Source organism: Osmerus eperlanus, chromosome 4 (assembly GCF_963692335.1).
Source record: "Osmerus eperlanus chromosome 4, fOsmEpe2.1, whole genome shotgun sequence".
Taxonomy (NCBI): domain Eukaryota; kingdom Metazoa; phylum Chordata; class Actinopteri; order Osmeriformes; family Osmeridae; genus Osmerus; species Osmerus eperlanus.
In genome coordinates, this window is record NC_085021.1 from 19,741,525 (window position 1) to 19,981,215 (window position 239,691).

A 239,691-nucleotide genomic window follows, 5' to 3' on the forward strand; every position below is an offset into this window, starting at 1 on the left:
TAGAAGAGCAAGCTGGTATGATTATCTGTAATGAAAGAATCCTTCACCTAGCAACTACCATGCAATGGAATCTGTCAAAGTCTGTCTAGTTTTATTATTTGTTGCACACCACCCTGTAACTATGGTAAAATATTGAGTAATGTGTTTGAGAATCGCCTTGAACAGTTCTTGTCCGCGGCTTGTTCTTTTTCAAACAATAACCTCACTGTAAAAATGCATGAATGCAGTATCTCATCCACTCATAAAAGCCTTGGTAAATGTTTACCTTTGAATGCTAGGCCTCAGAGTAGATCACTATTATACAGTGTGTCATTGATTGGGCATGGGTCACACCTATGACACTAACTGCGAGAAAAGAGCTGTAGGCATCTTTCTTTTTCTCGTCACAATAGCCTGGTCCATGTCCAGACTCCCAAACCCATCAACTACCCCCCCCCCCCCTCACACACAGCACCCCACTGCCCCCTGATCCCTGCCCCTCTCTCCCTCCCCTCTCCCTCCCCTCCCCTCTCTCTCCCCTCCCCTCTCCCTCCCCTCTCTCTCCCTCCCCTCTCTCTCCCCTCCCCTCCCCTCTCTCTCCCCTCTCCCTCCCCTCTCCCCTCCTCTCCCCTCTCTCTCCCCTCTCCCTCCCCTCCCCTCTCCCTCCCCTCTCTCTCCCTCCCCTCTCCCTCCCCTCCCCTCCCCTCTCTCTCTCTCTCTCTCTCTCTCTCTCTCTCTCTCTCTCCCCTCCCCTCCCCTCTCCCTCCCCTCTCTCTCCCTCCCCTCTCTCTCCCCTCTCCTCCCCTCCCCTCTCTCTCCCTTCCCCTCTCCCTCCCCTCTCCCTCCCCTCTCTCTCCCCTCCCCTCCCCTCTCCCTCCCCTCTCCCTCCCCTCCCCTCCCCTCTCTCTCCCCTCTCTCTCCCTCCCCTCTGTCTCTCCTCCCTCCTTCCCTATGTTTCACATACCCCCAAGGCTCCAGTTTCACAAAGCCCCTCTCACACCGGGGTAAATGCCTTGGGTCTCAACAGGCTTTTGAACCACTCAAATCCCCTCATCTCTCTCCTCTCACTTCACACAAGTCTCCGCTCATTCTCTCACCTTGTCCTCTGTTCCAGATGTATAGAACAGGGAAGAAGGAATAATGAAGACAGACAGACAGAGAAAGACAGAAGGAGGCAACCTACAGAACAAAGGGTAGAGAGGGTGTGTGTGTGTGTGTGTGTGAGTGTGCGATTGAAAGAGAGAGAGAGAGAGAGAGAGAGAGAGAGAGAGAGAGAGAGAGAGAGAGAAAGAAAGAAAGAAAGAAAGAAAGAAAAAAGAGAAGGAGAGAGAGATGAGGGTAGATGCAAATCTGTACTCCCCTCTCATTGTATTTCCTTGTTATTTGGTTTGGAATTTGTATGAAACAAGCATGTTATTAAATTATGTTGAAACACTTTAAGGAAACACTTATTACGGCTGTGACATACTCCTTTAAATATGCATTGTTCTTTGTAGTGTACCACCAAAAGCAAATACAGGATGTAAAATGAGAAGTAAAGTGGACGGGAGCATAGACTTGGGGTGGAGGGTTTAAGGCACAGGTGTAAGGCAACTACAGCAGTAGCAGACGGGCGAACAGCAGGCCCATTGTGACCGCTCCGTCGACACACACACACACTCACAAGCACACACACACACACTCTCACAAGCACACACACACAAGCACATACACACCCAAATGCACGAAATAGCACACAGACACACATAACTGCATGCATGATTGTACATGCACTCACAGTGGAGAATGTGAGAAAGCAGGATGTTGCCTCATTTCTTAGTCTTACCACCATAGATGAGAGCCTCCATACCTTAAATAATTATGCTCCAAACTTGATACTGTTGAATTGTGGCTACTCTATACCTTTAGTTTGGCATTGCTTGAATAAGACATTGTTCTGTGTTTCCTGTAAGATTTATCTATTCAATCCTGGGAAGGGTTTGATGTTTGACCAAACTACACGTGAGGTAGTAAGATTATAAGGTGTAACATTAACAGGGATTTTCTGAGAAACCTCACAGAGTTTGAAAGAGGATTGAATGTTTATAGGACATCTGAACCCAGGTGCTACACAGTACTCACTGTAAGTCTCTCTGGATAAGAGCATCTGATAAAATGACTAAATGTAAATTGCTTTGTCAACCAGATTATCATAAAATGACAACCGTTGGACAAATCAACATATAGTATAGTGTGGTTAGTTTGTATGTTTAAGATGTGTACATGTATGCATAAGCAAATGTTGGTGGTCATGGGGCCCAGTGACAGTGTTGGTGGCTGGGGGGTTGGGGGTATGGGGGTGGGTGTATGGGGGTGGGTGTATGGGGGTGGGGGGGGCAGGCTTTTGGGGGCAGCTGTGACCTATGTGTTGACATGTAATGTAAACCTGCCATGTGTGGCTGGATTGAATGCAGCTATGCGGCCCATATACAGAGGAATGAGTGAGTGAAGTAAAACAGCCTAAAACTGCTTTTCCTAGGCTGTACGGTGTGTCTTCCTAGCGGTAGACCGAGCTAAAGGACATCGCTCTCAGAACCTGCAACAAGGGCTTCCTCTTATCGAAAAACGTAAGGATCCTTGAACAAGGAACATGACACGGCCTCGGAATTCCATGTCGAAACCTCATTCTTAATTCCGAACTTATCTTGGAAAATTACAAATCATCCACACCCGACCTGAATACCGATGGGAGATGCCTTGTATTCATATGGTCGTTATCACAACATTATCTCAACATTCCGATGCCATGAGCTGGAACACACTCACCCTCTTCTGCCTGCCTCCTTCTTTATTTGAGATACAGGTCACGCCACAGCGAACCAGTGAGAGCAGATGTTCAGTTTGCTCGCCCAAGCAGAATGCCCCGATCTTTGGGCCGTCTCCTTCCTTAAATATCAGATGACTACTAGCCCAAAGGGCATTGTGGACTGTGGGCGGAAGCGCGGAGCAGAGAGAGCTTTCAGAATGTGTGAGATGGATGTCCACAGGGCTTAGTGCTGCCTTGAGTCCCGAGGTCGTGAGAGTGTCCATTGATAGCCACCTGTTGATTCTGTTCCAAGTGACCTGAGAAGGTCAACCTATCGGATGTAATAGCGCAGGGCAAGATTGAGCTGTGTGTGTCGGTGTGTGTGTGTGTATCTTTCTATCTATGACAGATCAGCATGCCATTCCTTAACGTTCACAGACCTTTCTGGACATTTCCAAGCAGTAAGGCTTCTCATGCAGTCTGTAGCTGTGCGAACCGTGATGTCACCAAAGAAGCACCTGTCCTGGAAGCTGTCCCCTGCGGGCCTCTAGGGGTTTGTGGTCTGCTGAGGTACAGTAAGCATGCAAAGCATGTCGGATTCCACCGCATGTGCCACCAGTCGCTGCTTCCTGGTAATCGAAAGTGTTGGAACAGCTGAGCAAAGTGGTCGTGTGTGTGTGTGTGTGTATGTGTGTGTGTGTGTAAGGCTACCATGTTCCAAACTCATATCGAATGATATACCACATAAATACCAGGTAGGTGTGTGGGTAGGCCTGGCGTACCTGTGTGAGCTTGCATGTGGTTAGAACAGAAATAGCTGCATATGAGGTGATATCATTTCACTTCCTTGTTTATAGAACCTCACACAGGTGGTGCCATCCAGCTGTCATCCTTGCAAGAGAAGACCCATTTTCCCGAGTCTTAACCCTTTAGAATCCCCCAATTACTGTCCAGATGACAAAGCACTTTCTTACCCCCCCACGTCACCCCGACACACACACACACACAGGCAAACCACAATGATTGACTTACACATCGTCTTTGGGGAAAGTAGTGCATGAATTACAACGTTTAGACAACCAATTGCAGCTGTGACATCCATAGGGAACAAGTGTGGGAGAAAGGGGGGGGGGGGACAAACAGGTGTTCCCATAGCAGTCTTAGACAGCCATGTGTCAGTGGTACCAAGGTAGTTAATTGCCCTCTTGCAACAAAGCAACACATGACAGCTGCTAGTGGAATGGCAACGCATATCAAGGCCTGTCTTTCACTCCCCTGGCCTGTTACTGAAGGCTTGCCCCTGCTTGTTTGTTCTCTTTCAAAAGATCTACAGTAAAAAAAAAAAAGGAAAGTAAAAAACATAAGAAAACCTGTCAAACTATTCTTCAAGATGGTGCAGAATGCACAGAAAGTCTGTGAGCGTGTTTGCGTGCAAGCGTGTCTGTGGGTGTGAGGCTTGAGTGAGAACACACACACACAAAACTTTGTACATTTCAAGATGGATATTTACGTATGTGTGATTTTCTCAAGACCACACATGTTGCTGCCATGGAAACATGTCCAGTGCTGTGACAAGGATGTTTGACTGTAATCTAACATCGAGTTCAAATGTAATAACTCATTCAATGTATCCCCATGTGACTCCACAAGATGAAATACTTTTTACAAAGCATAAATCAATGTTTTATGTAAAACCAGACTTCGTTGATTGGTTGAAACCAGATTGGAACCGCAATGCCATGTAAATCATAATAAAAGGTTTAGAGATTTGGTTTGTGATATAACTGTAAACAAGTTAAGGTTTGGATGTGGACTGTCTCTATAGTGGCACTAGTCAACCAACACGCACACACGTTTCAAAACATTCCACACAAAGACATTTTCTTTTTTCTGGACTTTTTTCTGGCTTTAGTTTCCCTGCTTAACAATGACAGATTCTTGTTCTTGTTCTTTAATGAATTTGGTCCCTCTGGCATCAGTTTCACCCTGCGAATGTTTGTTTTGAAATGTACTTATAGAGAACATTGGTCCAATCATCTGTACGGGTTTAAATGTCTTAATTGTCTTCTTATTTACCCACTAAAGTTCTGCCTTCTCCTTCTTCTGTCGTATTACTCACTACTCATTGTGGTTCCCAACCCTGGTCCTCAGGGCACCCTGTCCTGCATGTTTTAGATGTTTCCCTGCTCTAACACACCTGATTCAAATGAATGGGTTGTTATCCAGTTCTTCTGAAGCCTGCTTATGACCAGGTGTGAATCAGGTGTGTTGGAGCAGGGAAACATCTATAACAGGCAGGGCAGGGTGCCCTGAGGACCAGGGCTGGGAACCACTGCGTAGAACATACAGGTGATACACAACCTGAGGTGACCTCAATCAAGCTTCACCAACCAAAGTATCCAACAGAACACTCCTTTCACACTCCTCCTTTTGGGGGATAAGGTTTCAACGCTGAAAGTGGTTAGAACCAAAATGGGAGGTGCCCATGGACCAAACTGAAAACCCACAGAAGCCCTCTTATATATCTACTGGAAAAGTGAAGCGGCATCAATCTACACCACAACCCGTCAGAGCCTCATCCCACTCAAACCCTCTCTAACGACAGGGGAAAGTAAGACGGGAAAAATAGAGGAGAGAAAGAGTGGTCATAAGAAAAAAACATTTGAGGTGATTAGAGAGGTAAAAGAGATGAACTCCCTACCGGCCGACACATTTACGGGATCTGAATTTGACCATTCGAATTCAGCAGCCCCCCCACCCCCACCCCAACCACATGACCCCCACCCTCTCTCTGTCCAGTTGATCTCACAGCCGTCACAAACAGTTTCAATGCACAGGACATGATTTGAGCAAGGCCATATAGTTAGCGGTTGTCAGATCAGATCATAGCCTGGGAGAAGAGGAGATGATGTAAGAGGAAGGTAGTACATGAACAGTATATTGCCATGAGTCACCAGGGTGAGGGCCATACCTGTAGCTGTCTCTGTCCCCACCTTGGTGTACTATGACCCTGCGACTACTTGAGTTACTTCTCAGCCACTCCTGTTCTGTTTGTACGGAGGTATTGACAGTTAGAAAAACAGAACTTTCACATCACGTCATTTTTTCATTGGTCGTATCAGATTCACCATGACAGCATTGACCTTTCTGATGAGGCCCCCCGGATGCACTCTAACTTACGTTAAGATCAACTGTAGCCTACTGTCAACTTCATGCAGCATACACTGTCGCTAAAGCGCCACTACCAGTGAACAGGGCCAAACGGTGACTTAAAGCGATGTGTTTAAAAGAGATTTGTGAGATTGAGCAATTTAGACAAAGTTAGACTTTGAAGAATATGCCAAAGCTGCAAGGTTATATCTAATGAGGCATCATGTTTTCATTGCTTATTGGATAAATGGTGTGTATATTTATCCACATGACCTTTGCCCCCTTGTACTTCCTGGTCATGTTATGCTGTTGAAGCAGCTTCTTATCTATGTATCTTTTTCTCTCTCTTTCTATGTTGTCTGTGTTTGAATCAAAGTTCTTGGATTAAGGAGTTTACATTCAGGCTCCAGTCAATGTTTTTCTCCAAAACATTCCACATGTGATTATTTGTGATTTGGACCTTTTGAAAACGTCAGTTCAAGTGTACAAGTACAACAAACTAATGCTATTTATTTTTGATGGGCACAGCATTGCCACAGCACTGCAGAGCACACACCAGCATAGAAAGAATGACAATTGTGGTCACTCAAACAATCCGCTTTAAAACATATTTACTACGGAAATGGTTGAGGGAAAGTCATTTGATCATAAACATTCCCACACACTGCACAGCCACAAACAGTGGTTTGAGTGATAAATCAAATGGAGGTCAGATAGCTGAGCGGTTAGGGAATCGGGCTATTAATCAGAAGGTTGTCGGTTCGATTCCTGGCTGTGCCCCTGTACTTACTGTAAGTCGCTCTGGATAAGAGCGTCTGCTAAATGACTAAATGAAATGTAAATGTAAATCCTCTCACGCTATAAAGAATCTGCAGGACCTCAACTAAGGAGGGGATCTCTTAATCACTCCTCACCGCCCCCCCACCCCTGGAAATGAGAATGACCTGAACCACTCCACAACACCCTGTTATCATGTCTGCCTACACATTTGAAGGGAGGGGTGACTTAAGTGACATTCTGGGGGTGTCCCACAAACCAGGCATGCAACAACAAAAAAACGCAAACGTTTTTTTTCCCTTCACCCCTCAAAGGGAGAGGTTACTGAATATCCGTCCTCTCATTTGTCAGAAGGGACACAACTCCTAAACTCCCACAGGATACAACTACCGGTCCGAGTCATGAAAGGTCCTTGGATGGGGTTATGCTAAGGTTACTTCACTTTACTACACGCACTGTTTACTACTTATATGACTATCTATCAACCGAAATTCAACTCCATCTTGGTTTAAGTATACCTCCACCTCCAACTGTTCATTTTCTGCACCAGTGTTTCATTCTAACCGATGTAGTCTAAATAGGTCAACTCTCTGTTTTCTACCTTCGGCATTGAAATGGTTTTGTTTTCAAAGACACTTCAAAACTCAATATAACTGAAACTCGGCTGTTACCAGAGCATGTCTGTGAGCACAGAGCATCTTAGGGCCCTCTTTAGTATTGTATTGAAGCCTCCACATCCACGCCCTGTAAAGTTCACTGAGCAGCTATGAAACCACTCACCCAATGATCATTGCCTCTGCGCTCAATGGTGGCTTGAGATTCCAGCTAGATGCACACTTATTTGTTGTACAATAGCTGCTCATCTACCCATGGAGATTGCTTGAGAGAGCAAACACACAGAATGTTCACCGCATGACACACAGGCTTCTAATGTACACCCTTTTAGAACCGCAAACACCATTTTAGAATCATTGTAAAGTTCTAAGCAACATGCTGTGTGTGAAATAATTGTGTTTGTGCTATGGTTTCCTTTATCCTAAGTTGCAATTCAGCCTTGGATAGCAGGCCACATTTGTATGGAATGTTAGGGTATCAAGCCAAAAATAGACAAAACAAGAAAACAAGCACTTATCAGTGTTAGGGAAAAAAACAGACCCCAGAATTTTCTACATGCTTTTAACATTCTCTTCCTAAATTCTCTTCTCTGTTTGCGGGCGTAGAAATATAAATAATTTTGATGGGCCATGGTGCTCAAGAGAGGTGATGAGGTCTGCGTAAAAAACTGTCTCTTGTTTGCACTCTTGTCTCCTCTTCCCACTCATGTCCTTTTACTATTATTCTCCTTTGTCATATAGGCTGAGTCTGTAATTTTAGATGGCAGGGTTGGAGAGGGTAAATTGTGTAAATTGTGAGGGAACAACAGCATCTTGAGTTTCCCCTTCAGCCCCTGAGAGAGAGAGAGAGAGAGAGAGAGAGAGAGAGAGAGAGAGAGAGAGAGAGAGAGAGAGAGAGAGAGAGAGAGAGAGAGAGAGAGAGAGAGAGAGAGAGAGAGAGAGAGAGAGAGAGAGAGAGAGAGTGGATGTGTCGCTAGGAGCTCTGCTTCTTTTCACGCTGCAAGTTAGACATCAGTTAACATTCCTCGTCTTGGCCTGTCAAGGTACTATAAATCGCTTATGTTTCACCTCTTTTGCCAGGTCTCACTCTTCTCTTCCTGCTGTGATGACAAGACACGGGGGGGGGGGGGGAGGATGTGGGGCTGAGTGTTTTTCAGGGTTTTGAATGTGACCCTTCAAACCCTTTTCTGAATTCCCAGGACTACTGTCTGTCTGGATCTCACAACCCATCCGAATCATGTAGCTTCATCATCTATTTAGGCCACTTCTCTCTACGTAAACTTCTGCACGTTTTTTTTTTAGGGGATTGGAAATCTTTGGGGCGAAAAAATAAAGAGAATATAGAAAAATAAAATATAGAAGAAAAAACATTTAACAAACAAAATAGAAACACTTTTACAATTCACTTCAAGAAAATCGTTAAATTTTGAAGATGGTCCTTTGATGTCTGAAACTGAGGGGTACATAAAACTGATGATATATAGTTGGGGTGTCCTCACAGCAGTTGGTCCTCCTTGAACACATTCATTTTACCCAAAAGAGTAGCCCCACATGATGAGACACCCAACAGGCCTGACCACAGAACATTCCCAGAAGGAATTCTTTCACCACCATCTCCCCGTAGTCATCCCACTGAGGAATCTGGAGTGTGCTCTTGAATTTGATGGGAGCAGCCGGAAACCAAAATGTTTAAGGAGGAATCTTAAAATTCCCAAAACCATGAAACTCCTTGCCTTGGGGGACATGGGCAAAAACTGCAAATGAAATTTCCCTTGCACTGGTCCTCCTTTTAGGGGTCTTTCCACACGGTCATTATAGTCAACTAGTTTTCAGACCGGCTCTGAGAAACGCTATCCAATACTGATTGTCTTAAAAGCACAACATTGTATAGAGGAGACAAATGGTATTTTGAAAAACTCTTATATTTACAATATAACAAATCCCAAGGATTAAATAACTCCCTCGTCAAAAAAACTCAGTCAACACAGAAGTCAGTCCTGATTCAGGACTTACCTGAATAGAATGAGCACAGAAAAAACATTTGGCCAAAGTTATGGTTTCATACAAGCAGTTAAGTCTATGTACATATTTGCATTGGCCAGGATCTCGTTTCAAAGAAGGATTTTACTCAAGTTGTTTGAGCAGCTCCACGTCCCTAACATGTTTTGTGTCTTTTGTAAACAGGCCTGTGAGGACATCTTGTGACCACAGGACATACTACAACTATTCATAGTCTGAATCACTTTCATTTAGCAAACGTTTTAATCATACTGTAAAAATATAACATCAAGGTAGTGCAGGAAATTTGCCTTGATTGGAAATGTAGCAATGCTGTTAAATTGACTGAAATATTACTCTGTCATAAGAGTTTAAAGTCTTGAGTGGGAGGATCAAAGAAAAACACAAACCAAGAAGGACCATTTAATGATCTGTAGAAGCATGTTAAACAACCATTTATTTTACAGTTTAAAATGTCCTCATGGAGGAACAGCAAAATACACTCAAAATGAAATTAAGATTGATCAAAAGACAAAGTTTAACATTAATCATTTTGTTTCATTTTTCTTTTCATTTGTGTATCAAAATTATAAGTGCCTTCAACATAACCATGACTGTAACTCAAGTCTGCGGTCAAAGAAATATGTACACCACAAAACTGAGTCGTAGTTTGCTTGCATCGGTTCACACCTAGCTTCTGTCTCTTTCAGACTGCTTTGTTTCGTCACACAAAACAAAATGAGGACCCTGGAAGGAGACAATAAGGAAAGGAAGGAAGTACAAGAGCACAAATTGAGAGCGTAAGTATATACAGCTTGGCTCAAGGACACACAAGTTCTGGGGAAGGAGACAGATTTACAAACCCATTTGCGGCATGATTTCAAGTCACATTCTTGCCTTATGGATTAACTTGACCCTTTCAGAAAGTTCAAAAGAAGCATGCTATTGTTGACATAAGCCATTGCTAGGGTACTGTACAGACACTGATGTATAGCTAACTAAAACAGTAGAGGGCAGTGGAGGACACAAGGACAGAGAATGACAACTGGTAGTTTGACGAACAGCATCAGAAATTATTTTGATATTAAACATCAAATACAACTGTTCATAGCACTTCTTGGAAATGTAGACAATTTCACAATGTTGAGTAATTACAGAAAATTGACCAGATGAAAAGAAATACAAAGTAGTCAAAACAGAGGCTATTACATCTGCGTGGCAAATACAAAGTAGTCAAAACAGAGGCTATTACATCTGCGTGGCAAATACAAAGTCAAGTATGAAAATAGGTTCTGGTTATTTAGATACATTGGGTTCTTATCTGAAAAAAGACATTTTGGCACAGAATCTATTTCTGAAGAACCAAGATTTCAATGTCACTCCGGCGACAAAAGTTGAAAGTGATGAGCTTGTCAGAGTTAAGTAATCCACAGTATCCTTCCTTCTCTTCAGTCTTAATATTTATAATATTTACAGTTTTGCAATTGTTCACAACACCTATAGGCATAAAGAGGAGGCAAAACAAAATAAACAAATGATATCTTCTTTTTACATACAGTCCCCTGTTGAGGCATTGAGTGTAAACTGTACAACTCCACAAAATCCCACTTTAGGTTCCTGGGGAAGGAACATTGAGGATAGATGAAGTTGACTCTGGAAATGAAGTAAAAGAACATTAACTCGGCTGATTAATTATTTTTTTTCAAGTGGGTTGATCAAGCTATCATGATTCTCAAAATGCAGATTTTTTTTATAACAACTTGCACTAGCAAAGCTTTTCATAACATTTTATTCTCGAATCTGTACAAAGTTTTCTTTAACATAGTGCAATGACTGATAAGATCAGTTTTTAATTAAAAAAATCACCCCAAAAAATCACAATATATATATTTTTCCCAATGAGAGTAAAAACATCCCTTAATCATCCTTGTCTGTAAATTTCCTCATGCAATCCGGTTTACCTCCAATGATGGCAAAAAGTGACATGAATGATCATAGAATTGATCATCAAAAAACCCCTTTCCACCCTTCCATAAACTCTTGGAAAGGAAAAGAATTGTGGAACTAGAGGTGGAAGGATGACTTAAGGACTTGGTGACGCAAAATAAGTGTGAGTACATGGTTCATAAAAGACAAAAAGGTCAAAGCCTTTTAAGAAAGAAATTATGAGGCATTTCCAGTCTTCAAAACTGGATGAGTTCAACAACAACAACAACAAAAAAGGCTGGTGTTGGCTTCGCTCTGGAGAAAGGAGGTAATTAAACTGAGGCAATGACAATCATTAGGTGAGGGGAGATGCTGGAGATGCTGTTGAGAAGGTCCGGAGCAAGCCGTGACAAGTGGATCTCAGAGAACTCGCACGGTGGGAAAATCTGCACCACGTAAGCCGGCTGTGGAGGGGGCAGGGGGGGGGGAGGATTTAGGGATAGAGCACATAGGTCAGAGGTCTTAGACTTGTACATACATCTATGCTAATGGATTCTATGTGAATGGAATTCACGTCAATAAAGAATGAAAGACATTTGATACGATGAGGTTATAATCAAGCTAGAATGCACACAGACCTGATTGGAGCCGGGGTTTGGTACGTTGATGATGCCAGCTGCCTGTTTGGCCTGCAGGTAGGTGATGAAGCCTCCCTTTAAGGCGTGGGTCTGACTAAGGACGTCATCTTGGTCTCTACCGCACGGCAGAGCCAGCAAAAGGCAATAGTCACTGTCCACCTAAAAAACAAAACAATGAAGAGCAAAACATCTATCTAATGATGTCCATAGTTTGTTAGATTACGGGTTCATCTTTTCAAAATAATGCAGACATTACAACAATGGAAGACAACTTAACTCACCATCATTCTGCGGGCCACACCCTCCAGTTGAACCCCCTCCAGTCTCATTCGCTGGGCGATGCGGAGCAGGGAACCTCCCTCTGGGGGCGGAAGGGAGCGGTGGGCCAGCACATTGTTCCCAGAGACAAAGTGAAGCTGGACAGCCGCCTGATCATTTTTCAGTGCCAACAGACCTTGCCACAAAATAGGGTATTTCTGCACAAAGATAGAAATGAGTGTAAAAAAAAAAAAAAAGTTAGAAGTTAGAGAAATGTTAAAACTGAGCCAAAAATCTTGACTGAGGCCAGATGAAACAAACTTTAGGTCAGTCCTGGCAGAAAAGGAATCAGCAAATGCATTTTTCGTGTTCACAGTTATTTAAATGAACCTCCCTTACCGTTAGAAGCTGTACTGTGTCAAGGGACTGGTGTCCTGAGTGCTCCATTTTACTCTCTGGTCGCAGCTTTGATGGGAGAGCCGTTGTTGGGGGGCTGGACAAGAAGGCTGCTTGGCTCTTTTGCAGAGTGAGCTCTTGCTTGTGGGAGAGAGCCATGGGTGATGGATACGAAGGTGAGACAGTGTCCCTCTGCATGCGAGACATGTTGGAGAGGTCCATGGTGGCTGTGTGACGCAGGTGAGCCGTGTCCGATTTTGCATTGCTTCCTCCACCTTGTGGCCCGGCAGACAGTGACTGAGACAGCTTGCTCCTGTGACCCAGATCACCCTCCTGATGAACCTAAACAAGAAACGTAAAGCACTTTAGTGGATTCTCTTTTTTTTTCATGAACATTAAAATGAACATGACATAATCATTGAAAAAGTTTGATTTTCACAACATTGGAAATAAAAAGCATATTCTCTAACCTGGGAAGGTGTTAATCCAGAGGGGGTGAGGTTCAATCCCATTGAAGGGTGGTTGGGGAACTGGGAAGGGAAGCCTCTCATGTCACGGTAAACAGGAAAGGATCCTGCGCCGCCTGGATGCATCAGAGGAACCCCTTGAGGATGAGGAGACACCATGACAGGAGAAGATGTGTGCACTCCCATGATCCTACTTTCTGCATGAGGTGGGTGTGACATCTTTCCCTCCAACGGCTTGGATGTTTCTTTGACAGGCTGCAACATACTTTTCCCCATCAAAGGACTCTTAGAAGGGGCAGATATGTTGCTGAACGAGTTTCCGCCAGCTTCCGGGGTGCGCGACTGCCTGGCCTCAGCGGCGCCATGCTCTCCTAGCTGATGGTGCATGAGTATGCGCATGTCCCGGTACTGGTCCAGACGCAGGCCTGGATGGAGCCCTCTGTGTTCTGCCTGCAGCATCATCACATCCGACTGCAACTGTGGTGCAGAAGGGCGGCGTAGTGCCTGGTGGAAGTGCCTGGGGTCCTCATCTGTGTTGTTGCTGGGAGGTGGCCCGGCTGTGCCAGTGTGTGAATGCAGCACCATGTCTCTGATTATGACCGGCTGAGGGGTATTGGACCTCTGTGGAGGTCCACGGGGCGATGGCAGGGAATCGGCTCGCCTGCCGTAGTTCATCCCAGAGAGCTGCGGGGTGTTCATCCTGACCTCACCGTGTGAGATATGACCTATGGACGCTGACTGGGTGACACTGTGAGGTGGCATTATGACTGACTGCTCTGGGTGAGGGTGATGAACACTGGGGGCATAAGGAGACATTGTAGGCATGCCGGAACTCATGACCACGGAGCCAATGGGGGAACTGTTGGGAGGGCAAGCTTTGGCAAAGGGGGACGGTGAGTGTCCCATCGTTCGAGGGGAGATGGGTTCTTGCTTTAAGTGTGGAACTGTCCGATCAGTTGGGGTGATGGGGCTGGGGCTCATTCGGTTCCCAGCCAAAGAAGGGTGGTGTGGGCTCATGACTGGGCTGAGGTTAGACGGTTTGACCAGGTCCTTCATTGCTGTCGAGTCTGCTCCAAGACTTTTCTTGGCATGCTGCTGCATCACAGCTTGATTGTAAATCAATACTTGTGAATTAGTGACTGGTTGTTGGAACATCTTTACTGGACCAACTGGGGGTCCGTGGTGATACGAAGCTTCAAGTTTATCTGAACACTGATTTTCTTGCTTAACAGAGGATATAACAGGCTGGGAATTGTACAACTGGCCAGTAAGGAGCACACCAGTATGTCCATACCCAGTGGGAGTTGGCTGTCCTTTTGGTGTTGTAGGTTGGGATGGGGTAAGAGGTTCTTGTTTAATCTGAGACTTGGAGACTGACTGCTGAAACTCTATGTCACCTGCACTGGCTTGTGGGATCAGGCTAATTTTGGCACTTATCCGCTGAGGTCCCTCCATTTTCTGACCAGAGTAACTTAGTACCACCACACCCTCAGAAGTGTTGACCCTCAAACCAGGACTGGAGCCTGTGTTGTAGGGTGTGTTCTCCACTACAGAACGCCCTCTACCACTTCCATCATCTGATGCCTCTATGCCATGATACCTGTGATTTTCATTCATGCTTGATTTGAATTTCTGCTTGGGCAGAGACAGACCAGAACTGCGGTTGCTAAGGGATATCCGTGGGGCTTCGTCAGTGTCGAAAGGCATCGGTATCCTGCTTATGACAGAGGTGGTAGGGGATGAAATGACTGAGTGCATCTTTTCTCCAAAGTTCTGCTGGGTCTCAGTGAGTGGGGATGGCTTTTGTGGAGTGTGCTGTGGTGTCATAGATAACGGTCTGTCTTCTGCATGTGGGTGCCTTGTGTCAGAAGAATTTTCGTTCTCTGACATGCGAGGGTCCGCTAGCGTAGTCGTCAACATGGTTGTGGCAATCAAGTTGCTGTTAGATACCGTCACGTACTTTGGTTCCATCAGTATTTTTCTCAGTGTACTTGAACTTGGATCAATGTCTGATGCCTTAGTATCAGGGGGTAATGGAGGATTCCCTATAGGGGTCCCAAGAGTGGTTACTGTTGGTGCCGAGGAAGTGACTATAGTCACCTGAGATGCAGGTGTAACATGGATTCTACTATCTTCAGCTCTTGGATGCCAGTCTGGGGACAACGGCATCTTACCATGGCGAGACGGAGGGATGTTAAAATGGGTTGAAGGTGGTGTGAGGGCTGGAGATGGAGATAGAGCAGGGGCTAATGTTTGTGTTGATGGTTTTTTACAGACCGAGATGCTCGTTGTGCCAGAGTGAAAGGCTGATTCTTGGGGTACTGGTTGCTCCACAGCAGGCTGTTCCGCCTCCTTGGGGGTGTCAACGGTCATGGTGCACATAATATCCCGTTTGCAGGTAGCAGCTGCGGTGACAACCGATGCTGCTGTTGTTGCTGCGGCTGTGACTGTAGCTGCTTTGGAGTTGGTCTCCAGATCTTCAGGGATGGAGCCTGGTAGCTTCAGAAGGGAGGGTGTGGGTTCTGACACCTCTTCAACAGTCTCACCCTTTCTGTTGATGGCACCTTTCCGATTCCTGGATTTCTTTGGAGTCTTGGACCTGATTTTGCTGGCCTTCTTGGGGGTTTCTGGTAAAGGGCGGTCCTCTGGCACAGATGATGCTTTCTTTGAATCAGGCATTTCTGGTTTGGCACGAGGCATTATGACACTAACATCAGAGACTGTTTCATTTATATTGGTGATGACCATGTGTGTTTCAGGTTCCATTACCTCACTGGAAGGAGGTGAGACCAGTGGTTCAGGCGTGGGAATTAGTGCAGTGTAAGTAGGAGGGGCTGTAAATCCATCTGTATCAGCAGATATGTCTTCAGCAGTTATGGAATCGATGGCAGCGGCAAGTTCGGTTTCACTTGCCGGGTTTGCCGGCTTTTCCTCCTCAACCTCTGTTTGAACTTCTGGCTCCACTTTGACAGGAGGGCGTAAGACCGGTGGTTCTGTAGGTGGTTCCTTAAAGGGTTGAGGAGGTTGCTCTTGTGTAAGTTTGGCTATGTTTTCAACTGCTCTTTCAAGTTCCATCTGCCGTTCCAAAAGAGCTGCTGCTGGATCTACAGGGGGCTCCGAGTCAGGTGTCATTTCTTCTTCTTTTCCCTCTGTGCAAAGCTCATCTGCCCTTTTAAGATGAGAGGTAGTCTTTGCTTCTGCTGTTCCTGGTTTTGTCTTTTTTGGAGGAGCCTCTAAGGACTCAGGTTCATCCTCATCTGGGGGTAGCAACCCCTTGACATCATCTACACTTACTCGAATCTCAAGGTTTCTTAAGCTGTGGGACTTATCTTCGGTCACTTGTTTAGTGTTTTGAGTCAACCTTGGGGCTTTACCTTTGATACTCTTTTCAGATTGTTGTCTCTTATCCGCACTAGTTGATTCCACCTTCTTGGCCTTTTCGGTTGATTTCTTCTCAATTTGATCTGTTGAGTCTTTTTCATTTTTCAGCACTGCGCTTCTCTTACTTTCCTCAACTAAAATATGTTCCACCTGCTCAGACTCATCATTAGCATCAAGCTCAGGATCTTCAATAATTGTGTCAACGGTCTTATCTGTTGATGATATCATTTCGGATTGTTTATCTACCCTGCTTGCCTTCCTGCCAGCTGAGATTCCAGAGGGGGAAGTATTTTGAGCTGATTGCACTTTCAGGGTTCGCGGTGAACGCCAACCCTCAGAAACTCTTGAGACATCCCCTGTGCTTGCAGGCTCTTTGATATCAGTGTCATCCTCTGAAGTTTTCTGATGGTCCCCTTTTACTGGCGATACATCTTCACCCCGCTTGCGTGCCTTGGGAGGGCGACCTCGCCTTGTGTTAGTAGCTGGATTCTGTCCATCTTGCTGCACAAGCTCTTTGTCAGCTCCACGCTTACGAGTGGAGCGAGATGACTCCACTACATCTTTGCCAGTTTGTTGAGCCTCTCCATCCTGCTGTGTTGCATACACTGATTTAACATTTCTGCGCCTAGCCCTTCCGTGGATTGAGTTGCCATCAATGTTTTGCTCGGAGTCAGGGGCATAAATAGGTGACTTGTTAGTGGTTTTGGGGTCAGTCAGTGCTTTTGAGACATCCCCTCGTGGAGATGAGGCCCTCTTGAGCTTTTCTTTGTCAATTCGTTCACTCTTCCGTGTTGCTGGTTTTTCAAGGGCTGTTTGAGAGGAATGTGGCTTTTGAGTTACTGATACATTTGACTTGGCCCTTTTACTCTTGGGCTGTTTGCGGGTTGGTTGTGTTGCTTTAACTTCAGCTTCCAAGACTGGCATCTGTACCTCATGACAAGTTTCCGATTTCTGTAGCCGCTCAAAGTCTACAGAATCAATTCTCTCTGCTTGAGGCTCCGTTTTGATCACTTCCATATTGTCTTTGTGCTCGGGAGAAGCGGAACTGTGTAATTCCATGGGTTCTACCTCAAAACTACTTAAAGAACTGCCAGGAGTGAGAGGCTTGTCTTCAAAGAACGTACCATGTTCCCTCAAATTATTTTCTTTTGGGGGTTTGTGCTCGCATAATTCTTCTTTTGTTTCCACTTTAATCTCCGGCTCGGTCAGGACCGAAGGAGAGGATATAGTTAAAATGGGGACAGACGGTTCTTTTACCTCTGGAGGGGATTGTGGAGGAGACACCTCGTGAATAGGTTCAACTTTTTCTTCTTTAATAAGTGAATAGGTTTGCTCTGGAGATGAAGTTACATTAGCTTCTTTCTCGTGCTGTGGGGACATCTCTCTGGGTGAAACAACAACTGGTGAAACTGGAAGAATAAGTGAGGGACTCACAGGTTTAATGTCTGAATGCATTTCAGGTTCAGTCGTCATGAAGAACTCCTCTTTATTGCCAATTTGCCCTTCCGTTTCAGCCGCCATATCGACATACTCAACCTGCTCTCCTTTCTTTTGCTGAAGTTCCAAAAAGCGACTTTGGAAAAGGACTATGGGCTCTTGAGGAAGGTCCCCTCCTTCTGCCACAGATTGTCCTTCAACAGCACCTTGTTTGACGTGATGCTTGTCAACCCCCGATTCAAAATGCTGATGATCTTTGCCTTTAAGATGTTGCAGTCGCCTTGAATCCTGTTCAAAGATTGAGCTGTGAAGAAAACGAGAAGCAAACAGCTCCTGTCGTTCTTGATCCTGTGGCTTAAGCTCCTCTTTTTTAGCACACATTTTTCCTTCAGAGTCAGTGCGAATCTTCTTCTTCTTCATGTACCAAGAGGGAATAGGTCGAGGTGCCAGTTCTACTTTCTCTTTGTCTGAACAACTGTGGGAACTTGGAAAGCGAGAGGGAAGAAAGGACCAATTATCTTCCCTTGAGGATGACAGTGACCTGGCCCGCTCTAAAAGTGCCTTTGTGTCAGGAGTTATGGTCTTGTCCAGTGCAAAAGAATAAAACTTGTTCTTCTCCAAAGAGCCTGAAAGCTTTAGGTCCGTCAACCTTTCTTCACGTTCACCGAGTATGTAGGAAAGTGAGGTGCTTGACTTGGGGGAATGGTGTTTATTCTCTCCGTCATCGTCCGAATCTGACTGCACCTCTCCTGGTTCCAGTACACGGACAAGACGCTTACGGATGCCCTCGCTCTTCACGATGCTACTGGGGAAGGTCATGTCCAGGTTGACAGAATCAGATTTGATCCGTCTCTCCCACCGTTGCAGCAACTCTTCATCACAACCAAGCAACGTCGTCCTGAGTTTTGGACATTCAGAATCAGGAGACGGAAATTGTTTGGCTGTCATGTCAAAGTCGTATTTCAATGACTCAATCCGTGAGAAGACTTTTTCCTCTGCTTTTAGAGAGTCTTTAGGTTCTGTACTTGTGACTGACTGTGATAACTGGGAAGCCTCCTCTTCCTCATTTGAGGGACACTCATCCTTGCCTATTGATGATGTGATACGTTGGTCAAGGTCTTCATGTAATAGCTGGCAACTCCCGTAGTTCAGTTCTTTCTTATTGAGAATTTCAAAATCTAAACTCTCCGATTTTTTCCGTTTATAGGATAGAGAATTTTCAAGGGCTTCATGAGGTGGGTTTCCTGTCTCATGCACAACACTGCACCTTTCGATGTCATCCATGTCAGAACCCTGAGGGCTTTCAGATTTGCCAGAATTACCCGACTCTTCTTTTTTCTGTTTAAGTGTATGGCTGTGATCTATTGGTTTCACACAGCTCTGAGGAAGGTAAATGTCAGAGTCAAGATGTTCTTCACCCTCTTCTATGCTTTTGACCTGTCCTTCTACATGATCTTCACTTTCTATTGATCTCCCTGTCTGATTCTCTGCGACTGCATCCAAGGAAAGACTGCCATTGTCAGAGATATTAAGGGGACTCTGGCTTTTCAATCCTTCATATTCCATTGTAAGACACGGGGGCTCTAAATAGTCGACAGCCTCCTCTGTCGGTTCCCCTAGTCGAGACTGCAGTTCCAAACTGAGACCCATTCCCATAGAGATACTTTCCGACTCTTGTGGTTCATCATTTGGACTATGAACCATTACCAGTCTATCCGATTTAGACTTCCGGTATTCCTTCTTATGTATCCCTTTCAGCACAAGATTCTTGTCTCCTTCTGTCTCTTTAGCCAAAGTATTTTCAACTAGTTTCCTAAGCCCTAGTTTACCATCCTCATCATCTTGACTAGGTCTCTTAAGTCTTTCAGTCTTCCCCATAGACTCCTCAAAACGCCTCTTCCGTGCGGCTAAACGGTCATATTCCATTGAATTGGATCCATCGAGGTCAGATTTTCCACGTTTCTTGGCTTTGATTTTCACATCAAGTCCAACAACTTCCACCAGACTTGCCATGTTTTTGTCTTTTGGCACCTTTCCTTGCTTGGAGACCTCTGGTTTTTGAGGTTCCAAGCGGAAGAGAGGACTCCTCGGATCAGTCGTAGGCGATGCAAGCCCAGGACTTTCAGTCTCTGCTTTTGGTCTCAGTTTTTCCTGGACAGTCTGGCCGATAAGTTTGCCTTCCTTTTCTTTCACTCTTGTTAACTGCACAACACAAGGTGGAAGGTCCAGCTGTCCTTTGCCAGCACCATCTTTTTCCTTCGCCAGAAACTTGATAGCTTTGCTTCGGAGAACTGAATCCGGGCTGACATCACGTTCAAGTTCAGGGTCGGTCTCAGATGATGGAATGCTGGGTGACATCACCTTCAGCTTCTTCAGCCTCTGTTTCTCGCTTTTTTCCTTTTCGCTCTTCTCCTTGCGTCCAGTCCGCTTCTCCTTTTCACTCCCATTCCCACGTTCAGCTTCAACAAAGAGTCTCTCCTTCTCCGGCTTGTCACTTTTGTTATAGCGATCAGTTCGTGCCTTGTCAGGCTTTTCAAATCTAGGCGGGGAAAGGGAACTACAACTTTCACTTTGTTCCGAAGACCGACCGCAAACCCTTCGGTCTGAATCACTTGGTGGACGCTCGGAAAGGGAGGGAGATGCAGTGGGGCTGGCCGGACGTCGTGGATGAGAGGGGCTCTGACTCCGCTCGATTGTCCTCCGTCCATGATCGCGTTCACGGTCGGTTTCAAAGCGCTCCCTCTCCCTTTCTCTCTCTCGCTGTAGGTAGCTGTATTTGCGGATATCCTGCTCATAGGGGTCCCTGTACTCTCTGTATTCACGGGGGTCGTCGAAGTATCGCGGGTCATAGAAATCTCCTTGATATGGGTCCCATTCGGTATAGAATTCCCGGCCTCTGGCTGGGTACTTGCGCCGTGGATCTTCAGTGTAGGTTCCAGGGGTTCTCACATTCTCATAGAACGCTCGTTCTGCTGGAAACTCGTATTGAGGTCTGCGCTCATCCCTATTCAAAGAGAAACAAAAACAGTAATGTTTTTATTCCCATGTCATTGGAGATTTGAATTGATGATACGCATGTATGGTTAAAAATGACTCTTAGAAACTATGCAAACCTTCGTTCAGATAGGATCTCATAAAAGTCTCGAATATCCTGTCCAGAAGCCTGCATTGAACGATAGAAAGCCATCTGACTTTCTTGATTTGCAAAGTCCACCTGTAAACAAAACAAAGAAACTTGAGTCAGAAAATATGCAAATCTAGAGATGACAAATACTAACTACAGTACAGTGTGATATCCTTCATTCTATTGATGATTTGAGGTACTCATGTAGTTACATAAAAAATGTTAAAGAAAAAAATCTGTATTAATTCCAGTTCACCTTGATTTTATTGCCCCCAATCTTCCAACCCTTGGTCTCCTTGACGGCTGCCTGTGCATATTCTATGTTATTGTACAGAATTAGGGCCATTCCTTTCATTCTGTCAAAGACAACCTGTGGAGGATGGAATAATAAATAAATACAAAAGTATTGATGAATATTAGAAGAAAAAATAACAGAAAAAAAATCTGTATTTATATGGGTGAAAAGAAAGGAACATTTACCTTCACAACGTGTCCATAGCGACAGAAGTGACGGGTTAAATACTGATCCGTGGTGTTTGAGGCTAAACCATCCAACCAAACACAAGTTGTGGGCATACTCTTTCCAAAACCAAGCTGGACAAGACAGACATAACACAACAAAAAAAAAGAGATACATTTTCACCTTGATTTCACACAACACAGCCTTCCTCTGTGATACAATACAGGTATTCACTACCCCAGGTAACTGAGGTGAATTAGTGAATTAAAATGAAAAGTACACATTTTTTATTTCTTACCTTTAACCTATTGTTGCCAAGATATTCCCCATCCATCTTTTTTATGGCCTTGCAAACACTGGCGATATCGCAGTATTGCAGAAAGGCATATTGAGGGGCACCATTAACTTTCTTGATGTCAATATCCTATGTGAACGGAAAGAAAAGAAAGTGCAATGAATCAAGAGGTGCAGAAAAATGACATTACTAGGGGTCAGATGGCTGAGTGGTTAGGGAGTCGGGCTATTAAATCAGAAGGTTGCCGGTTCGATTCCCGTCCGTGCAAAATGACGTTGTGTCCTTGGGCAAGGCACTTCACCCTACTTGCCTCAGGGGGAATGCCCTGTACTTACTGTAAGTCTCTCTGGATAAGAGCGTCTGCTAAATGTAAATGTACTACTAATTATCAAACACTCCCCCCCCAACCCTCTAGAACATACCACAATTTCCCCAAAGCGTTGAAAGATGTTGAGGAGGTCATGGTAGCTTGTGGTCTTCTCCAGATTGCCAATAAAGAGTGTCCGTGTGGCTTTGGGGTGAAATTCATCTATCCTCTCATCCAAAGGCCGGAACTCGTTCTCACTTTCTGTCTCTGAAAAGTGCAGTAGCTTCTCATTAATGCCTCCATTGACCTTAGCTGTTTCTCTCTTCTTTCTTCTCAAATATTATTTTATCTTTTATGGGCAAGTAGTAGAACTTACCAGGGCCATTCCAGGCAGTGACATCAATTTGCATGCCAAAAAACAGCTTCCCCTTCGATGCACTGAAGGCCTTCTCCTGGTCCTCTTGCTGGCGAAAGAAAACAAGGCCATACCGGTCCTCTGACGCTCCGTGGATTTGCACCGATGTTACCTTTCCATACTTCTTAAACTCATGGAACAGGCCATCTTTCAGACTCGTATCTGAAAAGAAAAAATGGAGAGAGAGAGAGACACACACACACACAACAATTTAAAAATTACAGCTTAAGAATCATGAAAAACATAAATTTACTACATCAAAGAAAAAAGTTTGTTTGAAAAACAAAAAAACATTCATACATTTTGGACGTGCCAGGTGCGAGTTGACCACTAACCTGTAGAACGCACAGGAAGATTCTGGACTTTGATGCCAAAACTTTTGCGAGGCTCATCCTTGTCAAGAGCAGGTAGAGGAATTGCTGATGGTGCAGGGACAGCAGCTGATTGGACAGACCGAGCTGGGGAATCATCACTCGAACTACTGCTAGAATCACTGTTGCCAGAAAAGAACCGTTTTGGTGAGCTTCATCATTTAATAATAGGTCACCTTTAAATGTGGTTAATTTAGACTGACTATCACAAACAACATTTAGCCTTATCTAGACAGGTTAAAGTGATATTTTTGTAAAACAAAGGAGAATATGTAATGTCTGTGTCTGGCAGTGGCCAAACATACTCCAAATCAAGTATTTCCGGTGTTCCCTAGGAACACTATTTTACATAATTTATTGTAATTATGTGCATAACTATATCAACCACAAAACCTAATCAACAATGACGGTATTAACAGAGCTGTTCAGCTTAGAGTATTTTAACATGCAGAGGAAGTTTCAAAAAATAAAAATGTACAAAAAAATAAGGTATTTCCACAAATGTCCGGCACAAATGTAATTGTACCCCACTTTCATGACGTCAGTATAACTGAGGTTAACAGAGGACAACAAACAATGATTTACAAGCAGTGGACAAAGCCTGCCTTTTGAGTGGACATAGAGCAACACTGATGGAGGAGGTTGCCGTCTACTATTTTAACGATGGCAAGATAGCTCCTACGTTCACATACAAAAAAGGAACCCATTTTCAAGACAATGGTGATTTATTTCTTAAGATTTTGGCTTGCAGTAGCCAATCGTAAATTCAAATGATCATAAATCCCAGTATTCCCATGCCCGTCTCTGTATCCTAGCTTCCCTCTGCTATTTCCTCCTCTGATCCTTCTCCCAGACACTCCCGGAAGTGCTGCTGATAGAGGCTGGCCTGTGGGAGTGGGCAAGGAGCCAGCAGTGGCCAGAAATTTCCAGTTCCAACTGGATCTCACGGAGGGGGGGAACCCTCACCCATACATAGAGGTAGGCAGTGAGAAAACACACCAACCATCTCCTAAAATTTCCCAGTAGTATTTTTTTTCTTCCTGAAACCTGAAATGTGCTGCTGGGTGAATTTAGATCTCTGAGGTCTGTTGTGTCTGATTGAATACTGAGATTTTTTAATTTTTCTTGAATAGCGGAGACATTTCTTTTGTGCTGTAGAATTATCCTTGTGAGGTTACATTACAATACCTGTACTCGGTAATTAGCTGAATTGCATACACACACTACATCTAGCTTTTACTTTATCTATTTTAATCTAACATTTTCAACCACAACAGTATTTCAACATCAAATACAATCATACTATGCTTATTTTAACGTAACAAACATTCATGATGGACTCATGTTATACTGGAATTAACATTGTTGGGATGTATGAATTCATAAAAAGAAACTCGATTTGTCATTTGGGTTTTGGAGAGACTCAATTCTTTGTGCCGTTTTTTGCCATAATTGCAGGAATACCAAGAACTGCAAATTAAAATTAAAAGCAATTTCATGCTAAATTATGTAGAATAAGGATCAGGATTTGTCTTAACGGTTAATTTAAATGTTTGCATCCTGTCTACATTGTATTGAGTACAAGCCTGGCTTGCTTCTATGAAGTTGAACAATTAGTTATCGAACTGAAGGTCTTAAGCTTGGTTTACAGCTTAAGCTATAACACTATACCAGGGGTGTCCAATCCTGGTCCTCAGAGGCCACTGTCCTGAAAGTGTGGGTCAGATGGCTGAGCGGTTAGGGAATCGGGCTACCAATCAGAAGGTTGCCGGTTCGATTCCCGGCCGTGCGAAATTCATTGCATCCCTGGGCAAGGCACTTCACCCTACTTGCCTCGGGGGAATTTCCCTGTACTTACTGTAAAGTCGCTCTGGATACGTGACTAAATGTACGTTTTAGATGTTTCCCTGCTCCAGCACACCTGATTCTAATGAATGGTCGTTATCAGGCTTCCACAGAGCTTGATAACAACCCATTCATTTGAATCAGGTGTGCTGGAGCACAGAAACATCTCAAACATTCAGGAAAGTGGCCCCTGAGGACCAGGATTGGACAGCCTTGCACTTTACACACCGTGGCTGTTAACCTGTTCAGTGCCGGAGTGCCCACCTGTCGCTGGTGCTGCTGCTGGTGCTGCTGACGGAGTCAGAACTAGAGGACCGGCTTCGGGATCTGGAGCTGCTGTGGGAGCGAGGCGGGCAGGTGGCCTGGCTGGCCAGCCTCTGCGGAGAGGGGTTCCGCGAGTGCGACGAGTGCGGAGACCGGCTTCGACTGTGGTGGTAAGTCCGTTCCCCGCGACGTCCCCTCTGTTCTCTGTAAAGATCCCTGTGGACCGCGCTGGCCAGGGTGAAGGGTTCTCTTGCACGGGGGTCATACCGAGGGTCCGTGGCTTCAAAGCGACAAGGGCTCCGGCTAAGCGAACGATAGTAGCCCACTCCGGAGGACACGGATGCTCCGCTCCCCCCCACGACAGTACCACTGATCCCAGGCGCCCCGCTGCCGTTGGCACCAGCACCCACAATACTCGCGCCAACTCCAGCCGGGACAGATCCACCAGCTCCACTGACAACGCTGGAGACACTCCCACCAGCACTAAGAGTCCTCTCCCTGCCATCGCGGTAGTAATCCGTTTCGTAGTGGCGTTGGCGGTCAAAGCTGCTACCGGCACGGTCATGATGTCCATAGGCACTGTGATCGTATGCACGTTCCCGACTCTCAGCGGTCCTGAGTGAAAATGAGAAGGATGAAGAGGAAATGGAGAAAGAGATCGCTGTTACTTTTTCTTTCTTTTTTTTTTTAATGAGAAATAACGTAGCTAAACAGGATATAAGGTTAAAGACTGTAGCTGAAACAAACCGCTCTGAACATTTGGGGTTTTTCATGAGGAGTACTAAAATAAAATGTTATTTGTTTTTGAATTAAGACTTATCGGCTTTACAGATACAATTTGAGACACAATAACGACTAAATTGTCATCATTAAATGTAATCAAATATACCTATTTCTTTCAGCAAAACAGTGATGGGCCATCTGATGTCTCCAAAGGAAGTAACAATAATCTATAGTCTTGTTAACAAAATAAAAAAGATTGATATTATGGCTAAACCTTCATCTGCGGAAGCAAAACTATGGATGTGAGCATTCTCCACAAAAGGAGAACTAAAGGATAAACAGAACTTTACATAATGACCCACATTCCACAAAATATCATGATGGGATCTTTTTTTTATGCTGAGTATCATGTTACATATACCGTCCAAATGACTGACACCACTATTCTCTTGACCAGTAGCTGTTTAAAATGTTGAGACAATCTGTTCATTTATATCTGTACTTTTTCATGAGACAATTTAATAGTAATATTTAATATAGACAGGATTCTTTTGCAATGTCATATGTTTTGTTGTTATAATAATTGTCTTTAAGATTAAACAAACCAGTACCAGATGGAGCAAGAACATTAAATCAGATAAGACTGACAAGAACTGCAGAGGCTAGCACAAATAGGCTTGCATGCCTGTATCTAAATAATCATGCTTTTGATATTATCTTTAATCTTCAAGAAAAATTCATGCAAACATTAAAAAAAGAGCTCAGTACAAGAGTCGGATCTAAATTAACCTGAGTTTAACGTGCAAGATCTAAAAGCTTTTCAAAGATCTAAAAAGGGACAAAATTATAATGACTGTGGCAAAATGTATGCAGGACTTAAATTATCATTTTGACCTCAATTTATAGTTTTGAAAAACTGTTTTGATGACCTGACTTATTTACTTGATAATTGGCGTTTAGTCAACACATGCCGCTTTATCATTCATTTCGGACCAAACTTAGGTTTTGCTGTGGTGATCTGTTAATTTATTTGCCAAAAAATCCATTAATATTCAAATGCAAAGGATCTGTGGTCTTAATACCTTTTATAATAGACAAGGATCTTATATAAACTGGAATCAAACCTCCCGGTTTATATGCATTGACATTAAATGGGGTGATAACAGCCATTGGAATAATGACCCAGGTAAATCTAGAATGCTTTTTGCCCCACATTTTAACAGCAGGCTTGGGGCCAGCAGTGGGATTCAGAATACGTTAGGAGCATGTGTGTTGTGAACCTGACATATTACCTTGACCTCCATGTGCCCTTAAATGTGCTAATGAAGCAATGAATCATGCCTGTCCAATAGAAGTCCTTATATTTCAACGTCACAAACACACAAAGAGCACACATGCTTACATTTTTCCCTCACGCCCTCTCTCATACGCACATTGAAAACACCCCATTTTCAAGCTATTTATATTATTCATGAAGCCTGAAAATAATTCAATCGCACACTATGCATGACCACTTTCAAACAGTGATGGATTAGCGGTATGGTCCTAGATTATAATTATCAACACATTCCTTACTTTGGTCTTCAGTTACATTTTGTGTGATAAAAGTAACATGACTACTATTTGAGACAGTCTGGCTCCAAATCACTTAACTATTCTTTCTTTTTGACAACGTAGCAGTATTGTAACCATCTTTAATACATGAATTATATGGGCTGCATCTAATTCTCTCATAAACCATGGCTCTGGCATATTTGATTTGTATTCGAAATCAGATCCTAGAGAAAGCCCTGCGTTAGCACACTATACTGAAAAGAGGTGTACAATGCCCTAGTTTCCAAGGTTACCACCTAAGACGAAACAGTCATGAAATCAACTGAAGACTGTGCAGGATCCTACTTTGAGTGTAAACTCTGGGGCAGTACAAATGTAAAGTTATGTAGTAAAAGTGAAACGGCTACGTTTTAGGTAATTTAGTTTTAGTTCAAGAGTAAAGAGGTGCATTGCAGCAACAGTCTTTCCAAGCTACGCCCCCTTCGTGTTTACATTCAGCCAGTCTCAATCAAATTGCATTTTTTCATTCTCATCTCATGAAAAAATGCTTCAGCAATGAGCAACTACAAGCTAAAGGGAGCAGATGTTAGGAGCTGGGGTGTGGGGTAGGGTAAGAGCACGGAGGGAAACAAGTAAAGGGGTACGGAGTCTGGAGCAGTTATGACTGTCTAAATTACCAGCTACTTCTGTTAGTGGGGGAAATGAAGAGAGACAAGGGATCAAACTAGGGGTTAGAGAGAACAGCTAGAATACACAGGGCAGGGCATACCAACCTTTTGAGAGAGCGGTAACTCGACCTACAATCCCAAATACAATCTAGGGAGACAGAATTTGTGAGCAAGAAAAATAAAATAGAAAAAAAAAATATGAGAAGTTGCGCGGGCATGAAAAAAGGGAACAAAATGTAGGTAGATCATTTTTCCAAAAAGGTAATCCTCATTGCCACATCGGGATGCCTTCCTTGTCTGGCAGGGGTGCAACGCAACATTTTATTCCCCACAAATAGGCCAACGTCAACATGATTGTGCTCGGTTGGATAGAAGTCCATTTCAGCTGTCCTTACACAAAAAAGAAAAAAATGGCATAAAACAAATCGATTGAATTATGTAACTCATTTCATGGAAGAAGCCAGTAAAGTCCCGTCATATAAAAAATAATATCCACAAGGCCGTCTTCAGTGCTATTGATCACCCACCAGCAATAAGTCTCAAGGGGAAAGAAGGAGTATTTCCTTCTTCTATAATTGTCCAGCTCATCCTACTTCCTTCTCAATCTGAATATTTGGGAGTTGTTACAACAGTCACAATTTTTTTTTTTTAACATCTCTGGGTGATAATCCAGGTGTATTCAGTCCATTTTCATTTCATTGCAACCTTTAAGACAGCCTTTTATCCATGATTCTCCAAAGCAGGTTAGTAAAGTGGCAAGCAGCTGGAATCTTGTCAGGCAGGAAATGATACATAACTGATTGTATCCATGGTCAGGTGTGGTTCCAGATTCAGGAATAAATCCAAAATGCAAGTATCTCCGTTTGCATCGTGCCATTTTCTTCAGGCTCGGATTTCCATTGCATTTCTTTGATTTGTACAATCCCAAACGTACATCCAGTACGTGTCTCATGTGTGAACTCATCTCTCCGCTGCAACCACCAAATAAGTCTTTCAAAAAAACAAAAAATAAAGGGGAGAAAAATTCCCAACGGAAAAAAAGGTTTGGAAAAAATGCTCACTGTTTCTGTCATCTCTACGAAGTTGATCACCAGTAGAGGTCTCCCCGCAATTAATTGTAAAGCCCTATTACCAGACATAATCCAAAACAAAAACCAACCCATACCTTTATTGCACAATAGAACATCCTTTTGAAGTTTGGCCGGGATTAATCCAACAGGGGAATACATGTCCTGGTTAGGTTATCCACATGATTCCAGGCAACGAGGTAAGCACATAACACCGAAGGAGATGCAAAATGATCGAGAGCTCAATTTCTACTCATCCAAATACTAGTTAATGTGTCTTAAATGTGTAAATATGTAATCTTGGTTGTATTGTTACATGACAATAAAAAGGGTGATACATTAATCCACCAAGAAGGGCACTGTACTCCAGATTAGGGCGATCCCAGGAAAGGCCGCTGGACCAATCTCTCTCCAGCATCCAATAATCCTGGGGAATTTTTACGATATCCAATATATTGCCCCGCACTTTCCGCAACTGTGATATCCACCACACAGAATAGGTATAGCTCACAGATCAAGATCATCGCCAAAAGCCATAACGCTATTCGCAACACACATGGAAATACATTTGTGTGCGTAGTGTATAACATGCTCATGTACAGTGCATCTTGGTGTCTAGCATAAGTATCAATCCATGAGCGATGGCAATGCTCAGAGGACTTTTGAGGGGATCGCTAAAAGATTAATTCTTGAGTACGAACTTCTTTCATAATCTCTCTTTTTTTTCAGTTTAACCCCCAAACAAGTAAATGAATAGATGGTGGAAAGATGCTTGGGGGTAAGGCGTTACAAGAAACCAAGGTCCCCCCTGCCTTCAGAGAAACTTTGTCCACTTACCCGTCTAGTCTGCGTTCAAAGCGTCCCTCTCTGGTGTGGAGCGACGCAAGGGGCCCATACACTGGGCCCCCTGCTACTCTCGTGAACCCGGAAACATCCCGGGCACGAGAGCCTAAACTCAGACTATCGTCCAGCCCTCGCGCGGCACTAGGGATAGTGCCCGGCTCATTGTAATCAGTGCGAAGGTCTCTGTCCCCCATCTTATTGATAGAATTGTGAGCCTTCTGAGCACTTTTAATGTCCACGAAATCCACAAAGGCTGCAACTCCGCCTTCTGATCCTCGCTTTGGTAGCACCTTGACACTCTCAACACGTCCATATCTAGAGAATAAAAAAGGGGGACAAAAATTGATTAGCATCATTTTTTACTGTATTTAAAACTTGTCCCATTAACAAAAACTGGATTCTCAGTTGCATTAACACCTACTTCTGCAAATTAATTATTCACATAACTGTTGATTGATGAAACTAATCAAGCAACAAAGTTTGAAAGACTGGCATATTCAATAAAGATGAAAATATATGTATGTAGATGTATTGCAAGACTACTAGCATTGCTCCAAAAGACCTCATCAGGAAGGTGCTTTATTGAGCCACCTGAACAAGGTTTTCTTAAGGTCTGGGCAGATGCCTGAAGACACGTGACATTCCTTGTAAGCTTCTTGTGTGTTTTCCGATTCTTATTATGCAATTCAAAAGATCTATCAGTTAGGTATGCCCCAAACCTCGTCAGTTTTTCAACGTATGTGCGCAAAACAATACGTTTCCAGTATAGCCTGCATGTCCGTGGGAGGTTTGAACACGTGGGCTATTTCAAAAATAGACTTTTTACAAATTTGTAGGCGTTAATGTCCGCTTCAACAATCGTGAACATATGCCTAAATAGACGCACATATGGATGGATAAATAGGCTAGTTTACAATTCTAATGACAACTGCGACACAATAAAACAATAGGCTACATTGTTTTCGGTAAATAAACAATCAGGGCACGCTTACACGTGAAAAACACCAATATTCACATTTTGTTATGAACACAATGTGTATCTATAAACGAAATATCACTAGGTCCACATTTTTATTTCAGTTGTAAACATAAGAAAATTGCTGAAAATAAATCGTTTCGTTGCCCGGGACTCCGGAGGATAACACCTGGAAAACTGCCCATAAATATATTGGTATGCCAGTTCCCACATTGAATAGCTTCTGACGCCATTTTAGAAAGCCGTTCACACTGCTTACTCATTCTGCCGTCCCCCATCTTCAGTGACTCCTATCAGACATTGGGTTGTCATGCACCTGCATACTGACTCTTGTTACAATACAGCTTGAGGGTCCGCTATACGCACTCCAAAATGTTCTCCTGCACATTCACTGCTCTACTACTTTGTGTAGACATGGTGCGGCATCAGCGCAACAGTTTTTAGAGAATATTTAGACTATGCATATTTAGGCTATATAAAAACACGTTTGTGGACCGATTGCAAGTAAATAGTAACACGTACACACATTATGAATGAAAGGCTTAAACCTATTAAACATGAATGTCATCGAGTATCTCAATGCAACAAAAAAAAAACAATTTAAAGGTGGGACCCCCTAATTTAGATGCATTGGTCAGTATGTGATACACATGCAATATGTTAACCCGTATTGACAAAGCACATGTCAAAGCGTCATACTTCAGATTGATGACCAAGCTCGTGAAATTGTCCCACTTTCTATTCCTGGATCAATTAGAAATTGCAAAACGTAATACGGAAATCGTCTTTCAATTAGCCTTGCATTTGTGTATAGATTGACAGATTGGTGGGTTGTTATTTAATTGACAGCCACGAGGAGCAAGACAAGCGCTCCACATCAGTCAAATCCAGGTGTAGATTAAACCAATGTTCCTATGTTTTGACGTTTAATAATGTACGATGACACTATCCACATGTGTGTCACATTTATTGATTTGAAATCCTGTGGATCGCATCTAAGAGCGATTTAGACAAATATGTGCAGCAGGCGCAGTGTCCACAGCACAATTCGAATTAGTTGAATTCTGAATGGACATACTGTAGTGGGGAACATTGAATCACAATCACCGTCCTAAAACTTAGCGTTCATACAAAGTTGCAAAAATGATCAGTTCTGCTCCCCATGTCCCGCTAGTACAACCTCAATTTTGCAACAATGTTGCAGAGTGACCACCATGAAGACTAGCGTGCGACACAGCTGTTGGTAGGTGACTAGCAACTGCCTGGGAAGCGAATTTTATTTTAAGTTGGTGTTGGTCAGCCTACCGGAAGGCGTATTATTGTTTCGCAAGCGTACATTCATTGCACGTGGATAAGAGTTACGCATTAAATGGTAGATTGCGTGCATTCTAAACTCTGAAGCGCTAACAACAAGGCACAACTGGACTAGAGTCCACTTTGTCAGGCACTGGCAAGCAAATCCATTAAGTTCAAAGACTGATTTGCTCTGATGCAGCTTCAGCCAGCGTGTTATAAAGTAATTAACTGCAATGTTTGACTGGTCCTTTCCACAGCACGAGAAATACTATAAAACGGCAAGGAAAGAGACAGGTAAACGGTTAAGTTGAGTTATTGGGGGGTGTATACCTTGCCACCTCGCTTCCTCATGGTCACAATTTTGTGAACAGTCGGAGCTGGTAAGCGCGAGCTGACACGACTGTCACTGGGTAACGGCAATTCACCACAGTGGGATTCTTTGACTTTATTAGCGCGATGCTGAACAGTAACTCTTTGTTACACTAAATAGGCTATGCAGCTGCAACGTTTACTCACCGTTTGAAGTGCTCAATGATTTTCTCTTCTCGAACATTTTCGGGTAAATTTCCCACCCATAGATGTCTGGTTTCCCGGACCATACTGTGCGCTCCTGTCCCCCGATCATACAGATGAGTTTGTATAGTCAATCCCTTCCAAAACGAAATAAATGGAATTGTGCGCAGTAAAATACTGCATGTAAAGCATCGACGTATTGTTCTGACCTAATGTAACCATTAGGTTGAATCTTCGCACGCTGTTTTTGATTCTCTTTGCTATTCAAGCGCGATCTTGGTTTACGAGAACGCGCTCTATTACTGTTCCCGTGACAAGGCGCGTCCCTGACACCATGCGACCTTTGGCTGTCGAAAGAATGCTTGTAGCTACCTAAAAAGATGCAGCAACCTCGCTAGTAATGAGGCGCATACGGCGCACGCGTGGCATTGTGTGTGAACTATTTTTTTTCTCTATTCGATGAGATCGTTTTTCATCTTGCGCATGCGTCAGTAAATGTGTGAGCTTCGAATTTATGACACAGTAGACCTTATGGCATGGGGCCCATAGCAACATTGTAAGTGAGTAGTATTATGCATGACAAAATAACATGAAAACATGAAAAGGCCTTGGGTTCTATGAATCTGCTATCAGCCTATGTGGCTAGTCTATAGGCCTAGCCTGTATATTAATCATTCATAGCCTATGTATTTTTCTATGGACGTATAGTTTTTTATGACAGTAGCCTAAGTGACGTGCCTAATTGTTCAAATCTATTGATTAGTCCTACCAACAATGAATAGCATTGAGGAAAGAAGGAATTAGACCCGAGATCTTTGTGGATAGTAGACTACTGTGAACGCAACACGGTCAATGTCAATAACAGTGAACTCTATAACAAACAAAACAACATGTCATATGTGTCATATTTCATTATAATTGTTTCGATTTAACGTAGGTCTACGATGGAGGGCCTGCGCGATGGCCTGAGCAGGTTGGTAAGAATTTCCCAGGTAATATTAAGTCTTGTAATTTGCCCTCTGTTTAATAATTAACTGCACATAACAGGCAAAGTCCAAAAGTCCAAGATGGACATCTTCAGTCAAAGGTAGATAAGACAAAAAACGGATTACTACTGATCAAAATCAACCCATCACCACTAAATCTTTGAATATTTTCTCAGCAATGTAGATATTGGCTGTTAATCCAATGTAAAGAACACCGATTAAGGGTTAACAAAGCGGTTTGAATAATGGCATTCAGAGGGAGCATTGCCCACAATCAATGTACGCATGCGCTACAATGCGGTAAAAGGAACCCAACAAACAAGCTAGAAAGCGCATGCGATTGAAACCCCTATGACTGGCCACTGAGCAACAGACAATTCTGGAAAAAAGAAACAAAGAAACTGGTATTTTTTCAGGAGAAGTAATGTAGACGCATTAAAATCTATATCGTAGTTTCATGATTGATGGAACCTCTTGGAAATGGTCTTGTTTCATCGAATCGAAATCTTTCTTCTGATTTAAAAGGAACTACTCAATAAAGTCTGCCATTACCCTTTGGATAGTACAATCTTCTACTAAAGCAAACACTTTGGAATTACTTGATAACTAAATTCGTTTCTTGGTAATGCTCTTCTGGATTATTATGGATGTCTTTGTAGACCCCACTACTATTTCTTGCCGTGGAAGGAATAAACGGGGAAGTAGTCTACACAAGTGGGATAATGAAAACATAGCTTAATTCACAGTTACTTAAAATATACCACAGTATGAATCTTTCTTGGCTGGTTACAAAAAAAAAGTGTGCCAGGAGACGAATGAGGTAGAAATTGCTAGACTACTTAAAGCCTTAGGGCGTTCCGTGAATTATATATATTTTTGGTATAAAGTTACCCTATTATGCATTTTGTCGGTAGACTACACGACATATTTCATGGTTACTGTTCCAGCAAACTATATTACTTCGCATAGGCTACAGAACATTTTTGATAGAGCACATTATGCCAATCATTTGTAAATCCATGTGTCTATCAAGTAGACTATTCAATCAATAGATTGTATTCGCATTGATATCGACTTATTGTTCTTTGTATAACGCCATTTTGTGATTTTGCAAGCATTAACATTTGTTGTCAGCCATTTTGCCCACTTCAATTCAAGCAGTCTTGCTCTCTAGAACACTCAAGGCGGTTATAAAATGAGACTAGAGGCTACGTAGTAGTTTTAGGCCACCGCCCCCCCCCCCCCCCCCCCTAAAACGGATGGACTACAAACAATGATGTTCATTACATAGCTAATTGCTGTGAATAATTGCAAGTCTTTATTTTATAAAGATCTGTGTTGCAAAGCTCTTGAAGTAGCTTACATTGTCACACACTCATCAGAGAAGAACAATAAACCAAAGCCTATAGGTGAGCCAGGGAGTACACACAGCATCAGAACCAATGTGAGGACGGCTTGCAGGGAATTGAGCTGGTAGCTCCAACTCATTTCTTTAATGTTTGTGTGTTTGGCTAGTAGATTGCTATATTATTAAAGTTTGCAGATGTACTTTGTTTTTAGGTTTCAACAAATGTATTTTTTTTTTCATTTATATTCACATACGACAAACGTGTAGCCCACTGTACAGTTAATAGGATATGTGCCTCACTTTGAATAAAAAATAAACTAATAGTAGGCTGAGCTCAGATAGTTATCTCTTGTGGCTTGTGGTCTTTTGGATCCTCCAGTTCTCAGTGTCCGGTCTCGAAAACTGCTCATCTTCCTACACACACACAGAAAATGAAAAAACAATAGAATTATACCACTTAATTAGCAGGCAGTGATTTGTGACAGAATGGGCCCTTCATGCTCACCTGTGGTGTATCATCCAGGAGATCTGTGGTGGGAATCAGACAGCCTGCTTCGCCCAGGAAGCACATGAATATGTGGAAAACATCTGCCCAGCGCCCGATAGTCAGCATCAGCACCATTAACCCCCCAAGACGCACCCCCACTGTATTGAGAACAGCCTGCCCACTGGACTGGCGGTGCTGTTCCTCTGAGAGAAGCAGGGTTGGCATTAGTTTTGATGGTCCCCTATGAAGTCTTTATCTTTAAATACTAGGCTGTCTAAAAGAGGTACGTGTTAAACATCACAGGATCTACTTCAGTCAAGAACTGCTACCTATATAGGCCTACGTCCAATTTTCTGTCCCCTAACAGCCTGACTTTCCCACAGCACTGCTTTTATCATTTGGGCTAAAGTTTGAAATGTTTTGCGCAGTTATCAGTCTCTCACCTTGCATGTACACTACCAGCAGTGTGTAGCAGATGTCCAGAACCTGAGTGCAGAGAGGAAGTGTTTATTGATAACCGATATGGCAGCCACTGCAGCAACTGTGAACGTGATCACAAGGGCCTTGTTTAGAGATGGTAGAACAGAGCTGCCCGATGACAAGAGCGAAATGCACACTCCGCAGTAGCGCTGAGAGCTGTGGAGTCTGTACAGTCTCCTGACATGGAGATGACGGCGCACCGCTTGCTTGGCCATGTAAGAGCTCAATGCTGCAGCTCGACGCAAGCAGAGCCAGCGTTGCGCCGCCCCCTCGTGGAGAAAGTGGAGACTGCAGCTGAGCACACTGCCAAGAGAGAATTGTTTAAACAGCTGTTTATTTATTTATTTGTAAATAGATTTTGATGTATGAGTGTCCATCAGTCTTACGATCTTCCGTACTCTTAAAAACAAATTAATTGCTTCAGAATACTGAATCTTGCATATTAACAGAGAAGGTACTCCTTCTGTCGGTTCATCGGTGTGGCCACCAGATGGCGCCGTACTCCACCACTTCCCCTCTTCTTCTGGGGAGTGAGATGAGTCATCCTGCACCGTGGAAGAAGAAGAACGTTGAGTACTTTGGGTAAACCTGATTCAATGTAACGGCACATCCTGAGATTACCTGTAGTTCCTCAAGATTGAGAGAGAGAGCGAGTAAGAGTGAAAGAGAAAGAGAGAGAGATTTTGTAACAGTTGATTACACAAAGGAAAACAGATGTAAATGATTCTAAATCAACACACACAAACACACAATAACTCTAAATAACCATGAGTGTGTATACGTGTGTCCCCTCCTCCCCAGGTCCCTCCCCTTCTCACATGTGTGTGGGGGGGGGGGGAGGCAGGCTGCTGGAAAGAGATGGATCCTCCTGGGACAAGGTCCAGCAGTGGCCGTTCCACTCACTCCTCTCTTCCCCTCTCTTCTTCTCTCCTTTCTTCTCTTTTCTCTTCTCCGTCTCCTCTCCGGATGTTCTATACTTCAAGGTCAAGCAGTAGAGACTTGTGCATGTGTGTGTGTGTTTGGAAGACGAAGCCTGTCTCTTCTAAAGCACATAAGGACTCCTGCCAGCTGTTTGCAACATTGATATTCCTCCTCGTCCAGGACAGTCCTGGTTCACCCTGCAGCGTCCCCAGCCTTCAAACACACCCAAGTTAATATCGCTGTCTCTGTTGCTCTCTCTCTCTCCCCCTTCCTCTCTCTCTCCCCCTTCCTCTCTCCCTCCCTCTCTCATGTTGAACAATAACAAACAAAGAATCATGGCTACTGTGGAGAGAGACCAGCTACAGACCAGTTAGTCCTGTTGCCCTACAGTATATATCACCTAATTTGGCTATTTTAATGTTTCATTTGCTTACCTATAATAAATTAAATGTTTGTCTCCAAATAAAATCAAGTTTACAAACTCTGAATAAAGCTAATGTCATTGTATGTTTTACATTCATTAAATGACTGAAAAGCTAACTTATTTTCAAAAACGTACTTCATAACGTACTAATACCTCAAAAGCAATGTTACATATACTGCATCACACATTCTTACACACACTACACACTCTCTCACACACACACTCAACACTTCACTGGATGAAGAAAAGACATGCAAATTATGACTAAGCAAAACTGGTCTTAAAGGCCTTTAAACAGAACACTTGAAATAACTTTCAGGAAATACTTCTGTTGATCATTTCCATAATGACATTCCCTCTTGTGTAGCTTCCTGATATGATATGTAAAATAATACACTGTACAATATTCTGGGATTTTCACATATTAATCCACCAGCCACACAAAGACTCTCATATCAAGACACAGCAGAGAGAGAGAGAGACAGACAGACAGACAGACAGACAGACAGACAGAGAGAGAGGTCACCTTGACTCAGTCAACATGGAGATGTCTGGAGACCGTGTCTACGACAATATTACCTTTGAACCAAAGAATCAGGTCAACACTGGAGGGACAAGTGCTGAGGAAGAGGGTGTCGACAAACATGTAAATTGTGGCAATCCTGATATCAGAGACACGGCTACGGTTATCCCAAGTACTGGACAAGGAGCAGGTACAGTACACAAACACACACACACACCAGACAAGAAGCAGGTAGAGTTAAACACACACACAGTCCAGTTCAGGAGCAGGTACTGTACACACACACCAGACAAGAAGCAGGTACAGTACACACACGCACACACACCAGACAAGAAGTAGGTAATTTACTGTAAGTTTCAGAGGCCTCTATGTCTAGGTTAGGGTTGATCCACTATAAAAGTGAATAAACAGGTGCCATGTGTAAACAACTCTATTGTTGTAAATTATTGATAATGAACACATCTTTTTATATTTTTAGGGTTTAAACACTATCATTTGAAAATACAATATACTGTCATTAAATGTTAGGCAGCAATTGAACAGAAACTACACTCAAACATAAAACATTTGTGTTTGCATGTGTGTGTGTGTTTGCATGTGTGTGTGTTTGCATGTGTATGTGCATATGTGTGCATGTACACTCACACTAACACACACGTCTTGACTGTGTGTGTCCACAGTTTCAGAGAGGAGTCGCTATAAACCTGCAGCAGCGTGTCTAGGGGTGCTGTGTGTTCTCCTGCTGGCTTGGGTCACAGCACTGGGAGTCATCTGTGAGTCTCTCTAACATCATGATACAATCTCTGTTATCAGATGTCATCTCTGGTGTACAATGTCTTTCATATGGTTTTCATATTAAAAAATAATACCTTGGAGACGTTTGTTTATGACGGTAACATGTTGTGTGTAAAGTTAAGGGTCTCTCTCTTGAACAGATTTCAACACTACTGTGGAGAGAGATGACCTTAAGAGGAGGCTAAGTGGTGAGTTTAAGGACTGTTTTAATATGTTGGTGTTGGTTGTATACTTTTTGAAAATATGTCTATAAATATGAACTGAGATATTTTATGTAAAGACTTGAGGAAGTTTGGCATTTGCAATTAATCATCTGTTCAGTGTTGCAGCGAGTAACAATGGATGGAGGAGGCTTGGCTGCAGCTGTTCTGTTACTAGGTCTGAAATAAGCCAATAGGAAACATGTTCTCTGTCGTGTTTTCAGAGGTCACTTGTCCTGATGGCTGGCTGAAGTTTGGTTGTAGATGTTACTATGTCTCTACTGAGAAGAAGAACTGGGCTGCCAGCAGACAGGACTGTAGAGGGAGAGGAGCAGACCTGGTGATCATAAACAGCCTAGAGGAACAGGTGAGAGAGAGAGAGAGAGAGAGAGAGAGAGAGAGAGAGAGAGAGAGAGAGAGAGAGAGAGAGGAGAGGGAGAGGGAGAGGGAGAGGGAGAGGGAGAGGGAGAGAGAAAAAAAAAAGAAAGAGAGAGAGATGAGGGTAGATGCAAATCTGTACTCCCCTCTCATTGCATTTCCTTGTTATTTGTATTAAACAAGCATGTGATGATGAGAGAAAGATGGAAAGTAAGAAAGTCATACCAGAAATGTTTGATCAGGGTTGATCAGGGTAATAAAACTGCTCTGAACCCTTCTCCATGACAGTTATTCCTGAATAACCTCACCAAGGGTGCGTGGATTGGTATGACTGACACAGTAACAGAAGGGACCTGGATCTGGGTGGATGGAACACCACTGACTTCACCACTGTAAGAAAACCACTCTTTCTGTAGTCTGTAGACTCATAACAAAACATTTCTTCAATGCTTTAAGATTGTTTCGTTTTTCATAAATGAGTTTGCATGGTGTGTTAGTAAGATAGTTAGTTAGATAATAAGAACCAATTGCCTAATAAGTTTTACATTACATTTACATTTAGTAGACACTCTTATCCAGAGCGACTTACAGTAAGTACAGGGACATACCCCCCGAGGCAAGTAGGGTGAAGTGCCTTGCCCAAGGACACAACGTCATTTTGCACGGCCGGGAATCGAACTGGCAACCTTCTGATTACTAGCCCGCTTCCCTAACCAATCAGCCACCTGACTCCCCTAGTTCACCAATGCCAATCATATCTAGTATTTATATACAGATCTAACTCGACATGTTCAGGAAGACTTCTCGTACTGTATGACCCTGAAGTGGACCTCAGTGTGTGACTGTCTGGGTGTGTTGTTATTTAACCCTGTAGGTTCTGGCTGCCCGGTATTCCTGACAATTACTGGAGAAAGTTTAGTTCGGACTGTGGTATATTCTCCACATTGCCATGGGCCACTCCTCCCCTGACATGGAACGACATCTCATGTAATTATACCACCTCCTGGGTCTGTGAGAGAGCTGATGGTTAACTAGTAGTTGCAAAAATGATAGTTGCAAACATTTTGTTTTATTGACCAAATGTATATAATGATTTGAAAGTTAAATATTTTTTTCCCAGCAATCATGTTGCCCTACAGTAGTATATATCACCTAATTTGGTTATTTTAATGTTTAATTTGCTTACCTATAATACATGAAATGCTTGTCTCCAAATAAAATCTATTTTACAAACTCTGAATAAAGCTAATGTCATTGCATGTGTTGTCAGAGCGAGTCGTACAGCGATACTACGTCTAGGAGGGGGGGGGGGGGGGGGGGGGGCAGCCATACACACTGAGAGGGAGCTGTTTAAGGGGGAGGAGCCATACACACTGAGAGGGAGCTGTTTAAGGGGGAGGAGCCATACACACTGAGAGGGAGCTGTTTAAGGGGGAGGAGCCATACACACTGAGAGGGAGCTGTTTAAGGGGGAGGAGCCATACACACTGAGAGGGAGCTGTTTAGGGGGAGGAGCCATACACACTGAGGGAGCTGTTTAGACGAGGGTCATTAGTAACCGACCTTTCTGACTCCAAGAACAGGTGAATTCTCAACAGATTGCATAGTATTGATATTACACATGCGCCCGCAACTCCTGAACTTTGCACTTTACTCCTATATGTCGTTTTTAACTTATATGTTGTTTTTTTAACCTTTTGATGTCTGTTTGCACGAGTTTGTCAAATGTTAAAATGTTGTATTACTGCACATTTGGAGTATGGAGAAACGCAATTTCGATCGTCTGTGTAACTACTTGTTGCATGGTCTGATTGACAATAAAGTTCACTTTGACTTTGAATAAGAAAACTAAATTGGTTTGACATCACCTGTGACCCTTACAGTTTCTGACAGATTGTTAACAGTTGTTAGAACAGCAGGAGCATCGTATTACAACACAATTCAGATCTCTGAGGGCTGTTGTGTCTGATTGAACACAGATTATTATTTTTTTCCTTGAATAGCAAAGCCATTTCTTTTGTGCTGTAGAATTTTCCTTGTGAGGTTACATAACAATACCTGTACTGGGTAATTAGCTGAATTGTATACACACAGGACATCTAGCTTTTACTTTATCTATTTAAATCTACAATTTTACACGCAAAACGTCTTATTGCTAAACACTGGAAAAGTGTTTGTTGTCCATCTGTAACTCTGTGGGTTAAATAACTATCTGCATGTATAGTGATTGAAAGGCTTCCATATGCCATTAAACACAAAAGCCATATTTTCCATAAAATATGGGATTCATTCATTACATTTTTGGAATCAAGACCTAGTAACATGTCAGCCATTTTGCCCACTTCAATTCAAACAGTCTCGCAGTCTAGAACACTCAAGGCGGTTATAAAATGAGACTAGAGGCTACGTAGTAGTTTTAAGGCCACCGCCCCCCCCCCTCCTAAAAAAACGGATGGACTACAAACAATGATGTTCATTACATAGCTAATTGCTGTGAATAATTACAAGTCTTTATTTGATAAAGATCTGTGTTGCAAAGCTCTTGAAGTAGCTTACATTGTCACACACTCATCAGAGAAGAACAATAAACCAAAGCCTATAGGTGAGCCAGGGAGTACACACAGCATCAGAACCAATGTGAGGACAGCGTGCAGGGAATTGAGCTGGTAGCTCCAACTCAGTTCTTTAATGTTTGGCTAGTAAAATTGCCATATTATTAAGGTTTGCAGATGTACTTTGTTTTTAGGCTTCAACACATGTATTAAATGTTTTTCCTTTATATTCACATACGACAAACGTGTAGCCCACTGTGTACAGTTAATAGGATATGTGCCTCACATTGAATAAAAAAATAAACCAATAGGCTGAGCTCATATAGTTATCTCTTGTGGCTTGTGGTCTTTTGGATCCTCCAGTTCTCAGTGTCCGGTCTCGAAAACTGCTCATCTTCCTACACACACACAGAAAATGAAAAAACAATAGAATTATACCACTTAATTAGCAGGCAGTGATTTACATTTATGCATTTAGCAGACGCTTTTATCCAAAGCAACTTCCAAGAGAGTTTTACAAAAGTGCATAGGTCACTAATCATTCCAAACGAGATGGCCCCAAACATTGCGGGTAGCCAAACATGAAGCATACATTGTGAAAACCAAATAAATCCCAAAGGGAAGAACAATAAGAGCATGTAGTTAGACAAGTTACAATTAAACAGCAAGAACCACAAAAGTGCAAGAGTGTACCTGTGGAAAAAAGCAAGCAACAATAATATATATTTCACGGCGAGTACAATAATTTTAAGACAGTTTTAACAAACCAACAAAAGCAACAAGTCTCTCAATAAGAGACATTGTGATCCTGGAGGAAACTAACTGATTTGTGACAGAATGGGCCCTTCATGCTCACCTGTGGTGTATCATCCAGGAGATCTGTGGTGGGAATCAGACAGCCTGCTTCGCCCAGGAAGCACATGAATATGTGGAAAACATCTGCCCATCGCCCGATAGTCAGCATCAGCACCATTAACCCCCCAAGACGCACCCCCACTGTATTGAGAACAGCCTGCCCACTGGACTGGCGGTGCTGTTCCTCTGAGAGAAGCAGGGTTGGCATTAGTTTTGATGGTCCCCTATGAAGTCTTTATCTTTAAATACTAGGCTGTCTAAAAGAGGTACGTGTTAAACATCACAGGAACTACTTCAGTCAAGAACTGGTATCTAAATAGGCCTACCTCCAATGTTCTGTCCCCTAACAGCCTGACTTCAAGCCTACACAGCACTGCTTTCATCATTTGGGCTACAGTTTGATTTTTTTTTTTGTGCAGTTATCAGTCTCTCACCTTGCATGTACACTACCAGCAGTGTGTAGCAGATAGTCAGTGGTGTCCAGAACCTGAGTGCTTCTGTAGCAGAGAGGAAGTGTTTATTGATAACCGATATGGCAGCCACTGCAGCAACTGTGAACGTGATCACAAGGGCCTTGTTTAGAGATGGTAGAACAGAGCTGCCCGATGACAAGAGCGAAATGCACACTCCGCAGTAGCGCTGAGAGCTGTGGAGTCTGTACAGTCTCCTGACATGGAGATGCAGGCGCACCGCTTGCTTGGCCATGTAAGAGCTCAATGCTGCAGCCAGAAGCAAGCAGAGCCAGCGTTGCGCCGCCCCCTCGTGGAGAAAGTGGAGACTGCAGCTGAGCGCACAGCCAAGAGAGAATTGGCACTGAACGAGCTGTTGCCGCAGAAACGTACTTGACTCCTGCAGCGGGAAATTAAAAGTTTGTTGAAAGATGACTGACATTTTAAAACGTGATATTCCAATTATAAAACATACAACGTACTCACAGACCCAGCAGTGAACCAAGCAGAGACTGCTCTGAGGGTAAATTCCAAAACCACAAGGGAGGTTACTCGAGAGCCCACAACAGAGATTATTCCTGTCAGGAACCAAAACTGAAGTGTTCCACCTATCCCACTTGTAACATTGCCTTGATGGCTAGATTTCTTCTGGCTTGATGTGTCTTTACTGCTGTCCTCGTTCCTAAGGAAAGCGTGAAAGACGAGTGCTTGATTATTTTATACGAGGCCATTGCCATGCAAGGCTAATAGGCCTAATTATATCGTTGATAATAAAGTATGCTGATAATGACGTGGCTGTCATCAAGCACATGAATGTAAAACGCGTCTGGTACACTTGGCAGGGGATTTTAGTAGGGCATGTATCCCATCATTGTTTATACCTAACCAGGGTAACATAATATAGACCAACTTTATAGGCTAAATTGAAAGTGTCTCAGTATTTGTGTGAACATTAGTAACTGACCTTTCTGACTCCAAGAACAAGTGAACTCTCAACAGGTTGCATAGTATTGATATTCCACATGCGCCCACAACTCCTGAATAAGAAAACAAAATTGGATTGACGTCACCTGTGACACACGGCGCTTACAGTTGCTGACAGCTTGTTAACAATTGTTAGCACACCTGGAGCATCGTATTACAACAAAATCTCACCTTGCAGTAAACTCTCCAGAGGATTTGCGTCCAGCGTAAGCCATTCCGGTAAATTCGGGAGAAACGATGTTATAAATGAAAACATTGTTACTGCCTGTCCAAGTTTCAAAGAAATGGTTGACCATTTGACGTAGGCTATTATTGGATGTGCGTGAGTTTCGTTTTAAATTCGACACAAAACGAACGATTTAAACTATAGCCTAATCAAAACTACAAGTAGCTAACAACAGGCTGGCTTGTCGAGAACACCTGGTTTACTTTCTTGAATCCTCTAATGATAGAACTCTGGGTTTGCTTGTGTCCATATACTACTTTAAATCAGCGTTCAATCCTTGATCTGTGCTCTGTTTCAAAGGTCATTTGACAGCGTCATCCCAGTGAGGCCATGGCCATGCCGACTCTATAAGCTGCTAAATTTCACATAGCCTACCTGTGCTGGAGTAATACAAAGCATCCACGCATACATTTTACATTACATAAAATTCACATTTTATTATTACGTCAACATGTAGCCTAAATTAGTATCATTATTGAAGTATTTCCTTGTACCATTTTCAAATATAGAAATCAATAAATAGAAAAATGTTAATATTATAGACATTCATTTCCATTAAACTGTCTTGACATGAAACATTTGTTGATAAAATGCAGCAAGTGGGTAGAATAGAGCTGTGACTGACTATTCTTTAGTGTCAAAATGGTGCTCTCGTAAGTGCAATGTAGATAGCCTACTTTATATTAATAGAATTATAGTTTTAGTTTTCACTTAAAGAAAATACTTGACAATGCCCTCTTCACACAGATTATCACATTTAGTTGCTCATTGAGTATGCTTGTGCAATTTGTGAGGTAGACCGTATAACTGATTCATGATGATTGTTGAGGATTTCATAATAAAGTATGCACATCTAAAATGTTCTTAAACTGAGAAACAAAATGGAATGTCAACATCAGCCATCATTGTGTTGTAATGTTCTTCAAACACTTTGTTTTCCTGTGAACTAAAATGGTTCTTCCAGTCTCCGACTTCTCCTGTGAACACACAACAGCGCACAGAATGAAATGTGGTCAATTAAATATGTGTAACCCTTGAGCTTCACAATCCCACAAAAACAACACACTCACCCTTCCTTAAGAACTCTGATGCCTGACGATCGAAGATGGTCTCTGGTATTGTAGAGTAGTTGGCCATGGGGTTTTCTCGCATGGCTGCAAAGGTCGTCATTTGCATGATGTTGTCAATCAGCTGATCTGATGTGTTCTGTCCCAGGAATTCAGATATGCGACGAATCTCCTTAGCAGGGTCCTAATTAGCAAACAGAAGAGAGCAGAACTATTTAAATCGCTGACTATTTAGTTGTTTACATGGTCATGTTCTTCTTTAAAGAGAGGTTTGTTTTGAATTCTCCATAAAAATTCTAATAAATACTACTTTACCTTCTTCATGTCCTCAAAGAAAAGGTAGAGGATTGGCTTGTTTTCTCTTTCCCTCCAGTAGCCTTTCACATGCTCGTACCAGGAGCCCCACCCTACTGCACCAAAATAACATAATTTATAAACATCTGAAGAAATAAATATAACAAAGAGACATAACCAGTTATGCCACTGTCAAGTTATCAAGTGTTTGGAAAACTCACACTGTCCTTTCATGAACTTGTGCAGATACTGTGGCCATGGCCCGGGCTCTGGCTGAACTAGATTCATCCGATCAAAATGAAAATATGACACCACGTTGTCCTTAGCATTGCGTGCCACGTAGATGATCTTAACAGATACATAAACATGTTGTTTAAGTTGATGTATATGCTGTTGTCTGCATCGTTATGTCATTCCTGAAGGAGTACTGCGTATGTCGAATATCGTCTCTCACCTTGCAGCCTGCGTCCCAGAATGTTTTAGGAACAAGCTGGATGGGAAGATGAGTCTTGATGACACGAGGTGGTCCCATCTTCTCTAACTGTGTAATCCCTACAGGTGAGAAATAAGATCATGCATGATTGGACTATGAGGGAGGGGCGGGAGAGCCCTTTTTATAAAACCATGTTTATTTTCTAGCATCATAACCATGCTACACCTAAGCTAACATAGGCATTGCAGATATAACACACCACTGACCAGACAGAGTTGGATTTGGGGCAGTCATCTCTAGAAAAGGCATTCGAACATGTGTCGGTGCACGTCTGGCCTGGTCTGCATCCCCATGATTGAGGATCAGATCCACAATCTCCTGGGTCCATGTGGTTCCTGGTGTAAAGTTGATCACACAAGCTGTAACTTATACTCATGGCATATGTTTCATCTCCTTTTAGTTTGTTACATTTCCTTACCCGCTTTTGGATATGTGGCAATTAGCAAGTCCTCTGGGAATGCTTTGAATTTCTTAACTCTGTCCCAGTTTGTCACGATTGGCTCTAACAATGGTATTCCTTGAATCTCTTTCAGAGAGGAACGGGTCCTTAACTCCGGCTGAGCAGTCGCAAAACAGATTTTAGTCAATTATTTTAATTCTGTTAACAATAATTTTGGTCAATTAGCTTAAATCTCGTCCCAAGGTATGATGATTGACTGTGATTTGTATGAATAAGATTGGTTGAGAAACTGGTAGGTTTGGTTCTTACTGGTAGCTAGGACAACAAGTTTATAAACAGAGGTTACCCATTTAAGGTTATCATATTGAATAGTGTCTTATTCGCTAATTTACGCCTCCCACATGACCACCATGTGGACTTGATCAGACATGTCCTCTTGGTAGTATCACATAGTAGGCTACTTGTCTGCTTACCTTTGTTTGATCATTGTTTGCCATTTGATCTATTTTGTGGGTCGTTGCCAATTGCCGTATTTTTTGCTATAAAGCAGACGTATGCGGGTTTCGTGTTTAGATAGACGTTTGTTTCCGTTTCCGCTGTTTTTGCTTCATGAGACATTACAAACTTACTCACACATTCGTTGTCTCACATGACACCTTATCGAGTTTATGGCAGAGTAGTTGCCAAAACTTTCCACTTAGTAAAACATGGGTTTCAGACATTTTATATTAGTTTGAGTTGCAACTTTGCTGGAAAGTTCAGTCATGTGAAACTCCGTATTATTGACCTAGTCAAACTACTTCACTCTAGCTAGACTAGCTCTAATAATAATGTTGATCGGTTAACCTGTAGTTTGTGTAGACATGAGCATGTATGGCCATTTAATTGTCATTGTATGTGTTACTTAATTAACCAGTAGCCACATAAATAAGATAATAAAGAGTTGGAGCTATTTATAGTTAAGGATAAGCTAGGCAACGCTCGTCTACTTACATTGCCGTCTCATAATGATGTCAGTGAAGCAAGGGGCGGATTTGCACGGAGCCCACGAGAGCAAACTCACTAGCAGCGTGTCTGAAAGAATGAAACATGGATGATGAGGTTGCCGAAAGTTGGGAGGAAGCCGCAGACAGTGGGGTAAGAATTAAGCTGTGTACAGGGGAATAGTATAGTCTAGTTTTCCAAGCTTAAAAAAAACAACCGTTTGGACAGCTTTGACCAACGTCACCACATTTAGTCGTCTCATGCCATGGTTGAAATCATTGTAGCCAGTTAGCGGTCGGTTCAGACTATTTCCTGAAATGGAAACGTTTCATGTAAATTTCACTTTCGTCCCATCGGTCTTTTTTTAATCAGAATTGTTAAATTGGAAAGTCTCAAGTACCATGTATCTTGGAAACAAGTCACTAAGATGTTTTACCGTACAAATGTCAGTTCACATGATGTGAATAGTGGCTAGCTAGTAGATATCTTGCTAGCTAAAAAACGTTACTTGATCGTCTCGTGGGACTAGCTATAGACTAGTTCTATTTCAGGATGTAGACTGGGCCTACTAGGTAGCTAACTTGTACTTATGTAGCAGACACATTTCAGTAGCTTACATAGACTAGCTAGCTAACGAGGTTGGTGAGCGGGGCCAGAAATGGAAGGCAAGTGAGACGATGTTATTTTTAGACATAGCTAGAGGTGCGTATTAGCGTCTAAATTCACTTGTATTGGCGGTTTGCTCAAATGTACAGCAGGCTAACTAGCTAGCTTCTAACTAGCTAGCCCAGTTTTAGCGCTAGCTTTGCTATCGAGCAGTAGTAGTTAATCCTGTATGTGAAACACCTTGTAATCGATGGCCAGTTCGGTAGCATAGCTCGTTTGTCTGGCGTGGGGGACTCTGATCTGGCAACAGGCAGGTAGAGATAGCTTATCTACTGTATCTAGCTAACTACCTAACCAGCCAACTTGGTATGAAAGCGCCAGACAGAGCTATGAAGTTAGCTAGCGAGCAACACACGAGCAATTTAACAGTACTGTAGTCCAGATCAACTTGAACTAAAGAGAACGAGTTGACATTCAACTACGCAGTATGGTACGCTTTAGCTTGCCAATAAGGTTGTATTAGCTCTCCAAAAAGATGAATACAGCGAATATTTTTCAGCAACATCGAGTTTTTCTACAGATGGCCAAGGGTTCTACATGTGATTTGGGAATAATCTCTCTGTATCATTATTTTAGCTAACGTCGATAAGCCATCATACATTTGGATAGATGATCTATTGTTTTTGTCCCCAGTTATTCAGTGGTGGAAGTGTCCCCCATCCCAACGTTGAGCTCTGCCACGGCTTGGCACTATCATCCTGATGTATAAATAACTTGAAATTGAATCCAACTCACCATAGTTCCCAGTCTTTTACACCTGACCACCAGCCCATCTCTAACAGATTACATTTGTTCTGATCAGACATTCATAATTCTTTTTTGTATGAAACGCAGGAAATGGAAAGAAGATTAGAAGAGAAGCTTAGGATCAGCCAGAAAGAGAGGTAAGCAGTGAAAAAAGTTGAAACTATTAATCAGAGAGAACTCTTAACCGACCAACAGACATATACAACCCCTTAGTAAACTTTTACAACATCGTGTCCGAAGTTCCATTCGTCTCAAACACTCTCTGACCCCCTCCGCATCACAGGGTGTCCAGCAGCAACACTTCACATTCGCCATTGAAGACAGCCATTGTGATCCAGGAGGACTCCCTCCCCGTGGCCCCCCCGCCCCAGATCCGCATCCTGAAGAGGCCCTCCAGTAACGGGTCGTTAGGGTCCCCCTCATCCCAGAACAGGCCCACGCCGCAGGTGAAGTCCTTGGCTCAGCGTGAGGCAGAGTACGCAGAGGCCAGAAAGAGAATATTGGGGAGTGCCTCTCCCGAAGAGTCGCCTCAAGAGAAGCCTAACACAGAAAGGTAAATCGGTCTGTTTCACCACATGTCGTCAGCAGAGCTAGGGCTGTAAATCTTGACGTGTAATCCACAGTTAGTGCTGTTACGATGCAGAGAACAAGCACGTTAGTGTGTGTTAAAACCATTTGTCTGTGAAGGAACATTTAATGATTGGAGAATGGAAAGCATGTCAGTTCACACATACGTGTTGTTTTTCTACCACAGCTGCAGACAAGGGCGCACAAACTCTGCTCATCCTTTAGAGGAGTCACGATCAAACAATCAGGCAGTCCGCCAACCAGCAGGGCCTGATGGCACACAAGGTTTCCGCCAGCACAGATAAGAGGGCATGAGGCCATATAGCCATGGGGGAGAGAGAGGGCTGGACAGGAATATCAAATGACCCCTAGGAAAGGGGCATTTATATAAAGAAAAAGGACTTCCTTCAGTGAGTACAAATGCATATCCCCTTACTCCCAAGTCCCACTTTTTAATGTTGGTGGGATGGGAGGTGGCGTCAAATGCATGGAGGTACTTTGTATACATTTACAAAACGCATTCTCTCTCCGCCCCGCCCACCCCTGACACTGTGATAAAGGACATTTTTCTGGAAATCGGCTCACTGTGATGATCCCTTTAAGAAACCCCACCGATATCCACACCTTAACCCCAGGTAGTTCTCTACTTCTCTCTTCTCATCTGGCAACCACATTGCCGTGGGAAACCCAAGGGAATGACGGGTGTTTTTGTCATGGATACCTTCGCAAAAAGACTACCTGTGGCAGAGAAGGAAGAGAAACCGAAGAGAGGAGTAGTGATTGGTCCTCAGCAAAGGGATGAATGGATGGATGGCAAATGGCATCGTCTTGTCCTAGCAATAATACAGAAATATCACTAAATCCCCTGCCTATACAGCCTGGTCAATTTTTTTTATTTGTCAAATGTTGTCCCACTTAGTTTTTTTTCTTTTGATTTACATTATTGGTAATATTATCTACTTTGCCATTTGTTTTTAAATTGAGGGTGGTGTGTGTTTTTTGGAAGTTTAGTTTTCTGATCAGTTCTGTTTACGATTTGTCTTTTTTTTTTTTATTTAGCTTTTCTGGCGTCTTCCTTGGACTGAGTTCTATCTAAAAGAGAAAAATAATTTAAAAAAAGTGAACAAAATTATGAATTGACACGAGATTGCGGATTTCAATCCATTTTAAGCAGTTTTCTGCCTTTTTGTATGACATAGGTAGTAATGTCGGAGCAGTATTTTAATCCAAATAAACTACAACCCTTCAACTTTTAAATCATGCTGTAAATATTGGTTGATTTGAACGCGATCTTTTCAGATTGTACTGGCAGGAAATGGCAGGTTGGGCCAAATAGGGAATGAGTTAACTGCTGTACCTTTTCGGATGCTTGTAAACCATCATTCACTGTCAGCTGTGTTCATTTCTTAATGTTCTTCACTGAAGTAGGAACTCAGGTGCTTGTGGAAGAGACCGAATGAGGTGTTCTATGATTGTAAAGTCGTAGGGATTGATTAAGTGTGTAGAGCCCATTGGCGCATGCCAACTACTGCACAAACTACAATCGAGTGAGTTTGTGTTTGTAAAAACAAGAGTCAAGGTATACCAAAATTCCTCCCTGTGAAAAGTAGAGATTTAATTTACAAATGATTTGGAATTGGTATTTCACTGGAAGTAATAGCGTTTTGTACCTTTTTAAATCAAACCATGTTTCCTGTAAACATGCTCTGACTCTGGAGGGTATTGGGCAAGGGAAGACATCCCCATGTCAGTATCTGAAACAGATACTGTAATGCTGTTCAATGTGTGAACGTGTGTGGGGGGGGGGGGGGTCACATGCCCCTTGAGTTTGTACCCAAATGTTCCAAGAATGCATGATGTTTGGTATGAAAGAAAGCAATGGATGCCAGTCCAAGTCTATCAGGTGGTTAGATTCTCTGCTTGTAATCCCACCACTATACCCATGGTATACTATTGTGAAGAGGTTGGAACACCACTCCCTTGGGTCTTGTTTAGTCTGAAGTCTCTGGGTCATTCAGCTGGGATATTACTTGACACTCAAAATACTAAAGCAATGTGTTTAACACGGTCCAGAATAGGTTTCATAATCTGACCTAGGGTAATGTTAATCAAGCATCTATTTTTCATTTGGAGTGTTCAATAACATTTTACCCTGAATATTCATAGTTTTTCTCAGTGTGATGTCACAATAAGCCTCGATGTGGTCATGGGTTAGCCATAACTGACCTGTTAAGGCATGCACAGTGTATCAAAATGCTTTGAAATAGAAACTGAAAGTCTTGTTTTAAATTGGCTCAATTCAGGTAGTGCCTCCTTTTTCGTGCCTAAGGATGACCTGTTTTCTATGAGTGAAAAAACTATGAATACTTCATGGGGAGTCCTCAAATACTGTAAAGAGACTTCTTGTAGTCCTCTCAGTAATGACAAACACAGCCAGCTGGGAGGCAGGGAAAAGATCTACGGGGTTTGATGTGCCCTGAGCGAGAACCTAAAAAAACTGCCTGTAAATACTGATTTAATAAAATGATTTGTAAAACACATTTTTTGCCTCTACTGAATAGGTAACTGTTGAAGCTGTTCAACTCTGGTACTCACAATTAGAAGTTTCTGTAGAAACATTTGTTCCAGAATATTGACTTGCCCTTTCATTTGTGGCAGCACTGCACCAAATCTTTTTGAATCTCAAAACAATATATATAAAAAAAAAAGGCTTTATTAATAAGATTTCAACACATGATTGCACTGTTACAGCGAGTGGTACAATACTGCACATTGTCCATAAATATACATACAGTTCAGTTTTGGTTTGGTCCACAATTAAGCCTTGTGGGCGTGGCTCAAAGACCCGTGGCACTATGGCTGGTAAGACAATTGTCCAATTAGAGGCAAGGTGCTAGCTCAGGCCAATCACTGTGCACTGGGGTGAGGATAGAGATTGGTTCAGTGGGGGCCAGGACGGAGAGTCTGAAAGCACAACGTCCAGACGTTTATACAGTTTTTTGGACGCGCGGTTCCTTCTGACCATGCGCAGACAGCCGACCAGCCCTGTGTCTATCAGCACCTGCGAGAGAAAAGCCAGTGGAACACTGATTTTATTTGAAATTAAGCATTTCACATAATTGGATCTACTAGGCTGTGTTTCCCAGACATGGATTAAGCCTAGTCCTAAAGTAAGAGAAATTCAATGAAGATCTCCATTGAAAACGTTTTTTTGTCTAGGACAAGGATGAATCCATGCCTGGGAAACTGGGCCTCAGAGCCCAAATCGATGTCTTAAATATACAATTGGTAAGAGTGATTTGTTGGCATAGATACCTCCAGGACGAAGCAGGTGAAGAAGTTAAGTGCAGCCACGGCAACCAGTAGAAGTTTGAAATTTATGTCCCGGAAATCATACAGCTGAAGTATATTTTGAATAGCCAGAGGGGGGTACAAGACTAGCCAGTTCATCAGGGCGAACAAAATGAGGATTAGAAAGAAGAAGACCACTGAAAAAAAAAAAACACCCCCACAATGCGTCAGTTGTCAGCAGGTTGTACCTTTATCCAGATTCTCTGCACAAATGTGTCCAAAACAGATACATTCAAGTTAAATATAATAATATTCATAGTTAAATACAATCGGCAACGTAACGTTTATAAAAACGATTTAGCGCTCAAATTAATGCAAAGAAATTATTAATTTAATTAAATTAATAATACTCATTACTTGTTGAAGTCACTATACACTCATATCTGACAGATACTAGAACAATGAAACAATGAATAGATTTTAGACCATTTAAACAAGTTTGTAGAGACTCTCACCATTGTAATACAAAGGTTTCTTGTATGGGTAGCCTTTGGTCACCACCACAGCCATGATGATGTACTGGTAGCCTGACAAGGCAAACACGCTTGTATCCTCCATGTTGGGTAAATTATCTGCCCCTGCTTTTGTTGAATTGAGAGGAACAAACCTAAAAAGATAAGAAAGAGTGCATGCAATTGTTACATTAACAGGATCAATCAGATGCGCTGTCTCTCAATCTTTGTACGAGAGCCATTGGGAAAATAATTATGAGTCAAAAAGTTCAAACGCTAATTCAAGTGCCAGAGTAGGAAATCTTAACAGGAATGTTCCTGCTAAAACAAGTAGGCACTTCAGATCGTACCAGTCCTGGGAAGTGGTGATGAACAGAGCCCCCAGCTGACCCAGGATGAGCAGACAGGTGTGCAGAAACAGGCTCGCCAGGACAGGCATCGCTAGCAGGCGAGCTGGGGGCCTCTGGGAATGCAGCTCAGAGCTGGGCCTGCCCTGACCCATCACGATCGCGAGCAGAGTCACCAGGAACATGTCGACAAAAAGGAACTGCAACTCGCCCAGGTTGGTTTTCACCTGAATGGACACAATGGTGGAGGGAATCACACACACACACACACAGCATTCCAACAGTGCATGTCGACAATTTGAATAACGAGGAATGACGGACAACACAGCTACTCACAGTGTAGAGGATAAGCACAGAACTGAACTGAATCAGACTGTACAAGGCCATGTATTTGAAGAGACTGAAGGAAGTCACCAGAGAGCACCTGCCCTCCCTGTCCGGAGCAGGAAGGGGGACGTTAATGGGACGTTTATCCAAATAAGCACACAATGTTAGGACAGTGTTTCCCCTACCATTATATTATGGGGGCGCCCCTCCCCCCCAACGGCACCCCCCGCCCCCCCTGGAAGGTCAAGTAAATGTTATTTTATTTAATACAAATAAAAATAATAAAATAGTGCCAAATATGACTTATCACAAAATAAGTCATTTACGGTTACCTTTCCTATAAAAACAGGTCAATAGCTTGCTCTTTTATTAAACAAACTAAATGGCCTTATGTTATTTATCTTATTTACACGACGGCATGTCATTTCTGTCTCTACATGGTCGGGCGACCATGTCTCTACATGTCCCCCCCCCAAAGCTGTAAACCTACGGGGAAACACTGTAGGAAGATGGGTGTGTAGCAACCTGCCGATTCATTACCTGATGAGCAGTGGCACACAGCTGATGTTGTCAGACTTGGAGGTGAAGGGCGAGGCCACGGATGCCTCCGCCTCAGACAGAGACACGCCCACGTCCGCCGCCCTCAGAGCCCCGCAGTCATTGGCTCCATCTCCGCACATGCCCACGCGGTAGCTGCAACCAGGGAATGGAGGAGGGGCGGAGGATGGGGAGAAGAGAGGGATTTGAACTCTTCTATGCCTTTTCTCTGTACGATCCCTGCCTTCGATGAGGAAAAACGTTGACTCTCGTCTTTTGACTTGTGTTCCCATCTTAACGGTGACTGTGATGTACCAAGATTTACATTCAGTCATTTAGCAGATGCTCTTATCCAGAGCAACTTACAGTAAATACAGGGACATTCCCCCCCCCCCGAGGCAAGTAGGGTGAAGTGCCTTGCCCAAGGATACAACGACATTTTACACAGCCAGGAATCTAACCGGCAACCTTCTGATTAATAGCCCGATTCCCTAACCGCTAAGCCATCTGACTCCCAGATAAAGCAGGCAGGTGTAACCTTTAACCCTTGTGCTGACTTCGGGTCACATGACCCAAAGGTTCATAACGAACCATCGTTGTGTTTACCCAATTTTACCCAATACAAAAACAAATAAAAATAATTTTCTTTTAACCTTCGCAATGTGGGGGGTCTGACGCATGCTTACAAAAATACAAAATTGCTTTACTTTGTTTTTGTATGCGGTAAAGTTGTCGCAATACGACGGTGGGTCACAACGACTGAGGGTCAGAATGACCCGAAGATAACACAAGGGTTAACTGTAGACCAATGGTGCTCTACTGTGAGTGCCTAAAGTACGTGCTGTGTGAATGTGATGTTTGACGTTGATGTGGTACGGAAGTCATTCCTGATTACATACCACTAGACATCACTCTCTTGTTCTCTTACTTTAGTTTCTGCAGCTCTTGCACCAGCTGTGTTTTCTGTTCAGGGGCCATCCGGGCAAAGATTGTGCCCCTCATCAACACCTGCAGTCATGACACATAACACAACATTACAGCATCTTTATGAATCACTGTCTATGGCTGTTCTTCAGCAACACAATGCATGTGTTGGATGTAATCATCCATTACAATGTGAATAAATGAATATTATAGTAATATAATAGTAAATAGAAAGTAATAGTCTGGTGCATCATTAAGAATACAGTGTAAAGCTAAACAGTTAATACTTAAGATATGGATGATGCATTATTATAATTTGTTTACCTTTGGCAAGTATTCAGGGAAATGGTCACACAGGGCAGAGAAAGACTTGCCATTGATGGCCATGTGATAGTTCATGCCACTCTGGTACAAGCCCTGAGTAAGAGACGATTGAAAGAAACAAACACAAACACAAATCAGACAATAATTCTTCCTCTTTCCGGTGACCATGCCTGCTTATAACCTGTGCCGAAGAAAGCAGCCAGTAAAATATGACGTCTCCTAGGGGGCAACATTCCAGCTCAGAAGCTTCATGGAAAATGACTGTAAAATGGAAGTTCCCACCATTGCTTCATGTCATCAGAGCTAAATAACTGAGGTTCTGAGAGGAGATGATCACAGATCATCACACAGCTGGCGGTGCCTCCCATACAGTCAATCCCATCAAACTAAAAAGCTTAAGCTAAGTCAAAACTCCCCTAAATCTCTCAACACACTCCTCTTAATTACCACTGAATTAAAATCAATGATTTCTAGTCTGACAAACCATGATGACAAACCTGTGATAAGACTTCTGCTGAGTTCTGGCTAGAAGTGGCCCCTCCCTCTCCAAGATGGAATCGTAGAGTGGGTCTTGACTCGGCGGTGTGGGGGGTGGCGTGGACGAAGATGACCCTCTCGTCTGAGCCCACCATCTCACAGCTCCCCGCCACGTTCACCGCCGTCAGAATGTTGTCACCTGCAGGGCCAACGAACGCACCGCTCCTGAAGCTGTTTGACTACACTCAGATATGCACTCATATCTACAGGTGAGCCGTGTGTGCCTTTGGATGCCAAGAGCTCACTTGCATACCTGTGACCATGACAGTGCGAAGGTTCGCTTGTCTCAGAGTTTTGATGACCTCTGCACTCTCGGGCTTCACCAGGTTTTTCATCACCAGTAAACCCAGGAACTGCATGTCTCTCTCTACCTCCTCTCTGTGGACAACCACATAACAGCATTAATGACGGTTGAAAGTCAACAGTCCCGGAAACAAAACGCAGAGCTGAAATCAATAAACACATCCTGGCTTTGCTCACCGTTCAATAGTCTTCAGATTAGTCTCCCGATCTAGGATTTTATATCCGAGGGCGAGCACCCTGAAGCCATTGCTGGCAAACTTACGCAGCGTGTTTGAAAACTCTGCGGGCACTGAAACACACAGGAAACAGGAAGGGTTACACATTAAGCGGTAGGCTATGTGTCGGTAAACTCAGAACACCACAGGGTTCCTCTCGTCTCCCGTACCGCTTTCTCTCAGGCACAGACTGGCCACCATCTCAGGTGCTCCTTTGATGAAGGCCAGCCCAGTTTGTCCCCCTGGGGCCACCGTCACCACACTCATCCTCTGGAGGGAGGATGAAAACGGGTAGCGCCGCACAATAGCGGTGGTCTTGCGGAGGGGCTGACGGAGGAAAGAACAGAGGAGATACAAGTCGTTGATGACCCAAGGAGAATCTAAAGGATGTGCACTGTGGGTATAGAAAGTCACCACCGCCATAGACATATATACAGTATACAGTCAGGAGTATCTAAAAGTCATCATTGATAATGCCTCTTTAAGATGTTTCTCACCATGGCTTCAGCCTGGAGTTGCTGGGAAGGTGGTCTCATCACCGCCAACACCCTGTGACCTCCCAACTCCTCCAACATCTTCTCATCTCCTTCTGGCTCCTCCAACTCCTGGAACAGAGGCAGGCTTTAGTTATGTGGGCTAACACTGCCCACAAGCAAACATATTTGCCACAGACGACAAGCAACACCGTTGTTCAGTATCAACTCGGTTATATGACTAACGCTGCCCCACAGCTGTGCAGCTTAACATCTCGAACTTGTCTCACCCATCCAGTCGACTCAATCATCTTGAGCTCCAAAGGGTCTCCCAGGGGCTGGCCCCCAAGCAGCACCACACTGTGGCAGCAGGCCAGGGCAGACAGTAAGGGCCCCGGGGAAAGGAGCTGGGGGTCTGGGACCAGGTCAGAGAACCCGGCCCCTCCGCCCTCCATCACCCCCCACACGTCCAGACCCTCCTCCGTCAGGGTGCCAGTCTGGAGACGTGCAACAGCGGTGGAGAGAGGTAGAACGTTGAAACACAAAATGCAAAAAATTAACTGTTACATCCACATTAGTCATGCCAATCCGTTTCAGCTTACCTTGTCGAAGCAGAAGAGGGAGACCTTCCCGCAAATGTTGATGCGCGGGGGGCTGATGCAGAACACCCCCTGTTTCTTCAGCCGCCTCTGGGCATAGATGGTTCCCGTGGTGATGGCGGCAGGCAGGGCGGGGGGAACAACTATGGTCACGACATCCAAGACTCGGATCAGACACTCCCACCACTTAGCCTACGCAAAATGCATTCTATGTTTAGCTCAATATTTATACTAAGTAATGTTTTGGTGTGTAATTAAGATAATAATAATAATAATAATTTTAAAAAGGAAATGCGCCTTTCTTGCACTCAAAGCGCTACAGTACAGAAAAAATTTGTTATAAAACATAATATACAATAACAGTAAGAGCAGACAATTAAATGAACAATTGAAAACTTGATAAAAAAATAACCGTTTAAAGCAAATTATCAAAATAGCGAAACAAAAGTGCATTTCTGATGGAAACAAGTAGTGAGTTCCACAGTTTAGGAGTGGTGCATGAGAAAGCCCTGCCACCCATGGTTTTACATTTGCAGAGAGGCCGGTACAGAGTGATAGAATGAATATATATCAGGGATATATATATACTATATATATCAGGGAGTATGAGGTGTTACCAAGTCACAAATGTAATCTGTGGCCAGCCCCATGCACTGCTTTCAAGGCTAACAAGATTTTTTTAATCAAGCATATACAAATAATAAAAGCTGTCAGACCATTTCATCAAACATAACTTTGGCAAATTAGACTCACATTGGTTCTGCTAAGGACCACAGAGCTGTATATTGTGCCCATCAGTGCTGAAACAGAAAAATAGTAAAGTTTACTTTAAACCCATGGAATTCAAGTTTGTGAGTCATGAAAGATGGCCATGCTCATCAGCAGTTTATAAAAAAATTGCCTTATTTCTAAGACAGACTTCAGATCACATTCCTAAACGAATAACCCTCATCTTCCCTTTGTCCTTCCATATCAGTTCTTACCCACAATCCCCAGGATGAGCAAGAACTTGGAGGCATCTTTGTAGAAGTGAAAGTTGATTGGCTGGGGGTAGAGGATGGAGCTTATTAGGTCACCCTTCGCTGTGAAGAACCCTAAAGTACAAACACAATCAAGATGAACAGAGAACAAAGAGTAGGCAGAAACTCACACTTAACAGTCAACCACAATTATAAAAAAAATTGGGACCAAAATGTTCCCTTCGTAACTCAAATGTTAACTTGTGTCTGTACACCATTTCTCAAATACAGTACGAGCAATCTAGGTACAGTCCACCTAAATAAGACACCTTACCTGTGTTTGTAACGACAGCAATGACCCCTCTCCTGCCTGGCCCCGCCCCCTTGGCCTGGATGAGCTGTGTGCCGCAGTAGAGGGTGTGTCTCCGCTGGGCATCTGGGTTGTACTGCCCCCCTCCGGGTGGCAGCGCAGTCTTCATCACAGGAACACCCTCACCTGGACACACATAGAAATGGATAAAAAATTACCAAACCTGCAACCGTAATTAGGCCACTGCATTATTCACACCGTAACTTATTTTTATGTCTAACACCTTGTATGTCTGTCTGTTTTTATTATTTTCTTTTACAATTGGTTATCTTAACTGCACTGTTTTGTTACACTGTTGTTTACCTTGTATGTCTGTCTGGTTTTTATTATTTATTTTAATTGCCCTGCCAAGGGACAACAGATGAAAACGAGCTAATCTAGATAATTCTGGTGCATTTAGGAGGGGGAGGGCGTTAGAGGAGGCCTGTTCAACCCCCTCCACAGAGGGAAGTGGACAAACAGTTGTGAGTAAAGACTGGGCTGGGAATATCATGTCAGAATTTTGTGTTTAAATTGTAGACATCAGGTCTCAGTTAACTTGTGATGTGATTGGACACACAAGTCAGTCGAGATGTTTCCCCTTATCCTACTGTGTCAGGTCAAACTGTCTCCACTATAACCAATGATTACTGTGCATGACTGAAGATATCCTGCATGACAAACATACTGTGAATGATCATATTCTGCATGACCAACATACTGTGAATGATCATATTCTGCATGACCAACATACTGCGTATGATCATATTCTGCATGACCAACATACTGCGTATGATCATATTCTGCATGACCAATCATACTCTGCATGCCTTGGTCTGCATCACCTGTAAGCATGCTCTCGTTGACCAGGCACTCTCCTGTCAGCAGGGCGGCATCACAGGGCAGCACCAGCCCCTCCCGGGGGATCACCAGACAGTCCCCTGGGACCAGCTCCAGCGAACTCACGCTCTCCTCCTCCGCTGGAAGCAAAATAATTACACTCATCAGGCTCCGTCTCGTGTCTCTGGAAAACCACAGCCCCCGTGTGGGAGAGCAGGTGGCTGAGCGGTTAGGGAATCGGGCTAGTAATCGGAAGGTTGCTGGTTCAATTCCCGGCAGTGAAAAATTATGTTGTGTCCTTGGGCAAGGCACTTCACCCTACTTGCCTCAGGGGGAATGTCCCTGTACTTACTGTAAGTCGCTCTGGATAAGAGCGTCTGCGTAATGACTAAATGTAAATGTATGTGCATCTGCCCTGACTGACTGTGTGGACTCTACGGGTGGAGAAGGGAGAGTGTAAACAAAAGGTTGAGTGAGAAGAGCGTGACTCACCTCCGAGGCCTCTGCGCACCGTGACGTTGCTTACAAGGCGGGCCATACTGCGGAGAGTGCTGCTTTGCTGAGGGAGAAACAAAAACAGACTTGAAACCGATCACGCACACCGGATTGTGTCATGTCTATCATAAAATAGGGAATGGTGAATACACTTTCTTTTTTTTTAACCTTTTAAGCAGTCACACAGCAGTCACACAAATGAATTAGGTGGTTGTAGGAAATACATGGTTCACTGTCTCTTACCCTGCGGATCTCGTAGAGAGAGATACTGATTGACGCTAACGAGATGACTAGTATGCAGATGGCATAGTAGTAGTATTGGTCTATCATCCATAGGGTTACACTGAACACTTGGAACATGTAGAATGGGTTGAGGACCTGGACAGATCAAGAGAGGGAGACAATAAAAGAAAAGCAGGTAGCCTGCCCAAGCACACAGGAAGTGATTGATCCAGGGTTAGAAGGGCTCGTAAGGTCCTGTTCTAGTTGGGGGGTGGGGGGTGCCAGAGCCCATCTATATCATCTGGGGGTCAGAGCTGGGGGGGGGGGGGGGTTGGTGGTACCAGAGCCCATCTATATCATCTGGGGGTCAGAGCTGGGGGGTGGGGGGGGGTGGGTGGTACCAGAGCCCATCTATATCATTTGGGGGTCAGAGCTGGGGGGGGGGGGGCAATCAGACACCAAGGAAACCCTCGGGTGGGATGTGTGAGGGGGTGTGTGAGGGGGGTGAAGAAGGTGTCTATACTTCTGTCGATTTACAAAAGCATGTAGATTTACAAAATAAGTATAAAAGGGGACAAAACATGATTATATAAAAAAGGAAACGCGTCACCACTACACCTCTTCCACGTGTTAATAGTACATCTGACAAATTCCCCTCACCTCCTCAAGCAGCAGTTGCAGATAAGACTTCACAGGTACATCTATTAAGTTGGAGCCATAGACCTTCCGCCTGTAAGAAGAGGCTGTAGGGGTTAAACAAGGGATGATAACAGGGGGAGACGAAAAATGAGGAGGAGTAGGGTAGGGTGGGTCAACCATACCTAGAGCTCTGCTCCAGGCGACTTAGACCCTCCTGGTAACGGTGAAGGTCACCGCACGACCAGTCCTCATTGAGGACACTGAAAAGGAGGACAACCTCAGAAACTTCCCAGCATCCTTTCAAACCATGCCGTTATTATAAATAAGAGGCAGCAAGCCACATGAGGTTAACTGGGCGTCAGGGCTCGAAATTAACAGCGTCCCATAATCCCGATGAAAAATATGTCTGGGACAGCTCAGAACAGATTTTGGGACGACTGCGGGACAATGGACCATAAAATATTAGAAAATATTTTTGAAACTTTAAAAACGTTTTTTAAAACTTTAAAAACATATTTTTCAAAACATTTTGAAAACGTTGTGACAGTCAATTTAGCACTTTGAGACGATACTGGGACAGTGAGGGAAAAAGTATGTTGCGAGCCCTGCTGGGCGCATGACTAGATTTGCTTGATTATAGAGTTAACATCAGAACATACATATAAACCTTGGGTAGTCTGTAGCACATATTACATTCATACAAGTATCATCAGGCAACTTCCAGTTTAAGTCCATCCATCATCAACCCACCTAACCCGGCAAAAAGCTCCTTTCCTGGCCATCCAGATGTACCGTAGACCCTCAAACAGGTAGTATCGCAGCAGCACTTTCTAAAAGACAGCAAGCAACAGCCAAAGAGCAAAGGACACCTTCATATTAGATCTGAGCAGATCCCTGCTCCTTCCTGAAGTGATACGGCCCATTCTCTTACCTCCTCTTTGTGTAACTGCACGTTATCTCTCCATTCATTCTCCTCCATCTCTCTCCCGGCTTGCTCCATGCTGCAACACGAAAAATGAATAAAGTGAAGAACACGATACAATTGTGTGTTCTAGGAAAACAGAACAAGAGCCACAAAGAAGTGTGGTGTTCCTCAGGGAGTCAGGTGGCTGAGCGGTGAGGGAGTCGGGCTAGTAATCCGAAGGTTGCCAGTTCGATTCCCGGTCATGCCAACTGACGTTGTGTCCCTTACTCTGCTAAATGTAAATGTTCCTGGTTGATGGTTTTTTTTACAATTCTTTGCAATTCTGACTCTTATTGTATGGTTAAAAGTGTGTGAAAGTGCTACAATGCTACACATTAAGATACACTGCCAACCTGCCCTCCTCCATCTCTTCTGTGAGAACTTTCACCACATATTGTTGGCCAAAACTGTCCTGAGAAAAAGAAACACAAGAATACAAAATGAACGATTGCCTAGCCTCCTCACACAGTAACTGCAAAAGCTACATAAGCTTATGTACACACATTAAATCATATCAAACTCCTCTTTCTTTGGCTATCTGCTTACCTTTAAAAGAAGAATGTCTGCCATTGCTAGTGGGCAGGACTGGCAACGGAAGCGGACACTTAAGCGCGGGCGCCATCGAAACACAAGCAGCAGCAGGCCGAGCGACAACACAGCCCCGAAGCGGCACAGCCAGACACGCCAGCGCACCCACCTGTAGCCCTGAACATCCTGGGAAAGAGATCCATAACCAGTTTGTAATTTCATGAAATACAGTTTTATAAAGTGTATTATTACCATGCAGTACATTGGCTACAATAACTTAGGCTTAGTAGCCTACTGAATTACAAAATACTCCAAGGCACTCTATTTAGAAAATAATTTATATGCCTTATCATGGCTGGGTCAAAATAAACCATTCCTTCAGAGCCAAAAATAAACCTCAAAAAATAAAAAATAAAGTCTTCATCAGGGAATCAAAACTTATTGTTGATGTTTCTACTTCATACCTACCATGTGTGACTCGGGGCGGTGGTGTGGGTCTCTAGGACACGGAGTGGGAAGCCCGCTCCGAGGCTCCTCCACAAAACCTTTTGAACATCATAGTGATTAGAAATACTTCTAAGCCCAAAACTGAACGTGCAATCGAGCATGTATACAACTGCTCTGGTCTGCATACAGACTGTTGCAGATAGCCTGTTGGAAACTTTGTGGATTGAGGAAGGTAATTTGAAACTATTAGCCTACTTTTATTGTATTGTTATTTGTCTGAAAGTCAAACTGGAGAAACAGAGAGCTGTGCTTTTCACGCAGGCCACATTTGCATTTAAAAGTTAAATTGTCAACAAAAATCTATTCCTGACCCCTTTAAGGTTAACTATTCTAAACAGTTGTAGTTCAGCATCTTTAATATTAAAATTGTTTGATATGTAGGTAGCTAAATCTACGGTAGACCTACCCGTAAGGAAAGCATTACATAATTAGTACATCGTTTTAGTAGGCCTATCGCAAACACATAAAACAAGAGAATTTAGAAATGTGGGAAGTGCAACGTGTAGTAGACGGGCTCTGGTGTAGCCTATCAATCCCTGAAGAACAATCAAACTTCCGGGTGATGCACATCAGACAAACATAAACGCTGTTCTAGAGACAGACAGAAATCGTTCAATAATATCTCATTAGTTCCACTTTCTTACCGTCAATGCGAATTCATTGATTTATATCCGAAACTGGGATTAACCGACGTTCACTTCGCTTGTGGTATATAGCCGCCTGTCTTAAAAAGGGTACGCCTGTGTTTACCTTCCTGTAAACCTCTCCACCTGACCGAATCCTTATGTGGACCTATGCAGGTGGGGCTAAACTTTGTGGCTCATTTAAAATATTTCGGTTGGCTCACAAACGAGTCAATGTAATTTAAATATGCCTACTATATTTGACGTTGGCATCCACTTAACATTTAAAAAAATCAGACCAATTATTTATGTGAGTTTACATTAACGACAAGCAAGAAAGCTGACAGATAATGGAGTACTTTATAATGTCGCTAAAAATTGTTAGTGTAGGGGGTTAAATATTGGCCAAACAACCAAAACGAATTCCCCTATGGTTTAAAGGAAGATGGGAAACTGAATAGTGTATTAGCATGAACCAAATAATGCCAATACAAATATAATTCCAGGTATTTGACTCTGAGTTAAATCAGAGCAAGAATGGTCAAAGTACGGTTAAATGAAATACGCATTTAATAACATTGCAAATGAATGAAATCAATTACAAGGCAAACATGTTACAATATGAAAGCTTTAAATCTTACCTACTCTACCATGATCATTGTAAATCAGAGAGAAAGCAAGAGGTGAGCAAGGAGTAGGACAAGGGAGAACTGAGGTAGAAGGTCTCAGGAGATGAAGAATCCACAGAACAATGCATTACAATTCCCTTTATACACAAGACCAACCAATCAGACCAAATCTTGAATGGGGTGTGAGGGCCATCAAGTTGAGACTGTCCAGTAACTCCAGACTTTAGCATATGAGAGGTGGGGGCAGGTTTGACACCCAGCCTTACATTAGCCAAAGTTACTGCTCAAATCATATAGGCAAGGTCCCTCTCCACATGTTGGGAATCGCTGTTCTACTGTTGGCCTACTGTATTCTCACTCAAGTCTTAATCAGCTGCTTAACATGGGGTTATGAAAATCCCAAGGATTCAAAGAATTGAGAAAATTCACCATGCATACTGCCTTTAAACATTCCAGCAAAAGGTCACCACACCATTAAAGTATGAAATCCCTGCAATATGGGACTAATCTGTTTTCCAACTGGAACAAGGGGTCAGATGGCTGAGCAGTTAGGGAGTCAGGCTATTAATCAGAAGGTTGCCGGTTCGATTCCCTGACGTGGAAAATGACGTTGTGTCCTTGGGCAAGGCTTTTCACCCTACTTGCCTCGGGGAGAATGTCCCTGTACTTACTGTAAGTCGCTCTGGATAAGAGCGTCTGCTAAATGACTAAATGTAAACTATAAACAAACGTGTTTCACTGATGATTAGAGCATCCCGATCAACTCCTGTTGTCATTACACCGTGGTTTAACCCTTGTGCTGCCTTCGGGTCACATGACCCAAAGGTTCATAACGAACCATTGTTGTGTTTACCCAATTTTATCCAATACAAAAACAAATAAAAATAATTTTCTTTTAACCTTTGCAATGTGGGGCTCTGAGACAGCCCAACGGTTAAAAGAAAATGCTTCACTTTGTTTTTGTATGAGGTAAATTTGTCGCAATACGACGGTGGGTCACAATAACTGATGGGTCAGAATGACCCGAAGATAACACAAGGGTTAATCTGAAACAGTTCATTTTAGGCCCAGTTTCCCGAACATGGATTAAGCCTAGTCCAAAAACAAGAGAAACATTCAACGAAGATCTCCATTGAAAACTTTATTAGGCTTGGACTATCTTAACCCTTGTGTTATCTTCGGGTCATTCTGACCCATCAGTCATTGTGACCCACCGTCGTATTGGGACAACTTTACCGCATACAAAAACAAAGTGAAGCATTTTCTTTTAACCGTTGGGCTGTCTCAGACCCCCCACATTGCAAAGGTTAAAATATTTTTTTTTAAATTAGTTTTTGTATTTGTATTGGGTAAAATTGGGTAAATACAACGATGGTTCGTTATGAACCTTTGGGTCATGTGACCCGAAGGCAGCACAAGGGTTAATCCATGTCTGGGGGGGGAAAGCACTTGCCTATAATTTGCCTAGTCTTTGTTTGGTATGAAAGGGAACTTCCAACTGTCTATGGAGTTGAAGTTAGATGGGTGAGCGGTTAGGGAGTAGGGCTATTAATCAGAAGGTTGTTGGTTCGATTCCCGGCCGTGCAAATGACGTTGTGTCCTTGGGCAAGGCACTTCACCCTACTTGCCTCTGGGGGAATGTCCCTGTACTTACTGTAAGTCGCTCTGGATAAGAGCGTCTGCTAAATGACTAAATGTAAATGTATTTGTCCGTTAACCTTCACAATCATTCTCAAAACCTATTAATAAGTGTTATATAAATGGTTGACAATATAATAAATGAACGTACGTTTGATTAAAAAAAAAAACAGTTTGACTGTGGTGAATATGATGAGTTTTTTTTTTTTAAAGCGGCGTTTCCTAATCTGTTCGTAACAGGCGTATCGTTGGATGATCGACTCTCGTGATGAGTTCGCTAAATGACTAAATGTAAGTCAGGAACTTCCAACTCCATAGACACAAAGTAGCCTACCAATGCCACACCAATATACCATCAATACATCATTCAGAAGGGAAATACAGGCAGTTTAATGTCATAGTGATGAAGATGGCCTCAACATTTTCAAAAGCTATTTAGGATCTACATCAATGGCCCTTGGCATGTTCAATAACAAGATGATCTGCATTCACTGACTGCCTAAATCTGAAAAGTGTAATTTGTGAATGTGTATTATACAACAGTTTACCAGTACATTTCTTTTTTTGTGTGTCATTCTTGTCTGGATAACTTTCCATTGATTTGTAACTTAAGGAAATGGAAACGCTGAAACTCTAAGTGCATGACAGTCATCTGAGCTGAAAATTCCGTCCTTTAAATATTGACCTCAGCAAAATATCCGATGCAACTCCATCTGACACAATCTCGCTCTCTGCTCTCTATTTCTCTTCCTCTTTGATGTTTCCAACAGGGAGCTATTTCTCCTCCTCACACACATGACCCACTATGGCCAGTTCTGAGAAATAATGCCATCCCATCTAACACAGTTACGTTGCCAGCCACAATTAGCTGGCTAGACGTGAAAAACTTGCCAGAGGAGCTTTCAAAAGTCAGATTGATCTTTTGGTTTCGATAAATTGCATCACAAAAACATGAAACAACAGCTGCCTTTGTCGGCTAAAGATGACAGATATGCAAACAGCACTCTGCCCAATCTGGAAGACCTAGCGTTAGGTTATAGACTAGAGGACCAGTACTTTGACAAAAGGATATCTATAGCTCAGACTAGATTAAAAAAACATTGAATTCAAGGACAACAATGCAAGAAATGCTGAACCAGCAAGCAGTTATTTTATGAATTGTAGCCATCAACATAAAAAATATATATAATTTAGCTCCATGTGATATTGTAAATGTAGATACACACCGCAATTTTACACACACCGACAGTATTTGCAAGATTCAGATCAGACAGATAACAGTTCGCTAACAACAATAATATAGCCTACCGATTGACAAAATTATGGCTAGTCATATTTGAAAGGGGATTTTTCCATTACCGTACTCCTCAAACTCACCATTTATGTCCATAGTTTAGTAAGACTGGCTTTATATTTAAGACCAAAAGTGGCCAGTCTTACCGCTAAAGACAAACAGCTTGGCCATGGCCATGACAGTTACCCGCTACCTCTCGCTCTGATTTATCTTGATGTGACACTAGCGCGAGCATTTCTACGGAAAGCCATAAGCATCACATGGCTCAGTTTAACCTCCTTGCTGGGATTCCCATACAGATGACTGTGGTATTATAGTGACAGATACTGAGGTGGACATATATGAATCTATGCGTAAGTTCATCATAACATTCCCTTCAAGACCCATGAAGTGAATTTCGAATACAAAGTTGGTCAGTTTGTAGTTTTTTTAATTGAAAAACATTGAGTCAACAAAGCTAATTTTGTGGAATTTTTTGTTCATCTAAAAACTTTGTAAGTAAAATGTGTAATATCCAGATGCGTTTGAAGGTTTAATATAAGAACATTCTTAAGAATATGTTCTCTTTTTTACAATAAATTTGGCAAGACACAGAAAATGTTACACAGTTCACGTCATTTTTTTAATTGACATCGAGTTGTTTAAATTAAACAAAGACAATGATGCATTTGTTATTTCACATAATTAATTGATATGCACTTAAATAATATTTACAAGTTCAATAATATTTTGTCAGTAGTCCTTCAGCATTACCAATGCCACACAGGGCATCCACTGAGCAAACAAACATTTAATGGTGGTCCAAGAGCTTACCATCATGTAACCGTAAGGATGTGGTACTTAGTTTAGTAATCAAACATCATCAAACACTCTGTCATTTCTTATGAGGACAGACCCTTTTCTTCTCTTCTACTCCCTTCATACCATTGTTAGATTTCTGTGCTGTACACATCCACTCCCACATGCATAAAGGTTCCTGTACAGCTGGGTTGGGCCCATTTCCACGACAGGCATGATGTTTGTGACACTACAACTCATTTATTTTTGAAAAAAAAATGTATGTACTTGACTTGAAAGTCAAGTGTGCAATGGAAGTTTCAGTATGGCCTAAAATATAATTGAGGAGTTAAGTTAGAAAATTTGAGGTGGATGTTGAACGCGTTCACAAGGTAGCCGACTTCTTCTCCTTGTAGGTCGCCATCATTTTCTTGATCTCTGCAATAGCTTTTCCTGGGTTAAGTCCCTTTAGAAAGAATGAATCAAACGCCAGGTTAAATAATGATTGACAATGATGCAACCAGTGATACCTGACAATGTTGTATTTACCCAGTTTGCAGGTTTAGAAATCGCTCAAATGTTTACAGTGGCATATCTGAGTGTGTGTGTGTGTACATTAGGGCAGGTCTTATAGTGTGTGTGTGTGTGTACCTTAGGGCAGGTCTGTGTGTGTGTGTGTGTGTGTATCTTAGGGCAGGTCTTATAGTGTGTGTGTGTGTACCTTAGGGCAGGTCTTATAGTGTGTGTGTGTGTGTGTGTGTGTGTGTGTACCTTAGGGCAGGTCTGTGTGTGTGTGTGTGTGTGTGTGTACCTTAGGGCAGGTCTGGGTGTGTGTGTGTGTACCTTAGGGCAGGTCTTAGTGCAGTTCATAATGGTGTGACAGCGGTAGAGGGAGAAGGGGTCCTGCAACTTGGACAGACGCTCCTCCGTGAACTCATCACGAGAGTCGATCATCCAACGATACGCCTGTTACGAACAGATTAGGAAACGCCGCTTAAAAAAAAAAAACTCATCATATTCACCACAGTCAAACTGTTTTTTTTTTTTTTAATCAAACGTACGTTAATTTATTATATTGTCAACCATTTATATAACACTTATTAATAGGTTTTGAGAATGATTGTGAAGGTTAACGGACAAATACATTTACATTTAGTCATTTAGCAGACGCTCTTATCCAGAGCGATTTACAGTAAATACAGGGACATTCCCCCAGAGGCAAGTAGGGTGAAGTGCCTTGCCCAAGGACACAACGTCATTTTGCACAGCCGGGAATCAAACCAACAACCTTCTGATTAATAGCCCGACTCCCTAACCGCTCAGCCACCTGACCCCCTTACAAATACACACCTGCATGAGTACAGCAGGTCCCAGGTATTTGTCACCGTTCCACCAGTAGCTGGGGCAGCTGGTGCTGCAGCAGGCACATAGAATACACTCATACAGGCCGTCCTGTTTCATAGAAGATAGAAGAACAGACATGTAGAGATCCTTTTAGCTTTGTATCATATTGAGCCTTTCATCGTGTTTGTGTTCCTGTTGTCAGACGCAAAGAGGGGGTTATTTAAACTGACCAGTTTTTGCCTGTCTTCTACTGTTTGGTGATACTGTTCCTTGCCCTCCTGTGATTCGTCCTTCTTCTTCAGGTAGGGCTCGATGGATTTGTACTGGGCATAGAAGTTACTCATGTCCTGAGGTAAATCACACACACACACAAGGTCCATGAGGTATTATATCATATGACTGAACATAACAGATCATTTTACATTTTGTTTCTTAACACATTAACATTTAGTCATCTAGCAGACGCTCTTATCCAGAGCGACTTACAGTAAGTACAGGGACATTCCCCCCGAGGCAAGTAGGGTGAAGTCCCTTGCCCAAGGACACAACGTAATTAGATTCAACGTAAAGTTGAATCTAATCTAATCTAATTTGTCACGGCCGGGAATCAAACCAGCAACCTTCGGATTACTAGCCCAATTCCCTAACCGCTCAGCCACCTGACTCCCTGACATAATAGAACATAATGATTTACTTTATTCATCTAATATCAACATCGGCACTTACCGGCACCAGATCTTTGACGACATACATGTGTGGAAGGGGGTAGATTTTGGTTGCTTTGCTTGTGTTGGAGTCTATTTTGTTCAGGCAAGCCAGGGTGTTGCCTCCATTGATGTTCATGGCACATGAGCCACAGATACCTAAACATAAAATATGCAGCATTATTAAAACTGGTAATACCACCGTATAGCCAGATTAATTTGCATGTTTTTGAGCCACAATTGCTTCAATAACATCACAGTAATATGTGACGGGTTATTTGATGTGATCAAAAATGATTAAGCCTGAGGATATTACATGGGACTATCTCTCTGTATTAATACCTTCTCGGCAGGAACGCCTGAAAGTGAGAGTGGGGTCCATCTCATTCTTGATTTTAATTAGGGCATCCAGCACCATAGGTCCACAGCTAGAGAGAGAAAACAACCAGAACTTAAACACTGGATTCGACTGACAGGACCTTCTGCCAACAGGCAACCTTTGACCTCTTGGCTTTTTTTAGCCCCTTCCCCTCTGTGGATATCACTCACTTGTTGAGGTCGATCTCATAGGTCTGCATGCGTGGTTTATCACCAGTTGTGTCAGGATCCCAGCGGTAGATCTGAAATTTCTTTATCCTGGGCTGAGGAACAGAGGCAGCAGCTGTCTGGGCCCAGCGCACCATCTGGAAGAGACACAGAAATATCAATCTATGACATTGGACAGGTATCAGAGTAAACCTACAGTGTATTTATTTTCTCTGATTGACTGAGAAATAACCATAAACAATCAGAAATGTAATTTTCTTTAATTGTTATTGAATGTCTTTTTTTCTGCTGTCTATGGATATATTCAATTACAAGGACTTGTAATTTTTGTATTATGTTTTGCTCACTTAGCTGAACAACTACATATTTACAGTTTATTTATGTAATTTGTTGGCACTGAGGGTAGGGCTCCTCTTTAGTTTTGTAATCCTACGCCTGCACGAGTACGATTCTGCCTTTCATAACAAGGTTCAGTCGCCCTCTAGTTGTAAGTAGGTGATACTACCCTTCGAAATTACATCACAGCACAATTTCAAGTTACCTAACTAACATTGTAGACACATTTAGGTTATGACATTTTACTCTTCATCAAGTTAATTGATTTCAATTCAGTATTTATATTAGAGAACAGTTACATAGCATACATTTTATTAAAAAGCAACTTGATACGTTGTACATTTCCAAAGTGCCGTATAGTTGTGCAACATTCTGACAAAGGACAACTCAAACATGCTGTGTTGAGGTCTGAAGTTGAGTTGTTAGCATAACCGACTGTCTAAATATCCTATTTTATGCCACACAATTTAGTAATTTAAAGTTCATTGAACATACTACGCTATAAGAAGCCAATATCATGTCACATAATGGAAACACAGGCACGAATCAAGCAAGTGATATATCCTATACAATTTTATAGTAATAATACTTAATATAAATTCTAATTTACTTACCACCATTGCACCTGCGTTCTTAAACGCAACTGCTTTTCTTCCAACAGAGATGCAGACTACCGACATCTTTCTGATACCGCGTCAATATTTTACTGACTACAAGACCGAGAAACTCCAGTCTTTTTACCTACCCGCCTGCTTGACGTGATATTTTTACGTCAGTAATCACGCTGCCACCAACGGGTTACCAAACCTATGGAGTAGGATATTATATAATGACCTCTTGTACAACGCTCATTGCCTGGGTTGGCGGTTATTGTGTAAAAGATTTAACTTTGACTTTTTAAAAGAGATTTCAAATTACCACAGACAATAGGCTACTAATGACAAAGTTGTCCGCATATGACCTGATGATAGGCTATATCCAATCCCAACAAATTCAGTTTAATCCTACTAATTGACTATTTTGGTGACAATTATCTATCTAGTATATGGCCGTTCTTAAAGACACTGTGGTAGACTCCGAAATTACGAGAGACCAATTTACTGATGGGTGTTTTGCGTATATTGAATTGCCTACCAGGATGCTCTAATTATGAGATTTGTAATGTGTTGTGAGTCTATTGTATAGAAAAAGGGTCTGTTACAGTAGAAATTTGAGGATTGTTTGGCATCGGGTTTTGAAGAAGCCAGAGTATTAAGTGCTTGTCCTTGTTTTCAGTCATGTCATGATGCACCTTATGAAGGTTACAGATTATTATAGTACAGTGTTAATAGTTATTACACTTTTATACAGAATTAGATTCAACAATAACTAACAATAAAAGCGTAGCCTACAGTGGCGTCGTATGAGTATGCCTAAATAAATTACAGTTTAATTCCAAACCCCGCCCCACAATGCCTTGCGCTTGCGTGGTGAGTCGCTCCCAACGCGTGGCTGAATGTAGGTGTGTGTAGCTATAGTGTGCAGAGGGAGAAGAGGAATTTTCTAAGAAACTCTGGACCCTCCGACCACCGAAGCAGCACGAGGGGCGAAAAGACTCCATTGAGCAAGCATGTCGTGGCTCTTTGGCTGGAGAAAAGGATCCGGTACTCCCCCGGCGGACGACCAAACAGCGTCCACCCCGGCCGAAGGGGGTTCGGGGGGTTCGGGAGGAGATAAGCCCAAGGACAAATGGAGTAACTTCGACCCAACTGGACTTGAACGAGCAGCGAAGGCAGCAAGAGAACTTGATAAATCACGTAGGTATTGTTTTGATAGTGGTGTAGTAAGGAAATCGATCTGTAGGCCTATAATACTTTGTTGCCAGGATTTTTGCACGGCTTAGTTTAGGATCAGATGTTGCAACAGTTGCATATAATTCGATCAGACATTGTCTAAAAAGCATATTTAGGCTATTAATCACGCGCTTCGCAACAATGCATCCGTAGCTTGTATACGTTTTAGTTTATTACACACTATCCGTGTATAATGAGGTTGACAGTACAAAGACAGGTGTCATTTGCAACAGGCTCTTTTTGGGGGGTGTGTCGATGAAGAAAGGAACAAAGTGTCCCTGGTGGTAGTGAGAGCCGGCTGTAGTTCTTGTTCAGGGATCAGATCACAAGGCCTTGTGTGTTGAAATGTTCATGTGTTTCTCTGTTTGTGTTGCCCACACGGGGCAGTATATATTTAGCCAATGAACGTGTGTGGTGCTCTCATGGCACATAATGTCCTATATGTGTGCATGTGTACAGTATCATTACGCATAGGCCTACTGTCAAAGAACAAGGTTCAAAGCTCAACAACGAGAAATTATCCAAAAGGGTTTCTGAAAGTAATATACCCCATAGAGTGTGTATTCAGTTATTAATTTCTGTGTATAGTGTGTTAATAATGTTATCAATTGTTGGAAATATGTAGAATATTTGTAGTTAAGTACGGTCTTAACTGTGTTTCTACCTCAACTCGGTAGGTCATGCAAAAGAAGCACTGGATCTTGCTCGTATGCAAGAGCAGTCGGTACAGTTGGAACATCAGAGTAAAGTGAAGGTTGGTGGGATTCTTCCAAACCTGTTTAAATCCTATGAACACCTTCAAATGAGTGTAAATCCCCAACCACACTCTTTATCGCAAGACTCTAGAGTTTTCAGTGCCCATACTGATTCCGACCGGAAGGTTCCGTGTTAGAGTTGTCGTTTTTGGATAATCAGAATTCTCAGTGAAAGTTCTACACATGCCCACAGCCTCTGCTCTCCCTTGTGTAGGAGTATGAGGCTGCCTTGGAGCAACTGAAGGGGGAGCAGATACGCCTGCAGGGAGAAGAGAGACGGAAAACCCTCAATGAAGAGACGAAACAAAACCAAGCGGTATGGAAGTTCTTGTGTTAACAGTCTGAACACCAGGTATCCTCTCTCTTTGTCTCTCTCTCGCTCTCTCTGTATGTGTTTGTAGACCAGTTATTAAAATGTTATTCATTGGGTTAAATGTCCTTCTGAAATTTGTCAAATGCTCTACTGTTACCTCTAGAGGGCACAATACCAAGACAAACTTGCCAGACAGAGATATGATGATCAACTCAGGCAACAGGTAAGCACTCTCATTGTGGTAAAATCCCTTTATTAATCCGCTTCCTGACGAAATTTAAACTTTGACCCAATGACCTCCAATTGTATGCTGGTAATGCTCTAGCCTGTCAATCCGTATTGGATGTGTAATAGCCTACTTTTATCTGCAGCAAATCCTCAATGAGGAGAACTTGCGCAAACAAGAGGAGTCTGTCATGAAGCAGGAGGCCATGAGGAAAGGTGAGGTGAACAAAGATGCGCGATGCCGATGACATCAGTCATTTTTCCTCACAACGTGGTTATAGCTCCCATCCAGACGCTTCGTAACTATGTACTGTGCTAATACTGCTGTCACCCTACACATACCTATTCAGGAGTGCATGCTCGCTTAATCTATTTTTTCCGACTAGCCACCATTGAGCATGAGATGGACCTGCGGCACAAGAACGAGCTGCTCCGCGTGGAGGCCGAGGCCAAAGCTCGCGCCAAGGTCGAGCGAGAGAACGCAGATCTGATCCGAGAACAGATCCGTCTGAAAGCAGCAGAACACAGACAGACGGTTCTGGAGTCCATAAAGTGAGCTTAATCATAAACAGGACCCTGGCTGTAAGATTCAGTCATTAGCTTGATATCACTAGAATCGTAAGGCTAATCTTTTGCTATTTCATTGGTCATATGGCAACTTATTTTCATAGTCTGTTTGGGGCGAGTACTCAATAATACAATCTTAGAATTCTTGGAGGAATCCAAAATGGAAGCACTCATTGTTTGATAAAACAGCGGTCCATGCATTATGGCGTTGACAAGATCTGAGACGGGTTTTGCACTAGCCTCTTCTTGGTGGGCATTTAAATAAAGTTAGAAAACTAAGTGTCCTTGGTTGTGCTGGTGGCTGTCTGTAGTTTTTTTGTGGTTCAGGCATCTGATCACATGGCTGTCCTTGTCCATTTGGGATCATAATGGAAGCAGTGAGTGTGATAATTATGTTTTGTTCGTGGCAGGACTGCAGGAGCAGTGTTTGGGGAAGGATTCATGGCTTTCGTATCTGACTGGGACAAACTCACCGCCACGGTAATAAGTTCATGTCTGCTCACACCTCACCTTCAAACATTTATTGGGACTCCCAAACGTGTCAATAAAGTTAATACAAAGACTTGAAAAGGGAATATTCTTTTCTCTATTTTTCCTCACCAAGTACTCACTCATCAAGTTATACACGTGTTTTCTGAATCTCTCTGCAGGTGGCTGGCTTTACCCTGCTGGCAGTTGGCGTCTACTCTGCCAGGAACGCCACCGGAGTGGCTGGACGCTACATCGAGGCCCGTCTGGGAAAGCCTTCCCTGGTCAGAGAGACCTCCAGGATCACTGTTGGAGAGGCCATCAAGCACCCTATAAAGGTGAACTGTTTTACATTTTATTGTTGGAATGCACTTTCTAGTTCATTTAGCTGACACTTTTATCCAAAGTTTTTAACTTCAAAACGAATACTCAAACACCTTTATGTTGTCCACTGGACAAAGATTAAAAGCCTAACCTTTGACCTGTCCAACATCAGACGACAAAGCGTCTAAGGAGCAGACCACAGGATGCCCTGGAGGGAGTGGTTCTCAGTGTGAGTACTGTTCCACATCCAACCCATCTAAAAGCTGCAACGCAAAACGATAAGTCTGCTTAGAAACGCTAGATCATAATCTTTTTTTATAACTGTTGAGAAATCCTTTTGCTGTTTTCGTCCCCTTATCCACCATCTCTTCTTGTCTGCTGTCTCTCCTGCCCTTGCGTAGCCTTCTCTGGAGGAGCGTGTGAGAGACATTGCCATCGCCACTCGTAACACCAGGCAGAACAAGGGCCTGTACAGGAACATCCTGATGTATGGACCACCTGGGACAGGCAAGACACTCTTTGCCAAGGTATACCAAGCCATTCTCAGTAACACGAGGGAGAACACAGTGCATGACCTACAGTGGAATTGCCCATTAAAGTAGAGTTGGAATGACAGTTAGGGAAGATGATGAGGGCCGCTGATACATTTGCCGTATCATTATCATCTGGAAAAGTACCTTTTTAAAAGGAAGACATTGTCCCTGACTTGATGATTTGTCACCCTGCAGAAACTGGCTCTCCATTCTGGGATGGACTACGCCATCATGACAGGAGGAGATGTAGCCCCCATGGGCCGTGACGGGGTGACGGCCATGCACAAGGTCTTTGACTGGGCTGGAACAAGCAGGCGCGGGTAAGGATTCCTCTTCTTTACTCAGCACTGCCCTTTGTCGCAGGGTTCATCGGTGAAGGTTTAAGACACAGATGGTTAATCTTAGATGTTGGTGTCATCTGGGGCTACTTGGTAAGATACAGGTGAATAAAAAATGTTTTAAAGTAGATCATTGGTATGACTCCCATCTCTCAACGGGATAACATGTGCCTCATTATTAGACTTTGTTCTTTAATGTCTCGTAGTAACTGCTGTGACGTTTACAACAAATAACTCTTTCTCTCCTTCGTCCTCTTTATCATCGTTAGCGTCCTGCTGTTCGTAGATGAAGCCGATGCATTCCTGCGTAAACGATCCACTGTGAGTTCAACGACAGTTGGCAGTTTGTGTTTACAGCTAACAGTTAGCTAATTTGCTCATACATTATTTATTTGCTGTTTTATATTTCTGCTGCTTTAGGCTCAGCCTCCGTTGCTATCTACATCATTATAATTGTTTTTGGGGGGGGGCTTCCAGGAGAAAATCAGCGAGGACCTCAGAGCCACCTTGAACGCATTCCTTTACCGCACTGGAGAACAGAGTAACAAGTTAGTAACAGCCCTCGTCTCTGTATTATTCAATATGCGCCGTCAAGCGTGAAAAGCTTTGACTGAGAAGGTCATTGACTTCCTTTTAAATAATCCTATTTTACCTCTCCAGGTTTATGCTGGTGTTGGCGAGTAACCAGCCGGAGCAGTTTGACTGGGCAATAAACGACCGTATTGATGAGATTGTAAACTTCGCCCTCCCTGGACTGGAGGAGAGGGAGAGACTGGTCCGTCTGTACTTTGACAGATTTGTACTGGGGCCAGCCACTGTAGGCAGACAGTGAGTATACTCCTGTGTTCTGAGGTCTGGAGTTCCTCTTTGAGATTCCCTCTTTTCACGTGATTGTTAGGAGCCAAAATCTGAATTCCACAGAGGCTACTTTGATAATACAAGCCCCATTAATGTGACTTGTTCAAAGTTGTGATTTGAAAGTCAAGAAATATCCCCGTTATACAGGTGTTAAGCGAGACTTGTCAACAGTGGGTTGCAGTAAACAAACAGGGTGTGGATTGTCTTTGAACGCCAGTCTGATGCAGAGCTTGCCGTGTTTGATCTGCTCTACAGGAGGTTGAAGTTGGCCCAGTTTGATTACGGACAGAAGTGTTCTGACATTGCGTCGCGTGCCGTGGGCATGTCTGGACGTGAGATTTCCAAGCTGGGCGTGGCCTGGCAGGTGAGCGCACAAGACCTATGACTTTTTCTTACCTTTGACCCTTAATAAAACACGTTCTGAAAGAAAATCTGTGTATATAAAAAAATCTAAATACCACAAGGTAACTTCTCTTCCCCCTCTTCTCCGTAAGGCTGCTGCATACTCTTCAGAAGACGGTGTCTTGACCGAAGCCATGATCGATTCTAGAGTCGAAGATGCCATCAAGCAACACGCCCAGAAAATGGACTGGCTGCATATGGAAGGCGGTGGCGAAAGTAGCAAAACCGGCATTGTGATCCCCAAGGGAGAGGGCGCCATTGGCTTCACGGCTGTTCAGGAAGCCGCTCCGCTGGCCCAAGCTGCCGTCCCATTGGCCCAGGCTTCAGCCCCGCTCATCCAGGAAGTGCTCCCAGTAGTGGAGGCGATGATCTCCAGCGCCCAGGCAGCAGCGGCAGCTGAGCCGGCACAGGAGGTCCAGGCAGCAGCCATCATTGAAGAGGCAGCCGCCCTGGTTAGAGAAGCTGCTGCTCCTGCTGTGGCCGAGGCCGCGGCACAGGCTGAGGTGGTCGAGACCGTCGTGGAGACGGCGTCTGCCGCCCCGTTGGTCCAGGAGTTGGAGGCCGTAAAGGTAGTGCCAGAGGAGCCTGCGGCTGAATCTGCTGTCCAGGAGGCCGTGGTGCCTGAAGTGAAGCTGGTGGAGGTGGATGTGACGGCCGAGGTCAGGGAGGCTGAAACACTGGTAGATGCGGCCCCCATCATCAAAGATGAGACAACTGTCACTCCAGCTGCCCAGGAGATGGAGGCCACAGCAGTAACCAAGGAGGCTGATGCCGTTGTCGCTGAGGCAGAGGCCACAGCTCCTGCTGCTGCTCAGGAGGTTGCCACAGAGTCGGAAACCACCGTCACCGAAGCAACCGAGGTTGCCAAGGAGGCTGAGGTCATAATTGCCGATGTTGCTAAGGAAGCTGAAGCTGTGACAGCAGAAGTTACAAAAGAGGCTGAGCCAATAGTAGCTGAGGTTGCAAAGGAGGCTGAGCCAATAGTAGCTGACGTTGCAAAGGAGTCTGAGACAGTAGCAGCTGAGGTTGTAAAAGAGGCTGAGCCAATAGCAGCTGAGGTTGTAAAAGAGGCTGAGCCAATAGCAACTGAGGTTGTAAAAGAGGCTGAGCCAATAGTAGCTGAGGTTGTAAAAGACGCTGAGCCAATAGTAGCTGAGGCCGCAAAGGAGGCTGAGCCAATAGCATCTGAGGTTGCAAAGGAGGCTGAGCCAATAGCAGCTGAGGTTGTAAAGGAGGCTGAGCCAATAGCAACTGAGGTTGTAAAAGAGGCTGAGCCAATAGTAGCTGAGGTTGCAAAGGAGGCTGAGCCAATAGCAGCTGGGGTTGTAAAGGAGGCTGAGCCAATAGCAGCTGAGGTTGCAAAGGAGGCTGAGCCAATAGTAGCTGAGGTTGTAAAAGAGGCTGAGCCAATAGCAACTGAGGTTGCAAAGGAGGCTGAGCCAATAGCAGCTGAGGCAGCAAAGGAGGCTGAGCCAATAGTGGCTGAGGTTGTAAAAGAGGCTGAGCCAACAGCAGCTGAGGTTGTAAAAGAGGCTGAGCCAATAGCAGCTGAGGTTGTAAAGGAGGCTGAGCCAATAGTAGCTGAGGTTGTAAAAGAGGCTGAGCCAATAGCAACTGAGGTTGCAAAGGAGGCTGAGCCAATAGCAGCTGAGGTTGCAAAGGAGGCTGAGCCAATAGTAGCTGAGGTTGTAAAAGAGGCTGAGCCAATAGCAACTGAGGTTGCAAAGGAGGCTGAACCAATAGCAGCTGAGGTTGCAAAGGAGGCTGAGCCAATAACAGCTGAGGTTGCTAAAGAGTCAGAAGCCCCCGTAACCCCGGAGACTGAGGCCACAGCAGCCCCCGTAACCCCGGAGACAGAGGCCGCAGCAGCCCCCGTAACCTCGGAGACAGAGGCCGCAGCAGCCCCCGTAACCCCGGAGACAGAGGCCACAGCAGCCCCCGTAACCCCGGAGACAGAGGCCGCTGCTTCTAAGGTTGACACACTGTCCTTGGCAACGACAGTTTCAGAATCATCTGATTCTGATTCTGATTCTGAAACTGTCGTTGCCAAGGACTCTGAGGCTACTGAAACTACAGCCACCAAGGACTCTGTTGCCACAGCAACTCCTGCCTCTCAGGAGGCAGACAGCAGCAACGCTGACAAATCTGCTGCTAAAGATGAGGGTGGGGATGACCCAGACAAACCAAAAGATCCCCCGAAGAAATGGTTTAAATAGTGAAACCGATGAAGCTATGGGTCAGGGAGAAAGAAAATGAATTAAGAATCAAGAAGATGTACTGTTTTGATGGATTGTCTGTCATTGTGATTAAAGGGCTTTTGATGTTGGTATCAGCTTGTGCCTTATTGCACTTTTCAGACCTTGTATTGAAGTTGGGCAAAAAAATATATGCTAATGGATTTGGAGGCGTCAAGGAAAAGAGGAGAGATTGACCTTCAGGGCTGCTCAAGTGCATATAGCTCTCTCATGTCAAACGATTGTGGCTATCTTTACATACCAACATATAATTTGACCCATTATATTACATGGTTTGCCTCTAAAATGGACAATTTCCCTGCCAGTTAAAGATGAATACCATACCATGAGTCCTGTTCTGAGATAACCCCCTCACAATGTCTAACAAGCACTGCATTTCTACAGAGAGCCTACACACACTGATGTTGAGGGAATGACACATTCAAACGTTAGGGGTCACTGTTGTGCTTCAATGGCACTTTTAATAAAACAGACATTTCATCCTCACAACAGCAATGTCTGGACACAGAGGGGGAGGGGGGACCGAGCGAGGGTTCCCTCTACTGATAGGCTGGTTGCTTCTGATAAGGATGAGGGAATTGGATCTAGCAAATCGGGAAGTGCTATTGGACATGATATTGGGAAGACGAGGGAAGCACTGAATGGTCTCTGTCTTATCTTGGCTGGCATCAATTTCTCCTCTCATTTCTCATAAAACTATATTATAACACAGCACAGAGAACCCAGACCACAAGCATAGGCTCCCCTCCCCCTCATATATATACAAGTAAAATTAATACATTCATTTAATTCACTAAGTAACAAAGCTAGTTAATCTGTGTTTTTTTGTCGCAGAAATCACACGGTTCATTTCCAGTCATCTGCCTTATCTTAACGTTCTGTTTTTCTCCATACAGTCCAGCAGGTTTACTCTTGACACACAATCCCTCCCCCCCCCTTCCTCACACCCTTTTAAATCCCACACCCATATATTTATAACTATTTACAGAAGCAGCAACCTATTCATCCAATCACAAAAAGCCCCCTTTCTAACAAGTCAAATACACTCCAACCCAAACATAAAAAAAGATATAATCATGGCACCCGATTCTCTCCACCCATTTCATACACTGTTACCCTGTTCTAAAAGAGCATGCCAAGTTTCAACAATGAACACATAAAATTTCTATACAGAAAACACCCTTAAAAACTTTTTTTCCCCTCCGTCAATAGTGGACATACGACAATATTTCAGTGGCAACTATCATGTTCTTCTTTCTCTGCTTGAGTTGTGGGTTGGTTGTTTTCTGACTTTCGTCAGTCAGGTCGTCGTAAGAAAGTTCCATCTTGGGGTGGGGGTGGTGGAGGGGGTGTGTTATGAACAGTGACAGGGCAGTTTTCAAGGGTCTCTGAGGCAGCAGTTGGCCATGGGGCAGTTTGGGGTAAGGAGTGGGGGAGGAGGAGGTGGTTGGGGGTCTTGTTTAAAAGTCAGAGGTGGCGGGGGCTGGGGTGGCCGTTGTGGTAGAGCTTCTGCTTGATGTGGACCATGTTACCGCTGGAGTCTTCCAACTGTCTGAGCTGGGCACGGCGACGAAGGTCTCGAAGGTTGCAGAACTGGGGCAGCCACGACCAGGAAGGGGTGTCTGGGAGAGTGGAGAGAGGAGGGAGAGTAAAGAGAGGGGGGAGAGTAGACGGGGGAGAGTAGACAGAGAAGGGGGAGACAGAGGGGAGAGTGGGGGGGGGGGACATATGAGATCAGTGAGGCAAAGTTATCAAAACATAAACAATATTTATTGCCTGAATCTCTATCGACTAGTTATAAATTAGATGACAGTAGAAAAAAACACAATGCTGTATTTACAACTATTATGCCTAATACATACATTTTGGGTGTGTAATACAGAGTTTTGTAATTTAATATGTTTTTTTTCTGTATCACAAAATTCCTGCCAAATCTGTGAAGTGAGAAAAGTGAGTAAAACACGTCAGTAAATGGAGAGTGGAAGCTTCTGGGTAGGGGCATTACGCTATTGGATGAGCTGAGAATCAATCTATTAGAGTGCATTCAATGCCCAAGTAAACTTCAGACCCATACTACTCTGTAATAAATGTCCTTTGTTGATGCTCTTATCTTTGTATTGATCATGTTTCTTGTACACTATACGGTAATTTACCTGTGCATGCAGTCGTTATGTAGATCAGGTTTTTAATTAAAATAGGCTCATCTCAATTGGACTAACCTGGTGAAATAAAGGTTGGATCTATATAAAATATATAATCATAAACATATAATAATAATAATAATAAAACCATATGCATGTGTGACACAGTGAATAACACAGTGAACAACCTTTATCATTCCAACCACTCAGGCCATACCAGCCTGTGTAGTGCTTCTTCCAAACTGTAACGTGCGACGCAGTGTGTGTTTGAATAGAAGTGCAGGGATTTGTCTGTGTCAGACTGGAACGTAGCTGGCAAAGCAAGGCCCACTGAGACAGCAAGGGAAGGAGGGCGGGTCCCAGACTGCGAACCCACTAGCAAATGGCCCTGCTAGACGTTGGAGGGGGAGGGAGGACTGGGGGAAGAGGCAGGTGGCGGGGAGGGGGGGAGGGAGGGGGAGGGAGGGGGGAATTATTTATAGCTGTGAATGGGTATGCAATCCACAAGGACTGTTCTGAAGGGTATCCAAAGGAAAAGAGAAAACGAGACAAGTTCCTCTTCTCATTTGAATAAAAGGATGGAAAGATGGAGATGGAGTCAGGAGAAAAATTAAAATGGTAATGTAATGCGGAAAGTGGGGAGAGGGCATAAATGTAAAGGTCTTTTGTGGAGGCAGGAAGGGAGAAATGGTTATGCCAAGTCATCATTTTACCCCTTTTTTGTTATCTCTTTGTTTTTCTATTTTGTTATACTAAATGTATTTCCAAAAGAAGACATGGGTGCCAGAGGACAAATGCATCAGATATTCATGGCAATATACAAATAAAAAAACGACCACATCTTCACCACTGAGAGGCTGTGTAAAGAAAATAGATTGGGGAGTAGATTCAATAACTGAATGGAGGGGAAGAGGCTGGGGCTATAGATGGAATTACAAAAAGAAAAAAAGAATCAATGTGCACCTCAATGATGTGTGTATATGTGTGTGTGTGTATATGTGTGTATTTAAGCGAACATGTTTCTCCCCTCGCCCGCCATTCCAGCTGCTCCCTCTCATTCTATTTATAGCTCAGAGGAGAGAGAACGTGTGTGTGTGTGTGTGTGTGTGTGAGAGAGAGAGAGAGAGAGAGAGAGAGAGAGAGAGAGAGAGAGAGAGAGAGAGAGAGCGTAGGTGGGGGTGGGGATGTGACAGTATCTCCAACACCACCCCCACCCACGTCTCGCTCCGTCAGCCTCACCTTCACTCCCCATCTCAGGCAGGCTAAACGACTCTGACCCACCATCAACGTCACAGCCAAACACACCATCAGAGGGGCATTCCCTGCATTCTCTAGGATTCCAGTGCTTAGAAACAGCTATAACCATCACTCAACTGCTAGAGGTAATGCATATGGATGTAGGCTTTCAACCGGTAATTTTGGTGGTACGTACGTGTGGTACGTAATGTGCTGACGCCTCACCAGAGATGGTGTATTGACTCACTGCTGCACTGCTATACTGTATATTTGCGTCTACATACTGCCAATACAAGGGCTGACATCAGAGATTTTTTTGTGTGGTTGAAATTTAAGCTCCATGCTCTCTATTCAATGCCGACTTAGAAGCAAGATAAATGGAACACATCTTTTTCACTGTAAAGTAAAAGGAGCTCTCCAAATCAACCCACCCCAGCATTGTGGTGATTTTAATGGAAGTAATTGGTTATTAATATAACTTGACACCTACTAGAGAGATGCACTTAGCTGTGGGGAACATTTTAAGGAGCTCCTCTGGGTTGCCAGAACATATAGGTCATAGACTCTATATGACATAGAGCCTACGTTAGCACCGACAACTAAAGGTACTATACGGAACCCTTGTCAGGCCTGAAAGATCTGGAACTCTTCACAATTCAGGAATTCGTCTAGTGTTCTAAATTCTAAAATGGTTTAAGAAACAGCAGCTTTTTTTTTTGGGAGTGTGTTAATAGCTCCAGGCAAAATCCAAATGTATAGGTCTTATTTTAGACAGGTACACAAGAGAAAACTGATGTTTATGGAATATTCAAACACATACATAAGGGTAAAATACTGGAGAAGATGAATAGGATGATTCTCAGTGGCACGATCATGGTCATCGATGCGTATCTTTCCAATGTACAGAAACATATAGCTGTCCTGGCGAATGTTTTACAGAAACCATTTCTGAGTTTCTTAATATTCTATATTTCGCCTACGTGGTTGCACAGTTATCGATGTGTCCTGCACTATGTCTCTCACTGGTTCAGTAATTCCAATCTGAAACCTTAGCACAACTGCCAAGTATACTACACAATACAGCGGGCATCCTCTGCATTGAAACATTTCTCTTTGTAATATAAACAGGAGCCCAACCGCTTTATCAATACAACATTTTCTTTGGCGTGGGTGGCAGGGGGAGGGGGGGGGGGTGGTGGGCGTGGCGGTTTCTTTCAATTTTCTTACACCTTTCCATAAATGTGACTTGGTAGTGGACTTATCACTGCACTGTACCACACATAGTACAGCCATTTTGCTGTTTATCGAACCAGAGCACCACCATGCTAGTGAGCTGGTTGACTCACCATAGTAACGGCTGGCCCTCCAGGCCCTGACGGCACAGTGCAGCACCCCGTCCAGCCACAGCAGGAGCCAGCTGATGCAGAACCCCAGCAGCAGGCCCAGCATCAAGTCCATCTCCTGCTTGGTCACGCTGTCACTGACGAAGTAGTTCTCTGACGAGTCCACCAGAGAGTGGTCGCCATCGTATGGGATCACGTAGTGGACGTGGTGCCTGTGGAAAGATGGAGGGGAGTCAGGTGGCTGAGCGGTGAGGGAGTCGGGCTAGTAATCAGAAGGTTGCCAGTTCGATTCCCGGCTGTGCAAAATGACGTTGTGTCCTTGGGCAAGGCACTTCACCCTACTTGCCTCGGGGGGAATGTCCCTGTACTTACTGTAAGTCGCTCTGGATAAGAGCGTCTGCTAAATGACTAAATGTAATGTAAAGATGGAGGAAGGGTTAGCTTGCTGTTACTGGGAAATGTAAAATAATAATAATAATGAATAATAGATGGAAAATAATGTGTATTTCTGTTGTTGTATTTACAGAGGTGATAGTGAGAGGGGAGAGAGACAAAGATGACAAGTACAAAGATGAAAAAGGAATATGTAGTTGTTAGGATGTGGAGTTATGAACTATCAAGTGACCGTCCGAGTGACAGTGACTTCAACAGAACACAATGTGCGTGTGGGAACTGTGGATGTTACAGTGCTGGTGTCGACATTGCTTCTCCACATTGAACCCAGAGACTTTCTCAAACAGAAGTTTCAAGCAATATTACTACCAAAACTGGAACCAGGATCTGCCGGAATCCCCTTCACACACTGATAATCCTCATCCAATTACTGAAATTCCGTCATTCTGTCATTGATAGGTACTGACCACCATTCACAATCAATCGGACGCCAGGGACACTTGTTCCTCTGAACAGCGAACGACAGGACCGTACCCATCCGGCGATTGGAAGGCCGAGCCCCCGTCATAGAGCAGTAGAGAGCTTCCTGGCTTCAATGCAGTCTCTGCTGCCAAATGAAATGACAGTGAACGTGTCCTCAAGCCTGATTAGGTGTGCACCCGCCAACGCGATGACGCCTCAAAACCTCACGTACAAAAGGTAGACTCAGCATTCAAGCTCAGGTGCTCTCTCCCTTTTCATCTTGTCTATTCTGCTTAACGTTCACCCTCAGAGTGTAAACATATTATGTAAAACTCTTACTCAGGAGCATTTCCAGGTCAGTGAAAGACATCCATTTGACAGTGAATACCCTGGACTACAAGTGTAGTTTGTAGTAAACAGACAGTTACAATATCAGTATGACTCAGAAATTAATGTTTTTTATGCCCATAGATATAAATGAAACGTGTTTGTGTTTCCCAAAAATATTGTATTAAATGTGAGGAAGGGAATAAGATGACCATATACATGCATGGTTATCTAACTTCAGATGGTGGCAAGAATACCAGCCCTGACAGACAAATATACAGTCACACACAATGCAGGCACAGACGCATTGAAGAGAGGCATTGAAAAAAGTATTACTCCACAAATCACATCTACAACCTGTCCATGGTACATAATAGCCAAGATACATACCCTGCAAAAAGCCTCTGAAAGTGTTGGAGTGTTTGAGGGCTGCCTCCCAAAAAGCTTTTCCTAGATTATCCCTCTATGACAATGCTAATCTCACAAATACCTGATGACCCATATCTGCTTGTCAGACTGAACCTAGCCACAACACAAAATGGCATTACTCTAACACCATGACAGCTAGGTAAATGCCTGTTTGCAGATAATTTAGTGAATCGATAAGCCAAATGCTATGTACATTGACCACAGGCCGACCTTTGCATATATCCTTATATGGGATATGATATATAGGCAACTTGGACCTTCAACTGCTGGCCTGAGCAGACAATTCATACCTTAATACCCTAATAACAGTTAAAGCTGTGTGCGTATTCACTACATCACAAGGCTCTTCCCAAACCTGGCAGAACACTGTTGCCATACCCTTAATCAAGATTAGGACACTTCACTTAAAAACACAAACAAGATGAAAGACACAAAGGCCCCCACTCTATGACTAAGATCTCTGTCCTGATTTGAAGCTTAAAATCAATCTCCGGATTTAGTATAAATACTGCTTTCTTTGTTTATTGTTTATACTACTGTTTATAGTAGGCTTAAATAATTGGTGGTTTTGATAAACACCAGATAATTACAACTTGATGTATGCTTGGGTTGTCCAAACCCTCACATTAGAGAAGTCAATTTTTCAAGCATGTATCAGGTTGAATTTCCCGTCCTCATAATCAGTTGGTAATTGGCTAATCACTATTGGCTTAATATTACAGTTCTGTCAGATAAGAAAAACTAAAAACGCACTTGATGCTCAGAAGCCTACCAACTGTGTGAGCTACAAGCGTTCAAAGGGATCCCTTATTTATCATAATTCATTACATATTTATGGCTCCAGTACACCTTCGTATGCAGTAAAAACGGAATCACTGCTAGCCTACATTGAGACCGTCAAACACTGCATCGTAAACAAGCCTTATACCGTGAGACACAACCCACGGATAAAATCACATTCGACATCAATTAGTGAGTATTTCACGGGATTACGCATTGAGTAGGCTATGTTACATTTAAGAGCTTGTGAGAATGGCTCATCGACAGAAATCATTCTAGAGGCCTATTGAGCAATTATAATTTGACAGAGAAAATCCCAGCGTTTTTCACGCTGCCCCTTCGTGTGATATGTGTCACACATTATTTTCTAACCAATTATTGTGTGCTGTTGGGTTTTTACCTTCCACAGTTGCAATGACAGACGCGGTCTTCTCCTCGTAGATGCGGTAAGATGTAGTTGTGAAAGCGATCCAGTAGTGCGTTCATGTCCATTAAACAGGCTATTGCCTGCAAAGAACCATTCGAGTCAACTGGGACATGACAAGCACTATTTCCAACATAGCATCATTATGACCTGGCATGGCAGTCAGTTTCAAAGGAAACAGAAGAGGCTACTGAAAGTCCAGTAGAATTATTTGGAAAACACTCTTCCTCCAAAATGGACTGGAGATTACTTATTTATGATAGTCCTGGTTAATTATAGGTAGGCTAGCCCACTTTCAAAAGGCCAAAGATCTGTTTCTCATACAGAAATGTGTTTATTTATCCGAGGCCTAAGTACTAAGTTTTAAACCGATGTGGTGCTCAGTGAGACAATTAATGATGTTGTTGAAATAAAATAAACATCTTACCATAACAACTGAAGCACCAAGAATCATAAAAATCATGGTGGTTGTGATCATATGCATCAAAACTTCCAAACTCTCCGCTGTGCTCGAGCCTCCTCTACCCGCGGCACTGCAAACGCTCCGGCTGGGCTCTAGGCACTCTGTCCCGGGAGGAGACGCTCATTGAGGCGCCCTGACTACACCTGACTCTCCGTCCCTTGAAACTCGCCAGATTGGTGTGCAATGAAACGGCGTAGCTGCAGGAGCTGAACCGGCCCGGTGTCCTCCTTCCCCCCCCCCCCCCCCCGTTTGACACAAGCACTCGCTAGCCTTCACTCTATTCTCCTCATACAGCAACGTGTCGATTCAATGTTGCGGACCGGGTCGTGAATAGTTGCGCGTTGCGCTGCGCCGGGTTTGGCTGAACGAAGGTGCTGGTATAGGGGCTTTCCAGGCACCCTGATAACCAATACAACAGCGCCCTTTTCCGAAACGCTACGATCCCGTTCAAAAAATTCAGCAAACATGAAAAGGGGTTAGCCGGTCGTTGAATAGGGATATCCTCCAGGATTATGCCCCCCTCAAGACAGCACGTTATTCCCGCCGTACAATTAGTTAATTGACGAGTTATCGATAAATAGGAGCCTCCATCGATGAACACTCAATTGCTCTTGCCTATAGCCTAGATATTTCAAATAATTGCAATAGTACGTTTCATAGTAGTCCTTGTCCTCTTGGTACACAGAAATAGCTTGAAAACATCGATCAAACTGAATCGAGACATAAAACCAGTCGGAACTGGACCCACCCTACCCTCAGTCCAGTTGAGATCAGGCAACGGCAACTGCATCAACGCCCGGAGACAGACATGCATGATTATCCCATCTTGTCTTATCGCAACCAGAAGCATCCACCGCCACCATCCCTTTGCGCGCGCGTGTGTGTGTATTTGTGGGCGGGAGATATCCTACGGAGAGAAGATGAAAACGGAAAATATGTTCATCTCTTGCATTTCTCTGATGCAAACATTCAGATCCAGTCGACCAGATCATTCCAATTACGTTTGCAGCGGTTTACGTTCTATACTTTTTTCTCCAGGCGTTACACGTTTAAATCACCATCGCCACATACCCCTCTCTCTCTCTCTCTCTCTCTCTCTCTCTCTCTCTCTCTCTCTCTCTCTCTCTCTCTCTCTCTCTCTCTCTCTCTCTCTGTCTCTCTCTCTCTCTCTTTCTCTGTGTGTCTCTCTCTCTAGACGTTGCAGTTAATTTTCTGATTCTGCGCCATTTCGCCGGGCTGTGTTCATATACACAAGCTTGCCAATTTAGCTTTCTAATTCCTAGCGTTTGTCAGTCGTGATCATATAAAAATCATATAAAAGTCAAAACAATTCTTACATGTTCTGACACGTAGCCTACTTCATTCTCAAGCTCGGTCACTTATCTCCAGGAGCTCCGTCCATCTAGAACAAACTGAGATGTTCATCTTGAACATTACCCCAGGGTAAATGTAAAAAAGTAGGCTATATCCCAAATGTCTCAATCCTTCAAAACACTTTGGCGTGATCCAAAATCAACACACTGCAAGAAAACGTGTTAAAGGAACGATGTATTAACATATGTATGTTTTTTCCCTATAGGGCCCCAATGTATTGTACATTGAGAGGTTAGGCTCGTGGTTGGCATCCAGACACGCGGGGCCACTGACAGTTCAGGACCTTGGATAGTACCCACCCGGGCGATAGTCGATTGGCCAAAGCCGATCTACAGAAACCAATGGATATCTTCCTCCTCGTGGATTGGAACAAATTGGTTAAAAGAGCGGGCAACGTTGCATCTTTGGAATTGCACACAGTTCGGTCTGTCTGAAAAGATTCATATGAGAAAAAAAAACGTGTTTTCTTGATTGTTTTTATTTATTTAGCACTCTGCAATATTTCCATGTGCCAGAAAAATATAGCCTATACAGACTCAGACATCATGTTGACCTGATTTTGTTCAGTTTGTAGCCAATGAAACTGGAATGACATTTCACTTAGATTCTGTCTTCCTGTAGTTTTTTATTCTCATCCTGTTACTGTTGCATTTTTAAGTCCCGGGGCTGTTTCTTTACTCACTGTGGTGCTGGTGTGCAACACTCTCTCTCTCTCTCTCTCTCTCTCTCTCTCTCTCTCTTCTACCCACTCCTCCCCCACACACATTCTCTCCAACGACATGTTGTCATAAGGAGGATTGGTGAAAAGGATGGAACAGATTTTTGGAGAAGAGAGGAGAGTGAAGGAAAAGAGAAAAGAGAGTGATGATGGGGGCCTGTTTTCCTTCAAAACACATAACTCACCTCCCACCTTATCCTGAGTCATACACTGAAACACACAGCTTTGCAACATGAACATGACTCAAAGCTTGATTTTTGACTGCCAGGCATCAGCTAATACTTCACTTTTTTATTGAGTTGATATTGCAAACCCAGACTACCTTTTTACAGCACGCTTTATGTTAACTTACTAGCTTTGTCTTAACTTGAATAGAACATATTTAGAAGAGGCTTCTGGCCTCCTACTTTAGCTCTTTTTATTCATGTAGTCTTTAAGAGCAGGGCTAGGCACATACAGCCGAAGAGATATTGGATTGTAAAATTGAAAATCTTGTCCAAAATTGTCTGACAAAACCTACATCTACAGCCTATTCAATTTTTCAATCATAATCATAATCAATTCAATCATAATTATTATTGTATCATAATTTATATTTCGGATATCAGTTATCTCTAGCTTCTCCATTAATATTAAACATAAACATAAACTGGATGATGACACAAGATTTGGTCCACTCAACGTACCGTACTTTCATTACGAATCCGGAAGAATTTTGGGGGAAAGGATTGTAAACAAAACTCACGAGTCCGTATTTGATTAGCATTAAGTAAGATATTCCTAGGTCGTTGTCGATTCTCGACATATCCAACAAACTGTGGAATGTGAGTAATTTGATGAACTGGCTAGCTATATAATTTTTTTATTAGAATAAAGAATAACTTGGTGTGTTGTGTTACGGTTATAACAGTGGTTTCGCTGTAGGTAGTCTGCCAGCTACTGTAGCTAGCTGTTAACTTTAGAGCTAGCTTAGCCGCCATAGCACGGCCACTAACAAACCGCATTAATCAACGAAATATGTAAAATGGCACCGTGCCGGTCACATTTCCTTCTTTGTTCGCTAGCTATGTTGCAGTTCTGTTGGTTGATCTGATGTAATTTGACTTGCTTTTTTAGCTAAATCTATAGCTAACCAGTTAATGCAGCGCTCGCTAGACTACGTCGTTACTACTGCCGTACTAGAGTCTAGATCAATACAGTATGTAAAATAACACAGCAGCTGCATGCTAACAAAAAACATGCATAATGACATATACTGTAGTTTGCTGCATAAGTCATAAACATAGTTGTACTCTGTGGTGAACTACTTCTTGTCTGGCTGTGTGGTAGTACAGTGGCATGATTTTGTTCAAACAAATGTCTAATTTTTATCAAATCTATCTTCCAACCAGGTTTTGATCTTTAAGGAACTCAGTGATCTCCATGCATCAGTGATTAGGAGATCTGTATTTGTAGCACTGTGCCAGCATAGGTATTCACATCTGTGGAGACAGCAGTAAGCATGTCCAGGAAGCAAACAGGGAAGCCTGTGCGCGGCAACAGGAAGGGCGACGCGGAACGGAAGCGGGATGAGCGCGCCGCCCGGCGTGCCATAGCCAAGGACCGCAAGAACCGCCCTCAGGACGGTGGGGACGACGCCGAGGAGTTTGTCAGCTTCTCCAATCAGCTCCAAGCTCTGGGGCTGAAGCTGAGAGAGGTCCCTGGAGATGGGTAAGATGACACGACAGCCTCTTCAACCTGTGGTTTATTCCTCAGTCAGGTATTGTACGTGTAGCCAACTACAAGTCTCTCTGCTCTGCTCTCTGTAGGAACTGCCTGTTCAGAGCCCTTGGGGACCAGCTGGAGGGACACTCTCGAGGACATCTCCGTCTGCGCCAGGAGACTGTGCAGTACATGATGTCACACCGTCACGACTTTGAACCCTTCGTAGAGGATGACATGCCATTTGCTCAGCATCGTAAGGAAAATGACCTCAGCTAAACCAATTTGTTCCTGGAAAAAACACATTCAATAATCTCCTGTAATGCATGGGAAAGAAAGTAAGGTCAGATTGTAGTTTGTGTGTGTGTGTGTGTGTGTGTGTGTGTAATTGTAATCATGACAGAGTAAAAACCTAGTGGATTCAATATGGCAGGGTAAAAAGACAACAACAATAACAATGTCATATAGAAAGTCTTAAGTCACTCAAAACCGTTCTATTCATTATTCTGTCACTTTCATTTTCACCCAGTATCCAATCTCTCCCAGCCCGGTACTTTTGCTGGCAATGATGCCATTGTGGCTTTTGCCCGCAGCCAACAGCTGAAAGTAGTCATCCATCAGCTGAATACTCCACTGTGGGAGGTAGGAAACGATAGCTGTATCCACCCTATAAGATTTATTCTATGGCCAGAGGCATATATTCATTGTCCAAAGACATGAAGACAAGTGTTGGTAACCTTGAAACACACATTGAATCTCATAATGATGCTTTGAAACAAGGTAATGTTCAACTTCAACATTTTTACAGATGCTGTATGGTTCAGATTTTACTTGTAGTGCAATACAGATGCCTCTAGTGATACTTCTGATCTCATACCAATTCAGATAAATGGTGTGGAGAAGCAAGTTTGTAGAGAGCTTCACATTGCCTATCGTTATGGCGACCATTACGACAGCGTGCGACCCACTGGTGACAACTCTGAGAGCCCTGCTCTACTGCGCATTGAGGTAGGCCCTCCAACTAACGTCAGCTAACCCTCTATAGAGTAAGAAAGTCCTGCCTTGTGTTGTGGCCCGGAAGTACATATATGAGCAATGGTAATTAAATATAGTTATGAATAATAAAACTAATATATAAATACTAAATAAAAACTGCCATTGTGACAACAAACTTGTACTGAGGCACCATTAGTATCATTATGCTGATAGTTTGGTTTAAGAAATCAAACTACATTTCCCAGGTGTACTTTGTAGTTAATTCTCAGATTGTAGTTCTTTTTAAGACTTATATGACTCAAAACTAGATAGGCCTTTGATATACTAGTAATTCCCTTTTTGTCAAGTAAAAGGCTTTGTGAAGGGGGATTTCAGCACATGTTCATTGAATGAAAAAACCCCAATCCTTAAGTTAACATATTTTATCTTTCACTTTCAGAACCTCCAGAAAGCCATAGGGCATCAGCGTGAGTTTGGGGGGGGTCAGACAGATGTGGGGAAGTCCCCCTCGCCCAGCCCCTCTGAAGAGGACAGCGTTATCCTGAGCTCCCTAAAGAACAGGGGGATGTATTGTGAGGAACCTTCCTATGAGATAGATCTAGGGAGTCAGGTGGCTGAGCGGTTAGGGAATCGGGCTAGTAATCTGAAGGTTGCCAGTTCGATTCCCGGCCATGCCAAATGACGTTGTGTCCTTGGGCAAGGCACTTCACCCTATTTGCCTCAGGGGGAATGTCCCTGTACTTACTGTAAGTCGCTCTGGATAAGAGCGTCTGCTAAATGACTAAATGTAAATCTTACTGTCAGAGACCACTCCCCTCGCAATTGAGAAATTGCAGTCAATCCTGTGTGTAAATTATTTATTTCTCTGCCCTGTATCGTTCAGGTGAGGAGGAGAATCTGTTCCAGCTGAGTGCTGCCACCATTAATGCAGAGTGGCTGATGGAAGCTGAGCTACCAGCCCCGTCCTGCCAAGGCCAGTGTGCTTCAGGATTTTGCTCTGCCTGTCAGGGTGAACCAACAGAGTGCAGTGACCACAAAAGACCACCAGAGGGAAGCAAATCCCACAAACCCAAGGTATGGCTCGTTCACATACTGCATTCCCTCCCAGCACTACCAAACAGTGACAGGAAGAGTTTTGTCAACACCTTGTTTGGTCTTCTGTAGTCCGGCCCTCCTTACTTAACCCTTGTGTTATCTTCGGGTCATTCTGACCCACCGTCGTATTGCGACTACTTTACCGCATACAAAAAAAAAGTGAAGCATTTTCTTTTAACCGTCGGGCTGTCTCAGACCCCCCCACATCACAAAGGTTTAAAGAAAATGCTTTTTATTTGTTTTTGTATTGGGTAAAATTGACAACGATGGTTTGTTGTGAACCTTTGGGTCATGTGACCCGAAGGCAGCACAAGGGTTAAGTGTTCAATGCTCTCAGGTGTCCAACAAGCAACGTAAGGAACAGCAGCGTGTAGAGAAGAAGAAGAGACAGGAGGAACGACATCGTCAGAAGGTTCTCCAGAGCAAAGGAGCACCAGACCAGAATCAGAACCTGCCAGAACCGGTTACTCTAGTTCCTGCTCTCAACACACTCAGTATATAAAATAGAACAGAATGGCCTAACACAACTAGAAGTGTGAGGATGATGGCAATGTTTTGCACATTCAATCAACTTCAATCATATTGGATGACATTTAAAAAAAGAAAAAGAAAATGCTAATGAATTTTTTGCAAATGTACAGTGCCTGAGATGTGTGTGTGTGTGTGTGTGTGTGTGTGTGTGTGTGGGCGTGCGTGCATGTGCAAGTAGAAGTTGACGTGTTTGTTTTCGTCAGCAATCGTGTGCTTAGGGTTTGTTTGCTACTTGGTTGGGCTCTTCATAGACACACTGTCTAGACTCTTCTGATGCTGGTGAATGAGGAAAGATTTTCACAAATGACCATACAGTGTATCATGGGCTTCTCTGTCTTCTTTTGAATTGAGTTTTTCTCTGTTTCTAGCCAAAGAGAAAGCAAAAAAAATATGTTAATTAATGATTGTTATGCATACTGTCTGATATGGTGTGGAATGCTGCAATAAATCTCAATCCTTAGTTATTAGAGTTGATGTTTTGTTATTAATGGTTTTTATGTATTTTTTATATTCAACTTTTTAATTAAATGATTAAGGGTAGGGGGTTTCATGCAAACACACATCAGCCTATTGTGAGGCCATAAACACTTATCAGTTTACATGCTCGTCATACAGGTTGACAAGTTCAGTGTTTACTATAGAGATTTAGTCAAAACAGTTTGGTAGTATATTGGTCCATTAAAACACCATTGTTTGGAAGTTTCAATGTGCTGTATTTCTGTACTTTCCTCCTTATGTATAATGATGTCACAAATGGATTCCATGATGACATCATCAGAGCAGATAGTTATGCACAACTGTAACGCAAACTATTATAGATTTGTACCGCAATCTAAACAGACACTTCTACAAGCAGGATACTATTCTGAATCTGTAAGTATCATTTTTATGTTCTCTTGTTATTTACATGTTTATTTATATTGAGCTTGATTATTGAAACACATTTTTTATCCTTGACCGTCGATTTCTGTCTACACATTGTCGTGTTTCTCAATTACTGGAAAATACAAGCACAATATTTAAATTGTAATTTTTTTTAAATGTTCATTGACATGCTATTACGAAAAACATGTAGGGAAGACGTGGAGAAGTGGCCCTTAGTTAGGAATATCTTAACCTACATTTCGGTTTCACAGCTATCTAGCGGCATCTCTTGTTACAATTTGTGTGTGCTGACCCTTCCAAACAAGAAGGTGAAACATCTACACCATTGTTTATCAGCCAATTGGATGACTGGCACACTTAACAACTTTTAAAAAGTACTCCTCCTACATGAAAAAAGACCACCAAAATATTTTAAAAAATGGGTTGATGATTTTCACCAATTCTCACATGAAATATAAGAAAAAGAAAGACAAAATAAAGTTGGATGTATAGTACATTGCTTTCTTAGGCATATCCAACTGACTAAATTGTGTGAACATCATTTTAATTTGTAAACCCATCATAATCCAATAGTGGATTTTTACCAAAACATACATGTCAACTAATTTGCATAGAATATCAAGAAATCTATAGTTAGATAAAATCTAGTTCAGAATACAAAATTCAGTGCAACCTTTAAATGACTGAAGAGGGCAGTAGAGACTACTTACAAATTAAATCTTTGCTTCCAGACCCCATATTGTTAAGACAGACCAACATCACAAAAAAAATATAATTAACTGTGTCTGTTAACCTGTCTGTTTAATGTTTCTTTATATCAGAAAACATAGACTGTACAAATATTCAGAAAATAGCACTTTTTTTTATTTATCTTAAAACCTCTCAAACGCGGTCTGTGTGCAAGCACGTGAAGGCATGTGGAAGGTCTGTTTGTAATTTTTCATCGGTTCCAAGTGCTCTGAAGTCCTCTCTTATTAGAGATCCTGTGTTCACATGCCCTTCAATTATACTTGAAGATCACAGACATGCACTCACACACACACAAAACCAACGATACAGGATATGTAGTAAGATAGAAGTCCTCGGTGCATTAAATAAATAGGATGTTTTTCACATCTTTCCTCACGTTAGACCCTTCTTGAACTGGAAAAGCTCAATTATTCTCTATGCTAGCCTTCTCTACATTGTAAGCCTACATAAAACAAATACACAGTGAGATTACAGGTTTAGACCACGTACAACATTGACTACAATGGGAAATTAAAAAGCAAGAAGCCTTCGGTTTTTGCAGGTGTTTTCTTACACTCCAAAGTGTCTATTGCACACAAGTGCTCTGCAGGCCACAACATCTTACACATGGTGTCCAGGAAGGAGTGTGCAAAAGAGGAGTGTATGAAAGAGCATTTTGAAAGCAAAGTGGTTGGCTTCTATTCCACCCCTCCTCACCGTCCTTCGATCGCTGTCCTTGTCAGCCAAGAGAAGTTGTGCTAGGATCTGTAGCGGTATGAAAAGACGTCTAGAGTGGTAGAGAAACAAAGAGGGGAAAGATGGGTTTAGAGAAACAATGGCAAAGGTCATTCCATGGAATACAGTGTTGTGTTCGGTAGTTTCCATGGAAACAGTCTTCCTCCTCCTTTCCTCACCCGACTGAAACCGCGCAGAGCAGCAGATCCCCTCCCCACGGGCCGTCCGGTAGACGGGCGACACACACACCCGGGCGGCGGGGGGCAGGTGTGTGAGGCGGGTGGACAGGGAGCTGGAGGGCAGGTAGAGGGAGGAGTGCTGGGGCCCGGCTGGAGAGCCTCTCTGGTCCTGGTCCTCCCAGGTCAGCCAGTAGCCCCTCAGACCCTGGGCACTGGGCTTCCAGTCCACCTGGACAGAGTCGCTGCCCACCTTGGTCAACTGCAGGTCTGCTAGGGCTGGCGTCACTGGGGAAGGATGTACAAGGGGAGATGTGATGTTTGAGTGTGACAGGGAAAGAGAAAGGAAGAGAATAAATAAGAGATTTAACTTAATACATTTAATCATTTAATTTAGCTTTAGTTCGAAACCAACCCCAGGGTTCGCAAGGCGGTCTTTCTCCATTCAAGTGTCGACTGAGAGTAGAAATACAAGCCAAAAAGCAGTTAAGCTGTGAACCCCTCCCTCTATTTAGAAAAGAAGGATTAAAGTTTTGTAAGATGATCCCTAACCCAGTTTCCAAGGCCCCTATTTCCCACCAGGCTCCTCACCTTCCTGGGTGCACATCTTCACCGACATGGCCCTCTCCTTCCCAGAGGAGTAGCGGGCGCTCACGGTGACCAGGTACTGAGTGTCTGGCTGCAGGTTAGTCAGAACCGTAGAGTTCTGCCATCGGCCCGTGGTGACGATGTGAAGCTTCCCCCCGGGCAGAGCAGAGTACTCCACCTTGTAGCTCTGCACAGCCTCAGGCTGCACAGGACCCCAACTCACCCTCACAGAGTTCACGCCCGACTCAGAGATGGTCACTGTGGCTGGGCTCATCACCTCTGACATGGGACAGGGGGACAGGGAGAGACAATTTAGAAGGGAAGTAGAGAGGAGAGTTTCTTCGTTGGTGAACATACAACAACAAAAGTCTACTTGAATGTTTCCAAAAGCTGATTAAAACAATAATCATCTAACACTCAGCAGAACTGAGTTAATTATTGCATAATTAAACGTGTTCTGTAATAGAAATTATAAACTACTTGAAAGCACTTGAACTAAGTACCTCAGTGGGGGTTCATTTGATTCGTCTGTCCCAATGGCATCAATGCGCTACATACGATAAATCAAGTGCATCCAAGTGTTCTACAGGAGTTTCAAATTTGCTACTCAAATAGACTGATGACATACAGTACCAGTCAAAAGTTTGTAGTGTACATTATAAACTATAGCTGGTACGCCCGCTTGTTGTCTAGATAATGAAGGCAGACGTACCTGGCTTTGTAGTGAAGTTGACGGAGAGTGAGTTTGACAAATGTTCGTTGGACTCGGGGGTCAGTGTGGCTGAATAGGTTGTGTCCGGCCTCAGACCAGTCAGCTTGACGTCGCTGGCGTCCCCCGGCCGGGTCAGTCTCTGGTACTGACCGCCGCTGGTACTAGGACTGGTACCACTACTGCCACCGCCTCCTCCACCCACAGTACCGGTAGGAACTGGTCCATACCGAATCTCGTAGTAACCGGTCAGACCGGTTAATACCGGCCTCCACTGCAGCACGGCGGTGTCGGTGGACACATCTCGGACCTGGAGCCGCTCGGCTCGGATGATCTCTGGATGAGAAACGGGATGAGAAAGCATGGGGGTCTACGGGTCTAAACCGGACCACGCTGCCGACAGAAACGCACCCGGCGTTAACAGTATCACATGGGGATGCTCTCATCTAAATCAACTACAGCTATAATTATAATTACACTTAACACCTGCAGGAAGATGCATCTAATGCACACCAAGGGTCCAGCCAGACAGACATTACAGAAGAGAGACAGGCTTAAGCCCTTCAGACAGACAGACAGACAGACAGAGACAGACAGACGACCCCAAACACATTCAAAGCCTGTGCGATAAAACCACTCAAAATAGACAACCCAGTTTGGATGGTTCCCCTGCTACACAACAGCCAGCCCCCAGGAGAGGTCTCAGTGTAAAAGATACCCACAGAAGTACGGGAAGAGGACGCATTTACTCCATGCATCATGTCTTACTGCTACATAGACTGACTTTACTGTCCATGGGTGCATTATGGTTGTTACCCTATCTATCCAGAGAAATACTCTCCTGTCTATTTATATCTACGTCTGGCACTCCAGGGGGCACAGGAGAGAAGGAGGGTGGATGGTGGTGAGGGAAATAGGACTGGGGTTAAATAATTTCTATATTAATAGCCCCAACTCTCTCCTTACAGTCTGTCACACACACACACACACAGTGTCATCTTTCCCTTTCGCCCCACTGTCTCTGGGAGTGTGTGGTATTATAGTGTGAGTGTGGTAAGCTGCGGTGGAACGACGGCAAGGCAGAAGAGGGAAGTCTGACTCAGGTGCAGGCAATTTAGGAAATGACAAGCAGGGTAATCAAAGATTTAAATTGCAACATGGATTATGCAAATAAGGACATTTTCCAATTGAAATCGTGTCGCCTTCCATTACGGTGACATCCCCCGGCTTCAGAAACCAGAAGCTAAGCTCCTTTACTGAAATTCTTAAAATTAACAAGTATTCCATTCAGAAGACGCACTGAAGTTTACGGTAGGCCTAAATATTACCTCCACAACACACATACACACCAACGCAACCAACTCACCAATGATGGCGTCCCTCAGGTCGTCTGTGATGATACTCATGTCATCGATGTCAATAAAGTACAGATGTGACTCCACGGGCGGGCTCACAACCTGACGCAGCACCTGGTAGTTCCCGTGGCCCGTGGACACCACCAACACCGCCACGCCTTCCTCTCGCAGCTCCGCCATTGGTCCAATCACATCGCCCGGTTTCACTCCATCCGTCAGCCATACCAACACCCTGGGGAGCCCCGGCCTTGCCCCTCCTACCCCTCCAGGCCTCAGCACCGAATCCTGGGCCATCCGTAAGGCCTCCTCCGTGTTGGTGTCGCCCCCAAGAGGCCTGGTGCTCTTGAGCGCCCGCTGAAGACCAGCTTGGGTATTAAAGAAGTTGAAGCCAAACTCAAGGTGGGGTTGAGTACCCACCTGCAGCAGTCCTACTCTGACCTGGTCCTCGCCCAATGAGAACGGGAGGAGGAGTTCGGAGAGGAAGCTGAGCATTCGGGTGTGCTCATAGGACGAAACACTGCCCGAGGAGTCCAATAGAAAGAGAACGTCACCCTCGCAACAGTTGAGCACTGGGAGAAAGAGAGAGAACAATATTTAACCAGAAGAAAATAGGTTTATCTGCCAATAACAATGGGCTCCATTGCCTCAGTGTAACTGTTCCATTATGAAGTCCTCAGTGTAACTGTTGTTTACAGGTAGGTTGTGTTTACAGTGATAAGACAATCATGAGGAAACAGTGTGGTCTTGCTCACCAAGTACCACAAACACACAGGTGGAATGTTAAAAACATTACCACACATTTATAGGCTTAAGTATAATCCCAGTACCTAGCTATCCAACCATAGAAAGAGAATATTCAACAAGCACTCTCAAAATCCTCCTTCCTCCCTCAACTTTTTCCATTGGTCTCCTCCCTACGCGCACACACACACACACAATTTCCCTCTCTCGCCATCCACCTCCTTGGAATAACACAGTCACACAGTCATTAAAATCTTTTACAGCGAAGCCTTAAGCCTGAAAGCAGGAGACAACTAAAACCGAGAAGGGAGGCTTGAGCAGGCATAGGAGGGGAAGTGAGAAACAAGTCATTACGGAGATAAGAACAGATCAAAGCAAACAACGGAAACTATAAATAGGGATAAAGAAGCCGAGACAACTGGTGAAGGAGTTAGGCGGATAGGTGTAATTTCTCACAATGCCCTCAAACACACGCAGTGAACACAGATGAAGACTACTTTGCAGATTTCATAAAAGAAGCAAGCGAGTCCATATTAAGACAGAAAGGGAATGATATGACTGTATTAAGAGAGTAGAGTGGGAGTGAAGAGGGAGTGGCAGAACAGTGGGGCTACTGGGTATTGGAGTGAGGGAGGGAAAGAGAGAAAGAAAGGGTTAGGGGGAGGTATGCATTGGCTGTTCCATCCGAGAGAAAAGAAGGAATGTACCATAGCGAAGTGGAGGGAGAGAAAGTAGGAGAGACAGAGACTGTGTGTGTGTGTGTGATTGAACTGATTCCAGTACATCGTACCCACAAAGGAAATATTGGTGAAATCACCTACCCAACGTTTGACCTCAGCTAGTTAGACATTTCCTTATTTTCTTTAGACACCTCTCAGAGAATTTCTTAACGCTTCACATTAAGGTTGAGAGATTGTACTGATAAGAGCTGTGTTGAGAGAGGACCACTGAGGCATGTATGAACAAACACACTCGCATATTCTCTCTTACCTCCTTAAAATGCCCTACATCTGTCTTATTGTTTGGACTTTGCACTGCAGTACCCTATGTGGGAGGGGCCAGAGCTACCAAGCACATATGGCCTTTTGGTTCGAGGTCCTTCCCTGTCCTCAGCCTCTATGGGCATGTGTGTTTATCTAATACCAAATGTTTGGACCTAACATTCAGTAGCAGAGTTCAACTCTGAGAGAATCTTGGAGGGCTTCCGGAATGGAACCCATCGTTGTAATCATGATTAGCTTCTATTGCAAGTGCTGAACTCACGAATCATGAAATGTATAAATCATGGAAGTGAACAGCATTGGTCGGCTAGAAAGCAGAGTGATGAACTCCTGCCTTTGAAATGGAAGCGTGAATAAAGTGCACACACATGCTTTCTTGGTAGGAGATGCTAGTTTGATGGACATGGCTTGCATTGTGTTAATACGTACACACATGCACACATGTGTACACACATTTACATTTATTCATTTAGCAGACGCTTTTATCCCAAGCGACTTCCAAGAGAGAGCTTTACTAAAGACACATATATACACACAGGTCAGGTGCGCTACAGATGTACATTCACACAGGCTAAATGGGCCTGAGGAACTTGGCACTTTCTTTCCTGGAGCTAAAACACTCCAAAGCTGTATAAATGCTCACATCACATGACCAGTGAATGAGGATATGCTTACATCTCCAGTCCAGAGGGAAGACGTGGACCCAAGGTGTATCCACAAGCCTTCAAAGTTAGCATGGTCTTTATCAAAAGCTTAGGGCATAAGTAATTTGCGTGTTAATTTAGTCAAATCCCTTCTGGTCTCTATGAATGGAATAGGCTTTGAGTAGACTGCTGATCTGTACACACTGAGTCACACTGTTAAACCCACACCGACAGACTTGAGTTGAGTCACGACCAAGTTTAACTTTTAAGCGCTGTGATACTGCAAGGGCGGGACCTTGCTCCTTTTATATTGTTAATCAATTACATATTTAAATACTATCAAAATAACCCACAAGATAATTGTGACTAGCACTAAACGATCATTTTTTCCAGGTTATTTATCATTGTCGCGTGTTTCAAATGACTGTGACCGTTGTTATTCGACAATTAACTACTATCATGTTTCCCTTTGTTACCTAACCCCCCAGGTAGCCCACCGCCAACCACCTTCAAAACTCACCTGCTTCAGGTAGTGGGTTCTGTGCAATGGACGACCACAGGAACACGCAGGACAGCATGCATGTCAACAAAACTCGACTCTCCATTGTAGGTAAACTTTTGGATCAAAATCAACTACACGAATAATAACTCAGGTTACCTTAGATTGAACAATTCATATCACAAAATGTTACATTATTCCAACGTTTCCCCTTGGTGACTATATATCTTGAGCATTTTGTTCCAATCAACGATGTCGGTTGATTATACTCCTTTGAGCGCGTCAGGTGCCTTGAACGAAACGAACTAACTTGCGTCCGCGTGTACAGATCCCAGCCCAGCCCATTGAGAAGTCCTTCCGATTCCCGATTATCCCCTCCCTCCCTATCCTACTTGCTTCTCCCTCCTCTTTTTCCCGTCTTACAAGTAACTCAGAATAGCAGTGGCCTGTCCTAGAGACATCTTTTGGGCTCGAGTCCATTTTTCCAAACAACATTCCAGTTCTCATTATTTTTGACCATGAGGAAAATAGCACCTGTTTCTTTTAAATAGGGTAACAAATCGGCTTAGTCCCATACGCCGAATAAACAAATGCAAAATCTAGGACAGCTCTTAACCAACTTAATTAACTATTAAGTAAAAGCAGGGCCATCTTGTCATGCGTGCTACTTATGACTGTCCTTGGCTGACCAGAGACACAACCACATTCAGCCTTTACATCACTGGTAATGAGAAAATGGTAGCCTGGGTAAAAGTAGGCAGAGTGCCTATTAAATAATGGGCCACATTCAAGCATGTAGTATCATGCTTAGATGTTAACAGTTTGGCCCAAAAAAACGTATCAATAAAAAAAGAAAAAAGAAAGAAAGAGAAAACTCAATGAAAGAAAACTATTCAAAGAAAGAAATCAAAGAAAGAAAGAGAATGGGTAGGAGGGAGCGACAGAGGAAATGGGATTTACAAGTGGGATTGAACAAAGGTCAGGATTCCTCCCAGACTCAACATGCTGTCCAATATTTCTATTGTGCCTTTGAGACATTGACTACACCCCAATGCACACACACACACCCAAAAACTAAACACTGTCACACAATATAAGGTTTTCATTAAAGTTCTGGAACAACATCTCATTCACCAAAGTTTTTATGAACTGTACACTTTATTTCTATAGTTATATTTATAACTGTCTTTTGTTGCAATTGACGGATGCTTGAACCCAGACTGATATCCCACATCAGAAAGAGCACACAGCATCACATTTGCTTGTATGGAGTGACTGGTTAGGGATTGCATCCTGTTTCAAAGAGGTTTACGTTGCTCCAACATGAAGTCCTGTGGCCTTATGGCCTCTTGACCGGCTATTGACTCTTTACACTCTGTTCACATGGGAGTCCTGCTCTTTGAATTGTCCTGTGAGCTGTAAATCAGTTAGGAATCCCCACCTGGAATAACTTTGGATGGTATGTGTGTATGTGTGTGTGTGTATGTGTGTGTGTGTATGTGTGTGTGTTTATATGTATGAATACAGGCCTGTAAAAGTGTGTGTGTGTTTGTGTGTCTGCATATTCAGGTGTGAGATGTGTGCCAACGTAAGTGTGAGATGTGTGCCAACGTAAGTGTGCATCATGTGACCTTTACAACTGATGTAAAGTAATGCATTTACTGCTGATGATCTACGAGTAGTCAAGGTTAACATCTGTGTAACCGTTCTGTAAATAAATTTTAAATCCAATAATGTATATATAACCTCTTGAGTTACTGAGAGAAAATTTAAAATAGTTCTCATTCTGCACTACTTAATAAGTCAACACATTTCTTCTCTGTCACCCATGTGTTAGATTAGGCAACCTAAAGGGATGGTCTGTTTTTAGTTATTTGCACATTCCACTGCAATCCCCGTGGAGCGATAGTAAAGCTTTCATGGGATGCGCATTTCGCTCCGCGTCAGTTTCACCGAAGTGTAACACACAAGGATGAAGTGAGGAGCCAGAGTTGACTCTTTCTGCAGTAAGCAAGGCGACAAGGGCAGGGGAGAGATGACAGGCAGGAGGACAGAGAGGGTGGAATGGAACAGGCCGCCACGACGTATTATGAGCCTGTTCATGGTGTGACAACATGGAAATATAGAGAATTTCTTTTTTTGTTTTGTTATGAGACAGGAGGGACGTTTTAAGCAAAAAATCTGAAACACTTGAGGTTTATACAAGTGAGTAGCCAGAGTAATAGGGGTTCATACACTCCCTTGATACTTTGACACATGGTAGTGTTCATGCTGCACTTTACCATAGAGACCAGAGCTGAAGCTAATCTGGCACCAAGGTGGAAAACCCATTTCAGTAGTTAAGTGAATTCTCCACCTTTCCCTGTGCCAGGTTGCCCCCCCCCCCCCAAGTCTTTGGCATGTTTGTGGCATTTGAGGTTTATAGCGTGCCATGTTTGGTGGAGTTGTGTGAATTAAGAGGTGAAGTGTTGACTTTTTCCCTTACTTTTTTGGATGAAACCCAAACCAGTGTGCGGAGAGAGAAACGTAGGGGAGCGATGAAGGATAACATCAAAACGTGGAATTTTGAAAGTTGAGGACTGTGGAGATGTCGGGTGCAGTGGTGATTAAAGACGAGATACCATAAAAATTTAGATAGGGTTTCTGATTACAATGGAGGTATAGTCAAAACACCAGTAAATCTCTGCTGGACCTCACAGCAAATGAAAAGTCTCAAACTCCCAAGAGAAGCCAAGAATCCTCCTGCGCTGGAGCGCTCTGGATTCTGACACCAGGCATAAATAAAAGCCATTAAAGTAAACTTTAAGTACAGTGGAGGGAAGTCAGATGGGTTTCCCATCACTGTGCTTTGTTGAGGTTCGTAATTGCCAAAATGCCCACTGTCTTCCTGACCAGCCTTGAACCCTCCGTTCCTGCGTCAACTGTAACTTCCTGCTCCTCATGTGTCACATCCTGTGTATTTCTTCCTTCTGCAAAAACATTGTTAGCAAGGTTGTTTGTGAGGTGATGGCTTTTTAAATATTTTTCGGTGTGCTCACAATGCTGTTAATTTATTGGTTCAAAGGATGACCAAGGGTTACACACAAAAATCTATAGATCGTGTTCATTGCATAGTACAAATTAAAGGAAACTTTCTGGGAAAAAGGCCTGATGCAGAACAGGATATCCCACCATGCTTTAAAGACAAAGTGAACTAATCACAGGGAACTTATCCATCTTCAGGTTTCTTAAACAAAGTTGACAGGTTACACTAACCATCTACAGTGAATAGTACTCTGAACATAGTTACTTGAAGAATCAAACCTAAAGTATTTATTTGAGCTAAGGGGATGGAAACATAAGTATGTGTGCACTGTGTAGTGTGACTAAATGACAGACAGACTAAATGACAGACAGACTAAATGACATTCATTGAACATATTGAAACATCTGCTTTGCTATATCCTGCAATGAGTATTCCCAACAGCCAAACAGCCAACACCCTCAATGTAATATTGCCATTTTCCATAGTGAAGTATTACAGTCTTGCATTTTGCCAAGGTTGTCTCATGGAAGTTTTCTCTAAAGCTGTTGGCCTCTCCAGAAAGGACACCTCAGACAATGGTGTTATTGTGACCGGATTCATATTACAATGGCTATCTTTAGAATTTGGGTCTAAAACCACAAACACATTAGGGAACATTTTCATATATTATAACTAAAAGAACATGTAACAGCTATATGTGTCTTTGCAAACAATTTATTTACCCCATTGCTATTTAAATTGGGCCCACACAATGCAAAAAAGTAATGAGAATATCCAAAGATTTGCAGACTTTGTTAAACATCGACAAGGCTGATTGAATCAGTGACCCAAAAGCAACCACATGTCAATTTTCCTTGCTCAATATATTGAGCTTGAATCCCAACCAATGTTAAACCATGTGTGCCTTGCAAACAAATGTAAAATACTAAAGCCGATTTTTTCAGAGTAAAGGTCAGTGGTGTGATTCAACACTGTAACAGTCCAGCAATATCTGACTCCTGTCTGACAATCCCTAGGAGAGGGACTGGCATAGCAAGTGTAACCGAACAAGCTAGAACACTTGCAAACACACACACAGCCCACACACACTTGAACAGAGCTTAGCTCTGTGAAGATGGTTTATATCAATGTTCACATTGCAAGGATTCCTACAAGGCTCCACAAACTCTCTCTCTCGCTCTATCTCTATCTGTCTGTCTCTGTTTCTCACTCTCTTTGCTCTCCTCTGTCTAGGCCCACATTTTCTTTCTTTTCTCCTCATAATGTAACAGCATTGAACCTTTTTCCCCTTCATTCTTTCATTCTATAAATTTTTATTTCCTTCTTTTATTTTTGTCCTGCGTGTCTGCTTTGACTGGTTCGACCAGTACAATCTCTCAGCATGTCTTGGCCATTGTACATTGCAGCTGCATGTTCAATTCTCTCCGCAGTCTGTAATATCATGACCCTTATTGCTCACACACTCCCTTTGGTGTCCCAGCTGCCTTCCACCCTTAGTTACGCTTATGTATACTGTACACACACACAAACACACACTTCTTTTTATACCCAATAGCTAGACACACTTTCTCACTAGTCCTCTAAGTAAGTATCTCCAGAAGTTTTATGAAGTAAATGTCTGAATCTGTATTTTTCTACATTGTTTTTTGCTTTAGTTTCTTTACTTTAGTGAACTGAGCGGATGCAGGGCACGGAATGTTTTCTTTGTGATAGGTGAGCTTTGATGGGCTGCCAAGGCTCCCCCACCCTGAATCTGTCCTAACAGATACCTCAGCGGATGTATATGCACCTAAAATGTATGTGTGGCACATCTACATTTTAGTAGTTTAGAATCACAAAAAAAAACATCCTAACTAAGTGTATGTGTGTGTGAGGGAAGGATATAAAGAGAAACAGATAAAGAGACAGAGGGAAAAAAGTAAAATAGAGGATAAAAAGAAAACGAGAGGAAAAAAAGAGAATGAGATAGTCTATAAGTGCATGTGTGCATCTGTGATTTTGTGTGGATGCGTGTGTTGTAGCCAGTCTCAGGCCTCTCACCAGATGGGAAGAGTAGCGTCACTCCACCTTAATGACAGGGAGTTAACAGTCAGTGTATGCAGGCCATCCTGACTGCTAACAACCACCTATGATTAATTGGATACTCTCGTTCCAGTTGTCTATCTGTCACTTCCCTTTTTGTCTTTCATTCTGTATCCCTCTTGTTCAACCCCCCCCCCTCCCCCTCTTTTTGTCTTTCTCTCTCTTTCTCTCCCCCTGCCTTCCATCTCTCCCTTCCTTCCTTATGGCCCAAGGGGTGATACAGTGAATCTGTGACTTGTTTTAACTTCATTCCTCTTGTCAAGTTGACAGAAATGTGCGGGAGGTGAAAAGGGGCATAGCATTGTCTGTCAGTGATATGGTACGAGGGGTTGTGTTTGAACTTGTCTTCCATGACTGCCTCTGTCTACCTGTCTGCAGCTGATGAGTAATCCATCTCTGTGGTGAGCACATAGCATGAGGGGAAATGGCTGTTTTAACCCCAGGGTGAAAGGGTGATAAGAGACATGGAAGCTTAGAGGGGAAAGGGTTTGTCCTGCCACTCACAAAGGAAGTAAAGACAAGTAACCTACCGAATATTTGTTTGTTTGTTTTATTTGATTATGTTTTATATTGCCAAGGTATCTCACAACATTTAGGAATCCATCTTAAACAGTCGTGGCCGAAGGGGGTGGTGAATTTGAATAATTTAAACTTGACACAAATGTGTCCATTAACTCAGGGCCTCATGTACTAACACTTTGACGCCCACTTCAGGCGTATTTGTTTCGCAATGTGCGTGTAAAAGCATGGCGAGGTGTGTACAAACATGTCGCACTGAGGTAAAAGCGCAGACTGCCTGTCACGGCAACTGAAAATGGCAAATTGCGCTTTTCCGTGTCATGCATATGCATTCACGGGAAAGTGGGAGTTTCCCATAAAGAGATGGGAGGGAATGCGTAAAGTGCGCCTAATTATGTATTCCGCGGTATGTACAAAACCCGCCCGTGAAAGCACACCTCCATTTTGTCGTGAAAATTCTGCACCTCTTAAAAGGTGTAAGCCAGGTTGCGGGTTACCTCTCATATGCCTCCTGGTGAAATGGCAGCAGTAATCCGAGCAAGACGAAAACATAGGCCAAGGAGATGAGCTAAAATGATTTTTGCCACAAGGATCACACTTTTTCAGTGGAGTGAACACAAAACCATTACAAGTTACAGATTAAGCAGCCATGCAATATTACAGTTATTGTGTAGGTGTGGAATTCCGGCCTTGTATAATATTTAAATTTTCTGTCACGTCATGAACAAACACATCAACTTCGTTATCACTAAATCTTTGTTTTCGCTGTTTTGACTTTGGTGGCTGATCCGTGATAGAAAGAGAGGCCAATTCAATTTAGCCTGGCTCTGCCCTCCTACGTACTTCCGCTCAATTTTCATTTAGCTTCTGTACTGCGTCTGGGGTTTCCATTTATTAGTCAGATGTCTCCGGTAAACTTTTTATCGGTCCAATCAGCAAACAGACGGAGTGGCTGAGAACGTTCCGTAATGGCGGTGGAGAAAGATGCGAGCGAAGCCATTCAGTCCGTTGTGGCAACGCTGCCGAGTATCCAGAAGTTAAAGCCGGTGTTGTATCACCCGATGCATGACTCTGGATTGGCACCCCCTCGCGGGAGCGCGCGCGAATCAAAAAGTGAAGGATTTTGTCTTGATATCGCAACCAAACGAAGGGGAGTCAGAATTCTCACACCAGTGGCGATTTTAAACTATTTTTAGGGGTGCTCAAGCACCCCTAAAAATAGATGTATGAACTAAGTATCAACATCAAAAGAAATATTCTCACCATCAAATCTTTTTTTAAGATAGGAAATATTACTCTTATTGTTTAAGTAAATGAAATAAATGAAAAAATAAAACATAATAATCCCACAACTACCATGGACTATTCTGATTTCAGACCTGTCCACCCTATACATACACATGTATTGGTATTCAATTTATGCTATTAAATGTACATAATGCTGGAGTAGAAGGGAAGAAACGTATGCAGGGGGAGAGCATTTCATGGCAGGACTTGTTTTCCATTCGATTTAAGTGCAATGCACTCCCTGCTAATACTGACTAGGAACGTGTTACATGCCTGAAACTTACTGTGGTTACTCATACTAGTGCCCTCAGTGTACAGTAAGAATCATTTGATGCTGGGATATACAGAACAGACAATAGAGGGGGGTGCATTTCATGACAGGCTTAATGCACCCCCTGCTATACCTGACTAGGAAAGTGTTACATGCCTGCAACTTACTGTGGTAACTCATACTAGTGCCCTCAGTGTACAGTAAGAATCATTTGATGCTGGGATATACAGAACAGACAATAGAGGGGGGTGCATTTCACGACAGGCTTGTTGTATTCTTTCTTGCCATGAAATGCACCCCCTGCTAACTCTGACTAGGAAAGTGTTACATGCCTGAAACTTACTGTGCTTACTCATACTAGTGCCCTCAGTGTACAGTAAGAATCATTTGATGCTGGGATATACAGAACAGACAATAGAGGGGGGTGCATTTCACGACAGGCTTGTTGTATTCCTTCTTGCCATGAAATGCACCCCCTGCTAACTCTGACTAGGAAAGTGTCACATGCCTGAAACTTACTGTGGTTACTCATACTAGTGCCCTCAGTGTACAGTAAGATTCATTTGATGCTGGGATATACAGAACAGACAATACAGGGGGGTGCATTTCACGACAGGCTTAATGCACCCCCTGCTGACCCTGACTAGGACAGTGTCACATGCCTGAAACTTACTGTGGTTACTCATACTAGTGCCCTCAGTGTACAGTAAGAATCATTTGATGCTGGGATATACAGAACAGACAATAGAGGGGGGTGCATTTCACGACAGGCTTGTTGTATTCCTTCTTGCCATGAAATGCACCCCCTGCTAACTCTGACTAGGAAAGTGGCACTTGCCTGAAACTTACTGTGCTTACTCATACTACGGTAGTGCCCTCAGTGTACAGTAAGAATCATTTGATGCTGGGATATACAGAACAGACAATACAGGGGGGTGCATTTCACGACAGGCTTGCTGTATTCCTTCTTGCCATGAAATGCACCCCCTGCTAACTTTAACTAGGAAAGTGTCACATGCCTGCAACTTACTGTGGTTACTCATACTAGTGCCCTCAGTGTACAGTAAGAATCATTTGATGCTGGGATATACAGAACAGACAATACAGGGGGGTGCATTTCACGACAGGCTTGTTGTATTCCTTTTTGCCATGAAATGCACCCCCTGCTGACTTTGACTAGGACAGTGTCACATGCCGGAAACTTACTGTGGTTACTCATACTAGTGCCCTCAGTGTACAGTAAGAATGATTTGATGCTGGGATATACAGAACAGACAATAGAGGGGGGTGCATTTCACGACAGGCTTAATGCACCCCTGCTAACCCTGACTAGGAAAGTGTTACATGCCTGCAACTTACTGTGCTTACTCATACTAGTGCCCTCAGTGTACAGTAAGAATCATTTGATGCTGGGATATTCAGAACAGACAATAGAGGGGGGTGCATTTCACGACAGGCTTGTTGTATTCCTTCTTGCCATGAAATGCACCCCCTGCTAACTCTGACTAGGAAAGTGTCACTTGCCTGAAACTTACTGTGGTTACTCATACTAGTGTGTGGATTGAAAAATATATATAAATACGCTACATATAGGCATACTCCACATTTCAAAGCAATATATATATAACTTTTCCACTAAATTAAGAATGAATAAATGATACAAAACTCAAGACAACATAAACAGGATGCTTAGCAAAGAGAGACAAAATAAACAGCACGTAGGCTGGAAGATTCCACACTGACACAGCAGGATATTATTTTGACAAAGTACCGAGGTTGTACTAACAGTTTCCTCCTCACATGAAGACCTTGAATGCTTAATCCACCCCCACACTTTCCTGTGTTTCCATATAGGCCTACTCTTGCATTAGTCTTAACAGTACTGAAAGATGTAATGAACCTGTAAAACTTGAGAGAGTGAGAAAGAACAGACACACAAACACACAGAAAATCGGTTTGAAAATCAGAAGTGAATCTCCATCCAGAAAACACCGAAAAACGGCCACGATGTAAAGCAATACGTACAAAACGAATTTTCACTCAGTGGTTTCCAATCCAATGTGCTACTTGAATGTTACTTTCAGACATTCCATGTTCCAACACACTTTGTCCTTGGTAAAGAATGAAATCGTGATGCTTTATTTTAAATGGTTGGAGGCGACTTAAGTCCCTCTAATGTAGAAGGTGAACAAACTAGCCTATTTATTTACAACAAATAGGCTACATAGCACCAGTACATTTACATTTATTCATTTAGCAGACGCTAAAACCTGTTTACTTGATGAATGTTGTTAAGTCGGTGCAACTATGTTGCATAAGTTCCATACTTATATAAATACTCATGTAATTTATGACAAATAATATGCGATACAACGTTGTTAAATAATAAATAGGGTAATAAAAATAGATAAATGCAATATAATATTGGGGAAATAAATAATGGCAATTGACAGATAAGAGTATTTTTTCTATAAAAATCCATCTCTATTAAGATGGGTGTCTACTGTCAGATCTACAGGACTTACCTTCAAGTAATGTTATGAAAATGTCAGTCCTTATATTGCGCATTGCACTTCAGAAAACGAACAAATGACAAACGGTCTGCCACTGCGCATCCTCAACAGTCAAGAAACAGCTATGCTTAGAAAATAATTACACAATAGCATTAATAGTAATAGCAATAATAATACTGTAATACACGTGACTCGCTTGGAGTGTAATCATATAAATTACTTTTGAATAGTGAGGTAATAAAAGAGCGTAACATAATTTGGGCACACAGATGGGAATCCTCAATATTACAAATGCGTAAGTTTAGGCGCTTCTTGGATCCTTCCCTGAGACGCATGGTGAGAGGTGAGGTCTGTGTATGTGGGGTGGGGGTCACAGGGTCCATGGTGGTGGTTTCCTGGAATCTGGGCGGCACAGCTGTAGTCCACGCTGGCGGATGAAGGATGAGGAAGATGGCCGAGGTTGAACATGGGGCCCGAGGCTGGCATGGAATCAACGAAATTCCCCCCAACATACACGGGACTGCCTTGTAAATTAGCGTTGGCAAAACCACCATTGCCTTGCATGCTGTGGTGTTCGTATTTGGAGCCTGGGTACCTTTTCTGTTGCGGTATGCAGCCTCCTAATGGTGCCGTGTACGCAGCCAAGCCGTACACGTTTTGCTGCGGTTTGGCGAATGACGGAGGCGAGGGCGCATCATAGCTCAGGCTGTTTACATGAGGGAGCTGACCAGAATATCCAATGTGATTTGGGCCACTTAATGGTGGATAGTTCTCCTTTCTTTGCCACCCCACTGTTCGCACAAGCTACAGCCTCTTGATCGTAGCGTCTATGGTCCATTCAAGAAGCTGATAAACACAGCCAGCGATGCATGGATGAGAATGAATCTTGCAAAACCGATGACAATCTATAACATCCCAAGCCTGGTCAGGATTGCATTCCCCAATGCTGCTACGCCAAACAATGTACAAGCTGGTTTTAGATGTACAGGCATCTGGCCTTTCAATCCAGACATTTTCCAGGACTCTAAGTATGTACCATCACAGGTCACAGACCGCCCTGAACCATCTTCCTCTCTGGCCTCCAGCTCAGCCGAGCCAGTCCGAGCCTCCAGCTCAGCCGAGCCAGTCCGAGCCTCCAGCTCAGTGGAGCCAGCCCAAGCCTCCAGCTTAGCCGAGCCGGCCCGAGCCTCCAGCTCAGCCGAGCCGGCCCGAGCCTCCAGCTCAGCCGAGCCAGTCCAAGCCTCCAGCTCAGCTGAGCCAGCCCAAGCCTCTTTTCCAGTTGACCAGGCAGGTCAAGCTTTTTGTCTGACTCAGCCTCTGGACTTAAGTCAAGCTGCTCAAAAAGGTTTCAGTCCATCTGCTCTCCGTCCATTTCCCAAAGCAGGTCCAAGGAAGAATGCCAGTGGTAATAGAAAGAGGAGGCAATCAGAAATCTTGACAGATACACCTGTGAAACAGGCACTTGAAGACGAAGCAAGGAAGAAGACCCTTAAAAAAAGAATAACCCTGCCACCTGGAAAGGTGCAAAAGAAGAAAGCAAAGCAAAGAAGCAAAAGGCCCAAGCCCAATGTTCAAGAGGATTCTGAAACCTCAGATGATGAGAATTTCTGCATTGTGTGCATGGAACCCTTTGCAAACTCGAGGCCAAAAGAAATGTGGGTTAAATGTGTGAGCTGTCAGTTCTGGGCCCACACAGCCTGCACTCCAGGGGCAGCCGTCTACATTTGCCACCATTGTGACAGTGATTAAACCTGTGACAAATGCACATACAGGAATACAGTCCACACACGCACACAAACGCACACTCAAACAAACACACACAGAAATAGTTTTCAGTTAATGAATAAGTGTTTTTGTCACTTAAAATTGTTCAGCTTATTCAAAACAATGTGTTCTTTGTTCATCAATAAAGTTATTGTACAAATTGTATTGTGTGGATCTTATTTTAGCAAATTACCTCTCCATGTTACATCCATCCCCAGCTAGTGTTACAACTCAACCCAGTTGTGGGGTAGGTTGTAACAACGGAACTCTTTGTATTTGACACTAACTCACCTAATCTATGATTGTGTAGTAGATGTCCAAGAGAGTTATATGTGTAGAAGACAGATATGGGTTGCATGTATCAAAGTTTGAGAGAGCTAGCACAAACAACCACTGAGTTACCGATGCTCAAACAAAAAGTGTTACAACCATCCCCGGTCTCCCCTACCGTTGTACTCCCGGAACAAGTGCGTCTTGAGCCTTTTCTTGAAGGTGGAGAGACAGTCACTGTCTCTGATGGAGGTGGGGAGTTGATTCCACCACTGGGGGGCCAGACAGGAGAAGAGCTTGTGTTGGGACCGGGCGGTCTTGAGCGGTGGGGCCACCAGGCGGTTGTCTGAAGAAGACCGTAGGTGACGGGTGGGGGTGTAAGGCTGCAGGAGAGACTTGATGTAGACGGGTGCAGTCCCGTTCACTGCTCGGAAGGTCAATACCAGGGTCTTGAATCTGATACGGGCCATGATAGGTAGCCAGTGGAGAGAGATGAGGAGCGGGGTAACATGGGAGCGTCTGGGTAGATTGTAGACCAGGCAGGCCGCTGCGTTCTGAATCCTCTGAAGAGGGCGGGTTGCACATGCTGGGAGACTAGCGAGCAGCGAGCAGTAGCCTACCAGGCATACCATAGATAATACATCATACAAAGAATGTTTCATATAAATAAAGGATTAACTTGAGTGAAAATCAACATATCAGGGACAAACTTATGGTGGTAGGTAACGTCAACATTCGCATCAAAATTAATGTATGTAACACTTACATCTACCGGTCAATAATGGTACTTCGCTGCGCTGTCCAGCAGAAACGGTTGACTTTCAACAAAAAAGTTTAATCAACAAACCAACATGGATTTGTAGGCCTATGAGTGATTTTCTGTATAATAAAGAATTATTGTATAGTAACAATTAATGAATCTGGCTAGATTATTCTTTTTAAAACCTGATTTATTGCAAAATAGTTAACAACATGGGATTGTGAATACTGCATTCATAAAAAAATGATTGTGTTAAAAATCCAACCAGGTCATCCAACATTTAGGCATGTTTTGCTAATATGCAAGGCCAACTATACAGCACAAAGCTCCAAATGCCCGACAAGCAAACTGGTGAAAATGTGATATCCTAGTAGTCTTTAGTGCTTATGAAATACAGATATGGGAAGTAACCAATAGGATACTGTAGCCTACTTAAGTCGATTTTTCTGGTATCAGTACTTTACGTCACAATTTTTACTTTCACTCCTTAAATTTTCTGTATTTTCTACTTCTTACATTTAAAGCCAGGCTCTACTTTAGTTTGAATCTGTATTTGGTACCATGATCAATATTAGTTATACATGTATAACTAATATTGATCATGAAAAAAGCAATTGCTTTTTTCATTTCCTGGCTATCAAGCAGAGCAAACGTAAGCTACCAGGCAGAAGGCAACAATAATAATCTTTTTATTTAAAAAAACAAGTCTGCATCATTGAGTATTTTTTTGGTTGCAAAATGTTTTCGGAAAAAGTTTCTAAAGGTTGAAAATAATATTTTCGAAAAAAGGGTTAGATTTTTTTTTTCGAAAGGTTGCAAAAATATTTGTGAACTTTTTGTGTCGTGTTGTGTGTGAAAAAAGGTTGAACACATTATGGATGAGACAGAAATGAGGGTCCAATTACCAGCGTGACACTATAGGTGGTAGTAGTAATGGATAGTTTTTACTTATATGTCAGAGCCCACACTTCTTTACTTCAACTTGAGTGAAAAAGTGTAGTCAGTACTTCAACTTTTACCAAAGTCTTTTATCTGTACTTCTACTTGAGTGAAGGATGTGTGTACGTTTGCCATCTCTAATGAAATACAATATACAAAATATACATGAACAATAATTGTTTTCAGATTGTTGGAAAAAAACGTTGCTCAGTTTTGCAATCTTGAACATACTACTATACTACGATACTGGTACCTTGCGTCTCATCATGTGAAAGGCTAGCTTACTTGTAGTGGACGTGGACGTCAAAAGTTGAAAACAAAGTTCAGTTAGGTTCAATGCTCACCATGCTATCCCGCGAAGTGACAGCATAACTGGTGGCTATGGAGGAAGATAAGAAGAATTTGGGATCAGTCTTGGCCCCAGGTTACTATAAATAACAAGTTTTGTTTGATATACTTTAATCTTGACCCGTTAAGCGTGAGTAGCGAAAGCATGTCGTTATGTGTCAGAGAATGGGGCTTGTTTCTGTGTTAGTAGCTAAATTAGCTTAGCTTAGAAAGTTAACAGCTGTTATTGTTGTTGGCTTACACATGCCTTTAGCAGTCGATTATAGGAATTGATTGTTGGTAACCTAAATATTCTGCAGGTCTGTGACATGTTATCTCCTGATCCGTATTTGAGACAGATGAACATGACGTTGACAAATCCAGACTCGTACGAGTTGGCATCGTTCAGTAATTTGCTGAGTGTGTTTTGAACAATTGGGACCAGCAATTTTTTAACCAGTTGGAATGATTTGAACTTTTTGGAAATTCTAGTAAATAAGTGACTCTTAAATTATAAAATATTAACCACTTCTCATCAAAATATTACCCCATTCATGAATGTGCACGCATGATCTGCAAGGGTTATGCAATTCTAGGGTGCAATTCCAATGCAATCAGCGTTGTGCGCAAGCACTCGTAGTTTCAGTTGTCTCTTCACTTCTCTGACCTGCTTTTAAAATGTTATCTGTTTACCGTCCTTGTTCAAGGCAAACACAATGGATGTTTTGTAGTCGTTCACAGCCAACTTTTATTGCAAACTTTACTTTCATAATGTCTATTCAGATCTAGGAGGAGAGGAGCCAGCTCTAGATAGACCAGAGAGTTTGGGCCCAGAAGCAGTGATTGGCAGGCAGCTCAGCGAACCAGGGCGCTTTGCTTATGCTGGGCTCTGTGGGGTGTCTCTGGGCCAGTTGTTCCCAGGTGCCGAGAACAGGTGGGTCTACTGTCAATGCCTCAACCAACACACTTTACCATTCCTGTTTGTCTAACTCAGTGGATCATAGGCTGGTCTAGACCATGTGGAAGACCATTGGACGTGTCTGTGAGCTAAATCTAGCTAGCCAGTCATGGAGAGAGTGCTCTGTGTGTGTGTGTGTGTGTAGGTGCTTCCGAGAGCAGTATCTGCAGGGTCTGGTGGCCTGGCTGGGCCTAGATGAGTCCGTCATGCCTGTAATGGGGGCCTTCTTGGCAGGGCTGGGCTTCGAGGGTAGCGACACCTTCCTCTCCATCCTACAGGCGGAACCACTCTTGTCTGCTGGAGCGACCCCCATCACACAGGTGGGTTACCATAAGTGACGATGTTAACGATACCTGGCTGACCTTTTAGGTGCTAAAGTACACGGCAGGTTGATGTGAAAACCAGCTTCTAAACACCACTAAACCACCTTCCACACGGGAACCCGATCAACTCGTGCTGGAATACATTTAATTACATTTGGGCTTTTTCATTCACTGTTATGGCTTATCTCACAAAGTTTGTTTCTAATAACCACTCTTCCTTACTTTCTCTTTCCTCTTTCTATTTTCTCGCTCTCTTTGCCTCTCTCCCTCTCTGTCTCCCTCTCTCTCCCTCTCCCTCTCTGTTTCCCTCTCTCCTCTCTCTCTCCCTCTCCCTCTCTCTCTCTCCCTCTCTCCTTCTCTTTCTGCCTCTTTGTGACAGGACCTGGTTTCTTTCTCTGTCAAAGATGGTAAGAGTCTTTTGTCGAACTGTCTTCTGTGATAGTTTCCGTGGCCTGTCAGTCATTAACCAGTCGTCAGGCCTGGACTTGTAATCTGGCCCACCGGGCAAATGCAATACAATATGATATTTAATATATAAATATTTTTCTTTTTTTTAATAAACTTAAAATTGGCCAACAACCGGCCCATAAAGCAGGGACAGGCCCATTGGTTCATTTTCCATACTGACACTGGGCTGGCCCAATCACATCTCTTAACTCTTTTTGTGTACTGGTGGGTGGTGTCCGATCGAGAGTGGTGGGCCGGTCTGAGCGAAAAATGCCAGGGCCATTTTTTCTGTCCAAGTCCAGCCCTGTCGGTCGTGACCTCCTCTCTGCTTCTCCAGCCCAGTACGACGCCAGGTCTCGGGTCCTCATCCGCCATGTCAGCTGTCTGCTCCGAGTCTCCACTCAGCATCTGGAGGAGTTTGAGGAGTCTCTGGGCGAGAGACTGAGGGAGGGAGTTGAGGAGAGCGAGTAAGTGAGGGAGGGAAGTATGGCGGAGATGGATGGATGGAGGTTTTCCTAACTTGATGCAGTGTATTATGTTTGTAGGTAGCAGGGTGGTTTGTAATTACTGTAAATATTCAGTGTACTCTTCCCTTTGTGTCACTGCTTTCAGTCTGGACAACCACAGTAAGTCGTTGGATTTATAGATGCAGTGGTGCATGGGATAGGTGTTGTGGTTTTGTATAGATACTTAAAATACAGCGATGCATGTACGTATATTGTTAGTTTTTTTTTCTCTGGCAGAGAGGAGTCATCTCGACGACAGAGGAAGGAGAGAGGGCGCAAACTACGTCGCTACCTCCTCATTGGCTTAGCCACTGTGGGCGGAGGAACTGTGATAGGTCAGTGCTGATGAGCATTGCCAGAGAGTGGTTTCACACCAATAACAACATTCCTCGTACAAATATCTAATTCTCCAGTGATATAATTGGTGTGCAATCTTTGTGGTTTAGTTAAGGTTAGTACCTCATACCATACCCCAGTGTAGGGGGTCAGATGGCTGAGCGGTCAAAATGACGTTGTGTCCTTGGGCAAGGCACTTCACCCTACTTGCCTTGGGGAGAATGTCCCTGTACTTTACTGTAAGTCGCTCTGGATAAGAGCGTCTGCTAAATGACTAAATGTAAATGTGTTCCGTCCACACTTTTTTCAGGGGTGACTGGTGGACTGGCAGCGCCGCTGATGGCTGCGGGCGCGGGGGCAGTGCTGGGAGCAGGGGGGGCGGCAGCTCTGGGTTCAGCTACGGGCATCGCCATCATTGCGTCCCTGTTCGGAGCAGCTGGGGCCGGTCTGACTGGTGAGTCAGGACGGCTGGGGGAGATGAGAAGGTGTCGTCAGAGTACATTCATATTGTGTGTGCTTTAAAAGGGTAGTCTCTCTCATTCAAAGTCTCTCAATTTCTCCTCCTGTCTCTCTCTTTAGGCTACAAGATGAATAAGCGAGTGGGAGCGATAGAAGAGTTTGAGTTTCTTCCTCTGAGCTCAGGGAAGCATATGCATCTGACTGTTGCTGTGACTGGCTGGCTGTGCAGTGGCAAATACAGTAAGCTGACACCTTGTCCTAGTCATTTAAGAACTTGAGTCAGAATCGCCTGTGTCTGTGTGGAATAGGAAAACACAGATGAAGGCTATCAAGAAATTTTAAAAACAGACAAACCTTCTTTACCCAAGTCTCTCGTCAATAAAAAAGAAAAAAAGAAACCGAACTCACTTCAGTTACAGTAGGGACTTGGCAACGCTGAACCCGCGACTCTCCACAGATTCGTTCCAGGCGCCGTGGGGCAGTCTGGGCACGTGCGGGGAGCAGTACTGCCTGGTGTGGGAGTCTCGCTTCCTCAGGGACCTGGGCTCAGCCATGGCCTCGCTACTGGACGGCCTGGTCAGCATGGTGGCCCAGGAAGCCCTCAAATACACCATCCTCTCAGGTATACCCCCTACCAACCCCCGTGGTTCCCTTTCAGAAGAAAGAAAGGCTTTTTTTTATTATTAAATGTCTCCATTCAGTGGCTGAGAGTTTCTCTCTGGTCTCAGCGTGTGGTTGATACTCGACTCCGAAGGTCTGTCTGTGACTCAAGTGTTGCAAGTTTCGCCCTCGTATGCTGAATGTTTTGTACGTGTCGCTTATTGGCAGGTATCGTGACAGCCCTGACATGGCCCGCCTCTCTCCTGGCGGTGGCCAGCGTTATAGACAACCCCTGGTGTGTCTGTCTCAGTCGTTCAGCGGAGGTGGGTAAACACCTGGCCCAGGTTCTGAGGAGCAGGCAGCAGGTAGGCCAGTCTGAACCGAAACTGACCAGCTAACTGTTGGAGGGTGCTTTACTGCATGTCTGCCGCATAAGTCGGGTATAGATATTAGGTATTGTTTACCCTTGAAGGTCGGTGTGATTTACAGTTACTCAAATTAAAGTATGACAAATATTTAGGAAAATGTGAAGCTGTCAAGTCAGTTACTGATATCTTTTAGTGTAATTGGATTGTACATTTTTTTTGCAGTTATCAACATGAAATATTGCCTCCCAGATAACACTGAGATAAACATATTTAGCCTGTGCATGAGTGATCAGTAGGGGGTGAAATGTAGGTTGCTCCTAATGCTCCATCCCCCCCCCCCCCCTCCCACTTCCTCCTTAAAGGGAAGGCGTCCCGTTAGTCTCATCGGTTTCAGTCTAGGAGCCAGAGTTATCTACTTCTGTCTACAGGAGCTGGCCAATGACCAAGGTAGGATAGATAAACAAAACACAGGTTGTTAAGCATCTCAGTGGATGATTCACTGCATTCGCTAAGCTAACATACTTGCTAATATACGAATTATTCTTGCTACGCTTTGCGATTAGGCTGTTAGTATTGTCGTTTTACATTAAATGTCAGTGTACATTGTTTTCGCAAATGGCTTAAAAAAAAAAAGGAAAACATCAAAACAAAAAATCGAGTATTTCCTTTATTTCCCTTGAGGTTGTGAGGGAATGGTGGAGGATGTTATCCTGCTGGGAGCTCCAGTGGAGGGCTGTCAGAAAGCCTGGGAGAGGATGGCCAAGGTGGTTGCTGGAAGGATAGTTAATGGCTACTGCAGGTACACAAACAAACAAAAAATCTATAGTATATGCGCATACACGTACACACAGTATTTGAGAGATTGTATGTATGTGGACTGTTTGTTGAAAATTTAAATGTTGTCTAATGCACCTTTGGAATAAATGGGCATTTTGAGCATCGTTAGATATCCTGTTTGTCAAGTGGCAGCGTGTAAGTCTAGTAATCTGTGGATGAGAGAATAACATTCGCTGGACTATCGTCACACCAAATGGTTGATGGTCTTTTAGGAAAGAAACAGTAAAATCATGCACAGGCATTCTTTAAAGGTGCGTTTTAATCACTGGTCTATCTCCCTATCAGAGGGGACTGGCTCCTGGGTTTCCTGTACAGGGGTTCGTCTGCACAGATGTCCGTCGCAGGGCTACAGCCAATCATCTTGAACGATCGGCGCATAACTAACGTCGACCTGTCATCTGTGGTGAGTGGAGGACTTGGAACACATTTGCATTTTCTCAAAGGCTTGTAAATCAGTCAGGGATGAGGTTCGTTAGCACCGCAACTCAAAGGGTGTGCTTTCATTGTACTTTGGTAATCTATGTTCGAAGGTCAATCACAGACAGGTGTTACAAGAGGGACAATCCATTCTCTACATTGGTATGCTAAGAGTGTAATGTCATGTGAAATGTTTTAACCGCACACTCAGATGTTTTTATTATTTACACCATTTATTAAAAGGAACTACTTGATACTTACTGACAGCTTGTATCAACGCTAAACCATTCAGTTACTGTGTTTCACCCTGTATGAAAAATCAATGTCACAGATGAAAGAAAAAGAAAAAACATGATGTGAAGTGATGCTCTAGAGTCTACAGCAACACACACACACACACAGTTCCACAGTGGCAAAATTGCAGCTATACAAGTTAAAACCCACTTTTAGTGTACAAAAAATAGTGTAATTTCCATACCTGAATATCCAGGCCTAAAAGCCTTGAAAAAGTTTGAAAATTGAAATTGTACAGAGAAATATTTTAGCATTACTTAAAAATGTAAATGCAGAAATGGTTTTTCATGTTCATGTCCTGGAAAATCTACTGGTGGAAAAAGTGTTGGTGCAGTGAACAAAATTAAACGTGAAATTTACATAACGAACTTTGTACATAATGCGAGTTTTCCATCCTGTGGTACACATCCTGTCCTGTTTCTCCTTCCTAGGTAAAAGGTCACCTGGACTACATGCGTCAGATGGACACCATCTTGGTGGCGGTGGGCGTGCCCACCAGAGAAACTCCCGGAGCATCGGCAGGTCCTCTTCAACCAATCACAATATCAAACGGGAAAGTGGACTTCCTTGACCAATCACTGCAGAAAGAGGGGATGAACGAGCAGGATGTTGAAAGTGGCTCGGTTAGTGTAGAGATGGTGGGGAGAGGAGAGGAGAGGGGAGTGAAGGAGATGGAGGATACGGATGACGGTTGGGACGTCCCCGATATTTCAGATCTGCTTGACTCCCTGAATGATACAGGTGTTGAATATGGAACAGTAGGTAGGGATAATTCACCACACAGTCATGTGGAGACTCGTTCGCAAACAGAAATCGTTACCCCTCTTGAGCGTGAAGAGGTGGAGTCAGGTGGAGCAGAAGGGGAGGAGTCAGGTGGAATAGGAGAGGCGGAGTCAGATGGAGCAGAAGGGGAGGAGTCAGGTGGAGCAGAAGGGGAGGAGTCAGGTGGAGCAGAAGGGGAGGGGTCAGACAATGAACACCTGTCCTGGAGTTGGGACACACACTGGACCACTGAAAACACGCAACAACATTCACGCACAGGACACAAGTTGCAGGACCAACTGTCTGATTGCGATCCCACTTCTCAAATTCCAAAATCACACTTGAGTGATGGTAGACGGCCTTTGCATTCTCAAAAGAATAAGATTTCGGAACACACAAACGACTCAAATGGCAAATTAAAATGATGAACTCAGACTACAGGAACTAACCATAAATTCAATTGGAACCTTTTTAGATTTATTTAACAATGTGACCTTAACATGTATTGTCTGTAATATTTTACGGATGATTCTACTGTGAAAAAAATGTGTTGCATAATTTATCAGTATTGAGTTTAAAAGTATTCTCGGAATGTGTATATACAATGTAAATTACAAAACTACATTTCAAATACAAGACTGTAAACCTAACTGTTTTTTGGTGGGGTATAAAATTATGTAACAGGATGAGAACAACAGCCTCTCTCTCTTCCACATTTACATTTAGTCATTTAGCAGACGCTCTTATCCAGAGCGACTTACAGTAAGTACAGGGACATTCCCCCGAGGCAAGTAGGGTGAAGTGCCTTGCCCAAGGACACAACGTCATTTTGCAGAGCCAGGGATCGAACCAGCAACCTTCTGATTACTAGCCCGATTCCTTAACCGCTCAGCCACCTGACTCCCACCTTCCTCTATGGTTTTGTTTTATTTCTCATAGCCTAGTTGCCATGCTTATTGTCACAGCAATGTGATGTCCATAAGGCTATGATCAATATAGTCACCTAGTTATTCTCAGGTCAAAGCCATCTCTTGTTCTCTCGAGTCCAGCACCTCACTCAGTGACAGATTAAAAAGGATTTCTGTCTCACTCGCTGTAGAGCACTTTTGTGCTGTGACAAGAGTGAGGTCTGCCCTCCTCATAAAACCAGCTTTTTCCATTGATGTTTACATTTAAGCATGTGTGGCCTGCTCATTTCCTCTCTGTGCGACATCCCCATGTTCCCCCTTGTCAGTCCAGCGTGTCCACCTGATTGGGCAAAAGCAACGGCAGTTCCATCCCAGCGTGCTCGGCGTCGAAGAGGTTGACAGCGTCCGTGGCGGTGGCGGGGGGCTGGGGCGGATCGGACGCCAGGGAGGGCGGCTCGGTCGCCAGGTTGGGTTCCCCGGAGTTGCGGAGGGAGAGCGAGAGGGCCGGCGAGGGCCTCCGAGGGGAGTGGGAGGGGCAGCAAGGCAGGAGCCTCCCGAAGGCTCGTTTGAAGTCTCGCATGAAGAGTGGGTAGATGATGGGGTTCATGGTGCTGTTGCAGTAGCCAAGCCAAGTCATGGCCTCAAAGAGGGCAGGGGGCACACACTTAGGACACAACACCTGAGGAGAGATGAGGATGTGAGCGTTATGCGTTTGTCACCCTCTGCCTCTCATCAAAAGGTCATTGCCGTGTGCGGTTCATCAGATATCACACGTGTTTTGCACTTATGATGTGTTTGACCTTTTTCTAGGTTCACTGTGTCTGAGCGTACTTGCACGCGCTCATGTATGAACTAGAGTAAGCTCATTTGCAGAGTGGAATGCAGGGTAAACGAGCATATTTTAAATTGCTATTCGTTTAAATCATGAAGCAAGTGTCTTCGTATGGCCTGAAGAGAAGCCTATTTTGGATAGGCACGCATGACATGATAATTAGTTACATGACCTCCATTTGGGAAATGGAGTGAGAGCAAACAGCTGTTGGAGGAGGACTCCAATACTATCAAGACAAGGAGAGGAAGGTGGAGAAAGGGAGGGGTGCGTTCACACACCATATTGAGTGTGAAGAGGGAGTAGAAGGCGTATTGCTCGAGTCTTATGTCTGCTACGTTTTTGTGAGGCACGCAGATGGGGATTCAAAATGACTGGATCATTGAAAGCCTGTAAGCTGGACAAGCGTAATTACCAATTTAGATTAAACCCTTCTATGTCTCTTTCGTGTGAGTTGTGTCTCTTCCATTTTTAGCTAATGAACCAGTTGAGAGTGAGGTAAACGGACGGGATGCTGAAAACAATTCAAGTTAGATCCGTCCAAAACCTAAAGAGTTCATGTGTGTGACTGCACAGGCTTCCTGTTTCGTTGTTGATGCGAGTCATTTAAAATGTTGCCTATTCCCTTATTGGGTAGCTTGGCAGAGCGACAGCCTGAGAACTGCCCAATGCTAAAATAGATTGGTATCCAAGCACTTTTTTTTTTCTTCTTTTTTTTTCACACTTTGATTTCATGCTCGATGCAATGGCAACACTCCAGAAGCGATCCTGGGGTGTTAAAACAGTCAAAACTCCCCTCTGAATCACCCAGCAACATAGAAAATGGAGTTCTATCAAAGTCAACTACTGAGAATAGTAGGTTGTTGATGACTTAATCTTAACCCTTGTGTTATCTTCGGGTCATTCTGACCCATCAGTCATTGTGACCCACCGTCGTATTGCGACAACTTTACCGCCTACAAAAACAAAGTGAAGCATTTTCTTTTAACCGTTGGGCTGTCTCAGACCCCCCACATTGCGAAGGTTAAAAGAAAATTATTTTTATTTGTTTTTGTATTGGGTAAAATTGGGTAAACACAACGATGGTTCGTTATGAACCTTTGGGTCATGTGACCCGAAAGCAGCACAAGGGTTAAAGAACATCCTCATCCGTAGCACTCATCCATTCTCCCAGATCTTTCTTGGTCCAGAGGCCCCCACGCTTGGCCAGTCTGGACCACACTGACCTGGGCCATGTTGGTGATGAAGAAAGGCAGCCAGGCACCGAAGAAGAGGCCCAAGAGGACTCCCAGGGTCAGACTGGCCTTTAGTGCCCTGCGACCCTGCCTGTGAGCCAGCCGACGCTCGCTGTTCACCGACAACTGAGCAGAGAAGGGCAGAGAGGTCGGTCAGACAGATTATCTCAGATCTGGTGCTGTCATCCAGTTAAAACCAACAGCTAAAACCTTTACCACAGACATATCATTTAGGTTATACTGTATGTCGAGAAAGAGTGTTAAGGAAATCGATGGTTCATAGACGAGAGCTGCATTTAAAGATTTTAATTTTTTTGTATGCAATAAACTATACACAATACAATTATTTCATCAACCGCCTGTAAAAGCTTTGAACTTTAAAACTTAACTGAAAAGAAGCGGGATGAAAAGATATATTGAAAGTACCTATTTGCCCACTTTCAATCTGACATTCACATTCAGATGCATGCTATCAATTGTCAAACTTACCTTGAAAACTGTGTGTGTTGTGGGGCATTCATATTCAAACACATTTGTGGTGCAATTACAATTTACTAACCTTGTGTGAACCTTATATTTTAGCACGATCAACAGCTGATTGTAGACCTTGAATGTAGATCATGGCTGTTGACTGTTGATCCCCAATCCTCAAATGTATTTTCAAGCCTTTTATTTTGTAGCTATGCTTCCACCTTATTGTCTTAAATTAATTTAATAAAACCTCTTGCCCTTCCATTAGCTTTGTCTAAAATGTCACATCTTATTCATTAGGCCAAGGAGGGAATATTTTGCATTCATGTCTGTTAGTCTACAAGCTCATTTTAACAGAAGAAAGTAAGTGTCGGAAAGGCAAGGCCAAATGAAAATATGTAGAATCTTTTCTAATCACACTAATCTTTCTTTTTTGGGGAGGAGAGTTGGCTTCAAATTTAAATATTACTTTCTGTTATGGCTCTTTCCTTGCTCCTCTTATCCTCCTCCTCCTCTCTTTATCCTTCTATTCCCCCCCCCCCATCTCTCTCTCCCTTTCACGCTCTCTTTCTCTACTTCTCTTTCTTACCGGCACATTGCGTGACACAGGAGGTTCCGGATGGCTGTAGTCCTCCCCGTGCAGTGCCATGCCCCCTGGGGTCGGAGGTCGTGAGGGCTCCCGGGGGGAGTGATACGGGTACGGCGGGTGACTTAGAGCAGCTACCCTCCTCGCCTGCCTCCTCGCCACCAGCAGGATGCGACAGTAGGTGAAGCAGATTGCGCTAGAGGGCAGAAGGAAAGTGAGGACGGATGCCACCACGGCGAAGGGCAGCGTGACTTTCGGCCGACACTGGAAGGACAAGCGCCCGGAAGTAGACACCAATTCCCTGAAGTAGGATTCCGGGTAGAGAGCCCTCAGCTCCAGAGGGGTACTGATGTTGGTGCTGGTAGCAGACTGCCCCAAGCTGTGCCAGTTCATCTTGATGGAGAGGAAGGAGGCCAGGGCTGCCAGGCCCCAGGCCCCTCCCACCAGCAGCAGAGCTCTTGGAGGGGTCATCCTCTGCTTGTAGCGTAGAGGTGAGATGATGAGCAGGTAGCGGTCCAGGCTAATCACGCACAGGTTGAGAATAGAGGCGCTGCAGCACATGACATCGAAGCTTTGCCACACCGGACAGAAGCCCGGCCAGAGCACCCAGGCGCCGCACAACACGTTCAGCATGGCAGGGGGCATGACCACTAGCGCCACCATCAGGTCAGAAAGGAAGAGCGACACCAGGAAGCAGTTAGAGGTGCAGCGCAAGGAACGCTGGGTGAAGACCAGGGTGATAAGGAGCGTGTTTCCACAGGCAGTCATCAGTATGATGAGGGACAGTACGCTCGCTAGCAGCCAGGGACCGCTTCCACTGATGCACCATGCACTACTGCTGGAGGAGCTACCATTGTAGCTCCCTGAAGACAAGACATCCACACCTGTCACGGCTCCAGCTCCCTCTAATCCAGATGAGGTTGAGTTGCCCATAGTGATGGCTGACATCAGTTGAAACGGGATCAAGGTCCTGGGTGCTTCTGGTGGTGGAAGAACGGCTTGAACTGACGTGACCACGCACAGGGAGGCAAGTCAGCGGTGAAGCCTTCCAAAGCTATGCTCCTACTTTTCTTGAGAGTGGATAAAAAATAAGCGGAGACGAAAGGGTCTTGTCTAGAGATGTTGTTCACTACTCAACACCGTGTCCCACCCAGGGTGGCATGGCTCTCCTGACTGTAAAACTCCAGGTGTCCTGCCGCCACCGTAATCAGAAGTACCAGCCGTGTTTCCATCTCTCCATCCTGTCATCCAGTACTGCCTCTCCCCAGCTTGGAACCGGAGTGAGCAATTCTGTGACTGTCAGTGAATTTCAAAGCTGCGTGTCATGATGTCACTCACTGGGGGAGGGTAAATGGGGAGCTGGGCAAATGGGCTCTAAGCTTTTCAGAGGAAAGGCAGTTGGAAGACATAATAGGTGAAATCGTACATTTATCTATATGTATTCATTGGCAAGGTCATTCTTTATACACAACACATGTATGTGTATAACTTAATAATGAATTGATCTCAGATTTCTTTTAACGCTGGGTTTAATGGGTTTTAAAACAAACAACATTGTACGGATGTGAATTCCAAGCAAGACTCTGGTTTCAAGTGTGTACAGGTATACTGGTTGGTATAGTGCTGCCTTTAACTCCCCCGCTCCAGCTAATCCGTGTGTCGGCCACTTCAGCGTGCCTCCCCAGCCAGAGCGCTCGTTTCTTAGAGAAGGCGCGTGTCTGAGCATTGAGCCGCTAATACATGCCGGTGCACAATCACAGCCTGGCAACGCAAATTTATTGTCAATTCTTTGTCAAAGCAAAATCGGTGGTGTTGGTGCTTTACTTCCACACTGCTGTGTGGTTTTAGATGTTGGGCATTTAAAATATATATTTTATGAAAGGTACTTTTGGAGTCCAGATTTCTTTGTTATGGATATTTTATTTAAATTTTCATTTATTTTTGATATGGCCGTTTTTTGGGGGGAGTGTCAAACTGTTATTAGACTGATTTGCTGTATTGTAATTTTGATTAATTGAATGCAGCATACAATTACTCTATATTTAATAATAACCTCCACAACAGACATGAGCAACAATCAAGACTGAGAACATTGTGTATTAAATAAGTATGTAGATTATGTGACACTGTTTTAATTGGCTTCATAGTCAAGGCAAATTTGAGTGCTCAGTTGGAGGGCACTTGATTGCCAATAAGCACTTACGACATGAAGCTGTGGAGTGAATTGTCTTTCATTCTAGGTGTTTGTCTGCACAAATTACCCATTTTATTAGAAATCACTGTATGAATGACACCGAGGATTTGATACTAAATATAATAGCATTTTAGCATGTAGAAAAAAAGACCCAATATTCATGATTTTATGTTTTATTAAATAAAAACAGATTCAGTTTGATTAGGGCATATACACATCATAATTGAGTTCAAATGAAAGTTCAGTTAACAGACACAGGCTAAATAAAGAAGAGTGCAAGAGATGGCCACCACAGAATTTGAGAGAATAGACGACAGTGCTTGATGACATGCCGTTACTGCTCCTATGGATGAAGTAAAGAGAATCACACTCACAAACATGTACTTTAAGAGCTAGCCGTTCTCGTGTGTCATTGAGTTCTTATAATGAACCAACCTTGGTTCTGTGTTGTAGATATTGGGATCTCAAATCATTTTGGCAGTTTGAATAGGCCATCCCAAGGCCCCCACCTAATCCAAATGCAATTGGCCATGTGTGTCCTGTTGGAAGAAAAAATGGTTTTTAGACATTTAATAAGGTTAGAAAATGAACCACACCCACCAATAACGCCACTAACACTTTTAACTCAACTGTGTTTAGCGCCCATTTAATTATCGTCTTGAAGTTTGCCAATGATTCATTACTTATTGATACACACTCACGTTTGAAGAATACGACTGAAAATACGATTCCAAGGCCCAGACCAGCACCTATGAGGAACAGAGTTCTGCATTATACTTGAGAATGAGCCATAATAATTGCATCACTTGTAGCTAACTGCTTAACACTGCTAACTTTGAGACACACTTCAAATAACATTGTTCACAGAGCCAACAGTATCGCAAAGCAGTTGATCTCTGGACATGTAGCTAGCAAGCTACAAAATACATCCCATATTGTAACCAGCAATAATGCCAGGCGGCAAGTATTGCCAGTTTTTTGTATAGGTCTAGCTGTCCTGGATCAATTTAGCGAGCTAGGATTCCAAAGAACGCCAGAGTGCGCAGTGGTTTCGCTAGCTAAATATCTGGACAGCAGAAGTCGTGTCCTTAAGTAGACCTCTGGCATACGACATACAGCCTAGCCAAAGTAGCGTCACACAAGTGACAGTAGCAACGAGTGGTTAAAAACAGCATATATATTTCCTGTACAATGCCTTTATTCATATAACATTCATAAACATTAGAATTTACCAAGTTTGACCACGCTATCTGCAATGCATTGGTCCAACTTCTTTCCAAGCTCCTTTTCAGACATGACTAGCTTGTTCTATCTAGACTAAAAACGTCAAGTCTGGCCACGACTACCGGTCAACGAATTTGCCGTCCTCTGTAAAGCCTCGCGATAAGTCGTATAGAGGTGAGAAAAGTCGCCTCCTAGCGACTTAACTGGGAATAAACCGTCTACTGTAAAAAAGACACTGGACATACCATGGAATGTAACTTCAATGAAAAGCGTTTATTTGACACATTAAACCAATACATTTGCTCACGATCTTTCAAGCCAATATAAGACAGTTTACCTGAGATGACATTACATGCCTTGATAAAAATGTGCTTCTATATGGGATTGTAAAAAGAGGAATTACGGTTGGAGATTGAACATGAAGATTACAGCTGTTAGGAGAACCTTTAGGATATAAAAGCATGGACACTTGACTATGAACACTAGAAACAGCAAGCTCATAGCAAAGAAATAACTACAAACTAATCCAGGTAATGTATCCTCCAATTCATAACTACATTGAAAACAATTAACACAACAAGCAACTGACACCTCATTTGGTAGACCTTTGATGGGGACTTGGAATTGTATTTGTTAAAGATAAGTAATTTCAACAGAAGACTGAAACCAAAGGTATCCTGTTTCAATAACCAAATGTGATTTCCATATCCCAAATCGGACATTCACACACCTATCGGTTGGCTTGTTATTCTTCTCCTGTCCTTCTGTGTCTGTGAAGTGCTTTGGCCTTTTATGGATTTATCTTTGACAATGTGACAAATAAATCACAGTACACATTAAGGACTAACTTCTTTAAAACAATGGGACAGACAACAGACAGAGGTGAAAATGAAATGAATCTTGCCTCATGGCCCTGATGGACAGTGTATTTCCACTAAACATTCTGATGATTCTCTATGGACTCTACATTTGATCGTTTGTCTGGTTTGCCTGAGGTTGGGGTTCGTCCTCTGTGGCCTGCTGGCTAGGATTTTCACTGTGGCTCTTCACCACTGTGGCCTGCTGGCTAGGATTTTCACTGTGGCTCTTCACCACTGTGGCCTGCTGGCTAGGATTTTCACTGTGGCTCTTCACCACTGTGGCCTGCTGGCTAGGATTTTCACTGTGGCTCTTCACCACTGTGGCCTGCTGGCTAGGATTTTCACTGTGGCTCTTCACCACTGTGGCCTGCTGGCTAGGATTTTCACTGTGGCTCTTCACCACTGTGGCCTGCTGGCTAGGATTTTCACTGTGGCTCTTCACCACTGTGGCCTGCTGGCTAGGATTTTCACTGTGGCTCTTCACCACTGTGGCCTGCTGGCTAGGATCTTCACTGTGGCCCTTCACCTCGGTGGCCCGCTGGCTAGGATCTTCACTGTGGCTCTTCACCACTGTGGCCTGCTGGCTAGGATCTTCACTGTGGCCTTTTACCACTGTGCCCTGCTGGCTACTGTGGCTCTTCACCACTGTGGCCTGCTGGCTAGGATCTTCACTGTTGCTCTTCACTGAGATCTTGCTGATGCTCAGAAGGTCACGCAGCTCTTTGTTTTCAATCTAGAATTGATGAAAAAGGATTTAGAATAATTTCGGTTTTGACAGCAGTAGGTAGTAATATACACTACCTTATTCCCTGACAATAATGTTGTGTTTACCTCCAGTTGGGCCAGTCTTTCTCGGACAGAGCAGTAGTGCTGATCATCCACTTGAACAGCTCTTCTCATCACCTGACCCATCTCACATATTCGCTCCAGTTGGCTTTGCACTTCCTGAAAAATAATAAAATATGTTCCTCACATTTATAATTGTATTATATAATTTTATTTTACAAAGTTAATGTTACAGGTGTCATTTTAGGTGCCTCTTAGACTTGCCCTCTCCATGGTTTAATCTTTGGTCCTCTGAATCAAAATCACAACTAAACACAACTTGCGTATGATAAGCATCAATTTAGCCATCTATACCAACGTTAAGCAAGTAACATGGTATAACTGGGTCTTATTTACACTGAGGAAAGATTCTAACCAATAATCAAATCACCAAACAAATTCAAATTAACAATCAGTATACCTTGGCATGGTCCTCATGAAGATTAAGGACAGGCTTTGTGTCAAGCTCCTTCTTTCCCATCATTAGCTGAAGCATCTGCTTGCGGTATCGGCCCATTATCAACTCCAACGCATACTGATGCTCCTCCAAAGACACCCAAAGTTCTGCAGAAAAAATAAATTAACTGAATTCATATTATTTTGCACACTGACTGACAAGCAAATCTGCAGTACTTTTAAGAATTTATATTTGTTGTCTTGAACAGCAATGGGACCAGAGAGACAAATAATAAAACTTAAAAGTTCTTGCCTTTATTCTCTTGCTGTAGCTCCTTTATTTGAGTATTTTCCTGACTTAGAAGGACGTGGGGCTTGTACTTTGACAAGTCCTGTATTTCAGAACTTTCCTCCGGGTACTAAGGAAACCGAGAATACATAAAAATTACTGTACATTCAGTGGTAACCAAGGTAGGTAGCCAAGGTAGGTAAGTTGGTTTCTTTCAGGTGTTGTTCCAAAATCGGTAACTGTAACAGGTGTTGTATCGAAACCGGTGACCTATCGAAAACTGTGACCAGTGGTCGCTGTTCTAATGGCCATACTGTTCAATAAATGTTAAGGTTAGGTTTAGTACATTGACAACATTGACTAATGTGGCAAGCCATTAGAACAGCAACCCCTGGTCACAGTTTTCGATGGGTCACTGGTTTCGGTACAACACCTGTTTGAGTCTGGATAGCTGCAAAGCAGAATAGACGAAATCTTACCTTATCTGGAAGTGCGTTTCCCACTTCTCTCATACCCTGGACCCTTTGGCTGAGCGCTCCTGACTGCTCGATTAGTCCCTCTGCTGCCGTGTCGTGCTCTTTTAGTCTTTCCAGAAGGGTGCGGGCATCTCCAAGAACCTTTTCCAACGTACACGCCATTGATACAGCTCCAAAACTTCCGAGTAGGCTATTGCAAACTGAACAGATAACTATCTAGCCAGATGGCTAGCTTGCAGCTATGCTAAATCTAAACCCGTGGTGAACAGCTACCTATATCTCTCACTAACATATATCTAACAGCAACATAAGATGTATTTTATTGACTATCTTTCCAGTTAACTTGTCAAGCTGTATACATTGCATCTGTTGTGAATTTATGACAGTATATAGTCAACCCCACACAGCCAGAATCCCGGAACGTATCGTGACGGATACGTAGCCTCTTACATCACTACCGGTTTTAGCAACAACAACAAAAACGTTTTCAGATTGCAACATTAACCAACCTAAACCCTATTCACCACAGAACTGCTCCTCCCAAGGTCTCTTCCATTTTTCCGAGTTATTCAGCTAGTTTTTCCTTGTCTTTTTTGAGAGTTTTGGGTCGGTTTAGGTGCAGTTCAGTTTTATCATGGACTTATGTGAAACCTCTGTGACATTACTTTATTTTATCTTTATTAATTATAATGTTCTTCAGATTTCAGAGGCAATGTGAAATGTTTCTGTTTCTTTTGAAACCGACTCAGTTATCAATCTTGTTTGATAATGGACTGTGTGATTTGGATATTTGGATAAACAATGTAGGAGATATTCAACCTAGCATGAACCAAGGAACTATTCAACTTATATGTAGTTGATTTTGGAGAAGATAACTACTAAAACAGGGTTCATCTAAATAAGAAAAGTCGAACGTGACTAAATACATACAACACAACTTTCATCAACCACATACCTCCTCTCACATCTCTCTGTAATCGGACCCAAATATGACCCTATTTTGCTCTTGAACACAGCCCTAAATTCCAACTCGTCTTCCTGCCTCCGGGTTTATGTGAGCACTGTCAATGGAAATATCGCGGTAGTACTCCATTCCACTCACTACGTAATGTGCCGTGCTGCTTCTGGCGGCGCTGGTGACAGTGCTGAAAGCTGTTGGGGTAAGTTTGTAAAAAATTCCGATTTAAAAGTATATTTTAAATATTTTAGGACACGTATATGGCCTTATATGACATATCAAAGTTTACAGGCGTTTGTAAGTGATTCTGTGAGGCAATTATGTCCTTCTCAAGATTAGGCCAGGGCGGGGGCAGTGGTAGGCTACAGTATTCTTTCCTCGGCTTCATCTAAAATCCTAGCAAAGCTAGCTTCCGAGCTAACCATGTAGCTAACGCACCGACCGGTTTGCTAATATTGTCCGGGACGACAACGAAGTGTATTTTTGTTTTAATGTCAATTTGTCCAAACGTATGTGTGCACGGGCTCTGCCTTGTAAGAGCAAATTACATTCCCGTTAAATGTAAAAGGATTAACACAACTCAGGTTATTAATGACCCACCACCAAACCACGTCAACTGCATGCACGAGCTCAAATAGTAGCTTGCTAACAAGCTAGCTGTGCTAGCGGGCTTAGCTAGACTAGCCACCAGTCGCAGTTTTTCTTTGTTGTGCCCTTCTCAACTAGCCGGCCTGGCTAGCTACGGACATATGGTCTTCTGGCGTCTTTCTTGTCATTATTTTAGCGACGTTTGTAGCTGCTATTTTTGTATACAGCGTATATGTCTTGTCTGGTTGTAATGAAAATTCAGACTTCAATCTCATAAACTAACCTAAAAATCCCTTGACACCTAATATGACATTTGAGATTATCTAATCTTCACAAAGTTGAGTTTCACTGGCTGCTCAGGATATGTCTTAACGTTGGATGGCTAAATCTGCGTTTGCAGGCATTGAGCGGCGGTGCTTGTTACAGACAACTAGGAGTAGGAAATAAGATAGGCCACGTCGTGTACTAGCGTTTGTTGTATTGAGCATGGTGGCCAGAATCTGAAATCACATGGTAGCCCATCGCAAGCCTAGGGCATGGTATGGTCCTAGACATGATTGCGTACGGTAGCAGTTAGACGACCCAATTTAAACATCTAGCTACATTAAAACAACATTCGAAATGCACGTAATAGAATATTTATTTTGGACAATGTCACTTATTTATATTGGTTTGTAGTTACCACGGAGAGTTGAACCTAGCCTGCGGTATAATAAGGCCTTCAGTCCAAGGAGTCGTGTGTGTGTATCAATTCACCATCAACGAGTAAAATCGCTTCCATCAGCATTGTACCAGCTGATGTGAATTCCAGTTATTCAGAGCTGAAACGGCCAATCACTGTCAGTGGTTCAGTGGGTGGACAAGGGTGTAATGTGGCTGCGTCACTTGCGTTTGAAGACCACTATCACGTGTTCGAATAGGTTTCTTCACCACCGCTTCTAACAAAGGTTGGTTCATTTGTGTAGTTTCTGTCACATTTGGTACATATCGTTTCCCAGAAATGCCGTGATTTGTTAAAGGTTTGACAGTTTACAACGACACTCAGACATGCATCTGGAATGTGTATGCGTTCTACCCATAAACAACTCGAGCCTCAGTGCCAAGTTGCTTTAAAGGTCCCTTCCACTCCCAGAAATGAGATAGGATCTGTGTTATTCTGAACACTTTCACCTTATTTTAAACACTGAAACCATTTGGAATGCTGGTTGCGACACAGCCATACCAGATTAGGTTACATGTCTTAGGTTACATGTCACCCTTGTCTGCCAGCTTGTTTTCATACTGCAACATTGAGGTCAGTACTCACCACCAACAACATTTAGATCATAACTTTGTGGAACAATTTTTTGGAACAAACATCGATTGCCTGTTGCTCTTACTCTATTATTTATACTCTAGAATTTGTGTGTTAGGTTAGTGCAACATTATAATCCATAGTTTCTGATTTAAATGAACATCCCTGGCCAGACACAGTGACATAAATATCAGCCCAACCAAAGGAATGCAAGGGGTTGTTGATCTACTAGACTGAGGTTCATGTAGTCAGCTGGCATCATAGACTCTAAACAGACAACTGAGGAAAGACTATTTTTAGGTCCATGAGGTTGAGGAAGAAGAATCTCTTGTCAGATTCACCAAAATGAAATGGCTCAGGGTCTGGTGCACTGGCCTCACCTACTGGTCATTTATGTAGAAAATGTCTAGGTATTTTTATTAACATGCTAGTGAATCCTTAAAAGTTTTTTTTAAATGTGTGAGCACATACTTGGACTGTCAGTTCAAGCAAATGTAGTTCAGTATTGGCTCTAAACAAACTTGGACTGGCTAATGGTTATCCCACTTCCCTAGTAGAATATGATCAATGTATTAAACACCGGTGTTCAAATAGTTTTTGACTAACGTAATTTCTCTTCCTCAACAGTATGAAGTGAAACAGAACAGAATTTTTGTACCATCCGCAACTGCTTCTTCAAGTTCAGATCACAACAACGAAACAAATCAGAGAAACATCCCAAAACAAGCGAAGTTGCAACTTTGAACAAGACAAAAGGAAAAAAACATCACTTCTAGGGAAAAAAAAATCACTGAAGCAATCAACTGAAACAACCGAAGACGAGACACGGCTACCCAATTGAAACGCGCGCAAGAGAAGCAATCCTATGCCAACGTTGTAAAACTGAGAAGATAATATCTGATCTGAAACCAGAAGTTTGTGCCTACTCAACAGCTTTGACAAAGCACCACGTCCCAACGTTGCTTCCAGCCCTCTTCATCCTCACTGCACCACCGACTCACCCCGGGGTGCGGAGAGGGCTGATATCTGCTAGTTTTCCCCCCCCTTCAGTTCCCCAACTGTCTCCCCATCTCTCTACTCTCCCCTCTCGCTCTGCTCATTTTGTTGCAGTGTTTTTGCACCTGCATTTTGCCTTTTTGCTCTAGTTCTTTTCTTTTTTTTTTCTTTACTCCTCACTGTTTTTTTTTTTGTTGCTTTTATGCAACTCTATTATACATCTGTAGTACTTGTGCCAGAAACGTATAACACATAAGTGTGTGTGAAGAGGCGACCTGCCACATCAGCATTATCATCACATCCCTGACAACTGCAAGTTTCAAGACATAAAATCAAGGTAGGCCCCTGTTCTTTTGTTTGTTTGTTTTATAACTATTTTCAGGGTACAACTTTGTCTTCATTCCAGCTGGAACAAACTGCTTAACTTAAATAATAGATTTTCTGTCAGACAGATGTATTTACAGTAGTTACTTAATATAATGGAAAAATAAATTTGTCCAATTCAAGGGCATTCAAAATGATGAATAGGCATTGATTGTAACCAATGGTATGCGTTTTTAATGTGATTTTTAAGGTGAAATGGAAATTTCTTTGAACAGGCTTCATTTTCTGGGAATCCAAGATCAGATGTTTAGAATTGGGAAAGGGTCTCACTCATTGGCTCTGATTCCCTGCTGTGCGGTCATAGAAAAGCCAGCACACTCTGGACATTTTTTCTCCTTGTTTATTTACACGAATAACTCACTGAAGTTCAAAAAGCTTTTTGCTTGACTAAAAAACCCTGCTCACGCCAATATACACTATTTTTAACAAGCGCCTCATCAGTTTTGAGTAATATGGCAAAAAGAGGGTTTCTTGTTCTGTTAGTGATATTGGCATAGCGGCATTGATGACAAAATTACTTGTGTAAAGGTAAATATAGATAGCCTAGTTGTTTTTAGGTCTAAGACTTCATTGGATTTCCGGAATGTTCTTTGATTGATAAACCTGAATTACTTGTATCTAGATTAATTGGCTTTTTTCCAACCGCGTCAGAGATGCTACAATTTTTTGGGGGAATGATCATCGGTTTAAGGGAATTGTCTTTAGTGCCCTTCCTTTTGTCTTTATCCTGCACCACATTTTCCCTATAGTCTCCTACCTGTTGTTCCTGAGATTCCCACAGCCTATCCCCTGTAAGTGTGATGCTTTTCTCACTGGCTGTTTATGCCTCTCCCTTTGATCTCATTCCTTTCCTCTCACCCTTTGCAGACGTCCAGTGGTTTGTATCATTGGGTGGTAGAACCACACACAAAAAAAAAGATAAACAAAAAGATTGAGACGTACCAGTTATCAGGTACAACCAGAGTTGGAGTCGGGTCTGAGTTTATGGAAAAATATGGGCAGCCCTTGGAAAGGCTTTGTCGAGTTTACCTTGCCTGCGTCTCCACCCACCGCGTTCGTTAGTGCTGACCTGAGCAGCCCCCCACCAGTCGGGCTCACCCTGTCACCGTACGGCCGTTCCGTAAGTTCCAACCCCTTCCACTTCCTTCCCCCATCGAACACCCATCCTCCCACCACCTTGCCCTGAATCTCTCTGCTCTGACTGGCCTAAACTCTCCATTCCCCTATGGGCTCAGAGACTAGCCTCTGCGTAGGTGCAGTGTTGCAGGTGTAGGGTGTTTTTGAGATTGTTGGGGATGCGGGAGTTAAATGTTTAAGTCTTTCATTTGGCTTTCCAAAGATTCACTCAAAAATGTCGGTCGTCACTTTTTTATAAATGAAAATTTACCTTTTGATGAAATGTAATCTGACTGGAGTATTACCGAGAATGTAATTCAGATTCGTTTCGAACATTTGATAGCTATCCAGTCTAGAAGGATAATGGATCTTGAGCCACCTGGTGTATCAAGAGGTCAACAAAGGACCTAACAGCTGAGGCTGCTCTGGAACCCTTCATATAACCTTCATTTTATTACTGAAGTCCTTCAATCTAACCTCCCATCTCCATCAGCATGGTTTGACCTCTATGCTAATTTCTTCTCTATGATTTAACTGCACCTCAGGTATCAATTGTCAAGGAACATCTTTCCCTTGTGTGTTCAGTTGTCTTCCACTTTTTGATCCAACTGACTTTCTTCAATCAGGTCTGCTTTAGATTTGTCAAATGCAAACCAATGTCAGGTCTTAGAAGTATAAAAAAAAAAAATCATGGCAATTGTTTTTCTTTCAAGGACACTTGAAAGCACAGGATGCTTTCCCCCTTTTTTTTTTTTTTGTTTTTTTTTGTAACAATGTCATGTTGCTCTTGTAGTTGTGCTTGGAAACATATATTTCATGATATATAAGTGGGGGCAAAAAACAACTCGTGGGTGTCAAGCTGTTTGAAAATGGTGGTGCGGACCTATTCCTACAGTGCCTCCCAGTCCAAACTCCAATGTCTAAAATGGAGAGAGGCCACTCGGAACCTCCCCAGGGGGGAAACACGGCCCCTGCCCCCTCCACCTCCACCATGCCCATACCTCGCTGCTCCTCCTTGTCCAGCCGCCCAAACCCAGCTGGTAAAAAACACAAACGGACCCCCTTGTATCAGAGATCAGTAAGTTGGCATGCGGTGTGTGCCTATAGTAACTAGAGCAACTCGAGAGCTGTAACTGTCACGGTTGCAGTCTCTGTGTACCTGGAGCTAACTGCATGACTTAATAGTTTGCGGTTCCTTTTTTTCTTACAAACCCCAACCGAAGATGTACATTTTCAGTTGTAAATGGTCAGCTGACCATGTTGGTGCCGGATTGGCTTTGGTGAAAGTCAAATCCAGACTGCATGTTTTTGCCTAACTTTCTGGATTTTTGGAGTATTGTGGACAAAAATGTACTGATTGTAACATTGTGAATGAAATGGGATAATTCTCTTGAGCCCACTAGAAATGACTGTGCCCTGTGGCCTTTTATTGGTACTGAATGGTCTGAATCCACAGGAAAACCCTATTTAGGGTGGCCCAATTATGTTCCCCTCTATTCACCCAACAGATAATGCCAGAAAGACTTGTTGGTTAGTCCCCTCCTAAACTTGATGCTCATTTGACTTTTTTTTTTTTTTTGAGACGTTTGGATTTGTCGTGTGATTCAGATTGCACGTGTGTGTGTGTGATTTTGTAAGGTGTATGGGTACTTGGTAACAAGGTTTTATTGCAGAGAAACGTCAGAACGTGCACATTAACACCCATACCCATACCTTTTTTTCTGGTTTCTCGCCGACATCAGCTATCAAGGACCGCTTTTGACGCTTAGCTCACGTTGGCTAAGACTAACTGTTAACGTTCTCCCCCTACAGATGAGTTTTGACCCGGGCATGCTCCATAGCAACGGGCATACTGCGTATGCCAACGGTACGAGCGCGGGCATCAGGGAGACGGGTGTGGTGGAGAAGCTGCTTACTTCCTACGGCTTCATCCAGTGCTCTGAACGCCAGGCGCGCCTGTTCTTCCACTGCTCCCAGTACAACGGGAACCTGTTGGAGCTCAAGATAGGAGGTGAGAGCAGAACACACACACACACCATCCACAACCTTGAGTCAGTTGTGAATCGGCTGCCTTGCCCCACCGTTGGAATGTGAAGCCTGTAGGGGACATATCAAGAACCGCCCCTTCCCGCAGAACTGCGAAAAAATGAAAAGAAAATGGAGATCTTACCTGGATCAAACTCCCTCATGTGTAATTTCCTTCCTGTCTCCCTCCTCTCTGCTGTCATCCCCCCCCCCCCCCCCCCCTCCAGATGATGTGGAGTTTGAGGTGTCCTCTGACAGGCGCACTGGTAAACCCATAGCAGTGAAGCTGCTTAAGATTAAACCAGAAGTGCTGTCAGAAGAACGCATCTCGGGCCAGGTGGGGCGAGACTCGCACGCCTCTCCCTTTACTGTGCTGCATGGTTATATTCATCCAGTTAAGGAACACCATTTTACTTTTGGTTCTGTTCTTGTCTCGTGTCACCTCAGTGTCTGTCTCTTTTGTCGTTTTGAATGTGGGTTTTTTTTTCTTCTTCTAGCTCATTGTAAATCTGTCCACCCATTTCATTTTTTCTTTTTACGAGTCTGATCACGGTCGTAACTACGTTGCATACTTGATGCAGTATTAAGGACAGACCTCTTCATATTCCTAGCCACATCTTTTTTTTTTTTTTCTGTGACAGTTTTGATCCGCACTAAGCACTGATGGTATGTTCTGAGATTTACAATGGGCTGGATTGTCCTTGACATAAATGTTTTGTGTTGGTGTTCAGGGGTGGAGGGGTGTTTGTTTAAGCAGCAAATAGAAAATTTGGAGTGTAAAATTCCCCAAAGGCCGATTTTCAAGCGATTTTTAGTGTTTTTTGTTTTTTTTAACGTTGTCTTATTTAATGTATAGATCCCAATGACTTCTTCCCTATGAAAATCAACTGTTCTGTTTCCTCATAGTATAGTGAAATTGGGACTTTATAAATCCAAGAATCGGATAAGTACTTTGGCAGGTTACGTAGTTTGTGTATTGACGACATCCAATGCCAATCTTAACCATTTGCACCACCTGGGTTAACCCTGTTCTTCAGGTTGTTTCTGCAATTCCCACTCACCTGGAGGGCAAGTCTGCTCCAGGACAGGTGCCTACAGGCAGTGTCTGCTACGAGAGAAATGGGGTAAGAGCCTGAAATGGCACAGCGAGTAAGGGAGATTCTTCGCCAAAAGAGTGTTAGTCAATGTAATGTAAAGTATGGATTCCACCCGTGGCAGGAGGTGTTCTACCTGACCTACACCCCAGAAGACGTGGAGGGAAACATCCACCTGGACACTGGAGACACAGTCAGCTTCCACATGGAGACTAACAAACAGTGAGTTCGATTTTTATTTGGGGGGGGGGGGGTTTAAATCTCTTCCTGCACCCCGACTATGTCGGGTTTCACAGTTCCATTGACATCTTCATACATCGTACTACTGCATGTTCCAGCGACTCTGTTTGTTTCAGTACCGGTGCGGTCAGCGCTCACAACATCCACCTGGTGAAGAAGAAACAAATGAGCTGCCAGGGGGTGGTGTGTGCCACCAAGGTAAGACCTACCTCACTTCCTGTACCTGAGAGGGCCAGGGTGGGACCATGCCAGCGGGTCACCTGCACGGTCGGAGTCTCACCCTCCTGCGTCCTGTGTTTGACAGGAGGCGTTTGGATTCATCGAGAGGGCAGACGTGGTCAAGGAGATCTTCTTCCACTACAGCGAGTTCAAGGGTGACCTGGAGGCATTGCAGGCTGGGGATGATGTTGAGTTCACCATCAAAGAGAGAAATGTAGGTGCCAGATTGTTTGGTGCTTGATTGATATCAAAGTAAAAATATTAAAGTAGAATTAAAGGAAAATATTGAAGTGTTGAAATAAAAATCTGTGGCATTCTGAAATGTTAGCTTTTCTCTATAACTTGTAGCCATCCCAAATACACCAATGTTCCTGTTAAGACTCCATGTTGTCCGTTGTCAGGGTAAGGAGGTTGCCACGGAGGTGAGGCTCCTGCCACAGGGGACTGTCATCTTTGAGGACATCAGCATTGAACAGTTTGAAGGGACAGTCACCAAGGTCATCCCCAAAGTCCCAAACAAGAACCAGGTAAACAAGCCACAAATGTTGAGACATGGACCAACTGTCAAATTCATATTGATGAGTGATGAAGAGTTGAAGTCTGATGGTCCTATTGACGATGGATGACGTCATCAACCAAGTCACCGCATTCCACGTTGATGAGTAACTGCAGTTAACGTTTAGTTTTTCTACCTTGCAGAACGATCCCTTACCAGGCCGCATATCTGCCAGGATCAGTTTTCAGGACAAAGAGCTTCTGTTTGGGGAGAAAGACACCAAGTCTAAGGTGACCCTGCTGGAGGGAGACCACGTGCAGTTCAACATCTCCACCGACCGTCGCGACAAGTTGGAGCGGGCCACCAACATCGACATCCTGTACGACACCTTCAACTTCACCAAGGAGACCCGTGAGATGGTGAGTCCTTCCCACAGTAAGAGTTGTCAGTCGTGCTTTCTTTCCGATGCCTGGATGGTAGTCCCCCCCCCCCAGTTTAAATAAAAGTGTAAAACCAAGCTAAACTTGAGGCCAAAGCACTGCATCTGGAGTGCTTTTTCAACTGATCTCTCCTGGCATCGGTGAGGATTCATCCTTAGCTCTCCCTCTCTCCCAGGGTGTGATCGCTGCCATGCGTGACGGTTTTGGCTTCATCAAGTGTGTGGACCGGGATGCCAGAATGTTCTTCCACTTCAGTGAGGTTCTGGAAGAGAGCCAACTGCACATCTCTGATGAAGTAGAGTTCACCGTTGTGCCGGTAAGTCTGTGAAAAGTGCTTGAACCTGCAGCTGCCCTTTTCCTTAATTACCTTCCTCGCTTATCTTACTTTTTATAAAGTCAATTTTCCAGAGCTACTGAAGCACATATTGAATTTCCGATGTATTAATGTCCTTGGATACACAGGATGACAACAGCGTTTTATTTATTAAATTTTTTTTTTTTGGGGGGGGGGGGTAAAGAACTATTGGATCTAAAAATAAATATTGAATAAGTCTCTTATGACCACCTCCTCCTCCCTCTTCTGGGCTCAGGACATGCTGTCTGCTCAGAGGAACCACGCAGTGCGCATCAAGAAGCTGCCCAAGGGCACAGTCTCCTTCCACACTCAGTCCGAGCAGCGCTTTGCGGGTGTGGTGGAGAAAGAGGCTGTGGCAGCCGTCACCAACAAGACTGGCAGTCCCAGCAAGATCAAGGAAAAGGTAAGGCGGCAGCCCACGGAAGCACCAGTTTGATCCCAGCGCCACATGCCCACATACTCCCACCTTCTCACATCCATTCCCCTGTCCGTTAACTGAGAATGGATCTCGCCCTACCTCTCTCACGCCCTGCGTCTCACTCACATTCTCACACTCGCATTCAGGTTATTTTATTTTCTATTTTTTACCATATAATTTTTTTAGTTCTAATCTTACTCTTTCCTTTCTCCTTCAACCCTTTCCCCTTATGCTCCTTCTCTTCATTAGAAAAAAGACAAGGTAGGCTTCTCTGGCTTGCATGATGCCATACCCCCCCTGGTTAATGTTTAAGAGATGTACATCACTTCTACTGGGAGATGTTTTCTCAGGGTTGGAGGATTTAAGACTGATGTGGAACATGCTACTATTTATATTAGCATTTCAGGGCAACTCTCAAATTCAAAACCTTTTGTAGCCACTGATTTTATTATTTTCATATCTTCCCATTAGCGATTCTTGAGTCTTACCAATTCTAAAACTATATCTAAATAAAACTGTTAGAACTTCAGTGTTCAAGCAGACCCTCAGATATTATTTTCCTAATTGCGTGTTCTCTTGTCTCTAAAGGGTAAAGTTGTAGAGAAGGTCAGTGGTGTGGTCTGAATGAGCTCCTCGCCCCAGGGTTGAGCGCATGGGTTCAGTTTTACAAATTAACGAACAGAATGTTGACTATGGATCAAACTCTTGTAAAATGCACTCCCTTCGACAGTATTTGACCTGTCAGGACTGGTTCACATATGCAGATATTAACTTGGAAAGTTGTTTATTAACACTAGTTAATAAGATAAGAGTTGCTGGCTGACCCATCACTACAAGCTATTGCTAACGGAGAGGTACTAATAGGATTTGAAATGTGTGGTGTTGCACATACTGATGACTTACTAAGGCAACTTCTTATCTTGTACACAACACTACGATGTCCTTTTCACTGATATGGCAAGCAGCTCCTTTTCATATTGTGACACTTTCAGAATAAGTGTATCTGTGTCCTTGACATTTAAATAATAGGCCCCAACTGATCAAGACAACGTGTAGTTTGTGTTATGTAGATCAGCCCTAACACATCTGATAGTCATGTCTTTAACTCTATCATCGTGTTCTGATGTCTTGTGTCTTGGCCTGCAGGAAGCCGAGGAGGGCGTGATTGGATATGAGGACTGTGGAGTGAAGCTGACGGTGTCCTATCACGTCAAGGACCTGGAGGGGGCCAGCCAACCACAGGCTGGAGACAAGGTACTCGTCTCACCCAAGATTCCCCTGCTGCTGTTAGGCAGAGTATTTACATGCTGTCTCCCTGATCTCTATCGGCAAAGTAAGATTTAACTTTGAGTAAGAAAGTGTACAAATTGGGGTGTGAAATGCATAAACCTGTGCCAAATCTAAAATGTTTGACTTCAGTTGCTTAAATGGAGCAACTCCCATCAGCAACTCGTGTTAATCCGACTTTGTCCACTAGGTGGAGTTTTCCATCAACGAGGTGAAGAGAACGGGCCAGCAGAGTGCAGTGTCGATCAAGATTCTCAACCGTTCAGCCAACACCAAGAGGCTGCTAGGATTTGTTGCAACTCTGAAAGACAACTTCGGCTTCATCGAGACCGCAAATCATGATCAAGAGATCTTCTTTCACTATAGGTAATGCTTTTGAAGTACTTTTTTTGACTTTGTAGCTTGCCTGGCAATGACGGCAGTAGCTAGGTTACGGTTATGGGATGTGTCAGGTGGTTGATCTTTTTGTTTGTCTGTTCCAGTGAGATGTGTGGAGACTTGGACAGCCTGGAGCTGGGAGATACTGTTGAATACACCTTGTCTAAAGGCAAAGGAAACAAAGTCAGTGCAGAGAAGGTTACCAAGGTGGCCGCAGGTATGAATCTGTTTTGCCGTTGGCCTTTTATCTACCATAACCGCTAGGGGTTGGGGAAAAATCGATTCACAAATGTAAAAAAAAATAAAAAATGTAATGTTTGTTTATTTTATAAAAAGATTTTTGGGGATTTAAAAATCGTTAATCGATTTTTAATTGATTCTCAACCCCCCCCCCCCCCCCCCCAAGGATTCCCACCCTTAATACCCGCCGATCTTTGGCTTCTGTTGTCAAACTGATTTTTGTGCACCACCACAAGCAATTCTTTTTAGCCATGTATCACCTTCCCTATGACCTGTCATCTGATCTTCCACTGACTGGTGGAGCTAATACTGATGCCTCTTATTACAGTTAATGGCGTGGGGGAGGATGTTGGTGCAACAGTGTTGCTGGGTAAGGTGGTTCGTCCCCTCCGTAGTGTGGACCCCTCCCAGACAGAGTACCAGGGACTTATTGAGGTTACTGAAGAAGGTGAGAATAAACAGACTCTGTATTTGACAAACTTTTCTAACCTTAACCTGGTGAATCCATTGATATCCTTCAGTTTTTCTCTGAACTTGACATTCTTCTCCTCTCTACCCCACCCAGGTGGCACTAAGGGCCAGAATTATCCCTTTGGCATTGTCGGCATGGCGAACAAGGCTGATTGTCTGCAGAAAGGAGAGATGGTGAAGTTCCAGTTGTGCACCGTGACCCCCACAGGGCAAAAAATGGCCTGCAGCGTGGTTCCCCAGCGTAGAGCCTTGGTGGAGTGCGTCAAGGACCAGGTAAACAAGTTTGCCTTTGTGTAAACTGGGGCCAGACTGACAATGAAGTTCAAAACAAGTTTTGAACCCCCTTAAAGTACTGTAAATCACTTCTATAAATATATAATCTAATGCGCTTTCCTATTTGCCCCAGTTTGGTTTTATCACGTATGAGGTGGGTGAGAGTAAGAAGCTGTTCTTCCACGTGAAGGAGGTGCAGGACGGCCTGGAACTCCAGACCGGGGACGAGGTGGAGTTCTCTGTCATCCTCAACCAGCGCACAGGGAAGTGTAGTGCCTGCAACGTACGCAGAGTCAGGTAAGAACCTCAGGAGGCGTCTACGCAGGAACACCCAAGACGCCATCTTTGTATTGTCACCCAGGCAGTGACAAGGCAGCACAAGGGTTAAAGCAACCGTGTTGTTTGGGAGTCAGGTGGCTGAGCGGTTATGGAATCGGGCTAGTAATCAGAAGGTTGTTGGTTCGATTCCCAGCTGTGCCAAATGAGGTTGTGTCCTTGGGCAAGGCACTTCACCCTACTTGCCTCGGGGGGAATGTCCCTGTACTTACTGTAAGTCGCTCTGGATAAGAGCGTCTGATAAATGTACATGTTTCTCTACCTGTGCAGTGAGGGGCTGAAACAGGTGGCCACACCTCGTCCGGACAGGCTGGTGAACCGGCTGAAGAGCATCACCCTGGACGACGCCAGTGCTCCCCGCCTGGTCATCGTGAGACAGCCCCGCGGCCCCGACAACTCCAAGGTAGGTCCGACGACGCTACGAGGACCAAGGGTCTTTGCGCTTGACATGAAGCCATTCAGCTGGACCTGCTGCTGTTTTAAGTGCTCAGTCATTTCGTCAAGAATTACTTGTGAAATATCTACGTTTAGGTCATTTTTGAAGCGCTCAGATCTGTGATTGTAATGGTGGTTGTGTTTTGTTCTTAGGGATTTAATGTGGAGAGGAAGACGAGGCAACCTGGAGTGATTGACTGAGCAGCCCTACCCCCACCTGCTGAAGGTTGCCATGATTTATTAACGTAATCCCATAATGGACAACATCATGGGAAAGGAATTTTTGCTATCACATGCTCGTACTCTGACACAGGCCCATATTTGCAAACAGAACTACACACACTGACATACACACACACATATATACACACACACAGGCATGTGTAACCCCTATCCCTGTCCCCCTCACCTGCAAGGGAACTTTCTCATTCCATTAGTTCCCTGCTGCCCGTGTATGATGTACTTGATGCAGAGCTCCGTACTGCAAGTATACATGGGGATTTCTCCTCTGTGTGTGTGTGTGTGTGTGTGTGCGTGTGATTGTTGTGCACAAGGTGTTTTAGCAACGGTAGAGGTAATGGTGCATCAAAGAGGGGTTTGATTTTGAGGAGCCCTGCCTCTCAATATCAGAGGTGACTTATTTTATAATTTTTTGTCCCAATTTTTTTTTTTTTTTTTTTTTTTTTTTCTTATGTCTGGAATTCTGCACCTGAAACCTGTCATCTATTTGTGTGTGTGTGAGTGCTGGCATGTACTGGAGTCCATCTGCTTTGTTCTCTCTCTCTCTCTCTCTTCCTTTGTGGAAACGACATGAAACGTATTTGTTAGTGGTTTCCTCTACTGTATGCTTTCCTTCAAATCACATAAAGCAAAGCAAAAGTTCCCTCCATAAGGAGGATCCTATTTCTCATATGTGCTTAAACAGGCTATTCCTCTGCTCGGTTTTTTTGAGCAGTTTTAAAATGCTTTATTCAAGAGCTGAGCGTGAAAGCATGGTGTGTTGTGCAGTATGTGAATGTTAAGTGATTATTTTGATTGGGATTTATTTTCTCATATTGGAGCCTTTAGATACCTTTTTGGTATTCACATGCTTCTATTAAGCAATTTCCCCAGGTGCAGAATTTCTAATGTCATCTTACATCCTGCGGTTCTTTTATACATATTTTTTTTTTCTCTTGCACATCTGCTTTTGTTCTGTTGAAACTCGAATTCTGCTAATGACTGATAACTGAAATAAAAAATAAGGTGCCTAAAAATGACAGACAAAAAAAATTAGATGTATCCTCTGTCCCAAGCCAACCGCCAAAATATAAAGAACAATCTTAGGGTGGCTTTTTTTTCTAGTAGAAATAATACTGGTCTGCATCCCAAATACCTGTGGGTTGAAATATACTGTATGTAATGTGTGCTTTTTTTTTTTTCTTAGTGAAAGATTCAAACATCAAGATATAACAATGAAAACAAATTTAACTTAAAGTGGGGGGGAAAGTAACAAAGTATTAGAAATAATTAAGTTAAAAGGATCAGGATATCTATTATTGTACGCTGGAGACGGGTGGATGAACTGTTGTGCCTCTATGCACTCATGGAGTTGGTCTGAATACATTTCAACTCTGGAGAGATCACTGGGTTTCTGATGAGCTGCTTACAGGGGCTCTCCAATGTACTTTTGTTAATGGTCTTGAATGAAACAATTGAATTAAAGTTTTATGAAAATCATGATTTGCTTTTGTCTTTATTTGGTAGGTCTTAAAGATTCTGGATTTATATTGCAAGAATGTGTGTATATATACATTTTTTTTAAATCCTCATTCGTACACAGTGGTTATGACAATAACATCCAACTGGGCCGGATGCACCTAACTATAACAAAGCTTCTACGTTGTAACATCTGAACACTTCTTCTGTCAGACCCTAGTGCTGCCCAGATGTATGGTGATCTCTGAGCGATGTACGACTTTGTGTTTAGCTTCTGGTTTAGGGCTCTGTGCTTCAGACCAATGTGTCCACCATTCTCTCAGCTGATTGGCCCTGGAGGCATTTGGGTCCTTGATCTGATTTGTAGAAATAAGAGCAGTGGGAACATTACAGTCCTCTCTGGGCGGTGACTTCCTGTCTGTATTTACCTCACAGGCTGCGCTTGATCTTTGCTGATTGACTTCCTTATTTGGAATATCCATGCTCTCTACAGAGCCGGTTGTGAGGTCTGCGGTTGGAGCCATCTCTTTTCCCTCTGGCCTTGTTCTTTGAACCCTACCGAGATCAAGGCCGGCCATCTTGCATTTGTACTCCTCCAACCTTGCCTTGCACTCCACAGCTTTCTCCCTCATCTCCAGGAACTGTGCCTGCAAGTCTTTCTCAAAGCCCTCTTCTGCCTTCAGCTCGTTCTCCCAGAATTGCAGCTGTTCTGTTTCTTCCTCTATCGTTTTCAGTTGAGCCTCCTGTCCAGCTTGCTTGGCTCTCTGATGCGCTTCCAACTCACATATCTGTCTTTCCGTTGACGTTATCTGGGCCTGCAAGCCTTGCAGACTAACCTGTTGCAGTGTAATGATATGTTTTAGCTTTCTTTTGTCCTCTTCAATCTTGCTGGCACCGCTTGGGTTAATCAGATCCACGACTTTTGTTCTGCCCGTGTTGTTGTCTGTGTGTGCGGGAGAAACGTTGCCATCTTTGCCCTCTTTGTTTTCGTCACAACTGCCTGTAGTACTATTTGGTCTGTTTTTGCCTTGATCTCTCATGCAGCAGGAGATTTGCTGTTTCTCAGCTGATTTCCCGCTCTTTACGCTTTTCGTTTTGCTGCGCAGACCACTCGGGACAGACACGTCCTTGGCAACGGTAACGGACACGTCCAGAGAGCTATCATTCCTAACGCCTTCCTGCTTGTTGCTCCCCTTGTCACGGCTAGACTGCTGGCTGCTACCCCTGCCCAAGTTCTCCAGCCACCCCCAGGCCTCCTCCATCAGTGTCAGCGACTTCCTTTTGGGACGTTTCATTTCCTCCGGCGGCTGGTCTGCTTGTTGACGCAAGCGGGATATTGGCGGTAGACTTTGACGGTGTAAACTGGGGGCCGTGCTGTCCCTTCGTACCCGACCCCCAGCATCGACACTCCTAAGCGGGGTCGGCCCAGCTAGGTACCTTCCTCCTCTTGCCCTGCCCGCTCCTTCCCAGAGAGAAGGTCCGTTATGTAGCAGGGTGAGCTGGACGTCCCTGGCCTGCTGGCCGTACTTCTCCAGGGACTCCAAGAGTCGTTCACTGGGTGTCACACTGCGCTCAAAGTCTTTGAATTTCTCCTTCAGTGTGTAACGGCCAGGGCGACCTGCACACACATCATGATCACTGATCAGTATGTTTGAATGGCGTTCATAATGAAGTGGTAAAATGAGAGGTGGTTGGTAATGTACTCACCAAGGGATTGAGCCAAGGCTAGCACCACTTCTTGGTAGGTTGTTTTCTCTGTGACTCCACAGACCACACGAGGGACGCCATCCACTGATACCTTAACCTCCATTGCTTGGTCAATCTATCACTAGAATGAAAGTAGGTGATCGCACTATGAACACATGACTGAATTTAGCCCCATAATAATCATGATATATGATAATTACAGATAAATACTTAATGAATGCAGCTTTCAAACATTAGATGCATCTGGGTAAGCATACAGACAGACAAATTACCCTCATTATCTGTCTCCACAATCAGGCATGCCTTCCTATGACTATGTTGGACTTTGGGGCATTCAACCCACACAGTGTTGTGGATAATAATACAATCAAATTGAAGTAGAATCCAAACAGATTCATCAATACGTATTTAACCAATCATGGATGAAAGATATAATTTCAGTGGCTGGCTAAAAAAATTCAATTTAGGAATACAACGCATCAATCACAAAATGTGATTAGTAGTTTTACAAGGACTATGACTATGTCAAAGACAATTTCTATATAATTTGTTATTAAATGTCAACTAACATTTGGAAATTAAATGTAAATAATAAGTACATTACTATATATTAATATATGGATATGTACACATTCTTAGCATGGAATCTAAATCTCATTTGAATAATACACCGAATTACTATCAGACCATATCTATGGGTTTCAATCCAACATGAGCTTCATACTTCTAATATTTGTCTACAATTAATGTAAAGTTATATACCTGTTTATACCTGTTAATTAAGTGTACCTTTTTTTATAGAAAACAGAAAAGTTAGTCAACTAACCTTTTAGAGCTGAAGTGAACCAGATGTGTGGAACTGTCCCCTCCTACTACATTCATGCACAATTCTGTTTGGGATGGTGGCAGTTTCTTAGAACATAATTGGAATTCCCAAAGGCATCCACTACTGGCGGATAGTTTAGAAACCCACCCCTCTTACAAGGAAGATAAACTGATAAGAGAAGTTTCCACACGTAGACCAAATCCTTTTTTTAGTTAAGTACTTCCACATCAAATTTATTTTGATGTCTTGATCAGAATGTTAAAGGGAAAAAACGTTATTTGTGTCAACAAACAATGCAAACAGTACACAAAGCCGCCATCTAAATAAAACACTTATGTGGGGGAATCATGACTAGAGGAATGTAGTTGGAATCTTCATCCCATTCCTGCCTCAGGGGGATGCAACATGTTTACTTTGTTGGTGATATTACCCAACTGAAAAACGATTGAACAAAAATATTCTAGAATGGGAATGTGCGTTATGAAATATTTATATCAATTTGACAACATTTCATAACATGAAAATATAGCATTCAAATTCAGATGATCAGTGAATTTAAAAAAATGTATATGTGACCGTGACACTTCAGTGATCCTACCTCATTGGATTGAGAAAGGTGATACATGAATGTAATATACTGTGGTTTCTGTGCTAGCCTTCAAGAGCACCTGTTGTGGAGCTTTGGTACCGTCTGCCAATGATGCGGGGTGACATAAGTATTGAAACTTGACTGCCCTACCCACATGTACAGCTGTCTTACTGGATGTCTCATAGCTTCATGCACAGGCAGAGATAGCTGAGCAAAGATAGAAGAGATCGCTCTTGTCAGTGTGTTCTGTATTGCTACATATGATGTGTGTTGTCTTAATTACATTTGTCAAAAACATGCAAAACTGAAATATAATTTGTTTGTAAATATTGCTGCAAGCAATATAGCTCTAGCCACCGCTTTGTAAACTGCTGCCAGTTAAAACAGAGAAACAAACTCATGTCATCAAATGGTTGATGGGGGATAATATGCGAAATACCCAGACAGGGTGCTGGACTGCGATACCACAGGGGTAGGCCAACTTCCAAAATAATACAATATTTTGACTCACAATATTGATTTAAAAAATGTATGGTTGGAACTGCATCCATAAACGTTAACTCTAATTGACCAATAAAAATTGAGTATTCAACAAAACCAATTAATCAATTAAGCTGCTGTTTTTGCTCTATTATCATTACAGAACTTTGACAAGTCAAAGTCAATTTCTAGTGTCAAAAAGCGTTTGTTCCCCTAGTAGGAGTTCGCAAGCAAGAGAGCTGCAACCGCAGTGTCCTCAGTTTGGAAGTTGATCGGTCAACCATTAACTGATACATTTTAATGGTAGAAATGTCTAACAAAACCGTTTCTCAGTCAGTGCCAGTTGGCGGCGCCCGTTTGCGGCGAATGCGCATTCAGTGCACTGCACTCAAGTACTTGCATACATTTAACTTTTGAGTGCAGTGCCCGTTTTGCCGAGATCCATCAAATAGATTCATAGCTCCATGTCTACGATCAGAACTGCGTCTAAAGCAACGGGCTGTAAACATTTTTTTTTATCATAGCAGCGGTTTGCTATTACCTATTTGAAATAACAGACCGTAAAATGACCAATCAATATCGAGTAGGTATTCAACAAAGCCGTGAAATAATTGCAGGACCGGAGGTGCACGTTTTACATCGACAACAGTCGTAAAATATGTAACAGATTATATCTATGCAAGAGTTAAGGAATCATGTGTCTTGCAACGGAGTGTTCATATATGACCACATATTAGTTTTCCTTGACTTGGGTAAACTGCTGTGCCACTGCCCTTTCTGCTATCCTACCTTTACTGACCAATGTACCCATCCATCACCTGATCCCTCTCACTGGCTGCACACTAGAGCTTTGACATTTAGAAGAGCATTCCCTAAATAGAAGACTGAGAACATCTTCAGGCCTGCTCTGAGTAAGTGTCTAAGGGCTAGGACATTCGTTCAATTAGACACTGTGAACTTGACAGTTCAAAACACACCTAGTGTTCTTTGCTCCCAAAATAGGCTTTGAAGTGAAGCTTTGTTATGTTTGTACTGTACTATACCGCACCCCACAGATCAGCTGTTTAGCCTCATACCTGAGCTACTTTTGATTCCCCAGAAGGCTGTGACACCTGACACTTTTACAAGTTGGCTCTGTATGAGTTGAGTCTATATGATCCTGCAGATATTATTGCAGGAAGGGGTACACTTACAGTAAATGTCGGTGAATGATTATTATAATAATGTATTTATTGAAAATCATCTCAAACATCCACATGCATGTTAGAATAGGCTATGTAGTAAACCATTCAGAAGAAACTGCATTTCAATTGATCCATTTTCGAAGCCTTTCCACATCAATTACGTTTACCTTCTAGAAACTGAGTGCATGCCCATGAACTTGACCAGCTACCCAGCTTATGTAATACCAGACCCTCACCCTCAACACCTCTGTCTGTGTGTGTGTTTGTCAGAGAGACCCACCCGCATGTTAAAACTTAAAATAGAGTGTGCACACAAGATCCTGTCCTCGCAAATCCAGTGTGGGCCGAACAGGCTCTGGTTACAGGGGGGGGCAAAGCGGCCTTAATATTGGACTGGAGAAGTGGAGGGCTCCACACATCCTCACGACATCGACCAGGTAGCTGACCTGCATAGTCCACTCCTCAGGAAGCGTGTTTGTGCAAGGGAACAACCGTCACCATGCCGAAAGTTGCAGTGCCAGGTGAGTAGGTCTGTGTGCCCACTGTTGACCCTCTCCCTCTCTTACAGACAGCCCCCTGGCAGGATTTTCTTTCAGATGGACTTGCAAGACTGGGATACTCCCCAGGGAAAAACTAGCTACAAAAAAAATGTGTAGCTTTTTTTTTCTTTTTTTCGCCACACATTTTTATGTATTTCAGCCCCAGTAGCTCATGACAAACAATGTATGCATGTTCTGTAGAAAGGAACATTTGTATCTTCTCATGTGAACTTTTTAACTTCTTTTAAGACATCATAATACCTTTTTACCTTTTGGCACGTTTTCAACTGAGGTTGTGTCAACATTATCTCATAAACTGTATCTCATTGGATAAAAGTTAAACCACATTTAACACACCTTGAAAATGTTGGGTTTAGTAGTGTTAACCTCTTTAATATGTGATAATCCCTTGAATTTCACTTTAATATTTTGATTTACTGAGAGTCACATCAGGTCCTGTGGCTGTCTCCAACTGTTCAGGTGATAAATTCCCAATACTGCACTCGCAACAGCGGCCAAATCCAAGATGATTTATGGACATAGAACTGGACTGACATCTTAATTGCTTGATCACTCTGGGGACAACATGCATAAAGTTCCAATGTAAAGAAATACATTTCCTAAAGAAAAGGTGGTCATATTTGCACTTCTCATAGCAAGTTCACTACGCCATCACATTTTTGGACAAAAAATACCAGAAGGCTTAGACCCCACGCATACACACCCTGTGTGACACCTTGCAGAGTGTAACATTGAACTTGAGCTTGACTGAAGTATACATTATGTTCTGTTTGGCTGTCGGTGTCATAGGTCTTGACATCATGTCAGGGTGGCTCCTTCTAGGAAATATGTGGCAGACATTTGATAGGGGTGGTGGGTCTTCTGAGTGGTTGGGTAAAACATGTGCAATGGGGAGAGTGAAGTTTGAATGCTGTGGTGTGTCAGCAAATACTTATGGGTCACGTGTCGTCAATGCAGGACATCTTGTGACTTCCTGTATTATGTGGAATGTTAATTTTGTAGTGAAGCTGAAAGAAATGATAACGTCCGTAATACACTATCTGGTGTTTATAGCTCAATTAAAATGTCCTGTAAATATTGAAATATAATATGTAATTGTGACTAATGGATGACCATTGGATAATCTTGTAACAGGTCACCAAAAATATTCATATATATATATATATTTATGTTTTTTTCATATATATTTCTTGGCATTTTCAGCTTTTTGTTGTTGTTGATAGTTACTGTTTGAGAGAGACAGAGACAGGACCATGTGGTATGTATTCTACCCAGTAATCCCCCTCAGGCCCCACTGAGTATCATGTCAGTGACACACACATGGCCTACTTGCTGAAGTACAGATGGGAGGGCGGGGCACAGGGCTGTAACTTGCTACTGAGGTTGTTTTTTTCCAAGTGGTAGAAAATAGAAGCGCTATCACTCATACGGCCGCTGTCTAAGGAGCTTGGCTCCATGTCAGGCTAAGGGGTGTAAGAAGAGTCTGGATATGGCTGGGTATGGGTGGTGTGTAGACTGGGTACAGATCGCACGAGACCCAGTGTAAACACAGGGACATTCTTAGATGACAACAATGGCATTGGAATCCTGATCTGTAGAGACAGTGATTTGATCTATGCCACCGTTGTCAAGGCTTATGTCTGGATGCCTTAGAATAAATCTACAATCCAGGTCAACATTACACGTGTAGCAAGTAACATGACCAAGACATTGACTTTGTTGATGACTGGACGTAACACAAACTTATACTGGTTTGTATACAGTTAGGTTTCAGGTGGTACTGGAACGCCAACTAATGAACAGTTCATTTGTTATTTTTCTTACTGTACTGTAAAGAATCAACAGAAACTGAAGAGTAAACATTCGAGATTCAAGATCACTTTAGTTGTCTCTGTAGGGAAATTTTTCTTGGACATAATATAATATATATATATATATTATAATATAAAGGCTGCCACACAAATATACATACATAGTACAGTAACAGACACAAACAAGAGCAGACATAAGTGCAATCAAGTACACGCAACACAGCCCCTAATTTCACACCCGTCCTTACATCCTGAGTTTAGGAGAATCGCTTATAGAGGGATGAAACAGTTGTTATACCTACTCAGGTAACTTTTTCTGTATTTATTTGAAAGCCTGTCTACCTGGTGGGAGCAGTTTGTATTCTGACCACGGGACATGTGAGGGATTAATAAGAATAATAAACATTGATGCAGCCAACCTTTTCTTTTCCGCAGTACCTTCTCTAAACGAGATAACAACCCTTGTTTTGTTTTCCTTCCCTTTACCATGACTGTGCTGTCTGATGAGACATTTTGCTAATCTACAGAGGAAGAGAGTAAGTAGAAAGATTTGAGGAAGGGGTCTGGGTGTCAGCTAGAGATCACTTCCAATGCATGGATCGAATGAACCTTCGGACTAGGATTGGTTCGAATCCTTTTACACCTTCCTCCAATCATGTTCACAAAGGTTCCTCGGGGGAGAAATGTGCACTTGACTGTTACATACGGTTGAGAATGTTAAAGAATGAAAATGAAAAATGATTCTTAGAGCTTGACGAGTCAGACGCCATTTATCCAACAATTGCTCACTCTGCGCCGGGAAACTACTGTCTGGTTTTAAACAGCTCCCTGAGAGAAAATGTTTTCTCTCAGTAGAGCATGTAAAGAGGGAACACATTGTTGAATAAATGCCCTGCAGATGGCTCAGTGACAGAACATTGAAGTGCATGATCATTATGGTTTATGGTCAGGAGCTGTACAAACAAGCCCTCTTTGTCTTCCAGACTTGTTTGAACTTCAAAGGGAGGGTTCATGTTTTTATTTTCCATCTTGACTCTTGGGTAAACATCTACAGTATGCTGCATGGGTCTTTGAGATGCAAGTATAATGATTCCGTCATCCAAGTATTCCCTTTCAACTTTAATCATAAATTCCACTGCTACTAACTCCCACTTGTATTTTAAAATTAAAAACCATTCACAATGTTAATTCAATTTTAATCCATTGATAATTCATACCTACATTATTCTATCGTCCATTGCTTGTGAACAGTGAAATGTTTAACCTTGTTGAACATCTATCATTGCTTGTACTGATTTTGTCTTCTTGTTCAATCACAAAGTAATCCATGCCAAAACTAATTTGTATTATTTAAATTACAGTATTCATCTGATGTTAATGTTTGATAATGATAACAATGTTAATAACTGGTAACTAATTATTCCTAAAATGCTATTTTAATTACTGTTACTATGAATAATTTCTGTGTTGCATCTCTGAAAGGGAACAGTGATTACCATAAATCTCATCTTACTCATACTAGGCTGCCTACATGTGTAACACCTCTCGCCTTTCCCTTTCTAACTTAACTTTCTTTTCCATTGGTTCCAAATCGGGTATGTCCTCTGCTCTCTTGCTGGATGATTTCTTAATCAGGCGGTGCTCAGAGTAAGTACACTCTGGTGTGAACAGACACCCACTGTGGTCTGAATGGACCACAGATCTCCCTGAACGCCCGACTGTAGAAAAGCTTTACTCTCTGCCGCATATTTATAAATTCATCTGTTTGCCGTAGAATAGAATAATCTGTTGTGTGGACGGTTATGGCAAATAAATGAATCGATAAATGCCTGAGTCGGGTTGTCCACCATCCGGTGTGGGGGCCCTTTCTCTCTGTGCTTGTCAATGTGTAGAGAGCATGGGATGTCTGACGGAGGCCTATCCAGGTACGCTGTTACTCCAGAAACAAGACACGTTGGGTGGGGCTGCTCCTGTGCAGCATCCAAGTCCCTCTTGTCTTGTTTAGCACCATCACCAGTGCCAACGTTTCTATAGATCCTGTGTTTGTGCCCGAATGTAAATGTGAGTTGAGTTCACTGTTTGTCTGCGCTGGATTACTGTAGTTCTCTTCTGTGTGCATGACACTTCACAGCCGAAACTAGTGATCGAGTTAGTGCTGGAGTGCTGGAGGTTCTGATCTTGTCATACACTACAAAGCATGTGCTACTGGAGTCTTTGTTTGTCTGTTTAGTAAAGTATTTGTCGTTTGTTTCTCATACTACACATTTAAAAACAATCACTTTATTCATGACAAACCATCCAACCACCTTCATGTAGGCCACTTGAGATTTGTTTGCTTCATTTGACTGTCTTGTTTTGTAGTTCTCACATCTGTTTTTGGGAGATACAAGTTTACGTAAACAAAGATCACACGAGAAAAGTAAATACATATGATTGGTTGCTGTATAAACAGATGGCTGACTGACACGTTTTGTATTTCTCTGGCAGAGACCGATGATCGCATGCGGGCCTTCGCGGAGAAAGTCTTTGCGTCCGATGCCAAAGACGAGAATGTCCGTGATGAGATCGACATGTTTGACGTGGCTGATGACTGTCCCATCTTGCACGAGGAGATGGCACTCCACCTGCAAACTGACGAGGATCCAGAGAAACGGTGAGAGAAGCAGTTAGAGGGGAGTCAGGTGGCTGAGCGGTGAGGGAATCTGGCTAGTAATCCGAAGGTTGCCAGTTCGATTCCCGGCTGTGCCAACTGACGTTGTGTCCTTGGGCAAGGCACTTCACCCTACTTGCCTCGGGGGAATGTCCCTGTACTTACTGTAAGTCGCTCTGGATAAGAGCGTCTGCTAAATGACTAAATGTAATGTAAATGTTAGAGAAGGAGGTCAGATGGCTGAGCGGTTAGAGAATCGGGCTATTAATCAGAAGGTTGTCGGTTCGATTCCCGGCTGTGCAATATAATGTTGTGTCAAGGCGTTTCACCCTACTTGCCTCGGGGGAATGTTGCTGTACTAACTCTAAGTCGCTCTGGATAAGAGCATCTGCTAAATGACTAAAATGTAAATGTAGAAGCCTTGAGCTGGAGTCCTACTGTGCTGCCATAACCTGTGCAAAACTCATCTCTCAGGAAGGGTCCTTTGTGACACACCCATTTAGATCAAAGGTTCTTTTTTATTCAAGCCCAGCACTAACAGACACGATTCCCTCCACAGGAAGAAGAGACTCCAGCACTGTCGTAACATTACTGTACCTGTTGCCGGGAGTAAGGGGACACCGGCTTTGATGGAGGTGCAGGTGGATACCCCTCTATACCTGGAAGTACCAGATTTCCAGAGGGTGGCCATCATCGGAGACTATGCCTCTGGGGTTCGTGCTCATGCGCTCATTTGTTTTCATGGAGAGAAAAACTTCCTCTAGTATGGGTCAACATGTGTTCAAGTTTCAAATGTGAAATATGCCAAGCACCCACACACTCAAACAATACTCCTTGTATTTGGTTACTTGTCCGTTGCACTTAATGTGCTCGTTGGTGGTGGGATTACACTGGTGTCTGTGGGTCTCACAGGCATAGCTGTACTGTAATTTGTGGTTCTGGTTATTGGGGGTCACTGAACTGTCGTATGGTCTTACAGCTTACACAGGAATAGAAACTGAATTCATTGAACTCTTGTACCGTATGGCTGTGAATGTTTATATTTCAGGAATGAGGACAGGTTATTTAGAGAGAGATAAACCATACGTTCCTCCTCCACTTTCTATGTTTGCAACCGTATTTTTCAAAATTCAGCCGCACAAAGACAATTTGGTCGGTTAGATACAGTAAATACATCAAGTATTCCATATATATTAAGCTTGTGTTCAATTTAATAATTGTGTAAGAATGCATAAAACATTCTCAAATAGGCATAAACAACATGTTTTGGTCAATCTTAAGTGATGAAATAGTGATACAGCATTATCACCGTAACCCTTCACGTCCATCCTAACCTTTTCACACCATTATTATCTTGACTATCAGGTGACCATGGATGACTTTGAGCTGTCCTGCAAAGGCCTGTACCGTGCTCTGACCATCAGGGAGAAGTACATGAGACTGGCCTACCAGCGCTACCCTCTAACCACCTCCCAGTACCTGCGTGAGATTGAGAGCGAGCCATTCAAGCCTGAAGACCAGGTGCAACCAGGTAAGCAGACCAGATGGACAGTGTTCACTTTTTTGGAGAATACGTTTTACTGTGAACCAGCAATATTTCCAGTCACGTTAAAACCTAATGTATTATTGTTTATATTGGGAAACCACAAAGACTGTGGCTTATGATACCGCAAAGACTGTGGCTCGAGATACTGCAAAGACTGCAGCTTGTGTGTTTTGGATTCCTGCAAACACTGTGGCTTGTATTTAGTTGAGTTACATTTTTATTTATATTGGGAAACCACAAAGACTGTGGCTCGACATACTGCAAAGACTGCGGCCTGTGTTCAGAAGGGTTTTATTACTTTTATTACTTGTATTATTGTTTCTATTGATTTTATGTAAAGCACATTGAGCTGCAATTCTTGTATGAAATGTGCTATATATAAATAAAGTCGTATTATGTATCTAACATTGTGTCTAACCTACGACCGTGTGTTTGTTTGCCAGTGTTTACATCTCCCCCGAAGGAAGGAGAGGATCCCTTCGACAAAAAGTGCCTCCCTGAGAACCTGGGCTATGTAGCACGCATGAAGGATGGTGTCATCCATGTCTACAACGATGCCGCAGCCGCCGACAACCACCAGCCCAAGGACCTGCCCGAGCCCGACTATGAGACCTTCATCGACGACATGAACTTCCTCATTGCTCTGATTGCACAGGGCCCAACGTAAGTCTCTCCATTTACCGATTGGCTCACGTGACGTCACATGTCTGTAGACTGAGTGTCAGTCACGGTGCTGCCGTGACTCTTCTTCCTCCCTGGCAGGAAGACGTACACTCACCGTCGGCTGAAGTTCCTCATGTCCAAGTTCAACGTCCATGAGATGCTGAATGAGATGGAGGAGATGAAGGAGCTCAAGCTGAACCCCCACAGGGATTTCTATAACTGCAGGAAGGTATGTGTGCGTGTTCCCCACGCACAAACACTCACACACACACCCAACACACACGCGCACAATTTTGTGCAGTCTGTGCACTTAGCTCCCTATTTTGGTCAAATGTGATGATTACACCACAAAACACTACAAACAAAAATAAAATCATATTTACGCTTATGTGCGCCCTTGCAGGTCGACACTCACATCCACGCAGCGGCCTGCATGAACCAGAAGCATCTCCTTCGCTTCATCAAGAGGTCCTACCGCGTGGACGCCGACCGCGTGGTGCACAAGCTCCAGGGCAAGGAAGTGACGATGAAGGAACTCTTCAGTTTCCTCAAGCTGCATCCCTACGACCTCACAGTCGACTCCCTGGATGTGCACGCTGTGAGACAAACTCTCAGCTTACAGTTTGAATAAGTTATCTTACGTATAATCTCATGGTCGATTCTGTGAGGGTCTATTGAACTGAAATGTGTGTCCCACTCTCGTCTCTTAAGGGCAGACAAACCTTCCAGCGTTTTGACAAGTTCAATGCCAAGTACAATCCCGTGGGAGCCAGTGAGCTGCGTGACCTGTACATGAAGACAGAGAACCACATCCACGGCGAATACTTTGCCACCATCATCAAGGTTAGACTCACAATTACTTAATTATTTTTGCACGTTCAGTCTAGAATGAACCCCAAAAAGAAAAAGGAGGTTACAGACAGAAATCTGACAAAAACCATCATCTACTGTAATTTGGCCCTTGATCTAATCAGGAAGTGGCTTCTGACCTGGAGGATGCCAAATATCAGTATGCAGAGCCTCGTCTGTCCATTTACGGCTGCAAGAACGACGAGTGGGCCAAGCTATCCGGCTGGTTCAACAAGCACAGAGTATACTCTCCCAACCTCAAGTGGATGATCCAAATTCCCAGAATCTAGTATGTTTAATACTGGAAAGCTCATTTCGTGAAACATCCATTTCATTACCCTTGCTTAGTGGTTCTAATCTTTGCGTGACAATCTTTTCTCCCATCACAGTGATATCTTCAGAGGCAGAGACTTTGTGCCTCACTTTGGAAAGATGCTGGAGAATATCTTCCTGCCAGTGTTCCAGGCCACCATCAACCCACAGGACAACCCTGAGCTCAGCATTTTCCTCAAGCATGTGCGTGAGACAGGAAGGAGGAGCCTGATTGGGGGAAGGTTCTAATTGTAGTCTTAAAGGGATATCTCACAAGATATTCACGTGATGTTTTTCTCGTATGAAAATACCATCGGGGAGATCGATGTTTATGCAGGAGATTCATGGAAGGTTTACCAGTCTGTTGTTTTCTCCTCCTTCTGTACCTTCTTCCTGTCATGAACTGTACAGGTGACAGGTTTTGACAGTGTGGATGATGAGTCTAAGCACAGCGGTCACATGTTCTGCACCAAGAGCCCCAAGCCAGAGGAGTGGGACATTGTTAAGAACCCCTCTTACACTTACTACATCTACTACATGTATGCCAACATCGCAGTGCTTAACCAGCTGCGCAAGTGAGTATCGCCACTCGACCAGGATAGAAGTGACGATTCATTCAAATAGCGCCCTTAAAATAGCGTCCTTTGTTAATAATAACAACAACCGCATCCTTTCATTTGAAAAGGATTCTTATGGGGAGAATGGGCATATTTTTTTGTAAATATGATCGAAAGGGTCTGAGACAGTGTTTGTCTTTCCACGCTCCAGGCAGAGGGGAATGAACACCTTCCAGTTCAGGCCCCACTGTGGTGAGGCTGGGGCTGTGACCCACCTGCTCGCTGCCTTCATGACTGCTGACAACATCTCCCATGGTCTCAACCTCAAGAAGGTCAATACCCCTGTTTAAAAAAACAAAAATGGACGCACACAGCTCCCTACGTTGCTTATGCAGATGTTTTTGTTTTACTCCATCCCAACAGAGCCCAGTGCTGCAGTACCTGTACTTCCTGACCCAGATTCCCATTGCCATGTCCCCACTCAGTAACAACAGTCTCTTCCTGGAGTACGCCAAGAATCCTCTGCTTGAGTACCACAAGAAGGGCCTGGTGGTGTCTCTGTCTACAGATGACCCCATGCAGTTCCACTACACGAAGGTAAGGCTAAACTTTCATTGTAAATTGTTGTTCATTGTTAAGTCCTTATATAGTAAGTATGGACTTGTCGGTAAATGATTGAGTCATATGTTTTCTATGAGAAAATGTTAACCATATTTTTACAGAACACATTCATGACATAGCAAACATGGCTAGTTTTGAGGGTGTATAATTAGCTTTTGGGCTCATTTTAGCATATGAATCGCTCAGTAACACACATTGCTGCTCTGCTTGTGTCTTAAGGAGCCCCTGATGGAAGAGTACGCCATTGCAGCGCAGGTGTTCAAGCTGAGCACCTGTGACATGTGTGAAATCTCCAAGAACAGCGTCCTGCAGAGCAGCCTCTCTGCTGAGGTTAGCAACCTTTTATTAATGATTCCTTGGTGATGCATCAAATCATATTAAGCGCCAAAAGAAAACAAAACACTTACCTAACAACAAACTAGCATATTGTTACACAAAACAACATGGTATGAATTGCTATAATGCAGTCTTACCCTTATTGCCTATGTATCACTTAAACATCTTCCCTGTGTTCATCCTTGCAGGAGAAGACTCGTTTCTTGGGTGCTAATTACCTGAAGGAAGGACCTGAAGGAAATGATATCCGCAAAACCAACGTGGCACAGATTCGTATGGCCTATCGCTACGAGACACTGTGCTATGAGCTTAACCTCGTCAAGGAGGGTCTGAAGTCTGACTAGACACACTTATGCACACAAACAAACACACTCTCACACACACTCACATAGATCTGAACAAAAACACATTTTCAAGGGCTGGGACATTGTCTTCTTTAAAAAGACTGTAATGCAATGTTTACATAACTGTTTACTCAATGGTTTTGAGTACAATGTATGTAAAAAGCTTGATTGAAAGCAAAAGCCGCTGCAATGATGATGCCCCACCCTTAATGGCAAAGCCTTCTTAACTTGTGTTCTCTCCATTGAAAGTAATAAATGTGTTTTAGCACAGTGCCATTTAGTTATCAAATTAAAACAAATCATATTATTATTTATCTTTTTGCTACATAGTTTTATTGTCCTGTGCTCATTTCGTTGAATGTATAGATACGTAAATGTAGCCTACCATGGACGGACACGATGTACAAGAATGATCTGAAACGATTACAAGTATTTAAAATCAAATGTATAGATTGAAATTATTTATCTTCTACTGTTTAGTGTCATTGTGAGGCTCGCGTCATCGTACTTTGTTCACATATTTGTGCATTGTTGGGATTTATTATTGAAAGGCACGTCAGCGTTAACGGCAGATGGTGACGTCCGCTATTCGAAACCCAAGATCTCTGGAGGAGTTATCAACACTTTTTTTGAAGGCGGTCGGTTAAGTGTATATCTCATTTCCCTCTGTTAGAATGTCAGTTGACGGATTAAACTGTTTTGATTTTTAACACGCAAATGTGACCAGTTCGCTTAAATACTGTAGTTAGGCTGGCGAATTATATTAGGCTACCTTACCAGCTAGCTGTTAAACCAGAAAATCTGATATAGCCATCCAATTACAAATCGCTAAAACGGGTTTGTCCTCTGCTAGTATATTGGCTAATCAGCTTGCTCGCTAGCTAGCTTGCTAACAACAAATACCGAGTTATTCAAGAACTCGATGACTGGGAGAACATTCAAGCCAGCACAGAGGAGCAAATGTCAAGGGATACAGTCGGGACATCTTACTTTATAACCGTACTCCCGACCACATTGTTGCTTTAACTAAGCACTAGATATATTTGAATATAATAGCACTATATACTATTTGTACAGACAAAAACTTTAGTCCATCAGTTCGTCTCCTGGTTTATACGTTCCTCCTGTGAAAAGAAAAGTTTATCCCAACATCCAGGACTGGCCGACCAACTTCGAAAAGGTGGGTAGCGAGCTATCTAATCTACGCTTGGCACACGTTACCCACGATATTTAGAGCTAACTAGCTGCAGAAAGGTGTTAGATAAACTAGAGCTGGTTGTAAGGTACTTTCGTCCTTTCAACGAAACAACTTGACTTATTGTAGCTTTGTGAGAGATACTGCACTTGTCTTAAAATATGTTGTCACTCTTTAGTTAATCTTGTGTTATCAATTCAGAATGGTAGCAAAGTGTAATACATTGTATGTATCTAACTTACATTATTGCATTCTCTATCATGTGACCAAAGGACGACTTTGTATACATTACAACACTAATCATACAGTGACACTAACGTTGTGTCGGATCAGTCAGTGTCCATTCAGTTACTTTACCATTAGCTTTAATGATGATGACTCATTTTCTGTATTGCTAATATTAATGTGTATAGTTCATCATGGGCAACGAGAATGAGAACAAAATGAGAGCATTTTAAAGTCTAGTAGTTCCAGTGCGTTTGGCAGTTTGTTTAAGGGAATCCTTCCCCTTTCAGTGGTACCCCACCTAGGACATGTTGTGTCTTGCATCAATTCTTGGAGAGGGCGGTTTATGGGTGTTTTGAACGTGTAATTAGGTTTAATTCATCACTGCTATGTGATGACAGGGTATGTCGCTCTCATACTCGTGTCTGGTTTCTTCTGGGATGAAGGTGGTGAGTCAGTAAGTTTCACTCAGTTCACAAAGTATCCAGGCAGACGGTTTAACTGCCTTGAGTGTGGTAGGTAAGACTTCAGCTACGGCTTGTCAGTGGAGCATGGTGTCAATGGAGGCCCAAATATTCCCAGGAAATGTCATAAAACACTGTTGTGTTTGTTACCAATGGATACACTGGAATGATGTTTTCCAGTGGTTTTATTTCAATTGCTATGGATTAAATAAAAGAACAGTTTATTGAGTTAAACATTGCTGAAATCAAATGCTCCGGTTACGTGAGTGCAAATCTTCTATCACCATCATTTAAGGACGGTTTGCTTATCCTTCCTTCCTGTCTCGCAGGAAACACAAGCTAGGCCCTCCTGTGCACTCACACACTCCTGTGGCAACAAGTGGGTCAGTGTAGAAGTGACGGTTTCAGTGTAGGATGTGCCCTAGCTGTGATGTAGTGAGATTCCAGTGCATGCGTTAGATTTAGGTCAAACCAAACAAAGGCGTCATTTGCTGGCCTGACTGATGGACTGTCTCTGGTCAAATTTATTCCCCCTCCCCCCCCCCCCCTCCCCTCTTTGCTGGCCTGGCTGGAATGCAGCACATAGAATTATTATAATCGTGAGCAGCACCGGAATTTTACCATGTCTCCCCTCTCTAAACGCTTGCAGCTTTTGACGTAGTGTGCAACGTGTCCCGGTGGTGCGGTTCCAGCAAGCAGCTTTCGTAAGGGTACAGTAATAACCCCTATGACACGGAGAGATCAAACATACTGTATGTCGGAATAGACATGAGCATTTTTCATTAGGCTATTCCACTCTTTTTCTGATAATGTGCACGCCAGTCAAGGGTATGAATCTTGGTACTGCATACAAGGCTGCAAACGAAAATTTGGTATCTTAAATATTGAAACAGGGTGGAATGCACAACTCCAACTGTTCTGTATTAACATACAGTGTTTCCACTGATGGCAGATTCTCATGCCTCTTATTATTTCTCACTTGTGCGTGCAAACAACAAAAATGCTCCTATCTTTAGTTGTGTTTTGACGACTCCCCAAGCCTTTTAACTCAGTGTAAAATACTTGGAATACTCATCCTTCCTGACCCAATGAAAGAAACCTTTCAGACAAAAATAAATTCGATTTCATGTTTTAATGTGTGGAGTTGTTTTGTAATGGGCCAGCTGTGTGGTTGGGAGGAGAGATGGGGCTCAGCAGTGGGCTAGCAGGAACAGGGTCGTCGTGGAAACCAGACAGACACCTCTGCACAATGCTGTAGTCGGGATCTTGTTCCTGTCGTTGTCTCCTCCGCTCCTCCGGGTTTTTATTTTTGGACACTGACCTCGAGCAGGAGTCTATTCTTCCTGGCTTCCTCCAGCCACACACATCCCACACTGCCGCTGGTGCGGGCGCAGTGACACAGCTAGACTGTCGTGCTCTTGGTTTGGCTGTTCTGGAGTGCTGTTTGGACTTGTTGTGAAGTGTTGAGCAATCGTTGAATGATAACCTTTGTGTACCATCCTTTCAGGTCCTCTCTGTAAACGGACAACGTGGAAAATAGTTACTACCCCTCCCCTCCCCCCTTTTTATTTTTAGCTCGTAGAAAGAAAACATATATAACGAAAGAGGTGCAGACACAAACCTGCGGAGCCCATTCAGGAGACTTCATTCTGGATCACACAAAGACGAGGACAGACTCACTGGGATGTGCAGTGTCTCTGTCTGCCCACCATGAGGTCCCTCACGCCTCCGCCGATGCCCACCCAGTGAGGGTGAGCTGGCAGTCTGCCTCCCTCTGACCATGCTGGCTCTGGGGCAGGACAGCCTGGCTGGAAGAAGAGCTGGCGAAGGGGGGCAGGGCCGGGCGACTGTGGCCTGGCACAGTCCTTCTCCGGGAAGGCCCCTCGCCCAGGACCCAGGCATCAACATCAGGCAGAAGATATCCCAGTGGGAAGGCCGGAGCCAGGAGAGCAACGAGAGGGTGAAGTCCCACACGTCTGTGGTGACCAGGACTCTGTCCGGAGATGTCTTGGGAAACGGAGTGTGTGGCGAGCGCTGGAAAGGAGGTGGATCTCAAGGAAAAGCTAACGTCTCCAAAGCTAAAAGCCTGGGTTTGGATTTCAGGGAAACGCAGGCGCAGGCTGGACACACAGGGCCGGGCAGGAAGTCTGAGCCCTCACCCAGCCCTTGCGGCAAGATCACGACCCAGAGTCCTGCTGTTCGGGTTTCGACCCCGGGTCATTCCAACAAGGTTTCCACCCCACTCGTGGATTCCAAGCCCTTCACAGTTTCCCTACAAACTCGTACATTCAGAGACTCACTTGCAGACTCGAACACGACCAGCAGTCCGGTGAAGCGAATTATCACGACGAACGGAGATCTCAAGGTCGGCTGCGTCCTGGATGTCGAGGTAGACGAGTTGTTGCCTCCGTCGGCGGAGGACCACGAGGAGAACATGCCCCCCGGGAACTTCTACACCTGCCGGGGCTTCTGGCGGAGGATGGAGGGAGACAGGTTGTTCTGGGAGAAGGGCAGAACTGCCTCGTCCGAACCGCCTCTACCGCCTCCTAAACCACAGCGGACCTATAAGTATCAGGGAAAGGACAACACTACTGGTGCCAACTGGGTCCAATGGGATTCCAAGACCTCGCCTCTTATGGACCAATCAGACACCAGGAACGGTGCCCTAGCCCAACCTCCTAGTTTCCCACCCCCTTCATGCCCGGTCACCAATGGCAACGGATTCTCCAGACACAAGAAGAACAGGTAAAGTGGTTGGGGGGCTTAGACTGAGGGTATAGAATGACAGCATCCTTTTGTTTGTGGCATTAAGGTGTCGTTCAAACTCAACTAATGACTGTCGTGCAGAGGAAACAGCATACAATAATACAGGATTAGGCCACATTGATCTGGATTATAGTTTTTCATATGGAAAAAAAATTGTCTTCAGACTGGCCTCAGTTTTTTGGGGTCTTCACAGTTAAAAGTGTTTCTTTTTCCTAAAGTATTGTTGTCCCCGTCTAAAAATAAGCTTTGCTTGGTTTAAAAATGGCGTTGTTTATTGAAAAAACGGGAAAGTTAGTGTTCAAGAGGGAGTAGGGGTTTAGACTTTGGCCCGGCTCCAGGTGTAATGTCACATGATCTTTGGCAGCATTATCACTATTGTCTGGACATGGCCTACTTCCAGTCGCCAAAGGTCCAGGGGTCACATTTAGTTGTTTTCGCAGACATGCACACGAGCACGCACCCACATGCATTTAAGCTCGCACGTGTAGCTACAGTCCAGCCTCTCACACGATGACACACCTATATTTTCCTCTTCTCTTTGTTTCTCTCTGTTCTGCAACCTCGTTCTCTCTCCCCCAACTCTCCCTTTTGCGGTCTTATCAACTTCAGTATCTTGTTGGGATGCACACAATGTAGAGGCTGTTTGGCTGAATGTAAGGAGACAATACAGTGAACAATAGCTTGCTGACTGTGTATGGAGCAACAGCAAGGCCCCTGTCTCAATACCCCTCCCTCCCCCCCTCCCCACCTCCCTCCCTCCCTCCCTCCTTCTCCACAGGAAGTCTTTTGAGTACGAGGATGTGGTGCGGTTGGTATCGCAGCCAGGCACACTAGGGAGCGAGGCCCGGCGATCTGAACTCTACCACGCCTACTCTGACGACAACATTTACGAGGACATTATCTGTGAGTGTCCTCCATTACACTAACAGTGACTGATACGAACGTTTACGACGGGCCAAATTCCCCGTGCCCTTCCAGGATGTACGTTTTCTCAGTGCCACTAATGTGGGTGAGAAGACTGGGCGTTGCTCACACTGACACTGAGGGAAGACATCCAAGGAAAGCCAGCTGTTGCAAGACTATTGTGAAACAGTGAACGCACACTTGACTCACACGTGTGTGCTGCTGTCCCTCTGACCTTTGACCCCCCTCAGGTGACCCCTATGAGGACGTGAAGCTGACGCCCACGTGTCTGCCCCTCGGACGAGCCCGACCCTGGACGGTGTCCCAGAGACAGAGCCCTCACATCCCCAAGGTAGCGACAAGGTCAACCGCAGTTCGCTCTGCTGAGGTAGTCTCCCCCAGTCTCAGGTGTTGACCCCAGCTAGTCTCCCCCAGTCTCAGGTGTTGACCCCAGCTAGTCTCCCCCAGTCTCAGGTGTTGACCCCAGCTAGTCTCCCCCAGTCTCAGGTGTTGACCCCAGCTAGTCTCCCCCAGTCTCAGGTGTTGACCCCAGCTAGTCTCCCCCAGTCTCAGGTGTTGACCCCAGCTAGTCTCCCCCAGTCTCAGGTGTTGACCCCAGCTAGTCTCCCCCAGTCTCAGGTGTTGACCCCAGCTAGTCTCCCCCAGTCTCAGGTGTTGACCCCAGCTAGTCTCCCCCAGTCTCAGGTGTTGACCCCAGCTAGTCTCCCCCAGTCTCAGGTGTTGACCCCAGCTAGTCTCCCCCAGTCTCAGGTGTTGACCCCAGCTAGTCTCCCCCAGTCTCAGGTGTTGACCCCAGCTAGTCTCCCCCAGTCTCAGGTGTTGACCCCAGCTAGTCTCCCCCAGTCTCAGGTGTTGACCCCAGCTAGTCTCCCCCAGTCTCAGGTGTTGACCCCAGCTAGTCTCCCCCAGTCTCAGGTGTTGACCCCTGCTAGTCTCCCCCAGTCTCAGGTGTTGACCCCAGCTAGTCTCCCCCAGTCTCAGGTGTTGACCCCTGCTAGTCTCCCCCAGTCTCAGGTGTTGACCCCTGCTAGTCTCCCCCAGTCTCAGGTGTTGACCCCTGCTAGTATCCCCCAGGCTAAGGTTGTGTCCTCTCCTGTGCTGCAGCTTCCTCCTAAGCCCAAGACCCTGCGGGGCTACACAGACAAGGTGGAGAGGAGAGCTTCACACTCGGTGATGTCACCCAGCCCTACGTGCCAGTCGGACGTCTCCAGACCAGTCCCAGCCAAGCGCCCCACCGCCCACAAAACATACAGACTGCCTCAGGTGATTCACACGCAAACTAGTTTGATTCCGTGGAAGTAGAGCTTCAAACATGCGCGACTGCAAGGTTTTTTATGATAATTTGCGTCCGATTAAACTAGTAAAATAATATATGCGTATACAGTATATATATAAATATAATTATATAGTATTCGTAGTTAGTATATAAAATGTTGAGGACAAGACCAATATCGTTATATCGTAAGAGCTGAGGAAGGTGGAGTCTTGAAGCAGGATGGAGAGACAGACTGGAAGAGAAAGATAGCGGTGTAGAGATGTTTAAGTAAGGGCTCCATGGTTCAGACAGTGATACCAGGAACACGCTCTAGTGAACAACCCATGGAGGAGGGTTGGGTATGGCAAAATGGAAGCCTGGATAATGAGGTACAGAAACAATAGAAAGGCCATTTGACACATTTAGTAGACAATGGATATTTCAGACTGTACATATTAAGAGACAACTTGTTTTTGGCAGTGGACTGTATTTTCTGTGCTCTTTGAGATAAGTCAAAACTTCCTGTTTTCATTTCCGTGGTTTTTACAGATAGATGCACAACATGGGTTCCTATTCAACAGAACCCGTGACCAGTACAAATTTCTCTGTCTGACTGCACTGTAATTATTGGATTGATGGCTGTTAATTCATACAGTTGTGTGTGTGTGTTTGTCTGGTTTTCCGTGACGCAGTACGTCAACAAGATTCATATGATCTTCGATGCCAAGAGAGGGAGGAAGAGGGTGAAGAGTCAGGGAGGAATTGCCCGAGGTAGGAACCTCCTCCAAATACCCTCCACATCCACACATCATCCACACATCATCCACACATCATCCAGGAGATTAAGATGAACAGTTTTCTGGAAAAACCCAGCGGTTTGATCATGCTCAAGGCAGACGTCCAGACCCTGACAAGCATACAAAGACAGCCTGTCTGACCTAGTACTTTTATCCACCCTCATACACACACTCTTTCTTTATGTCTTTCCCCCTCTCTCTCTTTCTCTCTATTTCTCTATTTCTCTCTCTCTCTCTCTCTCTCTCTCTCTCTCTCTCTCGATATGTCTCAATAACTTTGGAGAACAGATGACAACAGTGGAACAGAGAGCGACCCAGAGGACAGCAGCAAAGGTACCCAAGCAGAGCTCACGTTCTTCTCCCTCGGCCCATTATAGTTTCCGTTCAGGATTATGACAGAACGGGGATGGGTTAGGGAGGTTGCATCAGATACAGGGTCTGTGTTTCCAAATGGCTCCGTTTTGTGTCAGATGTACATTTACATTTAGTCATTTAGCAGACGCTCTTATCCAGAGCGACTTACAGTAAGTACAGGGACATTCCCCCCGAAGCAAGTAGGGTGAAGTGCCTTGCCCAAGGACACAACGTCATTTGGCACAGCCGGGAATCAAACTGGCAACCTTCAGATTACTAGCCCGACTCCCTCACCGCTCAGCCATCTGACTCCCCAGCCCAGATGTAGCGTCTGTGATTCCACATGGCTCAGTGTTGTTTCAGATGAAGCTAAGGGGTTGGTTCTGTATTCTCCAGCAGGGTCCAGGCGCTCGGTCTACGTCCAGTCCACCCTGAAGCAGCGGCCGGGCTACCGCACCCTGGAGAGAGACCTGATCCAGCTCCAGCAGCAGCAGCTCTTCCAGCACTTTGTGGTCGTCTCTCTCCGGAAGAGTCCGCCAGGAAACACATACTCTCCTGAGATTACTCAGCAGTTTCCCAACAAGGTAAGAGGAAGGCCAACATATTAGCCCCCTCCGTAGACTAAGCACAGTTAGCGGCTTAGAACATGGCCTCATTGAGTAAAAACACAGCATTTTGTACTTGAGTCGTCATTTTAACACTTGAAGTTGATCTCGGACGGCGTGATGGACAGTGAATAAGTGTCCCTCTGTCGTCATCCTCATCTGCAGTTTGAGAAGTCATCTCGTCACTCGAGGCAGGCGGAGGACAGGCTAAAGGCCATCCCCAAGTTCTGCTTCCCAGACGCCCGAGACTGGTGTCCTTCTGCAGACGTGCCCAGGTGAGCAGCTGTCACACACACACATTCATATACACACACACACGCGTTCTTATATATACACACATTCATATACACACACACGCGCATTCATATATACACACATACATATTCATATACACACACACGCGCATTCATATATACACACACACATATTCATATACACATGCATTCATATATACACACACACATATTCATATACACACACACACGTTCTTGTACACACACACATTGATAAACACACTCACACATTCATATACACACTCACAGACATAACAGGGAAGGAGTAGTGGACAGAGAGACAGATGCAGGGAAAAAAGGATCTTAAATGTCTGGCTTTAAACGTCCAATGAAACCCTAAACGGCTACAACAGTAACCACCAAACATGCCTGCAGCCTCAGAATGTCACTGATCTCTTCTCGTGTGGATTCTAGAAGGATCCCGGCACGCCACGTAACCACTGCATCTTTCATCCTATAATTGCAGTGAAACCTTCTCTTTTGTCCTGACTGGAGAAGACGGCAGCCGGTGGTTTTGTTATTGTCGTAAGATTCTGGTAAGTGTGCGTGTGTGTGCGCGTGTGTGTGTGTGCGTGTGGTTCAGTCCTAGTTTTGAGTGACTCATAACTTGGCAGTATATCGCCTGCGTAGCATCTGTTGGGAATACTCGTTCTGAGTCATAAACCTCTGAACAAATGACCCAGACTAGAAAAAAATGTCAGCATTTCCCATTCGTCAAAACCCTCCCAGGTTGTAAGCCTGTTTGTGACATGGTCGTTTTCCAATGTTGGCTCGGCATTAGATGTTATGGAAAGGAGATTGAATTTTCAAGCTAGTTTTATCCTGTGTCTGTGTGTGTATCTGTGTGTGTGTGTGTGTGTGTGTGTGTGTGTGTGTGTGTGTGTGTGTGTGTGTGTGTGTGTGTGTGTGTGTGTGTGTGTGTGTGTGTGTGTGTGTGTGTGTGTGTGTGTGTGTGTGTGTGTGTGTGTCCACCAGCCCAGTGGAAAGGGGAAGAGGCTGCCTGAGGTTCACTGTATCGTCAGCAGACTTGGCTGTTTCAACCTGTTTGCAAAGGTAGGACCAACTGTCTCAGAGCACTTTGCATATTGGTAGCATGTTATAGTCTTTCTGTTTGTGTGTGTGTATATATATATGTGTGTGTGTTCACATGTCTCTGTGTGTGTGTGTGTGTGTTCAGATCCTGGAGGAGGTGGAGAGGAGGAGGGAGATTTCTCCCCCGCTCGTGTGCTCCTTCATGAGGAGCGTCATGGAGGCTCCTTTCCCTGCCCCCGGACGCACCATCACAGTCAAGAGCTTCCTGCCCGGCTCTGGGAATGAGGTACAGCCAAACACCCAAGAGAAAGCTCTCTGTCACTCATAAACCTCACGCTGCGTCACACGGGGGTCAGATGGCTGAGCGGTTAGGGAGTCGGGCTAGTAATCAGAAGGTTGCCGGTTCGATTCCTGGCCGTACAAAATGACGTTGTGTCCTTGGGCAAGGCACTTCACCCCACTTGCCTCAGGGGGGAATGTCCCTGTACTTTTTGTCAGTCGCTCTGGATAAGAGTGTCTGCTAAATGACTAAATGTAAACGCAGATTATGAAATTTGATCTGTAAACTTTTGCTGAATTTGCCAAATGTGGGGTCACAGATGTTTGCGTCACAAATTATTTTGTGATTTAAAAAAAAAGTGTGTACGTGTCTAAATCCAGGTTCTGACACTGTGCCGCCCAGTGGACTCGCGGCTGGAGCATGTGGACTTTGACACCCTGCTGCAGTGCCTGAGTGTGGGTCGACTGCTGCAGGTGTTTGCCTCTCTGCTGCTGGAGAGAAGGGTCATCTTCATCGCAGACAAGCTCAGGTGAGACTTCCTCCTCACGCCACGCTTTGTAAGGACCTCCTGCAACGCTAACAGTAGTGCGTCATTCATGTGTCATATGCATTATTCAGGCAGTGTATCGTGTGTATATAGACTGATTCTTTTGACCAAGTGTTTCTTTCAAAGCCTAGTAACCACACTCGTACCCTCACCTGCCTCTCTTTCTCTCTATCCTCCTCTCTCTCTCTCTCTCCCCGTCTCCCCCCCCTCTCTCTCCCCCTCCCCCCTCCCCCTCTCTCTCTCTCTCTCTCTCTCCCCGTCTCCCCCCTCTCTCTCTCTCTCTCTCTCCCCGTCTCCCCCCCTCTCTCTCTCCCCCTCGCCCCTCTCTCTCCCCGTCTCCCCCCTCTCTCTCTCTCTCTCTCTCTCTCTCTCTCTCCCTGTCTCCCCTCCCTCCTCTCTCTCTCTCTCCAGTGTGCTGTCTCGCTGCAGCCATGCCATCCTGGCTCTGCTCTACCCCTTCACCTGGCAGCACACCTTCGTGCCCGTGCTGCCTGCCAGCATGCTGGATATCAGCTGCTCTCCCACTCCCTTCCTCATGGGGGCGCTGGCGCCCTGCCTGCCCCAGCTGCTGGAGCTGCCCATTGAGGAGGTCAGTTAAGAGCAGCCTGGGAAGACTTCTGCAGGGATATTTGATTTATATGAGGTTTTGTATGACGCTGAGGTCATAGTCTGGGGCTATAGGCTTCTTTGGAGGCTAAATCACCCAGAGGCGTTTTCACTATTTCAGTCATGGAGGTTTTAGCTGATGGTGGACTTCCCAGACTTACTAGTGAACTTAACAGTGAACAGCCCTGTAGCCATCCTGGTATGTTAGTACTGTTTGGGGTCAGTGCATTCTTCAAGTTGAATTGCTCTTGTCAGTGATGGATCTCTGTTTTTTGTCCAGGTGCTTATTGTGGATTTGTGCGCGGACAAGTTTGTCGTTCAGGTGTGTACCCATTGTGTCAAATGTCAATGGCAGGCGTGGTTCTATAACATGGCAAGTGAACAAGAGACTGTGATGGATTTGCCTGTACATGTATGTTTCTACTGAAATGTGTTTGGTAATGACTGTAACTGAAGCAGTACTGCCCTGCTAACAGTAACACCCTGGAGCTTGAAATTCCCTTGTGCTTGAGCCAAACACTTAGGTACTGGACTGGGAGTAGGAGGTAGTAATTGCCATAGTGTTTTGCTTCTGTTTCACATCTGCGGAATTTTACTGGGCTGGAAGTTGCCTCATCTCTATGGCAACCAGTTGGAATACTATACTGATGAAATCCTCCCTCCTCCACCCCCATCTCCCCCCTCCCCTTCCTCAGCTGAACGACGAGGACTGCATCCTGCCCAGCAAGCTCCAGGCTGCCCTGCAGCAGATCCTGGAGGAGAGAGAGCACATACTGAGGCAGGAGGAGGGAGACCGGCCAGGAGGTCTGTACTGCACCATGATGGCTTAGGCACCCGTACACTTCCAGTCCTTTATTATCAGCCGCTCTGACTATGTGCATTGTTGGATATAAGGCGTATGCCAAATAGTAAACGTTAGTGTGTGAGGAGTGTAATCAGCAAACTCCTCGATGGTCGTCCCCGTCCATCTGTGCCCCTGCAGGCCAGCGGTGCGATCTGAGCTCTCTCATGTCAGAAGCCTTCGTGCGCTTCTTCGTGGAGCTGGTTGGGCACTACTCCCTCCACATGAGCAAGCCCAGCGCCCCCGGTGGCAGCCCCAGGGAACTGCAGCGGGAGAGCTTACGAAAGTCCCACCCGTCCCGGGGCGTCCGGCAGTTCCTGCAGCTCTTCATGGACACTCAGATGTTCGCTGGGTTCATTCACGACAGGGAGCTGCGCAAGGAAGAGGGCAAAGGTCAGAGTTCGCTTTCCCCCCCATTGATTCTCACTTCTCTCCACTATACTACTAGCCTGGCTCTGCCCTCCTACGTGCTTCCGCTCAATTTCCATTTTCCAGATGTCTCCGGTAAACTTTTTACCGGTCCAATCAGCGAACAGAGGGAGTGGCTGAGAACGATGACGTTGATGTTGTGCGCTAGTTTGTGTTGTAGTTCCGTAATGGCGGCGGAGAAAGATGCGAGCTAAGCCATTCGGTCCGTTGTGGCAACGCTGCCGAATATACAGAAGTTAAAGCCGGAGCAAGAACAATCTTTGATCCCCACGGGGTTCGTTTGATTTTCCAGCTCGCTCCGTTAGTGGTGAAGAAGTTGGCTAAGGCGAACGCTAGAGATTGGTTATGGCAGATCCAGAGTGGCTCTGGGCAGATCCAATAGTTTTAAACTTCAACAGAGTACCCGCCTTCAAGGAAGTTAACGCTTGTCAATGGAGCGAGACCAGACTCTCTGTACAAATGAAATGTACGAGAGTCTGGTTATGACCAGGCTACTATACTACTACTATACTACTCTAATTATGGATAAAAGTACTTCTGTTCTCTGTATCAGAATCAGAATTTGGTTTATTCGCCATGTATCCATCCATCTCTCTCTTTCTCCCGTGTGTGTTTTACAGTTGAGACACGCTGTGTAGTTTGCTGGTAGGTTCTGCAGTTGCCTGAATGTTGTGTTTTTTCTCCACAGGGCTCTTTGAAGTGAGAGCTGCTGAATATCTGGGATCAAACCCTGAACCAGAACCCAGCGGGGTGAACAAATTCCTCAAAGGACTTGGTCAGTCACCCTTCAATCCTCATATCTGACTTTCAACCACAGGTGGAAATCCCGGGGGGGGGACACACGACCCCCCCATCCTAGGAAAAATATTATTTTTCCCCCACAATAAATCACTGAAAACATGAGAACATATTACAATGTAGGTTATGTGTTACAGCAGTCATTTTGGTGTCCCCCTCAGGAATTGGTCTTAAGAAAATGTCATATAATTGTCCCCCACAAAATTGAGATTTTCGCCACTGCTTTCAACTGTTTAAGTTTTGTTTTGTCGGCATGTCTAATCATTGTGCCTACATTTTTTTTTCAGGGAGCAAGATAAAGTTCTTGCAGATAAAGTGAGAGGCAGCTTCAGTGTGGCTGACGTCACATACGTATGAAAAGATTACGCAAGACTGGATGAGGAACACGATGACACATAGTGTCCTGGACGTACTTCTGCATCTCTTGCCTGAATGTAGTTGTATGGCTGTGAACCGCCGTGAAAGTTGTACTATCAGGTTTCAGTTGAAAGAGGATTGGTCTCTTCCAGCCTGCCTAGAAACACCTCAAACTGGAGGCCAGTGCAATTGGAACTGGATGAATACTGGAAATGGGTGTTTTTGTTTTAAACACGGTTGGAACTGAAGAGACACAAGGGGGTTCCCAAGGAGTGTGGGGGGATTAGCACTATGTCCTTGTGTAAATTTACAAAGAAACGGACGTTTCAGCTAGAAATCTTCGAATTAACTTCACAAGATGTTATGCTGTCGTAACTAACCATGGCTCTAACCGTTTGTTTTTTTAATAAAAAGTATTAGGTGTTTGTGCAAAAGTGTTATTTCTCATTTTTTGTTTTGTTTATTTTTTACTTTTATTTTTTAAATTGCTTATTTTATTCCATGCAGCGACTCAGCACTCTGATACAGATCTGATGTAGTCTATACTTTTTGATGTGTCTGAATGTCACTTTAACTATTGTTAATATTAAATATTTAAAGTCTCTAGAGAAATGAAAATGTTATACTGTCCCGGGCAAAGGCATGTTTATATAATATCCAACTAACCATGTGTCATTTTATATACTTGGATATTTTCTTGTTTTCCTGTAAGGATTTGTTTACAAAGCCTATTTTTGCTTGTGTGCTTGAATGCAAAGCTACTTTTGCATACGTTTGTCTTGATGTCAGTGTATTTTGATCCAGGAAGACTAAGTACTCTAGAGGTGCTAGAAGAGCAGATGGATGTATTTGATCAGCACGGCTAAACCTCAAATATTACAGATCTATAATATTTCAATGCTATTAAGAACATTCTTCTTTTTGCTCTAAAAATCCGTTCTCAGTCATGTGAAATATGAAATGGGAGCTAGAATCTGATCACATCTCCTTTCTTAGTAACTACAATTGTAAATACCTTCTTTTTTTTACCTTGTATCAACTGGCAAAGTTACAGACTTTTGTACAGCATTCTGTATATATATTTTTTTTAAGCATGAAATGTCTACTTTGCCCTCTAAATAAATGCCTTCTGAATGTGTCATGTTTGCGTTGATAACGGACTATCAACACCATGATATGTTAGGTTATATTTCATTTAGACATTTAGCAGACGCTCTTATCCAGAGCGACTAACAGTAAGTACAGGGACATTCTCCCTGGGGCAAGTAGGGTGAAGTGCCTTGCCCAAGGACACAACTTAATTGTGTCCTTGGGCAAGGACACAATTAAATTGTGGGGCAAGGGGGTGGGGGGGGTGAGAATGAAGGTGGCAGTTTGTCGAGTTTGCAAAACTGTGCCTGGATCAGCTGCTTACTTAATTACGTTCTGGGGATGCACGGAAAAGGTAGGGCCTATCTAGCAGAATACGGACCCTCCTGATTGGACAGACGGACTGTCTTTTAACAGGAAGGAGCGGTGAAAAACACGAACAGCACCTGTTTGAATGGGTTTCGACGGGACAGACAGCAGCACCATCTCGATTTACTGACATTTTCGGTATACTAACACATTATATCAATTGGTAATTACTGGTGTGTTGCATCATGTCTCATACTTTATTAACATTCATGTATTAGATGATTAACCTATAACAATAGGCAGCCATATTGTGAAGCAGAGCTTGAAATGACTGCGTACTGTAGCCTAATAATTGAGGACTATTGTTCTACTGAACATTTATCAACTTTCGACTGTTGAAATAAATGGGACTTGTTAAACACGTTTTTTTATTCATCAGCCCACTTACAATTTACCACATAACAACATGTGTTATGTTCTGTGTATGTTATGCCAGGTTCTTGTCCTAAGAATGTCCGTGCCCAGTCGGACCCTCTGTTGTTCTGTGCACCTGACAATAAAAGACTTAAACTTGAACATTTATATTTGTAGTAGCCTACTTGATGCAAGTTGAATCTAATCTAGATAGCAATCACACCAGCAACTGCTCAATTTAAGACAAGAAAGGAGTTTGGTAAATAGAACAGAATATACAAGGCAACCAATTACATTCATTAAAACATTTTATTATACAATATGTCCAGTGAGAGGGTCATTGTTTTTAGTGAGTGGACCTGAAATTTCTGACGAGCGTTAAAGCTAGCTAGACGATAGGAACCCTTAATCTGCAATTCATTGTTGCTATAGCTCTAATAACTACGCTAATAAGAGAAGACTAACTTTGTATGCCAACGAACACCAATAACTAGAACTAATTTGACAAAGTGACTTCAAGTGCTTATACTCATACTGATGTTGTGATTGGTTGACAACATATTAACTATCACGTCGTATATATGCCTTGCATCAAAATCATTCTTAAAAATAGCGAAAGTATCTTCGAGGGATTCATGTTTTCAAAATAGGCGTTCTCCTTCCAGTTAAAAGACAGACAGTCCGTCTGTCCAATCAGGAGGGTCCGTCCTCTGCTAGATAGGCCCTACCTTTTCCGTCAGAAGTTAATTTCGTTGTGTTTTCCAATTTGCCGTTGTGTTTTCCTGTTTTCCTATTTGCCGTTGTGTTTTCCTATTTGCCGTTGTGTTTTCCTATTTGCCGTTGTGTTTTCCTATTCGCCGTTGTGTTTTCCTATTTGCCGTTGTGTTTTGCACTTCAGGGCCACCGTATAGTAGACATTCTTTGCAGTAATTCATCAAAAACTGTAAATGCCAACCTCCAAGCACCACCGACAAATCTGATTATTCCTGACCGTTCCAAAGCGCTAGGTGGCGATGTACAGACAGTGCTCACCCATTTAACATTTAGCCGCGGAAGTAGTGAGGACAACAGAAAGCTGGAAGAGGCGTCACGTTCAGGAAAGCTACACTTAACTAAAATATAACTACAAGCGTTCATATTTGTAAAACATGTCTGGGACTTCATCGGTGGCTGGCGAAGTATTTGTAGATGCTTTACCATATTTTGATCAAGGTTATGATGCTGCTGGTGTCAGAGAAGCTGTAAGTAAAGCCCGACTTTTGCTAGCTGGCAGTAAGTCACAACGTGTTGGATACTACTCTGGCTCCCCATAACTGAGCAATTCGTATTTAATACATTACATGTATTTGGGTCATTTGTTGTAGCTCTACAGTTCGATTCGAGCAGGTGTACCATGGTGTACTTCTAGTATTGCATCTACTAACTCGCACGTTAGCAATAAGGGCCTACTACTGTTGAAGACAACTTGATCAGAGTGGGTGCGTTATAACTTATTCCTTCACAGGCTGCCGCGTTAGTAGAGGAGGAAACAAGGAGATACAGACCCACCAAGAACTACCTAAGTTATTTACCCACACCTGACTTTTCTACGTTTGAGGTAAATGCTCAGTTAATAGTATCTACAGCTAAATATTGTATTATCCAGGTGCAAAAAGTCTGAAGTTCAGGTATTTTCACCTGTAAATAGATTTGTATGCAGCCTAATGTATTTGCAATAAATCAGCACCTTGAAGTGAATTAAATAGACCAATTATTTTACCTTACCGCAGACTGAAATCATGAGAAATGAGTTTGAAAGACTAGCAGCTCGACAGCCTTTAGAACTTCTCAGCATGAAGAGGTAAACACACACACACGCGCGCGCACGCGCACAGTACTTCTCTAGACTACAATAACACTACATTCAGACCTATTAAATTTGTTAAATACCCCCGCATGCTACACTGTGTCTGCCGCACGGTCTGCAGCCGTGTCTAACTTCTTCTTCTGTGGACCTTGTGCAGATACGAGCTCCCAGCACCCTCGTCAGGGCAAAAGAATGACATCACAGCGTGGCAGGAGTGTGTTAACAACTCTATGGCCCAGCTTGAGCATCAGGCCGTACGCATTGAGAACCTGGAGCTGATGTCACAATACGGCACCAATGCATGGAAGGTCTACAACGAGTAAGTAGCAGCAGCTCTAATTATTTGGTTTTCAAAATAAAAGTCCAACACTGTGTGTGATTTTACTCTACATTGATAAAGCATACAATGTTCCTGTGTATTTACATTTTGTACATACACTTTGTTCTGATGTATTTGTCGTCATTGTTCAAGCCATTGTTTTTGTCTCGTTCTTACAGTAACCTTGCCTTTATGATTGAGATGGCTCAAAAGGAACTACAGAAATTCAGGTAAGATTCACATGATGGAATTAATATGGCGTGATGATTTATGAATTGCAATTAAACAGTGAAATGGGCATGACATTGCATGCATTTCCGTACAAACGTGTAAACTTTTTATTCTTTGATAATTGTGTGTTTTCCAGAAAGCAGATTCAGGACATAAATTGGCAGCGAAAGAATGATCAGCTTGCAGGAGGTGGCAAACTCAGAGAGCTGGAGTCCAAGTAAGTTATGAGAATGTAGTTGTGTTTGTAGCACTCTCCTCTGCATGAGATGAAATCTTGACTCTTGTTGTTTCCATCTACAGCTGGGTATCTCTGGTCAGTAAGAACTATGAGATTGAGCGTGCCATCATTCACTTGGAGAACGAAGTTTCACAGCTCAAAAACCAGCAGGGAGACGAAAACAAAGAGAACATTCGGCAAGACTTCTAGAACACTGGAGCGGGTATTCTGGGGTTGGAACTCGAGCATCACAAACCAGCAACAAAAGAACTTGAAAATGTTTGTAGTTTCCTTAGTTTGGCATGTCAAGAATCTAAAAAGAGACAGCGATTTTGTTTTGACAAATCTTCTATCATTGTCAATGTTCCTTTTGAATGATCTTTTGAGTCATGGCTCTGGGGTGTCTTCATTTTGGGCAATTTCAAAGGCATGTCATGTCATCAAGTTAACAGCATTCTCTATAACAAAACAGCAGTCTACTAGTTCAATACAGTCATGTCAACAAATACAGATACAAGCTAGTTTAAATAGTTTCATTTGTATTAAAATTCTATACTGTGTTGTCATTTTCATTTAGATTGGAAGGAGACCATAGCTGTCCCCCACCATTATTTGTTAATTTTTATACAAATATAACTCTTTTAAAATAAATGTTTTTTACACAAGTATTAAAATGTCAAACTTAGTGATTTGTTTGTATTGGTTTCTCTGTCTTTAGTATAACTTTAATTTTGGCACCACGATAACTGACACCGATCCTGTGCATAGAACTAATAGATAATAACATGCAGTGTCTAACCTGCACAGTATGTAAAGCCGAATAATGATAGACGGTATATCAGACCACACGACAGTAATGACGTTGCCCCACTGACCCTTACGCAACCCTACACCATTTCGTTGACACATCATCTGAAATGAGACTTGGATTACAAATTCCCATGTGATCATGACTCCGAGCATATGCGACGAGTTTCTGATTCACACATGATGGACATGGACCAATTTCACACATGCAATTATTCATGCAATTGTTCTGTTTCGAAGAACTGAAATAATTGATTAAACATAATTGCATTCTACAACGATTCTTGACAACAACAACAAAAACTAAGCCTATCTACTTTTTTCCCTGAGAAAAAAAAAGCGTGATGACGTAGCAGCGCGTTTTTTTCACAGACAGTACGTAGAACGTTCAGCGGTTCAAAGAGGAAGGAAGATGGCGGACAACAAAGACGAGGGGGATATGGAAAGCTCTGCCAAATTGGATGCAGCACCTCAGGAACAGGAAAATGGGGAACCAGAATCTAAAGATTCAAATGCGGTTATTGTTATTGAGCCAAATTTGACGGAAGAAGAATCTTCGCAGTCTCAAGAAAATGCTTCTCAGGCGCCGACACCCACCAGTGGAGGAGGGGACGCCAGCGGCAGCTCTGGCGCAGGGGAGGAAGCCAGCACGAGCACCAGCCCGGTTGAAAACACTAACGTCGAAACTACCGAGTCCTCGGCGTCTGGGGAGACTGCAGGAACTGCTGTCACAACCGACATGTCTCCCCCTCCTACAGTTCCAGCTGCAAATCCAGCGCCTGTCCCAATAAACCTTTTGGATACATGCGCCGTGTGTAAACAAAGTCTTCAGAACAGAGACTGTGAACCTAAACTCTTACCTTGCCTCCACTCATTCTGCTTGAAATGTATACCCGAGCCAGATCGGCAAATAACTGTGCAGGTGCCTGGGCCACATGGACAGCCTGATACCCATATAGGTGAGTGAGGACAGTTAGCTATTGGCTAGTTATCTATTTATTCATCCCCTACCCGTGCACATGGTTCGTGTTGTGGTCTGACTTGTCGAGGCAGATAGTATCAGCGATCCTGTATGTTCACACGTCATTCCAAACCCTTAAATGATACCTAGTATTTCATGATTACAATCTAAAGTTATTTAGCTTCCTGCATTTTAAATACCACCCTTAGCTTTTGCTCTGCCTCTTAGTATTAGCAAGATGTCTTTATTTTCAAATAATCTAACAAACTTAAAGGATTCCAGGATATTTGCATGAGCCAAATGGCTGCCATTAGAAGTGTAATAAAATGTTCTTGTTGGCCAGTTGCAAGATTGAACATCTGTCAAAGCTGTTTGAAGTACCCCCTAATCTTTCACTGATCATCTGCTTGACCCTTTAAAAGAGGTTTGCTGTCAATGGTTCTCCAGCCAGAGAAGCTATTTACAGGTGACATGTGATAAGCAGTCACACTTGAAAAGCACGAGAAATATGCTGTGGCTATATCCAATATCCAACATTTTAACGATATGTTTGTCTAATATGTAGATCTTATATGTTTTGTCTGTGGTACCTTGCTATTGCAGAGCAGTCTTTAGGATGTTTCTTTCAGTTGGGATCTGATGCGTTTCTTAGTTTGCTGCCTTGAAAACATAGCATACATCAAAGTTGATTCCTTGAAAGCTTCTCATGATTATCATATGTGGTTTGATGACCTGGTTGAACCAGGTTGGCTACAGTTAAGGTTGGAAACAGCAGAGTAGCTTTTAAGGATTACAGGCCTACAAGTTTTAATTGTTAATGATCAGTTTCACCTAGGGTGAAGGGTAGGTCCATTTCTTTTTACTGTAATAAGGCTCAAGGCAAGCTTCAGTGACCTGGTTTATTTATTCCTGAGGTTAGGATTTATGGTTACTTTCAAGTTTACTGGTAAATCAGTTATTCATGCATTAGCTTAATAGTAAGTTGTTAATTTACAAGTAGTTATATTTAAGATTAGTAAAAAAGACATAGACTTAATGTGCAACCACATAGAGACTTCTGATATTGTTTAATGGCCTATTTCGTCAGTGGTTTATGCTTGAAGGCTGATTTTTATGAGAAAAGACATGGAGTCTTGTTCATTCCTAAGATGGAATGTTTAACTGTTTTTAGGCAGATAGTTTTAGGCGATTATGATTTAATCAGGAAACTCAGGTGTTCAAACTGAAACTTGGAATGGGCATTGGATTCCAGCGTGCTTCTGCACAGATACAATCTAAGAGATCTGTTGATCCAGTCTGTTAAAAGAAGGAAGTGCATAATTTTGTCACAACCTTTTTAATATTTGTTTTTTAAAACACAATTTGACTGCATCCCCACACTTGCTCCAATGAGGAACTACATTTTTCAATCGTATTTTGAGTCTCTCATTTTAGAAAACAGTTATTGAAATTAATTATCTACATTGATTTGCCAAAACTGTAGACTTTTAGATGGGCGTCTCTGCTCTACTGTAGCTATCCTCCCTTGCAACCAGGGCATAATGGTTGTAATTGGCAATTTGTGTACGCAGAATATTACCATACACCATGAGAGGATGTTGAACCAATCAGTTTGCACACAGAGCTTGGGTTTTATGCACACGTTTCATCAGAGTAAATGAGCCTGGAACAGCTCCCACAGTCTTGCCTGTGTTTTGGAACCTTGAGCAGCAGCATTAACAGTACCTCAGTTCAAGGAGACAGCTTTTTTTTTTTTTACATTTCTTGGAGCTGAAGTGAGGGTTTTTAAAAGCAGTGCAATAGCATTACAAGTCAAATCTGTCTGCTACGAAAGCAACAACCTACTGTTAGGTTACTTACCTACGGCAGGCTCTCTTGAATTCAGGCATATAAGACCTGCTTTTTATGTAACACATGTTTTTTGTGTTTGGGGGGGGTCTACATCTGTGTGGTGTGTGTGTGTGTGTGTGTGTGAGCGTGCCCGCTTCAGTTGAAAGTGTCACAGCTGCAGAGGCAGATCTGCCTGTGTGTTGTGGTCTCAACCCAAGCCCACTCCAGCTGCACTCACAGCTAATCAGTCAAAGTCCCATGCAGCTGGAGCTTATACAAACCGGCTTTGTGCAGTCCAAGCCGGTATAAACTGGTTCAAACTGGATTGGGCTGGCTAGTGCAGCAGCCAGTGGGGGATTAGATTGATGGATTAATGGGAGGTAGGAGGAGTTTGTGGTTCAGGTTGGGGGAGGGGAAATCTAACATGCTGTAAATCTAATCTTTTAAAGTTGATTTTATCCTTTATCTGTCATTATTCCCTGAATAATGTAATGGATTGTATTGCAAATGCAAAATCTGTAATAAAGCTATTCCAGAATAATGAAATGAATAATGAAACTGGGACATAATAACTGGGACATAGGAAATAATATTTTTTTAATTAAAAGGCAGATTCTTATTTACAAATAACCTAATTAAAATCCTGTTACACTGGTACACGATCATTTATTTGTAAGAATTTGTAGTTAATTCCCTTTAGTAATCAAGTACTTCTAATGGTATGTGGGCATGTACTTTCTTTGTTTAATATAACCAATTATTGCTAGTCACCGCTGTTTTTCCTTGCTTTAATGATTAAATGTCTTATGACCTGTGTTCTCCCTCCCCTTCCACTCCAGTGAATGTGATGCGATGTGCAGTGTGTCACCAAGACTACAAACAAAGTGACATAATCGACAACTACTTTGTCAAGGATACCACTGAGGCTTCCAGCACATCAGATGAAAAATCAGCGCAGGTATTTTCTCTACGGTTACCTGTATGGGCACATGCAGCGATCGAGGCCACGTGCCCTTGCCATAGTCCAAATGGAAAGTTACAGAATGCCAGTGGACGATATGACCTTTTGTTTTGTAAGTGTAGGTCTGAGTAAGTGACCTCGTGCTTTCGTCTCTCCAAGGTGTGCACCAGCTGCGAAGACAACGCAGGAACCATTGGATTCTGCGTGGAATGTGGCGAGTGGCTATGCAAGACCTGTGTGGAGGCACATCAGAGAGTCAAAATCACAAAGGATCACAAAATCCGTACTAAAGAGGACGCGAGCGATGGTAAAACAAAGACCAAACTTAGCGTACTGAAACAGAACTCTACTGGTTCCCTTTTTTTGTTTTTTTTTTGACGGTAGAAAGATCCAGGCTGGACACAGAGCTGTGCTGGGGTGCTTTGGTGTCTAGGGGCATGGTGGGAGGTACTCCAGCCCTGACGGCTCCATGGCTGATAGGCTGTTGCCATAGTGACGGAGCTGCAGGGTCCTTCAGCAGATTGGCCCTGCTGTTTCTCCCCCCCCCCCCCCCCCAGTGTTGCTGACATGCAGTTGCCACTGGCATTCTGGCAGGGATTGCTTTTCTGCAATATGCACCTCTTTCTGTCTTCGTAAGACACTCAAATGAAAAATGATTTCGTATTTTCTAAGATCTTATTTTACAATAATGTCGTTCTCTACCCCTCCCCCTCTCTTTGTCTCTCTCTCACTCTCACACTTCCCTCGATCACACCCCCTATATCTCACACCCCCTCTTAACACTATCTCACCTTCTCTTTTTCTCACCTTCTCACCCCCTGTCACTCTCTCTCTCTAACTCTCTCTGTCCCTCTGTCTGTCTCTGTCTCACACTCTGTCTCTCTCTCTCTCTCTCTCTCTCTGTAGAGACTATGGGCTCGTCAGGAACGAGGCGTGTGTTCTGTCCGGTGCACAAACAAGAGCCTCTTAAGCTGTTCTGTGAGACCTGTGACACGCTCACCTGCCGGGACTGTCAGCTGCTGGAGCACAAGGAGCACAGGTAGGCAGGCCAGGACAGGACAGGGCAGGACAGGGCAGGACAGGGCAGGACAGGGCAGGACAGGGCAGGACAGGGCAGGACAGGACAGGACAGGACAGGGCAGGACAGGACAGGGCAGGGCAGGACAGGGCAGGGCAGGACAGGACAGGGCAGGACAGGACAGGACAGGACAGGGCAGGACAGGACAGGGCAGGACAGGGCAGGACAGGGCAGGACAGGACAGGACAGGGCAGGACAGGACAGGGCAGGACAGGACAGGGCAGGACAGGGCAGGGCAGGACAGGACAGGACAGGGCAGGACAGGACAGGGCAGGACAGGACAGGGCAGGACAGGGCAGGACAGGGCAGGACAGGACAGGACAGGACAGGGCAGGACAGGACAGGGCAGGACAGGACAGGACAGGGCAGGACAGGACAGGACAGGACAGGACAGGACAGGACAGGACAGGGCAGGACAGGGCAGGACAGGACAGGACAGGGCAGGACAGGGCAGGACAGGACAGGACAGGACAGGACAGGACAGGACAGGACAGGACAGGGCAGGACAGGGCAGGACAGGACAGGACAGGACAGGGCAGGACAGGACAGGACAGGACAGGACAGGACAGGGCAGGACAGGGCAGGACAGGACAGGACAGGACAGGACAGGACAGGGCAGGACAGGGCAGGACAGGACAGGACAGGGCAGGACAGGGCAGGACAGGACAGGACAGGACAGGACAGGACACCACCACGACCCAGTAGTGAAGGGCTGTGAGGACGGGGGGGGCATTATGGAGCTGCTCTCTTCTGTAGTCTGTTTCCACACTGGTCTCTAAAGATCTCTTATGAAACCTTTTAGAAATAAAATAAAGTGTGTGTGGTGGTGGTGGGGGGGGGGGGGGAGATTATGTTTGTGTTGCTGAAAAATGTGATATACAGGCTGAAGTTTGAATATGGCAGCTACCCTGTAAAGGGCTTTGACAGTTATGTTATGTAACTCGAGACAAACAATATTTAAACTGGTGTGTAGTGGTCTGTTGGTGGTAGTGTGGTGATCTCTCTCTGTCCCTCCCAGGTATCAGTTCCTGGAGGAGGCCTTTCAGAACCAGAAAGGAGTCATTGAGACCCACATGGCCAAACTGCAGGAAAAGAAGAACTACGTCCATTTCTCGGTGTCTCAGGTGCAGAGCAGGTATGACAGACTCCTGCTTTGTGCACTGGTAACGGTGTTGCCACAGAAAATGGTGGTTCACCAAAACCCACCTCAACTTTGGAACGATGCATCCATGCAGTATTTATTTGATCATCTGCTAGTTTTAAGCATGTTATTCACTAATTCTAATCCAGGATAAAGGAAATGAATGACACTCATAAGAAGGTGGAGCATGAAATCAAGATAGCGGTGTTTACCCTTATCAACGAAATCAACAAGAAGGGCAAGTCTTTACTGCAGCAGCTGGAGGTAAAGATTACAACTCTACCTACAAAATGTATATTTAAATGTTTTTCCAACAAAAAAAAAGGTTTTAATGCTGAATTTGCCAGCTCCACAGTGATTGGTTGCTTGGGGTAATTGAGTGTGGTAGAATCAAATGTTCTGTTTTCCTTGTGGTTTTTCTCCACATAATTCTAGTGAATCATCAGCAGGTCACCCCTAATGGCAACACCCACACTGCAGGGCTGAGCCTCCCAAACATCCCATACAGCTACTTGTAACATGAGAATATAATTACATTTACATTTAGTCATTTAGCAGACGCTCTTATCCAGAGCGACTTACAGTAAGTACAAGGACATTTCCCCGTGGCAAGTAGGGTGAAGTGCCTTGCCCAAGGACACAACGGCATTTCGAACCGGTAACCTTCCGATTTAATAGCCCGATTCTATAACCGCTCAGCCATCTGACCCCCGTAATTATATGATTTAAACGTGGCTTAGCCGTTGGTGTGGATGGGTCAGCGTGTGCTCGCGGACCCCTGTAGGTGATGTGGGTCAAGAGGTGGAGGAACCCCTCTGTTGGTCAGACACTGGCCAGCTTCTTAACAGGAAAATGTGACACGCCACAGGTCTTGTTTATGCATCTAGCAGCTACCTCCATTCATCCAGAAACTTCCTTTTAATGGTTGTGTTGGCAATGGCATGTGTAATTTTAAAGAACTGTTCAGTGTTTGCCAGTGATAAGTTTGAAAAAGGAGAATTGGCATGACAGGAAGTTGGATTTGGCATAAAAAAGGAAGAACTACTCACCTTTTAATATGGTAAATCAGGTTAATCATAAACCTGTCTGACACCCGTCAAACCAGAAACACTGCCAAGCAGCCGCTATTAATCTTGATCCTTGGTGTGGAAGAGGTATTTATAACACAATGTTCATTTTTGATGCAGCATTTATTCGAGGGCGGCGTTTATTCGAGGGCAGCGTTTAATTAGTAAGAGAGATTTAGTGAATTGTAGCTGCAGTGCAGCCATAGACAAACAAAGAATAGACAAGGAGGTCAAACACAAAGTCTAGTGTAAAATTGAAGCCGCGCATTTAGTCAGGAGTACAAGTGTGAACCATGCACAACGCTTTTACAAAACCCCCACTTACAATGCTTCGTTGCTAGCATTTTGACAAATGAATCACGCAGCCAATTTTTTGGTGCGGTGTTAAATCGAGGACGGCGTTTGTTCCACGATGTTCATTTTTGGTGCAGCGTTTATTCGAGGGCGGCCTTTATTTGAAAGCGGTGTTTAATCGAAGAAATACGGTATATGTGTATTCTGGAATGAAAGCTGGATGTGGTTGGTAAAGTGTGTTGGTCTGGTTTCCAGGGAGTGACCAAGGAGCGCAGCATCAAGCTGCTGTCGCAGCAGAGAGACACCACCCTCCTGGCCCAGCAGATCCTCCATGTTCTCAACTTCAGCCACTGGGCCATTAACAACGGCAGCAGCACGGCCCTGCTCTACAGCAAGAGGCTGGTAAGTACCACACGCTACAAGTGTGAAAACACTCTTGACCCGATGACCAGTAACTATAACACGTGAGTGTGTGCGTCGATCATGTTCCAGCCGTGCTACACTTGACCTTGACGACTAGCGATGCGCCGAAATGAAATTCTGGGCAGAAACTGAAAATTGCACTTGGCAGAAGCACTGCAGATTGCAAATTTGATCATACACTTTGAAGTGTATCCACATTCCACTTTCACTCCCACTGAGGGGCGGGGATTGTAATTTGTGTGTGTGCGTGTGTGTGTAGATTATGTTCCAGCTGCGCTACATCCTGAAGGCCAGACTGGACCCGGTTCCTCAGGCCAACGGGGCTGTGCGCTTCTTCTGTGATCCCACCTTCTGGGCCAAGAACGTGGTCAACCTAGGTGAGAGGAAGCTCTCTGGCTGGGGCGCTGCTCTGGGATCATTTATCCCCGTCGTGAGGGAACCCGGCTGCCCTTCTACTTCGAAAAACAGAACGAGGGGCTGGTGGCTCACCCAGTAGAGCTCGTACTGATCGGGCTAAGGCCATAACGCAGGGACCTGGGTTCGATTCCGGTCCAGACCATTTCCTGCATGTCTTCCCTGCCTTCCTGTCACTCTTTCACAAAAAAAAAAAAAGAATCCGGAAAAGCCCCCCAAAGAATATATTTATATAAAGAGAAAGCTAAAGATAAACAAAAAAGACTTATCTCTCCTGTCTATCCCAACTGTAGGTAACCTGGTGTATGAGAAGACTCCCCAGGCTGTCCACCCGCCCAACGTGATGGTGGGAGGACCGGTGTCTCCAGGCCACGGCCACCCCGGCAAGCACCCCGGCCAGATCAACCTGGCCCAGCTCAGGCTACAGCACATGCAGCAGCAGGCTTTCGCCCAGCAACAGCAGAAACAACACCAACAGCAGCAGCAACAGCAGCAGCAACACCAACAGCAACAGCAACACCAACAGCAGCAGCAGCAGATCCAACAGCAGATGCGCATCGCCTCCCAGTTGCAGCACCCCAGACAGGCTGGCCCTTCGCAGATGATGCAACAGCAGGTGCGATGGTGGTCAGGGTGGAGTGGGTGATGGTGGGGAACAGGACAGCATCACAATGGGAGGTCTTGAGTTCAACGGGGGCCGGCAGGGGATCCGGTGGAATGCACAGAGCTTGTCACCTATGACAACAGAACCCACTGAGTTGGCTATGGCTGTTGTTCTATAACACAAAGGAAATGTGCAAACGATCATTGCTATAAAGAGGTCTTTAATCTCGTGAAAGTTTTTACAGACAAAAACAAAATTACATTTGTTCAGTTAACCAAAGCTGGTGCCAAGTGGGTGTCCAGTCCATGAGCAGTTTACTTCCATAAAATACACATTGGCTCATGGCTAATCCAAACCTTCATATATATTATCCTAGACCTGTAGAAGAGCGAGTGGGCCATGTTCTAATAGTCCTGCTGACCCTCCATTTAGAATGTCTGTTCTGGAAACGTATTGGTTTCTCAGACATATGATAGTGTAGATGTTGAAGATTCAAGCAGGACGCTAAAATCAGATGGCAAAAAGCTGTCAAACAATATATAAGTAATCTCCCACCTTCCCACAGGTTTAATAATAGGCTTACTGTCTTTGATGAACACTAAGTATCTCTCATACCCCCCACCTCTCCTCTTCCGTCCTGTGTCCCCCCCCCCTCCTTCCTCTCCCACCCTCCAGCCTCCCAGACTCATCAGTATGCAGAGCCACCAGAGGGGAGCGCCTGGGGGGATGAACGGCTCCCCTCACATGTACCCCTCCTCCCACCACATGCGTCTGCCCCAACCCCAGCCTCAGGGCCGCATGCCCACGGCCCCCCCCCAGCCCCGGCTCCACAACGGCCAGCAGTACTCTCCCATGATGCAGCCCCAGCTGCAGAGACAGGTCGGTCTGCTGCCCTGAGCCACAGCTGCCACACAGGGTTCATGGAAATGTACTGACACCTACATTTGCAAATGTATTTTCGACGGCAGCTACAATATGTCTGGCCGTTAATTTTTTTACTAACCTCGTAAAAGGAAATATTTTGTGTCTCAGTGGGGAGCTGCTCTGGCGAGTGGTGCTTAACGACGTGGATGTAAATATTGGATGTTGAAAGTTAAATTTTTTATTTTTTTTCTTAGTTCAAGTTGATATATACTAAACAAATACTCACACAGGAAATAACGGCTACAAATGAACGAAAGTAGCTCAAAATGTAGTTTGTGTTTATTTTTGAGGGGGGCAAATGTGCATGTACATTATGATTACGGTAAGAGCCTTGTGAGCTATGGATGCTCTCTTTTTGTGTCTAGATGTCTGTAGATTCTGAGATGAACCACCAAAGGTTCCGTTTCTTACTTCAATCAGGGGTTTGGCATCTTTTCCACTTGGACTTACAGTGTCTTGTGCAGCATGCATTAGCCTGCATGTCCTAGCAACCCTTTCCCTAAGCTTTTGCAATATAACGTTCCAGCGTCCTTCCAAAGAGTAACTTTTCGATCCTCTTGTCCTATTCTCTTTACGTCCTACCTCTCCTCCTTCCCCATCTCCCTGTGTAGCATTCCAACCCGGGTCATGCGGGGCCCTTCCCGGTGGCGTCCCTCCACAACGCCAACCCCACCAGCCCCACCAGTGCCAGCATGGCGAGCGCCCACGCCCACAGGGGCCCCGCCAGCCCCATTGTGGGGGCCATCGAGCTCATCCCCTCGGTTACCAACCCAGAGAATTTGCCCTGTCTACCGGACATCCCACCCATTCAGGTAAACACGCACACACACACAGGTCTGGACTGGGACTGAAAAACGGCCCGAGACTTTGAAACGCAGACCAGCCCACGACTATTATATTGTATTGTATTATTATTAGTGGTGGGCCGTTATCGGCGTTAACGCGCTGCGACTCTTATCGGCAATAAAAAAATATCGCCGTAAATCTATTCTCAAAGTTGGGTTGGGAGCTGGGTCTATACTACGCAAGCTATGATGACTTTCACCTTGATATTTTAGCGCGGATGTATACCTAGCCGAATTGCACTGTAGAGGGCGAGAACGAGTCTTCGAACCTGTGTGTATGCCTTGTGTATGAAATTATCACATCAAACGTGACGTGCTAACATGGATGCAGCTATGAAGCCGCCTGGTTTGCTTCAGGGAAAATGTATTTTTAAGAAGCTTCCCAATGGAAACCTCGACAAGACTAAGGTTGTTTGCACCTTGTGCTATGCGGAATTAGTTTACTGTAGGAGTTTTTCCAGTCTCAAATACCACCTAAACGCAAAGCATCCCTTAGCTAATGCGGAAGATGCCGGGCCAAGCACTGATGTAGCGCAGGGGAAGAATCGTCGTCAAACTACGATGTTTGAGTGCAACCGAGGCAAGCCCGTCAGCACAGCTCTATTAGCCAAGCTAACTAATCTAATAAACAGTTAATAAACACAAGTACATCTTATTGAACATAATTTATTTTCATCACCAATTATCATAGTAGAAAAGCTTTCTCAAGCAGTTTGATGCATTTTGGAAACAGGAGATGAGCTCCTGGTCTAATGCGCCACCTGGCTTGAGAAACCCGTTCTCAAAGACTTACTTTTAGTCATTATTTGGGTAGCACACATATTCTGAATGCCTTCGGCGGAATTCAAATGAGCCATTTTAATCTAGATTAATCTAGATTAACGCCAAGATTACAGTGAGATTAATCTAGATTTAAAAAAATAATCTATGCCCACCACTTATTATTATTTTTTGCATTATGCCGCGGCCGTTTGACTGGCCGTTGGGGAAATCTCCCGACAGCCAGTCTGATCCTGCACACACTCCTCATCAGTGCTCGACTGGTCGATTTTTCATTTCCTGTGTGACTCATTTCCCCTCCTATGGGGGTTTGTAGTGTTAACCACTGCTGATGAGTCAGTGGCATGGTCAATTGAGTGCAGATAAAATCACACTGTTTACAAACAAGTGGTGAGTAACAGACGCCTGACTTAAAATGGTCCAATTAAACCATAGAGATTTGTTTGTGTAGAACTACATTTGAATGTGTAGAAATAGATTTGTATCTTTACAAAACAAACGTAGAAAATAGTCCACATTGCACATCCTTGGGGCCTTAGCCATAAAACCGCCGCATCTAAACGTCATACAGTGCCCAGTTCTCGAGAGATAATCAAGCCGCAGATACACAATCCTGGAATTATAGTTGGATATCAAACATTATTTCTCTCCTTCTGGTTTCTTTTCTTCCCTGTGGCGCCCTCAGCTGGAGGATGCTGGTTCCAGCAGCCTAGACCACCTCCTGACCAGATATCTCTCTGCCAGCAAAAACCCTCTGTATGGAGCTCCCATGGAGATGAACCCCTCTCCTGTGCCCACCACCCACTCACCTGGCTCCTCAGGTACTGTGGACGGGGGAGGTTTCACTCCACTCAGAATACACTCCACTCTACTTCCTCCTCTCTTCTAGTGTGGTGTGTCTCCACTCTACTCCCTCCTCTCTTCTTCTGTGGTGTCTCCACTCTACGCCTTCCTCTCTTCTTCTGTGGTGTCTCCACTCTACGCCTTCCTCTCTTCTTCTGTGGTGTGTCTCCACTCTACGCCTTCCTCTCTTCTTCTGTGGTGTGTCTCCACTCTACGCCTTCCTCTCTTCTTCTGTGGTGTGTCTCCACTCTACGCCTTCCTCTCTTCTTCTGTGGTGTGTCTCCACTCTACGCCCTCCTCTCTTCTTCTGTGGTGTGTCTCCGCTCTACTCCCTCCTCTCTTCTTCTGTGGTGTGTCTCCGCTCTACGCCTTCCTCTCTTCTTCTGTGGTGTGTCTCCACTCTACGCCTTCCTCTCTTCTTCTGTGGTGTGTCTCCACTCTACGCCCTCCTCTCTTCTTCTGTGGTGTGTCTCCGCTCTACTCCCTCCTCTCTTCTTCTGTGGTGTGTCTCCGCTCTACTCCCTCCTCTCTTCTTCTGTGGTGTGTCTTCACTCTACTCCCTCCTCTCTTCTTCTGTGGTGTGTCTCCACTCTACGCCTTCCTCTCTTCTTCTGTGGTGTGTCTTCACTCTACTCCCTCCTCTCTTCTTCTGTGGTGTGTCTCCACTCTACGCCTTCCTCTCTTCTTCTGTGGTGTGTCTCCACTCTACTCCCTCCTCTCTACTAGTGTGGTGTCTCCACTCTACCAAAGAGTATAGAAGCACTATAAGTTCTTTGACTCTACTCTCTCCTCTCTTCTTCTGTGGCGTATCTGCAGTCTGTGCTACTTGCCATGGCATATTGCCATGATTATGAAACATAGTTTCTGTTACTTTTACCTATTGGGTTTCTCTCCCTCTCCTACACACGCAGGGTTATCAAACTCCCACACGCCAGTTCGACCCTCCAGTTCGTCCAGCACAGGCAGCAGAGGGAGGTAATGATGAACACCACCTCCCCCACACACACACACCCACATATGCAAACACGCACACACATCATCCCCCACACACATACAAACACACACATATACTACATCATAGGGTATTTCTGTCCGTGCTCATTACTTAAGCCTCTGAATATTGAAGTGTGTGTGTGTTCGTGTGTGTGTGTGTTCGTGTGTGTGTGTGCCCCAGCTGTAGCTCAGCAGGGAGGCCTGGGCCCATGAGCGCGCCGGTGGAGCAGGTGAGAGTGAAACTAGAGCCGGGATTAGAGGACGAGTGCAGCCTCTCAGGAGCCACTTCTAATGTCAAGACGGAACGAGGAAAGGAAGGGAGGAGCGCGTGCATGGTAGGACCCCCCCCTCTGCACCTGTGTGTGTGTGTGTGTGTGTGTGTGTGTGTGTGTGTGTGTGTGTGTGTGTGTGTGTGTGTGTGTGTGTGTGTGTGTGTGTGTGTGTGTGTGTGCGCAATACACATGCATCCTATAGACATGCATCCTATAGACATGCACTGCCTGTATTGCTGTATTCATATAATGTGGACAATGGTTAGGAATGCTATCCCCTGTTAGTTAAAGCAAGATAGCTGTAATGTGACATTACTATAAAAATGTAAATTCATGCCGTCTCTTGAGAACCCCACGACCATCTTTCTTTTTTCTTTTTTTAAAGCCTTAATGACGTTTTAATATCCTTAAGGCATCAAGGCTTAATGTGTTTTTCTTTTCCCCCCCTGCGCCTCCGTAGATGAGTAGCCCGGAGAGCAGCCCTCTCCCAGCGCAGAGCTCCATGTCCACCGGAAATTCATCCAGCGGCTCCGTCCAGACCATGGTCAAGATCGAGCCCAAGGAACCCTCTGACAGCCCCAGCACCGCCCCCTCGGCGCCCGCTCAGAAAGACGACAGCACGACAGCAGAGCCGCCTCTCACCAACGGCACCGCCGCCCCCGCCACCTCCAAAGGCGGCGAGGGCGGAGCCACGGAGATGGAGACCAATCAGAGTGGGGCGGCGGAAGGGAAGGAGGACGACCCCAACGAGGACTGGTGCGCGGTGTGCAACAACGGAGGTGACCTGCTGTGCTGTGACAACTGTCCCAAAGTGTTCCACACCACCTGCCATATCCCCACGCTCAAGTCCCTCCCCAGGTGAGCCCAACGTCACCACCCACGCTCTCCGTTTCCATCACACCTGTCTGGATCTCTGGAGTGCTTTAGGCTCGTTTTACCAAGGTGTTAATCCTTAAAGATGCGTGAGTTCTAAATATTTCCGACGGCCCCCACAGCGTGAGTTATCTTTCCGAAACGGAAGCTAGCTAGCTTTAGTTAGCTTCCGTTACCTAGCAACCTAGCATAATACTCGTAGCAATGCTACTACCTGCTAGTGTTACTTGTTAGTCTCCTCATTGTACATTTTGAAGCCATATTATAGCGTTTGTCATATAGTTTTTGTCTATCGGAAAATATTCAGTTGGAATGTTCGAAATCGCACATGTGCGACGTTACGCTGTGAGACCCGCATTCGAACGATCACATATGTGTGACGCTACTCCCTAACGGGTTAAAACTCTTTTTTCTCCCTCCCTCTGGTTCTGCCCTTTCAGCGGAGACTGGATGTGTACGTTCTGCCGGAACCTGTCCAGCCCGGAGATGGAGTACAACTGTGACGATGAGAAGCAGAGCAAGAAGGGCAAGACTGAGCCGGGGATGAGTCCAGAGGACCAGCGGGTCAGTGGTCCAACACAGGGGATACCCTGCTCTCAAACACAATGTTTATATCATGTTTACGGCCAGAATAGTGATATATTTTTATATATATCCTTCACGTTAGAAGATTTAAATGTCAGCTAAAGATGGGATTGTTAGTATTTTTGTCGACAGGTTGACTTTCCAGTCCTGTATGTGCTGCTCCACCACTCATTCATCTCTCACTTCTCCTCCACCACCACTCATTTATCTCTCACTTCTCCTCCACCTCCACTCATTCATCTCTCTCACTTCTCCTCCACCTTCACTCATTCATCTCTCTCACTTCTCCTCATTCATCTCTCTCACTTCTCCTCCACCTCCACTCATTCATCTCTCTCACTTCTCCTCCACCTTCACTCATTCATCTCTCTCACTTCTCCTCCACCTCCACTCATTCATCTCTCTCACTTCTCCTCCACCTTCACTCATTCATCTCTCTCACTTCTCCTCCACCTTCACTCATTCATCTCTCTCACTTCTCCTCCACTCATTCATCTCTCTCACTTCTCCTCCACCTCCACTCATTCATCTCTCTCACTTCTCCTCCACCTTCACTCATTCATCTCTCTCACTTCTCCTCCACCTTCACTCATTCATCTCTCTCACTTCTCCTCCACCTTCACTCATTCATCTCTCTCACTTCTCCTCCACCTTCACTCATTCATCTCTCTCACTTCTCCTCCACCTTCACTCATTCATCTCTCTCACTTCTCCTCCACCTTCACTCATTCATCTCTCTCACTTCTCCTCCACCTTCACTCATTCATCTCTCTCACTTCTCCTCCACCTTCACTCATTCATCTCTCTCACTTCTCCCCGTAGAAATGTGAGCGCCTCCTGCTTCATGTCTTCTGCAATCAGCTGAGCTTGGAGTTTCAGGAGCCCGTGGCGTCAGCTGTAAGTACATTTACATTTAGTCATTTATCAGACGCTCTTATCCAGAGCGACTTACAGTAAGTACAGGGACATTCCCCCCGAGGCAAGTAGGGTGAAGTGCCTTGCCCAAGGACACAACGTCATTTTGCACGGCCGGGAATCGAACTGGCAACCTTCAGATTACTAGCCCGCTTCCCTAACCGCTCAGCCACCTGACTCCCTCGTACCTGCCAGGACCCCCACCATCCCCTCCAGCTCGTGAGTCATCATGCCTCTCAACACGGCCTCTGCATCTTACAGGTCCCCAACTACTACAAGATCATCAAGAGACCCATGGACCTGAAACTGGTGAAGAAGAAGCTTCAGATGAAGCACTCCCAGCACTACCAGAGCCCCCGGGAGCTGGTGGCGGACGTGCGTCTGGTCTTCAGCAACTGTGCCAAGTACAACGAGGTGAGTGGCATGAGTCCTAGCCTGGTATGAGAGCCTGACAGAGTTGTCGGCGGGCACATGGAACCACACATATGTATACCAGAGCCTGCGGGTATTAACAGCAGATGGGGTGTCTGTTTCTCTTTCTGCATGGCTTTGCATGCACGCTCTGGGTTATTTTTTTTAAGGGCCTTTCACACTGATAGGAAGGGTACTCCATTTATCAGCTACGATCAAAAACATGTCTTGATGCCAGCAGACCGTTATGGACTGTGATAGACCCCCCGGAGGAGAAGCCTGTAGCTGGCTGATCCAAACTTCTAACAATTGCATGGTTTCATCACCACTATTGAGGAAGAAGTGTTTTGGTTGCACTGCTTTTGTAAGCTGCTGATGCATGGACAATATAGACATGGTCTGCATTAAACAACAGGCGGCCTTGTGATAAGGAGGGGCGGCAGTCTTTTGATGCAGATCACTGCAGGTCCAGTCTGGATCATGCTCGTCTATTGTGGAAATCCCTTTACATAGTGGATAGCTATAAGCAGTTACTACACTTGCTTTGGAATGGCTACCAGATTTGTTATGTTAATTTTGTGACTAAGGTGCCATATTTGGAACCTGAACACATCTGTGGTTTCACTATGTTTATTTTATTATACTACAGTACCAAATATTCCCTGTAAAATGTCGTAGTTTGTGTAGGTCAACTTTTTTTAATATAGCTTTTACTCTACAGACAATAAAAAACTTGAAACTACAGTATTTACCTATAATATCACAACTTCCAGGATAAATATAAATACAGAATGTAGGAAATGTTTATGTATATATTTTAATATATATATAAAATTGAAATAGTTCTGTCATGATGATGCTAAATTGACCATCTAAAATCTCCAATGGGTCAACAGTCAGCACAACCAGCAGCATGGTCAGCTAGTCTGATGGTTTCACTGAGGGGGGGGGATCCAATCATAGTCAACTATGAATACCATATTAATCCAGTCTTTAGCAACTTGAGTGAGTTGGGCATAAACCGGAATTTAGAAAAAACAAATAGAGTATTTCAGCAAGGGGTGTAGGCCTGTACTCTTAGAGAGAGCGCTTACAGTACACATGGGGTTGTTACCTGACCAGCCTGTGCTGTAAAACATTTCTCTCTTCCCCCCCCCCTCTGCTGCCTTTTTGTCTTTATTGTACTGTTATTACCCCTCTTTAGATGTCTCGAATAATCCAAGTTTATGATGAGGAGAAACAGATTAATGTGCAGGTAAGCAGTTTCCAATACAAGCAAGGTTTAGCCAGGACTCAACCTACGACTGGGATTGTTAACCCACTCAAATGTTCTCCTCCTCCTCCTCCTCCACATACCCCCCCCCCACCTCCTCTTCATCATCTCCACCTTCTCCCATTCGTTCTTTCTCCATTCAATGGTGTCTTTTCTTCCCCTCCTTCTTTCATTCTATCCCCCCCCTCCTTGTCCCATGACAGGCAGACTCGGAGATTGCGGAGGTCGGCAAAACCATGAGCGTGTATTTCGAGGAGAAGCTGCAGGAGCTCTACCCCGACCAGACGTTCCCGGCGGAGGCAGAGGAGGAAGTCAAGGCCGCAGAGGAGGACGACCTCACGGAAGACTCCGAAGACGAGTTTGTGGAGCCGCGACGCAAGCGGTTAAAAACGCACGAGAAGGCTCTGCACATCAAGTGAGATCAGACCGCGTTCCACGAGGAACAAAGTGTCTTCCCTCACCTCCTACGCTTGACTTTTTCCCCTTCCCTCTGTGTGTGAGGTTCAAAAGGTCAAAGGGTGATCTATTGTACAGACTGGTATATTTTATGTTTTGCTTTTGGAAGAGTTATATTGTAAAATAGATTTGATGCGTGTCTTCGTTGTCCGGTAAATTGGACTTTGAAGACATGCTTGTGCTTTTCTCTCTGTGGCGATGTGGATGCTTAGAAAAACGCTTGTACAGATTTCAAAGTTTGTTTTGTTTTGCTGTAGTTAAATTAATGACTGGTTATTTCTTTTTCTATTATTTTCCATCTATGATCATGTTTGTAAATCTATTGTGAAACATTCTTTATAAAACATCTTAAACTCCCCTTTCAAATCTTAATTAATGTACTATAAAGTTTGAAATGAAATACCTACCAAGTATTTGTATGACTGCTTTTGTTTAAACAACGAATGTAAAGAAGATAAATCAAATTACTAAAGCAGATTGCAGATTAGATTGATATTTGGGGTAGGCTCATAGTCAAAATATTTTTCATCGACATTAATTGCAAATGGTATCAGTTGTAGAACTATGTGATTGATTCATCAGAAAAATTGCAGTAAGTTCTATCGGTTATAACAAAATAAGCCCTTTTTTTCCTTAATACTGTTATGATCGCATTACCAAATTAAACAAAGTTGAAACCTGAAGTAAGAAGCATCAATAACCTAGCTAACACATGACGTTGCGGCAACGTTGCCAGTAAGTGCTCAGTTGGTAACCCGCGACGTTACCTTCTGGCAACGTCGTGGCAACGTTATAAAGGGAATGTTGCCAGTTGGTCCCATGGACAACGTTGCTATGACGTCGTACCTTGGTCGGCTGGTTACGTTATTTTTAGACCCGTGGGCAACGTTGCCGCGACGTCGTACCTTGGTCGGCTGGTTACGTTATTTTTTGGTCCCATGGACAACGTTGCCGCGACGTTGTACCTTACAGTGCGTTCACACTGCAGCGTTTTTTAACGCTCTGCATCGCTTGCCTTCCCACAGTACACCACGCTCGGGGGCGTGTTAGACAAGTTAATACAGAGTTGTAGTTCTCTAAGGTCACTGTTGTAGTCATGGCCAAGCGTGCAGATTTGGGTTAATGTACTCACAATATCGATCAAAATACCACTTTTACACAACATTTATGTAAGTGCAAGATTTTACTAGTGCAAGATTACAGTAGAATACATGTTACGCCACCGGTCACTCAACCAGTCGTTTGTAGGCTGGGCTAGCGAGCTAGCAGTGGCACAGAACAGTCACGTAATGTGACGACTACATTTAAAAGTAGGCTATAAAAACACACTAGGAACAATGACGACATCGGCAACCATGCACCATGCATTATTAGTTGAATGTAATCTTTAAATTCAGGCTCGTCACATTAGTAACTTTGTTCTGAACAGAACTGGGTGTGCAGACACATACGAAAAGTTTCTCCTCCATCTTGAAATTGTCAAACCTAGAAATGTTTACCATGACGAAGTTGCTACGTTACAAGAAACAAGAAACCAATCCGATTGGCCAACGCTAGCGTTTTCACGCTCCTCATTTACATAAAGTTGAGAAAATCCAACTTGCAACGCTCCGCTCCGCTCCGCTCGCCTTCCCACAATGCCCTACGCGAGCGTCAACGCCTGGTTTCATTGAAAATGAATTGGAAGCCGACGCCGCGCGCCGCCCGCTCCGCTGCAGTGTGAACGCACATTGTGGTAAACATTTCTAGGTTTGACAATTTCAAGATGGAGGAGAAACTTTTCGTATGTGTCTGCACACCCAGTTCTGTTCAGAACAAAGTTACTAATGTGACGAGCCTGAATTTAAAGATTACATTAAACTAATAATGCATGGTGCATGGTTGCCGATGTCGTCATTGTTCCTAGTGTGTTTTTATAGCCTACTTTTAAATGTAGTCGTCACATTACGTGACTGTTCTGTGCCACTGCTAGCTCGCTAGCCCAGCCTACAAACGACTGGTTGAGTGACCGGTGGCGTAACATGTATTCTACTGTAATCTTGCACTAGTAAAATCTTGCACTTACATAAATGTTGTGTAAAAGTGGTATTTTGATCGATATTGTGAGTACATGAACCCAAATCTGCACGCTTGGCCATGACTACAACAGTGACCTTAGAGAACTACAACTCTGTATTAACTTGTCTAACACGCCCCCGAGCGTGGTGTACTGTGGGAAGGCAAGCGATGCAGAGCGTTAAAAAACGCTGCAGTGTGAACGCACTGTTAGTCGGCTGGTTACCTTATTTTTTGGTCCCGTGGACAACGTTGCCGTGACGTTGTACCTTGGTCGGCTGGATACATTAATTTTGGTACCATGGGTTAAGTTGCGGTTAAGTCGCTCTTTGGTCGCAGGACAACGGATCTCGAGTGCAATATAGTGGTTTATCCAGAGAGATCACACTGGACTGCTCTCAGTTCTGACACTTTTGCAATGTAGCCATAGTCTACATGAATTTCAATCACACACAATATTAAATGTTGCACCCAGCACGTATAAATGTAGACAATGCATGTAATTCATGTGCAGCTCAGCCCCAGCATGTCATTGGTCATCAATTTTCTCATATGCAGAAACATAGCTTTAATAAATAAAAGACTGACTTTGGAATATAATTTAGTCTTTCATTCTTTACTATAAACATGTACAAAAGCAATCAGTGTGTGATGTGTAACATGATTAAGCAAACATTCTTTGTATAGCACACCAAAGCTGTATGACACACAATGCAAATTTGTGCTCCAATAATTTTTGTGATACAAAATTGTTAAATGTGACCAAAAGGTAAGCGACTCTTAAGAGTTTCATTTCCAAAGACAAGTCATCACAGAATATTACAATTCTTCCTTAGCAAACCTGCCCCTCAGTCTGCCCCTGAGCAACAACTTTGCGCATGCCCATTTCAACGCATCGCTGAAACTGGGGTTTCAGAAGAGATTTTGCAGGGGTTCAACACCGTCTTGTAGGCATTGGATTTCAACTGGGTTAGGGTTACAATTACATCAATATTGTTTTTTTGTTTCTTGTCAAGGAAAAGGCAATTAAACTATCATTGTGCAACTGTTGGGGTGGCTTCGGTGCGTGAAAATTATAAGATCACTTAGATCAGCGTACTTTCGTTTGCTCACTCAGGTGAAACCGGTCAGCTGACTGACTGTCACCTGTGTCAGTTTTCTGGTACCTCAGTCGCGAGATCGGTGGATGATAAATTCGCTGGAGTTTTCCTCTGTGATTAGGAACTTTTCCGTCCGAAGGATATCTGGTTTGTTGAATAAATAAATATAGGCCTAAGTCAGAGTCAGGTGTTATTTAATAAGTTTGACATATTGCGTCGGTATGATGGCACAGAACTAGCAGTTTGTCAGCATGCAACCAATGTATTTGGCAAGATGACACGTGACGTATATGTGACGAAATTCGTGGATTGCTGGAATTTTCGTGGAATATACTGTGGACATAGTGTATAGACCGTGATCTTCGGTTTCTCAGGGTCGTGAGAAGAATCTATGGGCCGTTGCAATGAGGGAGGCTAATTACTGAATAAATTACCATGCCGATAAGGCAGGTTAACATGAGCTGTTGATATGTGATGCAAACATGTCAAAATGTGGACATATTAGCCATGTCACACGGGGTGAGCATTGTTTAGTACATTTGTCATGTACTGAACTCTTAATGTTGCAATTAAAGTTGGACCGGCGAATAAATAGCTAGCTGCGAAAGAGAAAGTTCAGCCTCAACCATGCCACACTGAGCTTGATTTCAGCTACTTTATGGTGCCGGCTGAAATGCCTAATTAAAACGTAGGCAACTATATTTGTTTTTGTCTAAAGTCCATGGTGAATGGGAATTGGAGTTTACCAATAATGTCAACTTCGGAAAGCTGTCATTTCTAAACTAAATTGATTGCAATTTCTCTATTGTAACTTGCTCACTCCAATTTTAAGACATTTTGAATCCGCCTTCTCCCGGTGACGCGTACTCATGAACCAATCATAACTTCCCCCTTGGTCCGGCTAAAACTGTTTACAGGCTCTGTTGATATTTTTTTCTTATCTTAGGCAGACGTCTATCAAGATTCCTTGCGTCCCGGGCAAGCTGCAATAGCTATACCAAACCCCAGGTGAGACTTAGAGCTATATAATATTCAATCTTTGTCTAATCGGGCTTGTTCTATTTTAGGTATAGATGTATGGTTTTAAGCACCTAGACAAAGGGCCATATCAAGGCAAGCTGACTTTGCTATGTTACAACCAACATACCAAGATCCAAATCTCTACATAGCTTTTTTATCTTGTTTTTTTTCACCCTGTCTTGTTTTGTGTTTGTGTACGTAACGTTAGCAAATTAGCAACTAACCTCAGTCTTACCTTTGACATTTCAGTTTGTGCAGTTGGGTCAGATAGGTAGATGGCTTTTTTATTGACACACAGCTAGGTTTGACCATTAACCATTTGCGTTATTTAGTGAATATGTGGACGGAAGGAGTCCTCACTAGGGGAACCTTTGCGGGGAGCAATGACGGAAACTTCAGTTCTGTATGTCCCAACGGAACGGAATGGATCTGGTTTGGGCTTGGGGAATGCGCACAGGATTCCAGGGATATGGCCAGCGTCATGCTAGGCCTTTTGTCCATACTGTGCTTCATGGTGTCTTCAATCCCGTAAGCCTTGCATTTTTATAGTTTACATTTGTATATCAAGTTTATATCTGTTTAACTACATGCTCTTATGGTTCTTCCCTTTGGCACTTACTTTGGTTGTTCACAATGTGTGCTTCATGTTTTGGCTACTCGCAATGTTTTTGTGGCTATCTTGTTGTTATGATCAGTGACCTATGCACTTTGTAAAGCTCTCTCTTGGAAGTCGCTTTGGATAAAAGGGTCTGCTAAATGAATAAATGTAAATGTAAATCAAGGACTAATTTTGTGAACTCGTCCATTTTGAAATTTTTCTGTTGTCATGTCCTCAGACAATACTATAGCTCCTGTAAGACTGGAAACATGGACAGTGCTCTGTCCATTTGGTTTCTATTGCTGTGGCTGGCTGGTGACACCTGCAATCTAGTGGGCTCCTTCCTAGCCGACCAGCTTCCACTCCAGGTGAGTCATTCATACCTGCCAGGGTTTGGTGCTTATTGCTGAGATTTCTTGGATGTATATTGTTTTAGGTATCTGTGTGTTACCAAGGGGATAGTCTGACGTTCTCAGTACCAACATTGTACCAAGATGGACTTAAACTAATATGAAACCACCTATGTCTCTGTTCTTCTTCTCTCAAACAGACGTACACAGCAGTGTATTATGTCCTGGCTGATTTGGTGATGCTGGCATTGTACTGTTACTACATGGCTAAGAACAAGATGTCTGACAGTGAGTTGAGCCCTTGTTTCTTTGTCTGCTGTGACATCTATGTGGTTAATGGCTTGCGCTCAGTCCTTACACCTATTTAACTAGGGGACCTGGGAAAATGTGTCCAAAATTTTGACTGGTACTGTAAGTTTTGTTACGTGACACTGGAAAAACACTGGATCAGGTTCAGTCTCTGCCTTCCGTGCAGTTCTCCTTGTCAGGAAGACTTTATAAAATGTAGGCCTACATACTCAGTCATGCGTACTCAATCACATGACAAAAAACTGTGGCGCTTAGCAACTAAATGAACCACACCAAAGATATGTTTTGAAACAACAACAAAAAAAGTGTTTTCAGGCTAGTCTACATGTGGAGTGTTTTTTGGAGCCAAGCGTCTATCAATATATGGATCCAAGCCTACAGGAATTTGCTGAGCCGGGTTTACATACAACAACTGAGACCTTTTTGTAAACAGTTTAGCAGTTTTTTGATAACTTTTTTTGATAACTTGTAGATGTTGTAAAACTAGGATCTAATGGCTGTTCAATGTGAATCCATCTCAGACATCATGTCATCAGGGAGTCAGGTGGCTGAGCGGTTAGAGAATCGGGCTAGTAATCAGAAGGTCGCTGGTTTGATTCTCGGCCGTGCCAAATGACGTTGTGTCTTTGGGCAAGGCACTACTTGCCTCGGGGGAATGTCCCTGTACTTACTGTAAGTCGCTCTGGATAAGAGCGTCTGCTAAATGACTAAATGTAAATGTCCTTGACTCAGGCAGGTCATCTCTCAATGCGTTGGCTTTGATCTACCTCCTTGGCTTCACCGTCAGCTTCCTCACCCTACCTGCGTCAGGACCTCAACAGGAAGTGATGACCTCTGGGTTCAAAGGTCGGGCTTTGTTGTCAACCTCGGAGGCTGGTGTTTCTAGTATTCAGGTGAGAAGTGTTCCTCGGTCTCGTAACAAAACAAGATTGACAATGGTGGAGTGGAAAGTTGATGTATATCCATCTGTCCAGGCTTTCACCACCAAGGAGATAATAGGGTTCACCATTGGCTCGGTGTCCTCTGTGCTCTACCTCTGCTCCAGACTGCCACAGATGCACACTAATGTGAGTATGATAGGATGGGATGGTTTAAAGAAGAGTACATTTCCATTTATTCAGCTTTTATCCAAATCGATGCTCTAGTGATGTAAATAAAAGAAATGCTGTGAGAACAAGCTAAATTCAGAAAACACAAAACATCTTCACATGCAAAATTGAATTCAGGATTCCTTCCATCAATCAAATCCCATTTTAAAATCCTGATTCCTCTCCTTTTGCAGTACAAAAGGAAGTCGACCGAAGGCGTGTCCTACTTCCTGTTTGCGCTCGTCATCCTGGGGAACACCACTTACGGCCTCAGCGTACTGCTAAAGAATCCGGAGCGAGGCCAGGGCGAGGAGAGCTACATCCTCCATCACTTGCCCTGGCTCATTGGCAGCCTCGGAACCCTCTCGCTTGACATCCTCGTATCCTAAAAATGTCCACCCGGCCTCCAGAATGTTCTTTACCCATGTACTTGTGACATTCCAGGCCTGTCTAGAAACTGCCTTGTAGTATTTAGACCTTGCACTTGAGTCAAACGGAAAACATGTTTACATGAATAGGCAAGAAGGTGATTATTGCATGTGTAATATTAGTTTTATCAGTGATAGTTAATCACTTAAGGATTATTTTGGAATTGCTCAGATGCTTTAAGAAAAGGCGCTCTGGGTTTTTTGATTGGTTAAGATTATTTGAGTACATCACTATATTGAATACTTTTGAGGCATTTGTGCTGGTACGATATAGCATTTTTCGCTACAGTGACTGTAAGTATTTCTCAGTCCAGAGAGATTTGACCAGATGTCAATGTTTTTTTGCTGATTTCCTTCACTCATTCATCAGATCTCCTTCCAGTTCCTCATATACCGAAATGCTCCTGTCGCGAAGGACAAGCATAGTGATGAGACTGCTGCTCTGCTAGGAAACTGAAAGAACCTCGAGTCTGTTGGATCAACTGGTTTAAGATGAAGCAACAGTTGTTTACAACCAATGAACTCTCCAACTCACATTCCTGACACACTAGACAGAAACACATATTTTCTTTTCTTGCAATACTTTTTTTTCTTTTTATTTATTATGTAAAAAACAATTGTATAGTAATTCTTTTTTGTTGTCGTCTCTGTATGGATTGTGAAAAATACGCAACGGTGGTCATTAAGATGCCTGAAGTATATTTTCTTGATTGCTTTTAATTTGGGGGTTTTAAAGGGACCTTGACATTTAATGTCTTAATCAAGGATGGGGAACTCTAGTCATTGAATTGTGTCAGAATGCTGACTTACATCCCGCTAAGATATGTTACTTTTCCGTTTCTTCTCCTCCTGAAACAAGGTGGGAAAAACTACAATTTCTGTCCAGAATTTGAGATGCTTCCAACATGCGTTCAATCTAAATACCTCCAGTTTTTACCTCCAGTCAAACTTGCTAAACACATTTTGACAATCTTGACACTAATCACTGCAATGAGCCTCAACGTTCACCTACGAGAACTCCTGTCTGGTTTGAGACAGGTTTACAAGGCACAACAATTATCCTGTGGATTTAAATACTGGAATTTGTACATGTGAACTTATTGTAACTTTTACTTATTTATGTGTAAATGTTTGCAGTAAAGTACAGTTTTTCATGTTATTTAACCATGCACGATGATGGCCTTATGTTGAAACTTTAAATATGAATGCATTTTGTGCAGTTATCTTTACAGTCATGTTTTGTTTCAATAATTGCCTTTTATTTTATTTGTTTTTTAATTTGGAGACTAGACATCTTATCTTTGCTTAGTGTCAACGTACATTTATCACAGATTTTATCCAGTGATGGAATGGTTTAGTTCTTTGTAAATGGTTTTAAGTAAACTTAAATAGTTTCTTTTTTCCTAAACCCATGTGGTGCTTTATCACAAAACTACATGTTTGCACAGTAGTGATTTATGTTTGTCACAAATAATCACATCATACTTCTTTGATCAACTCATGTCACTTTAAATGTTCCAGTGAGTTAGGTGTAATAAAGTGAGCTTTTAATTGAAATGGGAAAACTGACAAGAACTGAAGTCATTTCTACAATTATCTGCATGTGTCTAATCATAGAAAACTGTTCAGCTTTTACTTCACCAGTGTACGCTGAACATCAATCATGTGAAGGGAGAGGTTAAAACCCAGTCGCAACCCTGAACCCTGTCCTTCTCTTCCTGCTGAGGGACCTTGTTAAACTTTTCACTGACACTCATGTTCCTGGAACACACACTGACAGCCATGTTGTTTTTCTTCATTAGTGGAGTTACTGTTATTACTGTCCTGTTAGTGAGGAAGACGGGGGGGGGGGGGGAGGAATTCTGACCCTGGGAATCCTATCTCTCACACACACACACACTCACACATTCTCTTTTTACACACATGCACACATTCATGCTTTGTCTATTCACACACACACAAAACACAGTGTCTTTTTACAAACGTGCACACACATTCTCACTTTCTCTTTATTCATTCACACACACACACACACAGACAGTGACATTGAGGGCCCACCCAGTGAGGAGGAGAGGTCAGAACCACAACGGGGTCAATGAGGAGTGGGAACTACACGGGGGATCTTGCGAGGGAGTGTGAGTGTGTGCATGTGTGAGTGTGTGTGTGTGTGTGAGGTTGTGAAACCGTGGCGATGTTGTGTTCCTCAGCCTAATGTAGGGGTGTAGCAGGAAGAACAAGTGATAGCAAGACTCCATCCATCACAGAGATGACCAAGAGGCTGTTTATAAACACACACTACAGGGAATGTCTTAATGAGCCTTCTCTCTCACTGGGCTGCTCTCACCGTGCTCATGCAGAACACTGGGTAGCTCCGCCACCTCTCCTCTGGGACCTGGGCCTACTGACGCCACTCAATTGCCAAAGGAGGTTGGCTTGAAAATATAATATTTTTTTCCTGAGTACATTTTAACTGTTTTATTTTCAGGGTTAGAATTTGACCATTTGAAAGCAGGATTGAGTGAAACGAGCCATGGCCACGTAGAGAGAGTTTAAACTGAACAGGGACAGGACAACTGAACAGGGACAGGACAACTGAACAGGGACAGGACAACTGAACAGGGTTGAACGGGCAGCTTGAATCTCTTAACTGCTCTATTATCCCCTGTTAGTGTGTTAGGGAGTCAGGTGGCTGAGCGGTGAGGGAATCGGGCTGGTAATCCGAAGGTTGCCAGTCCGATTCCTGGTCGTGCCAACTGACGTTGTGTCCTTGGGCAAGGCACTTCACCCTACTTGCCTCGGGGGAATGTCCCTGTACTTACTGTAAGTCGCTCTGGATAAGAGCGTCTGCTAAATGACTAAATGTAAATGTTTGCTTTGATTTGAGTCTTACATTTAATTTAAGGGGTACCTCATTAGATTCATGTTGTTTCATGCTGCTGTGCCCAAAATAGAGTAAACACAGAAATGTTTGCATTGTCAAACAATCAGTGACTCATGATAAAAATGGAAAGTACTCTTTTCTGTGTGTGTGGGTGTGTGCTTGTGTTTGTGGGTATGTATCAGAGAGCGTATGTATGTGACTGTGTCAGACTGCACGTGCGTGTTTGGTGAGTGTAGAATGTCAGAGGCTTGACTGGAGTCGACACCAAAAACGTAAGAGGAAGAAAACCCAGGAGGATGTCAGAAGAGTCGACACACAGGCAGGAAGAAGACCACCAGCAGTGAGTTGATCTTTCTCTTTGGCTTTGGACTGTCGTGTTTGAAACGTTTGAAAAGAATCAGGCATGTGCTGTCTAATGACGAATGATCTTTAAGGTGGATGTGGTTATTTTGAGGACTCATTTTGAAGTTTGAAGGTCATGATGGACACATTTCGGTTGAAACAGTGTTTGGCCTCTCCTGTTGTCCGTGCTTATTAGGGTGCTGGACTAAATAAGCGACCAATGAATCCTCTTCAACCATCGCGTTGATACAGAAATGACAGATGTTTCGACTGTAGAGCAGAGACATCTTCTTGGTTTAGTGCTGGTCAAGTTAATGATGCGTCTCTGAACGTGCTGTTGTTGAAATGCGTGTCCTAGCAGACACATTAGGACTTGGTGTTCTTGATTTTGTTTGTGTTGAGCACTGATTTGTCGACCACACTAATTGAGATTGTAAATATTAGTGGTAGGACTACGTGAATGTGGTCATTCAGATGAGTTGATCTATTTTGCGTGTGTTTTGAGTTGAATTCAGTTGAAATGAACAAGGGTTTTAGAGAACAACGTTGTTTCAAAAGCAAGTACAGGACAGTACCAAGCCTTTCAGATCAGTTCCTCTCCCTTTTTATTGAAACAGATACTGCTTCACAAATCTTTCTGCAATTATCATTTGGCAACATCAACATCACTATCAAAGAGCTTTACTTTAGTAACTTTTGTAAGTATTTACATACCTTGTGTCATTAATGATAGCTTTGCCTCCCCCCCTCCCCTGAATTTGCAGTGGACTTTACCCACACAATCCTTCCCTGCAAGGCCACACTAATCTAAGCGTCTGTTTCCTGCAAGAATCAGTAAACAGCCCACAATCTGACTGGCTACCAGCAAACATCACACATTGATAAAGAGAGCAAGAGGAACAGAGCCAGGGAGAAAGAGAGAGATTTATATTGAGCATACTGCCTTCAGCCCAAACGCTGAGTGAATCAAAGGTAATGAGTTTAAGCTCACCCTCCACTCCTCTCTCCCTTTTATCCTCCACCTCCTCCTCATCTCCCTTTTCGACTATGTTCCCACTGAGCTGTGCAGCAGTCGGGCTCTTGTCCAACTAAGTGACATTTCAACCACACTGGAAGATCCACAGCCACATTTACTCACTCTGAGAAATTGTCACCATAACTCAGTGTTATGTGAGAATGAATGAACATCCTACACGCTCTCTCTCTCTTTCTCCCCCTCTCTGTCTCTCTCTCCCTCCTTCTCTCACTTCTTTTTTCTCTCCTAGTGTCAGGACAGCTTTGAGGGATGCGAGTGTTTGTTGTCCACCTCTGATCACCTCTCCTTCCATTCACAAACTTCACGTAGAGCAGCTCATCGGTAGAATCACATTGGTTCTGTCTGTTTGTCCATGATTGTCCACACAAAAGCTGATTACAAGTTACAGAACCAGTCAACCATCAAACGAGACACGGCGTGAGGTCTCTTGTAGTCCTGACCAGAGAACATCAACCGGAGGGTGGTGTGCCAAACCACCTGAATCCTTCCTCCACACAGACAGGAAGAGGAACCAGACTCAATTACCTCCACTTGTTGATGTCATGGTTGAAACTGCTATACTTTTATTCCGCCTCTGAATGTAGGTAACCTCAGATTGTTTGTTCACAGGCAGCTCAGCACACCGTATTTACTGTATTTAAGTAGGAGTTCAGAACTGGGAGAGGAGTCATCATGGCTCATCCAGCGTGATGGTTCACTGCTGGTGGTGGTACTGCTGGCTCGCTCCACGCTGCGTAAAGAGGCTGCTGAGGGACGTCTCCTGGGTGGGAGGCTAGCACAAGCTCTCTGTCAGCATGCTGCATGTCAGACACCATTAGTGACAGATAAGGGCCTCAGCCAGGTCGTGTTCCCCTGACTGCTCTGGGCAGGCCTCGACCCAGTTCACTGTGTGTGTGTGTGTGTGTGGGGGGTGTGTGTGTGTGTGTGGGGGGGGGGGGGGGGGGGTATGCCGGGTTTCTCAAAGCCCTAAATCTGCCCAGCGTCAAATATTAACTGCAGCACAAACAGAGCAGTGGCAAACATGAGTCCAAGTAAACATACGCACACACATACACAAACTCACACACACACGCATACACACATGCACACACACACGCATGCACACACACATGCATTCATACCAGTAGTTGTGGCTAGGTCCAATGATAAAGACTCAGAATCTCAGAACGTCCTTAAAAACAAGCAAACTCCGAATTCTTCACCTTGTAGACAATTTCTCTACAACGTGTGCTAGGACGTTTTATTCCCTGCATTACTTCACAATGCTCCTTTCCCACAAAAACCCAGACTCAGGTGGGTGATTATTAAGCTCAGATCCCCCCAGCTGCTCCATGGTGGAAGCCACCTGACCAGGCCAAACCTGGAAGCCCAGACCTCCAGGGACAGGCCCCCCATCGAAGAGACATCCCACTGTCCCCCACCCCTGCCCTACACGCCTCATCTTCCCTCTGAGCTCCAGGCCAGGACCATCTGTTTGGACGCGAGTCACCATCTCTCTCTCCTTCTCACACTCTCCTGGCTGTCCCTGGTCTCCGCCGCTGTTTCCCCCCGGACCAGCGAGGCATCACAGAGCTCAGCTGCACTGCTCTGTTCAGACAGCGCTAACCTCGGAGACACGAGGCCAGCATAAAAATAACCAGTGACATCACAGCTAGGAGACCTGCGAGCGCTGCTATAAAGGAATGTTGTGGAAAGTTTGAGATATGTTCCGTCCGTGGATCCATGGTGTTTTGTGAGTGAGTGTGTGTGTGTGTGTGTGGATTCAATGAGAGTTAAGGGAGCATGTGTTTTCTGTTTAGATGAGAGAGTGGAGCGAGGCAGAGATGTCCATGACTGCTGGGGGCTACCTCACCAGCTCTGAGGGATACGGCACCACGGAACCTCTGCAGTACTACGGTAAGTCTCCCCTGGTCTGACTGACGCCGCAAAGGTACTTTGTGTCTACTGGGGGTCAGATGGCTGAGCGGTTAGGGAATCAGGCTATTAATCATAAGGTTGCCGGTTAGATTCCCGGCTGTGCGAAATGACGTTGTGTCCTTGGGCAAGGCACTTCATCCTACTTGCCTCGGGGGGAATGTCCCTGTACTTACTGTAAGTCCCTCTGGATAAGAGTGTCTGCTAAATGACTAAATGTAATGTTGAGGTGACCGAACAGAACGCTGGCCCTCTTTCTTCATTCACACTATGCATTGTGTTGCCTCGATTGTCTTGAGAAGGATGTGCAAGTTTTGTACTCTTAGATGCTTTCCTTGTCTCCAGTCTCCTTCGACAGTTATTTGAGTTCAGATGAGGTTTTGACTTAGTTCTACAGTAGGGAGTAGGTTTCAGCGGTTAGAGCATTTGACTGTAGAGAGCATTTCAAATGTACAGGTATGTCGCTTTGGGGAAAAGTGTCTGCTAAACAAATATATTATTATTGCAATAGTTTAGCAGATGTTACCAGGGTTAAATCTCTTACAAGTTGATTTCACAGTTTGTTCTCTGGTCACAATGCTCAATTGAAAACGAGTTTACAATGTCCAAAACACAGGATGCTAACCAAGAATCTTTTGAGTGGGGGAAAAAGTGACTATTTATAAAGAAGAGCTGGGACCTGGCCCAATCTCTCTGAGACGTTGTGTTGTCTCCACTCCAAGCAGGGATGAACATCAGGACATGATGGGGGGTAACGTTCACTAGCGTGTGAGGCACGGAGAGGAGGCAGGAAAGTGTTTACACAGCGCTAAAATGGTTTACAAACAGACCTCACCACAGCTTTGTCAACCAGCGAGGAGTTAACCCAGCCCCCCTAGTCTCACCATGACAGGAAACATCTGGGAGAGGAGAGAGAGAAGACGTGATGGGGGAGGATGTGGGAGGTGGTGGGGGGGGGGGATGGGGGGAGGGGGAGGTGGGGGGGGTGCAGGCTGTATTTCGATAGTTGAAGTGGCATCCTCACTTTGACAGGTTGTCCAGACCTCTGGTGTAAAAGAAGGAAGGAGTTTGAAGATGTTGAAGGAGACGATAGGCAGGATGAATGGAGAGCTCTGGAGAGGGAAACAAGAGGAAGGAGTGAGAGGATTGGAGAGGGAAAAAAAGGGAAAAAATGTTGAAGTGAGGAGGTGAACACTCAGCACTCGTTTATCCCAGGTCAAGGAGAGGTTCTGGGGGCCGTTGTGATGGCGGTTGTCAGGCCGTCATGGCTGTCCCGTGAATAAAGACGACACAATTTGAGCTTGACGTCGTCGAGCCACAACACCAGGGAGGTAGGAGAGAACAGCATGTTCCTGTGGCCTCACGTGTCGAAGAATATCGAAGAAAATATCAACGCTTTCATTTCACGCGCTTATTTCGGTGAAGAGGATTGAAGCAGATGTACTATCAGACGCACAGCCAGATGTGACACATGTTCCCTGTGGAGACAAGCCTCCATAGCTCTTCCAGTCACCCCAACATGCTCAAACAGACACTGTGCTGAACTGCCATAAAACACAATAAAACACAATAAAAATAATAACAGGGAATCATAAAAATCCTAAACAGCACTGTAACCTTTCAGCTGCATCCTGTTTCCACAGTCCATACTGGGTCACAAAGTCTCGCTCCAAGGTTTATTTATTACATCCCACAGGAGCCGTAAAAGACATTAGGTCACACATGAATTACATTAGATGGTGATCAAGGATCAAATTCTTCAGATGCACTTTGACTGGAAACCAGTGTGACTGAAATCGTGACCTTGGGTGACATGTTGCAATCGTTTCCTTGTTGTGCGGAACCCCTTAAGCAAGAGAATTCCATTTCACCGAGGCTGGAGCTTCCCTGGAAACATGTTTCTTACTTTTGTTCTTAAACGTATGTTGCGATTGTGTGTGTCTTCCCATCCCATGCAGATGTGCTGGGGGACCCGCTGGGCTATCCTTACCAGGATCTAGACCTCCAGGGCTTCCCGTACAGCCAGCAGCAGTACAGCCCAGTCAACGCCCCCCCCTTCTCCCTCTATGGAGCCCCGTCCTCCTCCTCTCCCCATCCCTGCCATTCCCCCTACCCCTACAACTCCCACTGCCTGGAGCCTCCCTGCGAGCCCAGCCTGGATCCCCAGTGCGGGGACCAGGGGAAGGGAGGAAGCGCGGGGGTGGTGCCCCTGGTTCGGAGGACCAGGCTGGGCCACAGTGGTAGGGTGAGAGGTCAGGATGAGCTGTGTGTGGTGTGTGGGGACAAAGCCTCCGGGTATCACTACAACGCTCTCACCTGCGAAGGCTGCAAAGGTACAGAACTCACAAATGACAGTCATCCATCCGTGTCTGACCAACTGTACTCCTCCCCTCTCCAGGGAACTGTGCTGACCTCTGTGTGCTGACCTCTGTATGCTGACCTCTGTGTGCTGACCTCTGTGTGCTGACCTCTGTGTGCTGACCTCTGTGTGCTGACCTCTGTGTGCTGACCTCTGACCCATCCACCCTCCTGCGTTCCAGGCTTCTTCCGGAGGAGCGTGACCAAGAAGGCGGTGTACCGCTGCAAGAGTGGCGGAGGCTGTGAGATGGACATGTACATGAGGAGGAAGTGTCAGGACTGCCGTCTGAGGAAGTGTCGTGCCGTGGGCATGCTGGCTGAATGTGAGCGAGAACGCCATCTTGAATTTCCCTTCTAGATCGAAAAAGGAGAATGAATGTGTAAAACGTACCACAGAAAAACAGAATCCATAACCTGAAAAACAAAATCAATCAATTTAAGAACAATGCCCACGATGGTCTCAGCTAGTGGTTGTCAGGCGGTCTCGGTAATGCATCTTTTTCCCCGTTCGCCTCAGGTCTGCTGACGGAGGTGCAGTGCCAGTCCAAGAGGTTGAGGAAGGGAGCGAAGCTCAGGGGAGGGCAGGAGGAGGAGGAGTGTGTGGAGAGCGGGAGCATCACCTCCACCAGCAGGCTGCATGGACAGGTGTGATCCTCTTCCCCAGAAAGGAAAAAGAGTTCACTAACATCTCATTTGAATGTTTTTTGAAATGGACAGCTTACATTTGCATTATTTTCATGTTTTTCTACGCAACTGGAAGGGTGCTTAAAATGCACCGATTTATTCACATGCTTACTTGACACCTTCAGTATAGATGTATGTTTGTACTCCATAATATTTTTTCACTTGGGCTCCTCTCTTCGCATTCTCCTTCGTCTTGGTTAGTTTCGGCTCAGTCTGAAATGTCCACGGATTGACGTTGAGTGTCTGTTCCTCTGGCAGGCGTTGTCCACCAGTCTATCAAGAGAACAGCAGCATGTGCTGGATAACATGGTGGAGGCCCATCGGCAGTACAGGGTCCAGGACTACACACACAGCAGGGTGGGTAACACCCCCCCCCCCCCTTCCAGTTACCGCTAACGACAGTTATCGTGTCCGTTGGGAGTTTAGGCAGCGATCGAGTTGCTGATCCCTTCCTTGGTATGTCGGTTCTGTAGGTGTTTGACTGGTCCTGTGCAGACGGGAGTGGAGACAGACTAGCTGAGCCGGTCTCTCTTCCCTCTCAGAGACTGCTGCACTTTGCCAAAAGTGTACCTGGTCAGTCCCCCATCTTACTTTCACTTCTCGAGTTTTGCTTGTGGAGACGCTCTCCGCTGACTGAATCTGATGTTCTCGTAGGGTTCGATCTTCTTGACTGTTCGGACCAGAACACTCTGCTCTCCAGTTGCTCTGTAGAGGTCATGTTCCTAATGTCAGCTCAGCAGTTCTCCCAGAACCCGGCAGGACCCAGCCCAGGTAGGTCTATTGGTTTTTAAGGAACGTGTTGTCCAGATTAATGTTGGGTCAATGATGCAAGATGGAGATAGGGGGTCACGTGGAAAGAGAGCATTTGTGCCCAAAGGTAAATTGTGAATTCCTCTCAGCAGCACTACAACCTTTCAACATCTCAACTCATCACTGGCTGAAAACTTTAGAATCAAAGGAAAACATACACAGTGGCACCTCAATGAACTGTGGTAAGGCAAAGGACCCAAACATCCTTGAAAAAAAGGACTTACAACTAATCTTTAGAGCTACACACACTGGTCTGAGAGAGGTGTTTGTGTGTGTATGCGTGCAGGAGTCAGTGAGGACCTGCTAGGACCAGTCCTCAACTTCTTCCACAGTATGACAGCTCTGGGGGTGACGGAGGCTGAATACTCTTTACTCACCGCAACAGCACTGCTCTGCTCAGGTGAGATCAGATCTCCAAAACCATCACACCTTCACACAGCAACCCACAAACCCTCAAGCGTGTCATGCTCTGAACCCCCGTCGGGTCTCTCCACCCCCCCCCCCCCTGCCAGACCGCGCCTCGCTGCGGGCCGTGGCCTGTGTGGAGAGCCTGCAGGAGCTGATCCTGGAGCTGCTGTCTAGGGTGTGTGGGGCCCACGGCGGAGCTCCAGTGTGTGGGGCCCACGGCGGAGCTCCATCCAGGGGCCCGGGCCCTGCAGGGAAGCAGCGGTTTGCCCGGCTGCTGGGGAGGTTGACGGAGCTGCGGACCCTACGACACAACCACCTCACCCTGCTCCGACCGCAGCCCTGACGTTGCTGGGCAGGGGACACTTCTCCGCTTTGATTTTGTATGTGCTATATAGTGAGTACCAAAGATTTTTGAAGAAATATTATTGGCCTGTTTATTACTGACATACTTAGCATTTCTTTAGCATTTTTACTTTGTCACATGGTTATAGTTATCGTAATGAAGAATACTGGTCAATAAAAAGTTTTTTTGTCAGACGACTACTACTTTGCGTATCTTTTACTACATAAGAAGCACATGTACAACATACAACTCTCTCTTCAAAAGAACATTTATTTTCCCACATGAGAAAATACTGATTCAGACAAGGTATTTGGCAGGTAAGTAAAATCTGCAGTTTGTACAAGCATAGAAATATTCTATTCTTCTCATTTCTTGACAGGGTTTGGGATTCCAGAATCAGTCAACAATAAATATCTCTTTCTGTGCTTTGTGGTGGGCTAAAAGGTCAGTCTGGACTAAAACTGCTGACAGTACAGGCTAACCCCTGAATCAAACGTCTGGAAACCCCAACAGTCTTGGCTGTACGTCTTAAAAACCTCATTCAATAGCTTAAATAACAGATTTAATTCTCACCTTCAACCAATATATAACTGTATTTCTATATTTCTGTCTTCCATAAATAAATTACATTTTCTCTGTATCAAAAAATGAGAATTTATATATAAAGAACCATAAGCCATTGTATTGTGTTATACAGATGCACATACAATGAGCTGACTTTAAGCACAAGCTGAATACACTCTGTTGCAAGTCAATAATATATTTTTTTACAAGTATATACAGCTTATTAACCCATGGGTGATTGAATTCGCATTTAAAAAATAGCGACTTTAAATTAGATCAAGTGTGATATACACAGACATATATACACAAGTGTCTTTACAATTTACAAGTGGTTTTGAAAAAACTTTAAAATGTAAAAAGCTATTGTAAAAAAAGATGGCAGTAATCCATTCATACGTCTTCCTTGTTTCATATAAATATGATAAATCTCTTTTACAACCTTTTGATTTCTTGGCAGTAACATCATACAAAAAGGTTTGTAGAATTATTTCAACTTTGATCGAACCACCACAGCTTAACCCATCTGCTCACATCCAGACAGCATTTGCAGACCTCTAAAATCTCTTAGGGGGCAGTAATGCAATCTCAGGGGGGGTGGGGGTGGGGGTGGTGAGAGGGGGTTTACACATTGGATACCTCAAAATATTTCATCTTCACCTCCAAGGCATAAGCCCACCATTCTCTTTGGGGGAGTAGTGGTTAGGTATTGTGGTACTATAAGACACCCAGCCTGAAGCCTGGGTAGTGAGCCAGACTCCTCGACACAACTCATCAGATCTCAGAGCGCTGGGATTGGTGCATCCGGGTGCACCAAGTGGGCCAATTACACCCATCTGGTCGTATGAGATCTAGGGGGAGTGTTCTGTTCTGCTGGGTGGGGGCTGAGGGGGTCTAGGAGAGGCATAGGAAGCCGTAGATCTCCAACCATCTGGCGCGGTCAAGATGGCCGCCACTCTACAGGTAGTTGGAGGCGACAAAACCGTGCTGGTGGCTGACGCGGCTCTGGTGGATCATGGCGCGGTCGTACGCCACCTGGACTGACTTGCGGATGCTGGTCTTCCTGCCCTCCATCACGCGGAGCTTGTCTGCCGTCTCGTCCACGCCCAGGGGCGTCACCTTGTCCCTGGGTAACCACTGCCTGTGGAGCGGGGGGGCGGGGGTCAGGTGGCATCGACACCCTCTGCATCGCACAGCACTACCACACACACAGCACTACCACACACACAAACATCACTACCACACACACAAACATCACTACCACACACACAAACATCACTACCACACACACAAACATCACTACCACACACACAAACATCACTACCACACAAACATCACTACCACACACACAGCACTACCACACACACACACATCACTACCACACACACGCATCACTACCACACACACGCAGCACTACCACACACACGCAGCACTACCACACACACGCAGCACTACCACACACACGCAGCACTACCACACACACGCAGCACTACCACACACACGCAGCACTACCACACACACGCAGCACTACCACACACACGCAGCACTACCACACACGCAGCACTACCACACACACGCAGCACTACCACACACACACAGCACTACCACACACGCAGCACTACCACACACACGCAGCACTACCACACACACGCAGCACTACCACACACACGCAGCACTACCACACACACAGCACTACCACACACACAGCACTACCACACACACGCAGCACTACCACACACACGCAGCACTACCACACACACGCAGCACTACCACACACGCAGCACTTCAACACAAACATCACTACCACACACACACAGCACTACCACACACACACAGCACTACCACACACACACACAGCACTAGTACACACACAGCACTACATACTTCACGAGGCTGCTAATCACATCCGTTCAGCTACAACTACGGGAGTGGCAGGAACGCCGGTGGGACGTGCATATACCCGAGTGACTAAAACAACTTTTATTAAAGATGGGTGAACACCAGGGACTCACCACGTCCTCGTTGTAATAATAAAAAAAAAAGGACGGATGCTTATCGAGCTGAGAGACAGCTCCTAACACGGTGGGACTAGAGAGGCTCACCATGTCCTCTTGTTGTCGAAGAAGAGCACCAGGAAGAGGGGCTCCCCGGCCTCCTCCTGCCTTTGCTCCCCCAGCTGGAGAACCTCCTTGGGGGGCACGGGGATGGGCACCCCGTTGTGAAACATGCCATCCTGGGGCATCTCTGGGTCTATGATCTGGACCAAAGGAGAGGGGATGGGGACGGGGACGGGGGGGAGACACCTTGGAACGGTTAGGTCTGCTCTAGTGTGATGTGAGCATTTAAAGTATTTATCCAAATGCCTAATACTACCCTGAATGAACACACTGATGTGTGTGTGTATGGACTCACCAGAGCAGGGTAGGAGGGGTAACCACGACACTTAGCCCAGACCAGGTCCAGAGGCTCCAGCTCAGTCTCCTCCTCGTATGGCAGGATGCTGTTCACTGCGCGCGCGCACACACACACACAAAGGAGGAGCGTGAGTAGTCTTCGTCTCGTTTTTTTTTACTGGGGGAAAGATCGTTTCGCTGGTATGTTCCCCCTCCCCCATTTCAGGACGAGTCTTGACATGTTAGAAAACTAGAAATAACTCGTTTTTTGGGGGGGTAACAAATATGAAACGATATAAAAAAAATTACAAGCTGCTACTTAGTTTTCTTGCCATGTTATATACTCCTCTGTGGTGTTATATACTCCTCTGTGGTGTTATATACTCCTCTGTGGTGTTATATACTCCTCTGTGGTGTTATATACTCCTCTGTGGCGTTATATACTCCTCTGTGGCGTTATATACTCCTCTGTGGTGTTATATACTCCTCTGTGGCGTACCTGCACCAGTGTAGTCAGAATCCCCGTTCACCGTCTCCAGGATGGGGACTTTGGACAGCGCTGGTTTCCCCAGACTCTTTTTGGGTGGCGAGCTTATACTGGAGAACAGGACAATCAGCACTTCATATAACATCATCACTACCATTAAACTATACCAGGGTTTCCTGCAGCACTTTTCAGTTCAGGCGGCCGCCTAAGCAACACACGCCTGCCGCCTTAACTACGTAGTTTTTTTATTTATTTATAGCGATATCCGGCCTTGTCCTGTTTTCTCCCTTCCATTCCAAACCCCACCCTACCACCTTAACTAACACATTTTCTGCGGGAAACCCTGTATACTCTACATTTACTAGGATTTAGATTTATACGCAATTTTAAAAAGAGCATCTTGATTCATCAAGACAGTAGATTATGTGCACGTACAGTTTATGTCAAAAAGAAAAAGTGTGAAAGTGTGGTAAAGAAGGTGTTACATTTGTTTGTGGAGGATTGGACAGGGGCTGCAGTCTGGGTCCGAGTCGCCATCTTTGTGCTTTCTGAACCCGTTGGTGAGTCCTGAGAGAGACACAGAGAACCACTCAGACGACTCGAAAGAAATCCAAAGCCAACATTTGTTTTAATTTAGACATCCTGTTAAAACTCTCTTTGAGGGAGAAGAAATGACCCAAGCAACGATCAAGGAAAGTTAACGATCCATGACAAAACTCACCACTCTCCAGTGCATGGTTGGGCGTCTTCTCCAGCTCGCCGTCAGAGTCCAGCCCCGGGCTCAGGCGATCCGGCGAGCACAGCGAGGGCGGGGCGGGGCTCTTCTGGGGGGTCTTGGAGGGTGTGGACAGAGGGGTGCTGACAGCAGAGCTGGGGGTAGGGGGAGCACTTCTGGCATTCCCGTTTACCAAACCTCCATCTTTCTCCCTGAACAGCTTGGCTCCGTTCTTGGCCTTCTTGAAGAGCACGGATGTCCTGCGTCCGACTCCTCCCGTGGCAGGCCGCGGGGGGGCGGGGCGAGGGGGCGTGTGTTCCGCCAGCCCGTTGGCCACCGGCGGACCTCCGATGTGCAAACCCGGCGACGGCGGGTCCTCCGCTTTCTTAGTGCAATTTTTGTTCCCTGAATCGGCGGGCGTCGAACCTCCGTCGGAGCTCTCGCTGTCCAGCTTCAGGCGTTTGCACGGACGGCTCGGGGTCCTCGGCTCTCCCGTGATTGGCCGCAGGGTGGGCGGTTCCAGGGGCGGGTCGCCATGCCGGGGAGACGGTGCCAAGGCGGTGGGCTCGAGCGTCGGGGGAGGGGTGGACTTGAGGTCCTCTGAAACGGGAACAGAACACGTCAAACTCTTTTGCTTCTTGAACGCTCACCGTTAGCATGAATATTCATTTAGTATGCAGTGTGTAATGTCAAATGTTCTAGAGTATTTGCACTGGAAAATGATGTGAAATTTTCAATGTTTTTCTTTTTCGGGGGCATATCTATTTTAATAAAGACAAAAATTACAAAATAAATAATACTTCACAGTTGTCTAATATAATTTCAGGCTGTGACTAAAAGTCTGAAAATTAAGTAGAATGATGAGCTTGCACTCAAAACTCTCACAGTAGATACACACAAGGACACCAAGAAACCAAGAATTCATACCATCAGTGACGGTATGAATAATAGTCTTTATTTTTACACCAAGATTTTTCAGCAGTTCTCAACAAAAGCAACGGTGATTTCCACTTCCTGTCCGTGGTGAGTATCCCTGATTAAACTGTTAAACCCCTTAAGAGCGACTACACCGGTGTCAGTGGTGGGATGGTCATGACATGTGTGGCCAATGGAGTGGTAGAGTCTATGAAGGGATGCAGAGAGACGAGAAGGAAGTGTCAGTGCACTTGGAGAAGGGTTGTGAGGCAACCATGGCTAACAAGACTCTATGGGACCCAACTTACTAGACTGGAGACAGTGGTGTGGTTTGGGTTGGTGCGTGGGGGGGACCCTGGCTCAATTACCTGAGGACAATGTTCGGTTAGCTCATGTATGCAACTGTTCTCCGTCCATCAGTTCACAACAGCCTGTTTGTTTTGGTTTTTTTCTTTAGCTGTAATGTAACACATCATCGGATACGGGTTGATTTTATCCCCCCACCTTTATCAGAAGACGACGACTTCTCGGCGTCGGCCTTGTCATCCTCGTCCTCCTCCTCCTCCTCCTTGACGTCCCCGTTGAGCAGCGAGTGGCGGTGGTGCTGGCCCTGCCGGTAGCGCACGTTGTTGATCTCCCGGCGGAGCAGGCGGATGCGTCGCGTGCGGGCGCCGCTGCCCCTCATGGAGGTCACCACGTCCAGCTTGTCCAGCAGCCCCTTCAGCTGCTCATCCACTGACATGTGCAGGCGGTTGGCCGGGTCCAGCAGGCTGTCCACTGCGGAGGGAGATAACAACGTCAGCTCCTGACTCACGAGTTACTTGCTCGGAACGGTTACATCCCGACAGCTCTGAAAATAGCCTTCGCTGAAGAGAGTGTTCGCAAACTCGAGCCTCAAAAAGAAAAATCACAACAAAGTGATGAATCGTCAGGATTAACGGCACACGTATCGCTAAATCTTCTGACCGGAGTTTAATTTTAGAGGAGTCTCGTGTCTGTCACAGATGCTGTACTGCAAACTCCTCATCCTCTCTCTCCTGCCTCCTCTCTGCCTCCTCTCTCGCCCCACTAACTCACCGTCCTCCCAGGTGCAGCTGTAGAAGTCGTGTTTCTGGGGAGACTCTGGCAGGTGCATGCCTGAGTCCAGGTCGAGGCCTGTGTTCTGGGCCTGGCGCTGGGCGTGGCGCAGGATGGCCCCTCCCAGGTCTCGGAGCCGCTGGCCGGCGCGGTGGAACACGGTGTCCTTGCCGTTGTACAGCAGGCAGTTGGACACCATGAGGTTGAAGTCAGTCTCCAGGTCGGCCAGCGAGCGGTAGCCGTGGTCCTCCAGCTTGGAGCGCATGGTGGAGAAGTCCATGGGCTGGCTGACGAACTCCAGGTAGTCCGGCACCTGGAGACACACAGGAGAGAGAGCTTGTTAAGGCCAGTTCACACTGCCTCAACAATGTCCAACAAACACCAAACAATCTACTGTTGGCTGTAGAATGTTTGGCAAAATAACTGCCATTTTTGACACTCGCCCAGCAAACACCAACAGGCATATTACATCAAACCAACACAACAACTTTTGACCGTTGGTGTGAGCTGACCTTTAGTGAGAGATTTACAAACGTGGTTGGCAAGGAACTAAGCTAGGGTCGTTGGAAACACTAGTCATTCCTAGATGCATGTAAAAGGATATTTTATAATTTATTCTAATACCCAGTGTCAAATAAGAGCTATTATACACACTTCCCGAACGTCCAGTGTCAAATTAAGATCACGCTTTAAAGCAACAAAGCAAAAACTGTGTGACAAGTCATTGAGATGAATGGCAAACATTGCTGAACACTTCAGAAAACCCAACATTGTTCCATCTACTCGACGCCTCGCTAACTGTCAACTCACCTCTTTGACGTCCACGGGTTCTGAGAAGATCTGGGCGTTGTCTTTCTCCTGCAGCTGGTCCAGCGTGGAGCGCAAGAGAACCAGCACAGGGGTCAGCTGCAGCTCCAGGGACGCCTGCTGGAGCTTGAGCTGGGAGCAGAGGAACCCACATGAGACCACAAGAGAACCCACATGAGACCACAAGAGAACCCACATGAGACCACAAGAGAACCCACATGAGACCACAAGAGAACCCACATGAGACCACAAGAGAACCCACATGAGACCACAAGAGAACCCAGCTTCTCTCTTGTGGTCTCATGTGGGTTTTTGTTTACGAAAAGAAGATCTCCTTTTTTTTTTATGGCAAACTGATCGTATTACAGACTAGGAAGTGTGGTAACGATTTACCCTTTATTGAAGGGTAAATCCCCCCCTCCACCCCTTCCCTTTTCTCCTCCTCATATTGTCATTGTACCTGTTCTCTCTTCAGTTTCTCCCTCTTGCGGATGAGTTCCACCAGCAGCCGGGCTCGTTCTAGATCGTGTCGCAGCTTCTGCCAGTACCTCAGCTCCTCTCTCACAGCCGACACCTTCTCATCCACCTCAGGCTGTCCACACAACACACAGGCCACAGCTGAAGATTAACTACACACCTACAGCACTGGGGGGGGGGGGGGGGGGGGGGCTAGCATGTTTTCAAATCAGATCTGTTTTATTGGTGTAGCCCTATTTAAATTTGAGTAGCCTCTAAAAGCATTGAGACAAATGGGTTTACAGACGCCCATCGACCACAGCACTCCAGAACCAGGCAAAAACCTTGCTGGGGGAAATTGTTTTATGCTACTTTGTAGTTACAACAACGTGCATGTCATGTCATTGTCATGCACGTCATGTCATGTCACAGCACACAGTCTTCTCAGTGATAAAGAAGCTCAGCTCTGCACTTTTAGACTACTGACCCACGTGACTCTGGGGAAAGCGTGACCTCTGACCTGTTCGGTGTTCCTTGGAGGTTGGACGTGCGCATGCACCCGTCTGATGAGAGGCACCCCGCTCCTCGACTGCCGTTTCAGCAGCCAGTAGTTGTGCAACCGCTGCATGAACTGACTCTTCCTCTGGAACAGTATGCCTTTGCAGATGATGTTCAACCTTTGTGAAGAGAGAGACAATCTTATCCTACAGCCATCCAGCACACGCTCTCTCATACATCAATGGTTGTAAACATTGGAAGGTTTCTATAATTCGCCGACCACTCGTTGACAATTTGTACCCAAGTATTGGATATGATTGGATAAGTTTATAACGAGCTGCTGTAACTTGTTTTGTGAGATTGTAGCTCGTTTGCAACAGTCGTTGTTAAAAAAGAACACAGACACCAGATCTCTCGCTCAGACAAACATACCTGTGTGTGGGGATCTGGGGTACGGTAACCATGGGAGACGTCGCCCTGCGGGCAGCCGCCTCAGCAGCCTTCTTCCCTTTCCTCTTCCCCTCCATCTTCTTGCTCCTCTTCTGCACCGCAGGGGCCACGGGGGTGTAGGCGCTGCGCCCGCGACTGGCCCTACCCCTGCCGCCCACCACCCTCCCCTCGCTGTCCTCCTCTTCCGACGCCGGCTCCTGCCCCGGGGGCGAGTGCGCCTCGCAGAACGCCGTCTTCTTCACCGAGAAGGTGGTCCCGTTGACGTTGGTCTCGCGCACGGGGTCGATCTTCATGAAGAGGCCGGCGCGCTGGGCGCAGGTGACGTGGAACGCTGTGTAACAGTTGGCCTTGTGGCACTGGATGGAGGCGCCCCGGCCCTTCTGCTTGCACAGGTAGCAGGTGAGCTTCCAGCGGGCCGAGGGGATGTTGTCCACGCCCTCCACGGGCTCCAGGAACACCGTGTTGGCGAAGCAAACCTCAGGGATCCAGATGGCACACACCACGTGAGCCCAGCGGCTGTCGCTGGTCTGCTTGAACGCGCCGCCGCGGTTGGGGCAGAGCACGCAGTCCACGGGCCGCTGCGGAGACTGCAGGCAGCAGCGGCAAAGCCACTGGCCCTCCGGGACGTAGGGCACACCGTAGCACTCCTGGTGCACGGCCAGGTTGCAGGCGTCGCAGAACAGGATGACGTTGCTGTTAAGGCACTCGTCGTCCAGGCACACGCAGCAGAAGGCGTCTTCGTCGATGGCGCTCTGCGACGGCGCCCGGCTGCGCGCCTCCCGGTACGACTCCTCCTCCAGCCTGTCCACCAGCAGCTCGAAGGTGTCCGGGGAGATGGCCGAGTTGCCCTCTGACGCCCTCTTGGAGTTGACCATCTCCAGCCAGGCCGCGTCCTCCTCGTCCATGTCATACTCCGCCTCGGCCTCCTGCTCCTCCGAGGAGCGCTCGATGTAGCGGTAGTACGCCGTGGGCAACGGGGCCACCTCTGCCGGGGTAAAGGTCTCCAGCACGCGGAAGGAGGGCTCGGGGAGAGCCGTGAGGTGACCGTGTGAGGAGTTGGTCTTGTCGTTGGCGCAGTGTTTCTGGGCAGACGTGGAAGTCGGGGACGAGGTGGAGGAATGTTTGGAGTCTTTCCTGCGTCCTCTGGAAGTGGGCGCTTTGCGGCCGGGTTGGGGGCTAGCCGGGGCGAAGGGCTGCTCGCTGTTCTCCTTGTTGCTGTTGCACTCGGCGATGTCCTGCGCCGTCATCTCGTCCTCCGTGATGACGGTCATGGGGTCGAGGATGGAGATGCGGTGGAGACGGCCGTCCAGGTCCACCTCCACCACCTTCTGCGCCTGCGAGTACGTCAGGGTCTCGCGTGTGGGGGACGCTTTGAGGCTGTAGGGAGAGGGGGAGCGAGGGCGTGCCCCACCCCGACCCCTGACCGCTCCACCATCAGATCTCCGACCTCCTCCTCCACCGGCCAGCTGGCCCCTCCGCCGTGGCTTCCTCATGGGCCTCCAACCAGCCCTCCACGCTGCTGCAACTAGACAGGACAAGACAACACCTGGAGTTTATAAATCCACAACTTTATATGTCCGCGGCACAGCCTGTAAGACAAAACCTGTAAGTGCTTTGATACAATATGCAGAGAAGAAGCTACACTATTCGTATAGTCGTACAGCTGTAAATGTCCTACAGCTGGAGAAAACGTTGGGCTAGCCAACAAACGCATTCTCGTTGACATGCATCTAACTGCATTACCAATGGATTTTGAATTGCTGTGTAGTGTCTGCCAGTGTCTAGTATTATAGAATGAGCATGTGGACTTTGATCATTAAGCTAAAACTCTCTAGTTTAAGAAAAATACTTCAACAGAAAAGAGAGACATTTCACTTTAAATCTGACAAAGATTTTTTTTTTTTTTGGCCTAATAAAAGAAAATGTATCAAGGCCAAACTCGTGTGTATTGTTATTTTCATACTTAGGGAGGCGGGATCTCACAGATGACTAATTCCTTCATACTATGAAAGAGAAAAACTCAAACTGTGTTGGCAACGCAAAAGGTATAATAATTCATGTACTGGCTTTTTTGTGCCCTGGTGTCAATTGACTGAGTGCAGTGCAATAGGCAAACAAACTTACCACACAAAATAACGACTTTTCTAGACTTTAACTCATAAAACCGCTAGCAACTGAACTACATGGCCTGGACGACACAACAAGAGTGGTGTGTCCAATCATTTAACCCAGTAATTGGATTGAGTCCTCTATGAGCCAATCGTTTGCAAGAGTTCCATAGCCAAGTGTCCTTATTTCAGAGCGAAATGTCAGCCATTTTTACCGCTTTAAAGTCAGTGTTGAAAGCTCTAACATTAAACATAATAAACTACTAAGCACGACAAATTAAGAACTACGGCAGTACAGCACGCGAAAGCTGTTGAATGAAATGGTCATTAGTAGAAGAATGTCTGCAAAATCACAAAACGTATTAACTAGCTAGCTGGCTGGCAAAGTAGATACAAAAGTGGGTTAGCAGCAAGTCTAGCTAAGCTAACCAAGCAAGCTAACTAAATTCTACCACTAGCAAACACGAAGGCTAATAAAAATGACAAGTGCATTTAAAACACAAAAATACACAACACGTTCGTAATCTATACATTCATGCCACGAAGACCGCAATTATTGGTTCTCAGCAACACATTATCTTACCTTATCTAGCTAGTAACTGACACGACCGCGGAGAAGGGAATAAACAGCTTGCACGGCAATGGCTGGTGTTGTTCGCTAGCCAAGCTAGCTTGCGCTCTATAGAGGCTGGCTTGCTCACCACTTTGGCAGTACAAGCCGGTCTATAATTGCCGTTAAAAAAGCATTTGTCTCCTCAGCACTTCATTTAAGATACGAACAATTACTTCCAATACCGACGTAGAGCATAGATCGTGCAGTGTACTGAAGTTGGTTATAAATATGAGTAAGTCCACGACCTAGTTAAGATAGTGACGAGAAATGCTAGCTAGCTAGCTTCAGCTAACTGGCTATTTTGGAGCCTCGGATATGCGCGCCGCTGTTGGCTAGTATCAGAGCGGGGCTGGCATTGAACACGCCCCTTGACAAGAACAGGCCAGCCAGAATGATAGTTTTTGCGCGCGGGTTTCATGGTAGACTTGATTAAAACAGTAGGCATTTAGCGAATAATGATTTTGTTTGAAAGAACTGGATGGGAACGTGGAAAGGGATCAGCTACATTTAATACACCCAAAGTGCACAAGGAGAAACGTGCTTACTGTTGTTCAAACTTGCAGAAAGTCGGTCAATAAGATCTTAAGCGCGCACTGCACCTCAATGTGCACTTGGCGGCGCAGTTTAACTTCGCCCTAAAATGCGTATTATTCTTAAGGGTAGTTTACTTGTCGAAATCACAATGCATGTGTTGCTGCACGCCTAATCACTAAACTTCACTTGAACTCAAACAACAATTTGTTCTAAACATTTTAAATTTTTGTGTAAGGCATGAGCACAGCACTAAAGCCAGAATTCCTCAGAGATTAATGTTGTCAACTGCTTCGTGTTGCATTCCACAAGACGAACCCCAAAGCACTCTGTATAATTTTCCATTTATTCAGCACAACTCAGATTGTAGAGATTACGTAAATCAGAAATGTATGAAAATTCCTGAGACATAAGCGTCATACCCTGTGAAAGACAATTAGTGAGGACATGAGATTCATTCACCTACAAAGTCCCACAGTACATGTGATGTGCCACATCTATAATATCTTTAGAGCATATTCAATATGTCAACATAGAAAATACATTCACACAGTGACACAAAATAGTAAGACCAATAAAAGTGACATTATATGTCTTTACGTTAAGACTTAACAAGAATAGACCCGACTCCTGGGATGGTACAAGAACAGAGAACATTGATGAAACACTGGGTGAATACTTGATATAATATCCATATATGTTTGTATATAGAAACATATATGCATATACACAAAATACTTCCACCAAGTCAGTGCTCCACCATGTAATAAGTTCCCCACAGTTCATTATTTGTGTGTGTGATTCTGAGGAGTGTTAATACAGTTTAGCGATGCCATCACTGGGAAATTGTCAGTGTGTTTCTTCTCTTGGAATCCCGTCGTGGGAATGGTACAAAGCTCTTCATCTCTTTAAAGGATAACCCTGCAAAACAAAAACAACAAAACTGAATGACAATTTTTGTACCAAACAAAAAATAGATAAATCAAATCAGATCAAAATTAAATGGATTCAAAATGTAAATATATCCCACTTTGACATCATCTCGTGGACAAAACTACACTTACGCTTCCACTCCTCTAGGGGCAGCGTGGCGTTGTCATGGCTGTCGTCGTAAGGCTTTGGCTCAGGGCAGTCCTCCGGATCCCTCAAGCCGTCAAAATAGGGGTGTGCCAGACCTATTTCTGCAGTCAGCCTAGCCTCACCATCAAGAACCAGCATCTTCTCCAGCAGGTCAATAGCTGTCAAAAAAGGGAGAAAGTCAGAAACATGCAACAGGTTACCATCCCCATTTTGTTTATCAAGACCTACTAGGAGTGCCCTGTGCACAGCATATTATTAATGCATGCTGGAGACGTTACGACATATCACGTAAACCATTCATGGTTGATGGTAAATGCGGTGGCTGTAGGGTGGGGCTTTATGAACGCTCGTTTTAAATCACCGTGTGCACTGGCTCTAGGGAACAACGCCGAGAAGTCCTTTCGGGGAAAGTGAGGGAGGGATTTCACATAGCTCTTAGCCTGTGTACAAAAGGGAGATGTCAGAGTAAGATAACGTCCGCTGTACACATTACGAATCCAGACATCACGCCATTTATTATTTATTATACCTTGTAATATCTATGTGTGTTAGGTGCCATACATACCTCTTGACTGTCCAGTTTCTGAATGAACTCAGGTCCTGGAACTCCAGTCACTTTCATGATCTGTGTTAGTTGGTCCATATCTGGGTACAGTGAAGGTCTTCATCAATCTGTCTATCCATCCATCCATACATACATCTTAAGACATGTATCAGTGGGAGTCACAAGGGTTGAATAGCTCCTTAAATCCTTGCATCCTCTCCTGAAGACACTATAGACAAGTAAGTCCCCCTTAGAACCTTCCCCTAAGTATTGACAAGATAGCAATCAATTAATCAAAATGCCTATGAGCTTCAGCCAGGTTTTAGGAGTCTGTCAACGAGATTAAAGGATACAGTCTTTGCCTTTGAAAAGGGTCTTCCCATTGATCATCTCTCCCATGATGCAGCCCACAGACCAAATATCCACTGGAGTTAAAGGGAAAACATTTAAATTAGATAGCTAGTTCTTTTATAGAAAGTTCTTTCATTTGAAAAAAACGTGACCCGACTACCAAGTTTCAGAATACATCTGTCTTTTGGCAGTTACTAGACTAAAGAGCATTTGTAAATTGCAAGCCCCAGGATAGGTGAGAGTGAGAATGTGTAACTGCTATGGTTTTCTTGCCAGTTTGGGTGTAATGCATCCAGTTTAGAATGACCTCAGGCGCCCTGTACCAACGGGTCACTACATAGCCTGTCATCTCTGCCTCAGCGTGGCGAGCCAGGCCAAAGTCCAGGATCTGGATCAACAAGTATAGTCAGGAACGGTTATCATCACAGACTTCACTTCTGCATGGATTTTCTATATTGATGGATTCTTGATACAAACCTTCAGCTCACAGTCTTGATTGACAGCCAAGTTTCCTGGTTTAAGGTCCTGCAAATTTTAATTAAATGTGTCATAAGGAAATTAAATGTCTTGGATAAAATGTATTAACATAGGGAAATAATGGAAATAACTGAATAATAAGGAAGACTGCACCAATTAACATAGAAATATCTAGCATAAAAACACTGCATTGCATACAGGACCTTGCATCACCCCTGACTGTGTATGTATTGAGAACTCCCAATTATTACTTAACAATGTTCACATTGTATTTACTTAATGTTACAATGACTGTCTTCTAAATAGCTTAATCTCTAGCCAAGGTGTGTCTGTAACAACTCCCAACATGCTTCTGAGCATCAGACAGAATCACAATCACACTACTCATCATACCTGTTGGGGCGGGACAGAAATCAATCAACCCAACTACAACAATATTTTCCTGTACAGATGTCAAATGTTCAAGGTTGCGAGAGCAACAAACTTACCCTGTGAATGATGCCAGATTTGTGAATGTACTGCCATTGCAAGAAAAGGAAGGAAAAAAGCTATTCATTATCAGTATCGTTATATTTGAAGACTTTATTGTTATCATATCGTGCCAAATACGACGAAATCAGGAGCGCTACTGCAGTTGAATGCCATCAATTTGTTTGAAAAAGTGGTTTGTGTGTGTAGGTGATTGAAAGCAAGATTGATGATTCCACTGCCAGATTTTTGCCTGTAACCTCACCCTTAGTCCACAGAGCATCTGATAGACTAGGAACTGGATTCGGTCCTCAGACAGAAGCCCTCGCACCTTTGACAAGTCTGTAAACATGTAAGGCATCACCAGATAGCTGTGGACAGAGAGAGACATGCCACAATCATCACACTTCCCAATTTCATTTCCCCATTGACAGCCTTTATGTGGATTATGTAACTAACATGAAAGCAGATAAAAAGTCATTGTTGCCAGACACAGATCCCAGATCAGTCAAACTAACATAATTTCTGCCTAAACCATTTAGAAGAGGTATTCACAAGTGACCTCTTATCATTGTCACAGGGCAACATGAACCTGTTGTGTAACCTGCTGGCCACTTTTTGTAGATTTCAGTGAGTGGTGTGCAATTTGCAAATGAGGCTTCAATGCCTCTATGGGGCGAGTCCCTTAAAGGAGAGGTATCCATTTCCTGTGTTCTGAGGAGAATAGTTGCACCAATAGAACTAGTGTAATAGGGGTTGTACAAAGCCGTTTAATACATGTCATGGACCAGGCTATCTTCCTGTTTGGCTATATCAGTGAAGGTGAGTGCCTGCCCTAAAGGGCTTGATTTGTTCTTTTAATTAGTGTATCTATGTGTCCTGCCAAATCATCATCATCATCAAATCATCCTAGAACTCCACCTCAGCCTCAAGTCTTTTATGATGTCACAAAAGCTAAATGTACTCACAAGTCATGAAAGTGGTCCAGATCATGTGCTGGAGTAAACACGTCCAGAAGTCCTATCACCTGTAGAGAGAGATGGGGGGGGGGGGGGGAGAGAAAAGAGAGGGGGGGAGAGAGAGGTGGGGGGGTGGGAAAAAGAGAGGGACAGCTAAGGAAGGAGCTTCTGAGTAATTAGAATGTACTGTTCATTGAGAAAGAGCAATTAAAACTAGACATGTTTCCCCATGCACCTCTGCAAGCATGTGCTACAGTATACTCACATTTTCATGCTTCATGTGCTTGAGAAGTCTTAGTTCCCTGTAGGCCCTCTTAGCAAATATTTCAGACTGGAAGGGTCTGTGTAGCTTCTTAATGGCCACTTTCTCTTTAGTCCTCTCATTTATTGCTGAACTGAGAAAGAAGGGGAATTATATCAATGCGGTAACAACACAAATCCACTAAAACAGATATTCATCTTGGAAAAACGTATTTACTCGTTTCGTTTATAACTGTAACCTACTGCATGCTACCTCAGTTGATTTTGATTTTACTGATATGAGCCTTAACAGGTTACTTCAGGAATACATGTTCCTAAGGCATTATATTACACTTAACACTTAGAAAATTACAGTCATAATTGTGCCTCATCATGTTTACTTAGCCCAAAACGGGGGTTTATGTTCAACAGTCTGCACTGCAGCCGTTGCAAGTGAAAACTGTCTATTGTGAGTATATTTTCCTATTTACAATATATTTTACACTCACAAATAGTTACAACCTATCCTGTACCATTAGAAGAGTGTGTACACAGCACTCAATGCAATTTTGCACATCCTATGAACAATTAATTTAATCCCCAAAAATGGCAGTGGTCTTTTTTGTTTACCATTACTGCGTCATTGTCATTGACTATAATCTCGTTGCTTCAGAAAGCTACTTTTTACTTCACATATTAAATAGCTATATTATAACTAGGTGGTAACATCATGTATGGGTTTACGCCACCATGAAGGCTACTATGATACACTGCTCGACAATAAAATCGGTCAGCATGGGTCGACAGCGGGCAACTCGGCGACTCACCAGACAGAACCATATGCCCCTGTCCCAATTTGTTTCAATCGTGTATATTTCTCCGGGACTTCCCATACTGTGCTGTTGATCTCCTCTCGGACAAATCGTGTCTGCGCCTCCATGTTTAGCTTCGACACAACTGCTCAGAAGAAAGACGAGCACGTAGGGTAGTTCTTCGCACCTCCTACGCCTTTTCTCCACCAGCACTTGTCAAAAAGGTCACGGCACTACTAGTTAGCGATGTTAGTCTACTGTGAATTGTTCAGTGTAAACAAGAGTGGTCTAGGCAAAGAGTGGAGACAGACGCTCTTTGTAAACAAATGCACTACTTTTCTACAAGCTAAAAAACATGTAAAAACGCGGTGCCCGTTCTCAGATTTTCATGCTGAAATCTGAGAACAGACTAATGAATCATTATGTAATCACCGCCCTAGAATCCAAGTAGTCGTGCCTTTCTGTTCTGTTGTGCTCGGAGGGCTAGCTATAACATGTCAATATCGATGACTCTGGTTTCCGTTGACACCCACACTGGTAGGTGGTGGTACTGTACTTGTGATGAATACATATTCTAAATGGTTCATGAATCAGACTATCTGAACTCAAAAGCAAACGTCAGGAACACAAATAACAACAATAATTTAATAAATATGTTAATAATGCTGCAATGCCCGAATTTCCCCATTGTGGGACCAATAAAGGTATAGGCTGTCCTATCTTATCTCTTATCTTAATATACGCCTATGATTTATAGTTTTTCTATATTTTCTCTTTAAAAATGGCAAAGTATTTGACAGGCGACTACAAAATATTACAAGGCCGAATAATTATGTTATGTAATAGTTTTGTGAATAAGCTGGTTAAAAGTTTCCCACTTTCTCTTTGAAAATGCTGCTGTTCCTGATAGTTCCCATTGCATTGTTATTAACATTTGTAGATTTGTACTAATAGCCTTCCTATGCTTTCTATGTATCTCAAACACAATCCATTTTTTTTATGATGAGTTTATTATAACAATATACGGTAAAATCTGTATAAAGAATCTGATCTGGCAGACCATGTGTGCCCATGCATATCTAATAGGTATGATTAGTAGCCTATGATTTCACTTCCTGGTTTTTCTAGGTAGTCCTGTAAAGAGTTGTCTGATAGGGTGATCCATCATTTCACAGAGACCTGTTGGCAATGGTTTGTACAGTCTCTTCAGATAGATGTACTTTCACAACCAAATCAAATTAACAGTTAAATTGACTCTTACTCGAGAAACATTATAATCCAGTTTCCTGATATTAATAAATCCCACGTTGTCCTAAATTCCTTGTAGTTACCACAAGATGGAGGCAAAGCATAGCATTCTTTGTTTGGATCCTTCAATAGATCGCTAATCAACCACTTTAATGATTCCATTATAGGAATTGTTATTATTCCACTTTAATAACACTGGCATTCACACAAATGCACACACTCAAGCACACAATGAAATATGCATGTGTACGAATATGCATGCAAATGTTTTTGTGTATTTAATGCTCCTGTGTGTTCGTCTGTCTGTGTGTGGGCCTTAAAGATAGTTATCACATTAATTATATATTAATATTATATATTAGCTTATATGAATGCACTGATACCTCAAATGGGACTTTTTGATCTGATGTTTTTACAATGATGGTGTGATTTCAGTTTGAGTACTAAATGCAATCGCTTAACAAGTCACCACTTAAAGCCGTTTCAGATTCCTTGATTTTGACTGTTCAAACATGTAAGCCTGCAGCAGTTGTCATTTTGAATAATAATAAAAAAATAACTTTGAAAGGAAATGTTTTGGGCACCCTTAAACGAAATTCTGTGTACACAATGAAAAACTGCTCCTTGTAACACATTGCAGCTTTTTGCCTCGCCATTCCCCTCTTTTAGTTTCTGGTTCAACAGCTCTGCAAGGTCACTCTGCGTGTGGCCTATGAATAAGTCAGCACAGTGTATATTCTTATACTAGTTTTGACTTGAGAGCTCCTGGAGGTGGTTCGGCATCTAGTATGAACGTTTAGTTGAAGTTTGACAAAAAAGATGAATGTCGTCATCTGACAGGATGCATCTTGGATTTATGTCGTTTATTTAGTTCATGACAAACCCAGCCTTAGTGTATGGGTATCCACTCCTCACAGTGACATTGCATAGATAACATTCTGTTTCATTATAGTTACCATGAGCAGGACTTGGTTCACAATTGGTTGATCCACACTAACTGTACATGAACATGAACATTGTTTAAAGGGGGTCAGGTGGCCGAGCGGTGAGGGAATCGGGCTAGTAATCCGAAGGTTGCCAGTTCGATTCCCGGTCATGCCAACTGACGTTGTGTCCTTGGGCAAGGCACTTCACCCTACTTGCCTCGGGGGAATGTCCCTGTACTTACTGTAAGTCGCTCTGGATAAGAGCGTCTGCTAAATGACTAAATGTAAATGTAAATTGTTGCACACGTGGTGAAGAGGTTTAAGTCGAGTGCCAAGGTTGATTCCTTTTATCTTTTGACCTCTCATATTCACTCTTAATAACAATGTTGCTCACGTTTTGACTCACTTCCCTAATTGGTCCAAATAAGCACGTATTGTTCCTTGTATGCAAATGAAAGAAAACAAAGAACTTAATTTACACAACTGAATCAACAGCCAACATGTAATCACAATTCACAACATTCATCTAGCCACATAGCTACAGACATCCACCTGAATAGTTTAACCCTTGTGTTATCTTCGGGTCATTCTGACCCATCAGTCATTGTGACCCACCGTCGTATTGTGACAAATTTACCTCATACAAAAACAAAGTGAAGCATTTTCTTTTAACTGTCGGGCTGTCTCAGACCCCCCACATTGCAATGGTTAAAAGAAAATTATTTGTATTTGTTTTTGTATTGGGTAAAATTGGGTAAACACAATGATGGTTCGTTATGAACCTTTGGGTCATGTGACCCGAAGGCAGCACGAGGGTTAAACAAACCAAAAAAATATGTCCTCTGGGGGGTTTTCTTGCTACTTAAAGAGAATTAATTATTGGTATCAATCAATGATGCTATCTCTCCACGCCTTTTTGGTTAAGAAGGAGGGCGGGAAGACAGTGGCATTTAGCTATGATTAATGAAGTGACCTTCCCTACAGCCTTCGTTGTGTTCTGGAAAATCTATTTCATTTCAAAGTGACCTCCAGGACTGGTGGGAACACCAGTTCTCTTTGCATTCAAATGTGCCAAAAACACGTTGAGATTCAGAGTGCGTGAAACTGTGTGTATCTGCTCATATCCCTCCTGCTGTGAGGAGGACACAAACAGTTGGGATTAGAGCGTGTCCGCTCCATTTCTCCCCCGCCATGCAGATGTTTCATTTGTTTTTCAATAGATTAACATGAAGTAGACAGATGGGTAATACAAAAACAAGCACGTCAAACAGCGATCAACACACCTATTAAATTTGTACAGTATTTGAGGTTGGTCTGGTGCCCGGATTGGTGCCAGCTTTGCCAACCTGTATCATGGCATTCTTTCTGAAAGCCCCACTGAACCTTGGTGCTGTGCCCGCGAGGCATGTACCTGACTTGGCAATCATTTATCTTATCTGCTCATTATTGATGGTCGCAGAGAAGTGCAGCATGAGGGATTTTAGTTTACCTCAGTCTTTTGGCTTTGTGCCCACTTTGGTGCACAAGCGAATCAATTCTAGTCGATTCTGTGGTAAGTTGGTGGTGGTAGGATGGGCTGTGGAGTTGTGTGGGTTGTCTTTGACACTGGAAAGGGTTTAGAGGTAGAACTAATAATATAGTACATTGATTTATGTTTCATATATTTTAAATATTTTACCATGACCTAAATTACGAGTGAGCCAGCTGAGTTCACTCGCCAAAAGCTTTGCAGGGTTAATTTGTGTGTGTAAACGAAATCGCTTATTGCACTGTTTTCATGTCAGTTTACGTGTGTCTGTCATAAGCTTCTGAGTTTGTGTGTGTTAACGAGCATGATATTGTCAGAGAGAACGTGTGTTTGCATGCCTCTCCTGCATGTGCTCCTGTGCATGTATTTGAGCATGTGTCACAGTTCGTTAGTGTACGGGGAAAAACGCGTTATTTCCGCCTGTCATCATCCCTCACCGGCTGTCAGGCGTGAGGTGACAGTGATGAGCCGTGTCCGGATCCCTGACCCAGAAGGCCTGTCACCTGAAGGAAATGGCACTAACCATCATGGACAGACAGACATCACTGGTGAGTCCACCCAACACACTGGACACTTAAACTTACACACTGTCGCTCTCTTTGGCCGTAGCTCTCTCTGTCTCTGTCCTCTCTCTCTTTCTCTCCGTGTTCTTTACAGTGCTTAACAGTGCACTACAGATGCTTTTTTGTTCCATCAATAAAAATTATGTCAATTTGTATTCATACAGTCATTTAAAATCAAAACCCACACATCTAGTTAGTATAGTACACATGTTATTAAGCTTGAAATGTACTCTTAATTTGATTTTACATCTCTGTATGTTTTTTCCTTCCATCCCTCTCTCTCTCTCTGTATCTCTGTGTCTCTCTCTCTCTCTCTCTGTATCTCTCTCTATCTCTCTCTCTCTCTCACTCATTCACACACACACACACACACACACACACACACACACACACACACACACACACACACACACAGACACTCCCTTTCTTTCCTTTTCTATAACCCTTGTTTTAAAAAGCTTTGCTTCTCCTGACGCACTGAACTGACTATGTTTTCTGTCAATCTCTCGGTCTCTCTCTCTCTCTCTCTCTCTCTCTCTCTCTCTCTCTCTCTCTCTCTCTCTCTCTCTCTCTCTCTCTCTCTCTCTCTCTCTCTGTATCTCT

The 239,691-nt window shown here is 44.1% G+C and overlaps 26 protein-coding genes across 94 annotated transcripts; 12 read left to right on the forward strand and 14 right to left on the reverse strand.

Annotated features, from left to right (window-relative positions):
- Nucleotides 1-9,713: 9,713 nt before the first annotated feature.
- On the reverse strand, nt 9,714-32,816 carry spen (spen family transcriptional repressor). The gene is made up of 15 exons (XM_062460022.1): nt 32,531-32,816; nt 29,737-30,057; nt 24,888-25,502; nt 22,743-22,900; nt 22,369-22,569; nt 22,108-22,259; nt 21,689-21,814; nt 21,411-21,524; nt 21,187-21,300; nt 20,920-21,020; nt 12,992-20,810; nt 12,525-12,863; nt 12,149-12,343; nt 11,868-12,026; nt 9,714-11,693 (listed from the first exon to the last, which is right to left on the reverse strand). The coding sequence occupies exons 1-15, from the start codon at nt 32,611-32,613 to the stop codon at nt 11,562-11,564; spliced, it is 10,629 nt and encodes a 3,542-aa protein (XP_062316006.1). The 5' UTR covers nt 32,614-32,816; the 3' UTR covers nt 9,714-11,561.
- A 1,974-nt stretch (nt 32,817-34,790) lies between these two features.
- Nucleotides 34,791-35,930, reverse strand: LOC134019297 (transmembrane protein 82-like). The gene is made up of 3 exons (XM_062460025.1): nt 35,792-35,930; nt 35,367-35,551; nt 34,791-35,275 (listed from the first exon to the last, which is right to left on the reverse strand). Exons 1-3 carry the CDS (start codon nt 35,796-35,798, stop codon nt 35,204-35,206), a joined length of 264 nt encoding a protein of 87 aa, XP_062316009.1. The 5' UTR covers nt 35,799-35,930; the 3' UTR covers nt 34,791-35,203.
- A 1,726-nt stretch (nt 35,931-37,656) lies between these two features.
- On the forward strand, nt 37,657-40,274 carry LOC134019296 (C-type lectin domain family 4 member E-like). Its single transcript, XM_062460024.1, has 6 exons — nt 37,657-37,886; nt 38,377-38,469; nt 38,632-38,679; nt 38,916-39,058; nt 39,358-39,461; nt 39,944-40,274. The coding sequence occupies exons 1-6, from the start codon at nt 37,715-37,717 to the stop codon at nt 40,098-40,100; spliced, it is 717 nt and encodes a 238-aa protein (XP_062316008.1). The 5' UTR covers nt 37,657-37,714; the 3' UTR covers nt 40,101-40,274.
- Nucleotides 40,275-41,533: 1,259 nt separating this feature from the next.
- On the reverse strand, nt 41,534-44,507 carry LOC134019298 (transmembrane protein 82-like). Of its 2 annotated transcripts, XM_062460027.1 has the most exons (7): nt 44,081-44,507; nt 43,890-43,962; nt 43,412-43,607; nt 42,911-43,325; nt 42,478-42,662; nt 41,908-42,019; nt 41,534-41,876 (listed from the first exon to the last, which is right to left on the reverse strand). In XM_062460027.1, exons 1-6 carry the CDS (start codon nt 44,163-44,165, stop codon nt 41,948-41,950), a joined length of 1,026 nt encoding a protein of 341 aa, XP_062316011.1. In that variant the 5' UTR covers nt 44,166-44,507; the 3' UTR covers nt 41,534-41,876; nt 41,908-41,947. The 2 variants fall into 2 exon arrangements, with proteins under 2 accessions (XP_062316011.1, XP_062316010.1); XM_062460026.1 differs by having other exon boundaries at nt 41,534-42,019; nt 44,081-44,505.
- A 107-nt stretch (nt 44,508-44,614) lies between these two features.
- On the reverse strand, nt 44,615-47,027 carry sult1st5 (sulfotransferase family 1, cytosolic sulfotransferase 5). 2 transcript variants are annotated; one of them, XM_062460029.1, is made up of 8 exons: nt 46,863-47,027; nt 46,408-46,546; nt 46,196-46,324; nt 45,951-46,048; nt 45,718-45,844; nt 45,518-45,609; nt 45,206-45,386; nt 44,615-45,112 (listed from the first exon to the last, which is right to left on the reverse strand). In XM_062460029.1, the coding sequence occupies exons 1-8, from the start codon at nt 46,884-46,886 to the stop codon at nt 45,000-45,002; spliced, it is 903 nt and encodes a 300-aa protein (XP_062316013.1). In that variant the 5' UTR covers nt 46,887-47,027; the 3' UTR covers nt 44,615-44,999. The 2 variants fall into 2 exon arrangements, with proteins under 2 accessions (XP_062316013.1, XP_062316012.1); XM_062460028.1 differs by having other exon boundaries at nt 44,616-45,112; nt 45,518-45,612.
- A 45-nt stretch (nt 47,028-47,072) lies between these two features.
- szrd1 (SUZ RNA binding domain containing 1) lies at nt 47,073-51,893 on the forward strand. The gene is made up of 4 exons (XM_062460030.1): nt 47,073-47,526; nt 48,874-48,923; nt 49,070-49,339; nt 49,541-51,893. The coding sequence occupies exons 1-4, from the start codon at nt 47,479-47,481 to the stop codon at nt 49,656-49,658; spliced, it is 486 nt and encodes a 161-aa protein (XP_062316014.1). The 5' UTR covers nt 47,073-47,478; the 3' UTR covers nt 49,659-51,893.
- Nucleotides 51,894-52,053: 160 nt separating this feature from the next.
- On the reverse strand, nt 52,054-67,657 carry atp13a2 (ATPase cation transporting 13A2). 2 transcript variants are annotated; one of them, XM_062460032.1, is made up of 29 exons: nt 67,513-67,657; nt 63,207-63,283; nt 62,757-62,924; nt 62,564-62,622; nt 62,178-62,247; nt 61,997-62,076; nt 61,429-61,506; nt 61,268-61,337; nt 60,629-60,763; nt 60,383-60,449; nt 59,896-60,030; nt 59,036-59,197; nt 58,726-58,836; nt 58,496-58,542; nt 57,746-57,934; nt 57,434-57,640; nt 57,168-57,275; nt 56,841-56,997; nt 56,633-56,744; nt 56,406-56,530; nt 56,113-56,291; nt 55,616-55,708; nt 55,296-55,375; nt 54,371-54,523; nt 53,840-53,936; nt 53,507-53,730; nt 53,160-53,311; nt 52,669-52,841; nt 52,054-52,414 (listed from the first exon to the last, which is right to left on the reverse strand). In XM_062460032.1, exons 1-29 carry the CDS (start codon nt 67,523-67,525, stop codon nt 52,247-52,249), a joined length of 3,489 nt encoding a protein of 1,162 aa, XP_062316016.1. In that variant the 5' UTR covers nt 67,526-67,657; the 3' UTR covers nt 52,054-52,246. The 2 variants fall into 2 exon arrangements, with proteins under 2 accessions (XP_062316016.1, XP_062316017.1); XM_062460033.1 differs by lacking the exon at nt 67,513-67,657 and adding an exon at nt 63,890-64,033.
- Nucleotides 67,658-68,487: 830 nt separating this feature from the next.
- On the reverse strand, nt 68,488-71,902 carry LOC134019303 (succinate dehydrogenase [ubiquinone] iron-sulfur subunit, mitochondrial-like). The gene is made up of 8 exons (XM_062460034.1): nt 71,751-71,902; nt 70,804-70,937; nt 70,597-70,682; nt 70,277-70,413; nt 69,781-69,897; nt 69,557-69,658; nt 69,050-69,172; nt 68,488-68,672 (listed from the first exon to the last, which is right to left on the reverse strand). Exons 1-8 carry the CDS (start codon nt 71,814-71,816, stop codon nt 68,592-68,594), a joined length of 846 nt encoding a protein of 281 aa, XP_062316018.1. The 5' UTR covers nt 71,817-71,902; the 3' UTR covers nt 68,488-68,591.
- A 702-nt stretch (nt 71,903-72,604) lies between these two features.
- LOC134019304 (ATPase family AAA domain-containing protein 3-like) lies at nt 72,605-80,080 on the forward strand. Of its 43 annotated transcripts, XM_062460064.1 has the most exons (21): nt 72,605-72,932; nt 73,646-73,722; nt 73,938-74,039; nt 74,200-74,259; nt 74,408-74,477; nt 74,648-74,813; nt 75,239-75,308; nt 75,479-75,634; nt 75,793-75,849; nt 76,022-76,147; nt 76,349-76,473; nt 76,761-76,812; nt 76,969-77,039; nt 77,152-77,319; nt 77,605-77,713; nt 77,844-78,743; nt 78,777-78,809; nt 78,843-78,875; nt 78,942-78,974; nt 79,008-79,738; nt 79,790-80,080. In XM_062460064.1, exons 1-21 carry the CDS (start codon nt 72,746-72,748, stop codon nt 79,965-79,967), a joined length of 3,504 nt encoding a protein of 1,167 aa, XP_062316048.1. In that variant the 5' UTR covers nt 72,605-72,745; the 3' UTR covers nt 79,968-80,080. The 43 variants fall into 43 exon arrangements, with proteins under 43 accessions (XP_062316048.1, XP_062316044.1, XP_062316043.1 ...); XM_062460060.1 differs by having other exon boundaries at nt 78,777-79,238; nt 79,272-79,304; nt 79,371-79,738; XM_062460059.1 differs by having other exon boundaries at nt 78,777-79,238; nt 79,305-79,337; nt 79,371-79,738.
- Nucleotides 80,081-80,760: 680 nt separating this feature from the next.
- On the reverse strand, nt 80,761-89,073 carry tmem240a (transmembrane protein 240a). Its single transcript, XM_062460115.1, has 4 exons — nt 87,969-89,073; nt 87,518-87,624; nt 84,730-84,938; nt 80,761-81,628 (listed from the first exon to the last, which is right to left on the reverse strand). Exons 1-4 carry the CDS (start codon nt 88,023-88,025, stop codon nt 81,474-81,476), a joined length of 528 nt encoding a protein of 175 aa, XP_062316099.1. The 5' UTR covers nt 88,026-89,073; the 3' UTR covers nt 80,761-81,473.
- A 1,690-nt stretch (nt 89,074-90,763) lies between these two features.
- otud3 (OTU deubiquitinase 3) lies at nt 90,764-94,888 on the forward strand. The gene is made up of 8 exons (XM_062460113.1): nt 90,764-90,920; nt 91,488-91,806; nt 91,905-92,053; nt 92,327-92,439; nt 92,683-92,805; nt 93,233-93,365; nt 93,677-93,867; nt 94,226-94,888. The coding sequence occupies exons 2-8, from the start codon at nt 91,598-91,600 to the stop codon at nt 94,388-94,390; spliced, it is 1,083 nt and encodes a 360-aa protein (XP_062316097.1). The 5' UTR covers nt 90,764-90,920; nt 91,488-91,597; the 3' UTR covers nt 94,391-94,888.
- Nucleotides 94,889-96,791: 1,903 nt separating this feature from the next.
- vwa1 (von Willebrand factor A domain containing 1) lies at nt 96,792-100,088 on the reverse strand. The gene is made up of 5 exons (XM_062460547.1): nt 99,608-100,088; nt 98,245-98,577; nt 97,536-97,811; nt 96,948-97,232; nt 96,792-96,820 (listed from the first exon to the last, which is right to left on the reverse strand). The coding sequence occupies exons 1-5, from the start codon at nt 100,086-100,088 to the stop codon at nt 96,792-96,794; spliced, it is 1,404 nt and encodes a 467-aa protein (XP_062316531.1).
- A 2,070-nt stretch (nt 100,089-102,158) lies between these two features.
- tmco4 (transmembrane and coiled-coil domains 4) lies at nt 102,159-123,208 on the forward strand. Of its 2 annotated transcripts, XM_062460104.1 has the most exons (15): nt 102,159-102,222; nt 102,471-102,592; nt 117,022-117,172; nt 117,342-117,516; nt 117,899-117,926; nt 118,304-118,433; nt 118,710-118,807; nt 119,119-119,262; nt 119,388-119,507; nt 119,725-119,889; nt 120,096-120,232; nt 120,598-120,682; nt 120,917-121,034; nt 121,358-121,475; nt 122,215-123,208. In XM_062460104.1, exons 2-15 carry the CDS (start codon nt 102,529-102,531, stop codon nt 122,968-122,970), a joined length of 2,289 nt encoding a protein of 762 aa, XP_062316088.1. In that variant the 5' UTR covers nt 102,159-102,222; nt 102,471-102,528; the 3' UTR covers nt 122,971-123,208. The 2 variants fall into 2 exon arrangements, with proteins under 2 accessions (XP_062316088.1, XP_062316089.1); XM_062460105.1 differs by lacking the exons at nt 102,159-102,222; nt 102,471-102,592 and adding an exon at nt 116,007-116,335.
- htr6 (5-hydroxytryptamine (serotonin) receptor 6) lies at nt 122,897-128,042 on the reverse strand. The gene is made up of 4 exons (XM_062460110.1): nt 126,578-128,042; nt 125,509-125,643; nt 123,453-124,132; nt 122,897-123,250 (listed from the first exon to the last, which is right to left on the reverse strand). The coding sequence occupies exons 1-3, from the start codon at nt 127,520-127,522 to the stop codon at nt 123,776-123,778; spliced, it is 1,437 nt and encodes a 478-aa protein (XP_062316094.1). The 5' UTR covers nt 127,523-128,042; the 3' UTR covers nt 122,897-123,250; nt 123,453-123,775.
- An 883-nt stretch (nt 128,043-128,925) lies between these two features.
- On the reverse strand, nt 128,926-130,139 carry micos10 (mitochondrial contact site and cristae organizing system subunit 10). The gene is made up of 4 exons (XM_062460116.1): nt 130,001-130,139; nt 129,470-129,517; nt 129,204-129,307; nt 128,926-129,111 (listed from the first exon to the last, which is right to left on the reverse strand). Exons 1-4 carry the CDS (start codon nt 130,062-130,064, stop codon nt 129,103-129,105), a joined length of 225 nt encoding a protein of 74 aa, XP_062316100.1. The 5' UTR covers nt 130,065-130,139; the 3' UTR covers nt 128,926-129,102.
- Nucleotides 130,140-130,241: 102 nt separating this feature from the next.
- On the reverse strand, nt 130,242-133,280 carry sike1 (suppressor of IKBKE 1). Of its 2 annotated transcripts, none has more exons than XM_062460112.1 (6): nt 132,842-133,280; nt 132,387-132,492; nt 132,099-132,241; nt 131,684-131,797; nt 131,496-131,585; nt 130,242-131,378 (listed from the first exon to the last, which is right to left on the reverse strand). In XM_062460112.1, the coding sequence occupies exons 1-6, from the start codon at nt 132,998-133,000 to the stop codon at nt 130,956-130,958; spliced, it is 1,035 nt and encodes a 344-aa protein (XP_062316096.1). In that variant the 5' UTR covers nt 133,001-133,280; the 3' UTR covers nt 130,242-130,955. The 2 variants fall into 2 exon arrangements, with proteins under 2 accessions (XP_062316096.1, XP_062316095.1); XM_062460111.1 differs by having other exon boundaries at nt 130,242-131,455; nt 131,489-131,585.
- A 589-nt stretch (nt 133,281-133,869) lies between these two features.
- On the forward strand, nt 133,870-148,603 carry csde1 (cold shock domain containing E1, RNA-binding). Of its 12 annotated transcripts, none has more exons than XM_062460097.1 (22): nt 133,870-133,998; nt 136,306-137,011; nt 137,926-138,178; nt 139,987-140,185; nt 140,427-140,593; nt 141,237-141,323; nt 141,397-141,515; nt 141,632-141,731; nt 141,838-141,966; nt 142,154-142,279; nt 142,452-142,667; nt 142,864-143,004; nt 143,279-143,446; nt 144,050-144,067; nt 144,608-144,715; nt 144,939-145,114; nt 145,231-145,343; nt 145,695-145,814; nt 145,932-146,110; nt 146,244-146,407; nt 146,717-146,849; nt 147,035-148,603. In XM_062460097.1, exons 3-22 carry the CDS (start codon nt 138,053-138,055, stop codon nt 147,080-147,082), a joined length of 2,637 nt encoding a protein of 878 aa, XP_062316081.1. In that variant the 5' UTR covers nt 133,870-133,998; nt 136,306-137,011; nt 137,926-138,052; the 3' UTR covers nt 147,083-148,603. The 12 variants fall into 12 exon arrangements, with proteins under 12 accessions (XP_062316081.1, XP_062316075.1, XP_062316076.1 ...); XM_062460091.1 differs by lacking the exon at nt 137,926-138,178 and adding an exon at nt 139,070-139,252; XM_062460092.1 differs by lacking the exon at nt 137,926-138,178 and adding an exon at nt 139,070-139,252 and having other exon boundaries at nt 141,650-141,731.
- Nucleotides 147,927-151,185, reverse strand: rassf11 (Ras association domain family member 11). The gene is made up of 3 exons (XM_062460108.1): nt 151,114-151,185; nt 150,287-150,409; nt 147,927-150,197 (listed from the first exon to the last, which is right to left on the reverse strand). Exons 2-3 carry the CDS (start codon nt 150,387-150,389, stop codon nt 148,789-148,791), a joined length of 1,512 nt encoding a protein of 503 aa, XP_062316092.1. The 5' UTR covers nt 150,390-150,409; nt 151,114-151,185; the 3' UTR covers nt 147,927-148,788.
- Nucleotides 151,186-153,756: 2,571 nt separating this feature from the next.
- ampd1 (adenosine monophosphate deaminase 1 (isoform M)) lies at nt 153,757-164,058 on the forward strand. Of its 2 annotated transcripts, XM_062460106.1 has the most exons (16): nt 153,793-153,886; nt 157,372-157,383; nt 158,224-158,389; nt 158,946-159,099; nt 159,752-159,917; nt 160,376-160,595; nt 160,695-160,824; nt 160,999-161,193; nt 161,307-161,438; nt 161,570-161,733; nt 161,834-161,960; nt 162,168-162,331; nt 162,525-162,645; nt 162,737-162,910; nt 163,154-163,264; nt 163,459-164,058. In XM_062460106.1, the coding sequence occupies exons 1-16, from the start codon at nt 153,865-153,867 to the stop codon at nt 163,612-163,614; spliced, it is 2,214 nt and encodes a 737-aa protein (XP_062316090.1). In that variant the 5' UTR covers nt 153,793-153,864; the 3' UTR covers nt 163,615-164,058. The 2 variants fall into 2 exon arrangements, with proteins under 2 accessions (XP_062316091.1, XP_062316090.1); XM_062460107.1 differs by lacking the exon at nt 157,372-157,383 and having other exon boundaries at nt 153,757-153,898.
- A 35-nt stretch (nt 164,059-164,093) lies between these two features.
- Nucleotides 164,094-178,523, forward strand: dennd2c (DENN/MADD domain containing 2C). 2 transcript variants are annotated; one of them, XM_062460089.1, is made up of 19 exons: nt 164,094-164,794; nt 167,006-168,243; nt 169,043-169,167; nt 169,419-169,519; nt 170,293-170,451; nt 171,136-171,214; nt 171,529-171,573; nt 171,991-172,178; nt 172,365-172,474; nt 172,959-173,028; nt 173,468-173,545; nt 173,670-173,810; nt 174,185-174,333; nt 174,763-174,940; nt 175,238-175,279; nt 175,653-175,761; nt 175,940-176,191; nt 176,916-177,002; nt 177,313-178,523. In XM_062460089.1, exons 2-19 carry the CDS (start codon nt 167,279-167,281, stop codon nt 177,342-177,344), a joined length of 2,910 nt encoding a protein of 969 aa, XP_062316073.1. In that variant the 5' UTR covers nt 164,094-164,794; nt 167,006-167,278; the 3' UTR covers nt 177,345-178,523. The 2 variants fall into 2 exon arrangements, with proteins under 2 accessions (XP_062316073.1, XP_062316074.1); XM_062460090.1 differs by having other exon boundaries at nt 171,994-172,178.
- Nucleotides 178,524-180,199: 1,676 nt separating this feature from the next.
- bcas2 (BCAS2 pre-mRNA processing factor) lies at nt 180,200-182,492 on the forward strand. The gene is made up of 7 exons (XM_062460114.1): nt 180,200-180,435; nt 180,699-180,791; nt 180,964-181,034; nt 181,198-181,359; nt 181,539-181,589; nt 181,727-181,807; nt 181,891-182,492. Exons 1-7 carry the CDS (start codon nt 180,343-180,345, stop codon nt 182,015-182,017), a joined length of 678 nt encoding a protein of 225 aa, XP_062316098.1. The 5' UTR covers nt 180,200-180,342; the 3' UTR covers nt 182,018-182,492.
- Nucleotides 182,493-182,992: 500 nt separating this feature from the next.
- Nucleotides 182,993-200,915, forward strand: trim33 (tripartite motif containing 33). Of its 6 annotated transcripts, none has more exons than XM_062460084.1 (21): nt 182,993-183,573; nt 186,245-186,363; nt 186,526-186,673; nt 187,273-187,405; nt 188,463-188,579; nt 188,735-188,849; nt 190,202-190,348; nt 190,629-190,746; nt 191,077-191,399; nt 192,063-192,266; nt 192,677-192,733; nt 192,923-193,123; nt 194,622-194,757; nt 195,691-195,754; nt 195,954-196,107; nt 196,505-196,902; nt 197,358-197,481; nt 198,325-198,399; nt 198,679-198,831; nt 200,033-200,083; nt 200,305-200,915. In XM_062460084.1, the coding sequence occupies exons 1-21, from the start codon at nt 183,027-183,029 to the stop codon at nt 200,518-200,520; spliced, it is 3,600 nt and encodes a 1,199-aa protein (XP_062316068.1). In that variant the 5' UTR covers nt 182,993-183,026; the 3' UTR covers nt 200,521-200,915. The 6 variants fall into 6 exon arrangements, with proteins under 6 accessions (XP_062316068.1, XP_062316067.1, XP_062316071.1 ...); XM_062460083.1 differs by having other exon boundaries at nt 190,629-190,745; nt 191,073-191,399; XM_062460087.1 differs by lacking the exon at nt 192,677-192,733.
- Nucleotides 200,916-203,790: 2,875 nt separating this feature from the next.
- On the forward strand, nt 203,791-209,064 carry slc66a1 (solute carrier family 66 member 1). 2 transcript variants are annotated; one of them, XM_062460119.1, is made up of 9 exons: nt 203,791-204,240; nt 204,659-204,720; nt 205,065-205,260; nt 205,569-205,698; nt 205,881-205,968; nt 206,722-206,882; nt 206,964-207,056; nt 207,272-207,457; nt 207,876-209,064. In XM_062460119.1, exons 3-9 carry the CDS (start codon nt 205,070-205,072, stop codon nt 207,960-207,962), a joined length of 936 nt encoding a protein of 311 aa, XP_062316103.1. In that variant the 5' UTR covers nt 203,791-204,240; nt 204,659-204,720; nt 205,065-205,069; the 3' UTR covers nt 207,963-209,064. The 2 variants fall into 2 exon arrangements, with proteins under 2 accessions (XP_062316103.1, XP_062316102.1); XM_062460118.1 differs by lacking the exon at nt 203,791-204,240 and having other exon boundaries at nt 204,282-204,720.
- Nucleotides 209,065-210,503: 1,439 nt separating this feature from the next.
- On the forward strand, nt 210,504-218,478 carry nr1h5 (nuclear receptor subfamily 1, group H, member 5). 2 transcript variants are annotated; one of them, XM_062460121.1, is made up of 11 exons: nt 210,504-210,726; nt 213,564-213,660; nt 215,637-216,011; nt 216,219-216,359; nt 216,554-216,681; nt 216,979-217,077; nt 217,194-217,293; nt 217,375-217,491; nt 217,620-217,712; nt 217,817-217,930; nt 218,043-218,478. In XM_062460121.1, exons 2-11 carry the CDS (start codon nt 213,564-213,566, stop codon nt 218,279-218,281), a joined length of 1,503 nt encoding a protein of 500 aa, XP_062316105.1. In that variant the 5' UTR covers nt 210,504-210,726; the 3' UTR covers nt 218,282-218,478. The 2 variants fall into 2 exon arrangements, with proteins under 2 accessions (XP_062316105.1, XP_062316106.1); XM_062460122.1 differs by having other exon boundaries at nt 210,506-210,726; nt 217,623-217,712.
- Nucleotides 218,479-218,535: 57 nt separating this feature from the next.
- On the reverse strand, nt 218,536-229,712 carry brpf3b (bromodomain and PHD finger containing, 3b). Its single transcript, XM_062460120.1, has 13 exons — nt 229,332-229,712; nt 226,623-228,165; nt 226,213-226,369; nt 225,697-225,828; nt 225,240-225,368; nt 224,430-224,742; nt 223,857-224,129; nt 222,444-223,037; nt 222,208-222,289; nt 221,735-221,832; nt 221,255-221,349; nt 220,945-221,099; nt 218,536-219,983 (listed from the first exon to the last, which is right to left on the reverse strand). Exons 2-13 carry the CDS (start codon nt 228,131-228,133, stop codon nt 219,800-219,802), a joined length of 3,723 nt encoding a protein of 1,240 aa, XP_062316104.1. The 5' UTR covers nt 228,134-228,165; nt 229,332-229,712; the 3' UTR covers nt 218,536-219,799.
- Nucleotides 229,713-230,217: 505 nt separating this feature from the next.
- mapk13 (mitogen-activated protein kinase 13) lies at nt 230,218-235,351 on the reverse strand. 2 transcript variants are annotated; one of them, XM_062460124.1, is made up of 12 exons: nt 234,839-235,351; nt 234,037-234,161; nt 233,781-233,839; nt 233,078-233,183; nt 232,833-232,862; nt 232,345-232,392; nt 232,141-232,255; nt 231,870-231,941; nt 231,538-231,617; nt 231,334-231,412; nt 230,957-231,130; nt 230,218-230,813 (listed from the first exon to the last, which is right to left on the reverse strand). In XM_062460124.1, exons 1-12 carry the CDS (start codon nt 234,849-234,851, stop codon nt 230,728-230,730), a joined length of 987 nt encoding a protein of 328 aa, XP_062316108.1. In that variant the 5' UTR covers nt 234,852-235,351; the 3' UTR covers nt 230,218-230,727. The 2 variants fall into 2 exon arrangements, with proteins under 2 accessions (XP_062316108.1, XP_062316107.1); XM_062460123.1 differs by having other exon boundaries at nt 234,037-234,166; nt 234,839-235,349.
- Between the last annotated feature and the right edge of the window lie 4,340 nt (nt 235,352-239,691).

Coding starts and splice junctions, on each gene's coding strand:
- spen (XM_062460022.1), bottom strand. CDS start 32,613: ATGGTCCGGGAAACCAGACATCTATGGGTGGGAAATTTACCCGAAAAT. Junction 21,301..21,410: donor GCTATGGACACGTTGTGAAG/GTAAATGTTCCT, acceptor CATCCTCCACAG/GTTGTCTTTGACAGAATGAA. Junction 12,344..12,524: donor ACACAGTACAGCTTCTAACG/GTAAGGGAGGTT, acceptor ATCTTTGTGCAG/AAATACCCTATTTTGTGGCA.
- LOC134019297 (XM_062460025.1), bottom strand. Junction 35,276..35,366: donor TCCTGGATGATACACCACAG/GTGAGCATGAAG, acceptor GTGTGTGTGTAG/GAAGATGAGCAGTTTTCGAG.
- LOC134019296 (XM_062460024.1), top strand. CDS start 37,715: ATGGAGATGTCTGGAGACCGTGTCTACGACAATATTACCTTTGAACCA. Junction 38,470..38,631: donor CACAGCACTGGGAGTCATCT/GTGAGTCTCTCT, acceptor TCTCTTGAACAG/ATTTCAACACTACTGTGGAG. Junction 38,680..38,915: donor CCTTAAGAGGAGGCTAAGTG/GTGAGTTTAAGG, acceptor TCGTGTTTTCAG/AGGTCACTTGTCCTGATGGC.
- LOC134019298 (XM_062460027.1), bottom strand. CDS start 44,165: ATGTTTTCATTTATAACATCGTTTCTCCCGAATTTACCGGAATGGCTT. Junction 43,963..44,080: donor TCTGGAGAGTTTACTGCAAG/GTGAGATTTTGT, acceptor TTTCTTATTCAG/GAGTTGTGGGCGCATGTGGA. Junction 43,326..43,411: donor CTTGGTTCACTGCTGGGTCT/GTGAGTACGTTG, acceptor TTCCCGCTGCAG/GAGTCAAGTACGTTTCTGCG.
- sult1st5 (XM_062460028.1), bottom strand. CDS start 46,886: ATGGCAAACAATGATCAAACAAAG. Junction 45,845..45,950: donor TCTGGGACGCAGGCTGCAAG/GTGAGAGACGAT, acceptor GTATCTGTTAAG/ATCATCTACGTGGCACGCAA. Junction 45,613..45,717: donor CAAGTTCATGAAAGGACAGT/GTGAGTTTTCCA, acceptor ATTTTGGTGCAG/TAGGGTGGGGCTCCTGGTAC.
- szrd1 (XM_062460030.1), top strand. CDS start 47,479: ATGGATGATGAGGTTGCCGAAAGTTGGGAGGAAGCCGCAGACAGTGGG. Junction 47,527..48,873: donor AGGAAGCCGCAGACAGTGGG/GTAAGAATTAAG, acceptor TATGAAACGCAG/GAAATGGAAAGAAGATTAGA. Junction 49,340..49,540: donor GAGAAGCCTAACACAGAAAG/GTAAATCGGTCT, acceptor TTTCTACCACAG/CTGCAGACAAGGGCGCACAA.
- atp13a2 (XM_062460032.1), bottom strand. Junction 62,623..62,756: donor CAGACATTCTTCTTTTAAAG/GTAAGCAGATAG, acceptor TCTTTTTCTCAG/GACAGTTTTGGCCAACAATA. Junction 55,376..55,615: donor TCCCTGAATACTTGCCAAAG/GTAAACAAATTA, acceptor TCATGACTGCAG/GTGTTGATGAGGGGCACAAT.
- LOC134019303 (XM_062460034.1), bottom strand. CDS start 71,816: ATGTCGGTAGTCTGCATCTCTGTTGGAAGAAAAGCAGTTGCGTTTAAG. Junction 70,683..70,803: donor TATGAGATCGACCTCAACAA/GTGAGTGATATC, acceptor TTCTCTCTCTAG/CTGTGGACCTATGGTGCTGG. Junction 70,414..70,596: donor CAGGCGTTCCTGCCGAGAAG/GTATTAATACAG, acceptor TTTTATGTTTAG/GTATCTGTGGCTCATGTGCC.
- LOC134019304 (XM_062460035.1), top strand. CDS start 72,746: ATGTCGTGGCTCTTTGGCTGGAGAAAAGGATCCGGTACTCCCCCGGCG. Junction 74,260..74,407: donor ATGATCAACTCAGGCAACAG/GTAAGCACTCTC, acceptor TTTTATCTGCAG/CAAATCCTCAATGAGGAGAA. Junction 76,148..76,348: donor GCAAGACACTCTTTGCCAAG/GTATACCAAGCC, acceptor GTCACCCTGCAG/AAACTGGCTCTCCATTCTGG.
- tmem240a (XM_062460115.1), bottom strand. CDS start 88,025: ATGCATATGATCACAACCACCATGATTTTTATGATTCTTGGTGCTTCA. Junction 84,939..87,517: donor TGTCATTGCAACTGTGGAAG/GTAAAAACCCAA, acceptor ATCTTTCCACAG/GCACCACGTCCACTACGTGA. Junction 81,629..84,729: donor GAGGGCCAGCCGTTACTATG/GTGAGTCAACCA, acceptor CCACTCTCCCAG/ACACCCCTTCCTGGTCGTGG.
- otud3 (XM_062460113.1), top strand. CDS start 91,598: ATGTCCAGGAAGCAAACAGGGAAGCCTGTGCGCGGCAACAGGAAGGGC. Junction 92,440..92,682: donor TGAATACTCCACTGTGGGAG/GTAGGAAACGAT, acceptor ATACCAATTCAG/ATAAATGGTGTGGAGAAGCA. Junction 92,806..93,232: donor CTGCTCTACTGCGCATTGAG/GTAGGCCCTCCA, acceptor TTTCACTTTCAG/AACCTCCAGAAAGCCATAGG.
- vwa1 (XM_062460547.1), bottom strand. CDS start 100,088: ATGCTCAGCTTCCTCTCCGAACTCCTCCTCCCGTTCTCATTGGGCGAG. Junction 98,578..99,607: donor CCTGAGGGACGCCATCATTG/GTGAGTTGGTTG, acceptor TTTCTCATCCAG/AGATCATCCGAGCCGAGCGG. Junction 96,821..96,947: donor CTCTGCGCGGTTTCAGTCGG/GTGAGGAAAGGA, acceptor CTACCACTCTAG/ACGTCTTTTCATACCGCTAC.
- tmco4 (XM_062460104.1), top strand. CDS start 102,529: ATGGACGACCACAGGAACACGCAGGACAGCATGCATGTCAACAAAACT. Junction 102,593..117,021: donor AACTCGACTCTCCATTGTAG/GTAAACTTTTGG, acceptor ATGTCTATTCAG/ATCTAGGAGGAGAGGAGCCA. Junction 121,476..122,214: donor ACGTCGACCTGTCATCTGTG/GTGAGTGGAGGA, acceptor TCTCCTTCCTAG/GTAAAAGGTCACCTGGACTA.
- htr6 (XM_062460110.1), bottom strand. CDS start 127,522: ATGTCAGCCATCACTATGGGCAACTCAACCTCATCTGGATTAGAGGGA. Junction 125,644..126,577: donor CTGTGTCACGCAATGTGCCG/GTAAGAAAGAGA, acceptor TTCTCTGCTCAG/TTGTCGGTGAACAGCGAGCG. Junction 124,133..125,508: donor TCATCACCAACATGGCCCAG/GTCAGTGTGGTC, acceptor ATCTCTCCTCAG/GTGTTGTGTCCTAAGTGTGT.
- micos10 (XM_062460116.1), bottom strand. CDS start 130,064: ATGTCTGAAAAGGAGCTTGGAAAGAAGTTGGACCAATGCATTGCAGAT. Junction 129,518..130,000: donor AGATAGCGTGGTCAAACTTG/GTAAATTCTAAT, acceptor TGTTCCTCATAG/GTGCTGGTCTGGGCCTTGGA. Junction 129,308..129,469: donor TTCAGTCGTATTCTTCAAAC/GTGAGTGTGTAT, acceptor TTCTTCCAACAG/GACACACATGGCCAATTGCA.
- sike1 (XM_062460111.1), bottom strand. CDS start 133,000: ATGGCGTGTACGTTGGAAAAGGTTCTTGGAGATGCCCGCACCCTTCTG. Junction 132,493..132,841: donor GAAACGCACTTCCAGATAAG/GTAAGATTTCGT, acceptor CGGTTTCCTTAG/TACCCGGAGGAAAGTTCTGA. Junction 132,242..132,386: donor GCTACAGCAAGAGAATAAAG/GCAAGAACTTTT, acceptor TTTTTTCTGCAG/AACTTTGGGTGTCTTTGGAG.
- csde1 (XM_062460091.1), top strand. CDS start 139,091: ATGTCTAAAATGGAGAGAGGCCACTCGGAACCTCCCCAGGGGGGAAAC. Junction 141,732..141,837: donor GGGTGGTGTGTGCCACCAAG/GTAAGACCTACC, acceptor TGTGTTTGACAG/GAGGCGTTTGGATTCATCGA. Junction 142,280..142,451: donor AAGTCCCAAACAAGAACCAG/GTAAACAAGCCA, acceptor TCTACCTTGCAG/AACGATCCCTTACCAGGCCG.
- rassf11 (XM_062460108.1), bottom strand. CDS start 150,389: ATGGAGGTTAAGGTATCAGTGGATGGCGTCCCTCGTGTGGTCTGTGGA. Junction 150,198..150,286: donor AGCCTTGGCTCAATCCCTTG/GTGAGTACATTA, acceptor ATGTGTGTGCAG/GTCGCCCTGGCCGTTACACA.
- ampd1 (XM_062460106.1), top strand. CDS start 153,865: ATGCCGAAAGTTGCAGTGCCAG. Junction 161,194..161,306: donor ACTCCCTGGATGTGCACGCT/GTGAGACAAACT, acceptor TCGTCTCTTAAG/GGCAGACAAACCTTCCAGCG. Junction 161,961..162,167: donor TCAGCATTTTCCTCAAGCAT/GTGCGTGAGACA, acceptor TGAACTGTACAG/GTGACAGGTTTTGACAGTGT.
- dennd2c (XM_062460089.1), top strand. CDS start 167,279: ATGCTGGCTCTGGGGCAGGACAGCCTGGCTGGAAGAAGAGCTGGCGAA. Junction 170,452..171,135: donor AAACATACAGACTGCCTCAG/GTGATTCACACG, acceptor TCCGTGACGCAG/TACGTCAACAAGATTCATAT. Junction 174,941..175,237: donor TGGAGCTGCCCATTGAGGAG/GTCAGTTAAGAG, acceptor TTTTTTGTCCAG/GTGCTTATTGTGGATTTGTG.
- bcas2 (XM_062460114.1), top strand. CDS start 180,343: ATGTCTGGGACTTCATCGGTGGCTGGCGAAGTATTTGTAGATGCTTTA. Junction 180,436..180,698: donor CTGCTGGTGTCAGAGAAGCT/GTAAGTAAAGCC, acceptor ATTCCTTCACAG/GCTGCCGCGTTAGTAGAGGA. Junction 181,590..181,726: donor AAGGAACTACAGAAATTCAG/GTAAGATTCACA, acceptor TGTGTTTTCCAG/AAAGCAGATTCAGGACATAA.
- trim33 (XM_062460083.1), top strand. CDS start 183,027: ATGGCGGACAACAAAGACGAGGGGGATATGGAAAGCTCTGCCAAATTG. Junction 196,108..196,504: donor AAGGGAGGAGCGCGTGCATG/GTAGGACCCCCC, acceptor GCGCCTCCGTAG/ATGAGTAGCCCGGAGAGCAG. Junction 200,084..200,304: donor AGAAACAGATTAATGTGCAG/GTAAGCAGTTTC, acceptor GTCCCATGACAG/GCAGACTCGGAGATTGCGGA.
- slc66a1 (XM_062460119.1), top strand. CDS start 205,070: ATGTGGACGGAAGGAGTCCTCACTAGGGGAACCTTTGCGGGGAGCAAT. Junction 205,261..205,568: donor TTCATGGTGTCTTCAATCCC/GTAAGCCTTGCA, acceptor TCATGTCCTCAG/ACAATACTATAGCTCCTGTA. Junction 207,057..207,271: donor TGCCACAGATGCACACTAAT/GTGAGTATGATA, acceptor CTCCTTTTGCAG/TACAAAAGGAAGTCGACCGA.
- nr1h5 (XM_062460121.1), top strand. CDS start 213,564: ATGAGAGAGTGGAGCGAGGCAGAGATGTCCATGACTGCTGGGGGCTAC. Junction 216,360..216,553: donor CGTGGGCATGCTGGCTGAAT/GTGAGCGAGAAC, acceptor CGTTCGCCTCAG/GTCTGCTGACGGAGGTGCAG. Junction 217,078..217,193: donor AGGACTACACACACAGCAGG/GTGGGTAACACC, acceptor TCGGTTCTGTAG/GTGTTTGACTGGTCCTGTGC.
- brpf3b (XM_062460120.1), bottom strand. CDS start 228,133: ATGAGGAAGCCACGGCGGAGGGGCCAGCTGGCCGGTGGAGGAGGAGGT. Junction 224,130..224,429: donor CAGCTGCACCTGGGAGGACG/GTGAGTTAGTGG, acceptor CTCCCTCCGCAG/TGGACAGCCTGCTGGACCCG. Junction 221,100..221,254: donor ACCCCTCCTACCCTGCTCTG/GTGAGTCCATAC, acceptor CCTTTGGTCCAG/ATCATAGACCCAGAGATGCC.
- mapk13 (XM_062460123.1), bottom strand. CDS start 234,951: ATGGAGGCGCAGACACGATTTGTCCGAGAGGAGATCAACAGCACAGTA. Junction 234,167..234,838: donor GGGGCATATGGTTCTGTCTG/GTGAGTCGCCGA, acceptor CTTCTTTCTCAG/TTCAGCAATAAATGAGAGGA. Junction 231,413..231,537: donor AGAAACTGGACAGTCAAGAG/GTATGTATGGCA, acceptor TTTTGTACACAG/GCTAAGAGCTATGTGAAATC.